At 46.5% G+C, this 288358-nt stretch overlaps 8 protein-coding genes across 12 annotated transcripts; 1 reads left to right on the forward strand and 7 right to left on the reverse strand.

Annotated features, from left to right (window-relative positions):
• Positions 1-15947: 15947 nt before the first annotated feature.
• Positions 15948-23937, forward strand: LOC140119785 (uncharacterized). 4 transcript variants are annotated; one of them, XM_072139145.1, is made up of 10 exons: positions 18571-20220; positions 20805-21047; positions 21127-21936; positions 22020-22132; positions 22229-22461; positions 22533-22667; positions 22774-22953; positions 23080-23199; positions 23293-23370; positions 23889-23937. In XM_072139145.1, the coding sequence occupies exons 5-10, from the start codon at positions 22424-22426 to the stop codon at positions 23926-23928; spliced, it is 591 nt and encodes a 196-aa protein (XP_071995246.1). In that variant the 5' UTR covers positions 18571-20220; positions 20805-21047; positions 21127-21936; positions 22020-22132; positions 22229-22423; the 3' UTR covers positions 23929-23937. The 4 variants fall into 4 exon arrangements, 3 of the variants coding, with proteins under 3 accessions (XP_071995246.1, XP_071995248.1, XP_071995247.1); XM_072139147.1 differs by having other exon boundaries at positions 22229-22667; XM_072139146.1 differs by lacking the exon at positions 18571-20220 and having other exon boundaries at positions 20748-21047.
• A 1892-nt stretch (positions 23938-25829) lies between these two features.
• Positions 25830-85327, reverse strand: LOC140119808 (uncharacterized). Of its 2 annotated transcripts, XM_072139209.1 has the most exons (4): positions 84564-85327; positions 84290-84451; positions 58720-58843; positions 25830-35000 (listed from the first exon to the last, which is right to left on the reverse strand). In XM_072139209.1, exons 1-4 carry the CDS (start codon positions 84714-84716, stop codon positions 33580-33582), a joined length of 1860 nt encoding a protein of 619 aa, XP_071995310.1. In that variant the 5' UTR covers positions 84717-85327; the 3' UTR covers positions 25830-33579. The 2 variants fall into 2 exon arrangements, with proteins under 2 accessions (XP_071995310.1, XP_071995311.1); XM_072139210.1 differs by lacking the exons at positions 84290-84451; positions 84564-85327 and adding an exon at positions 58928-59109 and having other exon boundaries at positions 58720-58832.
• Positions 85328-100874: 15547 nt separating this feature from the next.
• Positions 100875-144063, reverse strand: LOC140119979 (uncharacterized). Its single transcript, XM_072139408.1, has 3 exons — positions 143926-144063; positions 134328-135029; positions 100875-102419 (listed from the first exon to the last, which is right to left on the reverse strand). The coding sequence occupies exons 2-3, from the start codon at positions 134794-134796 to the stop codon at positions 101053-101055; spliced, it is 1836 nt and encodes a 611-aa protein (XP_071995509.1). The 5' UTR covers positions 134797-135029; positions 143926-144063; the 3' UTR covers positions 100875-101052.
• A 231-nt stretch (positions 144064-144294) lies between these two features.
• Positions 144295-171567, reverse strand: LOC140119889 (uncharacterized). Its single transcript, XM_072139324.1, has 2 exons — positions 171528-171567; positions 144295-145701 (listed from the first exon to the last, which is right to left on the reverse strand). The coding sequence occupies exon 2, from the start codon at positions 144985-144987 to the stop codon at positions 144340-144342; it is 648 nt and encodes a 215-aa protein (XP_071995425.1). The 5' UTR covers positions 144988-145701; positions 171528-171567; the 3' UTR covers positions 144295-144339.
• LOC140116863 (uncharacterized) lies at positions 158412-172660 on the reverse strand. Its single transcript, XM_072133299.1, has 3 exons — positions 172636-172660; positions 161782-161808; positions 158412-159966 (listed from the first exon to the last, which is right to left on the reverse strand). Exons 1-3 carry the CDS (start codon positions 172658-172660, stop codon positions 158837-158839), a joined length of 1182 nt encoding a protein of 393 aa, XP_071989400.1. The 3' UTR covers positions 158412-158836.
• Positions 172661-177249: 4589 nt separating this feature from the next.
• LOC140119978 (uncharacterized) lies at positions 177250-204023 on the reverse strand. Its single transcript, XM_072139407.1, has 4 exons — positions 202767-204023; positions 202317-202398; positions 197597-198523; positions 177250-179303 (listed from the first exon to the last, which is right to left on the reverse strand). Exons 1-4 carry the CDS (start codon positions 203136-203138, stop codon positions 178267-178269), a joined length of 2418 nt encoding a protein of 805 aa, XP_071995508.1. The 5' UTR covers positions 203139-204023; the 3' UTR covers positions 177250-178266.
• A 15053-nt stretch (positions 204024-219076) lies between these two features.
• Positions 219077-221032, reverse strand: LOC140119865 (uncharacterized). Its single transcript, XM_072139294.1, has one exon. The coding sequence runs from the start codon at positions 220699-220701 to the stop codon at positions 219745-219747; it is 957 nt and encodes a 318-aa protein (XP_071995395.1). The 5' UTR covers positions 220702-221032; the 3' UTR covers positions 219077-219744.
• A 43973-nt stretch (positions 221033-265005) lies between these two features.
• Positions 265006-277864, reverse strand: LOC140116864 (uncharacterized). The gene is made up of 4 exons (XM_072133300.1): positions 277474-277864; positions 276930-277360; positions 273485-273593; positions 265006-268322 (listed from the first exon to the last, which is right to left on the reverse strand). Exons 1-4 carry the CDS (start codon positions 277556-277558, stop codon positions 266695-266697), a joined length of 2253 nt encoding a protein of 750 aa, XP_071989401.1. The 5' UTR covers positions 277559-277864; the 3' UTR covers positions 265006-266694.
• Between the last annotated feature and the right edge of the window lie 10494 nt (positions 277865-288358).

Genomic DNA, 288358 nt, shown 5'->3' on the forward strand with positions numbered 1-288358 from the left:
TCATGTGGAGAACATCGCACATATATTGGGCCTCGTCGTGTGGAGAACATCGCACATATTGGGCCTCGTCATGTGGAGAACATCGCACATATATTGGGCCTCGTCATGTGGAGAACATCGCACATATATTGGGCCTCGTCATGTGGAGAACATCGCACATATATTGGGCCTCGTCATGTGGAGAACATCGCACATATATTGGGCCTCGTCATGTGGAGAACATCGCACATCCCTTCTAGAAAGACAGCCGAAATTGAAAGAATATTTTTTTTGACCGATTGGAAAATCATCTTCGAGATAAATATCAGTTCTGGACATCTGTTTCTCCTATACCAGTTCTGCCCCCTGGCAGAAAATCTCTACCATCTGTGTTCTCCGCCATCATGGAGTGGAGACAGGAGCCACGTACAGTATCCAAACTAGCATAGGAACACACAGAGGTACTCAGCCGATTTCCGAGGTCACTTCTGGTGTGCAGCCTACACTGTCTTCCGGTTTGTTGGGTCAATAAATGGCACCAGCAACCGGCAGTGTGACCCCTCGAGGAGCCTAATACCTAATATTTATTTTCAATCAAGATACAAACTGATCCGAGCACTGGATGTGACCTCTCCCTGCAATGTATAAGGGAAGAATAACCCACAAGATACATGAAAGGCTCTTACCCTCCTCTGTCACTGATGAGGGGATTTCCTCTCCGCTCCTCCTTCCACCACAACTTTCCTGGAAAGATCCAACATGAAGGACATGAGAAAACAAGGAAATGTCTCCAGAGATTCTCTTATATCCAAGTGATGGACAGAAACCTCTAGAACCAGGAACTAAGGGGAATAATCTCCTGCAGGAGGAGACGGGATCCACATTCACCCCAATATTTTACACATCAACATCAATGTTCCGGTTATATTACTGCATAACCCGATGTGACCCGACCCCGAGGTGGAGACTCATGGACACCAGGGAGAAGATTATTCACTTCTCCTGCTCTTCTACCATTTATAGTTATGTCCAACCAACATCTCCCCATAGACCCTCCACCCACTGCTGCTGGAGAAGGTCAGTAGCCTCATTACATCCATCTATAGAGGATTCACAGGAACCTCAGCTCCACCTACCTGATGATCCAGTGGGACATTCTCCTCCGGCTCCTCTTTAATATCTCGGGAATCTCCAGGACTGGGACATCTCTCTGGTTCCTCTTTGATATCTTGTGAATCTTCAGGACTGGGACATCTCTCTGGTTCCTCTTTGATATCTCGGGAATCTCCAGGATTGGGACATCTCTCTGGTTCCTGTGTAATATCCCGGGAATCTCCAGGACGGGGACATCTCTCTGGTTCCTGTGTAATATATCGGGAATCTCCAGGACTGGGACATCTCTCTGGTTCCTGTGTAATATCTCGGGAATCTCCAGGACTGGGACATCTCTCTGGTGGATTTCTCTGACTGGATCCATCTATAGGAAATATACACAGTGACTGATACATTGTCTATATGTGATGATGAGATGATGGAGGAGGTGACCTCACACCTGCTCTGTCCTCTATAATCAGGAAGGTCTCCTCTTACCTGGTGATGTGAGGGGCTGGTGGTCCATCATGATGTCCTTGTACTGGTCCTTGTGTCCTTCTATATACTCCCACTCCTCCATGGAGAAATAGACAGTGACGTCCTGACACCTCATAGGAACCTGACACCCACAATGACACAGTCATCACCCAGACCCCTCCCTTGTGTTATTATATAATGTCCCAGCATTCCCGGCAGCGCTCACCTCTCCGCTCAGCAGCTCAGTGATCCTGGAGGTAAGTTCTAGGATCTTCTGCTCATGTATCAGTGAATGAGGTGGAGGCTCGGTGATGGGGCTCTGGGTCCATCCTCCTGACACACGGGGGGTCACACACTCACCAGACGACTTCTTCACTACTGTGTAATCCTGTGTATGGGGAGACACTGATCACTACATAGATCCTAAGAATCCTTCACCTCTCCAGTCATTTCCCGCTGTTATTCCTAGAGATAAGAGCCGTGTCCTGGGAGACTCTCACCTCTCCGGTTATCAAGGAGATCATCTCCAGGGTGAGCTCCAGGATCCTGGCCGCCATCTGCTCTCTGTCCTTCTCCCGGATCCCTGGTGGATCATTGATGGAAAGGATCATCTTTAGGAGAAACCTCTGGGAGTCCTGGATCTATAGAACCTGAGGAAACATGACAAGAACTAAGAGCAAACTCTATATGAAGCAATTGTGTCCATGACATGTGTGATGTGACAGATGGGGATTCTCCAGACACTGGAGGGGAGGTCACTGGACTGAGGGAGGAGTGATGGCGCTGGACTGTGCCGCTCCTCACTAATAGCACATACTGGACCCGGCATGGATATTTTCCCATGGGGGGATTATTTTGCTATAATGATTTGACAGGTTCCTGAAAAGGTCTCATTGGCTTCTGATCTTTGATGGTTGCTATAAACCAGGATTGAGAAAAACATTATACATTTATTCTCATTGTTTTAGAAATTCTCCAGTTGTTCCCAGTTCATGGACATCCATAGAGTTCATTATACCATCCCTTCTTGAAGGGAACCTGTAACCAGGCACCTCATTTTCAGCTTGCAGGAGACCATCACACCTGCAATGCAAATTTGGAAATATAATTGTGTGTTAGAACTTACCTTGCAATCCTTTGTGTAGTCCCAGGGGTTGGGCTTTGGTTTGGATGCATTTCAAAAAGCAACATGTGACTTGTCTGTGCTGCAGACTCATCAGCTCTCGGCCCCCACCTTTGTGCTCCTGTACAGCTCCTCCCTCCCAGTGATGTCAGATCACCAGGCTGTGAGCTCTGTTACTGTGAAGGAGCAGGAGGGAGAAGCTGTTCTGAGCCAAAACGCATCTGTACATCATTAACCTTTTATACAAGGTCCATGGTGAATATGTCCCTGGTTTTTAGTTTACTTACGCAAAATAAATATTCCATTTTGTAACTAAGCAACATCGCAGTTAATTTTTTCTCATGGTCCTTTGAACCTCTGCTCTTTGTATCATAAGCCCGGGTTTGTTATATCCAATACCTGGAGTTCCATGAGGAACCCTAGGCGTTCAGTGAGTCAGTCTCAGTGGTTCGGCGGAGCCTCCGCCATGGAGGTCAGGACACACACAGATTTGATCTATCACTGAAGAAGTGTTCGGTGAATGTGCATATGAAACTGGTGGGATCGGTACCTCAGACAAGGTTAAGAACCACTGCTCTAGAATGTTCTGAAGGAGGAGTCTCCCCTCTGAGCCAGTTGTGACCAGAAGCTGAGGAGATTTCAGTCAGGATTTTGAGTGTACAGATATTTAGGCCGCTCTTAACATTCCGCCTAGGCCTCAGCTTCCAATAACCTGATCTAGTTAGAGATCTGCATTAAACAAAACCAACATCCATTCCCAGCATTGGAGCCGCAGGGATCACGGTACCGCGAGATATTTACCTCAGAACGCAGCAAGCTGCCTACAGTCCATGCCAGGAGAGTGTCCTCATCTGTAACCCCATATGCCAGAAGAGAGAGCGTCCTCATCTATAACCTCATATACCAGGAGAGAGAGAGTCCTCATCTATAACCTCATATACCAGAAGAGAGAGCGTCCTCCTCTGTAACCCCATATACCGGAAGAGAGAGCGTCCTCATCTGCAACCTCATATACCAGAAGAGAGAGCGTCCTCATCTGTAGCCCCATATACCAGAAGAGAGAGCGTCCTCATCTGTAGCCCCATATACCAGAAGAGAGAGCGTCCTCATCTATAACCTCATGTACCAGAAGAGAGAGCGTCCTCATCTATAACATCATATACCAGAAGAGAGAGCGTCCTCCTCTGTAACCTCATGTACCGGAAGAGAGAGCGTCCTCATCTGTAACCTCATATACCAGAAGAGAGAGCGTCCTCCTCTATAACCTCATATACCAGAAGAGAGAGCGTCCTCATCTATAACCTCATATACCAGAAGAGAGAGCATCCTCATCTGTAGCCCCATATACCAGAAGAGAGAGCGTCATCATCTATAACCTCATATACCAGAAGAGAGAGCGTCCTCCTCTATAACCTCATATACCAGAAGAGAGAGCATCCTCATCTGTAGCCCCATATACCAGAAGAGAGAGCGTCCTCATCTGTAGCCCCATATACCAGAAGAGAGAGCGTCCTCATCTGTAGCCCCATATACCAGAAGAGAGAGCGTCCTCATCTGTAACCCCATTTACCAGAAGAGAGAGCGTCCTCCTCTGTAACCCCATATACCAGAAGAGAGAGCGTCCTCATCTGTAACCTCATATACCAGAAGAGAGAGCGTCCTCATCTGTAACCTCATATACCAGAAGAGAGAGCGTCCTCATCTGTAACCTCATATACCAGAAGAGAGAGCGTCCTCATCTGTAACCTCATATACCAGAAGAGAGAACGTCCTCATCTATAACCTCATATGCCAGAAGAGAGAGCGTCCTCATCTGTAACCTCATATGCCAGAAGAGAGAGCGTCCTCATCTGTAACCTCATATGCCAGAAGAGAGAGCGTCCTCATCTGTAGCCCCATATGCCAGAAGATAGAGCGTCCTCATCTGTAACCTCATATACCAGGAGAGAGGGCGTCCTCATCTGTAACCTCATATACCAGAAGAGAGAGCGTCCTCATCTGTAGCCCCATATACCAGAAGAGAGAGCGTCCTCCTCTGTAACCTCATATACCAGAAGAGAGAGCGTCCTCCTCTGTAACCTCATATGCCAGAAGAGAGAGCGTCCTCCTCTGTAACCTCATATGCCAGAAGAGAGAGCGCCCTCATCTGTAACCTCATATGCCAGAAGAGAGAGCGTCCTCATCTGTAACCTCATATGCCAGAAGAGAGAGCGCCCTCATCTGTAACCTCATATGCCAGAAGAGAGAGCGTCCTCATCTGTAACCTCATATGCCAGAAGAGAGAGCGTCCTCATCTGTAACCTCATATGCCAGAAGAGAGAGCGTCCTCATCTGTAACCTCATATGCCAGAAGAGAGAGCGTCCTCATCTGTAACCTCATATGCCAGAAGAGAGAGCGTCCTCATCTGTAACCTCATATGCCAGAAGAGAGAGCGTCCTCATCTGTAACCTCATATGCCAGAAGAGAGAGCGTCCTCATGTGTAACCTCATATACCAGAAGAGAGAGCGTCCTCATCTGTAACCTCATATACCAGAAGAGAGAGCGTCCTCATCTATAACCTCATATACCAGAAGAGAGAGCGTCCTCATCTGTAACCTCATATACCAGAAGAGAGAGCGTCCTCATCTGTAACCTCATATGCCAGGAGAGAGAGCGTCCTCATCTATAACCTCATATACCAGAAGAGAGAACGTCCTCCTCTGTAACCCCATATACCAGAAGAGAGAGCGTCCTCATCTGTAACCTCATATACCAGAAGAGAGAGCGTCCTCATCTGTAACCTCATATACCAGAAGAGAGAGCGTCCTCATCTGTAACCTCATGTACCAGAAGAGAGAGCGTCCTCATCTGTAACCTCATGTACCAGAAGAGAGAGCGTCCTCATCTGTAACCTCATGTACCAGAAGAGAGAGCGTCCTCATCTGTAACCTCATATACCAGAAGAGAGAGCGTCCTCATGTATAACCTCATATACCAGAAGAGAGAGCGTCCTCATCTGTAACCTCATATACCAGAAGAGAGAGCGTCCTCATCTGTAACCTCATATACCAGAAGAGAGAGCGTCCTCATCTGTAACCTCATATACCAGAAGAGAGAGCGTCCTCATCTGTAACCTCATATACCAGAAGAGAGAGCGTCCTCATCTGTAACCTCATATACCAGAAGAGAGCGTCCTCATCTGTAACCTCATATACCAGAAGAGAGCGTCCTCATCTGTAACCTCATATACCAGAAGAGAGAGCGTCCTCATCTGTAACCTCATATACCAGAAGAGAGAGCGTCCTCATCTGTAACCTCATATGCCAGGAGAGAGAGCGTCCTCATCTGTAACCTCATGTACCAGAAGAGAGAGCGTCCTCATCTGTAACCTCATGTACCAGAAGAGAGAGCGTCCTCATCTGTAACCTCATATACCAGAAGAGAGAGCGTCCTCATGTGTAACCTCATATACCAGAAGAGAGCGTCCTCATCTGTAACCTCATATACCAGAAGAGAGCGTCCTCATCTGTAACCTCATATACCAGAAGAGAGAGCGTCCTCATCTGTAACCTCATATACCAGAAGAGAGAGCGTCCTCATCTGTAACCTCATATGCCAGGAGAGAGAGCGTCCTCATCTATAACCTCATATACCAGAAGAGAGAGCGTCCTCATCTGTAACCTCATATACCAGAAGAGAGAGCGTCCTCATCTGTAACCTCATGTACCAGAAGAGAGAGCGTCCTCATCTGTAACCTCATGTACCAGAAGAGAGAGCGTCCTCATCTGTAACCTCATATACCAGAAGAGAGAGCGTCCTCATGTGTAACCTCATATACCAGAAGAGAGAGCGTCCTCATCTGTAACCTCATATACCAGAAGAGAGAGCGTCCTCATGTGTAACCTCATATACCAGAAGAGAGAGCGTCCTCATCTGTAACCTCATATACCAGAAGAGAGAGCGTCCTCATGTGTAACCTCATATACCAGAAGAGAGAGCGTCCTCATCTGTAACCTCATATACCAGAAGAGAGAGCGTCCTCATCTGTAACCTCATATACCAGAAGAGAGAGCGTCCTCATCTGTAACCTCATGTACCAGAAGAGAGAGCGTCCTCATCTGTAACCTCATATACCAGAAGAGAGAGCGTCCTCATGTATAACCTCATATACCAGAAGAGAGAGCGTCCTCATCTGTAACCTCATATACCAGAAGAGAGAGCGTCCTCCTCTATAACCTCATATACCAGAAGAGAGAGCGTCCTCATCTGTAACCTCATATACCAGAAGAGAGAGCGTCCTCATCTGTAACCTCATATACCAGAAGAGAGAGCGTCCTCATCTGTAACCTCATATACCAGAAGAGAGAGCGTCCTCATCTGTAACCTCATGTACCAGAAGAGAGAGCGTCCTCATGTGTAACCTCATATACCAGAAGAGAGAGCGTCCTCATCTGTAACCTCATATACCAGAAGAGAGAGCGTCCTCATGTGTAACCTCATATACCAGAAGAGAGAGCGTCCTCATGTGTAACCTCATATACCAGAAGAGAGAGCGTCCTCATGTGTAACCTCATATACCAGAAGAGAGAGCGTCCTCATGTGTAACCTCATGTACCAGAAGAGAGAGCGTCCTCATGTGTAACCTCATATACCAGAAGAGAGAGCGTCCTCATCTGTAACCTCATATACCAGAAGAGAGAGCGTCCTCATCTGTAACCTCATATACCAGAAGAGAGAGCGTCCTCATCTGTAACCTCATGTACCAGAAGAGAGAGCGTCCTCATCTGTAACCTCATATACCAGAAGAGAGAGCGTCCTCATGTATAACCTCATATACCAGAAGAGAGAGCGTCCTCATCTGTAACCTCATATACCAGAAGAGAGAGCGTCCTCATCTGTAACCTCATATACCAGAAGAGAGAGCGTCCTCATCTATAACCTCATATACCAGAAGAGAGAGCGTCCTCATCTGTAACCTCATATACCAGAAGAGAGAGCGTCCTCATCTATAACCTCATATACCAGAAGAGAGAGCGTCCTCATCTGTAACCTCATATACCAGAAGAGAGAGCGTCCTCATCTGTAACCTCATATACCAGAAGAGAGAGCGTCCTCATCTGTAACCTCATATACCAGAAGAGAGAGCGTCCTCATCTATAACCTCATATACCAGAAGAGAGAGCGTCCTCATCTGTAACCTCATATACCAGAAGAGAGAGCGTCCTCATGTATAACCTCATATACCAGAAGAGAGAGCGTCCTCATCTGTAACCTCATATACCAGAAGAGAGAGCGTCCTCATCTGTAACCTCATATACCAGAAGAGAGAGCGTCCTCATCTATAACCTCATATACCAGAAGAGAGAGCGTCCTCATCTGTAACCTCATATACCAGAAGAGAGAGCGTCCTCATCTGTAACCTCATATACCAGAAGAGAGAGCGTCCTCATCTGTAACCTCATGTACCAGAAGAGAGAGCGTCCTCATCTGTAACCTCATATACCAGAAGAGAGAGCGTCCTCATGTATAACCTCATATACCAGAAGAGAGAGCGTCCTCATCTGTAACCTCATATACCAGAAGAGAGAGCGTCCTCATGTATAACCTCATATACCAGAAGAGAGAGCGCCCTCATCTGTAACCTCATATACCAGAAGAGAGAGCGTCCTCATCTATAACCTCATATACCAGAAGAGAGAGCGTCCTCATCTGTAACCTCATATACCAGAAGAGAGAGCGTCCTCATCTATAACCTCATATACCAGAAGAGAGAGCGTCCTCATCTGTAACCTCATATACCAGAAGAGAGAGCGTCCTCATCTGTAACCTCATATACCAGAAGAGAGAGCGTCCTCATCTGTAACCTCATATACCAGAAGAGAGAGCGTCCTCATCTATAACCTCATATACCAGAAGAGAGAGCGTCCTCATCTGTAACCTCATATACCAGAAGAGTGTCCTCATCTGTAACCTCATATACCAGAAGAGAGAGCGTCCTCATCTGTAACCTCATATACCAGAAGAGAGAGCGTCCTCATCTGTAACCTCATAATAATAATCTTTATATATCACCATCATATTCTGTAGCTTTACAAATCATAGGGGACAAATACAAAAATAATATTACATTACAGAGTATTGTCATAGGAGGGAGGGTCCTGATCACAAGAGCTTACAGTCTATGAGGATGAGGGGGTGACACAAGAGCTTACAGTCTATGAGGATGAGGGGGTGACACAAGAGCTTACAGTCTATGAGGATGAGGGGGGGACACAAGAGCTTACAGTCTATGAGGATGAGGGGGGGACACAAGAGCTTACAGTCTATGAGGATGAGGGGGTGACACAAGAGCTTACAGTCTATGAGGATGAGGGGGTGACACAAGAGCTTACAGTCTATGAGGATGAGGGGGGACACAAGAGCTTACAGTCTATGAGGATGAGGGAAGGACACAAGAGCTTACAGTCTATTCTCATCTATAACCCCATACACCAGGCTAGGAGTTGGCAGAGGTTACAGGGACCAAAATGAATGTGAAGTCTTTAATACAATAAAGTTGTAAAAAACCTAAAGAATTACAGAATAAAAGGACATAACACAACAAAACAATTGTACAATAAAAAGCGAGAAATATAACAGAAACTTACAAATTACAGTAAATCCCGATTCCCTGGAGGTGGGAGAGATGTGGGACCCTCAGTGTGTCCGGCAGCCCCCATAGAGTGACCCCACTTCCTGTATCTTATCCTATTTTATAGATCTATGCTTGTTTCAGGACCTCCCAGGCCCGGCGCCAGCACCCGGCCAACCCGGGCAAGTGCCGGGGCCCCGGGGTACTGGAGGGGCCCACTCGGGCCCCCGGATCAATTGTACCAGTGTCGCTATAAGACACTGGTACAATTGATCACCATCGGGATCGATCGCTTTTCTGCCTCTATGCTGCGCTGGTCGGGAGCGCAGCATAGAGGCAGAATCTACAACTCACCTGTCCCGGTTCCCACGAAGCAGCGCTCCGCAGGGTATGCGACGGCTTTGAAGCCGGCGCACATGATGACGTCATCGGATCACGTGTGCCGGCTTCAGAGCCGGCGCGTACGGGAGGCCCAGGCCGAAGACCGCTGCAGGCGCTGCTCCGTGGGAACCAGGAAAGGTAAATTTTTTCTTTTCCGGATGGAAGTCAGGGTGTCCGCGGGGGGGCGGGGGTCAGTGTGTATAGAGGGAGGGGGGGGGGGTTCAATGTGTATGGAGGGGGTCATTGTGTCAGCAGGGGGGGTTCAGTGTGTCCGCAGGGGAGGGGGGAGGGTTCAGTGTGTCCGGAGGGGAGGGGGGGGTTCAGTGTGTCCGCAGGGGGGAGGGTTAACCCTCCCCCCTGCGGACACACTGAACCCCCCCCCCTCCCCTGCGGACACACTGAACCCCCCCCCCCCTCCCCTGCGGACACACTGAACCCTCCCACCTGCGGACACACTGAACCCCCCCCCCCTCCCCTGCGGACACACTGAACCCCCCCCCCCTCCCCTGCGGACACACTGAACCCCCCCCCCCCCTCCCCTGCGGACACACTGAACCCTCCCACCTGCGGACACACTGAACCCCCCCCCCCCTCCCCTGCGGACACACTGAACCCCCCCTGCTGACACAATGACCCCCTCCATACACATTGAACCCCTCCCCTCCCCCTGGGGGGGGGGTTCAGTGTGTCCGCAGGTGGGAGGGTTCAGTGTGTCCGCAGGGGAGGGTGGGGTGGGGTTCAGTGTGTCCGCAGGGGGGGGGATCAGTGTGTCCCCGTGGGGGGTGGGGGGGATCAGTGTGTCCCCAGGGTCAGTGTGTCCGCAGGGGGAGGGGACGCAGTGTGGCCACTGGAGGGCGGTCCAAGAAGGGGCCCACTAAGGCTCTGTCGCCCAGGGGCCCACTGAAACCTGGAGCCGGCCCTGGGACCTCCCATTCATTAATTAGTCCCCAGGGTCATTCAGGATTGGACAAAGTGTTAATGAGGGGGAGGAGCCAAGAATTTTTATACAGGTCTTTGTTTCCAAATCCAGATATATGGGGGAGGTGACAAATAACTTATGCAGCCACCACAGGACATTGTGCAGGTCAGAGGTCAGAGGTTATCAGGCCGTAGAGGTCTCCGGGATGTTGTAATGTGATGTAACGGCTGCCGGACGCCAATAGCCCAATAGTTACACAAATCTTACACATTCACCACTAACAAAGAGGATGAGTAACCAAGAGCCAAACGTGCACCAGTAACATGCTGGGAGGTGTAGTCCCTCCATATAGTGTGTGTGCTCCTGGAGCATGCTGGGAGGTGTAGTCCCTCCATATAGTGTGTGTGCTCCTGGAGCATGCTGGGAGTTGTAGTCCCTCCATATAGTGTGTGTGCTCCTGGAGCATGCTGGGAGTTGTAGTCCCTCCATATAGTGTGTGTGCTCCTGGAGCATGCTGGGAGTTGTAGTCCCTCCATATAGTGTGTGTGCTCCTGGAGCATGCTGGGAGTTGTAGTCCCTCCATATAGTGTGTGTGTGCTCCTGGAGCATGCTGGGAGTTGTAGTCCCTCCATATAGTGTGTGTGTGCTCCTGGAGAATGCTGGGAGTTGTAGTCCCTCCATATAGTGTGTGTGCTCCTGGAGAATGCTGGGAGTTGTAGTCCTCCATAGTGTGTGTGCTCCTGGAGCATGCTGGGAGTTGTAGTCCCTCCATACAGTGTGTGTGCTCCTGGAGCATGCTGGGAGTTGTAGTCCCTACATATAGTGTGTGTGCTCCTGGAGCATGCTGGGAGTTGTAGTCCCTCCATATAGTGTGTGTGCTCCTGGAGAATGCTGGGAGTTGTAGTCCCTCCATATAGTGTGTGTGCTCCTGGAGCATGCTGGGAGTTGTAGTCCCTCCATATAGGCGGTGTGCTCCTGGAGCATGCTGGGAGTTGTAGTCCCTCCATATAGTGTGTGCGCTCCTGGAGCATGCTGGGAGTTGTAGTCCCTCCATATAGGCGGTGTGCTCCTGGAGCATGCTGGGAGTTGTAGTCCCTCCATATAGTGTGTGTGCTCCTGGAGCATGCTGGGAGTTGTAGTCCCTCCATATAGTGTGTGTGCTCCTGGAGCATGCTGGGAGTTGTAGTCCCTCCATATAGTGTGTGTGCTCCTGGAGCATGCTGGGAGTTGTAGTCCCTCCATATAGTGTGTGTGTGCTCCTGGAGCATGCTGGGAGTTGTAGTCCCTCCATGTAGTGTGTGTGTGCTCCTGGAGAATGCTGGGAGTTGTAGTCCCTCCATATAGTGTGTGTGTGCTCCTGGAGAATGCTGGGAGTTGTAGTCCCTCCATATAGTGTGTGTGCTCCTGGAGAATGCTGGGAGTTGTAGTCCTCCATAGTGTGTGTGCTCCTGGAGCATGCTGGGAGTTGTAGTCCCTCCATACAGTGTGTGTGCTCCTGGAGCATGCTGGGAGTTGTAGTCCCTACATATAGTGTGTGTGCTCCTGGAGCATGCTGGGAGTTGTAGTCCCTCCATATAGTGTGTGTGCTCCTGGAGAATGCTGGGAGTTGTAGTCCCTCCATATAGTGTGTGTGTGTGCTCCTGGAGCATGCTGGGAGTTGTAGTCCCTCCATATAGTGTGTGTGCTCCTGGAGCATGCTGGGAGTTCTAGTCCCTCCATACAGTGCGTGTGCTCCTGGAGCATGCTGGGAGTTGTAGTCCCTCCATATAGTGTGTGTGCTCCTGGAGCATGCTGGGAGTTCTAGTCCCTCCATACAGTGCGTGTGCTCCTGGAGCATGCTGGGAGTTGTAGTCCCTCCATATAGTGTGTGTGCTCCTGGAGCATGCTGGGAGTTGTAGTCCCTCCATATAGTGTGTGCGCTCCTGGAGCATGCTGGGAGGTGTAGTCCCTCCATATAGTGTGTGTGCTCCTGGAGCATGCTGGGAGTTGTAGTCCCTCCATATAGTGTGTGTGCTCCTGGAGCATGCTGGGAGTTGTAGTCCCTCCATATAGTGTGTGTGCTCCTGGAGCATGCTGGGAGTTGTAGTCCCTCCATATAGTGTGTGTGCTCCTGGAGCATGCTGGGAGTTGTAGTCCCTCCATATAGTGTGTGTGCTCCTGGAGCATGCTGGGAGTTGTAGTCCCTCCATACAGTGTGTGCGCTCCTGGAGCATGCTGGGAGTTGTAGTCTCTCCATATAGTCTGTGTGCTCCTGGAGCATGCTGGGAGTAGTAGTCCCTCCATATAGTGTGTGTGCTCCTGGAGCATGCTGGGAGTTGTAGTCCCTCCATATAGTGTGTGTGCTCCTGGAGCATGCTGGGAGTTGTAGTCCCTCCATATAGTGTGTGTGCTCCTGGAGCATGCTGGGAGTTGTAGTCCCTCCATATAGTGTGTGTGCTCCTAGAGCATGCTGGGAGTTGTAGTCCCTCCATATAGTGTGTGTGTGCTCCTGGAGCATGCTGGGAGTTGTAGTCCCTCCATATAGTGTGTGTGTGCTCCTGGAGAATGCTGGGAGTTGTAGTCCCTCCATATAGTGTGTGTGCTCCTGGAGAATGCTGGGAGTTGTAGTCCTCCATAGTGTGTGTGCTCCTGGAGCATGCTGGGAGTTGTAGTCCCTCCATACAGTGTGTGTGCTCCTGGAGCATGCTGGGAGTTGTAGTCCCTCCATACAGTGTGTGTGCTCCTGGAGCATGCTGGGAGTTGTAGTCCCTCCATACAGTGTGTGTGCTCCTGGAGCATGCTGGGAGTTGTAGTCCCTCCATATAGTGTGTATGCTCCTGGAGCATGCTGGGAGTTGTAGTCCCTCCATACAGTGTGTGTGCTCCTGGAGCATGCTGGGAGTTGTAGTCCCTCCATATAGTGTGTGCTCCTGGAGAATGCTGGGAGTTCTAGTCCCTCCATACAGTGCGTGTGCTCCTGGAGCATGCTGGGAGTTGTAGTCCCTCCATATAGTGTGTGTGCTCCTGGAGCATGCTGGGAGTTGTAGTCCCTCCATATAGTGTGTGTGCTCCTGGAGCATGCTGGGAGTTGTAGTCCCTCCATATAGTGTGTGTGCTCCTGGAGCATGCTGGGAGTTGTAGTCCCTCCATATAGTGTGTGTGCTCCTGGAGCATGCTGGGAGTTGTAGTCCCTCCTTATAGTGTGTGTGTGTGCTCCTGGAGAATGCTGGGAGTTGTAGTCCCTCCATATAGTGTGTGTGCTCCTGGAGAATGCTGGGAGTTGTAGTCCCTCCATATAGTGTATGTGCTCCTGGAGCATGCTGGGAGTTGTAGTCCCTCCTCTGGTCACTTACCTCTTCTCTCCTCAGTGCAGGACACTCTCTACCTCACACACGTCTCTTGCTCACTATCCACTAGTCATGTGACCCTGGGAGAGTGATGTCACTGAGAGGCGTGGCCTCCTTTCTCTGTCCACTAGTCATGTGACCCTGGGAGTGTGATGTCACTAAGGGGCGGGGCCTCCTTACCTATGTCCACTAGTCATGTGACCCGGGAGTGTGATGTCACTTAGGGCTCAGCGCGTCCCCTGCATCCTTTTCTTATGTTAGAAGGATTTGGTTGTTAGCCCGGGTGTCGCCTCTGACCAGGTGCATTGCATTTCCTGTTGGGAATGTTTTAAGGCTGTACTGTTCAGGTATGCTCTCAGCACCTGCCAGGCAGCAGAGTCAGTCTGAGCTTAAGGTTTGTTCCTTTCATGAGTGCCCTTGTTCCTTCATTTGGCATGTCCTAACACTTGTTGTTTGTGTTACAGATGTCCAGCCTTGGTAAAAGGAAGAGAAAGTCTCATCATAGAGACTTTATTAGCTGTGAGCAGCCTATACCGGATGATTGCCCTGATGATGTTTGTGCCCCTTGTGCAGCTCCTGCTCAGACTTCAGGAGGAGATGAAGGAAAAAATGTCTGCTGTATTTGATGAGATGAGTTCAAAGAGAAAGAAGTCTAAAAGACATCATAAACGTAGAAAACATCATAGGCAATCATCTTCTATATCTTTGCCTTCTAGTAGCTGCTCAGAAGCCCAGATAATTTCTGGGGATAGCCCTGAATCGGAAGGTTCTGGGCCAGATGTATCTGAGGATTTTTTTCTGTTTCACAAAGATAAAACCTCTTAATTGATCAAGGCGTTTAAAAGTGTAATGGAGACAGATGAGTCTCATAATGACTCTGTTAACCAAGATGCAATTTTTTATTTTCCCAGAAAAAAAGCCAAAGTATTGCCTAGTCATCCTGATCTTAAAGTCCTCTTTGAACAGTGTTGGTCTAACCCTGAAAAAAGATTTGATTTGGGGTCTCGTTTTCGAGCAGTATACAAAATCGACCCTAAGGCTTCTGAAGAATGGGAATTGCCTCCCAAGATTGATATCCCAGTGGCTAAACTATCTAAAAAATCTCTTTTTCCTGCAGATGAATCTTCTTTACTTAAAGACCCTCTTGACAGGAAAGCTGACGCTATGCTCCGCAGAAGCTATCAGCTCTCAGCAGCCATGGCCAAGGCATCTCTTGCTACTGTGCCTGTTGCACGAGCCTTAAGATTATGGCTAAGCCAGATTGGTCGGGACATTTTGGATGGAGTCCCTAGAGAAGAAATTTATGAGAATTTGTCTTCTGTTAAACTTGCAGGCGATTTTCTGTGTGATTTTTCTCTTGACTCTTTAAAACTTGCATCTAAGAACATGCTAACGGCCAACTGCACGTCGTGCCCTGAGGATAGAGCCCTGGCCAAGGGATGTGGCCTCCAAACATCTCTTCTCTTCACTTCCACCCACCTTCCTTGTTTGGGAAAGACCTGAAGGAGGTGTTGAAGAATCTTAGTGAAGATAAGGGGAACTCTTTTCCACAAGTAGCCAGTACCTCCAAAAAACCGAGATTTCCACCTAGAAAAGCAAGACCGGAAAGACCTTTTCGTGCATTTCGTAACCGACGTAGAGGAGTTCAGAAGTCTAAAGACAGAACTGTCTTACACAGTAAAAAAAACGAGAAGCCTGACTTCTGACGCCATGCCAGGTCTGTCTCCAGTAGGTGCAAGGGTGTCAGACTTCGCTCACTTATGGACAGACATCACATCCGATGCTTGGGTACTGTCCACAGTAAAAAACGGATACGCTTTGGAATTCGACAAGATTCCGCCAGAAAGATTTTTGAGTACAAAAATCGAGAAATCTCAGATCCTTCCTTTGTTGCACGAATTTATCCAAAAAAGAGCTCTAGAAGAAGTCCCTTTGTCAGAAAGAGGAAAAGGAGTGTACTCCGCCATATTTGCTGTACCAAAGCCAAACAACAGGTGGAGATTAATTATAGACCTCCGCTATCTAAACAGATTCTTGACCAAAATTGCATTCAAGATGGACTCCATAAAATCAGCCACCTCCATTCTACAGCAAAGCAACTACATGGCCAAAATAGACCTGGCCGATGCCTATCTCCACATGCCATCAGGGGGGGTCACAGAAAATATCTGAGAATAGCAATTGTGACCAATTCAAGAACTCTTCACTACCAGTTCACCTGTCTGCCATTCGGCATTACATCAGCTCCTCGCGTCTTCACCAAGACCACCATAGTTCTGGCGGCTGCACTGAGACTTCGGGGGATACAGATCGTGCCCTATTTGGACGACTGGCTGATCATAGCAGAGAATCAATCTCTCTTGAAACTTCATCTTCAGATGACAATCGATCTTCTACAACAACTGGGTTTCCTAATCAATTGGGAAAAATCCCTTCTTATTCCAACAACCAGAATTCAGTTCCTGGGGTTTATTCTCGACTTGTGCAGTATGACTATTCATCTTCCTCAGGAGAGAATCTTGAAAATCAAGCAGTCCGTGCACTACCTTATCAAGACAAGATGCACAACGGTCAGAACAGCCATGAGGGTCCTGGGTCTGATGACTTCAATAATAGAAGCAGTTCCTTGGGCAAAGGCACATTTCAGACAGCTACAACTCAACATTCTGGCTGTTTGGAACAAATCTCCAGCAGGATTCAACAAACCGATTGTACTAACTCCTCAGACCAGAGTCAGCCTCGGTTGGTGGTTGAGGAAGAATTTGGCGTCCGGCAGATCTTTACGTTTTGTTCAACCCCAGATCCTGACAACCGATGCCTCATCCTCAGGTTGGAGGGCCCACCTCGGCAATCTCTGGGTTCAGGACAAATGGAATTACACAGACAGGACTCTGTCCTCAAATCAAAGAGAATTGAAAGCCATTTATTTAGCCCTGAAATTCTTTCAGACCCAGCTGAAAAAACAGCATGTGAAGGTACAGGCCGACAATCTGTCATGTGTTTATTACATAAACAAGCAAGGGGGTACCAGGAGCACACCCCTCATCAAACTGTGTCAAAAGATTATCTCCTGGGCCGAGGAAAACCTTCAGAATCTGTCAGCAGTCCACATTCGAGGGTCTCTGAACACTCGGGCAGACATTTTAAGCCGCTCTCAACTAAGACCAGGGGAATGGTCCCTGAACAGTGTTATCTTCCAACAGATTGTCAGTCGGTTCGGTTGTCCACAAATAGACATGATGGCGACCAAACAGAACTCGAAGTTGCCAATGTTTTGCTCTCTTTACAGGTCAGACCAACCCTATGCAGTGGATGCCCTGTCTCTTCCCTGGACCAACCTGTTCATTTACATATTTCCTCCGATACCGCTCATTCAGAGGATACTTTACAAAATCAAAGAAGAGAAACCGAATGCAATTCTGATCCTACCATTTTGGCCACGCAGAGTATGGTTTCCTCTTGTAATGAGGTTGTCCAAGGGCGAATATTGGAAACTTCCTGCAGTTCCACATCTCTTGGAACAGATGGGGTTTTTCCATCCATCACCACAGAAGCTACAGCTTGCGGCCTGGAGATTGAGAAGAAGACCCTAACAGGTCTAGGTCTTTCATCCAGAGTTATAAAGACATTGTTGTCAGCTAGAAGACCAGCGACCATTAAGTCCTATGGTAGAGTTTGGAAAGTCTTCACATCCTGGTGTTCAGATAATTCTGTATCTGAACCTTCAGTCTCAGATATTCTTACCTTCCTACAGGATGGCCTTGATAAAGGTTTAAAACCTGCTACCTTGAAGCTTCAGTTTGCTGCAATCAATGCTTTAAATAACAATAGATTCTCATCTAATCATTTAGTACGGAGATTCTTCAAGGCTTTAAGGAACATCAAACCTCCTGTTAGACCACCATGTCCACAGTGGGATCTTGCCTTGGTCCTACATCATCTCACAGAACCTCCCTTTGAGCCTATACAGGAAGCTTCTCTCAAATGTTTATCGTGGAAGACCTTCTTTTTAGTTGCCGTTTCCACTGCTAGAAGAATTTCAGAGCTGCAAGCCTTATCCTGCAAAGAGCCATTCTTACAGATAAGACCAGACTGCATCATACTAAGAACCGTTCCATCGTTTCTTCCTAAAGTGGCCTCAGTTTCTAATTTAAATCAGGAATATTATCTTCCAGCTTTGTGTCCAACTCCTGCTAATGCTCATCAGCAAGTTCTGCATCTTCTGGATGTTAGAAGATCCGTCTTGACTTATCTAGAGAAGACAAAATCTTTTAGAAAATCTGAATCTCTGTTTCTCCAATTTCAAGGTCCAAGAAAAGGGATGAAGGCCTCTGCAGCCTCTCTCTCTCGATGGATAAAGCAGAGTATTTCTATGGCTTACAGAGCCTTGGGACAACCTTCACCTTTACAGATTAGGGCTCATTCTACAAGATCTACTGCTACTTCCTGGGCAGAGTATGCAATGCTCTCTATAGATCACATCTGTCAAGCAGCTTCTTGGGCTTCTTCTAATACTTTTGCTGAACATTACAGGCTGGATGTCTCCTCAGCTGGCTCAGCCTTTGGCGTATCGGTGCTATCTACAGTGGCTTCGAAAATTTGTCCCCCCCCCTTTGATTTGCTACCTAAATCCCATCAGTGCTGCCTGTAGGACGAGAGGAAGATCTAAATTTTGCTTACCTGAAAATTTCTTTTCCTCGAAGTCCAAAGGCAGCACTATTATATTCCCTCCCAATAAAATATTTTTTTGCTGCATAAAACACGCCTCTTCCTTGACTCCTAGGATACTTATAGGGCAGTCGGTTAATTGATTTATTGTTAATTAACATTGTTATTGTGTTCTTCTTCATAATTAGGACTCCAGACTCTTACCCATCAGTGCTGCCTTTGGACTTCGAGGAAAAGAAATTTTCAGGTAAGCAAAATTTAGATCTTACCTTGACCTGAGATGCACCCATCGTTATACTGGGCGCATCGGGGGAAGGGCGTCACTTTTGGGTCCTTTGTGCTTTGCTATTTTATTTCCATTTTTCTTACAGCATTTTTTGCTTATTTTGAGGCATCTGACTCCCTGATTTTTTTTCCCTTTGGGTGTTACTGCAGTGAAGTTAGTGGTATTTTTTTTTTTTTTGGTGAATTTGACACTTGAAAGCAGTCGCCAGGCTTTATTGCTCGTAGATTTGTACTTTTTTTTATTGTATTTTTTTTTTAATTTGCTTCTTTTGAGGAATTCATTTTCCTACATTGGATCAGCATGGAGTCTGCATCCAAAATGTAAGTACACGCTGTGTTTTATCCTTACCTGTATTCATACATACACTAAGGGTTTTGTAATACTACATACTATATAAGTTATATACTATTTATAGTACAGGCGGTCCCCTACTTAAGGACACCCGACTTACAGACAACTCCTAGTTACAGACGGACCCCTCTGCCCCCTGTGACCTCTGGTGACCTCTCTGGATGTATAGTCCCAGACTGCAATGATCAGCTGTAAGGTGTCTGTAATGAAGCTTTATTGATAATCCTTGTTCCCATTACAGCAAAAAATGTTTAAACTCCAATTGTCACTGGGGCCAAAAAAAATGTTTTGTCTGGATCTACAATTATAAAATATACAGTTTCCACTTGCATACAAATTCAACTTAAGAACAAACCTCTGGACCCTATCTTGTACGTAACCCGGGGACGGCCTGTATATAGAATATAGTACTATATACTATAATACTATGTACTATACTAAAAAGAATACTATATCTTCTTATATCTTATGACACATACACTTTGCATTGGAAAGTCTACAGCGGTTGTCAACATACTATGAGTTATATATATTAGTACATATTTCAGTTGGTTACAGAAATCGGGGGCGTGGCCGTTGGAAATACAGCAGTATTTTTTTAAAAAAAGGGTCACTTGACATGCGCTTACCTGCACCCAGGATAGGATGGTGAACTCCAGTGAACTCCGTCGGACTTTGGCGCAGCGCACTACCTTAGTGAATCGCCGGAAGACCCGAATCCTCGTCGGAGAACGCGCCGCTGGATCGCAACAGGACCGGGTAAGTAAATCTGCCCCATAGTGTTGCTTGTAAAAGTGTAAAATCTTACTTTATAGAGTAATATTATATGTAACCTACATAAAAAGCATATTTTAATGATTGTATCTGTTTTTAAACAGTCACACCAGAACTCCCCTGACCTGCCCCGTCTGCTGCAGACCTGATAAGTTATTTTCAACCCATCTTAAGAGAAAGTGAATGAGGCTCAACACCGAGCAGGAGAGGAAAGCTGCATTAGAATCAGCCAGGTAACAACTTCCGTCTATAGCAGCCGAGGGCACAGCCGTTTATTATCATGACATATTGGGGCAGATTTACTTACCCGGTCCATTCGCAATCCAGCGGCGCGTTCTCTGCGGTGGATTCGGGTCTTCCGGCGATTTACTGAGGTAGTTCCCCCCATGTCCACCAGGTGGCGCTGCTGCGCTGAAGTTCATCACAGTGCACTGAAGTTCACCGCCCTGCGCTGGGTGCAGGTAAGCGCGTGTCAAGCGCCACTTTTTTTTTTTAAATGCGGCGGTTTTTCCAAATCCGTTGGGTTCTCTTATTGCCATGCCCCCTGATTTCCGTCGCGTGCATGCCGGCTCCGATGCGCCACAATCCGATCGCGTGCGCCAAAATCCCGGGGCAATTCAGGGAAAATCTGCACAAATCGGAAATTTTTGGATAACCCGTCAGAAAACCGTGATTCGGGCCCTTAGTAAATGACCCCCCATGTCTCTGGGATCTCGAATAATCAGTAAGCCAACTACAAGCAGGTATGTGCTATCTCTGTCTGCTAATTGTCTCTTTCAATATGGAATTCATATTCATATTTTATTATAAATTTCAGACAAGACACATGGTCTACCTCAGTGCCTGCTGCCACCTCCACAGTGGCCCAACCTGTGGCGGCCTCCCGGGTACAGCCATCTGAACCGGAACGTGCCACACAGCGCCATGTGGAGCCTGAACCAGATATGGAGGATGTCCCAGCTGTAGTGGAGATGGAGGACCATGAGGAAGACCAAGAACCATCTAGAAGAGAAGACGAGGAAGACAGCAGAGGACTACCTGTGGATAGTCACACACAGAGGTCAGTGAATTGAGGCTATATCTTCCTTTTTTATATGTGATAGATTGTGTTACATTTAACCTTATGTTCTGAATTTCAGACACCTACAGACAAAATGGACTCCGGATATTAGACTTCGGATGAAGGCTGCAGGCTTATACCACCACCATTCTTTGGATCATCCCATTCTCAAGGGCTTCGCTTCGTACTTGGCTAACACATTAAATGTGACCAACTATAGCCGAGAAGTGGAAGATGTCTCCAGATTCCTCTTCTTCATGAACCCAAAGGCCGTCAATCTGGAGTTTGTAAAAGATGTGGAGAGGCCAACGCATTTTTCACCAAGCTGAGGGAAGTGAACTTGCCAAACCAGACCATCTCCAACTACTTGCAGCCTGTCAGGAGGTTCATGACCCATCGGCTCAGGTCCACCAAACTTTTTTCAAAACATTCCAGACCTTATAAGTCCTGTGAGTTTTTTAAGAATGTTACCGAAGACATTCCAAAGCGGTTGTCAAAGGGCGTAGCTAAAGAAGTCGTGAGCAAACGGTTAGGTGAATATGATGCATCTCATTTGTAGCTGCCAAGCATTGACAACTACCACAAAGACCCCAGATGATTGCCGCAGGCTCCTATCAGTAGCAAAGCCCTCTTTCCTCAAGTCCATCAGAGCCGTCCAGACTGGTGGCTGGGATATGAGTTTATTTATTATTTGCTTGTTCTGAAACATCTTCAGTGTCCCGGGGTTGTGGCCAATATGACAGTGAGTGCCATTCTCATCCTCACTTAATCTTAGGTCTTCGAATGGATCGAGGCCATCTCTGCGTCATCGCTTGTCGCTAGCGTGAAGATGGCCAAGGCGGCGACACAACAAGCGGCTACTTTTGTGCTAAACCAGGAGGAAGAAAAGGTAACTTTTTAAAGGCTACAGGTCATTGAAACTGTGGAAATAAGATGTTTCATTGTTTTTTACTGTCCGCTTCTTTTCCCCAGTGGTTTTAGTTCTACTTTGATACCCTGTAAATCAACCGACGACTCATTTTTGTTTCAACACGTGGAAAGGCCATCTACAATGTCTCCAATGATATCAGGCAGTACCACCGAAAGTAAGATTCACACAATGCAATTTGCATTCACTCAGATAGATACTAATTGTAAATACTCATATGCTGTGTAATTATCATCTGTTTTTGGACTTCTAGGTTCGAAGTCCCCAACATCAGCAGCCAACTAGTCCGAAGGGTTTGTGAGACTCGGACTATGCCAAATTATTCGGACTTGGAGAAGTGTCTTTTTGCCAAATATTTGGCTCATACAAATCTCACGGCTGAAAGAAATGACCGAGAGAAGATGTTGGAGGATCCGCCATGCCTATAATCTGGTAGTGCAAGCCGGGCATGGCACTAGCGATCAGCCCCCGACCCAGCACCTCAAGGTACCGGACTGTGAGAGCAAACGGAATACATTAATGCCGGCTCATTAATGTTTTATACGGTTGATGACCAGAATTGCAGATGAAGAAGAGCAGGAAGACCACGATGAAGGGGACCAGACCCTTCAGCGTGATGACAGCCCGTTCGGCGTGACAACTAGATCCCAGAAGAAGAGACGGCCAGAAACTAGAGGAAGCAGCTCCAGCAGGTAACTATACCAGGCATTGATCGTCATGAGACCCAATACACAATGTCTGGGCACCTGTTTGTGAGTATGATTTTACTCATTTGTTTGTGTTTTTGTGCTTGTTAAGACAATACATGAATGTAGAACACCAGGACAGCCGAGATGAAGATGATCCAAAAAAAAGCAACTTGGATGTAGTGGACCTGTGCACACCGGATGAAGAAGGTCACGAGTATATGATGATCGGCGTGGCAACCAGGTACCAGAAGAGGAGGCAGCCTGAAGAAGAAGGAGGCAGCTCGATCAGGTAAGTATACTAGGCATTTATCGTCAAGAAAAATGATACCCAATGCATTACGTTATGTTACTCTATGTACCTGATAGCAAGAGTTTTTAGAGTAATTTATTTGCGTTTTCTATGTTTCCTACAAAGGGATTTCGATGCAGAGGAAAATCGGGCTAGCCAGCATGAAGATGATTGGACTCTGCAGTATCCAGGCAGCAGCACAGAGGAAAGCCTAAGTCATTCGGATGATGCTGAATTTACTTCAAGGTTGGATACATTGTCAAAGAGTAAAATTGTACTTGGCTAATGAATCACTTCTGGTAGGGTAGCATCCTTCTCTTCATTGGTGTTTCATTGCAGAGCAGAGACATTCTCCTTGCCCGCAATGTCAACGAGGTCCCAAAGGAAGACGGAGCCCGCAGCAGACAGGTCTATTAGGTAACTAGAGGCAGACACTGAGAAACATTGGGGCAGATTTACTTACCCGGTCCATTCGCGATCCAGCCGACGCGTTCTCCGCGGAGGATTCCGGTCCGGCTGGGATTCACTAAGGCAGTTCCCCCCGATGTCCACCAGGTGACGCTGCTGTGCTGAATTCCGTCGGAGTGCACTGAAGTTCACCGTCCTACTCTGGGTGCAGGTAAGCGCGTGTCAAGCGACACTTTTTTTTTTTTTTTAATGCAGCGGTTTTTTTTACGGCCACGCCCCCGATTTCCGTCGCGTGCATGCCGGAGCTGATGTGACACAATCCGATCGCGTGCGACAAAACCCCGGGGCAATTCAGGGGAAAATCGGTGCAAAACGGAAATATTCAGATAACACGTCAGAAAAACGTAATTCATGCCCTTAGTAAATGACCCCCAGTATCTCATCCAATTAAAATAACAAATCTGAAAGTGAATATTTCTAATATCTGGTTATAACATTGTACTTTTTTTTTTTTTTCCCTCTAAAAGGACTGAAGAACCAAGAAGAAGTTCTAGACTTCGAAGATAAACAGGCCCAATTCTATTTGTTTTATATTTGTTCTTTATATATATGTTATTTACTCTGAATTACATTACTTTTCTGATAAAATCGTTCATTCATTGGCTCAGCAGATATACTGTACTTCAGGACAAAAGGTGCACTATTGGTAAGGCTGACATAACAGTAACTGAATAGTCCCCTCAGTGTAGAAAAGACTGTGTCTAGCTTATATTCATTAAAGGGAACCTACCTATAGAGGTAGATCGGGTGGTAGTTGGATGAATAGGACGTGAGGATAGCCCTTTTTTGGGCTAATCCTCACGTCCCAGCTATCTTTTGGAAACCTTTAATACCCTAATACGGTGATGGCAAACCCTTTAGAGGCTAGGTGCCCAAACTACAACCAAAACCCACTTATTTTCCATCAAGTGCCAACATGACAATTTATACAGTAACATTTTGCTTCCTGTTCTTCCACAACATTCAATCGAATTGGCCCTCTGAGGACACCAATACAGTTGAAAGCAGGAGGGCAACGGGACCTCCAAAGATAATCCCGCCCTCTTCACACCTTCTCATTCTTCCTGCAGTTCTAATCTGTCAAAGATGTGTCATCTTAAAAGAGCGTTGAGAGCGGCATCTCAAGTTGTCTGGGACTGCAGAAAGATTTGAGTCCTATCTGGTGAACTCTTTTCTGGGGAGACAGCTTGGGTGCCCACAGAAAGGGCTCAGAGTGCCACCTCTGGCACCCGTGCCATAGGTTCGCCATCACTGCCATAATATGTTAATTTTCTTAAAAAGACATGAGGCTACACGTCGTGGCTACTCCACGCCCCAGTAGCCTCTTTACTCCTCCTACCATTTCATCTTCGGTGCGCAACTCCTCGTAGCTGCGCTCCCTCGTCCGAATACCCGGCGTTCTGCGGGTGCGCAGCCACAGCTCCTACTTGAAAAATAATTTGGGATTATTTTTGCTCTCCTTGGCAATATTTCTCTCTATTTTTGTCGCCTTCACCTGTTTTTTACAGGATTTATTTTTCTCTCTATAATCCTGTAATGCCTCATCGCTACCTTCACATTTTAGCACCTTAAACGCCTTATCTTTATCACTTATTGCTTTCCTTACAAGACTAGTTAGCCACATTGGCTTTTTATCGTTCCTCTTATGTTTTTTCCATATGGTTTGTGTTTCTCACAGGACTTTATTAGAATATTTGTGGGGGTGAGAGGGGGGGGGTTGTCCTTGAGAGCATTGTCCAAGCTTATCCCTATAAGGTCTTCCCTTAGTTGCTGAAAATTTGCTCTCCTGAAGTTTAAAGTGTTTTTTTACCCCTCCACTAATGCTCTTAGTGAAGATCAATGATATTATGATCACTCACGTTCGCCCTAACCTGTGATTTAGGTTGTTGGTAAGGATAAGGTCCATCAGTGCCCCCCCTCTTGTTGGCTCCAGGACTAGTTGCGACAGGTAATTGTCTTTTGTTGTCAACAAAAACACCTGCAGGTTTCTGCCCCCAAGTCAATATCTGGGTAATTGAAGTCCCCATGGTAAGTCCTTTATGGGCTTTTAAGCCGCATCCATGTGCTCTGCTGCCATTTCCTCTGCTGCCTCCATTATATTTGGAGCAGCCTTATAACAAACCCCTAGTAATATTTTATCATTCTTTTTCCCTCCCCTTATCTCCACATTTTCATTTGCGTCACCGATGTCATCTAGCAGGACGGGCTTGAAGCAAGTTTAAACATATAAACAAACCCCTCCCCCTTTTTAATTTATATGATCCTTTCTAAAAAGACTATAACCATCTATAGTAGCCCCCCTTCCTCCCCCATGGACTATGGCTCTTCCCAGCTCTCTATCTACACTGTCTTTTTGCCCTGCACAAGTGTAGTTGCCCTCCCCCCAGGTCCTCCAACCTTCTAGCCATTTTTTCGCCCAAAACAGCGGCCCCCTCCCCATTGAGGTCCAGTCCATCCCTAATGTAGAGCCAACAGCAAAGTCAGCCCAGTTCTCCGTGAAACCAAAACCCTCCTTCCTACACCAACTTCTGAGCCACTTATTTATTTCAGAGAAAATCTTTGAGGTCATTTCAAGGACCTTCCACCTACCTCTTACTTTGTCATTGGTGCCAATGTGGACCATGACTGCTGGTTCCTCACCAGCCCCCGGTGATAAGTATTTGGCCCCTTTGCTCAGTGTTGAGAAGAAGCAGCTTTGGAGGCGTCTTGGGAATGATACAAGAGCCCGTGAGAAGGCATCAACAATAAACCGGAGAATAAAAAGTTAATTGCTGGTTCAGATTTTACTATTAGGAATAAGGTTTAACTTTCTACTTAAATAGGAGTCGGAAAGTTAGCCCCAAGATTTTGTCTATTAACATTTCTGATACTTTCCATTCTCTTCTCCCTCCAACCTTCACGATCCATAATACATTTCACAAATCTGCATGAAAGAAGAATATCTCATCACCGTCACATAGTCCTGAGCCTGAGCTCATTATCATTCCGGGGATGGCAAACGTATAAGATTCTAGAATGGTCCAGCGTTCTATTCAGCGACATTCCTTGTTCATCGGAAGCTGTATGGACGTAAAGGACGACCACTGCCAATGTCTTTACATTCATTTTGTTGTTTCCAATCCTTAAGGATGTGAAATTTTGGAGAGCAATGAGGTCACATCCAGAGTGAGAAAGAGAAATCACATTCCCGGCTTTATTCTTGTTAAATGGATGGACAGCCATAAAAAAAATATAAAAAACCTAAAAGATCAAATCGCCCCTTTTTCCTAGACCCGATATAACAGTATTCGTGAACAGGTCTTTGTAAGGCGATTGGCTCCACTGTCTGCCCATGTAACTTACCTTTTATATATAACATTCTGCAGCCATCAGCAGAAGTGATACAAGGAAAGTAAATCCAACCACAGAGATCTAAACTGGTAATGTCCATAGTGTAACATGGCTTCTCTCGGGGGGGCGTGGCCTGCTACCGCATGGAGACGGACGTGTGAGCCTTAGCTCCCGCTCCTGATAGCCACCTACAGCGACATTAGCGCACTAGAACCGGACCCTCCGCCACTCACATACCTCCACCGAGACCAGGGATCCCTCGGACTACGTCCCGGCGCCCTTTTGTGGAATGGAGCGCTTCCTCTCAACGCCGGCAGGCAAAGGGTCCGCGGCGGGCGCGCGAGTCTCCCCGCCGCAGACACGCAGCTCCGCAACACCGAGGGAGCAGAAGCAGGGACCGGGCGCCCGCTCCAAGGGGCCGGAACCGAACTCCCGGGCAGGCGCCAGAAGTCGGGGAGAGGAGGACGAGGTCCACCCGAGCACGGCAGCACAAGTAAGTGCAACCCCCCTGCAGCAGCCGACGAGTCCTTCCCGCCACAAAAGGCAGCAGGCCTCTCATGTGCCGCCATCACAGCAGGGCCCAGAGCAGATGCCAGGACAGGGCGGTCACAAGCAACAGAACCTCTATAAGGGCTCAAATAAGCCACCAGGAGCCAGTAAGAGTGGAAACTCCCCACCCCATGTGCCCTCACTCTCCTACTCCTCTGTGGCTAAAAGTGTGGGGAATGCACCCTCCACAGGGATGCCTCCCTCCCTCCCCCAGAGACAACAAAAGAAGACCCATGCCTCAGACGGCGCTCCAGCCGCTCTCAATAGCACCTCTGGGGACTGGTCGGATCCCCTGGAGGAGGACCTGAGCACCACCCCCTCCCTCACAGGCCTGGGATCCATACAAAACCCATGGGCCTCACCGGTTGAACCCGATAACTATGATGATCCGCCATCCACTACCTCTGTACTCATGTCAGCTGACTTGCAAAGTGTGCTTCACAGTTTACCTACTAAGCAGGATTTCAGAGAATTGGTGGAAGAAGTAAAAGATACATTCCGCACTGAATTAAACTCGGTTAGAGATGACCTGCACTCCCTAGTGAACAGAGTGGAGGGGCTAGAGGTGGCTCATGATGACACAAGAACCTACGTGGCCCAGCTACGTGACTCCGTGGTGGACCAAACCTATGCTTTACGTGACATGAGCCGTCACATTGAAGATCTCGACAATCGCGGTAGACGCAATAATATCAGGGTGAGAGGGGTCCCAGAACCCAAGGGCCCTGAAGACGTCAAAACAATCCTGGAATCTATCTTTAACACCATTTTGGATGAGCCAGAATCGCACAGGATCAAATTCGACAGAGCCCATCGAGCTTTGGGCCCGAGAGGCTCAGCCGCAAGACCCAGGGACATTATCTGCTGTGTCACAGATTATGAGCTAAAGGAAAGAATTATGCTTAAAGCTAGAAAGAAAGACTCTCTGTTGTACAAAGGGGCCTCCATACAAGTCTACGCAGATCTATCATGGATTACCCTGCATAAAAGGCGCCAACTGAAACCGCTTCTGTCCCAGCTCAGAGACCGCGGCATCCCATACAGATGGGGCTTTCCCTTCGCCCTGCTCGCCCTGCACAATGGACAGACAATCCCGTTATCATCATACACGGACATGCCTGGATTCTGCAAGGCCCTGGGCCTCAGTCCCCCGGACATTCCGGATTGGGAGATCACTATTCCACCGCCAGCTCCTCCCCCGGAGTGGACCCCGGTACAGAAAAAGAGACGCCGCTCATCTCCAAGAAACCCCACGCAAGATCAAACAGCTTAAACTTCCCAGCTTGACGATAGCATCATTGCTATCATTATGTCGCAAAAATGGCCCTCTACTCCTCCATCTAGAAGCCTTTTGGTGGAGAGTCCAGGTTTGCACGTCCGGATTAGGTGCTATACAGGGACGGTTCTGAGGTGGCTCGTCTCTAAATCTCCTTTAATTTTTCATTTTTTGATTGGCTATCTTTTTCACAACGTCTCAACTTGCCAAGGAGATCTATTCTCCCCTTTTTTTTTGTAGTCTCCTACATATCGACTACCTGTTTTTGGCTATCCTTGGCCGGGTCTGAGAGCTGAGAGGGTTGTTAATCTCTCTTGGCTCCCGCCCGAACCTAAAGGATGCCCCTACCGATCACTGTGCCCATAGGCACATATTGGTTATGTTTGATGCAATGTGTTGATTTTATTGTTGTCTTGTGTACCCTACCCCTACTTCCCTTATGTGTTCTCCTCAGGTATCGCATAGGTAAGCCAATGAGGCGACCCTCCTACACGTGTTACACTATCTTTGATCCATACGAGGGCCTCTACAGTAAAGTAAGTGACTTGTTTTATAGCGGTTCTCACCCACTTAGTTTTCCGCCATGGTTAAGTTTCTCACCCTGAATGTTAAGGGGCTTAATTCCCCTGCTAAAAGGCGTTTAGCCTTGACAGAAATGAGAAGTCAGAAAGCAGATGTAGTACTCTTACAAGAGACACACTTCGATGCATCTGGTTCCTGCTCCTTTGCTAAGGGACTATATCCCACATCCTATGTGGCATCCGGGGAGAGAAAACAAGGGGGAGTAGCCATCCTGATAGCTGCCTCATGTCCCCTTCGGGTTTCGAATGTAATATCAGACCCGAAAGGGAGATATCTTATTGTCCAAGGTACACTACAGGGTACACAGCTCATCCTTTGTAACATTTATGCCCCAAACAAAGGCCAAATCCGCTTTCTGAGGCAAGTCTTGACCCGTCTCTCAAAACTACCCCGGGACGCACTACTAATGGGGGGAGACTTCAATCTGCCATTTTCCCCACAGATGGATAGACTAGCTGTTAGTAGGAGCCCCCCACCTGCACCTTTGGTGTCTATGACCAGGGAATTTAGAAAGCTCATACGACTTCATGGACTGTATGATCTCTGGAGGGTTGACAATCCAAGAGATCGTTCATTTTCCTTTTATTCCCCACCGCATGGTACACATACAAGGATAGACTACCTATTTGGAACCATACAATTCCTCCGACTCATGCGCAAATCCACCTTGGGTCCCCTCACATGGTCAGACCATGCCCCACTAACGTTAGAAACGGCAGATAATTTTGCCGTAACGCGCGCATGTCACTGGCGACTGAATGAGTCACTTATTAAAAAACCCGAGCAGAGGGATGCGCTGGCCACAGCCATCACGGAATTTTTTCAATCTAATGCCAATGATGTGGCTCTACCAGTACTGTGGGAGGCCCATAAAATGATGGTGCGGGGGCAGTGCATCTCTCTAGCCACTGCAATAAAGGCAGATAGGACCCAACAAGAAACTCAATGGACCTCCGAGCTTAAAGCATTAGAGACAGCACTAGCAACATCCCCTTCCAAGCCAGTCCTCCAGCGAATAATTGAGACAAGAGCCAAACTTAAAGAACTGGCCATGTTTCGCACGGAAAAATTGTTATTATACTCCAAACAAAAGTATTACGAAAAGGGGAATAAAGCACACACAATCCTGGCTAGACAGCTGAAAACTGAAGCCTCCAAAACACAGGCACACTCCTTAAGACACGCGGATGGTTCTATAACCTATGACCCGAGGGAAATGGCAAATATTTTTTATGACTACTACTCTAAACTTTATCACCTACCCGACACACTACCTCAAGACCCAATGACTAGAGACACCCGTCTAGACGCCTTCTTACAGGAATGCAATCTCCCACGCTTACCAGACGGCGCGCTGACCGCTTTAAATGCCCCCATAGATGCCGACGAACTAGCTGAAACCCTGAAAGCACTCCCTGGAGGCAAGTCGCCTGGCCCAGACGGTTTAACTTACCTGTACTATCAGACATACCAGTCCATCCTGACTCCCTATTTACTTCCCCTATTTAATACTTTCTTAGAGGGCTCCCCAGTTCCAGGCAACATGACACATTCGTATATTACCTTGATTCCCAAACCGAATAAAGATCACACAGACTGTTCTAACTACAGGCCCATAGCATTGCTGAATGCGGACTATAAATTATTTACCAAAATACTGGCCAACAGGTTGATCCAATGGCTCCCGCAAATAGTTCATAAAGACCAAGTAGGCTTTGTGCCATGTAGACAAGGGGGGGATAACACTAGGCGAACTATTGACCTGATTGATGTAGTTAACAAGGTAAAGGGGGAGGCCCTGCTTTTAAGCCTGGACGCCGAAAAAGCGTTTGACCGCTTAGGTTGGCCATTCCTGTTCCGGACCCTACGGGCCTATGGGCTGAAGGGCCCCTTTATGCGAGCTGTGGAAACTCTTTATACAAATCCCTCAGCCACGATAAAACTGCCCCACTCTATTTCACCCCGCTTTCGCATCCATAACGGAACAAGGCAGGGCTGCCCCCTATCCCCCCTATTATTTGTCTTATGTATAGAACCCCTAGCGGCAGCTATCAGGAAATCGGAAAATATTAAGGGTGTCATGGTAAGAGACAAAGAGTTTAAATTATCCTTGTTCGCGGATGATGTTCTATTAACACTCACACAGCCCCATACCTCACTCCCTAATCTCTACGACCTACTGGACACATACGGGAAACTGTCAGGATACAAGGTTAATATAAATAAGACAGAAGCCCTTCCAATAAATATCCCCCAGACTCAACTGACGAGACTTTGCTCTAACTTTAACTTTAAATGGCAAACCCGATCACTAACGTATCTGGGGATCCAAATCACCACATCCTATAGGACTCTATATTCTCAAAACTTCCCCACATTATTTGAAACTTTAAAACAACTGATGGCTAATTGGCACAAACTACCTCTTTCTTTTTTTGGCAGAATAAATGCAGTAAAGATGACCATACTTCCTAAATTAATGTATTATTTTGAGACACTGCCGATTCCGGTCCCTCTGAACGCATTGAGGTCACTCCAGGCCTCCATGCTTCAATTCATTTGGTCTCATAAGCGGCATAGATTAGCCCAGAAACTCCTAATGCAGCCGAGAGACAGAGGAGGGCTGGCAGTCCCTGATCTGCTTAAATATTATTGGGCAGCTCACCTCCGCAGAATCCCAGCATGGTCAACACTCTTGGCCTACTCCAGATGGATGGAAATAGAAAAGCTCTGGAGCGCCCCTATACATCCCAACTCTTTCCTATGGGCGACATCTCACATACCACCCCCCTCTCCTTTACTTGGCCCAATGAATCATACTAGATCCATTTGGCTACGTTGTGCCAAAAACTTCCCTCTGGCCTCGGAGCATTCCCCCATGACATCCTTCCTCTATAACCCGACCCTACCCACTAGTCTCACTGGACAAATGACGAAACCTTGGCATAAAGCAGGCTTATTCAGATTTGCGGACATCGCTGATTTCCAGAATAGAGAACCGCTCAGCTTCTCTATTTTAAGGAACAAATTCTCACTCCCACTCACAGCTCAGTATGGATACTTGCAGATTAAATCCTATATGCTTTCCCTTTACAATTCACCAGCGGTATCACTACCTACTCTCTTTGAAATTATCTGTAAAGAAGGGTCGAGCACCAAGGGATTAATATCAGCCATTTATGCCCTGCTTAGCAATCCCTACCCTGATCACAATCCCCAGCACGATTATATGCTAAAATGGGAAACCTTTTTAGGTAGAAAACTACCACCTACAGTCTGGAAGAGGATTTGGGACAGGGCAGCCAAGACATCACAGTGTGTACAGTACAAGGAAAATCAATATAAACTCCTGATGTGGTGGTACCACACCCCAGCCTTACTGCACAGGATCTATCCTGACACTAGCGATGCGTGTTGGCGCTGTGATTCTCAGGGTGCCAATATACCACACATCTTTTGGTCCTGTCCCCAAATAGGTAGCTACTGGAAAATGGTAGGGTCGGTGATAGAATCTACCCTGGGTAAAGCAGTACCCTTAGACCCCAGTGTATATCTTCTGAATATCCTCCCTGAAACCTTGGGCAAGCAATCAGCTAAACTACTTTTACACCTCCTCACAGCGGCAAAATGCCTAATCTCCTCGAAGTGGAAACAAGTGTCTCCCCCTTCCCGAAAAGATTATTGTGTTAGGATACAGGATGTTCGTACAATGGAGCATTTGACAGCCTTGTTGAACAACAAACTGGAGAGTTTTAATCTAGTGTGGGCTCCATGGGATGACTTCTGGAGAAGCAGAGACATTCTCTGAGTAACAATGCTCTATCAATGGCCAATAGTCCTTTTGATGTGCCGTATTAGGGATACCTGAACCGACACCCAACTTCCCCTTTGTGTTTTACCCTTGTCTCGTGTCTATATAGTGTTCAGCCAACACTGCCTTACTGTTACACTGTTATCTTGTTATACGGTTTTTATGTTTTATAATAATATACTATCCTGGCTGCGACCAGGGATACTCCAGTCATTACTATGTACAATGCTATTTTTTGCTATGAAACATGGAATGTCTATAAAAAGGAAAAATCAATAAAAATACAGTTAAATTAACATGGCTTCTCTCCTGTGTGACTTCTCTGACGTTTAACAGAATGGGATTTCTGACGAAAACAGTTGTACATGAAAATTGTTTATCCCCCGGTGTTAACTTTCCAGTGTTTTTTTTAATAAGCCTTGAATTAACATTTGAAAATGGCTTCCCAGTGTGAATTCTCCGATGTCTCATAAGATTTGATTTCTGACCAAAACAGTTGTACATGAAAATGGTTTATACCCCGGTGCGAACTTTCCGGTGTTTAACAAGCCTTGAATTATCGTTGAAACATTTCCCACATTCACTGTATAAAAATGGCTTCTCCCCTGTGTCATGTGTGAATTCTCTGATGTCTCTCAAGATTTGATTTCAGGCTAAAACATTTTCCACATTTATTACACAAATACGGCTTCTCACCTGTGTGAATTCTCCGATGTTTAACCAGATCCGAATTATCTCTGAAACATTTTCCGCATTCATTACATAAAAATGGCTTCTCCCCTGTGTGAGTTCTCTGGTGTAAAACAAGATGTGATTTCTTAATGAAACATTTCCCACATTCCGAACATGAAAATGGCTTCTCCCCTGTGTGAATTCTCTGATGTATAACAAGTTGTGATTTCTGACTAAAATGTTTGCCACATTCGTTGCATAAAGATGGCTTCTTTTCGGTGTGACTTCTCTGATGGTAAACAAGTTGTGATTCCTGAGTAAAACATTTGCCACATTCTGGACATGAAAATGGCTTCTCCCTGGTGTGAATTTTCTGGTGTTTAACAAGAGATGATATATCATTGAAACATTTTCCACATTTAGGACATGAAAATGGCTTCTCTCCTGTGTGAATTCTCAGGTGTCTAATCAAATCAGATTTGTATTTGAAACATTTTCCACATTCTGGACATAATGGCTTCTCTCCGATGTGAGAGCTCTGGTGTTTTAACAGCCCTGAAAAATGGTTGAAACATTTTCCACATCTATTACATAAATATGGCTTCTCTCCTGGGTGACTTTTCTGATGTTGAATAAGATGTGATTTATCTCTGAAACATTTGCCACATTCATTACATAAAAATGGCTTCTCCCCTGTGTGAATTCTCTGATGTCTAACAAGATGTGATTTCTTACGAAAACATTTCCGACATTCTGGACATGAAAATGGCTTCTCCTCTGTGTGAATTCTCTGATGTATAGCAAGATTTGATTTCTTACGAAAACATTTCCCACATTCTGGACATGAAAATGGCTTCTCCCCAGCGTGACTTCTCTGATGTTGAATAAGATGTGATTTCCGACTGAAACATTGCCCACATTCATTACATAAGAATGGCTTCTCCTCTGTGTGAATTCTCTGATGTTTAACAAGACTGGATTTCTGAGTAAAACATTTCCCACATTCTGGACATGAAAATGGCTTCTCCCCTGTGTGAATTCTCTGATGTTGAACAAGATTTGATTTCTTACGAAAACATTTCCCACATTCATTACATAAGAATGCCTTCTCTCTTTGGTGGATTTTTACATATTGATCCAGATTTGATTTCTGGGTACAATTTTTCTTTTCTTCTTGGTGACTTTGAAGATGAATGGGATTTGATTCTTGACTAAGAGGCTTCTCACATTTCGTTGTTAAAAATTGCCTCTTATCTCCATGATTTCCCTCCTCTGTGGAAAGATGTGACTGATGATCTTCTACTTTACCACAAGGAGATGAGGGGGGACGTCCATGGGAACCTCTTGTACTTTCATCTCCTGGAAAATATAGTTAAGAAATTAATAGCAGCCAGTCAGTAACATACAGTCATCTGTGTAAAGAAAAATCTTATTAAAATTAATTGAAACTATAATCCACTGTCATATAATTTGCCTAAAAATCGAAATGGTCAAATATAATAAAAATATAACCAAACCCTATAACCAAACCGGATTTGTCTACTTTCAAGACACGAGTGGTAGAAGCCCCAGGCAGCCATATATACAGGATAACTGTACTACTATAATGCTACTAGGGACAGGCGTTAAGTGGATTTTCTGTCTGTTATAATAAGTTAGAATTGCGGAAGTGATTCGGGCCTCGCTGTTGGTCTCCTCCTCACAGCTGCCGGCAGATCTTCCTACTTAAGTCACCCCAAGGGGGCAGCAGAAGTTTCCTCTCCAGGCCCATTCCCAAGTAACTCCAGCATGGACATTTAGTACTATTTGCAGTGTGGTGGAATGTTTCTGGCCCCCCACCATGACCCTATGTGTGCCGTTTGTGTATACTGGCTTCTCCCAGCCCTGGTCTCTTGTAACTATCTAATTTGAGAATCACCTTACAACTGTGGCAGGAGTAGGAGTCCCACAACCCAAAGAACCCCCTGCGGTCTTATCAATATCAACAGTATTAATCTAGTCATTGAGTTCATTCATAAACAGCACAGGTCTAATTTCATCTTCATGAAGGACAATGCTCAACTCATCAAGGTCACATCATTAAGGAATGACTGCTGAAGAGCACGGTTACTCAATTGTAGCGGTCCGATAGTTCTCCACACCTGAACCCATTGAAAACCTATGGGATTAGCTGAGTTGCCATGCAGAAGCTGTGTACACCCAAACCACAGTTATCCAAAGGGGTTTCCCTTCAAAAAGAGTGGGAATCACCTTGGCAGATAATTAAGTCAACTTGTGGACAGCATGATACATGATTATTAGCAGTAATCATTGCTCAAGGCCCCATTGTCACGGGTGCTCCCGTGCCCCTCTCCGTGGCGGCTCCCAACCTCACTCACCTCTCTACACTCCTGCCCCGGCTTGGCTTCCCAGCACACGCATCCCTGGCTCCTAGGGTGCACACGCACTCTCAATTTTAAAGGGCCATCGCACCACAGATTGGGGCTGGCCACTTCAAATTAATTAAATGCCAGCCCTTCCTACCATCGGCTTGTGTCATCGTCCGCGGTGGTCCAGGGGGGTTCACTACCCCAGAAGCGTGACAGTAAGATCTGGCCATGGACCCCGCCAGGGTTCCACTACCTAAAGTGTCTGATGTGGTCCAGCAGTCCCAGCAGATTGCTTCGCAAGCAGAACAGCTTGGACAAGTTACCGACGTACTGCAGCAACAGATCCCTGCTGCCTCTCCTGCTACCCAAGCTTGTCTTCCTGCTGCTGAACCAAGGCTGAGACTCTCTATGCCTACCAAGTCCGATGGGGACCCCAAGTTGTGCAGGGGCCTTATCACTCAGTGCTCCTTGCACATTGAACTTATGCCGTCTCAGTTTGTCACTGAATGGTCCAAGGTGGCATTCATCATCAGCCATCTGTTCCAAAGAGGGGTAGCCGAGGCCAGAGCCTTCCCGGAGAGAAGTGATCCAGTCACAGCTACTCACACAACTTTTCTGGTGGAATTCCGGTCCATTTTTGAGCAACCGAACCTTGCCTCCTCAGCTGAGACTGCGCTGCTAAACCTGCGCCAAGGGTTTAAGGAGCGCACTGAGGAGTTAGGTCTCGAGCATCCACAAGCCTGCATTCGACGTTTACCTCACTTGGCACCTGTCATTCAACGGCGGCTCCAGCCTCCGGCCTTACCATCTGCAGAGGAACCAATGCAGGTGGACAGAACCTGACTCTCCTCCAGGAGCGTTCCAGACGACGTCAAGAGAAGCTCCGCCTGTATTGTGCCAGTCCGGAACACTTCATTGGGGCTTGTCCCGTTCTTCCCCAGCATCTGGGAAATGCCAGCACTTAGGGTTCTTGGGAGAAGCGTCCCTAGGTGAGAGCCAAGCTTCTCCACACCTGAATATTCTCGTTCTCCTCCGCTTCGGCACCTGTAGACAGATTCAGGTCACTGTTTTTTTGGAAGCCGGTTCTGCGGTGAACTTCATGGATGCCGCTCTGGCCTCCCAGCATCTCATCCCTGTGGTCCTCCTCGAGAAGCCTCTGGTCATCTCCTCAGTCAGTGGACAAATTCTCTCTGATCCAATCCGGTACCACACTGAGACCATCTCCCTGCAAGTCAGAGCTCTGCATAATGAGAGACTGTCCTTTTACATACTGTGACGTTCCACCTCGTCTGGTCTTCCTTGGCTGCAACTTCACACACCAGTCTTTGATTGGAAGACGGGGGGAGATTCTTTGTTGGGGACCAAATTGTCAATCTCGCAGCATGGTGGCGCCTCTACCAGTACCTGTCCTAGTCTCCTCTGGAGGGCCTACCAACGTGTTACCAGGACTTTGACGATGTATTCTCCAAGAAACAAGCAGAGACTTTGCCACCGCACCATCCCTATGACTGCCCTCTGAATCTCCTCCCAGGTGCCTCTCCTCCCTTGGGTCGGGTTTATCCTCTCTCAGTTCCCGAGACGGCAGCAATGTCCGTATATATCCAAGAGAATCTGCAGAGAGGGTTTATATGCAAGTCCTCCTCTCTGGCTGGTGCAGACTTCTTTTTCGTGACCAAGAAGGATGGGTCACTCAGTCCTTGCATTGACTATCGCAATCTTAACAAGGATCATGGTTAAGAACCGCTATTTTGACCGCCTGCACGGCTCCAAGGTTTTCTCCAAGCTGGATCTTCGTGGAGCATACAACCTCATCCGGATCCGCAAGGGTGACAAGTGGAAGACTGCTTTTAACACTCGTGATGGACATTTCAAGTACTTGCTGATGCCCTTTAGACTGTGTAACGAACCAGCCATATTTCAAGAATTCGTCAATGACATCTTCAGGGATCTGCTGTATACTTGTGTCGTAGACTATCTTTAAAGACATTCTGGTATTCTCCCCGGACCTTGAATCCCACCAGTCCCACGTACGGCAGGTTCTTGGACACCTCCAGGCCAATTGCCTCTACGCCAAGCTTGAGAAATGTCAATTTCACCTTCCTTTCCTCGGCTATATTATCTCCGACAGAGGCTTCCATATGGATCCTGCCAAGCTGTCTGCTGTTCTACAATGGCCACGTTTGGAGGTTCTACGTGCCATACATAGGTTCCTGGGCTTTGCAAACTATTACCGGCAGTTTATCCCGCATTTCTCCACTCTTGTATTCCCCATCGTGGCGCTAACCAAGAAGGACACCAATCCCCACCTATGGTCTTCGGCGGGTGAAGAAGCCTTCTCAAGGTTGAAATCTGCCTTTCCCTCAGCCCCAGTTCTGACTAGCCCTGATGCAGAAAAGTCCTTTCATCTGGAAGTTGAAGCGTCCTCTGTAGGTGCTGGGGCAGTGCTCACCCAGAAAAGGCCTAAAGGCGAACTCTCACAAAAATGCTTTTTCCTCCGCAGAGAGGAATTACTCCATAGAAGTAATCAAACTTGCCATCTGGCCATCAAACTTGCCCTGGAGAATGGCGATATCTTCTGGAGGGAGCTCACCATCTGGTCTGCGTATATACAGATCATATTTGAAAAACGCAACTGACCACTATAAATATCATAAAAGTTCATGTTTTATCATGTTTAGCAATTCTTTACAGAGCAGATCATGAAATAAAATGTACAAGAGATGAAAAAAGATTCTCTTTTAGAAATCCCTTTGAAGGAGATACCTCTTAGTAGGTTACTTCTAGAATAGTCCATTTAAGTTTCGATATTTTAGGTCTATGTTCAAAAAAATGTTTGGCTAGTGATGTTGGATGTGATTATGGAAAAAATCTCACCACAAATACAATAGATAAGAAAGAAAAGAAATATAGCGAAACATCACTAGCCAAACATTTTTTGAACATAGACATAATATATCGGAACTTAAATGGACTATACTAGAAGAAGTAAAAGCAAATGATAAAGAAGTTTAAAAAAACGGCTACTCCAACAAGAGGTCCATTGGATCTATAAATTTGAAACCCTAATACCCAAAGGGATAAACAAAGAATGTATCCTCACGTCCTATAGATCCACCTAAAATCCGATCTACATTTATAGGTAGATCCATGGTGGTAGGTTCCCTTTAAAGAGAATATTGCCGAACTTGAATATATATTGACTATGTACAGATCATAAAAATCTCCTGTATCTCCAGACAGCCCATCATCTCAACCCTAGGCAAGCCCGTTGGTCACTCTTCTTCTCATGTTTCAACCTTCTTATCCACTTCCATCCTGCTGAGAAGAATATCAAGGCTGATGCCATTTCCCGTGCCTCTGATGTAATTGGAGAAGAACCGGTCCCTCCGCATATTATTTCTCCTGAACAACTGGTTGTTGCTGCTCCAGTGGATCTTCGGCAGCTTCCCCCCTGGCAAGACATATGTCCCACCTGCACTACAAAAAAGGATATTGTTTTGGGGACATTGTTTGCGTCTGGCTGGACACCCTTGGGTGCAACGCTCTGTTGCCCTAATCTACCGTTACTACTTGTGGCCTGACCTGGTCAAAGATGTTCAGGATTTTGTAGGGTTCCTGCACTTCCTGTGGCTGTAATAAGCCATCTCGCGTTAAACCAGCTAGCCTACTGCTTCCGTTGCTGATACCCAGTCCCCTGTGGTCGCAAATGGCAATGGACTTTGTCGCAGACCTTCCACCTTCCTCTGGCAATCTGGGTGGTGACTGACCGGTTTTCCAAGATGTTCCATTTTGTTTCTCTTCCAGGTCTCAAGTCTGCTCCATGTCTTGCCAGTTTGTTCTTTCATCACATCTTCCGGCTTCATGGACTTCCTCAACACATTGGGGCATATTTATCACACGCTGGTGCTCGTGCACCAGCGTATGATAGCCCCGCCGCTGCATGAAGGTGGTGGATCGGGGCAAATAATAGCAAAAGTGTGGCGCAGAGGTCCTGATAAATATTGTGTCTGATCGCGGGGTTCAGTTTGTGTCTAAGTTCTGGCGCTCCTTGTGTAACCAGCTGCGAATCTAGACTTCTCTTCCACTTGCCACCCACAGTTGAATGGTTAAGTAGAGAGGGTGAACCAAACTTTGGGCTGTTCTCTTCGCCATTTCGTCTCTGCCCGTCAGGATGACTGGTCCAATCTGTTGCCATGGGCTGAGTTCTCCTATAACTCTCTGGACTCCGAGTCTGCTAGGGCAGCTCCTTTCTTTGTTGTCTACGGACAAATTTCACGCCCACCTCTTCCTCTGTCCATCCCTGTGGTAGAAGAGTTGGTACAGGACCTCAAATCGATTTGGGAACCGACTTGTCAGTCTCTACTTTGGGCCTCGGCCCGCACCAAGTTCCAGGCTGATAAAAAAACATTGGTTGGGGGCGTAACGGCATGACGTAGAGACGTCACGCTGCACAGCTGACCCGCCAACCTCACCTGCTCTCCCTCGCTGACCGCGTCGCCGCGTGTCGGACGCCGAGGATGGTGGATCCTGGACCGTGATCCCGCGGCCTCCACAGCTCCCTTGCCTGGTCGGGTGGACACGGTGGCAGAGGCTCTCCGGTGCTCAGAGGTCCCCGTTTTCCGGTGCTATTGTCTCTCCTCTGGTCGGCTGTCCGGGGATCCGCTTCACTGCACCCATTTGCGGTCACTGATTTTGTGGGGCTCTTTGCTCCAGGCTCCGTGCACATGAAAGTGGATAGCTGGAGTTTCATTAAGCAGGCTGGAGCTTGGGTTGGATCGTCGTCTTGGAAGAAGCGCTGACCAGGTGTGAAGTGGTCTCAGGGTTCGCTGCTGAGGTGGTGCGGCCTGGGTGTCCTCCATGGTGTCGGCGTGGTCAGGAGTTGGATCCGGTAGCCCTCTTATGCCTCCTATATCTCCTATGCCTGGTTTCTTCTTTTCCTGGCTATGTGTCTGCTGATCGCTGGAGTCTTTTGGAGCCATTCTACAGGATGGGTGAGATGTATCGGCTTACCGTTATTTCCTCTGCCTTCCTTTATTTGTTACTAACATGCGCTACTAAATGGTACTAACTGAATCTGCCTGCTTTGCTAAATACTAGCCTTAAAAAAACTGTTTTTCTTCTAATATAACTTTTTCTACGAGGAACTGCCTTTCCGTCAGCATCCATCTGCTACTAACCAGCTTGCAACATATGGACTTCATTTTCATACTAACTCCCTCCTATAGACTGATTGGACTTTAGTAGATACTGTACAGAATTTACCCTCATAGGGCTTATGCATATGAGATATTAACGAGTCTGTATGCTACTTTGAGGGGGTTCCACTTTTTGAGTTACATAAGAGTTATAAGTTTACCCTCATCAGTCTGGTCTTATATATTGTTATTTTGTAATATCTACTGTGATTTTTTCTTCAAGGGGTTGGCAGTTCTGGTTGTTGGTTATAGACCTGTTAGGATGCCACCTAAGAATACATCAAGAAAATCCCTAGGTACAACCTCTCCTAGGGAGAAAGAGAAAGGAGGGGCCAAAGGGGATAACTCTGCGAAATTAGATAAATTATGGAAATCCCCCTCAGTGAAAACTCGTACTGGTTTGACAACACAGAAAAATCCAGATTCTGAGGGTCAGGACCCCAAATATAGAGTACAGGGGTCGAGATTTGCAGTGCTAGAGACTGAAGAACAGGAGGAGGAAGAGGCAGGAGCTGGGGGAGAAAAAGCTATTCTTAGAGAGATCCTTGACTCTATAAAAACCTGCAACTCTGCCATACACGACCTCACAGACCAAGTGGGTGCTTTGAGAGGGGATGTTTTGCTCTTGAGAGAGGATTTGAATAAGGTCAGAGATAAGCAGAAAATTGTGGAGGATAAAATGGTTAATATGGAGAAGGAGATATGCAATTTAAAAAAAGTTACCTCCGCATGGGAAAGTGAAAATAAGACTCTTAAAGGGAAATTGGCCGAAATGGAGGATCGTTCTAGGAGAGCCAATTTGAGGGTTATAGGGATACCAGAAAAGGCTGAAGGAGAGGACCCCGTAACCTTTATTAAAGAGTGGCTGTTGGAGAGAATAGGGAAGGAGACTGGCTTTAGGAGACTTCAACTCTGTTATGTCAGAGAAGAAGGATCGAATGGGGAAAAGCAGGCGGGTAGGCACAATCGCGATGGACACCCCCTTCTCCAGGTTCTGTCAGGAAGTAGGTCTGGTGGATGTGTGGAGGTCCTTAAACGGGGACTCCCCTGCATTTTCATGTTATAATCGCTCTTATAATTCATTTTCTAGGATCGACTTGGCTCTGGCCAATTACTATGCCATTGGTTGGGTGCGTAAAATTCGATATGATAATCGGTCCATTTCTGACCACTCCCCACTGGTTCTCGAGTTGACTGCCTCAATTAAACCTGCCCGTAGGTTTTGGAAACTTAATGCACACTGGCTGTCCCTGCTAACAGATGAAGACAAAATTAAGAGAGAAATATGTAGTTTCATATCCGCTAACAGGAATTCGGATAATGTGGGATTGATCTGGGACGCGCTGAAATCCTTCCTTAGAGGGATAATAAATTCAGAAATCATATTTCTCCGTAAACAATGGGCTAGACAAGAGCGGAGTTTAAAAGAGGTAGTGGAAAAAAGAGAAAGAGAATATCAGGCAAATAGATCGCCAGACTCATTTGATAAATTTAATAAAGCACAAGAGGAGTATAATAGATGCATTGCTAACAAGGCTCTGCAGAAGTTATTCTTCCTCGATCAGAAGACACATTGCGAGAGTGGTTCCCCCTCAAAAGGGCTATTGTACAAAGTTAAAAAACAACAGGAATCAAATAGAATAGCTATGATTAAAAATTCTTCTGGGGATGCAATCGGCGATGCGCGGGAGATCAGCGATATTTTTCTACAATTTTTTCAAAATATTTATTCCTCAGATCTGGAGGTGTCAGTGGAGGATATAGGTCATTATTTAGATAATATCCAGTTTCCTAGGTTATTGATAGAAAGAGCGGATAGGTTATCCCGTCCATTATCCATCTTGGAACTCGAGGAGGCTCTCTCATCCTCTAGACGTAACTCCTCACCAGGGTTGGATGGCCTGCCTCTAGAAATCTATAACAGATTCGGTTCTATTCTCCTTCCCCTTATAGTCGAGATTTGGGAGATGGCACAGAGAGTGGGGAGACTACCCGAGTCCTGGTACGAGGCATGTATAGTTTTGCTACCGAAAAAAAATAAGGACCCTCTGGAGGCTGAATCCTATCGCCCGATTTCCATTCTTAATACTGATGCTAAATTGGTGGCTAAATTGCTTTCTAATAGATTAAAAGAATGTGCGTCAACACTTATACATGAGGACCAATGCGGCTTTGTGGCGGGTCGCCAGGGTAAAAACAACATAAGACGACTGTTTGCGGGCCTACAGTTGGGACCGGGGGGGTCGCGCTCCATCCTGTCATTGGACGCTTCTAAAGCCTTTGACAGGGTGGAGTGGGACTTCCTCTGGGAGGTCTTGTACAGATTTGGGCTCGGTGAAAGATTTGTGGATTGAGCGAGACTCTTCTACCAGGCCCCTAAGGTCTGTATTAGAATAAATGGAGATTACTCTCCTTTCTTTACCCTGTCTAGGGGTACTAGGCAGGGTTGCCCCCTGTCTCCCCTATTATTTGCCTTTTTTATAGAACCATTGGCAATAAAACTCAGGGCTGATGGGGAGATTGGGGGTGGAGGACTAGCTGGACCAATGGATAAGATTATGTTGTACGCCGACGATGTCCTGCTCTGCCTAAAAGACTCTAATACATCGGTTCCAAAAGCCCTGAAGGTGATTCGCGAGTATGGAAGGTTTTCAGGCTTTCAGATCAATACCCACAAATCTATTTTGGTCCCTCTTGATAGTGACTCTCAGCTTAATTTGACCCAGCTGGATCTAAAGATTGCATCGTCATGTGAATATTTGGGTTTAAAGATCACACCAAATGTGGACGATTATATATCTCTGAATCTGGCTCCACTACTAGCAAAATTGAAAAATAAAGTGAATACATGGAACACGTTACCTTCTCGGGCAGAGAGAGTTGTTCTTACTAAGACTATATTGCTTCCCCAAATGTTATATGTATTATCCAACTCTCCCTGTTGGATTGGCAAGAAATGGTTTGGTTTTATTCGAGCGATTATAAATAAATTATTATGGGGGAGGAAAAGGGTTCGTATTAAACAGGAAACATTAATGGTTAACAAGGAGAGAGGTGGACTTTCTCTCCCCTCCTTGTACCACTATTTTTTGTCAGCACAGATTCTCTACATTCTTGAAAATAAATGCTCCATTTTATTTCAGGTGTTCAGTACACGGGTGGGGCGTAGATTTGAATCTATTCTCGCCCTACTAGAATCCGGACAACTGAAAGGTCATGCTATCAAAAAACTTCCACTGGTTGTGTTAATGGAGAATACTTGGACAGACTTCAAGAGGCTATATGGAATTAAGGGGGGATTTAAATTTACCCCCCTATGGGGCAATCTTAATTTTGTAGAACTATATAAAATGGATGATGTCGGATTTTGGAGAATAAAAGGGATTCACTCCTTGGAGCATCTGGGGGAACAGGGGGGGTTACCCTCCTTCCAGTTCTGGTGTATGAAGGGGATTTTGGAGGAGAAAGATTATTTTAGGTATTGCCAATTTGCACACGCATTTAGGAAAGAATTAGACCACGATAAGTTCACGATACACGAAGGGGGTAATTGCTTGGAAATTTTAGGGTTAGAGACGTCACTTCTGAAAATGTCCAGGATCTATCGCTTGATGAGATCTGACATAGATCAGAACTTTAGTCATATAAGTCAAGTAAAATGGATAAATCAGGTTGGTTTCATCACAGCAGCACAATGGCGAGATATTTATAAAAATGTGGTTAGATCCACCATCAACTTAAATCATAGATGCACTCAACTTAATATTTTATATAGAATTTATTTTTCCCCACTTGTGATGTTCAAAATCGGTTTAAGAGAAAACTCCAATTGTAATAGGTGCAAAAGTAGCCAAGCTGACATCTTACACGTTCTATGGGATTGCCCGAAGATTAGTCTATTTTGGGAGGAAGTATTTAAGATAATAGAGAGTCAGCTTCAATGTCCCCTGCCACGAGTTGCAACTCTCGGCTTATTGGGCCTGATCCCGATTCCCATGGATTCCAAAGTAAAAAGTGACCTAGTGTTGAAGCTTTTTTTCCTTGCCAGACTAATATTAGTAAGGCATTGGAAAGATGATAAAGCCCCAGTGGTGAAACAATGGAGTAATCTTGTGGTACGCACCAAGGCGTATGAATGCGCCTATGAGAAACGTTATGGGAATGGTAGAAGACTGAATCTGATATGGGACCAGTGGAGAAATTGAGAAAAGAGGTTTCTTTTGACCCAGGGTGCTCACTGGATGGGTAGTTAGGGATAAATTAGCAAAATTTTTTTTTTCTTTTTTTCTCTTCTATTTTTTTTTGGTTTGATTTTTATTTTTTGTTGTTTCCTTTCACATCTCCAGCACGGGCAGAGGGTGGGGGGGAGGGTTAGGTGGCTCGGGGGGGGGGGGGGGGGCGGGGGGACATGTGGTTTTCGCTTACATGTTGGATTTAGATATCTGGTTGTGTATTGTGCTTAGCCGACCCTCCCGCCATAAAGGTTGTATTTCTATTATCGCATTATATAAAAAAAAAAAATAAAAAAAAAAAGTTCTGTAATACAGGTTGGCATTTTTCGATGACTTTATATTTATTCATGTGTATAATAGTCGCTACATGTTTAGAGAGGGTACCTGCGTGTTCCTCATCTACTATCTGTCAATTAACCTGTAATAATGGAATTCATACAATAAAATATTAAAAAAAAAAACAAAAAAAAACAAACAAACATTGGTTTCCTCCTTTCTTCTCTCCGGGTGACAAGGTATGGCTATCATCAAGATACGTCCGGCTGAAAATCCCTAGCTACAAGCTTGGGCCATGGTTTCTGGGCCCGTTCGAGGTGGTGAAGCACATAAATCCTGTGGCGTATAAACTCCATCTTACTCCCACTATGCGCATCCCAAACTCCTTCCATGTCTCTCTCCTGAAACCTGTCATCTTAGACCGCTTTTGTCCGCAACCTCCTCCTCCAGAGGCTGACTCCACTAACATCTATGAGGTTAAAGAGGTTCTGGATATGAAGAACGTGAGAGGTAAGCGGTTCTTCCTTGTTGACTGGAAGGGGTTCTGGCTGAAGGAGAGATCTTGGGAGCCTGAGGATAACATTCTGGACTGTAGCCTCCTTTTCTCCAGACTAAGGAGAGGGGGAGGCCGAAGGAAGGGGGGGGGGGATACTGTTACTGGTGCCTCGAGATTTGGTTCACGGGAACACTCGTGCTCCTCTTCTTGGCGGCCGCTGCTCACACCCATCCTCACCTCTCCACGCTCCTGCTCCTTTCCCAGCATGCGCCTCCCGTCTCAGACGGTGCTTGACACCCATGAGACTGTAAAATATAATTTGTCTCACTCCCAAATTCCAGAAATGCAGCTGCCTTTGAGGCCAGACACCCTACAGGGACAGATGTACATGTACAAATAAGGCCATATTTCCTGCCCCTTTTCAAGAAGTCCCTCATTCCCCCACATCTCCAACACAGGGGTGAGATAGATGGATACATCTTATTCAATACAACGGGAACTCCATACCACATTGATAATAATTTAAACCCTAGTTCCTGAGTATTATAGGCTATTGAAGACCTATGGACTAGATTATAGATCCGATTTTCCTGTTGTTCTGTTATATTTAATCCAAGATCTCTTTCCCATTTCTCTTGAAAATTCAGTCTACCTCTATCCTCCCCATCTCTTTTATGTATATACACTCACCGGCCACTTTATTAGGTACACCTGTCCAACTGCTCGTTAACACAATTTCTAATCAGCCAATCACATGGCGGCAGTGCATTTAGGCATGTAGACATGGTCAAGACAATCTCCTGCAGTTCAAACCGAGCATCAGTATGGGAAAGTAAGGTGATTTGAGTGCCTTTGAACGTGGCATGGTTGTTGGTGCCAGAAGGGCTGGGCTGAGTATTTCAGAAATTGCTGATCTACTGGAGTTTTCACGCACAACCATCTCTAGGGTTTACATAGAATGGTCCGAAAAAGAAAAAACATAGTGAGCGGCAGTTCTGTGGGCGTAAATGCCTTGTTGATGCCAGAGGTCAGAGGAGAATGGACAGACTGGTTCGAGCTGATAGAATGGCAACAGTGACTCAAATCGCCACCCGTTACAACCAAGGTAGGCAGAAGAGCATCTCTGAACACACAGTACGTTGAACTTTGAGGCAGATGGGCTACAGCAGCAGAAGACCACACCGGGTGCCACTCCTTTCAGCTAAGAACAGGAAACTGAGGCTACAATTTGCACAAGCTCATCGAAATTGGACAGTAGAAGATTGGAAAAATGTTGCCTGGTCTGATGAGCCTCGATTTATGCTGCGACATTCGGATGGTAGGGTCAGAATTTGGCGTCAACAACATGAAAGCATGGATCCATCCTGCCTTGTATCAACGGGTCAGGCTGGTGGTGGTGGTGTCATGGTGTGGGGCATATTTTCTTGGCACTCTTTGGACCCCTTGGTACAAGGCCTCAGCCTACCTGAGTATTGTTGCTGACCATGTCCATCCCTTTATGAGCACAATGTACCCTGTAACATCTGATGGCTACTTTCAGCAGGATAATGCGCCATGTCATAAAGCTGGAATCATCTCAGACTGGTTTCTTGAACATGACAATGAGTTCACTGTACTCAAATGGCCTCCACAGTCACCAGATCTCAATCCAATAGAGCATCTTTGGGATGTGGTGGAACGGGAGATTCGCATCATGGATGTGCAGCCGACAAATCTGCGGCAACTGTGTGATGCCATTATGTCAACATGGACCAAAATCTCTGAGGAGCTTCCAGCACCTTGTTGAATCTATGCCACGAAGAATTGAGGCAGTTCTGAAGGCAAAAGGGGGTCTAACCCGTTACTAGCATGGGGAACCTAATAAAGTGGCCGGTGAGTGTATATATTGCTGAAAGAGAATGAGCTATATGACCTTTGTCTAAACATATTTCCTCGAAAGCTGTTAATTCTCTACCGAAAGGGCTGGCATGTGGCAATGAGTTCAAAAAATGATATCATTGATTTGCTCTCCAGTAGCCCAAATGACTAGGTGCCTCTTGTGTAACTAAATCCTCCAATGACCACCAAGCATGCTCCTTTATGTAATCCCTGGCATGCACCCTTCCATCCCTGGCATGCTGTGCCCATTCTATAAATCTCCGATCTTCTCTTCCTGGTGTAAATTTAAGATTATTCAGAATAGTATAGATTTGCAAAAATAGAGGGTTTTAGGTACTGCCCTGTAAATATTTATTGCAAATCCTGAATGTAGGCGATTTAGTGGGACGTTTATAGTCAGTCAAAGAAGGCAATGGGATCCATGGGGCACTTTTAAGGGAGATAGGGATTACACTCTCTTCTATTTCTACCCATAATTTTAGGTCTTTATGTCTATGCCAATCTACTGCCCCTTGTGAAATGGGTAATCTACTACCATTGTCAAATTACACTTTAACCGTCATTCTGAGCAAAAAGACCTAAAAAACATAATTCTGCTCCAGGCGTCCCTGGGAATCATTCCTCAAACTATTTTGCCTCTCGATCCTTATTTAGTACCTTTTTTGTCCCAAAGCAACCACGGTTTTCAGCTCTCAAAAAAAGGAGCGGCGGGACCTGCCCCGTTACCTCATCACAAACACCTGCTGCTGACCAATAACACCATATCTATGTATCTCTTATCTATCCATCTCCTATCTATATATCTATCTACTTTCCTATTTTCGGGGCAACAGGGTATAACAGGTAAAGCATGGAGAGAGAAAATGTTACTTAAAGGAAACCTACCACCACGGATCTACCTATTAGGGTAGATCCCGTGGCAGGTTCCTATAATGCATAGTAGTATAGCGCCTTTTAGGGCTAATTCTTCTGTTGCCCATAACATTTATAAATTTTAATTCACCTAGTAGTAGCCAGAGCTGAGGCTACACTGCTCGGCTACTCCACAGCCCAGTAGCCTCTTGCGCTCCGCCTACCAATCCATCTTCAGTGCGCAGCTCCTGATAGCTGTGCGCAATCGTCCACGGAGCTGCGCACTGTAGATTTCAGGGTAGGCGGAATGCAAGAGGCCACTGGGGCGTGGAGTAGCCACGCCATGTAGCCTCAGCTCTGTCTACTCCACGCCCCAGTAGCCTCTTGAGAAAATTTGAATTTTGGGGGAATTAAAATTTTAATATTTATAAAATTTACTATACATTAGAGTAAGCTGCCACCGGATCTACCTATTGGTGGTAGATTTCCTTTAAACTTGCCAAGGCTTAGTTACCGTTACTCACTGCTCTTTGCGGTTGGCCGTTCTTAGCCACCTGCCATCAGCTTAAAGCTATTGTACTGCTGCATCTGCAGAATCAAAGAAATGCTGAGTTTCCATGGCAACCACCCCTAATCTGGCTGGATGAAAGAATGGAGTCGTGGTAATGGAGAGGAAGCAGCAACCTTGGTGAAGATTCCAGGGGGGGACCCTCTGCGCCTTTTCTAAGGCAAACAGTGGAAAGTGAGAGTCTCTTGACTAGAGATGGGCGAATCAATTCGAATGAAGTGGAATTCAGTCCATTTCAGGGAAAATTCGATTTGTCACAAAGTTCCCCCCCCTTTTTTTTAGCTAAATGGGCGCGAGCACAACGTGTTACATGGGGCAGAGAACTCTGGGAAGGAGAAAGGAACACCCCCGATGACATCTGCAGACCTGTAAGCCAATCAGCGACCGGCGACCGAGTTATGTGATGTTACACAGCCCTATAAAAACAGGCAGCCATTTGCAATCGCGCCATTGCACACTGTATGTGCCATCTCCAGCATCTAGCTGCTTGTACTGTGCTGTAGCGATTTCTGCTCCAATCCCAGGGTGCCGTTTTGGGGGATCTGTATACCCCAAATAGTTCTTTTTTGTTGCTGAAGTGAATAGGAAGAAATCTGTGTCAAATCCACATAGTTTCTGTAGTGATTTCTGCTCCTATCCCAGGGTGTCCGTTTTGCGGGAGCTGTATACCCCAAATTTCAGTTCTTTTTTGGCAAAAACAATTATAATTAACCCCTTAACGCTCAGCGTCCGATATATCGGACGCTGAGCTCAATGACTTAGCGCTCAGCGTCCGATATATCGGACGCTGAGCCCATGCCGGTTCAGCTCAAGATCTGAGCCGAACCGGCATCGGGAAACACGGGGTGCCGGCTGTGACTGATAGCCGGCACCCCAGTGTAACACCCGCGATCGGAGTTGACTCCGATCGCGGGTGCTTAACCCGTTAAATACCGCGGTCAGCGCGACCGCGGCATCTAACATGCCTCTGGGGGGTCTTTCCCCCACGATCGGCCCCTCCGAACCGTTTTCGGGGGGCGCCGATCGTTGCTATAGTAACTCTGGGGTCCGATCTGGACCCCAGAGTTACTTGCTAGAATTGCCAGTAAGATGGCGTCTGTGACGTCATCTTACTGGCACAGTGCCAGCCTATGCAAGTGTATAGGCTGACACTGATAATACTCTGCAATACATCAGTATTGCAGAATATTATCATGAAGAAGCAATCAGAAGATTGCTTCTTCATGTCCCATGGTATAAAAGTGAAAAAGTAAAAAAAAAAAAATGTTATTCAATAAAAAAATAAAGTAATAAATCACTAAAAATGCCCCAAACCCCCAAAACATATAAAGAGACATATAACTAAAAAAAAAGTCTAAATCATAACACAAACCCCACATATATAGTATCACCGCGTCCGTAACAACCCGTAGAATAAAAGTAAATCATTATTGAACCCCCACGATAAACGCCGTAAAAAAAAACTGCTATAAACCTTCCAAAAATTATGATTTTTAGCTATTCAATCCCACAAAAAATGCTATAAAATGCGATCAAAAAACCATGTGTACTCCGACATGATACTGGTGCAAAGTACAACATGTCCCGCAAAAAATAAGCCATCAACCAGCTCCGTAGCCAAAAAAGTAACAATGTTATGCCACTTGGAAGACGGCAATACATAAATTATAGATTTTTCCCCACATTAGGGTTTTGTTTGACAAATTTAGTAAAACGTAAGAAAATATATTCATGTCTGGTATCCCCGTAATCGTATCGACCCATAGAATAAAGATAACATGATTATTAGTCTATACGGTGAACACCAAAAAAAAAAAAAAAGAGTAAAAAATCCAGTACAGAATTGATGCTTTTCTACTCCTGCCCTCAAAAAAAGTTCCTAAATTTTCAACAATAGGTGATACCAACCCCAAAATGGTAACAATGGAAAAAGCATCTCATCGCGCAAAAAAAATGGCATCACATGGCCCCAATAACGCAAAAGCGAAAATTTTATAGCCTTCAAAAGGGGCCAATGAGGAAACTAAAATCCTGGCAGCTGCAGGGCGCTCCTTCCCTTCTGCGTCTCGCTGTGCCCCCATAAAACAAGTAACGGCCACATGTGGGGGGGTCTCTGTACTCAGGAGAAATTGCAGAACAAATTGTATGGTGGGTTTTCTCTTTTTATATTTTGGAAATGTGTAAATTTTAGGGCTAAATGAACGTATAAGGGAACAATTTGACCATTCTAAATTTCACCTCCATTTTGATTCAATTACTATGAAGATCTCAAGGGGTTAACAATCTTCGTAAAAGCTGTTTCTGATAGCTTGAGGGGTGCAGATTTGAAAATGGGTTGGTTATATAGGGGGTTTTGATGCTAAATATGTAAAATTTCATTCCAAACTGTATTTATCCCCAAAATAGTCAATTCTGAAAATCCGGAAAAGCGATATTCTTTTTGTAAGCCGCGTGACATCAAAATAAATTATCCAGACATTTCAGAAATTATGAAAATGTAAAGTAGACAAATGGGAAATGTTATTCAGCAACGTATTTAGGTGGTAAATCTATCTGCCTGGAAACGCAATGATTTTGCGCAATGATTTTGAATTTCGAAAATGGCAAATTTTTCAAAAAATTTATCATATTTTCTTTTTTTTTGTAAATAAACGCAAAACTTATCTGCCAAAATTTACCACTAAAATGAAGTACAACATGTGGGGAAAAAAACAATCTCAGAATCACTTTGATAAGTAACAGTGTTCAAAAGTTATAACCATATAAAGCGACGCAGGTCAGAATCCAAAAAATCGGGCTGAGCCTTAACCTGCAAAATGGCTGCGTCCTTAAGGGGTTAATGATGCATGTGGATTGTCTAACCTTCAAATTCAAACTTCAAATTCAAATTCATTTCAAACTTCAAATTCTATCATTGTGCCACACTGTTGTGTATCATGTTGCTGCCACCTAAAGAAATTGTCATTGTGCCACTCTGATTTGTAATGAATGATGCATGTGGCGTCTCTAATCTTCAAATTCAAATTTAAATGGTGCTGCTAGTTCAGCAGGAGCCAGCATGCTTCTCCCGGCCACCCTGGAAGCAGCCGCTTCCAGCCCAATGTCCATGCCCACAGCAAGGCTCACACTCTAGACGAGCTCCAGGCCCACAAGACGGGTTGAGCGAGCATGCTGCACCCTGCTGACACTTGTGGGCCTCAGCCTCCATGGCACGACACCGGAGCATGCTGGCAGAGGCGCACCCTCACCGGCTACACTTTCTGGCATCCTCCGGTCACAGCTCCACACATGAAAGTCCTGCATTCCTTCACTGGGGTGAAGCTCTCTTCCACACCCTCTCAGAAATGGGGGGGGGGGGGGCGCCGCTGGCATTGTGCCACTCTGTGGCCTACCATGTTGCTGCCAGCTCCAGAATTTGTCATTGTGCCACTCTCTGACCTCCTGCTGCCACCTGCTCGCTCTACCATTGTGCCACACTGTGGCTTACCATGTTGCTCTCACCTCCAGAATTTGTCATTGTGCCACTCTGCAGCCTACTCATGCTGCTGCCAACTGACCGATGTCTCCCTGGAACACCCTGTGATTTCCATAATGCTGTTTTCACCCTCCATCATGTTTGGTTTTTCATCTTCAGGTTTGAAAGTCAAAAGCAGGAGTGGATACAGAACACAGAGGACGTGCAAATATCACATTTACTGGTCATCTCTGTTTTGGATCAACTCCTGTTTGTATTTGGCTTTAGCAATACTGATAGATTATTGACTGATTCAAAGCGGACACTGACAGATGAAGAGAAGGGCAAAATGATCAATGATGTCAATGCAGAATTACTGCGGACACCCTCTGCACTCTTTTGGGGGATCTCAACAAGTATCCGCGTGAAACAGAACAGGTTCTGTCGTAATCTATGGAATCATCTGATGTCAGTGTAAAAAGAGTGCACTCTGTGATGTTATAGTGGGATCTTGGCCCTCAGCTCAGTCCTTTCGAGCTAGTACAGACGTTACCTTGTCAGGCTGCATTCCCACTTCACTTATTTGGGGAAGTTGGCCTCTGTAAGTGCACATGGAAGTGAAGAGTGAAGCGATTCTAAGAGCGGCGGCTGTCATGTGCGTGTCATACTAAAACACACCAAACCGTGCTCCCTATGCATATTTAAGCATGGCACAACGTTCTACAACACCCTACAGGCTCTCTGCAGCCAGGAAATGCCTGTTTTTTAATGTGATTCGTCATGATTCGATTCCGGCCGCATTGAATTTTTTTTTTAAATTTGGCGAATCGGGTCGAATTGAATTCCAACAAATTCGCCCATCTCTACTCTTGACCCATATTTTCATGCAGCAGACTCTGCATTAGGGATACCGGATACTTATCCCTCTGCATTCTCCGGAATGGCCACCATATGCAGTTTATTCCCCCATAAGTGATTCTCCAAGTTGTCTGACTTTAGAGAATAATATTATGAGCCATGCTTTTCATTTCTTTATGGTCCTCTAAGTCTTCCACTGCATTTACCCTCTTATTAACCTTTCTCAGACGATGACGAATCACATTGATGTCCGCAGTCAGGCTGCCTATATGAGCGTTCATAGAAAGCAAGGCAGAACCGCACTGTGAGACCGCCACGAATACATCTGTAATAGTGGGTTCATCAGAGTGTGGCTATGGAGTGTGACGAGGGAGTATCGGTTTGTAACCGGTGACCACAGAAATATTTTAGCTGTAGTTTTAATTACCTCACTTCTTCATCATGGTCTCTGCATGGGCAGAGGATTCAACGGAGGCCTTGCCGGTGTTTTTGGCGGAGGTGCCCCTGTACTGTCTCTTGCAAACCTTTCCCCATCTTGGAGTATTGGTGGATCATCTGCGCCCCTTTTTGCTGGGGTAGGAAGGCCAGTACTTCTACAACCTCTTTTCGAGTCATTGGGGCACGCTTACTTACCAGGTCCCTCGGAGTTCACTAAAGTGCATTGTCCGATGATCATACACTGTGCCGCGATTCACTAAGATCATGCGCCCAATATCCTGCATGTGTCGCTTCCCCGCTCAGGTCCGACGGAGTTCACCTTCTTCTTCCTGGTGTAAGTAACTGCGTTGTCTTGCGACACAATTTGAAAATTAAATCCTGCGCTCAGTCAGAATCAGTCGGATCGTCCAATGGCACGGCTCCCCATTTTCTGTCGCATAAAAAATTAGTGCAGCTGCGCCACAGTCCGATCACGTGCAACACAATCCCAGCGCAAACCCCTGTTAAATACCTGTCAAAGGTGCGCAAATCCCAAAAGCCGTGAACAGTCTGACGAAAGTGCAATCCATATCGTGTCTGTAGAGCTGCTGCTGGACAGGAAGTGCCTGTGTCTGTAATGCTCTCTGCCTACTGCTCCACCCCATGCAGTATAAGAAAGCTGTTCATGCCAGAGGAATCAGCCAGTCCATAGTCAGGAGTTTATGGTCGTATCCAGGGACAACCAAAATATAAACGCCAGGACTGATAGAGAGAGGTTGGAATAATATCTGTGAAATGCTGTGTTTTTGTTAATAACATTGAATTAGAGAATGTGCTATTTTGTTATATTATAGCAATTGGAGCATCAGAATTTTCAGGGGGGACTGTGTACCGGAGCACTTCAGGCTCCAGCTCATATCCCATGCAGTAGCTAAGATGGCTGCTGTTGGGGGGAAAAAGATGGAGACATTAGTTCAGTGGCTAGTGATCCTCTGACAGATGTATGCTCACCTAACCTTCGCACCAGCTCTCCAGATGGCTAACACTGTCAATGTCCCTGGCAGGAGGCTGTGTGTTAGGGCAGGCTTCCAAGATCAGTAGGGCCACTGGAGCAGACAGCAACAATCACCGAAGCTCCAGGTAGGCATTCTGATCTCCGACCAACAAGTATATCACAGGATGTCAGGATTCACATCAGTAGATCTGTGCAATGTGTTTTAGCACATTACTGTTGCAACATCCATGCACAGGGTAAATAGGCATTTCAAAATTATCCCTCTCCATGTCTGGTGAGCCTGCGCAGGTCTCTAGCATGAGAAACTTGGTAATTGCAGCTGTAAGATTCTGCCTGTGAGGTCATGAGTTAAATGCATTATCCAATTATATATTTTATAATTGGTATAAGGAAGGAGTAAGGGCTTACTACCTCTAATAAAACCCCTTGTGAGTGGGAGCTCTTGGTGTGAGAAATCCGTCAGCCCAAGAGGTCAGAGTTGTCTGTTCCTAGATCTTGCAAAGGAAGCACTGGTGCGATTGGCAAGCTGCCCGACACCTTGGCCAGTTAGAAGACTAGGCCCGGAGCAGAGCTCCACCATCAGGACTCTGTTCCATCCCTACCAGAACTGAAGCCTGAAGCTATTCACCAGGCTGTGAGCATACCTTCCTGAGGATCAGAACTCCAAACAGCTACCATCATCCAGCTGAAGTTTTGCTGCTGTTAAGGCCGTTGCCTGTTCTAATAAAGAACTGTAAGTTATTCTTCACCAACATGCCTCTGAGTGATCCCTGAATAAGGCTGTACACCATCACGGGCGCCCCCATCCTTCATCACCAGGGATCCCTACACATTGGGGTTTCCCCAGGGAGAAACCTTTCAGCCTCTCCCTCCATTTTCGTGCACACACTATCTGCTGGAGACCTGCCAGGCTGTGGACGATTGCTAGCCATCGCCCATAGCAACATTCCTACGCCTCCTAGCCCCTCCAACTAGCAGAACCATGTCAGATCAGGAAGAGGAGACCGTGCTGAAGCTACAGCCATCATCAGGACATCAGAGTCTACCAAACGCCCCATAAAGCCTGCCTAGACTACTACCAGTGCTACCATAGGTATGCCCCTGACTATGCCTTACTACCACAGGGCCCCCTGGTTGCCCCACTATGAAGGGAAGCTACACACCCTTTCTGAATTTAGGGTAACGATACTAGCCACCTTCACCCTGTACTCTCTCACAGAGAAACAGAAAGTGGGCATCATAACTGGTCAGTTAAAGGGACCTGTTCTTCGTTGGGTCAAGTCTTGGCCTTGGGCAGAACGTCAGAATGTGGCTCAAATCCTCAATAGGCTGCGCACCACCTTTGAGAAGTCTCTGAGCTGAAGCAGAAATTCTTTGGGAAAAGACAGAAGCCCCAAGAATCCCTTAGAGACTTTGCCCTTTCCTTGCAGGAGACTTGGAAGGCTATCATCCATAGGCTTCTTTCCTGGAGTTTAAGGAGATTACCATCGACATCTTTGGAGAAAGTCTGCCTGTTAAGCCCCAAGAGGAGTCTGAGCCCTTGAAAGATGCTGCTCTAGCCTCTTCCCCAGCCCAGCTGGTGACACCACCTCCGGTGTCCAAAGAAGCTGCTGTTCTGGTAGAGCAGGTCACTGTCCTGGCAGATACGATGAGAAACCACTTGCTACTTCCTTACAGCCATAACACCTGTAGTTGAAGAGAACTGAGGCTGCAATGTGGCTTCTGTCACCGATACGGACATGAGAACTAATGCGGTCGGTTAATTAACAAACCCTTGAAGCTACAGGAGGATCTTCAAGGGATGAACCTCTAAAATCCCTAAGATTCCAACTGGATGCCAAGGTTTGTGGGCACTCACCCCATGGTTCCTGTGACCATCAATGGAGTGACCCTACTGGTCTAAATCGACACCGGCTCTCAGGTGACCACTATCCGGAGTGCCACCTTTGAGAAATGCTGAAGAGGAGCATCCCTGCTACAACCTCCAGAGGCTTACCTGAACATCATTGCTACTAATAGGAAAACTGTACTCATACGTATCTACTGGGAGCCCACTGTAGTCATTGGAGATACCGAGCTATCAAGAAAAGGCACAGTGGTAACGCAAGTGCCTGAAGACGGTAACTTCTCCCTGGTGTTAGGTACCAATGTCCTCCACCACTGCTACCCAGAAGTGCTGAAAGCTCTCCAGAATTCCCTACCATTCATGCCCAGTGACTCCAGGAAGGTGATTAAAGAGACAATGCAAGTCCTGGCAGGGTAACAGAAGTTTGCCGGCCCGACTGAGAGATTTGCAGATCCCGAATCTGTCCGACTACAGCCCGGGACTGAGACGTTGGTATGGTGCCAAGTATGCATAGATAATCAAGGTCAAGACTACCAAGCCTTGGTAGAACCCTTAACAGCCGATGAAGACCTTCCCATTTTGGCAGCCAGAAGCATGGTCCCTCTATCCCAAGGACAAGTACCTATTCGGCTGTTGAATGTGGGAGACTCCCTGGTGGATCTGAGAAGATACCAAGCTGTTGCCACCCTCTTCCGTGTTAACCCCGAAAACTTTGTGGAAACCTCCCTGTCCACCTCACAACAGTTGGAAGTCAACCGAAGTGCTGTAGGCGAAACCAACTGAGCAATCCTGGTGGCTTGAGCTACCAGCTGATGAAATCACTCATGCTGATCAGGTGCAAGGTGTACTGGAGGTCGTCATGCAACACCACCAGGCTTACAGTAAACACCCGTCAGACTTTGGGCACACCACCTTGATACAGCATACCATCCCCACTGGTTTTCACCCTCCTATTAAGGAGAGATACTGGCCAATCCCTCCTGCCTGTTATCAAGAGGTGAAGAAGCTTGTACAGCAGATGAAGACGCCTATCTGCCGCAAATCAAGGAATCTGTCGCAGCCCTAGGGTCAGCTGCTTTTTTTCCACCCTTGACCTGACCAGTGGCTACTGGCAAGTGGCCATGGTGCCTGAAAATAGGGAGAAGACTGTTTTCACCACCAGAATCGGCCTCTTCGAATTCAACAACATGATTTGAAACCGTCCTACTTTAACAGACAACATTATCATCTACTCCAAAACCTATGAGGATCACCTCTAACATCTGGCTCAAGTGTTCCAAATCCTGACCCAGCATGGGTTAAAGATAAAACTATCTAAGTGCCATCTGCTACAGCCTAGTGTAAAGTACCTAGGAAAGTTGGTGAGTACTGATGGAATTGAGCCAGACCCTGAGAAGATCGAAGCTGTCCACATCTGCCTTACCCAGTCTACAATCCAGAATGTCAAGACCTTCTTGGAATTTGTCAGCTACTACGGGCGGTTTATCCCAAAGATTGCTCAGCTAGATGCACCCCTGCAAGAACTCTTAAGGGGACTTCCTAAGGAACCGAAATTTTGCTACTAAGTTAAGCCCGCTGCCTGTTACTGGTCTGTCCTTATAATCACAAAGCTCTACTCTTACCTGGTGATGTGAGGGGCTGGTGGTCCTCCATCATGATGTCATTGTACTGATCCTTGTGTCCTTCTATATACTCCCACTCCTCCATGGAGAAATAGACAGCGACGTCCTGACACCTTAAAGGAACCTGACACACACAATGACACAGTCTTCACCCAGACACCTCCCTTGTGTAATTGTACAATGTCCCAGCATTCCCGGCAGCACTCACCTCTCCGCTCAGTAGCTCAGTGATCCTGGAGGTAAGTTCTAGGATCTTCTGCTCATGTATCAGTGAATGAGGTGGAGGCTCGGTGATGGGGCTCTGGGTCCATCCTCCTGACACACGGGGGGTCACACACTCACCAGACGACTTCTTCACTACTGTGTAATCCTGTGTATGGGGAGACACTGATCACTACATAGATCCTAAGAATCCTTCACCTCTCCAGTCATTTCCCGCTGTTATTCCTAGAGATAAGAGCCGTGTCCTGGGAGACTCTCACCTCTCCGGTTATCAAGGAGACCATCTCCAGGGTGAGCTCCAGAATCCTTGAAATCAGTTGGTTTCTGTCCTTCTCCATCATGATGTCCTTGTACTGGTCCTTGTGTCCTTCTATATACTCCCACTCCTCCATGGAGAAATAGACAGTGACGTCCTGACACCTTATAGAAACCTGACACCCACAATGACACAGTCATCACCCAGACACCTCCCTTGTGTTATTGTACAATGTCCCAGCATTCCCGGCAGCGCTCACCTCTCCGCTCAGCAGCTCAGTGATCCTGGAGGTAAGTTCTAGGATCTTCTGCTCATGTATCAGTGAATGAGGTGGAGGCTCGGTGATGGGGCTCTGGGTCCATCCTCCTGACACACGGGGGGTCACACACTCACCAGACGACTTCTTCACTACTGTGTAATCCTGTATATGGGGAGACACTGATCACTACATAGATCCTAAGAATCCTTCACCTCTCCAGTCATTTCCCACTGTTATTCCTAGAGATAAGAGCCGTGTCCTGGAAAACTCTCACCTCTCCGGTTATCAAGGAGATCATCTCCAGGGTGAGATCTTGGATCCTGGCCACCATCTGCTCTCTGTCCTTCTCCCGGATCCCTGGTGGATCATTGATGGAAAGGATCATCTTTAGGAGAAACCTCTGGGAGTCCTGTATCTATAGAACCTGAGGAAACACGAGAAGAACTAAGAGCAAAATCTATAACCTAACCTCTCCAATTCAGTTTGTGGGACCAACCCCGCTGTCTTGGGGTTGTGCTGGACTCTGACCTCTCCTTTGCACCATATATTCAATCTCTTGCTCGCTCTTCGCCGAATTCATCTCAGAAACATCTCCAGAATCCGACCATTTCTCACATTTGAAACTTGTAGAATGCTAACTGCTGCTCTGATTCACTCTCGTCTAGACTACTGTAACTCCCTACTTACCAGTCTTCCAGTCACCAAACTCTCTCCAATCTATTCTTAATGCAGAAGCCAGGCTTCAAAGATGCCACCAGTTCATGACAGTCACTGCACTGGCTGCCAGTCTCCTTTCGAATACAGTTTAAAATAATAACCCACATCCACAAAGCTCTGCATACTGCTGCACCCCCCTACCTCTCCTCTCTCATCTCAGTCTATCGCCCAACTTGTGCTCTTAGATCCGCCAGTGATCTTAGATTAACCTCTACCCTAGTGCGGACCTCCCACTCACATCTCCAAGACTTCTAACAGGCTAATACTTAATACTTGTAAGCTCTTGTGTCACCTCCTCATTCTCACAGACTGTAAGCTCCTGTTTCACCTCCTCATCCTCATAGACTGTAAGCTCCTGTGTCACCTCCTCATCCTCATAGACTGTAAGCTCTTGTGTCACCCCCCATCCTCATAGACTGTAAGCTCTTGTGCCCCCCCCACCCTCATAGACTGTAAGCTCTTGTGTCACCCCCTCATCCTCATAGACCAGTGATGGCGAACATTTTAGAGATCGAGTGCCCAAAATGAGACCCAAAAAACACTAGCTTTTCCCAAAGTGCCAACACTACAATTTAGGAAGGAACAAACAAACTGCTATCCGGAATCTTGGAGCTCCAATCCGACCCTGTCCACACCTTTACACTCTTCGGATAGGACTGTTAAAGATATTACACTGGACTCAGACGCCATTTTACATATTGTCGGACATTTTAAAGATTCAGTATTCATTTCATATAACTTTGTGTAGTGATAACTGAAGTAGGATGGGGTTCATCCCTGAGCAAAGCACACAAAGACTTAGTGCTCGCTAGCACCACCTAGAGGAAGGTATCCAGGTGAATACCTGGGAAGTTTCAGTATTTGCATGTAGCCAATAGTATTAGACTCCTTTGTGTGAAGTTACCAAATAGTATTACATTTCCTGGGTGAGAACACCCAATTATAGTTGCTGCTTTTCTAATTACACGCCTTATGTAAAGTGCCTTATGGTTTTCTATAAATGTCGGTCCCACAATAAACTTATCAGTCTTGTTGTGAGCTAACTTTCTGCAAGGACAGGTTTGTCTTTTCTTTCAAGTTAGTCAAATTCTAGTGCTGGACACAGACTCATTTAATTCGGAACTCACCTTTGCAACGTGGATGAGGATGGTTAAAGCCTCGTGAATCAAAAGACCGATGCCCGACGCGGGGCTCAGGTGTGGACAGCTGACCACTGAGGCAAGCTTCATATTAGTCTGTGCCGCTCTTGTGAACTGAACTGACAATGGTGCACCCGAGGTAAGGAATTTCAAAATTACCTTGATAGGTCACTTCAATTCATGGATTGGTTAGACAGAGTAAGGTTGCCTGTGTGTGTGCAATTTATTTAAACTTGTCACTATAACCTGAATTCACTGTAATGATGATAAAGGACCCTTGCAAAGTGAGATTATAAAACTCTTTGAGACCTGAGAGAACCTGTGTATATTGTAGAAAAAGGTCTGCAGTGCCCTCTTGTGGATTGTTGAGATAGTTCAGAGAGTTTGTGATGGTGTTGAGATTTTTGTTCATGTAAGCGCTGATAGAATCTGGAAGTTTGCAGAGACAAATTCTGGCCAAATTTACGACCATTCCTTCGGGATTGGGATCGGCCCCGTGATGCGGAAAGGACAGTAGAGACAGGAGGGACACTGACGGGAATTTTACAGTTGAGCGTTAACTCCTTGATTTCTGAAACATTGTGTGAAGGTCTCTAATTTGTACTTACTGATAGGTAGCGGGGTAGTCTGGAGCTGTATTTACGGAGGATATCTATAGCCCTTGAACAAAATCAGGTATTCCACAGATTCCACAAAATGGGTAGTGAGCAAAGTAAGACTGTAGCTGGACACTGCAGGCCTAAAAAGGCAACTGACATAGTGTCACACAGGAAAGGTAAAGAGTGGGTAATGAGGTATTGAAGTTTTTGGGTATGTTAGATGATCCCCTGAGTGTGCAAAGGTGGGAGACAGCACTTGATGAAAATGGCGGCTGGCTCAAAGACAAAAAGTGGCACACCCAGGCAGAAGGCTGGCTTGATGTAAGTAGGGAGATAATGACAAAGAGTTGGACAAAGGTGGATGGGAAGAGAGGATGGTACCAGGAGCCCTCTGGTAGACCACCCCCATACAACTGTGACGAACAGACTACACAGACTGCCCACATCCGACCAGTTCTCACTGAGGAAGAGTGGGAAGCTTCAAAAGGCGTGACCAAAAGGGGAGGTAATACTGAATAGGACCCTGAAGGATAGTTAACCCCATACCACAAGATGAGGGGGAGTATTTTATAAGGTTTTAGAGGGGTGATTCGGGTCTGAAAGGAAAGTTCTGGATAAGAGATATGAGGAATTCAACTTCTTACCTCCTCCTGAAACAGGCAGAGTCAAACAATGTTATGTTACGAAATCCCATATATCAAACTCTTCAAAACCCCACCTATGAGGATAATCTAGCCATAGAGACTGGGTTCGGAACAGTAAATGCTTGGGTGGAGTGGATAAAGTACAGTGCAGCTAGTCAAAACAAGACCGACTGTATTGTGTGTGGTATGGCTAGGAATTCACTGTTGTCCGTTCGTTTCCCTGCTACTCCATCCTCTGACCAAGACAGTCCTTTTGCATGCCTTATGTCTCTGTACCAAAACAAAACCTCTCCCTCTGCTAAGTGTAAACCCATAACCACCGAGTACCATACACTGCCCCATTATAAGCCCACGGCTGGAGCTCTGGGACACCCCAACCAGGACTACCTATGCATCTATAGGGCTGACCAGATTGCTCCCAAGGTAGGAAACTTTACCTACGGTTGGTGCAACCAGACGTACGTTAACATCAACAACACGGGTAATTATGTGTTAGCAGTGTCCATCATGTTTTGGATTTGCGGAGATGGAAGAATCAGGTCAGGCCTACCTAGAGGTTGGGAAGGTGAGTGTGCTGTGGTAAAATTTGTGCATCCCTTCCTCGCAATTCCCAGGGATAAGTTTGATCAGGCACATCAAGAAAAGGTAGAGAATTCCAAGGGAACATGGAGGTCAAAGGGAGAGGCACTCAAGGGGTCACTAGATGATAACATTTATATACACACGGTAGGAGTACCAAGGGGGGTCCCAGATGAATTCAAGGCCCGTAATCAGATATGGGCAGGTCTACAGTCCATCAGTCCCCAGATAACTATTAACAAAAATGTTGATTGGATTAACTATATCTATTATAATCAACAGAGATTTGTAAATTATACCCGAGATGCTTTTAACCCCTTAGCGCTCTGCGCCGTAGCTGTACTGCGCTGAGTCCCGTGATTAGCGCTCAGCGCAGTACAGCTACTGCGCAGAGCCGATGCCGGTTCAGCGCTGTATAGCAGCCGAACCGGCATCGTTAGCTGCGGGATTTCAGCGGTAATTTACCGCTGACATCCCCGGCTAACACCCGCGGTCGGAGTGGGCTCCGATCGCAGGTGTTTAACCCGTTAAATGCCGCGGTCAACGCGACCGCGGCATTTAACATGCCTTCTGGGGGTCTTTACCCCACGATCGGCCCCCCGCACCGTTTTCGGGGGGGGGGGGGGGGGGCGATCGCTGTTTTGGCTCCTCTGGGGTCCGATCGGGACCCCAGAGAAGCCTGGAGGGTTTACCTTTAAGATGGCGTCTGTGACGTCATCTTAAAGGCAAAGTGTCAGCCTATGCATCTGAAGTTTGGGTGGGTTCATCCCTGAGCAAAGCACACAAAGACCTAGTGCTCGCTAGCACCACCTAGAGGAAGGTATCCAGGCGAGCACCTGGGAAGTTTCAGTATTTGCATGTAGCCAATAGTATTAGACTCCTTTGTGTGCTTACATCCAATAGTGTTACATTTCCTGGGTGAGAACACCCAATTATAGTTGCTGCTTTCCTAATTACACGCCTTATGTAAAGTGCCTTATAGTTTTCTATAAATGTCGGTCCCTCAATAAACTTATCAGTCTTGTTGCTAACTTCCTGCAAGGACAGGTCTTGTCTTTTCATTCAAGTTAGTCAAATTCCAGCGCTGGACACAGACTCATTTAATTCGGAACTCACCTTTGCAACGTGGACGAGGATGGTTAAAGCCTTGTGAATCAAAAGACCCTTATGGTCAATTTCTCCTTGACAGGAGCAATCAGCACAGGAGGGGTCACTTTAAAATAGCAGGGCACTACTTGGACTGCCTGAGACTGCGGGAAGATGCCATGTCTGGCAAACTCTGTGCCTGGGAGACATCCTGTGTGCCCACAGAGATGCCTCCGAGTGCCATCTCTGGCACCAGTGCCATAGGTTCGCCACCACTGTCATAGACTGTGAGCTCTTGTGTCACCCCCTCATCCTCATAGACTGTAAGCTCTTGTGTCCCCCTCATCCTCATAGACTGTAAGCTCTTGTGTCCCCCTCATCCTCATAGACTGTAATCTCTTGTGCTCCCCCCTCATCCTCATAGACTGTAAGCTCTTGTGTCACCTCCTCATCCTCATAGACTGTAAGCTCTTGTGTCCCCCCTCATCCTCATAGACTGTAAGCTCTTGTGTCCTCCATCATCCTCATAGACTGTAAGCTCTTGTGTCACCCCCTCATCCTCATAGACTGTAAGCTCTTGTGTCACCCCCTCATCCTCATAGACTGTAAGCTCTTGTGTCACCCCCTCATCCTCATAGACTGTAAGCTCTTGTGTCCCCCCTCATCCTCATAGACTGTAAGCTCTTGTGTCACCCCCTCATCCTCATAGACTGTAAGCTCTTGTGTCCCCCCTCATCCTCATAGACTGTAAGCTCTTGTGTCCCTCCCCTCATCCTCATAGACTGTAAGCTCTTGTGTCCCCCCTCATCCTCATAGACTGTAAGCTCTTGTGTCACCCCCTCATCCTCATAGACTGTAAGCTCTTGTGTCACCCCCTCATCCTCATAGACTGTAAGCTCTTGTGTCACCCTCTCATCCTCATAGACTGTAAGCTCTTGTGTCACCCCCTCATCCTCATAGACTGTAAGCTCTTGTGATCAGGGCCATCTCTCCTATTGTTCCATATGAATGTTTGTGCTCTGTCATGTTTTATTATATTTGTCTCCTATGATTTGTAAAGCTACAGAGTATGATGGCGACATATAGATAAAGATTATTATTCTATATGAAGCAATTGTGTCCATGACATGTGTGATGTGACAGATGGGGATTCTCCAGACACTGGAGGGGAGGTCACTGGACTGAGGGAGGAGTGATGGCGCTGGACTGTGCCGCTCCTCACTAATAGCACATACTGGACCCCACATGGAGGGACCTGGAGCATGCTGGGAGTTGTAGTCCCTCCTTATAGTGTGTGTGCTCCTGGAGCATGCTGGGAGTTGTAGTTCCTCCATATAGTGTGTGTGCTCCTGGAGCATGCTGGGAGTTGTAGTCCCTCCATATAGTGTGTGCGCTCCTGGAGCATGCTGGGAGTTGTAGTCCCTCCATATAGTGTGTGTGCTCCTGGAGCATGCTGGGAGCTGTAGTCCCTCCTTATAGTGTGTGTGCTCCTGCAGCATGCTGGGAGTTGTAGTCCCTCCATATAGTGTGTGCGCTCCTGGAGCATGCTGGGAGTTGTAGTCCCTCCATATAGTGTGTGTGCTCCTGGAGCATGCTGGGAGTTGTAGTCCCTCCATATAGTGTGTGTGCTCCTGGAGCATGCTGGGAGTTGTAGTCCCTCCATGTAGTGTGTGTGCTCCTGGAGCATGCTGGGAGTTGTAGTCCCTCCATGTAGTGTGTGTGCTCCTGGAGCATCCTGGGAGTTGTAGTCCCTTCATATAGTGTGTGTGCTCCTGGAGCATGCTGGGAGTTGTAGTCCCTCCATATAGTGTGTGCGCTCCTGGAGCATGCTGGGAGTTGTAGTCCCTCCATATAGTGTGTGTGCTCCTGGAGCATACTGGGAGTTGTAGTCCCTCCATATAGTGTGTGTGCTCCTGGAGCATGCTGGGAGTTGTAGTCCATGCATATAGTGTGTGTGCTCCTTGAGCATGCTGGGAGTTGTAGTCCCTCCATATAGTGTGTGTGCTCCTGGAGCATACTGGGAGTTGTAGTCCCTCCATATAGTGTGTGTGCTCCTGGAGCATGCTGGGAGTTGTAGTCCCTCCATGTAGTGTGTGTGCTCCTGGAGCATGCTGGGAGTTGTAGTCCCTCCATGTAGTGTGTGTGCTCCTGGAGCATGCTGGGAGTTGTAGTCCCTCCATATAGTGTGTGCTCCTGGAGCATGCTGGGAGTTGTAGTCCCTCCTCTGGTCACTTACCTCTTCTCTCCTCAGTGCAGGACACTCTCTACCTCACACACTTCCTCATACACTAGTCATGTGACCCGGGGAGTGTGATGTCACTGAGGGGCGGGGCTCCCGCGCACTATCCACTAGTCATGTGACCCTGGGAGTGTGATGTCACTGAGGGGCGGGGCCTCTCGGGATTACAGGAAGCTGCAGTGTATAGAGATGTGATGATGAAAGTCACACAGAAGGTGCAGATAGTAAGTGACGGCGCATAAGCTGTAACACCGGCGCTCGGAGCGACCTCTGATCACACGTCTCACCCTGTTATACGCCGCGGTCGCCCTGTTATACGCCGCCTAAAAACGCCATGTGTGTCTTCACCCTTAGGCGAACATTCTAAGGGTGAAGACACACATGCCGTTTTTAGTCCGTTTTTGGGCTGTTTTTAGTTAGTGCATTTTCAGATCGTTAAAAACGCATGCGTTTTTCAAAAAAGCGTTTTTGACAGGTTTGAGCAATTATCTTAATTCAAACTGGTCAAAAACGCATGCGTTTTTTAACGATCTGAAAACGCACTAACTAAAAACAGCCCAAAAACGGACTAAAGACGCCATGTGTGTCTTCACCCTAAGAGAAAGTGTCACGGGTGCTCCTGCAATTCCTGTCTCGGATTACGGGCGCACTCGTGGTCCTCCGTGTGCCCCCGCTCCAGACCCCTCGGACTCACCTCTCCTGGATCCACTTCCCCATCAGAGTGCTGGGTGCGTGCACTTTGGCTGTAGGAATTTTAAAGGGCCAGCGCACTGCTGATTGGTGCGCTGGCTGAACATTCACCTTAAAATCCGGCACCTCCCTCGCTGGATCTTTGTGTGCCAACGCCATTGTGAAAGCTCCCCTGCGATTTGCCTGCGTTCCTGTTTTTTCCTGTGTTACCAGAGTCCCTACGTGTCCCTGTGTTACCAGAGTTCCTCCGTGTTGCAGTGTTCCTGTGTCCCGTGTGCCCAGTGCTCCTGTTCCCATCTGCCTGGAGCTCCCGTTGCTGACACGATTTGGACTTGACCTTGCATCTCTGCCTCCTGCCCTGACCCCGAGACTGTTTCTAGTCGCATTTGTGGTATGACCTGGTGGTACCTTGCCCCAGCAAGTCCATCCCGCTTTGCAGCGGGCTCTGGTGAAGACCAGGTGCCACTTAGACTACGGTCCCAGGTGTCGGGTAGTACCACCCGTGGTGGTCCAGTGGATCCATGCATCCCGAATCATGACAGTAAGATCAGGCCATGGATCTAGCTGAGGTTCCGCTTCCTGAGCTGGCAGATATTACCACTCTTCTGGCTCGACAGTCCCATCGGATCAACATACAGAGTCAGCTGCTCGATCAGATCACCGCCATGCTGCAGCATCTATGGACTTCCCAGCCGCATCCGCCACAGCAAGCGTCAGCAGCTCCTCCTGTTTCTTCTGTTTGCTTGCCCCCTGCTGAACCCAGGCTGAGACTTTCTTTACAGTCCAAATATGGCGGGGATCCAACACTGTGCAGGGGCTTCATCACCCTGTGCTCCCTGCATATGGAACTTATGCCTTCACAGTTTGTCTCTGAGCAGTCAAAGGTGGCGTTTGTTATCAGTCTTCTATCCGGGAAGGCTCTGGCAAGGGCGACACCCCTCTGGTACAAGAAGAACCCTATTACGGCTTACATCTCTTTCTTCTTCAAAGAGTTCCGGTCAGTCTTTGAAGAACCTGCCTGTGCATCATCAGCTGAGACGGCATTGCTGACTCAAGGAGGCGCATCTGTGGGTGACTATGCTGTCTGTTTTCGCACCCTGGCTTCTGAGTAATCTTGGAACGAAGCGGCTTTGATGGCATCCTTTAAATAAAGGATTTTCTGGCCACATTAAGGACGCCCTGTCTGCCTGGGACTTGCCGTCTACTTTGAGTGGTCTCCTCTCACTGGCCACTCGGATAGATATCCGTTTTTAAGAGCGTTCCGAGGAACTACGCTTGGAACAGGCCCAACCTCGGGTCCAACGCTTGTCACGCTTGGCCCCTGTTTTTCAAAGACCTGTCCAGTTTCTGGTCTACCCTGCTGCTGAGGAGCCCATGCAACTGTATTGATCCTGGCTTTCTCAGCAAGAACGTTCCCGGCAACCTCTGCCTATATTGTGCCTCTCCTGGACATCTTCTCAAAACGTGTCCTGTTCTTCCCTAGCGTCCAGGAGGACGTTATCACCTGGTCTTAATGGGAGAAATGTCCCTAGAACATTTTCGTGCTGCTCGGCTCAGGTTTCATAGTTTCATAGTTTATACGGTTGAAAAAAGACATTTGTCCATCAAGTTCAACCAAGGAAGGGAAGGGGTTGGATGAGGAAGGGAAGGGATTGGATGAGGAAGGGAAGGGATTGGATGAGGAAGGGAAGGGATTGGATGAGGAAGGGATTTAGGGGAACAATTCTATATAACATAACAATCAATGTTATTTAGGTGTAAAAAGGCATCTAGACCCTTCTTGAAGCTCTCTGCTGTCCCTGCTGTGACCAGCGCCTGAGCTCGGCTATTCCACAGATTGACAGTTCTCATAGTAAAAAAGCCCTGTCGCCTGCGGTGATTAAACCTTGATTTCTCCAAAGTAACAGTGCCCCCTCGTCTTTTGATTTGATATAATCTGAAACAACTTACCACCATATTTTTTGTATGGACCATTCATATATTTATATAAATAAATCATGTCCCCTCGTAGTCGTCTCTTTCCCAGACTAAATAAATCTAGTTGTTTTAATCTTTCCATGACCCTCCATACCCCTTATCATTTTTGTGGCTCTACGTTGAACCCTCTCCAGCTCTAGGGCATCCTTTTTATGGACCGGTGCCCAGAACTGGACAGCATATTCCAGGTGAGGCCGAACCAGTGCCTTATATAGTAGTAATATTACATCCCTATCACGAGAGTCCATACCACTTTTGATACATGACAAGATCCTACTGGCTTTAGAGGCAGCTGATTGACATTGCATGCTGTTATTCAATTTATGAACTACTAGTACCCCCAGGTCCTTCTCAACAAGGGACTCTCCCAGATTTACCCCCCCCAAGGACATATTTTGCCTTTGGATTATTCGCCCCCAGGTGCATAACCTTACATTTATCCACATTAAACCTCATTTGCCAAGTGGATGACCAAACATTCAGTTTGTCCAAGTCACCTGCAGCCTATGAACATCCTCCATAGACTGTATTACACTACACAGTTTGGTGTCATCTGCAAAAATAGACACAGTGCTATTAATTCCTACCTCTATATCATTAATAAATATATTAAATAGTAGTGGGCCAAGCACAGAACCCTGGGGTACACCACTCATAACTGGTGACCATTCCGAGTAGGAATCATTGACCACAACTCTCTGGATACGATCCTTCAGCCAGTTTTCAATCCAATTGCAAATGATTTCTGCCAAACCAATAGCCCTAATTTTACCCATCAGGCGTCTATGAGGAACAGTGTCAAATGCCTTTGCAAAGTCCAAGAACACAATATCCACAGCTGCTCCTCCATCCAGGCACCTGCTCACCTCTTCATAGAAGCAGATAAGGTTAGTTTGACAACTCCTATTCTTAGTAACCCCTCGCTGGCTGTCACTTATTATACTATTTGATGTCACATACTCCAGTATGTAGTCTTTTACTAACCCTTCCAATAATTTCCCCACAATGGAAGTTAAGCTTACAGTCCTGTAATTGCCTGGCGAAGTTCTAGAGCCCTTTTTATATATTGGCACCACATTTGCCCTGCGCCAGTCACTTGGCACCACACCATACATTACGGAATCCCTGAAGATTTTAGACAGCGGTACAGCAATAACAGAACTGAGTTCTTTAAGAACTCTGGGGTGTAGCCCATCTGGTCCAGGAGCTTTGTACACATTGATTTTTTTTAGCTTAGATTGGATAATGTCTACATTTAGCCAGTCTAGTATATTACAGGGTGCATGACCCGCACTGGCACCACCCAAGTCAGAAGTTCTTTCTTCTATTATATAAACGGAGCTAAAAAACCTATTAAGTATCTCCGCCTTCTCTTGGTCTCCAGTCACCAGTCCAGAATAAAGGGGTCCAACCTGTTCTGACCCAAAATTTCTTGGGATTTGTTTTGCTATCTTTAGCCACCTGTCTTTCATTTTGCATTTTAGCTGATTTGATTTCCTTTTTACAGATTTTGGTAAATTTTTTGTAAGTATTGAAAGCCTCAGGTAACCCATCACCCTCTGGTGACCCGGTCCAGGTTTCTGCTTTCCTGGGTTCGGGCTCTACAATGAACTTTGTGGATGCTGTCCTGGTCTCCCAGCATCACTTCCAGGTGGTTCGTCTCGAGAAAACATTGTTCATTGCCTCGGTCAACGGCCAGATTCTCTCCATGCCCATCTAGTTCAACTCGGAACCCCTACTCCTGCAAGTCAGTGCTCTACACAGAGAGAGACTTTCTTTGTTTGTGCAACCCCGATGCGCTTCCGCTCTCCTGCTGGGTCTCTCCTGTACTGGACTGGTCTTCTGGGGAGATTCTCCGTTGGGGTCTGGATTGTTCCACACACTGTGTATGGAGATTGCTCGTCTGCTACCTGTCAGGACTTCGACGTCTCCAAAGCCTCTGGAGGGGCTTCCCGCACCATACCTGGACTTCGTAGACATGTTCTCCAAAAAGCAGGCTGAGACACTTCCACCACATCGCCCCTACAATTGTCCCATCGACCTGCTGCCCGGCGCCACTCTCCTCCGCAGGGTCGGGTATTCCCGCTATTGGTACCGGAGACTGCCGCCATGTCAGAATACATCAAAGAGAATCTGCATACACAGATCGTCCTCTCCAGCTGGCACAGGTTTCTTTTTCGTCTCCAAAAAGGATGATTCTCTCCGCCCCTGTATTGACTATAACGGTCATCGTTAAGAATCGCTATCCTCTGCCACTAATCACGGAGCTGTTTGACCGTCAAGGGTGTGCAAGAGCTTTCTCCAAATTGGATCTTTGTGCGGCCTACAACCTCATCCACTACAGGAAGGGGGATGAGTGGAAGACAGCCTTCAACACCCGTGATGGACATTTTGAATATTTCGTTATGCCTTTTGGACTTTCTAGTGCGCCAGCCGTTTTTTAGGAGTTTAATGACATCTTCAGGGACTTGTTGTGTTGTGGTATACCTGGATGATAACCTTGTGTATTCTGCGCATCTCGAGTCCCACCAGTCCCATGTACTGCAAGTGCTCAACCGCCTCAGGGTTAACCATCTTTACGCCAAACTGGAGAAATGCCATCAGCAGAGCCTTCCATTCCTTGGCTTCATAATCTCCAATAAAGGCTTGCAGATTGATCCTGCCAAGTTGTCTGCAGTCCTTCAGTGGCCACGCCCAGTGGGACTGCGTGCCATTCAAAGATTCCTAGGCTTTGCAAACTATTATAGACAGCTTATCCCACATTTCTCATCTCTGGTAGCCCCGATGGTGGAGATTACGAAGAAAGGTGCCAATTCTCGGATGAGGCCTTCACGATATTAAAGGCTGCCTTTTCCTCTGCATCAGTTCTTACCCGACCTGATACCGAAAAGCCTTTCCTTGTGGAAGTTGATGCCTCCTCAGTGGGAGCTGGGGTGGTTCTTACCCAGAAATGGCCTAAGGGCCGAACTCTCACCTGCGGCTTCTTCTCCAAAACTTTCTCCTCTGCGAAACTACTCTATTAGAGATTGTGAGCTTCTGGCTATCAAGCTTGCCTCGGAAGAATGGCAGTATTTTCTGGAGGGAGCCCGATTTCCAGTTAGCATTTACACGGACCACAAGAATCTTCAATACCTTCAGACGGCTCAGCGACTGAACCCGCGTCAAGCCCGGTGATCTGTTTTTTTCCCGCTTTGACTTTCAGATCCATTTTCTTCCCACTGATGCCTTGTCCCGTGCATCCGATGTTATGGGGGAGGACTCTGCTCTGAGACATATCGTTCCTCCCGAGAGGCTTGTGCTGGCAGCGCCGGTAGACCTCCGGTAAATACCACCCGGCAAGACCTTTGTGCGACCTGGTCTTCAAAAGAGGATCTTGACCTGGGGAAACTCTTCCCGTGTGGCTGGGCACCCTGGGGTGCAGCGCTCTTTAGCCCGATTCTATTGGTGGTCAGACTTGGTCAAGGATGTTCGGGATTTTGTGGGTTCCTGTGCCTCTTGTGCCCGCAATAAGCCCTCACAACAAAAACCTGCTGGTCTTCTGTTACCGTTACCCGTGCCTACCTGCCCGTGGTCTCAAGTGGCTATGGACTTTATTACGGATCTGCCACCATTATCTGACAATACCGTCATCTGGGTGGTGACTGACCGCTTTTCCAAAATGTCCCATTTTATCCCTCTACCAGGTTTGCCTTCTGCTCCACATCTTGTCAGTCTCTTCTTCTAGCACATCTTCCGGTTTCAGATCGAGGTGCTCAGTTCGTCTCTAAGTTCTGGAGGTCTCTGTGTAACCAGCTGCAGGTGAAATTGGACTTTTCTTCTGCGTATCACCCTTAGTCTAACTTTGGGTTGTTACCTCCGTCATTTTGTGTCCGCTCGTCAGAACGACAGGGCTTCTCTTCTTCTATGGGTGGAATTCTCCTATAATTCCCTGAACTTCTGCCGGTTCTGTTCCCTTCTGTATTAATTATGGACTGCATCCACGGTCTGCTGATGTTCCTGCTGTGGAGGTCTTGGTACAAGATCTAAACGCTATTTGGGAACAAGTCCGTACTTCTTTGCTCCAAGCTTCTGTTCAGACCAAGCGTCAAGTGGACAAAAGACGCACACCCTCTCCTGCCTTTGCTCCCGGTGACAAGTTCTGGTTATCCTCCAGAAACGTCCGGCTAAAGATCCCTGGCTACAAATTGGGACCCCGATTCTCAGGTCCACTTGAGGTCCTCAGTCGCGTCAACCCGGTGGCCTACAAATTGCAAATGCCTCCTAGCATGCACATACCCAACTCCTTCCACTTTTTCCTCCTCAAGCCAGTAGTTTTGAACCACTTTGCCCGGCAAGTTCCTCCTCCTCAGGCGCCTCAGGCTGATTCCTCTGATGTCTTCGAGGTGAAGGAGATCCTCGACATGAAGACGGTGAGAGCTTGTAGACTGGAAGGAGTTTGGTCCTGAGGAGAGATCATGGGAGGCAGAGGATAACGTCCTGGGCAAGAGCCTGCTTCAGAGGTTTCTCAGGCCTAAGAAGAGGGGGAGGCCAAAGGGGGAAGGGGGGGTACTGTCTCGGATCGCGGGCGCACCCGTGGTCCTCCGTGTGCCCCCGCTCCGGTCCCCTCGGACTCACCTCTTCTGGTTCTGGTACCCCATCAGAGTGCCGTGCACACGTCCCCCCCGCCTAGGGTGCACGCGCTCGGGCTGTAGGAAATTTAAAGGGCCAGCGCACCACTGATTGGTGCACTGGCTGAACATTCACCTTAAAATCCGGCACCTCCTTTCCTGCCTTGCTGGATCTTTGTGTGCATATCTGAAAGATCATCTGCCAAGCCACCCAAAAATTATCTATAGGAGAGCAGCCACAATTAGGAACATCCTAGCCCCTAGTATACTGGGGCAACATAAAAATAAAAAGAACATCAGTAATGTCACGAAAAGCCATAAAACCAAATGCCTTTGTTATAGAATGATAAAAAACGGGATCGACATTTAAATCCCATAACACCAATGAGATATTCCAGATTAAAAGTAGAATGTCCTGCGACACAAAATATGTCATTTATTTAATCGAATGCGAAATTTGCCACCTATAATACAGTATATTGGACAAACCGTACGAAGCAGATTAAATAAACACTGGGAAAATACTCGTAAAAAATTCTGGCATATCTAAACACTGTTCATTATGCCACCCTAAGAAAAAATGTACTATTGCAATTCCACCAATTGATCATGTACCTATTACAGTATCAAATAAATTTCCCCCTCTATGCACACGGGAAGTCTATTGGTTGAACGAACTGGATACGCTGGTGCCAAAAGCCTGAATTAGATACAGGAAACCATTTTGTAAAAAGAAAAATAATAAGTCACTGCTTAAAGAAAATAAAAGAACACTTACCCGGTGGTGTCGACTCCGTGTGGATAACCGGCACCTCATAGCCAGAGGAGACCTACTTCCATTCATGGTAGCCACCCTGACCCTTCTTGGTACGTCTGGAGTCTGGTCATATGATGCCGGCATAGTTATCTCCATCCATATATCAAATATGTGCTTGGTCCCTTTGGGCACCCGTATCTGTTTTTTTCGACTATCCCAATAGCCCAATCTAACACATATACAAACCAAGACTTTTTTTTCTCCCCGTTATTGCTAAATACAATAAAAGCATCCAATCTGATACATTGCAGTACTCTTACTATCTCTAAACAAAATTTCATATACATTTCATGGTAATTAAACATTTACGGCAAAAAAGTCGATCCTTCATTCACAAAGATTCCTTTGATTCCTCCTGGCGTCGGCATCTGCAATGCTAGCATCCCACCAGAAGATGTTGCTAAAACTTTTTTGTGCATATATACACACCACATAAGTATTTTGATCCTCTTAGGCTTCCGTAGTTTTAGTTCTATCGCAACACCGCCATGATTGTAGCTTTTCTTTCCACATCGTAACACTAGATAAGTTTGAAGATTAAAAAAAATATAAAACTAGAGTTCATATTATATCAATTGTTTTATTCTAATTGTAAAATATTAATTATTTGCATAGTTCTTTGTCTATATCGACTTGATATTTGAACCGGTGACTTCCGGTTACGGTACCGTAACCCCTATAAATCTGATGTTTGTAACTGTACATGCATGAACCTGACAAATCGCTTAGTTTGAGCACGAAACGCGTTGTTTTTTATCCCTATAAATGATTTTATTATATCTTTTGTAAAAAATAAATTCTTATATAAGCGACAAACCGACCAGCCGGCGCCAATTTTTCAGCGTTCTTCATTAGAAAACACCGTCCATTAGTGTTAAAGTTTTTGCATTTGGAATCTGCCTATCCATTCTTGGGGAAGGAAAGATACGATACGAGGAGTTGGGCCCTTCATGCACTTGGGCCCTTCGTCCAGGTTAGTGTTTTTTCACAGTAATTGTCTAAAACAGGGTATTACACCATAGGAGCGCCCCTTGTCTATCTCTTTTCCCCACTATCTTTGCATCCCTTTCTTTACATTCATTTTGTTGTTTCCAGTCCGTAAGGATGTGAAATTTTGGAGAGCAATTAGGTCACATCCGGAGTGAGAAAGAGAAATCACATTCCCGGCTTTATTCTTGTTAATAAAAAAATGTTAAAAACCTAAAAGATAAAATCACCCCTTTTTTCTGGACCTTTTTCCCAAGTATTGTCAAATTTTCGTGAACAGGTCTTTCGTAAACAGATTTTTCAAGGCGATTGGCCCAACTGTCTGCCCATAATAACATATTCTGCAGCCATCAGCAGAAGAGATACAAGGAAAGTAAATCCAACCACAGAAATCTAAACTGGTAATGTCCAAAGTTAACATGGCTTCTCTCCTGTGCGACTTCTCTGACGTTTAACAAAATGGGATTTCTGACCAAAACAGTTGTACATGAAAATGGTTTATACCCCGGTGTTAACTTTCCGGTGTTTAACAAGCCTTGAATTATCATTGAAACATTTCCCACATTCATTGTATAAAAATGGCTTCTCCCCTGTGTCATGTGTGAGTTTTCTTGAGTGTCTCTCAAGAATTGTTTTCAGGCTAAAACATTTTCCACATTCATTACATAAAAATGGCTTCTCCCCTGTGTGAATTCTCTGATGTAAAACAAGATGGGTTTTCTTAAGAAAACATTTCCCACATTCTGGACATGAAAATGGCTTCCCCCTGTGTGAGTTCTCTGATGCATAATAAGATGTGATTTCTGAAGAAAATATTTCCCACATTCATTACATAAAAATGGCTTCTCCCCTGTGTCGTGTGTGAGTTTTCTCGTGTCTCTCAAGACTTGATTTCATGCTAAAACATTTTCCACATTTATCACATAAATACGGCTTCTCTCCTGTGTGAATTCTCCAATGTTTAACCAGATCTGAATTATCTCTGAAACATTTTCCACATTCATTACATAAAAATGGCTTCTCCCCTGTGTGAATTCTCCGATGTTTAACCAGATCTGAACTATCTCTGAAACATTTTCCGCATTCATTACATAAAAATGGCTTCTCCCCTGTGTGAATTCTCTCATGTAAAACAAGATGTGATTTCATATTAAAACATTTCCCACATTCTGGGCATGAAAATGGCTTCTCCCCCGTGTGAATTCTCTGATGTTGAACAAGATGTGATTTCATATTAAAACATTTCCCACATTCTGGACATGAAAATGGCTTCTCCCCCGTGTGAATTCTCTGATGTTGAACAAGATGTGATTTCTGAGTAAAACATTTCCCACATTCTGGACATGAAATTGGCTTCTTTGTGTGAATTCTCTGATGTTTAACAAGATGTGATTTCTGAGTAAAACATTTCCCACATTCTGGACATGAAAATGGCTTCTCCTTTGTGTGAATTCTCTGATGTTGAACAAAATGTGATTTCTGAGTAAAACATTTCCCACATTCGGGACATGACAATGCCTTCTTCCTTGTGTGACTTCTCTGATGTTGAATAATATTTGGTTTCTGAGTAAAACATTTCCCACATTCATTACATAAAAATAACTTCCCTCTTTGGTGGATTTTTACATATTGATCCAGACTTGATTTCTGGGTATAATTTTTCTTTTCTTCTTTGTGACTTTGAAGATGAATGAGATTTGATTCTTGACTAAGAGGCTTCTCACATTTCGGACCTAAAAACTGCCTCTTATCTCCATGTTTTCCCTCCTCTGTGGAAAGATGTGACTGAATATCTTCTACTTCACCACAAGGAGATGAGGGGGGACGTCCATGGGAACCTCTTGTACTTTCATCTCCTGGAAAATATAGTTAAGAAATTAATATTGGAAGTTTCCTTTCCCAGTTACAAGCAGAAGTAAAGCAGCCAGTCAGTAACATACAGTCATCTGTGTAAAGAAAAATCATGAATATTAATTGAAACTATAATCCACTGCCATATAATGATTGATTAAAAATTGAAATGATCAAATGTAATAAAAATAAAACCAAACCGGATTTGTCTACTTCCAAGACATAAGATGAGTCTCCTCTTATAGCGATACCCATTTCAGGCTGGAGCTAGAAAAACCACTAAAACGAGTGGTAGAAGCCCCGGGCAGCCGTATATATCCAGGATAACTGTACTACTATATAGCTACTAGAGACGGGCGTTTAGTGGATTTCTTGTCTGTTAGAACTGCGGAAGTGATTTGGGCTCCCCTCCTGCAGTCTGTGTCTGGTCCTCGCTGCTGGTCTTCTCCTCCCGGCTGCCGGCAGATCTTCCTACTTAAGTCGCCCCGCGGGGGCAGCAGGGAGAGTTGTAGTGCAGTTGCCTGAAGTTTCCTCTCCAGGCCCAGTTCCAAGTAACGCCATTGTGGACATTTAGTACTATTTGTATATGTTTCTGGCCCCCCACCATCTTGTTTACCCTTCATCCATCTCAGGATGCCAGTCTGCCAATTCCTATCTATGGATAAATAATAATAATAATGTGGGGAAGAGCAGACAATTTTGGGCATCAGCTGACAATGAGTGTGGGAGGTGCATTTAAGATCAGGTGTTAAAAGCAACTTTTTTTTCATGTCTGAAGTCAGGCTGCCTATATGAGCGTTCATAGAACTGAGAGACCGCCACGAGAGCCGCACTGAGAGACCGCCATGAGAGCTGAACTGAGAGACCGCCATGAGAGCCGAACTGAGAGACTGCCACCAGAGCCGCACTGATAGACTGCCATAAGAGCTGCACTGAGGGACCGCCATGAGAGCCGCACTGATAGACTGCCATAAGAGCTGCACTGAGGGACCGCCATGAGAGCCGCACTGATAGACTGCCATAAGAGCTGCACTGAGGGACCGCCACAAATACATCTGTAATAGTACAGAATGCGGCTATGGAGAGTGACAAGGAAGAACTTTTTTAGTTGTGGAGAAGGTTCCGCTAGGGAATCCTCCATCTCGGTCTCTGCTTGGGCAGAGGATACAATGGAGGCCTCGCCAGTGTTTTTGGAGGAAGAGGTGGAAGCGTATTGGTTGATCATCTGCGCCCCTTTTTGAGTAGGAAGGCCAGACCTCTACCACCTCTTTACGAGTGCCATTATGCGCCATTAGAGTCATTATGTCGTAGTGAGACACATTATACAGTAGAATGTGTTTTCAGGGTAATATCCAGTGGTTACTGAAGGATAGCACTGATCAATAAAGTTCTTAAAATGTAACCCCCTACTAATGTTTGCACAATTAAAGGACATCTATCACCAGATCAAGGATTGTTAACCAAACACACAGACATAATGGTGTGTGTCCCCTCTAGCAGGATCTACTGTTCCTTTAGCTTCTTATGTCCTTGTGTTCAAGAAAAAAAGGGCTTAAACATGTATGCAAATGAGCCTGAGGGGGCCCAGGCTCCATTAACTCCTATGGAGCTTCGAGCCCCTCAGGTTCATTTGCATTATTTAAAAGCCAGGCTATGAGCATACCTTCCTGAGGATCAGAACTCCAACTAGCTACTGCTATCCAGCTGAAGTTTTGCTGCTGTTAAGGCCGTTGCCTGTTCCAATAAAGAACTGTAAGTTAATCTTCACCAACTTGCCTCGAAGTGATCCCTTACTGTCACAGGTGCCCCCATCCTTCATCACCAGGGATCCCCACACATCGGGGTTTCCCCAGGGAAAAACCTATTCTGGCAGCCTTTCCCTTCATTTTCTTGCACACACCATTTGCCAGGCTGTGGACAAGGCCTCCGCACCTGATAGCAAGCACAGTGACCACTGCCATGCGCAAGGCCGCACTAGCCAGCCACTCAGGTATTCCGGGCCCAGCTTTCTCCAGCCATCCGAAAAAGGTCAGGCCCCAAAGGGGGATGTTGCAAGTGGCATCACAAACAGGATATCTACTTCTGTGCCTTATGCTGGCACTTTGAAATGTCTTTTATGTAACTATGTTCCCTAACCCTGCTGCTAAACGTGTTAAGGCCCTGCTGTGATTGAACAAAGAGCGTTATTCTGCTGCAGTGTTAACCTCCAGCAAGAACTGTATACGCTCTGCTGAGCTGTGCTGTGAAAGCATTTACCACCACAGAGACCATGCTACGCAGCAAGAAGTTGCAACCCCAAAAGTTTACTGGCAGGAAACCCAGGCTGCACTCTCACTGAGCCCTGCCCCCTGCATGTGTGATGTGAAGTACCTCGGAGGAGCCAAAGCCGCAGCGATTCAACGAGGGTGAGGGTTAATCAGCCATTTTGGATTCTTCCATGCACGCTGCCAAGAAGCCTGCCACCCACGTGGACACCAGCCAGAGTGCAGATTGAAGTGTCCTGCGTCCAGGGAGGAACGATCAACTCCTAACTGCCAACCATCCAGAGAAGAATCAATTGCGCACCGGAACTGTCCCATCATTGCAACTGAGTACACTGGGGAAGTTAAAGGGGGGAAGAGATTGTTTCCAAATCTGGATGTATATTGGCTAACATCCCAGGGAATAGTGACTGCCTTGAATGGACCTTGTCCACATTGCTAGCCTTGCCCATAGCAACGGACATTCCTTCCCCTACTAGCCCCTTAAACTTCAAGATCCTAGTAGAACCATGTCAGATCAGGAAGAGGAGACCATGCTGAAGCCACAGCCCTCATCAGGACATCAGAGTCTACCAAACACCCCAAAAAGCCTGCTTAGTTTGACTACTACCAGTGCTACCATGGTTATGCCCCTGACTATTCCTTACTACCACAGTGCCCCCTGGTTGCCCCACTATGAAGGGAAGCTACAAACCCTTTTTGAATTTTGGGCAAATATACTAGCCCCCTTCAACCTGTACCATCTCACAAAGAAACAGAAAGTAGGCATTCTAACTGGTCAGTTAAAGGGACCTTCTCTTCATTAGGTCAAGTCTTCGCCTTGGGCAGCACGTCAAAATGTGGCTTAAATCCTCAATAGGCTTTTTAAAAAGTGTTCGGTTTCTGAGATAAGGCAGAAATTCTTTGGGAAAAGACAAAAGCCCAAAGAATCACTTAGAAGGCTATGATCCGCCTTGATCCTAAAGAGGCTGAAAATTTTGATCGAACCCTGCGGGAACAATTTGTTAACGGGCTTCTGGATAAGCACCACAAATATCAACTAAAAATGTCTCTGCAACATTCCCAGGCTCATTTCCTAGAGTTTAAGGAGATGGCCATCGACATCTTAGGATAACGTCTGCCTGTTGAGCCCCAAGAGGAGTCTGAGCCGGTGGACTTAAAAGATGCTGCTCTAGCCTCTTCCGCAGCCCAGCTGGTGACACCACCTCTGGTGTCCAAAGAAGCTGCTTTTATGGCTGAGCAGGTCACCAACCTGGCAGATACGATGAGAAAAATGCTCAAGAGACTTGTGCAGCTGGAGGTGACTTCCCTGTTCAAGAGGAAGAAACCACCTGCTACTTCCTTACAGCCGACCGAGACTCCTGGGCCACCCAGCATCCAACTCCGGCAAAGTCCCTGAACACCTGGAGTCGAAAAGAGAACCGAGGCAATGGTGTGGCCTCTGTCGCCGATACGGACATGAGAACTAATGCTGTCGGTTAAACAACAAATCCTTGAAGATACAGGGAGATCTTATAGGGATGAACCTTTAAGTCCCTGAGATTCCAACTGGATGCCAAGGTTTGTCGGGACTCACCCCATGGTTCCTGTGAGCATCAATGGACACCGGCTTCAGAAATTCTGAAGAGAAGCATCCCTGCTAGAACCTCCAAAGGCTTATCTGAACATCATTGCTACTAAGAGGAAAACTGTAGTCATATGTGGTTACTGGGAGCCCACTCTAGTCATTGGAGATACCAAGCTATCAATAAAAGGAGCAGTAGTAACGCAAGTGCCTGAAGACAGTAACATCTCCCTGTTGTTGGATACCAATGTCCTCTGCCACTGGTATTCAGAAGTGCTGAAGGCTCTCCAGAATCCCCTACCACCCATGCCCAGTGACTCCAGGAAGGTGATTCATGAGACAATGCAAGTCCTGGCAGTATAACATAAGTTTGCCGACCCCTATTGATTTGTAGAGTCTGAATCAAGGATCCCGAACCTGTCTGACTTCAACCTGGAACTGAGACGTTGGTATGGTGCTGAGCCTGCATAGGTATTCAAGTATTCAAGGTCAAGATTACCAGGCCTTGGTAGAACCTTTACTAGCCAATGAATACCTTCCCATTTTGGTGACCAGAAACCACTTTATCCCAAGGACGGTGGATCTAAGTAGATACCAAGCCGTTGCCGCACTCTTCAGTGTTAACCCCGGAAACTTGGTGGAAACCTCCCTGTCCACCTCACAACAGTTGGAAGACAACCTAAGTGCTGTTTGCCAAACAACTGAGCAATCCTGGTGGCTTGAGCTCAATATTGTGGATGATGAACTTATTCATGCTGATCAGGTGCAAGGTCTACTGGAGGTCGTCATGCAATACCACCAGGCTTTCAGTAAACAACCATTGGACTTTGGGCAGACCACCTTGATAAAGCATACCATCCCCACTGGTTTTCACCCTCCTATTAAGGAGAGATACCGGCCAATCCCTCCTGCCTGTTATCAAGAGGTGAAGAAGCTCGTACAGCAGATGAAGACAGCCAATGTTATCCGGGAGAGTAACAGCCCATGGGCTGCCCCTCTGGTCCTTGTCAAGAAGAATGGAACCCTTTGCTTCTGCGTTGAATTTCAGAAAAATCAACAATATCACCCACAATTACGCCTATCTGCTGCCACAAATCGAGAAATCACTTGCGGCCCTAGGGTTTTTTTCCCCACACTGGACCTTACCAGTGTCTACTGGCAAGTGGCCATGGTGCCTGTAGATAGGGAGAAGACTGTTTTCACCACCCCAATGGGCCTCTTCAAATTCAACAACATGATTTGGACTTTGAAACTGTCTTACAAACAACATTATCATCTACTCCAAAACCTGTGAGGATCACCTCCAACATCTGGCTGAAGTGATCCAAATCCTGACCCAGCATGGGTTAAAGGTCAAACCATCTAAGTGCCATCTGCTACAGCCTAGTGTAAAGTACCTAGGACAAGTGATGAGTGCTGATGGAATCGAGACAGAACCTGATCACAGCTGTCCACATGTGGCCTACCCAGTCTACAATCCAGAATGTCTAGACCTTCTTGAAAATTTTGTCAGCTACAACCGGCAGTTTATCCAAAAGTTTACCCAGCTTGCAAGAACTCCTAAGGGGACTTCCTAAGGACGGCCAACGGTCCCCAGCACCCATTGACTAGACAGCAGAACGAGAAGCTGCTATCAGATGCGGAAGCAAAGTTTGATGGAGCGTCCAGTGTTGGTATATCCAGACTACAATCTGCTTTCGTACTTTAATACAATCTGCAAACAGGGTCTAGGGGCTGTGTTATCGCAGCTCCTAAACCGAACTGAAAGGGTCATTTTCTATGCCAGTCGTTCCCTTAGAGAGCTGGAACAGAACAACCAAAATTATAGCTCGTTCAGGTTGGAGTTCATGGCGTCTGGGAGGTGACTGGAAAGTTTAAAGATTATCTGGCTGTATCCTTCTTCACCGTCTTATCTGACAACCATCCCTTGGCACATTTGAATACTGCCCGGCTCAGGGCACTGGAGCAGCAGTGGGCCTCCAAGCTGGCCAATTTCAACTTCACTATCAACGCAGATGCCTTGTCCCGTCTCCCTGACCAGAGAGCTGGACCTTCCACCGATGCCTTTTATGTCCAATTTGTATGGCAAGATGCCCAGAGAGTGTATTCTTTGCCCTCTGAGGTGGCCCAAGCTCCACAACAAGAAGAGTCTGTACCACCAGCAGAAAAGGACCTCTGTTAGAGTCTAGAGGCCGACAGCTGAGCGATCAGAGAAGTAATGGACTATTTCTCCAGTGGGCGAGCTTCTAAGAGGATCCCCAGGAGGGATGCCAAGAAAGTGCTGAACATGTACCACGACTAGTCCGGACACTTGGGCACTCAGAAGACTGAGGCTACCGGAGACGGTTCTACTGGATGAACATGGAGCACGACATTAAGGCTTGTTTCGGGAGTGCCCATCCTGTGCAATCGCTTGAGGAGAGAGACATAACCAGGGGGACCTGTTATACCCCATTGTGAGCCGGCGTCCCCTGGAGATTGTGGCCCTAGATCATGTGAAGTTAGTGTTGGAGGTCCGGATAAGATCCTCATGGACCAAGGGTCACCATTTGAGTCCCAGTTGTCCTAGGAGTTGTGTGCCCTCTATGGCTGCAATAAGCTGAGAACCAGTCCGTATCACCCAAAAAGATGAACCAGAGGTGTGATTGGCAAGCTGCTGGTCACCTTGGCCAATGACGAGACTAGGCGCAGAGAAGACCTCCACCATCAGGACTCTATTCCATCCTTACCAGCCCAGCCAAAACTATATACCAGGCTGTGGGCATACCTTCCTGAGGACCAGGACCCCAACCAACCTAAATGTTGCTGCTGTTAAGGCCGTTGTCTGTTCCTGGTCTGTCCTCTATAATCAGGAAGGTCTCCTCTTACCTGGTGATGTGAGGGGCTGGTGGTCCTCCATCATGATGTCCTTGTACTGGTCCTTGTGTCCTTCTATATACTCCCACTCCTCCATGGAGAAATAGACAGTGACATCCTGACACCTTATAGGAACCTGACACACACAATGACACAGTCATCACCCAGACACCTCCCTTGTGTTATTGTACAATGTCCCAGCATTCCCGGCAGCGCTCACCTCTCTGCTCAGCAGCTCAGTGATCCTGGAGGTAATTTCTTGGATCTTCTGCTCATTTATCAGTGAATAAGGTAACGGCTCAATAGCGGAGCTCTGGATCCATCCTTCAGATACATGGGGGGTCACACACTCACCAGACGACTTCTTCACTACTTTGTAATCCTGTGTATGGGGAGACACTGATCACTACATAGATCCTAAGAATCCTTCACTTCTCCAGTCATTTCCCGCTGTTATTCCTAGAGATAAGAGCCATGTCCTGGGAGACTCTCACCTCTCCGGTTATCAAGGAGATCATCTCCAGGGTGAGGTCCAGGATTCTTGAAGCCTTCTGGTCTCTGTCCTTCTCTGCCCCTGGAGAGGCATTTACTATATTGATATCTTTGTAAAGTTCCCTCAGTCCTTCTATATACTCCCACTCCTCCATGGAGAAATAGACAGTGACGTCCTGACACCTTATAGGAACCTGACACACACAATGACACAGTCATCACCCAGACACCTCCCTTGTGTTATTGTACAATGTCCCAGCATTCCCGGCAGCGCTCACCTCTCCGCTCAGCAGCTCAGTGATCCTGGAGGTAAGTTCTAGGATCTTCTGCTCATGTATCAGTGAATGAGGTGGAGGCTCGGTGATGGGGCTCTGGGTCCATCCTCCTGACACACGGGGGGTCACACACTCACCAGACGACTTCTTCACTACTGTGTAATCCTGTGTATGGGGAGATACTGATCACTACATAGATCCTAAGAATCCTTCACCTCTCCAGTCATTTCCCGCTGTTATTCCTAGAGATAAGAGCCGTGTCCTGGGAGACTCTCACCTCTCCGGTTATCAAGGAGATCATCTCCAGGGTGAGGTCCAGGATCCTGGCCGCCATCTGCTCTCTGTCCTTCTCCCGGATCCCTGGTGGATCATTGATGGAAAGGATCATCTTTAGGAGAAACCTCTGGGAGTCCTGGATCTATAGAACCTGAGGAAACAGGAGAAGAACTAAGAGCAAACTCTATATGAAGCAATTGTGTCCATGACTAGAGATGAGCGAGGATACTTGTCCGAGCTTGATGCTCGTTCGAGTATTAGCGTACTCGAAACTGCTCGTTGCTCGGATGAGTATTTCGCCTACTCGAGAACAAGCTTTCACTTAAGGATCATTTAAGTGAAGAACACATTGCAGAACACGGTCTTTCTCCTGTTTGAAGTTCCACGAATATTCCATTGAATAAAAAAAAACGAAGAAACAGGACTGACTTCCTTATTTCTCAATAAAATGACATATTTTATTGGTCCCCTTGAAAAATGCTCGAGTCTCCCATTGACTTCAATTACTTTATTCGAAACGGGCACTCGAGCATTGGAAACAGTAATGAGTAATGAGCACTCGAGCATTTTAGTGCTCGCTCATCTCTATCCATGACATGTGTGATGTGACAGATGGGGATTCTCCAGACACTGGAGGGGAGGTCACTGGACTGAGGGAGGAGTGATGGCGCTGGACTGTGCCGCTCCTCACTAATAGCACATACTGGACCGCACATGGAGGGACCTGGAGCATGCTGGGAGTTTTAGTCCGTCCATATAGTGTGTGTGCTCCTGGAGCATGCTGGGAGTTGTAATCCCTCCATATAGTGTGTGTGTGTGTGCTCCTGGAGCATGCTGGGAGTTGTAGTCCCTCCATATAGTGTGTGTGCTCCTGAAACATTCTGGGAGTTGTAGTCCCTCCGTATAGTGTGTGTGCTCCTGGAGAATGCTGGGAGGTGTAGTCCCTCCATATAGTGTGTGTGCTCCTGGAGCATGCTGGGAGTTGTAGTTCCTCCATATAGTGTGTGTGCTCCTGGAGCATGCTGGGAGTTGTAGTTCCTCCATATAGTGTGTGTGTGCTCCTGGAGCATGCTGGGAGTTGTAGTACCTCCATATAGTGTGTGCGCTCCTGGAGCATGCTGGGAGTTGTAGTACCTCCATATAGTGTGTGCGCTCCTGGAGCATGCTGGGAGTTGTAGTCCCTCCATATAGTGTGTGAGCTCCTGGAGCATGCTGGGAGTTGTAGTCCCTCCTCTGGTCACTTACCTCTTCTCTCCTCAGTTCAGGACACTCTCTACCTCACACACGTCTCCTGCTCACTAGCCACTAGTCATGTGACCCGGGGAGTGTGATGTCACTTTGGGGGCGGGCCTCTCGGGATTACAGGAAGCAGCAGTGTGTATGTATATAGATATGTGATGATGAAAAATCATGGATCATTGATGGAAAGGATCATCTTTAGGAGAAACCTCTGGGAGTCCTGTATCTATAGAACCTGAGGAAACATGAGAAGAACTAAGAGCAAACTCTATATGAAGCAATTGTGTCCATGACATGTGTGATGTGACAGATGGGGATTCTCCAGACACTGGAGGGGAGGTCACTGGACTGAGGGAGGAGTGATGGCGCTGGACTGTGCCGCTCCTCACTAATAGCACATACTGGACCCCACATGGAGGGAGACTGTGTGTGTGTGTGCTCCTGGAGCATGATGGGAGTTGTAGTCCCTCCATATAGTGTGTGCACTCCTGGAGCATGCTGGGAGTTGTAGTCCCTCCATATAGTGTGTGCGCTCCCGGAGCATGCTGGGAGTTGTAGTCCCTCCATAAAGTGTGTGCGCTCCCACTGTTGGAATAATAATACTAATAATAGGAAGGGACAGCACAGACATCTTCCCTTGCTTGCTGCAGATGGACTGATAGCAGTACAGACATGTTATCTTAGATGCTGAGAAATTCTGTGAGTTCTGTTCAGAAATAAAGTTCTTTTTACTATTCCACTACTGGAGAATGATCTGCAGAATCTGCTGCTAACAGGTTCTGGGCCCAGCATCCAAGTATTGCAGTATCACAGTACAATAGGAAAGTGTGAACAGTAAGAAGATAAAAGAGAAAGATAAGATGGCTGCCAGCAGCAATCCTGGGAAGTTCTCAGTACCTGACAAACCAGAACTACCAATCCTGGAAATTCAAGGTGAAGAGAAGGTACAAATGGAAATCTACACAGGAGACCAAGCCTGATCCTCCATCAGATGAATGAATAGAGAAGGATCAGAAAGCACAGAGCACTATCTCCCTCAGTATAGATGATGACCAGATTGTACACATATGCAAATGTCACACTGCAAAGGACATGTGGGAGGAGCTACAGAAAGTGCATGAAAGAACAAATCTCAGCAATAAGCTTTATCTAATGAGGAAACTGTATCAGTCTAAGCTAAGCAAAAGGGTACTTGCAACATATGGAGAAGATTATGATGCTACATTTTCTACAGTTGCTAAACAAACTACATTTAGAGTGTTAATGTCTGTAGCAACAGGGCAAAACATGAAAGTAAGACATTTGGACATTAAGACAGCTTTTTTCTAGAAGAAGAGGTTTATATGTCTCAACCAGAAGGTTATATTAAGAAAGGAGAAGAACACCTTGTGTGTAAACTGAAAAAATCTCTTTATGGCCTAAAACAATCGGCAAGAGCGTGGAACACTAAACTGAATGATGTTCTACTAAAACAGGGGTTTACAAAATGTCAAGCTGCTCCGTGTTTATACACAAAATGTATAGCAGATAAGTGGATGGACGTTCTTCTGTATGTCGATGATGTTATCATAGCTCATCAAGAAGAAGCTGAAATTACAAAGGTAGGAACAATTTTGAACCAACATTTTGAAACAAAGGATCTTGGAAATGTGGCACATTATCAAGGAATCCAGATCCAGAGAGAAGATGATGGAAGTTTCCTTCTCAACCAGAAAGCTAAAATTGTCTCCGTTCTCAACCAGTTTGGGATGTCAGAAGCCAAAGGCGCTTCAACACCAATGGATCCATCTTACCTAAAGTTGGAAGGAGAAGATGACTTACTACCTAGTAATGAGAGCTACAGAAAAGTAGTGGGGGCACTACTGTACATAGCCACTACTACTCGCCCTGATATTACAGCGACAATGGGCATTTTGTGCCGACGTGTAAGTAAGCCACGTCAAAGAGACTGGAATGCTGTTAAAAGAGTCCTCCAATATCTAAAGCAGACTCAAGATATGAATCTAAGGATATGTGCAAATGGTGATCTGAAGCTCACAGCCTACGTGGACACAGACTGGGCTGGAGATTTAAGTGATCGAAAGTCAACAAGTGGTTACTTGTTCAAATTAGGAGAAAGCCCAATTTTTGGTCAAGCAGAAATCAGGTGTCAGTTGCATTATCATCAACAGAGGCAGAATACATTTAAGTAATTTGGTTGAACCAACCACTAGAAGAGCTTGGTAAAACTCCAACTCAACCTGTTACGATTTATGAAGACAACCAAGGATGGACACAGACTGGGCTGGAGATTTAAGTGATCGAAAGTCAACAAGTGGTTACTTGTTCAAATTAGGAGAAAGCCCAATTTTTGGTCAAGCAGAAAGCAGGTGTCAGTTGCATTATCATCAACAGAGGCAGAATACATTTAAGTAATTTGGTTGAACCAACCACTAGAAGAGCTTGGTAAAACTCCAACTCAACCTGTTACGATTTATGAAGACAACCAAGGATGGACACAGACTGGGCTGGAGATTTAAGTGATCGAAAGTCAACAAGTGGTTACTTGTTCAAATTAGGAGAAAGCCCAATTTTTGGTCAAGCAGAAAGCAGGTGTCAGTTGCATTATCATCTACAGAGGCAGAATACATTTAAGTAATTTGGTTGAACCAACTACTAGAAGAGCTTGGTAAAACTCCAACTCAACCTGTTACGATTTATGAAGACAACCAAGGATGTATTAAACTTGCCAGCAGTGAAAGGATCAATGCCAGGACCAAGCACATTGATGTAAGATATCACCATCTGCGTGATTTAGTGGAACGTGGTATCATTGACTGCGAAACTGACAAGATGATAGCGGATGCGCCATGACAAAGCCATTGCAAAGAACCAAGTTTGAAAATTTCAGGAACATGATGGGACTGACTGGATGAGTAATTGTAAAATGGGGGTGTTGGAATAATAATACTGTATGCAACAATTACTTCTGTATGTAATGTATATATGAGCCTTTGTCTAGGGACATTGTAAATGTTAATAAAGTTAGGCTGTTTAAAAAAAAACTCTCTGAGACAGGAAGAGACTTGGGATAGGCCCTAAGTTCCTTGGGAGGGTCATAGCCCTTTATGACCACCCAAAGGCTAGAGTCAGGGCAAATGGGTTCTTTAACCTCATCCGAATAAATAATGGCACTCGCCAGAGGAGTCCTCTCTCCCCCTTCTATATGTAGTGGTGATGGAACACTTAGCAATTGCGATTAGGAACAACCCTAATATACATGGCATCCAGATAGACCATAGACACTACAAGACGGCCCTGTTTGCAGCTGATTTGTTGTTATATATCTCCCAGCCCAGAGTCTCCCTTCCCTCGCTCCTCAAAGAGTTTGAGTTTTATAGCCACCTAAGCAACTTCAAAATCAACTTTAACAAATCTAAGTCGTTGAATGTTTCCCTCCCTACGGAGGAAGTCCAGTCTATCAAGGAATGCTTCCCTTTCCGCTAGGGCCCTATGTCAATTAAATACTTGGCCATGTATGACAAAAAGCGCCTCTCACGGTTCGGCCAGATAAATGTCATAAAGATGGACATACTGCCCCGCTTCCTTTACACATTTCAGGGAGTTCCATTAATTCCCCCATCCTCATTCTTTAAATCCATCAGGACTGCAATGTTATGCTTCATATGGGGCACCTCTTGCCCTCGGATCGGGTGGAAATGTTTGATACGCCCCAAGCCTTCTGGGGGTGCAGGACTGCCGGACTTTAAACTTTACTACCAAGCGTCCATCCTAGTTCGCATACCCGACTGGCACTACCATCTGCCTTATAAACAGTGGGTTCAACTGGAACAATATAGATCCATGGTTCCTATTAACCTATTCTCATGGGTCTCCGCTCAACACGTCGATATCAAACCACGGACCCTATTCCTGGCCCAAACCTTGAAACTATGGAGATCTCTTATTCAACGCTCGATCCTGTCCAGACTGTTTAGCCCTCTAACACCGCTATTTCAGAACCCAGATTTCCCCCGGCTATCTTCAGAACTACCTTTCTGGGACACTCGGTTCACGAGGACCTACGCATGTATGATATAGTGGGTTAAGCGCCGATACCGCTCCTAAATTAACTAGCGGATCTTTCTGCCTCTTCCAATCATTCTTGGCTAGAAATCACTCAACTGGGATCTTTTCTCAAACAACCATAGGGCCTACAACGCTCCTATTAGGCCCTTTGAGAAGCTCTTTTGCTTAGCATCCCCTCCAGAACACTGCACCTGGTAAAAGAGTCCGATACTTCGGCCTTACTCTATCTCGCTGGCTGGGGATTGGGATAAGTCATTTCTGTACACTCAAACTCTCCGTAGAATGTTCCTCTTAGGAACAAAACTACAAAATAATTTCTAGATGGTACAGGGTTCCTACCTTTCTGCCCTACATCTACCCCTCAACCCCGACTGGAGATGCCGACTAGACAAAGGGGACATACTCTATATATGGTGGACATGTTGTGACATTTCTCCGTTTTGGGACCAAATCTTAGAAGCTACGAACGACCTCACAGGCGCTACGACCCCTAAGACCTCAGAGGTGGCTCTCCTCTCTATTCTCCATAGGGCCAAAAAGAAACAAAATAAATAGCCTGTTAAGGTTCTCCTTTACTGCTGCCCAGTCTGTCATCTCTAGAAATTGGCGCTCCTCCATACCTCCCTCCATCTCTGACTGGGCCCAAGAATTACTACACCTCTCTCGAATGGAGAAGATCATGGCCGACACTTCTGACAAATCAGAGAAATATTTATAACTGTGGCAGCCGTAGCTAGCCCTCCGGGACTCCCTGCGGTTAAAAGATATCCTGACTTGGAGTTATGGCAAAAGAGCCTCGGGATTCCATCTAACTCCCTTCTGTAACTCTTCTCTCCTAATGTATCCTCAATACTCTGGGTCCTTCTTGTCCCATTCCCTCTGCCATTTTCTCGCCTTTTCTCTTCCTTCCCCCTCTGTCTTATTGTTCTGCTTCCATTGGTTTGAATTGTGTTTCTTGTCTCTTTTCTCTGCTCGCGAACAAGGCTGTCCCCGACTTTTCCTCCCAAAACGTGTATGAAATACCCCATATCCTGAGGACAAAGATTGCTCTCCTGCTGGGACTTATTTTCAGATATACTCCCTGTATTGGCAAGTGTTTAATGTTTTTGTTTCTGCATAAATTTTGATTTGTATTTGTTACAACTCGTCATCTGTCTACTGAACAGCGGAACCATTGCATTCCCTCTCCCATTTCACTTGGGATGGACACAGACGCCTTATCGTATATCATAATTGAATGGACACTACGAGCCTATACTGCTTTTCTTGTACTATCTTTACCTGTTAATGTTGTACACTATTTTGAAAAAACTTTGCTGAAATAAATGATTGAATATAAACCGGCACAACGAACAGTTTAAATAAAATATACAATTTTACCTATTTTGTCAATCAAATGCAGTAAAAAGTGATCAGAAAAACCTATCTATACATACATGGTATTATAAAGGACACCACGTCCCACAATAAAAGCTCTCAACCAGCTCTTTAGACCAAAGATTAAAAGAGTCAATCCTTTTGGAAAATGGTAATGCCAAAAATAAAAGATTTTTCCTCCGAAAAAAAACCTGTATATATTCGAGTATAAGCCGAGCTTTTCAACACAAAAATTGTGCTTATTCTCGAGTCTATAAAAAAAAATTAAAACTGTACTCACCTTTCCGACATCCCCCATAGGTCTTCTGCTTGCTTTGCTTCCATCTCCGTCTTCGGGTCCTCTGGGGTTTTTACCGGTTCCTCCAGCTCCTCTTCGGGTCCCCTCGCAATGCCGGCGGTGCACAAACAATGATGTTGGAAAGCAGCTGACATCATTGCGTGTACCAGCCATGTTAGGGGACCTGAAGAGGAGCCGGAGGATCCCAAAGAGGACCCGAAGATGGAGTCGGAGCACCCAAAGCAAGAAGGGGCGTCGGAAAGGTGAGTACCATGTTAATTTATTTTTTAAAGCCTTGGCATGCTCAGAGCAGGGGATGGGCTGGCTGTATACTTGGGAGGGGGGTGGCAGGGTCGCTGGATATATCTTGGGGGCAAGGGGATGGCAGGCTACATACTGAGAAGAGGGGCTGTTTTCTATCACTAAGCCAGTTACTTACCCAAATACAAAGATTTTCCCCTAGTCCCAGCAGTTCTATTTTATGTACCAGATGCTTTTGAAAAGTCCAGATATACAACATCCACAGTGTCCCCCAGGTCCAGTCTAGAACTTACTGGGTTATAAGGTTGTGCACAGTGAGATACTCCAGGATAGCATCTATAACAAATCCCTCAAATATTTTTCCCACCACAGAAGTTAGACTCACAGGTCTGTTGTTTCCAGGATCGCTTTTTGATCCTTTTTTGTATATTGGTACCACATTTGCTATGTGCCAGTCCTGTGGAACAAAACCAGTCCTCAGAGAATCTTCAAATATTAAAAATAACGGTCAATCCTGGTACATAGTTCATGCAGAACCCGGGGGTGTGATGCGCCATCATACCTCTCCCTGGGTTAAACTGTTGACATTCCAAAGAGAAATTACATAATTTTGATACCCTGTCAGGTCTGTTGGTGAGGATAAGGTCCAGCAGTGCCCCCCCCCCTCTTGTTGACTCCAGGACTAGTTGCGACTGGTAATTGTCATTTGTTGTTGACAAAAACACCTTTGAGGGACCTGCAGGTTTCTGCCCCCCAGTCAATATCTGGGTAATTGAAGTCTCCCATGATAAGTACTTCCCTGCGCTTTGAAGCCGCATCCATTTCACTTATCAGCATTTCCTCTGCTGCCTCCATTATATTTGGAGCCTTATAACAAACCCCTAGTAATATTTTTTTTCCGTTTCCTCCCTTATCTCCACATTTTCATTTGCGTTACTGATGTCATCTCGCAGGACGGGCTTGAGGCAAGAATTCACATATAAACAAGCCCATCCTCCTTTTTTATTTATAAGATCCTTTCTAAAAAGACTATAACCATCTATAGTAACAGCCCAGTCATAGCTACTGTCCAGCCATGTCTCGCTGATACCCACTATATCATATTTCCGCTCCAACATCAAGAGTTCCAGTTCCTCCCTTTTGTTTGTGAGGCTTCTGGCATTTGTGTACATGCATAGGGGAAATTGACTTTGTCACAACGACAACAGCAACACCTCCATTCATGATCACAATTACACATATATACAAAACAGTAAGATACAACATACATATACATATAAATAATAACAATTATTATAAAAGAGTCATAAAAAGTTAAAAAGGAGAAAAACACAATGGTTACAGATATTAATTACTAATTACTTGCCCATGTTAACTAATACAATTGCCCTAGGTATAAAGGAGTTTTTAAAACGATTCGTTCTACATTTCATATGCAGAAACGGGTCACTAAATGTACTACGTTGACCCATCAGTGTGTTATGTAATGGGTTTTTCTCATCACATACAATGGACTTAAATTTAGAGAGCACAAGCGCACACAAGACTGACTCCCAATCCTCTGTTTTAGTGCCAACAATTGAGTTCACCTTCCTAACCAGTTTCTTAAACTTGTTTAAGTCAGTCGTGCGAGCATTATATCCCCAACATACCACCGCATAGAATAAAACACTTCCAATTACAGACTGATAAAAGGACAACAACATCCTACGGTCCACATCAAAAGACCTGAGCGATCTTAAAAAGTACAGTCTCCCGGACGCCTTTTTATACAATTTCTCTGAATTTATATGCCACAATAACTTATCATCCAGATAGACGCCCAGATACTTATAGTCTGTGACGCGTTCCACTGCGACACCCCTAATCTTCGTAGGCTCACCATCAGTATCACGTTCTTTTCAGACAAATCTCCCTCTTTTATACACCCTATTATCGCAGTGTCATCCGAATATTTCTGCAGGAAACACTCACTTCTATTTTTTTTTTAAATCTGCAGTGTAGATGGTGAATAGAAACGGGGCAAGAACAGTCCCCTGTGGGGCTCCAATGTTACTCACAACCACATCCGACACCGTGTTTCCAATTTTCACCTTCTGCGGTCTTAATATCAGATAATTAAAGATCCACTGAATTAGGCCAGAACCAACCCCCATTTTACCCAATTTCTGACATAAACGTTTCGGGATAATCCTGTTAAAAGCACTCCCAAAGTCGAAGAACATTATCCTGATCTCAGACCCCGGCTCGTCCAGATGCATGTATACCCTGTGAAGCATATAAAGAATCGCATCTTCCACACCCAGACGTGGTTGGTATGCAAATTGTAGAGGGTCAAGATACGGTTCAACTACTTCAGCAAGATATCGCAGTACAAAACGCTCAAACACCTTCATAATTATTGGTGTTAACGCTATCGGGCGGTAGTCATTTGGTTCTCTCGGAGCCCTGACCTTTTGTACCGGAATAATACACAACGTCTTCCATAACGTAGGAACCACAGCAGCTGAAATACTACGATTAAACAGTTCACAGAAAACAGGACCAAGTTCCCCAGAGCACATTCGAAGGATCTTCGCGCTTACACAGTCCAGACCTGACGACTTTCTAACCTTTAATTTCTTTAGTTCACCTATTACATCCTCTGCCAGAATTGAAAGACCAACATCATTATTGGCCCTATTTCCCAATCCATCATCATCTTCGTCAATGTCCCCATCACAATCGGTACATGGGTTCCCTTCCCCTGTACTAAACCGATTAAAAAAGGAGTTCAAGGCATTTGCATTATCTCTATCCCCTGAAAAACCACCCGTCTTTGCTTGCATCCCTGTTATTAGTTTCATACCCTTCCAGACCTCGCTGACCTGGTTGGCAGCCAATTTGCCTTCCAGTTTCTCTTTATATCTATTTTTACATTCACGGATCATAACTTTAACCTCCCTCAGTAATTCCCTATACAGGTCCCCATCCTTTACCCGAAACGCTTTATGTTTCTGCTTCAGCAGAAGTTGAAGCTCTTTAGTAACCCATGGTTTAGAATTAGGGTATTTCCTAATAGTCTTAACTGGCACTATAGAACCTACACAGAAGTTAATGTAATCAGTCACCGTGTCCACACACATGTTAATGTCCCCTTCAGACTCACTAAAGAACAGGTCCCAATCTGTTGTCAAAAAGCATGACTGTAATTCACACTCCACTTCCTCAGACCACACATTGACCTGGAAAGAACTAATCGGTTTACTGTGTCTCACCGAGTAGTACTTGGGGTATAACAGGGTTAAATTATGGTCAGATCTTCCTAACGGGGGCAGAGTAACTGGACGATAAGCATCTTTAACATTGACCAACAACAAATCCAGGACATTCTCTCCTCTGGTTGGGTTGGTGACATATTGCCAGAACTTTGGAAATAGTTTTTTCCCGTCCACGTGATTAAAGTCACCCGTGACGATTATCAAACCATCTGGGTACCTAGTTTGCATATCTCCAGCCACCGCTTGCAGAGTGTCACCCGCAGTTTCTCTATTTGCAGAAGGGGGGATATATGTGACAATCACCACAACTACTGTAAATTCCCTTGGTAGATATATAGGTCGAATTGCTACTACCAAAATCTCAATGTCCTTACAACAATGCTGACCACGAATCGTTACCTGTCCCTTCGGACACCAAGAATCGTTGGTATATACCATTACACCCCCACCCCGGCCTTTACCACTTAGCCCAGACCTGTCCAGCCTAAAAAGACTAAACCCTGGCAGGGACACCGATGCATCAGTGATATTTTCGTGCAGCCATGTCTCATAAAAACACAGCAAACAGCAGTTGGAGATGGACTTTTTATACATAACTTGGCTTTGCAGCTCATCAATTTTGTTCACGATGGACCGGACATTCTCTGTCAGTATGGAGGGAATAAATGGTTTCATCCCTCTCTTTGATATTTTACACTTTCTTCCGCCCTTACAACCCCTATACCGTCTCATCACTTCTTTCGGTACCCATGGTCTTCTGAAACAACCCTTTGGAATTCCTTTCTTAATAACAATTAACATGTATCTTGACCACACAATTCTCGAGTTCCCCTTATCCAACCCGTTTATACTTCGCACTACAGGTTCCATCCCATCAGCACGATTACAGACCTTAATGTTATGCCCAACCTTACACTGCTCAAGGTTACTGGTGTTAATACAATTAATCCCCCTAACATCTTCAGAGGGTGACAATACGGATGCAGATCGGCTGTACCCTAGCCACTTTAGAGTTTCTTCACAACTAGGTTCATGCACCAAACCGTAATCCTCGGACCTGGCCAGACAAGGCAGAGACCCATAATCGGAGTTTTTACCATATACCCATTTAGGAGCTAGCGGTACCCAGTCTGACCCCTTTGGGATCCCATCACTGGCCATAGTATAGTCCGTCTCGGTTTTAATCCAGTGGCAGCTACCCGAACATTTCCTGTCCTGAGTACTCCCATTTGAGAACCGAGGGACCTCATACTGATAGCCGATAGGCCCCATACAGGGGGAGGTTACATCCCGGAAACCAGGATCATCCCTAACCCCCCAATTAGCCAAGACATTCGGGCGACCACCATTGCCCCCCAGGTACTGGTCTCTCCAAGGGCTCTTACCTTTACTGCCGTAACCAGAGTCCAAGGCTACGCGCTTTCCATCAGGGCACCATGCGTCTCCAGATTGCCATTCCGGTACATCCAAATTCAATGTAGAGTCCTGCGTCGATATAGAGTCCTGCATCAATATAAAGTTCTGCATCAATATAGAGTTCTGCATCAGTATAGAATTCTGCATCAATATAGAGTTCTGCATCAATATAGAATCCGGTAGCAGGTCTGTTGGTCAAACAGCAGCAGCGGGACTGTTGGTCAGACAGCAGGACAATAGGCAGCGGGTCTGTTGGTCAAACAGCAGGAGCAGTAATCAGCGGACTGATGGTCAAAAACAGCAGAAGCAATAAGCAACGGGGCTGTTGGTCAGACAGCAGGAGCAATAAGCAGCGGGTCTGTTGGTCAAACAGCAGGAGCAGTAAGCAGCGGGTCTGTTGGTCAAACAGCAGGAACAATAGACAGCGAGTCTGTTGGTCAAACAGCTGGAGCAATAACAGCGGGTCTGTTGGTCAAACAGCAGGAGCAGTAAGCAGCGGGTCTGTTGGTCAATATGGTTTTCCCTATCCCTATTACTTTTGTTCTTAGTCCCCAATCTCATTCCAGCCCCCCTTCCTCCCCCATGGACTATGACTCTTCCCTGCTCCCTGTCTACACTGTTTCTTGTCCTGCACAAGTGTAGTTGCCCTCCCCCCAGGTCTCTAGTTTAAACACTCCTCCAACCTTCTAGCCATATTTCCCCCCAAAACAGCTGCACCCTCCCCATTGAGGTGCAGCCCATCCCTAATGTAGAGCCTGTAGCCGACAGCAAAGTCAGCCCAGTTCTGAACCCAAAGCCCTCCTTCCTACACAAACTTTTGAGCCACTTATTTACCTCCCTGATCTCCCGCTGCCTTTCTGGTGTGGCACGTGGTACAGGCAGTATTTCGGAGAAAATTACCTTTTAGGTCCTTGCCCTGAGCTTATGGCCTAAATCCTCAAAATCATTTTAAGGACTTTTTACCTACCTCTTACTTTGTCATTGGTGCCAATGTGGACCATGACCGCTGGTTCCTCACCAGCCCCCGGTGATAAGTATTTGGCCCGTTTGCTCAGTGTTGAGAAGAAGCCGCTTTGGAGATGGTACAGCCATGAGGCGTCTTGGGAATGATACAAGAGCCGGTGAGAAGGCATCAACAATAAACAGGAGAATAAAAAAAATAATTGCTGGTTGAGATTTTTCTATTAGGAATAAGGTTTAACTTGAGTCTGAGGAAGCCTGTCCGGACCCGAGCGACGATGGCCGCATAGTCTATCAGCTCCGTGCTTCCCCGGCCTCACGGCACCCTAAATCAGCCCCATCCAGGCTTGCATGGGGAAGAAACTTACCGGGAAGCTTCCCCGAGGACCCCGCGATCCACCGAATCCCCTAGCAACGTTGGACACGTTCGTCCGCCACCATCTTCCCTTCAGTGCGGAACAGACTCTACGCAGCCTAACTCTTGCTCTCCCGCAGAGTCGCGGCCTGCTGGGACTTCACCGTGCAAGGTACGGTCCCCCACACTGGTACAGGCAGGAAGGGAGCCTGAGGAGAGGTTTGGCTGTCCCTCCGAGACCTCTGCAGCCATGTGCGCACCCGTCACCATATTGGGACCGCTTTCAGTCACTGCGGCCTGCCCGGATCTCCCTCTACAGCCACAGAAGGCAGATAACCCGGCAACGCATTCTGCTGGTGATCAGGGCCCCTACCTTTCTAGCCTAAATCCTGCTGCAGAGGCTTTTACTCCTTGGCCATTGCCTACCCCATCCTGGCCTCTCACTGGACTCCAGCCTCTCCTACTAGGGATTTTTCATGCTGTCCCCTCTATTTGACTCCTCCATCATGCCACCGAAGCCCCAGAGGCCTCCACCATCTCCCACAAAGGGACTCCGTAAAAACGCTCCAACAGGCTCTGCCTCGCCCCTACTGTTACAGAAGCTTTATGTTCTCATTCTCAGAATTATTCTTCCATAAACTCCCTAACGCCTCCAGCGGCTATTTTGGACAATGCTCAGTGGTAAGCCTTACTTATGCAACTTCCTACCAAGCAGGACTTTCAGAACATGGTACTGGAGCTAAAGCAGACCTGTGAAGCTAGCATTGTGGCGGTTCAACGCAATCTTAAGCAACTGTGTGAACACGTTGATATTGTGGAGGGGGACCACCATGTCACTCGCCAATACATCGATTATCTTCAGACTGTGTCGCAGCAATCTTTTGCACTACGGGAGCATAATAGGCACCTGGAGGACCTCGATAATAGAGGCCGTCGGCAGAACATTAGGGTCCGCTGTCTTCCTGAGGCGACTGGAGATGAGGATCTTAAGGTGACTCTGGAGGCCATCTTCAATATGATATTGGGGGAGTGGCCTAACCATAGCATTAAGTTCGTTAGAGAGAACACAGAGCCCTGAAACCTAAGGGCTCAGCCGCAAGACCCCGGCATGTCATCTGCTGCCTACAAGACTACGAACTCAAGGAATCCATCATGACTAAGGCCCGTACCTTAAAAGATTTTGACGGTGCGCCTATCCAGCTACACCCGGATCTCTCTTGGATAACCTTCCAGAAAAGGCGAGCTCTGCGTCCTCTTCTTCAGCTACTTCGGGACAATCACATCCTCTACTGCTGGGACTTACCCTTTGCCAGGAAGAACGGGAAGACAGCTACCCTCCTCACTATGGAAGACCTGCAGGGATTCTGCGAGAATCTGGACCTCACCTTGCCAGACCTCCCTGACTGGGAACCTTTGGTCCCCTCCTTTCCCACTATGGCAATCGGTACCCCAGAAGAGGCGTCACGCCCCTTTGGTTTCTCCGAGGGTGTCGCCTCGCTCCCCTGATGATTCCCCCCCCCCTAATTTCCCTCCTCGGGACACTGTCAACAATGTATCCTTTTATCAAGGTCTAATGTATTCTGTAAATTTATGTTAGACCTTTACAGTTTCTAGGATCTGATATAATTCATGTTTGATGCTTAGACAAGTTTCTCTTACCCTCCTGGAAGTTTACTCTCTTTGTCGGGAGGTTTGGGGGTGCACTGGAGTGGCCATCTTTAATAGCCTCCTCTGGTCCTCCTCCTAACCTTGGGACTTTTTTCCTGTTGCAAAATTGGAGCCGCTACTGTGGCATCTTGCATTTATTTCTCCATTTATTAAACCCGGTTTCCTTGTCCCTACTCAGAACATTTTTGGTTCTGATACCTATGACACTTTTGGATTTCTTAATGTTTTGTGTTTTGTTCGTCTGTATGTGTGCACCCCCTTTCCTTTTATTTCTTCCCAATTTACAGGTCATTGATAACTTGCATATATTCTCCGTCTTTGGATGGCGAGGGGGGCCCTTCGGATTGTTGGTTTCCTTCCTAATCTTATCTGACCCTCTAAACAGAAGCAACAACACCCAAGTAAGGATCCCCCACGATTAAGTGTATTACTTTAAGTATGAAGGGCCTCAACTCTGATGCCAAGAGGTGCTCAGGTCTCTGCGCGCAGGGGTGGCGTTCCTTCAGGAAACCCATTTTGATAGTTCCTCCTCTTTCAACTTTGCACCCAGACACTTTCCTCTTATCTACTCAGCTCCATTGGCCTGACTGTCAGCCCATGTAACTTAACTTTATATATATATAACATATTCTGCAGCCATCAGCAGGATACAAGGAAAGCAAATCCAAACACAGAAATCTAAACTGGTAATGTCCATAGTGTAATAAAATTTTCATGGATTCTCTCCTGTGTGACTTCTCTGATGGGAAAATGGGATTTCTGACCAAAACAGTTGTACATGAAAATGGTTTATCCCCCGGTGTGAACTTTCCGGTGTTTAATAAGCCTTGAATTATTGTTGAAACATTTCCCACAATCATTGTATAAAAATGCCTTCCCTGTGTGAATTCTCTGATGTCTCTCAAGATTTTATTTCAGGGCAAAAAAATTCCTACATTTCAATTCTTCCGATTTGATTTCAGGGTGAAACAGATGTACATGTAAATGGTGTATCCCACCTTTGTGAACTGATGTTTAACAAGCCTTGAAACAATGTTATCGTTGAAACATTTCCCACATTCATTGCATAAAACTGGCTTCTCCCCTGTGTCCTGTGTGAGTTTTCTTATGTCTCTCAAGATTTGATTTCAGCCTATAACATTTTCCACATTCATTACATAAATACGGCTTCTCTCCTGTGTGAATTCTCTGATGCAAAACAAGATCTGATTTCTTAATAAAACATTTCCCACATTCTGGACATGAAAATGGCTTCTCCCCTGTGTGAATTCTCTGATGTATAACCAGATATGAATTATCTCTGAAACATTTTCCACATTCATTACATAAAAATGGCTTCTTACCTGTGTGAATTCTCTGATGTTTAACCAGAACTGAATTATCTCTGAAACATTTTCCACATTCATTACATAAAAATGGCTTCTCCCCTGTGTGAATTCTCTGATGTATAACCAGATATGAATTATCTCTGAAACATTTTCCACATTCATTACATAAATATGGCTTCTCCCCTGTGTGAATTTTCTGATGTATAACCAGATATGAATTATTTCTGAAACATTTTCCACATTCATTACATGAAAATGGCTTCTCTCCTGTGTGAATTCTCTGATGCAAAACAAGATCTGATTTCTTAATAAAACATTTCCCACATTCTGGACATGAAAATGGCTTCTCCCCTGTGTGAATTCTCTGATGTATAACAAGATGTGAGTTCTGATTAAAATATTTCCCACATTCGTTGCAAAAAAATGGCGTCTTCTCTGTATGTCTCCTCTGATGTAAAACAAGATTGCATTTCTTAATAAAATATTTCCCACATTCTGGACATGAAAATGGCTTCTCCCCTGTGTGAATTCTCTGATGTATAACAAGATGTGATTTCTGATTAAAATATTTCCCACATTCTTTGCATGAATACGGCTTCTCTCCTGTGTGAATTCTCTGATGTTTAACCAAATATGAATTATCTCTGAAACATTTTCCACATTCATTACATAAAAATGGCTTCTCTCCCGTATGAATTCTCTGATGTATAACAAGATGTGATTTCTTACAAAAACATTTCCCACATTCTGGACATGAAAATGGCTTCTCTCCCGTATGAATTTTCTGATGTACAACAAGATATGATTTCTTACGAAAACATTTCCCACATTCTGGACATGAAAATGGCTTCTCCCCTGCGTGACTTCTCTGATGTTGAATAAGATGTGATTCCTGACTGAAACATTGCCCACATTCATTACATAAGAATGGCTTCTCCTTTGTGTGAATTCTCTGATGTTTAACAAGACTGGATTTCTGAGTAAAACATTTCCCACATTCGGGACATGAAAATGGCTTCTCCCCTGTGTGAATTCTCTGATGTTGAACGAGATTTGATTTCTGACTAAAACATTTCCCACATTCATTACATAAGAAAGCCTTATCTCCTTGGTGGATTTTTACATATTGATCCAGACTTGATTTCTGGGTACAATTTTTCTTTTCTTCTTGGTGACTTTGAAGATGAATGGGATTTGATTCTTGACTAAGAGGCTTCTCACATTTCCGTCCTAAAAACTTCCTCTTATCTCCATGATTTCCCTCCTCTGTGGAAAGATGTGACTGATCGTCTTCTACTTCACCACAAGGAGATGAGGGGGGACGTCCATGGGAACCTCTTGTACTTTCAGAACCTTAAAAATATAGTAAAGAAATAAATATTGGAAGTTTCCTTTTCCCCAGTTACAAGCAGAAGTAAAGCAGCCAGTCAGTAACATACAGTCATCTTGAAATGAAAAATCATGAATATTAATTGAAACTATAATCCACTGCCATATAATTGATTAAAAATCGAATATAACCAAACTGGATTTGTCTACTTCCAAGACATAAGACCATATCCATTTCAGGCTGGAGCTAGGAAACCACTAAAACAAGTGGTAGAAGCCTCAGGCAGCCGTATATACAGGATAACTGTACTACTATAGTACAGAAGTTTCCTCTCCAGGCCCAATCCCAAGAAACTCCATCGTGGACATTTAGTACTATTTGTATATCAGTGTGGTGGAATGTTTCTGGCCCCCCACCATCTTGTTTACCCTTTAGCCATCTCAGGATTCCAGTCTGCATAGTGATAAGTTGCTTTTGCTATTTCTGCTTTTAGTATTTTTAGCTCTCACAGTAGAGGGGAATAGGTAGCCTTAACCGGTTCGCGACCGCCCGCCGTGTATTCACGGCGGCGGTCGCGTTCCGATGCATGGAGAGGGCTCGTAGGCCGAGCCCTCTCCATAGCCGGTAAGTCTCTGCTGCATATTGCAGCAAAGGCTTACCGGTAACACCCGCGATCGGTGCCGGCACCGATCGCGGGTGTTTTCTTGCTGATCGCCGCCAGCAAAGCTGCCGGAGGCTTCAAACATGGGCACATGGGCGCCGCCATCTTTCCGAGGATCGCCGCTCCCCATGACGTCATTGGGGAGCGTCGATCCGTCGCCATAGTAGCTTCGGGTCTCACGAAGACCCGAAGCTACTTTGGGTTAACCCATTCATTGCAATGTGCTATCAGCACATTGTAATGTATGAGGAGTAAAATCCCCATATACTGCCATACTGTAGTATGGCAGTATATGGTAGGATCGATCAGACAACCTAGGGTTAAAGTACCCTAGGGAGTCTGAAAAATAGTAAAAAAGTTTTAAAAAAATTATAATAAAAAAACCTAAAAATTCTAATCACCCCCCCTTTCTCTAGAACTGATATAAATATAAATAAACAGTAAAAATCATAAACACATTAGGTATCGCCGCGTCCGAAAATGCCTGCGTTTAACCCCGTAACGGAAAATCGCGTCCAAAGTCAAAACTGGCACTTTTTTGCCATTTAAAAAAAAATTTAAAATTCTATAAAAAGTGATCAAAAGGTCCTACAGTCCAAAAAATAATATCATTGAAAACATCATCAAAAGTCGCAAAAGATGACACCGCCCTCAACTCCATACAACGAAGTATGGAAAAGTTATAAGCACAAGAAGACGGCAAAATAAAAAAAAAATTTTGTTCATGAGGTTTTAATTTTTGTAAATGTATGAAAACATTATAAAACCTATACAAATTTGGTATCCCTGTAATCGTACTGACCCAAAGAATAAATTAAATGCGTCATTTGTGGCGTGAAGTGAAAGCCGTAATATCCAAGCCCACAAAAATACGACACAAATGCGTTTTTTCACCATTTTCACTGCATTTGGAATTTTTTTCCCGCTTCCTAGTACATGGCATGGAATATTCAATGCGATCACTATGAAGTGCAATTTGTTACGCAAAAAACGAGCCATCACACAGCTTTTTACGTGTAAAAATTAAAAAGTTATAGATTTTTGAAGGTGGGGAGTGAAAAATGGAAATGAAAAAACGGGAAAGGGCCCGGTCCTTAACCGGTTAAGATAACCACATGTCGCAAAAAAAAACATCTTGTGCACACCCTGTTCTGGTCAGCTCCAGGGAAGGTAAAAAATTAGCAAAGAGGGGGAAATGGAAACTTCAAAGGAAGAAACGTGTACATTTACGAGAAATAGCAACTTAAGGGCTATTAGCGTCTTTTCAGAGAAATAGCTTTGGGGATTTTAGGGGAGGAACTCATGTCACTGACTTTGTACCTTGACTTTGGCTGCCACCGCGGACAAGTCACACCTGTGGAATGACCTGGTGGTACCAAGCCACGCAGCAAGTCCAACCCGCTTTGCGGCGGGCTCTGGTGAAAACCGGGTGCCACTTAGATTCCAGTCCCAGGTGTCGGCTTGTGTCATCGTCCGCGATGGTCCACAGGGTTCACTATCCCAGAAGCCTGACAGTATCCGTCCAAGCCAAGGTTTCGCTACATAAACTGGCTGATCTTACCACCCTTGTGGTCCAGCAGTCCCAGCAGATTGCATCTCAAGGAGAACAGCTTGGACAAATTACCGACATACTGCAGCAGTTGATTCAGCAACAGCGACAGATCCTTGCTACCTCTCCTGCTACCCCGCCTTGTCTTCCTGCCGCTGAACATAGGCTGAGACTCTCTATGCTTACCAAGTACGATGGGGACCCCAAGTTGTGCAGGGTTTATCACTCAGTGATCCCTGCACATTGAACTTCAGCCGTCTCAGTTTGTCACTGAATGGTCCAAGGTGGCATTCATCATCACCCTTCTCTCTGGGCTGGGCTAGCCCTCTCTGGGACAGAGGCGATCCGGTCAGGGCTACTCACACAACATTCCTGGCGGCATGACAGTCCGTTTTTGAGGAACCTACTCGAGCCTCCTCAGCTGAGACTGCGCTGCTATACCTGCGCCAAGGGGACTCGTCCGTGCAGTTTAGTTCCGTACCCTGGCCTCTGAACTTAACTGGAATGATGCAGCCCTGATGGCAACCTTTAACAAAGGACTTTCGGTTCAAATGAAAGATGCATTGGCAGCTCATAATCTGTCTACTATGAGTGGCCTCATCACTCTGGCCACTCGGATTGATGTTCGGTTAAAGAAGAGCACTGGAAAGTTACGTCTGGAGCATCCGCAAGCCTGCGTTTGACGTTTACCTTGCTTGGCACCTGCCTTTCAAAGGCCGCTCCGGCCTCCGGCCGTACCTTCTACAGAGGAACCAATGCAGAACCCGACTCTCCCTCCAGGAGCGTTCCAGACTACGTCAAGAGAACCTCTGCCTGTATTGTGCCAGTCCCACACTTCATTGGGGTTTGTCCCGTTCGTCCCCAGCGTCTGGGAAACGCTACCACCTAGGGTTCTTGGGAGAAGCGTCTCTAGGTGAGAGCAAAGCTTCTCCACACCTGAATATTCCCGTGCTCCTCAGCTTCGCCACCAGTAGTCAGATTCAGATCACTGTTTTATTTGGACGCCGATTCTGCGGGGAACTTTGTGGATGTCGCTCTGGCCTCCCAGCATCTCATCCCCGTGGTACTCCTCAAGAAGCTTCTGTCAGCGAACAAATTCTCTCCGACCTGGCCGGTACTGCACTGAGCCCATCTCCCTGCAAGTTGGAGCTCTGCATAAGGAGAGACTGTCCTTTTACATACTGCCATGTTCCACCTCATCTCTCCTGTTGGGTCTTCCTTGGCTGCAGCTTCACACACACACACACACCAGTCCTTGATTGGAAGACAGGGGAGATTCTTTGTTGGGGACCAGAGTGTCAGTCTCGCTACATGGTACCTGTCCTTGTCTCCTCTGTAGCTCCCAAGACTCTGGAGGGCCTACCAACATGTTACCAGGACTTTGCCAATGTATTCTCCAAGAAACAAGCAGAGACTTTGCCACCGCACCATCCCTACGCCTGCCCTGTGGATCTCCTCCCAGGTGCCTCTCCTCCCCTTGGTCGGGTGTATCCTCTCTCAGTTCCCGAGACGGCAGCAATGTCGATGTATATCCAAGAAAACCCGCAGAGGGTTTATATGCAAGTCCTCCTCTCCGGCTGGTGCAAACATCTTTTTTGTGACCAAGGAGGATGGGTCGCTCAGTCCTTGCATTGACTATCGCGATCTTAACAAGGTCACGGTTAAGAACCGCTACCCATTGCCGTTGATCACAAAGCTCTTTGACCGGCTGCGTGGCTCCAAGGTTTTCTCCAAGCTGGGTCATACAACCTCATTCGGATCAGCAACAGTGAAGAGTGGAAGACTGCCTTTAACACTCGTGATTGACATTTCGAGTACTTTGTAATGCTCTTCGGACTGCATAACGTGCCAGCCATATTTCAAGAATTCGTCAATGACATCTTCAGGGATCAGCTGTATACTTGTGTCGTAGTCTATCTTGACGACATTCTGGTATTCTCCCCGGACCTTGAATCTCACCAGTCCCACGTACGGCAAGTTCTTGGACGCCTCCGGCCAATCGCCTCTACGCCAAGCTTGAGAAATGGCAATTTCACCAGCAGAGCCTTTCTTTCCTCGGCTATATTATCTCCGACAGAGGCTTCCATATGGATCCTGCCAAGCTGTCTGCTGTTCTACAATGGCCTCGTCCGGAGGGTTTACGTGCTATACAGAGGTTCCTGGGTTTGCAAACTACTTCCGGCAGTTTATCCCGCATTTCTCCACTCTTGAATTCCCCATCGTGGCGCTAACCAGGAAGGGCGCCAATCCCCGCCTATGGTCTTCAGTGGGTGAAGAAGCCTTTGCAAGGTTGAAATCTGCCTTTGCCTCAGCTCCAGTTCTCACTAGGCCTGATACAGAAAAGCCCTTTCATCTGGAAGTTGATGCGTCCTCCGTAGGTACTGGGGCAGTGCTCATCCAGAAAGGGGCTAAAGGCCGTACTCTCACTTGCAGCTTTTTCTAAGACTTTTTCTTCCGCAGAAAGGAATTACTCCATAGGAGTAATCAAACTTGCAATCTGGCCATCAAACTTGCCCTAGAAGAATGGCGATATACTTTCCTGGAACAACCTGTGAACGGTCTCCATAAGCCACGAAACAGTGAAGTCTCAATCGGGAATTGTGATTGCACAACCCACACTAAAGATAAGGATATTCTGTAGCCTACTAAGAGGTATATCCTTGAAAGGAATTTCTAAAAAAAAGTATCTTTTCATCTCTTGTACATTTTATTTCATGATATGCTTTGCAAAGAATTGCTAACCATGATAAAACATGATATTTATGGTGGTCAGTTGTGTTCTTCAAATATTATGTACTTCTGGATAACGAAAGGAAACCAGTACTAACTAATATATATATATATATATATATATATATATATATATATATATATATATATATATATATATATATATATATACACACTTTATACAGGTCATAAAAATCTCTTGTATCTACAGACAGCCCAACATCTCAACCCTAGACAAGCCCGTTGGTCACTCTTCTTCTAACGTCTTAATCTTCTGATCCACTTCCGTTCTTGTCAGAAGAATATCAAGGCTGATGCCCTTTCCCGTGCCTCATGTCATTGGAGAAGAGCCAGTCCCTCAGCATATTATTTCTCCTGAACAACTGGTTGTTGCTGCTCCAGTGGATCTTCGGCAGCTTCCCCCAGCCATGACGTATGTCCGACCTGCACTACGAAAGAGGATTATGTTCGCGTCTGGCTGGACGCCCTGGGGTGCAACGCACCGTTGCCCTCATCTCCCGTTACTACTGGTAGTCTGACCTGGTTAAAGATGTTCAGGATTTTGTGGGTTCCTGCACTTCCAGTGGCCGGAATAAGCCATCTCACCTTAAACTGGCTAGCTTGCTGCTTCCATTGCTGATGCCCAGACGCCTGCGGTCGCACATTGCAATGGACTTTGTCACGGACCTTCCATCTTCCTCTGGCAATACCGTCATCCAGGTGGTAACTGACCCGTTTTCCAAGATGTTCCATTTCGTTTCTCTTCCAGGTCTCCAGTCTGCTCCATGTCTTGCCAGTTTGTTCTTTCATCATATCTTCCGGCTTCATGGACTTCCTCAACACATCGTGTCTGATCGAGGGGTTCGGTTTGTGTCTAAGATCTGGTGATCCTTGTGTAATCAGCTGCGAATCTGGACTTCTCTTCCACTTACCACCAACAGTTGAATGGTTAAGTGGATAGGGTGAACCAAACTTTGGGCTGTTATCTCCGCCATTTCGTCTGTGCCCGTCAGGATGACTGGTCCAATCTGTTGCCATTGGCTTCTCCTATAACTCTCTGGACTCTCTGCTGGGGCAGCTCCTTTCTTTGTTGTCTACGGACAAATTTCACGCCCACCTCTTCCTCTGTCCGTCCCTGCTGTAGAAGAGTTGGTCCAGTACCTCAAATCGATTTGGGAAGTGACTTGTCAGTCTCTACTTTGGGCCTCGGCCCGTACCAAGTTCCAGGCTGATAAAAAACATTGGTTTCCTCCTTTCTTCTCTCCTGGTGACAAGGTGTGGCTATTATCAAGATACGTCTGGCTGAAAATCCCTAGCTACAAGCTTGGGCCACGGTTTCTGGGCCCGTTGAGGTGGTGAAGCACATAAATCCTGTGGCGTATAAACTCCGTCTTCCTACCACTATGCGCATCTCGAACTCCTTACATGTCTCTCTCATGAAACCTGTCATCTTGAACCGCTTCTGTCAGCAACCTCCTCCTCCTGCTCCAGATGCTGACTCCACTGACGTTCACAGAGGTTCTGGACATGAAAACCGTGAGAGGTAAGAGGTTGTTCCTTGTTGCATGGAAGGGGTTCGGGCTGGAGGAGAGATCTTGGGAGCCGGAGGATAACATTCTGGTGTGTAGCCTAGTCCAGGGATTTTTACAGACTAAGAAGAGGCGGAGGCCGAAGGGTGGGGGGGGGGCACTGTCACGGGTGCTCTGAGATGTGGGTCGCGGGCACACCAATGCTCTCTGTGGCGGCCGCTGCTCCCTCCATCCTCACCTTACCACATTCCTGCTCCCCTCCTGGCTTCCCAGCGCGTGTCCCCGGCTCCTAGGGCTCGCGATGGCGCTCACAAATTTAAAGGGCAAGAAACTAGCCCCAGAGCAGAGCTCCACCATCAGGACTCTGTTCCATCCCTACCAGAACTGAAGCCTGAAGCTAATTACCCGGCAGTGACCATACCTTCCTGAGGATCAGAACTCCAACCAGCTACCTCTATCCAGCTGAAGTTTTGCTGCTGTTAAGGCCGTTGCCTGTTCCAATAAAGAACTGTAAGTTATTCTTCACCAACATGCCTCTGAGTGATCCCTGAATCAGGGTGTACACCATAATGGGCGCCCCCTGATACTTCCTTACAGCTGACCGAGACTCCTGGGCCAGTCATCATCCATCTCCGGCAAAGTCCCGGAACACCTGGAGTCGAAGAGAACCGAGACAATGGTGTGGCTTCTGTCGCCGATACAGACATGAAAACTAATGCTGTCGGTTAAACAACAAACCCGTGAAGCTACAGGAGGATCTTATAGGGATAAACCTGTGAGTCCCAGAGATTCCAACTGGATGCCAAGGTTTGTGGGGACTCATGCAATGGTTCCTGTGACCATCAATGAAGTGACCCTACTGGTTTTAATCGACACCAGCTGTCATGTGACCACCATCCGGGGTGGCATTTTTGAGAAATGCTGAAGAGGAGCATCCCTACTACAACCTCCAAAGGCTTATCTAAACATCATTGCTACTTAGAGGAAAACTGTACTCATACGTAGCTACTGGGAGCCCACTGTAGTCATTGGAGATACTGAGCTATCAAGAAAAGGCGCAGTAGTAACACAAGTGCCTGAAGATAGTAACTTCTCCCTGGTGTTGGGTACCAATGTCCTTCTTCAAAGAGATTGGGGAATTGGTGTAGAAAAAATATATTGTGTCACACATCTAAAGGATACTGATACAAGACATGAGGAAAGAGATGTGCAAAATTGACACTTAGGATTTTATTGAATAAAACATAAAAACACACTTAATGTCCTTCACCACTGTTACCCAGAAGTGCTGAGGGCTCTCCAGAATTCCCTACCATGCATGCCCAGTGACTCCAGGAAGGCGATACAAGAGACAAATCCTGGCAGCTTAACAGAAGTTTGCCAACCTGAATTGATTTGCAAGGATCCCAAACCTGTCCAACTTCAACCTGGGGCTGAGACATTGGTATGGTGTGAGCCTGCATAGGTGTTCGAGGTCAAGACTACCAGGCCTTGTTAGAACCCTTACCAGCCGATGAATACCTTTCCATTTTGGTGGCCAGAAGCCTGGTCACTGTATCCCGGTGGATCTGAGTAGATAGCAAGCCGTTGCCACCCTCTTCGGTGTTAACTCTGAAAACTTGGTGGAAACCTCCCTGTCCACCTCAAAACAGTTGGAAGTCAAGTCACCAAAGTGCTGTTTGAAAAACCAACTGAGCAATCCTGGTGGCTTGAGCTCAATATTTTGCATGATGAAATCATTCATGCTGATCAGGTGCACGGTCTACTGGAAGTCGTCATGCAATACCACCAGGCTTTCAGTAAACACCCGTTGGACTTTGGGCAGACCACCTTGATACAACATACCATCCCCACTGGTTTTTACCCTCCTATTAAGGAGAGATACTGGCCAATTCCTCCTGCCTGTTATCAAGAGGTGAAGAAGCTTGTACAGCAGATGAAGACGACCAATGTCACCAGGGAGAGTTACATCCCATGGGCTGCCCTCTGGTCCTTTTAAAGAAGAATGGAACCCTTTTCTTCTGCGTCGATTTCAGAAAAATCAACAATATCCCCCACAATGACGCCTATCCGCTGCCGCAAATCAAGGAATTCCTCGCGGCCCTAGGGTCGGCTGTTTTTTTCTCCACCCTCGACCTGACCAGTGGCTACTGGCAAGTGGCCATGGTGCCTGAAGATAAGAAGATGACCACCCCAATGGGCCTCTTCAAATTCAACAATATGATTTGAACTTTGAAACCGTCCTACTTTAACAGACAACATTATCATCCACTCCAAAAGCTATGAGGCTCACCTCCAACATCTGACCACGGGTCGAATCTAAAGGCCGACAGCCGAGTGATCGGAGAAGTATTGGACTATTTCTCCAGTGGGCGAGCTTCAGAGAGGATCCGTCGGCGCAGGGCTGATTGTCGCAACTGTGGTGCCAAAGGAAGACTAAGTCTGAAACAGGCTCTAATGAGAAGGAGAGCTCAGTACTCTATTACCTATGAACAACTGTATGAAATTGTGATCCCCAGGAGGAATGTCAAGAAAGTGCTAGACATGTAGTACGACTAGTCCAGACACTTTGGAACTCAGAAGACTGAGGCTACCGGAGACGGTTCTACTGGGCGAACATGAAGCACGACATGTAGACTTGGTGTCGGGAGTGTCCAACCTGTGCAATCGCTCATTGAGAGCAACATAACCAGAGGTCCCCGTTACACCCCATCGTGAGCCTGCGTCCCCTGGAGATTGTGGCCCTAGATCATGAGAAGTTGGAGTTGAGTTGGTCCGGCCATGTCTACGCTATGACCCTCATCGATCATTACACCAAGTTCATGGTGGCTGAACAAGTCAAGGACCTGACCGCCAGAACCACTGCAGAGGCCCTGTGGAAAAGCTTCTTCCTATCCTATGGAGGTCCGGATAAGATCCAGGACCCCAACCAATCAAAATTTTGCTGCTGTTAAGCCCATTGCCTGTTCCTGCTCCGTCCTTTATAATCAGGAAGGTCTCCTCTTACCTTGTGATATGAGAGGCTGGTGGTCCTCCATCATGATGTCCTTGTACTGGTCCTTGTGTCCTTCTATATACTCCCACTCCTCCATGGAGAAATAGACAGCGACGTCCTGACACCTTCTAGGAACCTGACACCCACAATGACACAGTCATCACCCAGACCCCTCCCTTGTGTTATTGTACAATGTCCCAGCATTCCCGGCAGCGCTCACCTCTCCGCTCAGCAGCTCAGTGATCCTGGAGGTAAGTTCTAGGATCTTCTGCTCATGTATCAGTGAATGAGGTGGAGGCTCGGTGATGGGGCTCTGGGTCCATCCTCCTGACACACGGGGGGTCACACACTCACCAGACGACTTCTTCACTACTGTGTAATCCTGTGTATGGGGAGACACTGATCACTACATAGATCCTAAGAATCCTTCACCTCTCCAGTCATTTCCCGCTGTTATTCCTAGAGATAAGAGCCGTGTCCTGGGAGACTCTCACCTCTCCGGTTATCAAGGAGATCATCTCCAGGGTGAGCTCCAGGATCCTGGCCGCCATCTGCTCTCTGTCCTTCTCCCGGATCCCTGGTGGATCATTGATGGAAAGGATCATCTTTAGGAGAAACCTCTGGGAGTCCTGGATCTATAAAACCTGAGGAAACATGAGAAGAACTAAGAGCAAACTCTATATGAAGCAATTGTGTCCATGACATGTGTGATGTGACCAGGGGCGGACTGGGATTTTAAAGTGGCCCTGGAAAAAACTGTAAAAGTGGGCCCATTCTGTGTGCGGGGTCAAAATAAGTAGGTGTGGCCTTGTGATGTGGGTGGAGTTACTAAACTCCATACAAACTGTTAATAGATGGTCTAAATCAACATGTACACCGCAGAGAAAGAGACTCATACTGCCTCCTTGTAAAGGAATAACACTTTTATTTTAAGAGCACACAACTTAATACTGCCATATAAGTACAATAAAAACATACTACAATACCTTCTCCAATAAACAAGAATATAACTCCTATAATACTGCCCCCTATGTACAAGAATATAACTCCTATAATACTGCCCCCTATGTACAAGAATATAACTACTATAATACTGCCCCCTATGTACAGGAATATAACTACTATAATACTGCCCCCTATGTACAGGAATATAACTACTATAATACTGCCCCCTATGTACAGGAATATAACTGCTATAATACTGCCCCCTATGTACAGGAATATAACTACTATAATACTGCCCCCTATGTACAAGAATATAACTACTATAATACTGCTCCCTATGTACAAGAATATAACTACTATAATACTGCCCCCTATGTACAAGAATATAACTACTATAATACTGCCCCCTATGTACAAGAATATAACTACTATAATTCTGCCCCCTATGTACAGGAATATAACTACTATAATACTGCCCCCTATGTACAAGAATATAACTACTATAATACTGCCCCCTATGTACAAGAATATAACTACTATAATACTGCCCCCTATGTACAGGAATATAACTACTATAATACTGCCCCCTATGTACAAGAATATAACTACTATAATACTGCCCCCTATGTACAAGAATATAACTACTATAATACTGCCCCCTATGTACAGGAATATAACTATTATATTACTGCCCCCTATGTACAGGAATATAACTACTATAATACTGCCCCCTATGTACAAGAATATAACTACTATAATACTGCCCCCTATGTACAGGAATATAACTACTATAATACTGCCCCCTATGTACAGGAATATAACTACTATAATACTGCCCCCTATGTACAAGAATATAACTACTATAATACTGCCCCCTATGTACAAGAATATAACTACTATAATACTGCCCCCTATGTACAAGAATATAACTACTATAATACTGCCCCCTATGTACAGGAATATAACTACTATAATACTGCCCCCTATGTACAGGAATATAACTACTATAATACTGCCCCCTATGTACAAGAATATAACTACTATAATACTGCCCCCTATGTACAAGAATATAACTACTATAATACTGCCCCCTATGTACAAGAATATAACTACTATAATACTGCCCCCTATGTACAAGAATATAACTACTATAATACTGCCCCCTATGTACAAGAATATAACTACTATAATACTGCCCCCTATGTACAGGAATATAACTACTATAATACTGCCCCCTATGTACAGGGATATAACTACTATAATACTGCCCCCTATGTACAGGGATATAACTACTATAATACTGCCCCCTATGTACAAGAATATAACTACTATAATACTGCCCCCTATGTACAAGAATATAACTACTATAATACTGCCCCTATGTACAAGAATATAACTACTATAATATTCTTGTACATAGGGGGCAGTATTATAGTAGTTATATTCCTGTACATAGGGGGCAGTATAACTACTATAATACTGCCCCCTATGTACAAGAATATAACTACTATAATACTGCCCCCTATGTACAAGAATATAACTACTATAATACTGCCCCCTATGTACAGGAATATAACTACTATAATACTGCCCCCTATGTACAAGAATATAACTACTATAATACTGCCCCCTATGTACAGGAATATAACTACTATAATACTGCCCCCTATGTACAGGAATATAACTACTATAATACTGCCCCCTATGTACAGGAATATAACTACTATAATACTGCCCCCTATGTACAGGAATATAACTACTATAATACTGCCCCCTATGTACAAGAATATAACTACTATAATACTGCCCCCTATGTACAAGAATATAACTACTATAATACTGCCCCCTATGTACAAGAATATAACTACTATAATACTGCCCCCTATGTACAAGAATATAACTACTATAATACTGCCCCCTATGTACAAGAATATAACTACTATAATACTGCCCCCTATGTACAGGAATATAACTACTATAATACTGCCCCCTATGTACAGGAATATAACTACTATAATACTGCCCCCTATGTACAGGAATATAACTACTATAATACTGCCCCCTATGTACAGGAATATAACTACTATAATACTGCCCCCTATGTACAGGAATATAACTACTATAATACTGCCCCCTATGTACAAGAATATAACTACTATAATACTGCCCCCTATGTACAAGAATATAAGTACTATAATACTGCCCCCTATGTACAAGAATATAACTACTATAATACTGCCCCCTATGTACAGGAATATAACTACTATAATACTGCCCCCTATGTACAGGGATATAACTACTATAATACTGCCCCCTATGTACAGGGATATAACTACTATAATACTGCCCCCTATGTACAAGAATATAACTACTATAATACTGCCCCCTATGTACAAGAATATAACTACTATAATACTGCCCCTATGTACAAGAATATAACTACTATAATACTGCCCCCTATGTACAGGAATATAACTACTATAATACTGCCCCCTATGTACAGGAATATAACTACTATAATACTGCCTCCTATGTACAAGAATATTACTACTATAATACTGCCCTCTATGTACAAGAATATAACTACTATAATACTGCCCCCTATGTACAAGAATATAACTACTATAATACTGCCCCCTATGTACAGGAATATAACTACTATAATACTGCCCCCTATGTACAAGAATATAACTACTATAATACTGCCCCCTATGTACAGGAATATAACTACTATAATACTGCCCCCTATGTACAGGAATATAACTACTATAATACTGCCCCCTATGTACAGGAATATAACTACTATAATACTGCCCCCTATGTACAGGAATATAACTACTATAATACTGCCCCCTATGTACAAGAATATAACTACTATAATACTGCCCCCTATGTACAAGAATATAACTACTATAATACTGCCCCCTATGTAAAGGAATATAACTACTATAATACTGCCCCCTATGTACAGGGATATAACTACTATAATACTGCCCCCTATATACAGGGATATAACTACTATAATACTGCTCCCTATGTACAAGAATATAACTACTATAATACTGCCCCCTATGTACAAGAATATAACTACTATAATACTGCCCGCCATGTACAGGAATATAACTACTATAATACTGCCCCCTATGTACAAGAATATAACTACTATAATACTGCCCCCTATGTAAAGGAATATAACTACTATAATACTGCCCCCTATGTAAAGGAATATAACTACTATAATACTGCCCCCTATGTACAGGGATATAACTACTATAATACTGCCCCCTATGTACAAGAATATAACTACTATAATACTGCCCCCTATGTACAAGAATATAACTACTATAATACTGCCCCTATGTACAAGAATATAACTACTATAATACTGCCCCCTATGTACAGGAATATAACTACTATAATACTGCCCCCTATGTACAGGAATATAACTACTATAATATTGTCCCCTATGTACAGGAATATAACTACTATAATACTGCCCCCTATGTACAGGAATATAACTACTATAATACTGCCCCCTATGTACAGGAATATAACTACTATAATACTGCCTCCTATGTACAAGAATATAACTACTATAATACTGCCTCCTATGTACAAGAATATAACTACTATAATACTGCCCCTATGTACAAGAATATAACTACTATAATACTGCCCCCTATGTACAAGAATATAACTACTATAATACTGCCCCCTATGTACAGGGATATAACTACTATAATACTGCCCCCTATGTACAAGAATATAACTACTATAATACTGCCCCCTATGTACAAGAATATAACTACTATAATACTGCCCCTATGTACAAGAATATAACTACTATAATACTGCCCCCTATGTACAGGAATATAACTACTATAATACTGCCCCCTATGTACAGGAATATAACTACTATAATATTGTCCCCTATGTACAGGAATATAACTACTATAATACTGCCCCCTATGTACAGGAATATAACTACTATAATACTGCCCCCTATGTACAGGAATATAACTACTATAATACTGCCCCCTATGTACAGGAATATAGCTACTATGACTAGTAGCCAGCACCCCCCCACCCCCCAGTACAATACAACCTGCCAGACCATAGCCCCAGTATACAGCACCAGCCCCCGGTATACAGCGCCAGCACAGTACATAGAAATAAAAACACATGAACTCACCTCTCCGACGCTGTGACGCTGCTCCTCTGCTTGATCCCAGTCCGGCCGCGGTGATAGCTCCGTATGGGCCGGCGTCGCACAGACAATTACGTCATTGTCTGTGCGACGCCGGCCCGTACGTTGTTGTCACCGCGGCCGGACTGGGATCAAGCAGAGGAGCAGCGTCACAGTGTCGGAGAGGTGAGTTCATGTGTTTTTATTTTACCACCGGCCCAAAACTAATCGGCCCACCAGGATTTCTCCCGGTGGGTCTTATGGCCAGTCCGCCCCTAGATGTGACAGATGGGGATTCTCCAGACACTGGAGGGGAGGTCACTGGACTGAGGGAGGAGTGATGGCGCTGGACTGTGCCGCTCCTCACTAATAGCACATACTGGACCCCACATGGAGGGACCTGGAGCACGCTGGGAGTTGTAGTCCCTCCATATAGTGTTTGTGCTCCTGGAGCATGATGGGAGCTGTAGTCCCTCCACATAGTGTGTGCGCTCCTGGAGCATGCTGGGAGTTGTAGTCCCTCCATATAGTGTGTGTGCTCCTGGAGCATGCTGGGAGTTGTAGTCCCTCCATATAGTGTGTGTGCTCCTGGAGCATGCTGGGAGCTGTAGTTCCTCCATATAGTGTGTGTGCTCCTGGAGCATGCTGGGAGTTGTAGTCCCTCCATATAGTGTGTGTGCTCCTGGAGCATGCTGGGAGCTGTAGTCCCTCCATATAGTGTGTGTGTGCTCCTGGAGCATGCTGGGAGTTGTAGTCCCTCCATATAGTGTGTGTGAGCTCCTGGAGCATGCTGGGAGCTGTAGTCCATCCATATAGCGTGTGTGCTCCTGGAGCATGCTGGGAGTTATAGTCCCTCCATATAGTGTGTGCTCCTGGAGCATGCTGGGAGTTGTAGTCCCTCCATATAGTGTGTGTGTGCTCCTGGAGCATGCTGGGAGTTGTAGTCCCTCCATATAGTGTGTGTGCTCCTGTAGCATGCTGGGAGTTGTAGTCCCTCCATATAGTGTGTGTGCTCCTGTAGCATGCTGGGAGTTGTAGTCCCTCCATATAGTGTGTGTGCTCCTGGAGCATGCTGGGAGCTGTAGTCCCTCCATATAGGGTGTGTGCTCCTGGAGCATGCTGGGAGCTGTAGTCCCTCCATATAGTGTGTGTGCTCCTGGAGCATGCTGGGAGTTGTAGTCCCTCCATATAGTGTGTGTGCGCTCCTGGAGCATGCTGGGAGTTGTAGTCCCTCCATATAGTGTGTGCGCTCCTGGAGCATGCTGGGAGTTGTAGTCCCTCCATATAGTGTGTGTGCTCCTGGAGCATGCTGGGAGTTGTAGTCCCTCCATATACTGTGTGTGCTCCAGGAGCATGCTGGGAGTTGTAGTTCCTCCATGTAGTGTGTGTGCTCCTGGAGCATGCTGGGAGTTGTAGTCCCTCCATATAGTGTGTGCTCCTGGAGCATGCTGGGAGTTGTAGTCCCTCCTCTGGTCACTTACCTGTTCTCTCCTCAGTGCAGGACACTCTCTACCTCACACACTTCCTCATATATTAGTCATGTGACCCGGGGAGTGTGATGTCACTGGGGGGGCGGGGCCTCTCGGGATTACAGGAAGCTGCAGTGTATAGAGATGTGATGATGAAAGTCACACAGAAGGTGCAGATAGTAAGTGACGCAGTATAAGCTGTAACACCCGCGCTAGGAGCGACCTCTGATCACACGTCTCACCCTGTTATATGTCACCCTGTTATATGTCACCCTGTTATACGCCGCGGTCACCCTGTTATATGTCACCCTGTTATACGCCGCGGTCACCCTGTTATACGCCGCGGTCACCCTGTTATATGTCACCCTGTTATACGCCGCGGTCGCCCTGTTATATGCAGCGGTCACCCTGTTATACGCCGCGGACGCCCTGTTATACGCCGCGGTCACCCTGTTATATGTCACCCTGTTATACGCCGCGGTCGCCCTGTTATATGTCACCCTGTTATACGCCGCGGTCGCCCTGTTATATGCAGCGGTCACCCTGTTATATGTCACCCTGTTATACGCCGCGGTCGCCCTGTTATATGCAGCGGTCACCCTGTTATATGTCACCCTGTTATATGTCACCCTGTTATACGCCGCGGTCACCCTGTTATATGTCACCCTGTTATACGCCGCGGTCACCCTGTTATATGTCACCCTGTTATACGCCGCGGTCGCCCTGTTATATGCAGCGGTCACCCTGTTATATGTCACCCTGTTATATGTCACCCTGTTATACGCCGCAGTCACCCTGTTATACGCCGCGGTCACCCTGTTATATGTCACCCTGTTATACGCCGCGGTCGCCCTGTTATATGTCACCCTGTTATACGCCGCGGTCACCCTGTTATACGCCGCGGTCACCCTGTTATATGTCACCCTGTTATACGCCGCGGTCGCCCTGTTATATGCAGCGGTCACCCTGTTATATGTCACCCTGTTATACGCCGCGGTCGCCCTGTTATATGCAGCGGTCACCCTGTTATATGTCACCCTGTTATACGCCGCGGTCGCCCTGTTATATGTCACCCTGTTATACGCCGCAGTCACCCTGTTATATGTCACCCTGTTATACGCCGCGGTCACCCTGTTATACGCCGCAGTCACCCTGTTATACGCCGCAGTCTCCCTGTTATACGCTGCAGTCTCCCTGTTATACGCCGCAGTCTCCCTGTTATACGCCGCAGTCACCCTGTTATACGCTGCAGTCACCCTGTTATACGCCGCGGTCACCCTGTTATACGCCGCAGTCACCCTGTTATACGCCGCAGTCTCCCTGTTATACGCTGCAGTCTCCCTGTTATACGCCGCAGTCTCCCTGTTATACGCTGCAGTCACCCTGTTATACGCCGCAGTCTCCCTGTTATACGCTGCAGTCTCCCTGTTATACGCCGCGGTTTCCCTGTTATACGCCGCTGTCGCCATGTTATATGCCGCGGTCGCCCTGTTATATGTCACCCTGTTATACGCCGCGGTCGCCCTGTTATATGTCACCCTGTTATACACCGCGGTTGCCCTGTTATATGTCACCCTGTTATACACCGCGGTCGCCCTGTTATATGCAGCGGTCGCCCTGTTATATGCAGCGGTCACCCTGTTATACGCCGCGGTCGCCCTGTTATATGTCACCCTGTTATACACCGCGGTCGCCCTGTTATATGCAGCGGTCGCCCTGTTATATGCAGCGGTCACCCTGTTATACGCCGCGGTCGCCCTGTTATACGCCGCGGTCACCCTGTTATACGCCGCGGACGCCCTGTTATACTTCGCGGTCGCCCTGTTATATGTCACCCTGTTATACGCCGCGGTCGCCCTGTTATATGTCACCCTGTTATACGCCATGGTCACCCTGTTATACGCCGCGGACGCCCTGTTATACTTCGCGGTCGCCCTGTTATATGTCACCCTGTTATACGCCATGGTCGCCCTGTTATACGCCAAGGTCGCCCTGTTATATGTCACCCTGTTATACGCCGCGGTCGCCCTGTTATATGTCACCCTGTTATACGCCGCGGTCGCCCTGTTATATGTCACCATGTTATACGCCATGGTCGCCCTGTTATATGTCACCCTGTTATACGCCGCGGTCGCCCTGTTATATGTCACCCTGTTATACGCCGCGGTTGCCCTGTTATATGTCACCCTGTTATACGCCGCGGTCGCCCTGTTATATGTCACCCTGTTATACGCCGCGGTCGCCCTGTTATATGTCACCCTGTTATACGCCATGGTCGCCCTGTTATATGTCACCCTGTTATACGCCGCGGTCGCCCTGTTATATGTCACCCTGTTATACGCCATGGTCGCCCTGTTATATGTCACCCTGTTATACGCCATGGTCGCCCTGTTATATGTCACCCTGTTATACGCCGCGGTCGCCCTGTTATATGTCACCCTGTTATACGCCATGGTCGCCCTGTTATATGTCACCCTGTTATACGCCGCGGTCGCCCTGTTATATGTCACCCTGTTATACGCCATGGTCGCCCTGTTATACGCCAAGGTCGCCCTGTTATATGTCACCCTGTTATACGCCGCGGTCGCCCTGTTATATGTCACCCTGTTATACGCCGCGGTCGCCCTGTTATATGTCACCATGTTATACGCCATGGTCGCCCTGTTATATGTCACCCTGTTATACGCCATGGTCGCCCTGTTATATGTCACCCTGTTATACGCCGCGGTCGCCCTGTTATATGTCACCCTGTTATACGCCGCGGTCGCCCTGTTATATGTCACCCTGTTATACGCCGCGGTCGCCCTGTTATATGTCACCCTGTTATACGCCGCGGTCGCCCTGTTATATGTCACCCTGTTATACGCCATGGTCGCCCTGTTATATGTCACCCTGTTATACGCCGCGGTCGCCCTGTTATATGTCACCCTGTTATACGCCATGGTCGCCCTGTTATACGCCGCGGTCGCCCTGTTATATGTCACTCTGTTATATGCCGCGGTCACCCTGTTATACGCCACGGTCGCCATGTTATACGCCGCGGTCGCCCTGTTATACGCCACGGTCACCCTGTTATACGCCGCGGTCGCCCTGTTATACGCCACGGTCGCCCTGTTATACGCCACGGTCGCCCTGTTATACTCCACGGTCGCCATGTTATACGCCGCGGTTGCCCTGTTATACGCCACGGTCGCCCTGTTATACGCCGCGGTCGCCCTGTTATACGTCGCGGTCGCCCTGTTATACGCCGCGGTCGCCCCGTTATACGTCGTGGTCACTGGTTAAATGCCTGCAGGAAGATGTTCTCCGGTTGCGCCTTTGATCGTAGCCCCTGGGTCACAGACAGGACCTTGCAGGGTTTTATAATGAACATGCAATCAAATGCTTATTCATATCCCATAAAGGGACAAATAAAAAGTTCAAAAAAAGTAATTAGAATGTTTTAAAATAAAAAATAAATTAATAAAAAAGCCCATATACATAAAAAATGTTAAGATAACATAAAATAAGTAAAAATCTGCACAAATTCCACATGTAAGGTATCGCCATGTCCATAATGACCTGTACAATAAAACACAATCATTAAAAAAATATACAATTTTACCGATTTTGTCAAAGATCAAATGCAATAAAAAGTGATAAAAAAAACTTATCTCCACATAAATGTTATTGTAAAGTACAGCACGTCCCACAATAAAAGCTCTCCACCAGCTCTATAGATCAACGATTAAAAGACCTATGGTAATGCAAAAATAAAAGATTCCCCCTCCAAAAAAAATATACCGTATATACTCGAGTATAAGCCGAGCTTTTCAATACAAAAATTGTGCTAAAAAAACCTAACTCGGTTTATTCTCGAGTCTATAAAAATAGCTTAACACTGTACTCACCTTTCCGGCGGCCCCGTAGGTCCTCTTCTTGCTTCAGGTGCTCCGGGTCCCCTGGGTTTTTCCGGATCCTCTTTGGGATCCACGGCTCCTCTTCAGGTCCCAACGCGATGCCGGCGGCGCACAAACAATGATGTTGGCAAGCGACTGACGTGTTCGCGTGTACTGGCTGTGCGCGGGGACCCGAAGAGAAGCCGGAGGACCCAAAGACGGAGGAGGAGTACCCCCCATGGTGACTTTCAATTTAAATCTTTCATGGCTCCCGGTACCAGGGAGGAGAGAACAAACCCAAGACGCAGACATGGTCTTCAGATGCACTCAGATCACACTGTTTATTTCCAAAACACACAGTCATATATCAAAACAGAAAAAGCAGCAATGGGGGGCTTGACAAGGAGATAAGAATACTGTAATGCTATTGGCCATAATGAATTTACCAGCACATTCTCCGAAAAGGTTAATAGGCCTTGTTCACAGACATGTTTATACTAATTTTCCTGAGAAGAAGACTCAGGCTTGTCAAAACAAGAGATACGCTGGTGCAAGAGCAGAAATATATAACAAAAGAGGAAGGACAGACTGGCTTCTCATTAAATGTCAAGGGAATTAGTCTGCAGGCGAACAAACAGGTTACATAAAAGAATGAAGTTTGAATCATGACCTTAGCTGGAAAGTGCTTGACCCCCGGCTAATACTTAAAATGGCTTCTGTTTGGTTCACTTGCTCCAAGATGGCCGCCATAGAGGAATATATCTCTCACATTCCCCCCCTGTTTAAGACTGCAAACCCACAACCTCTTAAAGCAACCTCCTCAAACTCCCACCTGTTGGCCTTTTTATGGCCTCACCAGATTCCCCAGAGATCAGTCACTAAGAGGGTTACAGGTCTACACACTCACATCACTGAGTTTTCATAGTTCACAGGTTTGTAAACAGGCTGGTTCTCCAACAGGCAGCATCATCCTCCACTCCGGGCACTTCTCCTGTCGTGGTTCTTACCTGGACGGCCATCTGGGACATGGTGGACTTGATGAGGGGGACCACACAACACGCAATAAGTGACAAGAGCAAAATCACAATCCCCAATATCACCCCCACTTACAGGAAACCCTTCCAATCCCCCAACCACAAAGTGAAGGACAAAGTGTCCACTCCAGAGTTTCTCTTGCGGGCCCTGGACAGTCCAATCTCTTCAAGTGCATGGGTAATGGATCCATAGGGGGCGATGTCATCCAGGATGTACATGCAACAAGCCGCTCCCACCATCTTACAGACTCCTCCCTTCTCAGCAAGGGTCATGTCCAAAGCCATGCGGTTCTGGAAAGCATCTTGGATATAATTCACAAATCTCTGTTGATTACAATAAAAACAGTTACCCAACCAACATCTTTGCTCATAGCAGTCTGGGGAATAATGGACTCTAGACCTGCCATAAAGGTTTCAGGTCTTTACCTGTCCAGTGAAGTTGGTTCTGTGACCGGACTCTATGGTCTCTGGAAGTCCAAACCTGCAGAAAAATCTCACTCACCAACTTCTTGGCTGCAGCTCTGGCAGTAGCCTTGGTCGTGGGAAAAGCTTCTGGCCACTGTGGAAAGAGATCAATGCACACAAGCACGTACTCCTACGTACCACTTTTTGGCAGCTGGATAAAATCCATCTGCAGTCTTTGGAAGTGATACAGCGGCTTGGGTGTCACCTTCTGTGGGGTCTTTATCACCTTACCCGGGTTGTGGCGGGCACAGACTATACAGACTTTCACTAGTCTAATGACAGGGGTAGTAACGCCCGGGGCAAACCACTTGCAGTTTATGAGCACTAGCATGGCCATTTTGGATGTGTGTGTGTCCCTGGGCTACTGGTGCAGGGCTCTGGGCAGGCACACCCTCTCTCCCAGCATCCAGGTCCCATCGGCATCTGGGCTCCAGCTTTCCTCCACACTTCCTTCACTTCTGATGACACTCGGGCCACCAGGGACTGGAACGCCTGTGGATCAAACTCAGAGCTCACTGTTGAGACTACAGGACAGTCTCTGGGCTCCATCTGTGCAGCTGCCTTCACCACCCTATCGACCACATACTTGCCCTTGGCTTGTGGAGTTACCAAATTGTGTGTGCTTTTACTTTTACTATCCCCACTTCTTGTGGAAGTAAGAGAGCATCCATGAGCTCTTTAACCAGCATGCCATGCTTAAAGGGGGTCCCTGCAGAGGTGAGGAAATCTCTAGCCTTCCATATGGATTCATAGTCGTGTTTAGACCCCAGAACTATACCTTGAGTATAGATGTTTGCCCTTTTACCTTCCACCAGCTGTAGCACTTCCCTGAGTGCCGTCACTTCACCTCCTGCGCTGACCTGTGTGGAGGGAGTGGTTCTGCTTTTACTACCTCATGTGCGCCACTGACCACTGTATATCCTTCTCCTGCAGACCTGGAGCCATCTATGAGAAAAAACTCAACACCTGGGTTAAATACCATTCTCTCCTTCCCTCTGAATCCTGTAACACTGGTGACAGAACGGCAGGATTCATGGCTGTGCACCTTATCAGTGTGACGCTCTGGGAGTGCACACTGGAATCTGAGCTGTCTGGCCTTTGCTCAGATGCTTGGGTGAGGCCACTGTGCAAGTCATGTGGGGTTTACACAGTAACTGAGTGATCTAGGATCTGGGATCAACTAACTGGCCTTGCTGAGCAGATTTCTGGCTGCAGCTGCTGACACATGAGGGGCTCCCCTCACGACTGAGTCTAACCAGGCCTAATAGTGGGCCAATGGGGAAGCCACCATGTTTCTGGACTAGACACCTGTGGCGTGGACTGGATACTCAGTGCAAAATAAAATAAAAGGTCTGGTTCAGTGGGGTGTCTTGGGTGCTCCCGCAATCCCTGTCTCGGATTGCGCGACTCCTGCCGAAAATTTGAAGGGCCAGCACACTGCTAATGGGTCCCCTGCCGGATCTTTGTGCCTCACAGCCTAAGAGAAAGCGTTCCTGTGTATATCTGTGTTCCTATGTATTCCTGCGTCCTCTGTATTCCTGCGTCCCTGTGTATTCTTGCATTCCTGTGTGTCTCCGCTCCTGAGTCCTGTGTTGTCATGTTACCCGAGTTCCTCCGTGTTTCTGAGTTCCGTGTGCCTGTTTTCCCGTTCCCACCTGCCTGGACCTCCTATTGCTGACCCCAGATTTGGACTTGACCTTGCATCTCTGCTGCCTGCCCTGACCCTGGACCTGACCTCGAGACTGTCTTCCGCTAAGGTACCTCGACCTTGGCTGCCACCGCGGGCTAGTTGCACCTCTGGAACGACCTGGTGGTATCCTGCCGCAGCAAGTCCAACCCGTTTTGCGACGGGCTCTGGTGAAAACCAGATGCCACTTAGACTCCGGTCCCAGGTGTCGGCTAGTTCCATCTCCCGCGATGGTCCAGAGGATCCACTGATCCTGACAGTAAGATCCGGCCATCGATCCCACCGAGGCTCCGCCTCCCAGTCAGCCTGATCTTGCTACCATCGTGATCCACCAGTCCCGGCAGATTGCCGCACAGCGGAATCAGCTTGAGAAAGTCACCGCCATGCTGCAACAGCTGCTAGCTACCCAGAACCAGCAACAGTCTCCTGTGGCTGCTCCTACGACTCTAGTTACCCCGGCTTATTTTCCTGCTGCTGAACCGATGCTACGTCTCTCTTTGCCCGGCAAGTATGATGGAGACCCCAAGATGTGCAGGGGCTTTATAACCCAGTGCTCCCTGCACATAGGGTTACCGAGTGGTTAAAGGTTGCATTTGTCCTCGGCCTTCTTTCTGGGAAAGCCCTGGCCTCGGCTACTCCTCTTTGGGACAGAGATGACCCGGTTATGTCTAGCATCACAGCATTTCTGTGTCAGTCAGTCAGTCTTCGAGGAACCAGCACAAGCCTCCTCTGCAGAGTCTGCAGTGTTGAACCTGCATCAGGGCAACTCACCTGTGGGAGGGTACGCAAGTTCAGTTACGCACCCTGGCTTCCGAACTTGCCTGGAACGATGCAGCCCTCATCGCTACATTTAAGAAAGTACTCTCTGGGCAGGTCAAGGACACACTGGCGGCTCGGGACCTTTCATCTACCCTGAGTGGCCTCATCACTTGGCCACTCGAATTGACGTTTGCTTTAAGGAGCGCGCTGAGGAACTATGCTCCGAGTATCCCCAAGGCCGTGTTAGATGCCTTCCTTGCCTGACACCTGTCTTCCAAAGGCCGCTCCAGCCCCCGCCAGAATTTTCTGCTGAGGAACCCATGCAGGTGGACCGAACCCGGGTTACTCTACAAGAGCGTTCCAGACGACGTCAGGAGAACCTCTGCATGTATTGTGCCAGCCCAGAGCACTTTGTCGGGACTTGTCCTGTCCGTCCCCAACGTCCGGGAAACGCCAGCACCTAGGCTTCTCAGGTGCTGAGAAGCGTCCATAAAGCTTCTCTTCGCCTGATTCTCCCCGTGCTCCTCGGCGTTGGCACCGGTACCCCGGTCCAGATTTCAGCTTCCCTGGGCTCCACAGCGAACTTTGTAGATGCTGCCCTGGTCTCCCAGCATCACTTCCCGGTGGTTCGTCTCGAGAAGCCTTTGTCCATTGCCTCAGTTCGTGGCCAGATTCTCTCTATGCCCATCAGGTTTCGCACGGAACCCCTGCTCCTTCAAGTTGGTGCATTACATAAAGAGAGACTCTCCTTTTTTGTGCTGCCCCAGTGCACTTCCACTCTCCTGCTGGGTCTCCCCTGGTTGCAGCATCATGCCCCTGTTCTGGACTGGTCTTCTGGGGAGATTCTCCGTTGGGGTCCGGATTGCTCCTCACGCTGCATGACGGTTCCACATCCGCTCCCTGTCAGGACTCCTACCTTGTCTCCTAAGCCTCTGGAGGGACTTCCCACTCCGTACCAGGACTTAACAGATGTGTTTTCCAAAAAACAATCTGAGACCCCTCCTCCACATGGTCCCTACGATTGTCCCATTGACCTGCTGCCTGGATCTTCTCCACGGGGTCGGGTGTATTCGCTCTCGGTTCCTGAGACTGCCGCTATGTCGGAATATGTTAAGGAAAATCTGCAAAGAGGTTTCATCCGCAAATCCTCCTCACCAGCTGGCGCTGGTTTCTTTTTTGTCACCAAGAAGGATGGCTCTCTCTGCCCCTGTATAGACTATTGCGGTCTTAACAAGGTCACCATTAAGAATCGCTACCCTATGCCGCTTATCACAGAGCTGTTTGACCGTCTGGGGGTGCAAGAATTTTTTCCAAGTTAGATCTTCGTGGGGCCTACAACCTCACTCGCATCAGGAAGGGTGACGAGTGGAAGCCTTTAACACTCATGATGGCCATTTTGAATATCAAGTTATGCCCTTCGGACTTTGTAATGTGCCAGCCGTTTTCCAGGAATTTGTGAATGATATTTTCCGGGACTTATTGTACAGTTGTGTTGTGGTTTACCTGGATGACATCCTTGTGTATTCTGCTGATCTCGAGTCCCACCAGTCTCATGTGAGGCAAGTACTCAGCCACCTCAGGATGAACCGCCTCTACGCCAAATTGGAGAAGTGCCAGTTTCATCAGAAGAGCCTTCCATTCCTTGGCTACATAATTTCTGATAAAGGTTTGCAGATGGATCCTGCCAAGTTATCTGCTGTTCTTCAGTGGCCAAGCCCAGTGGGACTGCAAGCTATAAAGAGATTTCTGGGCTTTGCTAATTATTATAGTTTTATCCCACATTTCTCATCTCTGGTCGCACCGATGGTGGCGCTTACGAAAAAGGGTGCTAATCCCCGTGTCTGGCCTCCAGCGGCAGAAGAATCCTTCAAGAAATTAAAAACTGCTTTTTCCTCCGCTTCAGTCCTTACCTGACCTGATACTGAAAAGCCGTTCCTAGTGGAAGTTGATACCTCCTCCGTGGGCACTGGGGCGCTCCTTACCCAGAAGGGGCCTAGGGGCCGAACACTCACTTGCGGCTTCTTCTTGCTTTCGAAGAGTGGCGTCATGTGCTGGAGAGAGCGCGATTTCCAGTCAGCATTTTCACAGACCACAAAAACCTTCAGTATCTACAGACGGCTCAGCGATTAAATCCGCGTCAAGCCCGGTGGTCCCTCTTCTTTTCTCGCTTTGACTTCCGAATCCATTTTCGTCCAGCACAGAAAAACATCAAGGCTGACACCTTGTCACGTGCTTCTGATGTTATGGGGGAGGACTCTGCTCCGAGGCATATTGTTCCTCCAGAGAGACTTGTGCTTGCCGTGCCGCTGGACCTCCGGCAGCTGCCTCCCAGCAAGACTTATGTGCAACCTGGTCTCCGAAAGAGGATCCTGACCTGGGGACATTCTTCTCGTGTGGCTGGGCACCCTGGGGTGCAGCGCTCTGTGGCCTTGATTTCCCGATTCTACTGGTGGCCTAATTTGGTAAAGGCCGTTCGGGATTTTGGGGGTTCCTGTGCCTCTTGTGCTCGCAACAAGCCTTCACGACTAAAACCTGCTGGTCTTCTGTTGCCATTACCCGTGCCTACCAGCCCATGGTCTCATGTGGCTATGGACTTTGTTACGGATCTGCAGAACTTCCTGCTGAGGCGGACCTGGTACGTGATCTAAAAGCCATCTGGGAACAAGTCCACACCTCATTGCTCCAAGCAGACAAAAGACGCCGACCATTTCCTGTTTTAGCTCCTGGTGACTGGGTCTGGCTGTCCGCCAAGTATGTCCGGCTGAAGATCCCGAGCTATAAATTGGGACCCCGGTTCTTGGGTCCATTTGAAATTCTTAGCTGCATCAACCCGGTGGCTTACAAGTTGCGTCTGCCTCCCAGCATGCGCATTCCCAACTCTTTCCACGTTTCTCTCCATAAGCCAGACATCTTCAACCGCTTCAACCGAAAAATTTCTCCTCCTCTGGCACCACAGGCTGATTCCACCGATGTCTTTGAGGTCAAAGATATCCTGGATACTAAGACGGTGAGAGGTAGGCGGTTGTTTCTGGTAGACTGGAAAGGATTTGGTCCTGAGAAGAGATCGTGGGAGCCAGAGGATAACATCCTGGACAAGAGCCTGCTTCAACATTTTCTCAGGCCCAAGAAGAGAGGGAGGTCGCTCTCATAGCCTGAGCCTTTAGGTATACAACTTTCTTATTTGTACATGGTTTTGTGCTGATCCTTGAATTGTGTGTCCATCCATTATTGTGTTTCACTCCTCTTTTTGTTGTTTATCCTGCATTTGTATGGACTTGTCTAAAGATTTGATTAGCTCACCATTTATAATATTTGTCATTCATTTGTGACTTCTTTCACAATTTTTAAAGGTTTTTAAGCATGTTTTGTGGTGTATTTTTCTATTAATAAAGATATTATTTGCTTGATCTATTTTTCATGCCTCTGTTCTTTTTGTGGCTTTTGATTACATATTTTGGCATGTTTTGATCAGTGGTTACTGTTGGGCAGTGCTGGTCCACCTCTTGTGTATAGTCTGTGAAACTACCGACCCTGGTCTCTGTTCCCTCTGTACGTCACTCTGTCAGAGTCTTATCAATCCCTCTGTATGCAAGTCTGGCATAGATGTCTCTAGTCCGTTAACACCTTTGGTAGCAAAGTGCACTAAATGTACACTACACTGTCAGGTCATCTCCCATGTGTCCTAAAGCTGTAAACAGTTCCCGTGGAACTCTTCCATGCCCGTTTACATCTCCGCTTTATCTCATCCAGGCATATGGGATCTCCTTTTCCAGCGTTCTTGTGCTCTCTATAAAATTCTGGCCAGACTCCAATGTTTCATCAAAATCCAGGTACACTTAGACTAAGTGTTGGTCTGTTCGAGGAGTACACGAGGGGACATCACATCATACTGTATTCTTGTATCACAAGCAAGTTCCTTCATGTCTTTTTTTTTAGGCTGTCAGAAAGAACATTGGAGCAGAGTTGCCCCCCCCCCCCTTATGTAAACATCGGCAAGGTCAGATCTGAACAGAACACAGACAGCATTCCCAGGCAAAGCTCTAGACTTTTGGAGAACTTCGCTTTTATCTGCACTTCAAGTTCTGTACATAACAAAACGCAGCTCCAACAGCCCCCTGGCTGTCCCTCTTGTTAAATGTCAGAAAGCAGGTACCAGAGACATTGCAACACTTTTTATACTAATTTTTCTCTAATTGTCAGGATCAAATAAGTTTTCATTATACCATACCCAAACAGCGTTGCACATCCAAGAATAATCCGAACAGAGAACTGAAATAAGATGAAATCATCTCAGTCGGTGTTATTTTCAGACGTCTGTCAAGGCCCTTCAAGGGTGCTCAGCTGCTAAACTACAAGAAAACCCACAACCAGCCTTTATGGCTGACAACAGAGTAGAGTCATAGGCAATTAACTTTCAGGGACTTAAGATGGCCGCCACTGAAGGATGGTAGGGCGTGTCATCTTCTCTAACCACCAGATACAGGGGTGGAGTCTGCTTTCCAGACGCCATCTTTCCCTCCAGAGAAAATATAATAAAATCTCTTTTTCTCAAATTCTCTCCACATCAAAAACTTTCAAATGTCCCTTATCGCCTGTCTCTTTCTCAGTGGGTACTCTGAAGGATTTCTGTCACTCTGTCCTGGTCCGTCCGTCAGAGGCTCTAAGTTTCTGTTGGCAAGCTATATATTGGGGATATGGGCTGGCAGGCTATATACTGGGGGCAGGGGCTGGCTTTATCCTGGGAAATGGCCTGGAAGGCTATATACTGGGGAGCAGGGGCTGGCTGTTTACTGAGGGACGGGGCTGGCAGGCTATATACTGGGGGCAGGGCCTGGCTGTATACTGGGGGGGAGGTGCCAACTATATACTGGCTGGAGGCTGTGACCAATGCATTTCCAGCAATAGGTATTCCCAGTTATTTGTGTTCAAATTAGGTACCTGAGCTTATACTCAGGTCGGCTTATACTTGACTATATAGGGTAGAAATGTGATATTGTGGTAATTGCAGTGTCCCATAAAATAAAGATAATATGTTACATAGGTTATACAGTGAACACTGAAAAAAATAAGCCCTCACATGTCAACATTAATGGAAAAACATATTTTTAGCTCACAAAAGTGCACTCAAAAATGGCAAAAGTGTCTGCTGCATCTACATCACGTTCCGCCAGGACCTGCTGTGTGACTGTACTTCTCTCTGCTGTGAATTATCTTTGGCTGAGGGACTCACCGGACAGCTCCAGGACATTGTACCAGCAGTGTCTCCCCACTCCGATTTGTAATAAAAGACGTGGAGGCCATCTGGGCCTGGGCTTTTGCCTGAGGGCGGCTCAGATATGGTGGACTCCAGTTCCTTACTATGATAGGATGTGGTCATCCTGGCATTAAGATTAGGGTTTTGGGAAGAGGAGACCAAGAGAAGCTTGAGGGTAGCAACAGACTACTAGACACAATCCCTCACTACATGATCGCATTAGTTGGAGATCGTTGGTAAGCGAGGTTGGGCCACATTGGGAGCATACAAGCCCAGCTATGGGTACAGTGGATTGTGCCAATTCCCTTTGAGAAAGATGTTACAGACTTCTGGATCAATCAGTTGGGTGGTCAGAGCGAATAGTATATTTTTCCTAATAGCAATCGTGCCGCTTTAAGTTTTAGTTGGGCAACAGCCAAAATGGTGAGAAATAAAGAGTAGGGAGTGACTTAGCTTTTAGAAAACATACGTACTGCAGACATCAGCAGAGGTCATCCTAAAGAGAGAAATTCAGTCATAGAGATTTCTAAACTAAAAAACGTTCAAAGTTCGAGAATTGTCAATGTGGCTTCTCTCCTGTGTGAGTTCTCTAATGTATAACAAGAGATTTCTGGGTAAAACATTTTCCACATTCAGTACTTAAAAATTACTTTACCCGTGTGAAGTCTCTGATGTTGAAAAAGCTCTACTTAAGGCTCAATCCGTGGTCTCTCATTTTATAGGGACAGGGAATAAACCATCGCCTGGCTAGGCATATCATAATAAAACACAAAAGGTTGGCGGCTTGGGCGTGCCAGATTTAAAAGCCTACTGTCTAGCTACCTTATTAGCACAAGGATCCTCCTGGCATAATGCAAATATAAACACCCCTTGGATGCAGATCTTTTATGGCCAGAGACCTTGACCTCCGTAATATGCTGTTAGCCTCTCTTTGGGACATTCCCATTCCAAAGTCACTCCGTACCCCTACGAGAGCTCTCCTTATGGGCAGGAAGGCGCCTCATACAAAAGGCCAGGACAAACTATCATGGGCTGACCTCCCTCTCACAACTCTGAGCCAAGCGATCCCATCCACCTCATTGACATCTTGGAGCTCAGCAGGGATCTGATCCTGTGCACAACTATATGACGGAGAAAACCTATTCCCAGTCGACTCAAAGAACAGTATTCCCTTGTGGACTCTTAATACGCTCAGGTCGTACACTACTTGAAATCCCGGCCAGCACCTAACCCTACAAATGACAAAGAACTCCTTCACAAGGTTAGAAGACTTAAGCCGTTTTATGTGCAGATAACTAACTGTATGACCTTTCGGTACTCGTATCCTCTGAGATGAGAAAGGGAGTTAGGGGTGACTTTACTCCAGAGCAGCTGGACTAAGTCACTGAGCCTCATACACGGTGCACTCAAGAGCGTAGGTCATATTGAAGCATCCCCGAAACGGAAGCTGCACTGGTACTCTACTCCTTACCGCGAGAACCTCATATTTCCTGGCGCATCACATCTCTGGTGGCAAGGCTGTCTGGGGAAAGGCTACACGTTTTTTGGGGCTTTCCTCTACTCTCCTCTTATTGGTCTGAGGTATTCGATATACTCCAACGACTGTTCCAATGCCATATCCCCAAATCTCCCCAACTGGCCTTACTACTGATGGGAATCCCCCCTCTCCCCTTCTATAATAAGAAGCTGCTGGTTAAAATTCTTACCATTGCTGGGATTTTAATCCCCAGGAAGTGGAAATCCAGTGTACGAGTAGTTCCATCTAGGGCTGAACTAATCGCGGAAATAAACACTGTATTTACTTACGAGATGGCCTCAGCATATGGCTTCCTAAAAACACATGTCCCCATGCGAGTGTGGAAGTTGTGGTCCGCTAGCCCATAGGCCACGTCAGGAATTTGATCCTACAACCTTGACTCCCCATACATCGCTATGGACTCACGGCGCCCAATGGGAGCGGTACGGTGCAGCACATGTGCCATAAGAAAATTATGGGCAAACCCTATTATGAGACTTCCGACTTGCCAGCTATACGGCTGTAACAGCCACCCAGCCGCGACGCCTTATATTATATCCTTCTTGCCTATAATCTGCATGTACTGGACATGTCTGTTATGCCTTCACTAAGCTTTGTTTTATTGTTAACAGAAAAAATCTTCAATAAAAAGCATTTGAATGAAAAAACATTTCCCACATTCAGTACATGAAGGTGGTTTCTCTCCTGTGTGAGTTCTCTGGTGTTAGACAAAATATGTTTTCCCACTTTCTTGACCTGAAAATGGTTTCTCTCCTTTGTGAGTTCTCTTTTGTGTTTAACAAGATTTGATCTATTACCAAAACCTTTTTTGCATTCAGAACATGAAAATGGCTTCTCTCTTGTGTGAGTTCTCCGATGCGCAACAAGACTGGATTTCTCTCTAAAACATTTTTCTCATTCAGTACATGAATATTGTTTCGCCTCTGTGTGAGTTCTCTGATGTTTAACAAGACTGCATTTCTTTCTACAACATTTTCCATGTTCAGTACATAAAAATAGTTTCTCTCCTGTGTGAGTTTTCTGATGTCTAACAAGACTGGAATGATCTCTAAAACATTTCCTACATTTAGTACATAAAAATGGCTTCTCTCCTGTGTGACTTCTCTGATGTATAATAAGAATTGATACCCGAGTAAAGGACTTCCCACATTCAGGACAAAAAAATGGCTTCTCCCCTGTGTGAGTTCTCTGATGGGCAACAAGACTTGATTCCATAGTAAAACATTTACCACATTCAGGACATGGAAATGGCTTCTCCCCGGTGTGAGTTCTCTGATGTCTAACAAGATGTGATTTGTGATTAAAACATTTCCCACATTCAGTACATAAAAATGGCTTTACCCCTGTGTGAATTCTCTGATGTATAACAAGATTTGATTTCCGGTTAAAACATTTTCCACATTCAGTACATGAGAATGGCTTCTCCCCTGTGTGAATTTTCTTGTGTACAGCAAGGCCTGATTTCATGGCAAAACGTTTCCCACATTCGATACATGAATATGGCTTCTCTCCTGTGTGAGTTCTCAGATGTTGATCAAGATTTGATTTCTTGGTAAAGCGCTTCTCATATTTCGGAAATGAAAACTGCCTATTATCTCCATGATTTCCCTCCTCTGTGGAAATATGTGACTGATTATCTTCTACTTCACCACAAGGAGATGAGGGGGGACGTCCATGGGAACCTCTTGTACTTTCATCTCCTAAAAAATATAGTCAACAAATCAATATTGGAAGTTTCCTTTTCCCCAGTTACAAGCAGAAGTAAAGCAACGAGTCAGTAACATACAGTCTATTAAAAAAAAATCATGATTACTGATTGATCCATTGACATACAATTTGAATAATATCCAACCAAATAATTCATCAAATCCTTAGACACTTCTTCTTCCAAGCCATAAGAGGGTTGTGTAACCAGAGATTCCCATCCACCCCTGGAGCAGAGCCTCGCAGTCCTAGAAAACCAGTAAAGTCGGTGGGAGAAGCCCCCGGCAGCCGTATATACAGGGGCTTCTACTGGAGGATTCACCACTTATCAGCTTCTACTTGTATATTAGCTGTACGGCTGCTGGTTTATGCAGTTATTTCCTCCTCACATATAATTATACACACATACTATATTATCATGTACAATGTGGTGGGATGCCCCCTGTCTGTGGTGATGGTAGAACCTCCTTTCCTCTAGGTGTAGAGGATGCCCCCTGTCTATGGTGATGGTAGAACCTCCTCTCCTCTAGGTGTAGTGGATGCCCCCTGTCTATGGTGATGATAGAACCTCCTCTCCTCTAGGTGTAGAGGATGTCCCCTGTCTATGGTGATGATAGAACCTCCTCTCCTCTAGGTGTAGAGGATGCCCCTGTCTATGGTGATGGTAGAACCGCCTCTCCTCTAGGTGTAGAGGATGCCCCTGTCTATGGTGATGGTAGAACCGCCTCTCCTCTAGGTGTAGAGGATGCCCCCTGCCTATGGTGATGATAGAACCTCCTCTCCTCTAGGTGTAGAGGATGCCCCTGTCTATGGTGATGGTAGAACCTCCTCTCCTCTAGGTGTAGAGGATGCCCCCTGTCTATGGTGATGGTAGAACTTCCTCTCCTCTAGGTGTAGAGGATGCCCCCTGTCTATGGTGATGTTAGAACCTCCTCTGCTCTAGGTGTAGAGGATGCCCCCTGTCTATGGTGATGGTAGAACCTCCTCTCCTCTAGGTGTAGAAGATGCCCCCTGTCTATGGTGATGGTAGAGCCTCCTCTCCTCTAGGTGTAGAAGATGCCCCCTGTCTATGGTGATGTATTATTCAGAATACAGAATAAACACCTACATATACACATCACATACATATACACATTACATATACACATCACATCACATACATATACACATTACATATACACATTATATACATATACACATTACATACATATACACATTACATACATATAACATACATATACACAGATAAACTTACTTTATTTTCTTTTATTCTACAGGAAGGTTCTCCAGGAATGCATGCAGGTTACGCTGTATGCATTCTCCACTCCCACCTGGAGCGGAGGAGAGGGGGGCTACGGAGCGGAGGACAGGGGGGCTACGGAGCGGAGGAGAGGGGGGCTACGGAGCGGAAGAGAGGGGGGCTACGGAGCGGAGGAGAGGGGGGCTACGGAGCGGAGGAGAGGGGGGCTACGGAGCGGTAGAGAGGGGGGCTATGGAGTGGTAGAGAGGGGGGCTATGGAGCGGAGGAGAGGGGGGCTACGGAATGGGACAGAGGGAGCAGTGCGGAGCGGACCGGGACAGAGCAGAGCGGACAGGGAGGGAGCAGAGCAGTGCGGAGCAGACCGGGACAGAGCAGAGTGGAGCGAACTGGGAGGGAGCAGAGCGGAGCGGCCTGGGATAATTACTGCGCATGCGCGGTTTCTATGGGAGCGACTGAAACTTTCAGTGCTTCCAAAGTTACCGTGCATGCGCAAAAACTCTGCGGTTCTGTCTATGGAGCGGCGCGTAGTTCCGCCTCTCGCATAGACAAATTTTTACGGGCAACGGGCAGAGGCTTACCGGCGACGGTACGCGTGCCAACAGAAACGGCTTTGCGTGCCGTCTGTGGCACGCGTGCCATAGGTTCGCCGTCGCTGATGTAGAGGATGCCCCCTGGCTATGGTGATAATAGAACCTCCTCTCCTCTAGGTATAGAGGATGCCCCCTGTCTATGGTGATGATAGAACCTCCTCTCCTCTAGGTGTAGAGGATGCCCCTGTCTATGGTGATGGCAGAACCTCCTCTCCTCTAGGTGTAGAGGATGCCCCCTTTCTTTGGTGATGGTAGATCCTTCTCTCCTCTAGGTGTAGAGGATGCCCCTGTCTATGGTGATGGCAGAACCGCCTCTCCTCTAGGTGTAGAGGATGCCCCTGTCTATGGTGATGGCAGAACCGCCTCTCCTCTAGGTGTAGAGGATGCCCCTGTCTATGGTGATGGCAGAACCGCCTCTCCTCTAGGTGTAGAGGATGCCCCCTGTCTATGGTGATGGTAGAACCACCTCTCCTCTTGGTGTAGAGGATGCCCCCTGTCTATGGTGATGGTAGGCCCTCCTATCCTCTAGGTGTAGAGGATGCCCCGTCTATGGTGATGGTAGAACCACCTCTCCTCTAGGTGTAGAGGATGTCCCCTGTCTATGGTGATGGTAGAACCTCCTCTCCTCTAGGTGTAGAGGATGCCCCCTTTCTTTGGTGATGGTAGATCCTTCTCTCCTCTAGGTGTAGAGGATGTACCCTGTCTATGGTGATGGCAGAACCGCCTCTCCTCTAGGTGTAGAGGATGCCCCTGTATATGGTGATGGCAGAACCGCCTCTCCTCTAGGTGTAGAGGATGCCCCCTGTCTATGGTGATGGTAGAACCACCTCTCCTCTAGGTGTAGAGGATGCCCCCTGTCTATGGTGATGGTAGGCCCTCCTATCCTCTAGGTGTAGAGGATGCCCCCTGTCTATGGTGATGGTAGAACCGCCTCTCCTCTAGGTGTAGAGGATGCGCCCTGTCTATGGTGATGGTAGAACCTCCTCTGCTCTAGGTGTAGAGGATGCCCCCTGTCTATGGTGATGGTAGATGCTCCTCTCCTCTAGGTGTAGAGGATGCCCCCTGTCTATGGTGATGGTAGAGCCACCTCTCCTATAGATGTAGAGGATGCCCCCTGTCTATAGTGATGGTAGAACCTCCTCTCCTCTAGGTGTAGAGGATAGCATCTGTCTATGGTGATGGTAGAACCTCCTCTCCTCTAGGCTTATATTCAAGTCAATAAGTATTCCATGTATTTTGTGCTAAAAGTAGGTGGCTTATACTCAGGTCTGCTTATCCTTGAGTATATACATTATTTATTGCTAAATATTCTAGTGTTAGATCTTGCTGCACACTTGCCTATAGTCTCCTCGGAGGCAGCCAAATCTGGAGTGCTGATGTGACGCCAGCACCTCGTGACTATGGTAACGGGCCGTGCTGGCACAATGTTGGCAAAGAGCTTCCCTTACGGACCAAACTAACGAAAGTAGAGGAATATGCGCCACATGGTTATGTATCTTCTCATCACTACACTGAAATTTAGGCCGATACGTATCCTGGTAGAAATGCTGCATTACAAGTAGAAGATCTAAAAAAGTTTTTCAAATAAACTATATGCGAAGAGCAATCCAGAGCGGTCTCTATCACAGCTAGCAGGTTACCCTAGCCCTTCCTAATATATCTCTTCTAGACAATGAAGCATTTAGCTTTTGTGGATGCATTAAATGGCCATTCGCACATCTGGTGCCTCCTTCCAGTCTGCTATAGCACCTTGCAAAACCACCCAGCAGGACCTGACCTTGGGTGGGGGCAAATGGATTCCCTGCTACTTGAGTGGTTGGCTAATAGCGCGGCCTAGTGTCAGGTCACGGATAGCTGGGTCCAGGTGAACAGGCTTCATTCACATGTTAGGGCCAGCATTCTCTACTTAGGATTTTAAGGGTATCCCACACCACATGCAGAAATTCTGTACCCACGTTAAAGACTCTCTTGTAAATACCTCTCCATCTGGGCGTCTTACAGGACACTTCCTTCATCAAGTGCCCCAGGATTGTCCCCGACCTATGGCAGCGGATACTTATGGCCATAAGGGAACTTTGGACCGCCGCCAAGCATTCAACAGAGTCCACCTCCCCTTGCTACCCATCTAGCTAACTTGGGGGGCTCTCTGGGAAATTCTCAACAACAGGACCCACTTGCTGAAAGCTGGCCTCACTTCTCAAAGCCACCAGCCTGCTCTCTAGTGACATCCAATGTCGTGGCTTGTCTTCCTTGGATAACCCAATTACCTGGATATACTTACAGAGTTGATCGCATCTCCCTGGCTAACGTGCCTGCTGTGTGATAGCCTCCTGGTGCCAGCCATAGGAAAGTGGCCCGGAGACCCAAGACCCAGGTACTGTTGCCCCCCCCCCCCCCCATGCCACGTTTTCACCTCTAGGAGCCTGCACAGTTACTGGCCATCAATATTTTGCCATCTGGGCTGACCATACCCCCTTATTCTACCCTGTGCGCTAACTCCTGCAACCGCTGATCAGCTTGTAACTTTTGGCAATGAGAGGGCCATACCGTCTCATCGAGGCCTCTTTGCAAAACACTATTAGTGGTTGCATACGTGGCGTCTGAGGTGATATGTCCCCTTCCCACCAAGCTCTCGACAACATCGGTAAAGTCCTGATGCTCATACACGTTTAAAATGCTACAAAGAAACCAATGCTGCTTTTGGCACTAGACATAGAAAAGACTTTTGATGGCCTCTCCTGGAACTACCCGTTTTTAATCTTGGAAAAAAGTGGCATTCAAGGACTTTTCCTCAACACAATTATACACCTTTACTTTACCTTTACTTTATGTCCCTTCTAGACATGGAAGGTAGTTTGATGGTGGCAGAAGAATCATTCCTATCTCGAAATGGACATAACTGGGGTTCCCCTATCTCCAGACTTCGTTGCATTTGCCATGGAGCCTGAGGTTAATAAAAACTTCACCAAATATTTCTGGGATAAAAGTGGGTGTTGAGTAGTACAAAGTTAACTTATTTGCAGGCGACCTTTTGCTCGTTGTCACGAAACCCCTTACAATTCTACCCAACTTTATGGCCCTGCTAGACAGATTTGAAGCATTCACTGGCTGGAAAGTTAATTTTAATAAGACTTAGGTCCCAGGGCTGAGACCTCCCAATACCCGCTAAAAGCCAGGAAAACCACAGCAATCCTTACCATATGGGCAACAGATGGAAGACCTCAGCCTTTAGTGTTAGCGACGCAGGCCACTACAGCTCCATTACTTCTTACTTTGGCTCCGTGGGTCTTCAGGCACTGCAGCAAGTGCTTCCAAGATGATGGTGGCGGGGAGCTCTCCTGCTCACTAATATACCCATTAGAGGACTCCCTGAGTGAGTGGACATCAAATAGTTGGACTCTGTGCCACATCTTTTATTTGGAGATCTTATGGATGACCCGGGACTCTCCCTGATCGAACTGGATCGATTACATTGCACGCTAGTGTCCAAGCTAGGGGACAATCAATACCCAGAGATGTGGTGTGTAGGGTGCACTTTTTTAAATAAAGGGAAAAAATCATGGGTGCTGCCTCCTATCTAGAATTCTCCTAAAAGATATCACGTTTCTGCCAGACCTAGCGTGCCACACGCTACAACTGAAGGGCAATTCACTTTTTCCTGGAGGATTTTATTGCTAATAAACTCCAGTACAGGTGGGGATACCCCTTCCTGCTTATTTCCAAACATCAGGGCAAGACTGCGATATTTGGTAGCATAGGAGATCTGCCCAAGTTCTTAGGTACCCTGGAACTTCCTATGGTCACCATTCTGGACTGGCCCGATTGTCTCAGTTGCCAGATCCTCCAAGAGAACTATGGGAAATGCCTGAAATATCTACTAAAAAGAGAACTTCGGATCCCCCCACTGCTATGTGATCTACTTGCAAGTGGTCGACATCCTGCCCATCTCACAGACGGGTTTCTTTCTTCGGTTTTCTTTTTGTCTTAAAGTTGTAACACAATGTCATTGCAGTTTCTCTGATGATAGGGGACATTACCTGTACTTTGAATTTATGTTGGCATAAAGAGGCCTAAGCCTCCTTACATATTATCATATACTGATATATTGGGTTGTTTCTCCTCTCCATAACTCTCCATGCTGATTTGATTATTTGCATGTCTAATGTCTAAAGGGTTTAATGTCCCCAAGAAAGAGGGCCAGATGCTACATTTTCTTCATAGGAAATAGGTTAAAGGAAACCTACCTGCACGGATCTACCTATATAGTTAGATCGGGTGGTAGGCGTATCTATAGGACGTGAGGATAGCCCTTAAAAGGGACTGCTTGAGACTGTTCCATAGACATTTTTTCTGGTAAGTCATCCCTATCTCTTGCTGCGGTGCGAAGACTCAGGAAGGAATTACAAAAACAGCTCTTGGTAGAAGATTATTCATTCAAGTCTGCTGCCCACAAATAATATGCGTAGACACATGCTCCGGTTAAGTTTGCCAAATGCCTACTGGTCCCCCAATCTTTTGGGAGGCATTTGCAGTGACATTTTTAACTCCCATGGGGCACGCCTAAAGAGAGCGAGAATTCAGCAAAAGCTTCCTATCTCTTGGCTCAACTAACCCGATTGTAATCAACCAATAAGAAGGCGTTCACCTCCTCTACCCTGGTAGAGATCTCTAATATCACAACATCACAAACTGCTCAGCCATCTTGACAAATATTCTTTTGCACCAGGGTACAAGCTGTATAGAGTAGAAAAATGCAGCCGTTGGCCTAGGGTTGCGTACATTACGCATCTCACTTCTAAGGAAGGGGCTAAACTCTACACCAACCCGAAATGGCAGAGGAATTCCAGAAATAGTTTTCTTCTTTAAACAATATTTAATCCAAATTTGCCTGCACAGGATAGATAAGCTAAGAAGAAAGCCTCTGCTGCTACCCACAAACTACCATCTCTATCAGATGATGACACTAAGCAGCTGGAGGCAGACCCTACGGGAGTTACCCATCACCATCAAGGACTTTAGAATGGCAATAGTCTGTGTCCTGATGGGATCACATCTTGGTTTTTTTAACTGCTCTCGAGGGACCAGTCATCAACAATGCTCCAGGTGTTAAATTACATCTCTAGAGGACAGGCTTTTCCACAGCAAGTCTTACAGGCCCACATCACTGTCCTCCGCAAACTAGGGAAGGACCGTTCAATCTGTGGTAATTATAGACAGTGCTCGTTGATCTGAAGCTTTTACTTTTAGGATCATAGCCACTAGGCTGGAATTCCTCCTGCCTAATACATCTAGATCAAGTTGGATTTGAAGCTGGTCGAAAAGCCAGGAATAACGACCTGAAAACAGTCTCAAATCTTACCTGAGTGCACGGCCCGTACATAGCGCATTTCTATGGAAAGGGGAGTGGTCAACCTTTCTCCTCTCGATCGTGCCGGACATATGCCGGCCTGGCTACGGTCCGACGGGCAGACGTTTGTGTGAATGCGGCCTTTGAGTTATATCGTAAAGTGGTGATCAGCAAATGAGTGGAGAATGTGCACCAGTATATACATATTATGCTATATATTGTACAGCATAACATGTATATAGTATCTGTAACATCTCCTAGTTATGCTACTGCTCCTGACAATCACAGCCATGCCCTCTATGTGATTGGCCAGGTGGAACATGTGACCCGGCTTTATAACAAGAAGGGTCACATGTCCCAGCGCCATTACAGAGAGGGAAAGGCTGCACTGTAGGGACATGGAGGGAAAGATTACAGCTTAATGAATTGCAGAAATGCCCTTTTCAGGGCACTGAGGGAGAAATAGCTGTGATGGACAGAGAGAAATACTTTCCAGTGTCAGGGCAGGGGGAAAGTGAGAAAACATTACTACAACATCATCATCTACAGAAATAGCAGTGTCTAGCAACATTGTGCTCATGTTAAGCCTGTTATTTTTGCTTAGTAGCAGTGTGAGATTTCTGTACATATCACACACCACATCTTCCCCGTCCTTGGTTGTGCAGTCACATTTGTCTCCTACAATTTCCTTGTAGATCTCCATATCTGTCACATGGAGCAACTAATCCCAGGTCTGTCTGAAGAATACGGACTTGTGTTTATTAATTGCGAGGTGCCGGCCCTTTATGCAGCCGCTCCGGCAGCTCCATGTGATTCACTCAGTGACCAAGCACATGCGCAAGGCACGGGATGTGCATCACCCTGGCTGCAGATGCTCCCATGTCACTGCCAGGGGACAAAACTCTTTTGAAGCAGTTTATGTATTTGTAAATAATTTTTACAAGTTTGGTTTTTTTAAAACAATATTTTTGGTTTTAAAAAAGTTTCAGTAGATCCAAGAAGTTGCTCTAGTGGTTGGGAGGGAATTTTTCCCTACTGTGGGTGGTGTATGGTCATCTGCTCAGACAGTTTCAGTGCATTCTGCTACATTCCCCTATGGCTGTGCCGAAACTGGTGGTGCCGGACCAACACTGACTGTATGAGGAGGAAGGAGAAGGGGAAGCGGAGGAGGAGGCAACCGGAGGCCAGGAGTGATGTCCTGCAATCCTCAGTGGTGGAAGTATATGCAACACAGCAATACCTGCCTCGGCCACAGCCACCACCACATTAACCCAGTGGGCAGTTATAGAGATGTAACGTCCCGGCCTGTGCTTACTGGTCCACACATCAGTATCATATCACTGCTACATGCAAATGAGCCTAGAGGGTGACACCAGAGCCCCTCTTGTCTACATTGTTTATTAAATTATTGGCTCTCCTTTGCAGACTTACTAGCCACGCCCCCCCCCCCAACCAGAGAGACAGTGACGCCATCCACTTTTTTATTGAATGTGCTGCCGCACTAAGGAGCGACCAGCAGAAGTACAGGAATTACCAAGAGCCGGATGACGCCATCGCTCTCTACCTGGTTATAGACTGATGTGACCAACAGATGAGCCGGTGTCTATGTCATCTCCATCTCCTCCCCTGGATGTGACCTCTCCCTGCAATGTATAAGGGAAGAATAACCCACAAGATACATGAAAGGCTCTTACCCTCCTCTGTCACTGATGAGGGGATTTCCTCTCCGCTCCTCCTTCCACCACAACTTTCCTGGAAAGATCCAACATGAAGGACCTGAGAAAACAAGGAAATGTCTCCAGAGATTCTCTTATATCCAAGTGATGGACAGAAACCTCCAGAACCAGGAACTAAGGGGAATAATCTCCTGCAGGAGGAGACGGGATCCACATTCATCCCAATATTTTACACATCACCATCGATGTTCCGGTTATATTACTGCATAACCCGATGTGACCCGATCCTGAGGTGGAGACTCATGGACACCAGGGACAAGATTATTCACTTCTCCTGCTCTTCTACCATTTATAGTTATGTCCGACCAACATCTCCCCATAGACCCTCCACCCACTGCTGCTGGAGAAGGTAAGTAGCCTCATTACATCCATCTATAGAGGATTCACAGGAACCTCAGCTCCACCTACCTGATGATCCAGTGGGACGTTCTCCTCCGGTTCCTCTTTAACAACATGGAAATATAGAGGACTGGGACATCTCTCTGGATCCTGCGGACAATCTTGGGAATCTTCAGGAATAGGAAATCTCTCCGGTTCCTCTTTAATATCCCGGGAATCTCCAGGACTGGGACATCTCTCTGGTTCCTGTGTAATATCCCAGGAATCTCCAGGACTGGGACATCTCTCTGGTTCCTGTGTAATATCTCGGGAATCTCCAGGACTGGGACATCTCTCTGGTTCCTCTTTAATATCCCGGGAATCTCCAGGACTGGGACATCTCTCTGGTTCCTGTGTAATATCTCGGGAATCTTCAGGACTGGGACATCTCTCTGGTTCCTGTGTAATATCCCGGGAATCTCCAGGACTGGGACATCTCTCTGGATCCTGTGTAATATCTCGGGAATCTCCAGGACGGGGACATCTCTCTGGTTCCTGTGTAATATCTCGGGAATCTCCAGGACTGGGACATCTCTCTGGTTCCTGTGTAATATCTCGGGAATCTCCAGGACTGGGACATCTCTCTAGTGGATTTCTCTGACTGGATCCATCTATAGGAAATATACACAGTGACTGATACATTGTCTATATGTGATGATGAGATGATGGAGGAGGTGACCTCACACCTGCTCTGTCCTCTATAATCAGGAAGGTCTCCTCTTACCTGGTGATGTGAGGGGCTGGTGGTCCTCCATCATGATGTCCTTGTACTGGTCCTTGTGTCCTTCTATATACTCCCACTCCTCCATGGAGAAATAGACAGTGACGTCCTGACACCTTATAGGAACCTGACACCCACAATGACACAGTCATCACCCAGACCCCTCCCTTGTGTTATTGTACAATGTCCCAGCATTCCCGGCAGTGCTCACCTCTCCGCTCAGCAGCTCAGTGATCCTGGAGGTAAGTTCTAGGATCTTCTGCTCATGTATCAGTGAATGAGGTGGAGGCTCGGTGATGGGGCTCTGGGTCCATCCTCCTGACACACGGGGGGTCACACACTCACCAGACGACTTCTTCACTACTGTGTAATCCTGTGTATGGGGAGACACTGATCACTACATAGATCCTAAGAATCCTTCACCTCTCCAGTCATTTCCCGCTGTTATTCCTAGAGATAAGAGCCGTGTCCTGGGAGACTCTCACCTCTCCGGTTATCAAGGAGATCATCTCCAGGGTGAGCTCCAGGATCCTGCCCGCCATCTGCTCTCTGTCCTTCTCCCGGATCCCTGGGGGATCATTGATGGAAAGGATCATCTTTAGGAGAAACCTCTGGGAGTCCTGGATCTATAGAACCTGAGGAAACAGGACAAGAACTAAGAGCAAACTCTACAGTCACGGCCATAAGTTTTGAGAATGACACAAATCTTCTCTTGTCACATGATGTGTCCCTCTGGTCTGTCAGATGTTTATCACATACAGAGATACAAGTGCAATCATACTATGGGGAGCAGAAGCTTTTATTGTCAGGTGGGAGGAGTTACTGCAGCGAGTCAGTATCTGCAGGACCTCTCCTTCTTCTCCAGGACCTCTGCAATTCTCCCTGGCAGCTCTCACTCACCTTCTGGACCAAATCCTGACCGGTCTTTGTTTGTCCTCCGTCTCCTGATGATTGACCACAAGTTCTCAATGGGATAAGATCCGGGGAGTCTCCAGGCCATGGACCCAGAATCTCTGTGTTCTGTTCCCTGCACCATTTAGTTTCCCCCTTTGCTTTATGGCCGGTGCTCCATCATGCTGGAGGAGGCTCTGCTCATCACCATCTGCTCCTGGAGGGTTGGGAGAAGCGGCTCCTGGAGGACATTCTGCTCCATTCTTTATCCATGGAGGTGTTTTTAGGCGATTCCCTTGGCTGAGAAGCCGCCCCCTCCCCCCCCCCCACATGAATGGCTGCAGGAGCTTTACAGGTGCAGGAGACAGGACTGGGGGCATCGCTCACCTTGTCTTCTCCCAACAATCGGAAAGGGGATTCATCAGAGACAATGGCTTTCCCCCAGTCCTCAGCGTCCACTCCCTGCACCTCCTGCAGAATATCCGTCTGTCCCCCAGTCCTCAGCGTCCACTCCCTGCACCTCCTGCAGAATATCCGTCTGTCCCCCAGTCCTCAGCGTCCACTCCCTGCACCTCCTGCAGAATATCCGTCTGTCCCCCAGTCCTCAGCGTCCACTCCCTGCACCTCCTGCAGAATATCCGTCTGTCCCCCAATCCTCAGCGTCCACTCCCTGCACCTCCTGCAGAATATCCGTCTGTCCCCCAGTCCTCAGCGTCCACTCCCTGCACCTCCTGCAGAATATCCCTCTGTCCCCCCAGTCCTCAGCGTCCACTCCCTGCACCTCCTGCAGAATATTCGTCTGTCCCCCAGTCCTCAGCGTCCACTCCCTGCACCTCCTGCAGAATATCCGTCTGTCCCTGATGGTTCCTGGAGAGAAGCGGCTTCTGTGCTGCCCTCCTGGACACCAGGCCTTGCTCCAGGAGTCTCCGCAGTGTCACAGTGCGTGCAGATGCCTCACACCTGCTGCTGCCATTCCTGAGCTCTGCGATGCTGGGAGCCCCATCCCCAAGCTGAGACACTTGTAAGAGACGCTCCTGGCGCTCGCTGGTCCTTCTTGGGCTCCTGGAGCCTTTTTGGTAACAATGGGACCTCTATCCTTGGATTCCTTGATGATGCGATAGATTGGTGACTGAGGTGCAATCTTTCTCGCTGCGATACTCTTCCCTGTTCGGCCAGTTTTGTGCAGTGCAATGATGACTGCACGTGTTTCTTTAGAGATAACCATGGGTAACAGAAGAGAAACAATGATGCCAAGCACCAGCCTCCTTGTAAAGTGTCCAGGGGTGGGATTGTTAGTTAATCCTGACAGAATATGCAAATTACCATTATAACACCTATGTAACAATTTACATTTGTATCATTCTCACAATTTATGGCCATGACTGTACAGAAACCTCCAGATACTGGAGCGGACATGGAGGAGACTGTGTGTGTGCTCCTGGAGCATGCTGGGAGTTGTAGTCCCTCCATATAGTGTGTGTGCTCCTGGAGCATGCTGGGAGTTGTAGTCCCTCCATATAGTGTGTGTGCTCCTGGAGCATGCTGGGAGTTGTAGTCCCTCCATATAGTGTGTGTGCTCCTGGAGCATGCTGGGAGTTGTAGTCCCTCCATATAGTGTGTGTGCTCCTGGAGCATGCTGGGAGTTGTAGTCCCTCCATATAGTGTGTGTGCTCCTGGAGCATGCTGGGAGTTGTAGTCCCTCCATATAGTGTGTGAGCTCCTGGAGCATGCTGGGAGTTGTAGTCCCTCCATATAGTGTGTGAGCTCCTGGAGCATGCTGGGAGTTGTAGTCCCTCCATATAGTGTGTGAGCTCCTGGAGCATGCTGGGAGTTGTAGTCCCTCCATATAGTGTGTGTGCTCCTGGAGCATGCTGGGAGTTGTAGTCCCTCCATATAGTGTGTGTGCTCCTGGAGCATGCTGGGAGTTGTAGTCCCTCCATATAGTGTGTGAGCTCCTGGAGCATGCTGGGAGTTGTAGTCCCTCCATATAGTGTGTGAGCTCCTGGAGCATGCTGGGAGTTGTAGTCCCTATATATAGTGTGTGTGCTCCTGGAGCATGCTGGGAGTTGTAGTCCCTCCATATAGTGTGTGTGCTCCTGGAGCATGCTGGGAGTTGTAGTCCCTCCATATAGCGTGTGTGCTCTGGGAGCATGCTGGGAGTTGTAGTCCCTCCATATAGCGTGTGTGCTCCTGGAGCATGCTGGGAGGTGTAGTCCCTCCATATAGTGTGTGTGTGTGCTCCTGGAGCATGCTGGGAGTTGTGGTCCCTCCATATAGTGTGCGCTCCTGGAGCATGCTGGGAGTTGTAGTCCCTCCATATATTGTGTGAGCTCCTGGAGCATGCTGGGAGTTGTAGTCCCTCCATATAGTGTGTGAGCTCCTGGAGCATGCTGGGAGTTGTAGTCCCTCCATATACTGTGTGAGCTCCTGGAGCATGCTGGGAGTTATAGTCCCTCCATATAGTGTGTGTGCTCCTGGAGCATGCTGGGAGTTGTAGTCCCTCCATATAGTGTGTGTACTCCTGGAGCATGCTGGGAGCTGTAGTCCCTCCATATAGCGTGTGTGCTCCTGGAGCATGCTGGGAGTTGTAGTCCCTCCATATAGTGTGTGCGCTCCTGGAGCATGCTGGGAGTTGTAGTCCCTCCATATAGTGTGTGCGCTCCTGGAGCATGCTGGGAGTTGTAGTCCCTCCATATAGTGTGTGTGTGCTCCTGGAGCATGCTGGGAGTTGTAGTCCCTCCATATGGTGTGTGTGCTCCTGGAGCATGCTGGGAGTTGTAGTCCCTCCATATAGTATGTGTGCTCCTGGAGCATGCTGGGAGTTGTAGTCCCTCCATATAGTGTGCTCCTGGAGCGTGCTGGGAGTTGTAGTCCCTCCATATAGTGTGTGTGCTCCTGGAGCATGCTGGGAGTTGTAGTCCCTCCATATAGTGTGTGTGCTCCTGGAGCATGCTGGGAGTTGTAGTCCCTCCATATAGTATGTGTGCTCCTGGAGCATGCTGGGAGTTGTAGTCCCTCCTCTGGTCACTTACCTCTTCTCTCCTCAGTGCAGGACACTCTCTACCTCACACAGGTCCTTCTGCTCACTATCCACTAGTCATGTGACCCTGGGAGTGTGATGTCACCGAGGGGCGGGGCTCCTGCTCACTATCCACTAGTCATGTGACCCGGGAGTGTGATGTCACTGAGGGGGCAGGGTGTACATGTATAGAGGAGAAGTGGTGGAGGAAGGACCTGTGATGATGTTACAGATCATGTGATCAGTGTGGGCGGGGCTTGGTTATGAGGGGGAGGGCGCTAGTGATGCTTAGTCTATCATGAGGAGATGAAGAGGAGGGAGACCTGGGTGACGTCTTGCGCTGCAGATATAAAAGGGATTGGCCACTTTTCAATAAGTGTCTTCCATTAGACAGGTCTCTGTCCCTGTTCTCCTCACAACTTCCTTCTCCCTCCCCTTCTGTCCTCTGTCATGGCGGCCTCCAGGTTCTTTTTACTCTCTCAGTCACTGACAGACAGAGGGAGAGGAGAGGGAGCAGGGAATATTATTAAGGCAGTGAAGGCACATGGCCAATTTATGTGTAAAACAAAAAGGTGGTCAACCCCTTTAAGCATTTTAGACGCTTGTGGAAAGGGCGTGCCTTAGGGATAAGGGGTGTGGTTAGTGAGGAAAAGTCCATGCGCTAAAAATTAATTATTATGAGGCAGCAACTAATAGGAAGAGCAAAGAACAAGTCTCCATCTACCACTGCACCAGACACAGCATCAGCATCAGGCACAGCATCAGATCAGGGCCGCATCAGTCACGAGGCAAGATAAAAATCTCGCCTCAGGCGGCAGAATGCAGAGCCTTTTGGGGAGCAGCATTTTGCTACTACGTGGACGATTCGGGCGCTTGTTGCCAGGTAAATAAATCTATTTACCTGGTGGGTTTCGATTCAACTGCCAAAATGTAGGTGTGGAATAGAGGCAGTCTACTGCAGGAGGGAAGCATTTTAATTTTCGCCTCATTCAGCAAATGTGCTAGAATTGGCCATGCACATGGGGGAAGATTAATCAGAAGTGTCAGAGAGCAGAACTGTCCTCATGGCAACCAATCAGAGCTCAGCTTTCAGAAGTTTACAAAATGAGAGCTGAGCTATGATTGGTTGCCATCAGCAACTGCTGTCAAGCTCCAGGGGTAATGGACTGCTGCGGACGATGACGTAAGCCGACACCTGGGAGCAGAGTCTAAACGGTACCCAGTTTTCACCAGAACCCGCCACAAAGCAGGTTGGGCTTGCTGCAGCATGGTACCACCAGGTAGCTCCACAGGCGCGACTTTGTCCGTGGTGGCGGCCAGGGTGAGGTACAGACTCACGAGGCAGAACTGTGGTCGGAGACAGGCAGCACAGGAGTGTCAGAGGCAGAGCAGAAGGTCAGAGCAGGTAGCAAAGGAGTGTAGTGAGGGACGGAACCGGGGTCACAACGGGAATTCTCAACACAAGGCATATGCAAGAGGCTGGCTATTTATCTGATTAGCTGGTGACCAGTGGCAATTAGCGGAGCCATCGTTGGAACGTGGCCAGGTGAGTAGCTTGGCGGAGGTGCTGGGGAACGGAGAAGGGTACGGGTGACAACTACAACAGTTCTGCTTTCAGACACTTTTGATTAATCTTCCCCGTGTGCAGGGCCTATTCTCTATACATAAAATTTTACAAACAACCACCTACAAAAATTTCCAGACGATCAGGTGATTGTTGGCTGCATCTGCAACAGCAATGAAAAGGAATATAGGGACGTTTGTGGACTGAAGTGGCAGCAATTCCTGCAGTTTGACGTCGACAACTCCGGATGAATGTGCTGGTACGTTATCGTGGTGAAATAGCACCTTCTTTTTCGACAAATGCGTCCATGTCTCCTTCAATTTTTTATCGAAGCCGTCCAATAACTCACTGTAGTATTGTCTTCCTTTTTTCGTAAAAATCCATGAGGATGACGCTGTTCGCATCTCAAAAAATCATCACCATGACCTTTCCGGCCAATGGGACCGTCCTCACCTTCTTTAGAGCAGATTTACCAGGAGAAATCAATTGTTAACAGCCGCATCCGCTTGTTGTCCACCGCGAGCAATCGCGGCAGCCATCGGGCCAACAATTATTTCATCGCCAACTTATGATGTAAAATATTAATTGTCGTTCCGGTCGATGTACCTACGGCCTCTGCTACTTCATGCACTTTCGTTGATCGATCAGCAATTTTAATATTATGGACTTTTTGAATGATTTCCTCGGTAACCACGTCTGCCAGGCGTCCTGGTAGCTCCTCATCAAAAACGGATGTTCGCCCAGGTTTAAATTCATTGAACCAATATCTAACTGTGGTCATAGATGGCGGAGTGTCCCCATAAACAGCATCCAACTTTGCTTTTATGTTCTAGCATTTTTTCCCATCCAAAGAAAAAAAAGCGAATTACTGAACGATACTGCTCTTATTCCATCTAAGCGAAAATCACAAAACACGTCTTACTCAGAGGGCTGCCAAATCCCAACTAACCAATCAATCAGTCTGCAATTTGTTTTGCCGTTGTTTGATAGATGCCAGCTCACGATGATAACACCAACTTTCCTCTGGAACGCCCTCTGTCGTCAAACACGGGTACTTATTGAACACAGCCACACACTTCTCCCACAGCAGAGTACCAGAAGCAGCCGCTATCCCAGTATGAGCTGCCGCACTACAAGATTCTCCTCCTTCCCCCAAAAAAACATTCGGTGCCGACATTTAAATCTCCCCTGTGTGACAAATACTCTCACGCCCCCTCCCCATCTAACTAATAGCGCCAGATTTAAATCAGATATTTTTAGTTAAAGTTTTCTGATTTCACAACACAATAAAGTAAACATTACAATTAGACAAAGTACAGAACATAACATACAAATATCCCAAGCTCAACACCCCCCTTACCACAGACAGTAGGTATATCAGTATTCATACTTACAGGAACAGTTTATAGATCTCAGGGTGGTAACAAAGAACAATACGTCAACCATGTAGTATATTATACCACTTTATATGGCTACAGATCAAATCACTCACTGCACAAGTGCCAACATCTGATAAGAAAGAGAGCCTCTCGGATCCATAAGTGCCTTACTAGGCAAATTTGGTGCCTCCAACCATCGGCCCCACAGCTTCTCAAATTTCTTAGGGCATTTCCTTTTCAGATAAACTCCCCATTCCAATCTTATGTTATTTACTTTATTAATAAATTCCTGGATGGTGGGAGGAGATCCCTGTATCCGTTTTGTATCGATATATCCTCCCATTGCTCATCAGATATGGGCTTCACATCTTCACATTGATAATGGGTGACCCTTAAGGTATTCTTCCAAAAGGTGCCTATATATTCCTGAAAATAGTCCACGGGCATTACCCCCAGACACTGCAAATTTAAAGACAAACATTTGCAATATTTGAATCGGGCCCACCCGTACTGACTTCTCGTATACGTGTCTTAACTTTAAGAATCTATGAAATTGCGAATGTGGTAAATCAAATTCCTCCTTCAGTTTTTCAAAGTCAGAAAATATATTCCTTTGTCTTACCAGGGCAAGAAACCCTCTAATTGAACATCCCAGGAAGCTTTGGATTGTGCCATATAAAAAATATACACTATGTCATTCCAATCCCAGCATTGTTTTCATTTTGGACCACACTTTAGTTATCAAATTTAATGTCGGACTCCTCCCTGCAGTTCTAGTATCTTTGACTCCCGCCTCAATTGCTTCTATAGGGGGCTGCATACCCATCATTCCTATTACAATGCACCCCCCAGGGCCCACCTGTGTGGACTGCTCTGCCTACCCTTTGAGTAGATCCATGGATTTGCAATCGCCAAACCCCCCTCAGTTTTGGCCTGCTGCAGTGTTTCAATTTTAATGCGTGGGTGCCCTTTTTTTCTCATTTCTCGGAATAAACCTTGCATTCTATAAAATAGTCTTATGTGTAACCAGATTGGGGGGTTATGGAGAACATACAGCAGTTGGGGCATAAGCACCAGTTACCTCTCCCTACCATAGAGAGTGGCAGTCCACACCAGACATTTACCTTCTCTTTAACAGTATTGAGCAGCGGGAGGGGGTTTTCCTCCACATAATTGTGAGCCCCAGCCGAGACCAGTATGCCTAGATACTTAAATTTCATCACAACTCGTAGTGGTGTTTTGTGTGCAGGCAAATCGGCCGGCAATGGTCTTAGAGGCAGGCTGGACTGGTTCCAGATAACTCTGAGACCAGATCTGTCCCTAAATTCCCTAATTAATTGTATAACTGAGGCTATAGAGTTGTTAACATCACCTAGATACAGCAGGGCGTCATCAGCGTATAAAGATATACGCTCCTCCGTTGAGCCCAGGGGAAATCCCTGGATCTCCCCGAAGGACCGTGCTAAACATGCCAGTGGCTCCATATCAATTGCGAAGAGGAGGGAAGATGGGGGACATCCCTGCCGTGTGCCCTTTCCCATCGAGAACACCCCTGTCCGTCCCCCATTCACCCTAGGTCTAGAACAGAGCTGTGAATAAAGAAGCCGCGACCAAGTTATAAAAGTCATACGAAGACGTCAGTGGAGCAAGAGGTTGAGAGCTGAGAAAAGTGGTTCAAGATGTCAGGTTTCAGGAGGTAGACATGGAAGGAGTTCGGGATGTGCTTAGCGGGAGGAAGACGGAGTTTATACACCACAGGATTTATGCGCTTCACCACCTCGAAAGGACCCAGAATACATGGTCCAAGCTTGTAGCTAGGAATATTCAGCCAGACATATCGGGATGATAGCCACACCTTGTCAACTGGAGAGAAGACTAGAGAAGACTTACATTTACATCGGCCTGGGACTTGGTGTGGGCAGAGGCCCGAAGCAGAGACCGATGAGTCTGTTCCCAGATTGATTTGAGGTCCTGCACCAACTCTTCTACCGCAGGGACATCCGAGGGATCGGACAGAGGAAGAGGTGGGCGTGGAATTCGTCCATAGGCAACAAAGAAAGGAGCTGCCCCACCAGACTCAGAGTCCAGGGAGTGATAGGAAACTCTGCCCATGGCAACAGATTGGACCAGTCATCCTGACGTGCAGAGACAAAATGGCGGAGACAACAGCCCAAAGTTTGGTTCACCCTTTCCACTTGACCATTCGCCTGCGGGTGATAAGCGGAAGAAAAGTCCAGATTCACTTGCAGCTGAATGCACAAGGACCTCCAGAACTTAGAAACAAACTGAACCCCTCGATCAGAAACGATGTGCTGAGGAAGTCCATGAAGCCGGAAGATATGATGAAAGTACAAACTGGCAAGGTGAGGAGCAGACGGAAGACCTTCAAAGGGAACAAAATGGGATATCTTGGAAAACCGGTCAGGCATCACCCAGATGACGGTATTACCTAGAGGTATCGGTAACGGCAGCAGCAGACCAGCTGGTTTATGGTGAAATGGCTTATTATCGGCACAGGAAGTGAAAAAACCACAAAATCCGAACATCTTTGACCAGGTCAGGCCACCAGTAGAAATGGGAAATGAGGGCCACAGAGCGTTGCACCTTGGGGTACCCACACGTGAACAATGTCCCCATGTCAATATCCTCTTTCGCAGTGCAGGTCGGACATACGTCTTGCCTGGGGGAAGCTGCCAAAGATCCACCGGAGCAGCAAAAACAAGTTTTTCAAAAGAAATTATATGCCGAGGGGCCAGTTCCTCTCCAATGACATCAGAGGCACGTCAAAGGGCATCAGCCTTGATATTCTTCTCAGCAGGAAGGAAATGGATCAGAAGGTTGAAACGTGAAAAGAAGAGTGACCAACGGGCTTGCCTAGGGTTGAGACATTGGGCTGTCTGGAGATATAGGAGATTCTTAAGATTTGTATATACGCAGACTGGATGGTGAGCTCCCTCCAGAGCATAATGCCACTCTTCCAGGGCAAGATGGCCAGAAGTTCTCTATCTCCTATGGAGTAATTCCTCTCTGCGGAGGAAAATGTCTTAGAGAAAAAGCTGCAAGAGAGAGTTCGGCCTTTAGGGCCTTTCTGGGTGTGCGCCGCCTCTGCTCCTACAGAGGACGCATCAACTTCCAAATTAAAGGGCTTCTCTGTATCAGGCATAGTGAGAACTGGGGTTGAGGTAAAGGCGGATTTCAACTTCGAAAAGTCACCGAAGACCAAAGATGGGGATTGGCACCCTTCTTGGTGAGCGCCACAATGGGAGATACAAGAGCGGAGAAGTTCGTGATAAACTGACGGTAATAGTTTGCAAAACCCAGGAATCTCTGAATTGCTCAAAGACCTTCTGGACGCGGCCATTGAAGAAACGTAGGATCCTCCGCTGGTGAAATTGACATTTTTTGAGTTTGGCGTAGAGGTGATTGGTCCTGAGGCGACTAAGAACTTGCCGTGCATGAAACTGGTGGGACTCTAGATCGAGGAGAACACCAGAATGTCACCAAGATAAACCACGGCACGTTTTATAGCAGATCGAAGAGAGCGTTCACAAATTCTTGAAATATAGCTGGTGCATTGCACAATCCGAACGGCTTTACCAAATACTCAAAATGTCCATCACGAGTTTTAAAGGCAGTCTTCCATTCATAACTCTTGCAAACCCGGATGAGGTTGTAGGGCCTCAAAGATCCAGGTTGGAGAAGACCTTAGAGCCAGGCAGGAGGTGAAAGAGCTTTATGATGAAAGGCGTGACCTTATTAAGACCTAGATAGTCAATGAATGGATGGAGTGACCCATGCTTCTTGATCACGAAGAAGCCTGTACCAGCTACGTTTATTTACATATAAACCCCCTCTGCAGATTCTCTTGAATATACTCCGACATAGCAGCAGTCTCAGGTACAGAGAGTGGATACACCCAACTCCAGGGAGGAGAAGCACCCAGCAACAGATCAACAGGGCAGTCGTAGGGGCGATGTGGTGGCAAAGTCTCTGCTTGTTTCTTGGAAAAAACATCATAAAAGTCCTGATAACAAGCCCTCTAGAGACTTGGGAACTACGGAGGAGGCCAAGATAGGTACTGGATGAGGCACCACCATGCAGAGAGACTGGCAATCAGGACCACCACGAAGAATCTCCCCCATCTTCCAGTTAAGGACTGGTGTGTGAAGCTGCAACCACGGAAGGCCCAGCAGGAGGGATGAGGTGGAACATGGCAGCACATAGAAGGATAGTCTCTCTTCATGAAGAGCTCCGACTTGCAGCAAAATAGACTCAGTGCTGTACCAGACCAGATTGGTGAGAAATTTACGAGTGCCGGCGCTCGCCCTAGGTGATGGGGACGCGTATGCTCAGAAGCTGGGGTGGGAGCAGGATCGTGGAGAGGTGAGAGAGGCTGGGAGGAGCAGCCACCACGGAGAGAGGCACGGGTTGCAGGAGCACCCATGACAAGGCCATGTAGGTGCTCCCGCTGGAGATGCTCTAAGCGGGATGTGGTGCGCCCTTTCTATTGCAAACAATGGCTTGAGCTTATCTTTCCCAAACTGTTTTGTAAACCAGTCCTCAAGGAACTCCACCAGGTGTTGTCCTTTGACCACCTCTATCAATCGCAAATTGTTCCTCTGTAGACGATTTTCCAGATCATCAGCTTTGGACATTAGGTTATTAATATTATGCACCACTCTGCCCATATCTCTGTGTATTGGAGGTATTTTGTCCTCCAGGGTGCCTACCCAGTCCTCCACCTTGCGGACCTTCTCATTCACTTTCCTCAGATCATGCCTGATATGGCCCATCGCTTCTGCTAGGCTGCCCACTTGTGTGACCAGTGCCTCTATTGCTGCCCCACTCTGGGTAGCAACTTCAAATATATCCTGCAGGTTATGGCTGGGTTCTCAGCGCCTGTTGCAGCCTTCGCTGCCCTGGTGTTCACTGATGGCTGCCTTTTCCTGGGGATAAGGAGAGTGCAGATGCAGCTGAGGGTACTGACCTGGCAGATTTTTCCAGCCTCGTTGCTACAGCTTTAAGTTGTGCTGAGGCCACAGCGCCATGTTGTTTAGCTGGCATACTTTCACTCTCCTCGTCTCCTTTGCTTTTCTGCCGACTCAACGTAACGCCGGCTGGTGCCTGCTGATACCGGTAGGTTATTGGGCCAGTTCTCGCTCGATGGCTGGCTCAGATAGCCCAGGCAGGATAAATGTGCAGGATACTTAGTGCAGAGCTCGGGGAAGACGCGTCTGCTCACAACGCGTGTTAGGCTCCGTCCCGCCCAAATTTTTTTACATAGAGAGAGGGGTGTATACTGCTAAAACTATATGGTGTCCTATATATTAATACGATGGCCCATTCACATCACAATTAGGTCTTCAGTAACTTCCATCAGTTTTTGTAAATCAAAATCAGAAGTGATCACACACAAAAAACAAAAAATCTTTTTTAAAAGCCCAAAAAACATTTCTAAGAAAAGGCCACCATCCAGGTCTCCGCATACCGTCTCACTCCTCCAACACTTTAGATATACTTGACATCTCATACTCCATAGGACAGATTTGTTGGCCTCCCAAAGTGTCAGAGGAGGGATCTCACTAACAAAGTTCTCTATCATCTTTACCAGGTATATGAATGAAGGGGAGGTTGGGGACAATAATGGACATAGAAACCAGGGCCTGGTCAGAGATGGTTTTATGACCTCTATGCAGCGCTGGAGATGGAATGGAGATGTTGTGTGATACAAATAGGTCATCAGTACATTGATAAGTGTTATGTAGAGTTGAATGGAATGAATAGTCTTGGATGGAGGGTTTCTCCAAACATCGCTAAGTGAGGACTCTTGTACTAAGAGAAGGTTTTTGGGAAGAGGAGACCTAGAGGGGCTCGGCGGTAGCAATAGACCACTAGACACAATCCCTCACTACATGAGCGCAATAGTTGGAGATTGGTGGTCACTTGGAGCATACGAGCTATGGTCACAGTGGATTGTGCAAGTTCCCTTTTAGAAAGATGTAACAGCCTCTCTGGTGGTTAGAACCATCAGAATATTTTTCCTCATCGCAATTGTGACGCCTTTAGTGTTAGAGTTGGAGGAACAGGCAAACGAGTTAGAGATAAAGGGGGTCATTTACTAAGGGCCCGATCCGCGTTTTCCCGACGTGTTACCCGAATATTTCCGATTTGCGCCGATTTCCCCTGAATTGGCCCAGGATTTTGGCACACGCGATCGGATTGTGGCGCATCGGCGCTGGCATGCACGCGACGGAAATGGGGGGAGGGGGCGTGGCCGAACGAAAACCTGACGGATTCGGAGAAACCGCCGCATTTAAAAAAAATCTGTCGCGGAGCTTGCACTTACTCAGCCTGGCTCGGTGAACTCCAGCGCGTTCACCTGGTGGTCGGCGGAGAAACTACCTTAATGAATCCCTGCCGGACCCGAATCCAGCTCAGAGAACGCGCTGCTGGATCGCGAATGGACCGTGTAAGTAAATGTGCCCCAAAGAGTCAGGAGAAACATCACTTTTAGATAACATATGTACTGCAGACATCATCAGAGGTCATCCTAAAGAAAGAAAATTCAATACAGATCTGGAAATGTTCATAGTGTAAGAAGTGTTAACATGGCTTCTCTACTGTGTGAGTTCTCCAATGTACAACAAGAGATTTCTTGGTAAAACATTTCCCACATTTAGTACATGAAAATGGCTTCACCTGTGTGAATTATCTGATGTATAACATATGTTTCCTTCATAAAATATTTTCCGCAATCTGGACATAAAAAGTTGAGTTCTCGGATGTCAAAAAAACTCTACTTTGCTGCGGAAACATTTCCAACATTCTGTACATGAAAGTGGCACCTCTCCTGTGCGAGTTCTCGGTTGTTAGGCAAAATATGTTTTTCCCGTAAAATATTTTCTACTTTCTTGCCATCAAACTAATTTCTCTTTTTTGTGAGTTCTCATGTGTTCAACAAGATTTGATTTATAAACAAAACACTTTCCGCATTCAGAACATGAAAATGGTTTCACGCCAGTGTGAGTTCTCTGATGTAAATAAAGACTGTGTTTCTCTCCATAGGATTTATCACATTCAGTACATGAAAATGGCTTCACCCCTGTGTGAATTACCTGATGTTTAACAAGAAAGGATTTCTCTCTAAAACATTTTTCACATTCAGTACATGAAAATAACTTCTCTCCTGTGTGAATTCTCTGATGTGTAATAAGAGTTGATTTCTGGGCAAAAGATTTCCCACATCCGGTACATGAAAATGGCTTCTCTCCTGTGTGAGTTCTCTGATGTGTAACAAGCCTGGATTTCTCTCTAAAACATTTCCCACATTCAGTACATAAAAATGGCTTCTCTCCTGTGTGAGTTCTCTGATGCATAAACAGGCTTGATTCCCTTGTAAAACATTTTCCACATTCAGTACATAAAAATGGTTTCTCTCCTGTGTGAGTTCTCTGATGTATGAAAAGGCTTGATTCCTGGGCAAAACATTTCCCACATTCAGCACATGAAAACGGCTTCTCCCCAGTGTGAGTTCTCTGATGTCTAACAAGATGTGCTTCGTGATTAAAACATTTCCCACATTCAGCACATGAAAATGGCTTCTCTCCTGTGTGATTTCTCTGATGTCTAACAAGCCTGTATTTCTCTCTAAAACATTCCCCACATTCAGTACATAAAAATGGCTTCTCTCCTGTGTGAATTCGCTGATGTATAACAAGATTTGCTTTCCGGTTAAAACATTTTTCACATTCAGTACATACAAATGGCTTCTCTCCTGTGTGAATTCTCTGATGTATAACAAGATTTGCTTTCCGGTTAAAACATTTTTCACATTCAGTACATGGGAATGGCTTCTCTCCTGTGTGACTTCTCTGATGTTGATCAGGATTTGATTTCTGGGTAAAACGGTTCTCATGTTTCAGAGATAAAAACTTCCTCTTATCTCCATGATTTCCTTCTTCTGTGGAAAGATGTGACTGATTATCTTCTACTTCACCACAAGGAGATGAGGGGGGACGTCCATGGGGACCTCTTGTACTTTCCTCTCCTAAAAAATATAGTTAAGAAATCAATATTGGAAGTTTCCTTTTCCCCAGTTACAAGCAGAAGTAAAGCGGCCAGTCAGTAACATACAGTCATCTATGGAGAGAAAGATCATGAATATTAATTACCCTATTGACATATATATATATTATAATGTTAATAATATCCAACCATCAAAGAAATCATGAAATCCTTAGAAATTGGAAACCTCGACTTCCAAGACACTCACTTTCTGATTTTCGGGGACTCTTTGTTTTTATTGTTGTTCATGGTTTACCCCTCCGAGGGTCCAATACTAGATTTTACGGTTTTGGGGTTTCTACAACGTACATGGTGCTCCGGAGGGGGAGAGTCTACTACACAAAATGCAATACTGGACCAAGTTCCCTGCTTTATCCTCTTGACTGTTGGAATTTATTACAATCTACACCATAACACAAGCTCTGGCTTTTAGGCACAGAAGAGGCTGAAAGACGTCTGGAGACTATTGCGCCCTGACAACTGGGAGTATACGCATTACATGCATGCGCATAATATCTGGCCCCGCATTGACTATATGTTACCCTCACACCGAGCATATGAATGGGTGGTGGGTAGAACATGATGTCGACAATAGCGTAAGTACGGAACATCCCAACTTATTCTGGAATTCAGCCAAAATCTCCTTACGAGCAGCATACTCGAGAGAGGAAATACATTGCCAAATTTAAAGGTCGGAACTCCTGCACTACGGAAATAATACAGGCCGCTTACTTGCCAGACTAGCTAAAGGTAACCGTCCCATGTGCAAGCGCTCTGACTCCAATCTGGAAATATAGTCACGGCACCCTCCAAAATAAATACAGAATTCCGACAATACTATCCTGCGCTTTACACAGATAACACTCAGGGATTGGGAGATTCCACTGACTTTCTAGATGGTGTAGAACTGCCGACCTTTACTCAAACCCAGTTAGATGGATTAAATGCTGACATAACCGAAGAATAATCTTATGGTAAAATAAAACAATTATTATTATTATTTTTAATTTCTCCTGCAGTTCAAGGCGGAGCTCATTCTGATACACAGGCACTGAGTTCCTGCCAGCAGCATCATGAGGAGAACTACATGCTACAAACAGATACGGTAAGTTATTTTTGGGGGAGGAAGGCATACTAGATGTATTGTGTTGTGAAATAGCAGAGATGAAGGAGAACTGTGTCATTGTGTGCAATAGGAATCTCATGGATCTAATCATCTCTGATCTGTATCATTTCTCTTTCTATGTGTCACATACTAGTACAATGTTCTAGGTGTCGGCTTACGTCATTGTCTGCGGTGGTCCTGTGGGTCCACGACCCCTGAAGCCTGACAGTAAGATCCGGCCATGTACCCCGCCAGGGTTCCACTACCCAAACTTGCTGATTTTACCACGTTGTGGCCCAGCAGTCCCGGCAGATTGCTATGCAAGGAGGACAGCTTGGACAAGTCACCGCCATGCTGCAGCAGTTGATTGCCACTCAGCAACAGCGTCAGATCCCTGCTACCCCGGTTTGTCTGTCTGCCGCTAAACATAGGCTCCTTGCACATTAAACTTATGCCATCTCAATTTGTCACAGAACGGTGTAAGGTGGCACTCATCATCAGCCTCCTCTCCGGGAGGGCCCTGGCATGGGCTACTCCTCTCTGGGACAGAGATTATCCAGTCACGGCTACTCTCACAGCATTTCTTGCATAATTCCGGTCTGTGTTGGAGGAAACCACACAGGCATCTTCAGCTGAGACAGCACTCCTAAACCTGTGTTAAGGCGACTCATCCGTTGGGGACTATGAACTCACCTGGAACGATGAAGCCCCGACTGCGACCTTTAAAAAGGGACTTTCAAGACAAATTAAAGAAGCACTGTCTGCACGAGATCTGCCGTCACTCTGAGTGGTCTCATCACTCTGGCCACTCGGAGAAGGTCCAATCTGATGCTGTGAACGGAGTTCTCCTATAACTCCCTGGACTCTTTATTGTCTACGGACAAATTCCATGACAACCTCTTCCTCTGTTCCCTCGGATGTTCCTGCGGTAGAAGAGTTGTTGCAAGACCTCAAATCAATCTGGGAACAGACTCATCAGTCTCTACTTCGGGCCTCTGCCCGCACCAAGTCTCAGGCCAATAAGAAACGTAGGTCTCCTCCTGTCCTTTCTCCGGGTGATAAGGTGTGACTTATCATCCAGATACATCCGGCACAAAATCCCTAGCTACAAGCTTGGACCACATTTTCTGGGGCCTTTCGAGGTGGAGAAGCACATAAACCTTGGGGTGTATAAACTCTGTCTTCATCCGACTATGTGCTTCCTGAACTCCTTCCATGTCTCTCTCCTGAAACCGTGTGCCCTAGAGCGTGCGTCGGCGCTGGTAGATTTAGAGGGCCAGCGCTGGCCATTTCCCGGATTTAGATAAAAGCTGGCCACTCCCAACATTCCCCGCCGGATGTTCGTGCTATATGCGAAAGCTAGTTCCCTTGCTGCATTCCTGTGTATTGATCTCCCATTGCGACTCTGGACCTGTTTCTGTTTACGCTCCTCCGCTGCCAGCCCTGACCCTGAACCTTTGCCGCCTTTCTTGACCTCCAGCTTGTCCCCGACCACAAACTTGTCTTCCGACTCTGTACCTCGCCTTGGCTGCCACCAGGGACAAAGTCGCACCTGTGGAACGACCTGGCGCCGTCCTTTTATGCAGCTCTGACAGCTACGCGTGATTGTACACGAAGTAAAGCACATGCACAAGGCACGGAATGTGCATCACCCTGGCTGGGGATATTCCCATGTCACTGTCAGGGGGACAAAACTTTCTGAATTTGTTTGTTTTTGTAAATAGTTTTGGTTTTCTGAAAAAAGCTCAGTTTGATCCAGGGAGTTACTCTAGTGGTTGGGAGATAATCTTTCCCTACATAGGGCGATGTTCGGTCTTTTGCTCAGCCAAATGAATTTCAGCACATTCTGTTGTGTTTCCCCATGACTGAGCTGAAACTGGTGGTGCCGGTCCAACACTGACTGGATGAGGAGGCAGGAGAAGAGGAAGCTGAGGAGGAGGATGAGGTCAGGAGCAACGTCCCGCAATCATCAGTGGTGTCCACCACATTAACCCAGGGGGCAGCTATAGAGATGTAACGTCCCTGATGGTGCTTACTGGTCCACACGTCAGTATCATATCACTGCTACATGCAAATGAGCCTGGAGGCTGATGCCTGAGCCCCTCCTATCTATTTACTATTCACTCCACTTCGCAGACTTATTCCCTACCACACCCCCACACCCCCAGCCACAGAGACAGTGATGTCATCCGGTTTTCTTTTTGCATGTATTGTCAGGAGCCGTATGACGCCATCGCTAAGGTGATATAGATAGAGACTGATCCGACCAACGGGAGAAGGAGACCAGAGACAGATGAGCCGGTGTCTATGTCATCTCCATCTCCTCCACTGGATGTGACCTCTCCCTGCAATGTATAAGGGAAGAATAACCCACAAGATACATGAAAGGCTCTTACCCTCCTCTGTCACTGATGAGGGGATTTCCTCTCCGCTCCTCCTTCCACCACAACTTTCCTGGAAAGATCCAACATGAAGGACATGAGAAAACAAGGAAATGTCTCCAGAGATTCTCTTATATCCAAGTGATGGACAGAAACCTCCAGAACCAGGAACTAAGGGGAATAATCTCCTGCAGGAGGAGACGGGATCCACATTCATCCCAATATTTTACACATCAACATCAATGTTCCGGTTATATTACTGCATAACCCGATGTGACCCGATCCTGAGGTGGAGACTCATGGACACCAGGGACAAGATTATTCACTTCTCCTGCTCTTCTACCATTTATAGTTATGTCCGACCAACATCTCCCCATAGACCCTCCACCCACTGCTGCTGGAGAAGGTAAGTAGCTTCATTACATCCATCTATAGAGTGAATCACAGGAACCTCAGCTCCACCTACCTGATGATCCAGTGGGACATTCTCCTCCGGCTCCTCTTTAATATCTTGGGAATCTCCAGGACTGGGACATCTCTCTGGTTCCTGTGTAATATCTGGGGAATCTCCAGGACTGGGACATCTCTCTGGTTCCTGTGTAATATCTCGGGAATCTCCAGGACTGGGACATCTCTCTGGTTCCTGTGTAATATCCCGGGAATCTCCAGGACTGGGACATCTCTCTGGTTCCTGTGTAATATCCCGGGAATCTCCAGGACTGGGACATCTCTCTGGTTCCCGTGTAATATCTCGGGAATCTCCAGGACTGGGACATCTCTCTGGTGGATTTCTCTGACTGGATCCATCTATTGGAAATATACACAGTGACTGATACATTGTCTATATGTGATGATGAGATGATGGAGGAGGTGACCTCACACCTGCTCTGTCCTCTATAATCAGGAAGGTCTCCTCTTACCTGGTGATGTGAGGGGCTGGTGGTCCTCCATCATGATGTCCTTGTACTGGTCCTTGTGTCCTTCTATATACTCCCACTCCTCCATGGAGAAATAGACAGTGACGTCCTGACACCTTATAGGAACCTGACACCCACAATGACACAGTCATCACCCAGACCCCTCCCTTGTGTTATTGTACAATGTCCCAGCATTCCCGGCAGCGCTCACCTCTCCGCTCAGCAGCTCAGTGATCCTGGAGGTAAGTTCTAGGATCTTCTGCTCATGTATCAGTGAATGAGGTGGAGGCTCGGTGATGGGGCTCTGGGTCCATCCTCCTGACACACGGGGGGTCACACACTCACCAGACGACTTCTTCACTACTGTGTAATCCTGTGTATGGGGAGACACTGATCACTACATAGATCCTAAGAATCCTTCACCTCTCCAGTCATTTCCCGCTGTTATTCCTAGAGATAAGAGCCGTGTCCTGGGAGACTCTCACCTCTCCGGTTATCAAGGAGATCATCTCCAGGGTGAGCTCCAGGATCCTGGCCGCCATCTGCTCTCTGTCCTTCTCCCGGATCCCTGGTGGATCATTGATGGAAAGGATCATCTTTAGGAGAAACCTCTGGGAGTCCTGGATCTATAGAACCTGAGGAAACATGACAAGAACTAAGAGCAAACTCTATATGAAGCAATTGTGTCCATGACATGTGTGATGTGACAGATGGGGATTCTCCAGACACTGGAGGGGAGGTCACTGGACTGAGGGAGGAGTGATGGCGCTGGACTGTGCCGCTCCTCACTAATAGCACATACTGGACCCCACATGGAGGGACCTGGAGCATGCTGGGAGTTGTAGTCCCTCCATATAGTGTGTGTGCTCCTGGAGCATGCTGGGAGTTGTAGTCCCTCCATATAGTGTGTGTGCTCCTGGAGCATGCTGGGAGTTGTAGTCCCTCCATATAGTGTGTGTGCTCCTGGAGCATGCTGGGAGTTGTAGTCCCTCCATATAGCATAGCTCCCAACCGTCCCGATTTTGACGGGACTTTCCCGTTTTTCGTACCCCTGCCCTGCGTCACGGGCAGCTATGATATTGTCACGGATTCTCCCCCCAGGTCCCGCTGTGTCCATAGTAAATACTTTGAAAGCCTGAACTCACAGTACAGAATGGCTTCTACAGACATCGGGAGGGAATCCTTTTCAGAGAAGTGTCGGGCTTAGCGCAGAGCAGGGACCACGTCATCAGCTCAGATCAGCATCTGTCCATATATGGTCACTGCATCTCCTAGGGTTCCCCAGAGCAGACATCAGATCTCTATCTCTCCATATTTGGTCTCCAGGTCTTCCCCAGACACAAGCTCTTTATATAATTAAATTACATAAAGTTTTGGCCAGGCTGAGATTCGAACCTGGGACCTTGTGCACCATAGACAGGAGCCTAACTAACTGAGCTATAAGCCCAGTGATACAGAGCTGGGGATTTCTGGTAAGTAAGACATGTTATCTGCCATTTACACTGTGACACAGACTAATGCACTGATATATAGAGAGGGATCTTCTCAGAGGTTATTATTGTAATTATCAGACTATTATTATTATTATTATTATAAATTTTATTATTATGGAGATGATTATTAATAATGGTAAAAATAATAATAATCATCTCAATAATAATAATAATCTCCATAATAATAATAATCTCCATAATAATAATAATAATCTCCATAATAATAATAATAATCTCCATAATAATAATAATAATAGTCTCAATAATTACAATAATCTGAGAAGATCCCTCCCTATATACCAAGGCAGTATATAGTTCTTAGTTACCAAAATTCTCCACGTGTTAATCACTGAGGTTATAGCTCAGTGGGTTGAGGCACTGTGTTATTATTGTACATGGACACTGCAGGTTCTGGGTTCAAATCCCAATGAGGATAATTTTTTTTTTTTTTTAAATGATGATTTTTTTATTATTTTTAATATGGCTAAAATTTGGGGCATGGCCAGGGAGTGATTGGGGGTGTGGCTTAGGGGGATCGCCGCGTGCCGCCATTTTGTCCCTCTTTCCTTTTCCCAAATGTTGGGAGGTATGATATAGTATGTGCGCTCCTGGAGCATACTGGGAGTTGTAGACCCTCCATATAGTGTGTGTGCTCCTGGAGCATGCTGGGAGTTGTAGTCCCTCCATATAGTGTGCATACCTCCCAACCGTCCCGTTTTGGGCGGGACAGTCCCGTTTTTTAACCCTTGTCCCGCCTGCACGGACCGTTAAGTGAAAGTCCCGGTTTTTTTGCGGTTTCACGGATTTTTCCGTTTTGTCCCGCCCCCGAGTCCCGCCCCCCCGAGTCCCGCCCCCGAGTCCCGCCCCCGAGTCCCGCCCCCGTCCTGCTCAGGATACAGAGAAGCCAGGGGGCGGGGTACAGCGTCCTCCTCCTCTCCAGCTCCCGGGCTGTCTGCTGCAGAGCCGGCACCTCCCCCATCCCCTCCCCTGGGAGGCAGAGCCCTCCCTGTCCTCAGGCTGCCACTTGCAGGCACATGGATGGATGGATGGATGGATGGAGCAGTGCAGAGTGTCATGTTCTCTGCACTGCCCCTGCACAGCAGCCCCAGGGGATCAGCCTCCGTGCAGGCAGGAACTCTCCAGCACTGCTACATCAATGGCTCCCTGCCCCCACCTCCTCCTCCTGCTCCTCACTGAAGTTCGTCTGATGAAGCAGAGCCGAGTGTGTGCAGCTGCTGCAGTGTGATAACAGGTACTCTACAGTGACTGCAGGCAGCAGCTAAAGGGTTAAACACTTTCCCCCATAGACCCCCTGCCCCCATCCCTAACCCCCCCAGTGCCCTTCTATTCTGCTTTTATTGTACCATATACTTAATCCCTTAACCCCTTAAGGACGCAGGGTTTTTCTCTCATTTCTCGCTCTCCAACTTCAAAAATCCATAACTTTTTCATTTTTCCGTGTACAGACCTGTGTGAGGGCTTATTTTGTGCGTAACAAATTTTACTTTCCCGTAATGTTATTTATTTTAACATGCCGTGTACTGCGAAGCTGCAAAAAATTCCAAATGTGGAAAAAAATTTTTAAAAAACCGCACATGTCACGTTCTTGTGGGCTCAGTTTTTTCGACTTTGACTGTGCACTCAAAATAACACCTCAGCTTTATTCTTTGGTTTGGTGCGATCGCGGTGATACCGGATTTATAGGTTTTATTGTGTTTTAATACATTTTCAAAAATTAAACGCATGTGTGCAAAAAAAAAAAAAAAAAAAAATTTTTGCCATCTTCTGACGCTAATAACTTTTTCATATTTCGGTGCACGGAGCTGGGGGTGGGGTCATTTTTGGCGAAATGAGGCGACGTTTTCATTGCTACCATTTTGAGGTCTGTGCGACATATTGATCATTTTTAATTTCATTTTTTATGTGATGTAAAAAGGTGTAAAAGTCGCATTTCGGACATTTGGGCGCCATTTCCCGCCTCGGAGGTCACCGCCGCCCGTAACCGTTTTTATATTTTGATAGATCGGGCATTTTGGGACGCGGCGATACCTAATATGTCTGTGATCTTTACTGTTTATTATGTTTTATATCCGTTCTAGGGAAAGGGAGGTGATTAGAATTTTTAATATTTTATAAATTTTTTTTATTTTTAAAACCTGTTTTTTCTTTTTTTTCCACTATTTCTTAGACCATCTACGGTACATTAACCCTAGATGGTCAGATCGCTCCTACCATATACTGCAATACTTCTGGCTCATTGTAACGAACCTGCAGAAGCCATGTAGCCTCGTGTCAAAAGAAGACCCGAGGCTACCACGGCAAACGATCGCCGCCCCCGATGACGTTCGGGGGCACAGCGATCGTAAAAAAGACTTTGCCGGCGACAATGACCGACTGCGGTTATTAGCGGTGGGGGTTTTCTGCAACATGCAAAACCCCCCACCTTGTATGAAGAAGACTCAGCCCGTGAGCCCTCTTCATACACTCCTTATACTCTCTGCGTCGTAGAGCTACGGCGCAGAGCGTTAAGGGGTTAAAGGGGTTTTCCCACAAATACAAGTTAGGCCCTATCCATAGGACAGGGCTTAACCTGCTGATGTGTGGGGGTTTCAGTGATGTGACCCCCATAGATCATGAAAACAAGGGGTCTGTTGGGGTCCACATAAGGTCCATGTCATCGCTCTATGACAGTAATGGAGCAGAATGGTCATACACGGCCGGCTGCTCCATTACTCTGACGGAACAATTTTTGCGTTTCCATATTTCACTCCCCACTTTCAAAAATCAATAACTTTTTTATTTTTCCACGTACAGAGCTGTGTGCGGCCTGTTTCTGCGTAACAAATTATACTTCCTAGTGATAGTATTAAATATTCCAGGCCCTGTACTGGGAAGCGGGAAGGAAAATATCAAATGTGTTTTTTATGGCTTTCACTGCGCGCTCAATAGGACTCCTCCCCTTTACTGCGCTCCATAGGACCCCTCCCCTTTACTGCGCTCCATAGGACCCCTCCCCTTTACTGCGCTCCATAGGACCCCTCCCCTTTACTGCGCTCCATAGGACCCCTCCCCTTTACTGCGCTCCATAGGACCCCTCCCCTTTACTGCGACAACGAGCATGTCCCCCCCCTAGACAACGAGGATTTCCCCCCCTAGACAACGAGCATTTCCCCCTGCTAGACAACGAGCATGTCTCCCCCTGACCCCTAGACAACGAGCATGTCCCCCCCCAAGACAACGAGCATGCCCCCCCCCTAGACAACGAGCATGTCCCCCCCCCCAGACAACGAGCATTCCCCCCCCTAGACAACGAGCATGTCTCCCCCCGACTCCTAGACAACGAGCATGTCCCCCCCCTAGACAACTAGCATTTCCCCCCCCCCTAGACAACGAGCATGTCTACCCCTGACCCCTAGACAACGAGCATGTCCTCCCCTGTGGCTGCGTGCCCTTTTTTGTGTGTTTGTGTTATTTTTGTCTTCCAGGACCGTGCCTGCTGTGGACTGCTTCGGATTCGAAGAATTACGTCTATGACCGACATTTCTAACAAATAAAATGGTCAACGAGGGTGTGTCTGCGTCTTTTGTTCAATAAAATTTTCTGAAAACGGTGTGATTATTTATTTTTTTGCGACACTCTTCATAGTTTGCCGTAGTAGTGGTGCCGGCTAGATGACGGTGCTCATTACTAAGGGCTGGCCTTAGTGTTTGCCTTAATTTTTTTGGCAAATTTACACTAACGCCCATACCATTACCCCGGTACCCACCGCCACCAGGGGTGCCGGGAAGAGCCGGGTACAAACCAGTACCTGACCGTCTATAGATGGTCAGGTAGTGGGGCGGCTGCAGGCTGTTATTGTTGCGCTGGGATAGCCCCCTAACAGTGGCCTATCCCAGCTCAGTAATGGCGGCTGCTGCTGCTTTTTTGTATCTGGCTGATTTGAACAATAGGGGGCACCCCATGCCGTTTTTCCCCCCCATTTTTTTGTAAAAATGGGGGAAACAGCCTGGGAGCCCCCTTTAAAGGGGGGACCCCACGCATATTTTTGTCAAAAATTTGAAGAAAAAACGGCATGGGGCTCCCCCTATTTTTCAAATCAGCCTGATACAAAAAAGCAGCAGCAGCCTGCCATTACTGAGCTGGGATAGGCCACTGTTAGGGGGCTATTCCAGCGCAACAATAACAGCCTGCAGCCGCCCCACTACCTGACCATCTATAGACGGTCAGGTACTGGTTTGTACCCGGCTCTTCCCGGCACCCCTGGTGGCGGTGGGTACCGGGGTAATGGTATGGGCGTTAGTGTGAATTTGCCAAAAAAATTAAGGCAAACACTAAGGCCAGCCCTTAGTAATGAGCACCGTCACCTAGCCGGCACCACTACTACGGCAAACTATGAAGAGTGTCGCAAAAAAAGAAATAATCACACCGTTTTCAGAAAATTTTATTGAACAAAAAACGCAGACACACCCTCGTTGACCATTTTATTTGTTAGAAATGTCGGTCATCGATGTAATCCTTCGAATCGGAAGCAGTCCACAGCAGGCACGGTCCTAGAAGACAAAAATAATACAAACACACAAAAAAGGGCACGCAGCCACAGGGGGGGACAGGCTCGTTGTCTAGGTGGGGGACATGCTCGTTGTCTAGGGGGGGGGGACATGCTCGTTGTCTAGGGGGGGACATGGTCGTTGTCTAGGTGGGGGTACATTCTCGTTGTCTAGGTGGGGGTACATGCTCGTTGTCTAGGGGGGGGTACATGCTCGTTGTCTAGGGGGGGGCATGCTCGTTGTCTAGGGGACATGCTCGTTGTCTAGGGGGGGCATGCTTGTTGTCTAGGGGGGGCATGCTCGTTGTCTGGGGGGGACATGCTCGTTGTCTAGGGGGGGGCATGCTCGTTGTCTGGGGGCGGACATGCCCGTTGTCTGGGGGGGACATGCTCGTTGTCTGGGGGGGACATGCTCGTTGTCTAGGGGGGGGCATGCTCGTTGTCTGGGGGCGGACATGCCCGTTGTCTGGGGGGGACATGCCTGTTGTCTAGGGGGGGACATGCTCGTTGTCTAGGGGAGGACATGCTCGTTGTCTGGGGGGGGCATGCTCGTTGTCTAGGGGAGGACATGCTCGTTGTCTAGGAGGGCATGCTCGTTGTCTAGGGGGAGTGGAATATGCCCCCCAATTATATACATAAATATACATTGGTGCCAGTGGATGCGTTGAAGGTATGAGCAGTGGCGTGGCCAGGGGGTGTGGTTAGGGGGCGTGGCTAGGGTGTGGCTTCTGTGGGTAAAAAAATCGCCGCGGCGCGCTTCGCGCGCCGCCATTTTGTCCCTCTTTCTCCTCCACAAAAGTTGGGAGGTATGAGTGTGTGTGCTCCTGGAGCATGCTGGGAGTTGTAGTCCCTCCATATAGTGTGTGCTCCTGGAGCATGCTGGGAGTTGTAGTCCCTCCATATAGTGTGTGTGTGCTCCTGGAGCATGCTGGGAGTTGTAGTCCCTCCATATAGTGTGTGTGTTCCTGGAGCATGCTGGGAGTTGTAGTCCCTCCATATAGTGTGTGTGCTCCTGGAGCATGCTGGGAGTTATAGTCCCTCCATATAGTGTGTGCGTTCCTGGAGCATGCTGGGAGTTGTAGTCCCTCCTCTGGTCACTTACCTCTTCGCTCCTCAATGCAGGACACTCTCTACCTCACACGTGTCCTTATACACTAGTCATGTGACCCGGGGAGTGTGATGTCACTGAAGGGGCGGGGATTTCCCAGGAGTACATATGTATAGAGGAGAAGTGCTGGTGGAAGGACCTGTGATGATGTAATAGAGCATGTGATCAGTGTGGGCGGGGCGCTGGTTATGAGGGGGAGAGTTCTGGGAGAGATGAAGAGGAGGGAGAACTGGGTGAAATGTCTTGCGGAAGGTTTTTTTGCTCATTTTTCGTTCTCATCTTCTGACGCTTATAACTTTTTTAGACTTTGGTGCACGGAGCTGTGGGAGGTGTAATTTTTTTGTGAGACGACATTTTCATTGCTATCAGTTGAGGACTGTGCGACTGTTTGATCAGTTTATTACATTTTTTATGTGATGTAAAATGGTGTAATGGCCTTTCACATATTTGGGCGCTATTTTCTGCTATGGGGGTCACTGCTGGCAATAACCGTTTTTATATTTTGATAGAACCGTAATTTTGAGATGAGCCGATACCTAACATGTTTCCGATTTTTACTGTTTATTATGTTTGATATCAGTTCTAGGGTAAGGGGGGTGAATTGAATTTTAATTTTTTTTTTTACTATTTTTTTAGATCCTCTAGGATACTTTAACCCTAGAGAGTCTGTTCGTTCCTATCATATATTGCAATACTACTGTATATGGCATTTTTACATAGTGACATCTGCCCCTCACCTTTAAATTTAGTTTTAGGCTTCAGACCGTCTTATAGCTTGAGTGTCCTATAGATCGGGTGTCATGCAATACTTGAGAATGGTCATTATAAAAGGGACAAATAGGACGGTGTACATCAGCCACACGAAGAGGAAATGGGCGGAAAAGTCTGAGGGTGTGGACCTGGTGGTACCACGCCGCAGGAAGTCCAAAACGCTTTGCAGCGGGCTCTGGTGCTCACCGGGTGCCACTTAGACTCCGCTCCCAGTTGTTGGTTTACATCATCGTTTGCGGTGGTCCAGTGGGTCCACTACCCCTGGTGCCTGACAGTAAGATTAGGCCATGGATCCCGCCAAGGTTCCACTACCTGAACTGGCTGATCTTACCACCATCGTGGTCCCGCAGTCCCATCAGATTGCCACGCAATGTCAACAGCTTGGACAAGTCACCGCCATGTTGCAGCAATTGATGGCTACTCAGCAGCAGTGTCAAGTTCCTGCAGCTCCTCCTGGTCCCACGTACGGCAAGTCCTCAGTCATTTAAGAGCCAATCGCCTTCACGCCAAACTCAAGAAGTGCCAGTTCCACCTGAAGAGTCTTCCCTTCTTCAGCTATATCATCAGTGGCAGGGGCCTACAGATGGATCCTGCTAAGTTGTCTGCGGTTCTTCAATGGCCTCACGCAGTAGGGCTGCGTGCAGTACAGAGATTTCTGGGCTTTGCCAATTACTACCGGCAGTTTATTCTGCACTTCTCCCTCATAGTGTCTCCCAAGAAGAACGCCAATTTCAGACTCTGGCCTCCGGCAGCTGAAAAAGCCTTCTCTAGACTAGAGTCAGCCTTTGCCTCGGCCCCAGTTCTCACAGGGCCTGATGCGGAGAAGCCATTCCAGGTGGAGGTTGATGCCTCCTCAGTAGGAGCTGGAGCAGTGCTCACTCAGAAGGGGCTCAAGGGCCAAACTCTCACTTGTGGATTCTTCTCTAAGACTTTCTCCTCAGCAGAAAGGAATTACTCCATAGGGGACCAAGAGCTATCGGCCATAAAACTTTAGAAGAGTGGTGCTATCTTCTGGAGGGAGCTCATTTTCCAGTTTGCACATACACAGATGCCCTCTCTCATGCCTCAGATGTTATTGGGGAAGAAATGGCTCCTCAGTATATCATTCCTCCTGAGTGACTGGTTGTGGCGGCTCCAGTGGACCTTCGGCAGCTACCTCCTGGCAAGACCTACATCCGACCTCCTCTTCGGAAGAGGATACTGACTTGGGCACATTACTCACGTGTGGCTGGGCACCCTGGGATGCAGCGCTCTGTCACCCTCATTTCCCGTTTCTAATGGTGGCCTGATCTGGTCAAATATGTTCAGGATTTTGTGGATCCGCTTGTGTACTTGCACGCCCTATGCAAAGTGCCTTATGATTTTCTACATAAGTGGCAAAAAATAAAGTCTTCATTAAAGACAGTGGGGCACATTTACTTACCCGGTCCTGTCGCGATCCGAGAAGTGCGTTGTCCGATGAGGATGAAGTCTGGCGCGATTCACTGAGATCGTGCGTTCAATATCCTGCGTGTGTCGCTTCTCCGTTGAAGTCCGCCGGAGTTCAGCCTCTTCTTCCCGGTGTATGTGAGTGCATGTCCTGTGACACAATTTGAATTTTATATCCCGAATCAGTCGTGATGTCCAATGGCCATGCCCCCCATTTCTGTTGCATGAAAGTCGGCGCGATTGCTCCAAAATCTGATCGCGTGCTCCAAAAACCCCTGTTAAATGCGGTGCAAATCGGAAATTGTCGGGAAAACCCGACGGAAATGCGGTCTGTGGACCCTCAGTAAATGTGCCCCAGTGTGTATTTTCTGTGTTACTCACTCCATTCCAGTGCTGGAAACAAAAACTCATAGTTTGGAAGTCACCTTGCAACTGTGACAGGGACTAATAAAGCCTTGTGTATCCAAAGACCCTTATAGTCCTCTTTAACACTGGTGTGGCTGATCAGAGCTGGACTGGGTCTAATTAGCAGCTCAGATTAACCCCCTTAGACCCGGCGGTCACTTGAGCGCATAGTCAATATAGCCTGGCGGCAGTCCCGGCTCTGCTCCTCCATGAATTGCGCCACTTCAGCGTAATGCTGTGAGGAGCGGAGGAGGGAGAAGCAGTAATAAACCATATCTCCCTACGGTCCTGCTAGCGCAGGAGCAGTATAAAACTGCAGTGACTTCTAAAGTCGGTGGTCCAAGAGGAGTTAACGATGTAAAACACATGTTCATACTAATAATATAACACATATGCATTTCATGATGCATTTCTCTCAGATATCCACTCATAGGGGCAAATGTGTCAAACTTTTGGATTACCTTTAGTTTTTGAGACTTTCCATGTCTCCTTTCACAGGTCGCCATTGTCTAGTTTTCTGCAGTGTTCCCAGTGTTATCACCTGAATCCAGATGTGAAAGTTGCAACTTTTGGTGCAAATCTATGGCTGCCCCTGACCAGACATAGAAATTAGCTTGGAACTGATTGCGACTTTTTTGAACCACATGTATCAGTAAGAAAAAAAAACACTAAGATACATCTGGCAGAAAAGCCAAGAAAAGTCCCAAAAAACAGACGGACAAAGCCGAACACCAGAACTGCGTTACCATGTGGGTTCAGGAGATATAGAAATTTGAAGTTGGTCACGTTCATGACATATATAAGTCCTTTCTGCACAGGACACGTATGGCAGTCGTGAAGGGGTTAAGTCAATAATGACTGTATGCTACAGGGTGCATGGCCACAAGGTATTCCCTTGGAGTTTTGATGCACTGTGCCCTGTTTAAAGGCAGTTTTATTTTAGTTGGAGAGGGAATATTTGTCACCAGGCTTTTATGTATGGCACTTTCTGTAACCATGGGGGTACTGCATAGGTCACTTTATGTACAGTTATTTTTCTACACGTTCTAAGTGTGTATTGCTACCTACATACTGAAGTCTAAAATGTCCAAAGAATTCCACCTAGATGATAGTAGTAATTCAATCAAGGCTGCATCTGCCATGAGACGAGATGAAAATTCCGCCTTAGGCGGCAGATGACGGGGCCTTGAGGGAGGTGGCAGATTGCCTTATACACAGCCTTGTCAAAAGCTGGATCGCAAGAGAGGGCAAGTATTGATTTTATTATTTTTTTCCTGCACACATTTTTTTTTTTTTTAATAAGGGGTGTAAACTGCTTAAAGTTTAGGGGACTTTAAAAATATATGGGGTGCTATATATTAGCACAATGGAGGAAAGTTCACATCTCCATTAGATCATCAGTTACTTCAGTTTTTTATAAATCAAAATCAGAAGTGATCACATACACAGAACAAAAAAAAGGGAAAAAAGTTCACTTTCGACCGGAGCTCATCTGTCCCAAAACGGTTTGGAATCAATCTCCATGATTCCTGCTCAGAATCTTTTTCACTCCCAAAAAAACCTAAGAAAAGGCTACCGGCCAGGTGTCGGCACGGTGTGTCTCACTCCTCCAACGCTTTAGACGTACTTGACATCTTTTACTCCATAGGACAGATTTGTCGGCTCCCCAAAGTGTCGGAGGAGGGATCTCACTAACAAAGTTCTCTGTATCAGGTCACAGCATCTTCTATGCTTTTCCTGAATTTACCGTATATTCCGGCGTATAAGACGACTTTTGAAGACAGAAAAATCTTCTGTCTTCTCTGGGGTCGTCTTATACGCGGTTATCCCCCCCGCCCGCCGTGTATTCACGGCGGCGGTCGGGTCGCGCTGCATGGAGAGGGCTCACGGGCTGAGCCCTCTCCATAGCCAGTAAGTCTTTGCTGCATATTGCTAGCACCGATCGCGGGTGTTTTCACAGCGATGGCTGCCGGCAAAGCTGCCGCTCCCCGTGGCGTCATCGGGGGCGGCGATCCGTCTCCATGGTAGCCTCGGGTCTTCCGAAGACCCGAGGCTATTTCGTTTTAACCCCTTCATTACAATGTGCTGATAGCACATTGTAATGAATGAGGAAAATCCCCATATACTGCCATACTGTAGTATGGCAGTATATGATAGGATCGATCAGACAACCTAGGGTTAAAGTACCCTAGGGAATCTGAAAAATAGTATAAATAAAAATAAAAAAAAGTTTAAAAAAAATATATATATAATAAAAAAACCTAAAATTTCAAATCACCCCCCTTTCCCTAGAACTGACATAAATATAAACAGTAAAAATCAACACATTAGGTATCGCCGCGTCCGAAAATGTCCGATCTATCAAAATATGATAACGATTTTTCACTGCGTGTAACCCCGTAACGGAAAATAGCGCCCAAAGTCGAAAATGGCACTTTTTTGCCATTTTGAAAAATATAAAAAAATCTATAAAAAGTGATCAAAAGGTCGTACAGTCCTAAAAATGATATCATTGAAAATATTATCAAATTTAGCAAAAAATGACACCACCCACAGCTCCGTACACCAAAGTATGAAAAAGTTATAAGCACAAGAAGACGGCAAAATTAAAAAAAAAAAAAAAATTTTGTACAGGAGGTTTTCATTTTTGTAAATGTATGAAAACATTATAAAACCTTTATAAATTTGTTATCCCCGTAATCGTACTGACCCAAAGAATAAAGTAGACATGTCATTTGGGCCGCTCAGTGAAAGACGTAATATCCAAGCCCACAAGAAAATGGCGCGAATGCGTTTTTTCACCATTTTCATTGCATTTGGAATTTTTTTCCCGCTTCCGAGTACATGGCAGGGAATATTTAATAAAATAACAATGTAAGGTACAGTATGGTAACATTTACAGCAAAATGGACGATGGTAATGTTGTTGTTGTATGCCTTATGTTTATGAGCGGCAGTTTTCCTGCTATATACCTGCATGTCAGAAGAATTTACATTAAAAAAAGGACCAAAAGGACCATGTTACATTCAAATCTGTTTTTTTTTTAATTTTTACCGGTGTTTTGTATGCGTTGGAAAAGGGGTAGTCTTATACGGCGAATATAGCTTAAACTCTATATTTTAAACAGGAAAGTAGGGGGTCGTCTTATACACCAGGTCGTCTTATACGCCGGAATATACGGTATCTATTTTTACCAGGTATATGAATGAAGGGGAGGTTGGGGACAATAATGGACATAGAAACCAGGACCTGGTCAGAGATGGTTACATGACCCCTATGCAGCGCTGGAGATGGGGAGATGTTATATGATAGAAATAGGTAATCGATACTTAGATATGTGTTACCTGGAGCTGAATAGAATGAAGGGTCTCGGGTGGAGGGTTTCTCCCAACGTCCCTAAGGGAGGAATCGGAAAGAGCTCAGTGAAGGGACTTTAGTTTCCTAAGAGAAGGTTTTTAAGAAGAGGAGACCAAGAGGGGCTCGGGGTAAGCAATAGACCACTAGACACAATCCTTCACTACATCAGCGCAATAGTTGGAGACTGGTGGTCACTAGGAGCATACAAGCCCAGCTATGGTCACAGTGGATTGTGCAAGTTCCCTTTTAGAAAGATGTAACAGCCTCTGGTGGTTAGAACCATCAGAATATGTTTCCTCATCGCAATCATGGCGCCTTTAATTTTAGCGTTGGGGGAAACAGGCAAAATAGTGAGAAAAAAAAATCACTTTTAGAAAACACATGTACTGCAGACATCATCAGTGGTCATTATAAAGAAAGAAAATTTAATACAGATCTGGAAATGTTTATAGTGTAAGAAGTGTTAACATGGCTTCTCTCCTGTGTGAGTTCTCCATTATACAACATGATATTTCTGGGTAAAACATTTCCCACATTTAGTACATGAAAATGGCTTCACCTGTGTGAATTATCTGATGTATAACATATGTTCCCTTCATAAAACATTTTTATAATCTGAACATAAAAAATGGCTTCTCCCCCGAGTCAAAAAAGCTGCAATAACATTTCAACGTTCTGTACATGAAAGTGGCTTCTCTCCTGTATGAGTTCTCGGTTGTTAGTCAAAATATGTTTTTCCGGTAAAAGATTTTCAACTTTCTTAACCTGAAAATCATTTCTCTTCTTTGTGAGTTCTCATGTGTTTGAAAAGATTTGATTTATAAACAAAATACTTTCTGCATTCAGAGCACGAAAATGGTTTCTCTCCTGTGTGAGTTCTCTGATGCAAATAAAGACTGTATTTCTGTCCAAGACATTTCCCACATTCAGTACAAGAAAATGGCTTCACCCCTGTGTGAGTTCTCTGATGTTTAACAAGACTAGATTTCGCTCTAAAACATTTTTCACATTCAGTACATGAAAATGGCTTATCTCCTGTGTGAATTCTCCAATGTGCAATAAGACTTGATTCCTCTGTAAAACATTTCCCACATCCAGTACATAAAAATGGCTTCTCTCCTGTGTGAGTTCTCTGGTGTCTAACAAGCCTGGATTTTTCTCCAAAATATTCCCCACATTCAGTACATAAAAATGGCTTCTCTCCTGTGTGAGTTCTTTGATGTATAATAAGCCTTGATTCCCGGGCAAAACATTTCCCACATTCAGTACATAAAAATGGTTTCTCTCCTGTGTGAATTCTTTGATGCATGACAAGACTTGATTCCTGGGAAAAACATTTCCTACATTCAGTACATGGAAATGGTTTCTCCCCGGTGTGAGTTCTCTGATGTCTAACAAGATGTGCTGTGTGATCAAAACATTTCTCACATTCAGCACATGAAAATGGCTTCTCTCCTGTGTGAGTTCTCTGATGTGTAACAAGCCTGGATTTTTCTCCAAAACATTCCCCACATTCAGTACATAAAAATGGCTTCTCTCCTGTGTGAGTTCTTTGATGTATAATAAGCCTTGATTCCCAGGCAAAACATTTCCCACATTCAGTACATAAAAATGGTTTCTCTCCTGTGTGAGTTCTTTGATGCATGACAAGATTTGATTCCTGGGAAAAACATTTTCCACATTCAGTACATGGAAATGGTTTCTCCCCGGTGTGAGTTCTCTGATGTCTAACAAGATGTGCTGCATGATTAAAACATTTCCCACATTCAGCACATGAAAATGGCTTCTCTCCTGTGTGAGTTCTCTGATGTTGATCAAGATTTAATTTCTGGGTACGTTTCTCACGTTTGTGACGTAAAAACTGCCTCTTATCTCCATGACTTTCCTCCTCTGTGGAAAGATGTGACTGATTATCTTCTACTTCACCACAAGGAGATGAGGGGGGACGTCCATGGGAACCTCTTGTACTTTCCTCTCCTAAAAAATATAGTCAAGAAATTAATATTGGAACTTTCCTTTTCCCCTGTAACAAGCAAAAGTAAAGTGACGAGTCAGTAACATACAGTCATCTATGGAGAGAAAGATCATGAATATTAATCCATTTGTTAATGAGTAATCAATGTAGAGGATGCCCCCTGTCTATGGTGATGGTAGAACCTCGTCTCCTCTAGGTCCTTTTTATACAGTGGAGCCCAAAACTGTCCACAATATACCATGTGCGGTCTGACCAGTGGTTTGTATAAGTGCAAAACTATCATAAAATCAGGAGAATGTACTCCTTTCTAGATACATCCTATAAATGTATTTAGCAAAGCCTTAAGTCTTTTTCTCCATATGTTTTAACAAGAAAGTTACCATTTTAAACACAAGTGCTCAACCTGACATTTATCTACATTAAACCTCATCTGCCATTTGCCAGCCCATTCCTCTAGCTTCTACAAATACATCTGTAATGTTATCCTATCCTCCTCTGTATTAATTACGTTGTTTGAAAGTTTGTTTCCGGTCAAGTCACCATATGTATAAATACTTCGCACTATAGCACTTCAGTAGGCTACGACTAAGGATCGTGAACGGTCCGAAACGCATCAGATTTACCATGTCTGGATGCTGGACCTCTACTCTTTGGTACTATTAAAGAAATTCTGTCTTCCTTAATCTCCAGGTACGGGGCTTTGCAAGAAAAAACCTGTATCTCTCCTACTCTTCGAGTTGTAGTTATGGCAAGGAGAAATACACACTAAAAGAAATATCATCAATGGGTTCAAACGGGGAGTCTGAAAAAACTGTCAGAAACCAAACAGAAATTCCCTAGAGGGTCTTCTTAACCCACAAAAGGTCTCGGTCTATCCAAGAAAAGTTTAATATACGGGTTGCCCGATAATTTTATTTCCATGAAGACATTTAAGGCAGTAACTTGTAATTTCAGAGTGGTAGTCTTGAGCCCCTTGTCCAAAAAAGTCCAAGATTAAAAAAAATACTTGGCTGAGAAGAAGAAGGAAAAAAGGAAGGATTTCCAGATCCTTGTATATATTTTGGACGTTATCATCTTTCTACATGATAATAGTGTAAAAAAGTCACAGGATCAGAAAACCCTTTTTCTCTCAATCTCCAAGCCGTCAACTGAAGTTAAAAGAGGGATGGATGGAGAATTGGTCCCTGGGATAGCGGGACTGGAACTTCTGGAAGATTCTCCTCGACATCTTCGGTAACAAGGGAAACCATGATCTTCTGGCCCAAAAGGGCATTATCAAGTTTACTGACGCCTTTGACTGAAGAATCTTCTGGAAGGGTCTTTGTAATCAGTAGAAAAGGAATAAAAACATATAAGAAAGGAGGCCAGTCTTAAAACAAAAAGTCTATCACAGTAGATGAATCCGTAGACTGAATGGAAACAATGAGGTACATGACTGTTTCTCTTGTTGCAAACAGGTCCAGGACTAGAACCCCCCATCTATCGGTTATGTGCTGGAAGGATTGTCGATGAAAGTCTCTATTCACTTTCCCTTATCTGAAAGCGACTCAGATGGTCCAGTTGGATGTTTAAAGTCTCCTTCAGGTGGACCGCTAAAGCAGAAAGCACATTCAGTTGTGCCCACTGAAAATCTGTTGCGAGATTTAGCAAAGACTCGAACTTTGGTACCTCCTTGTCTGTCCATTGTCTGATTGGATCCTGCGATGTTTGCCTTGCACCTGAGAACTGAAGTATTTTAAAACCTCCCATAGATCAGAGATTGCTCTTAGGTTAGAAGGTTAGATGATTTTGTCATAGCTGGATCCCCAACACCCTGTGAAAAAGAAGAGGAAGAATGAGCACCCAAATTTAGGGAACTGGCATCCGTAGTAATGATGTAAGGGTTGTCTTTCCTCCAACAAACGCCTCTTAACAGGTTCTTCTTTAGGAACCACCAGTTTAAATCGTTTAGATCGTTTTACCTGTATTGGGACAATTACTTTGTATTCCAGATGATACGGATTCCTGTCCCAAAACGACATGAGGAACATTTGCTGCACCCTGGAATGGGCTTAGAACCACCGAAATCGTGGGGTCAACACACCCAGGATTTTCTTAATCTGTCGAATAGGGACCAGAGAACATGCATTTAAAGAATAAATTCTTTGAGGAATGGAGACGACTTTGTCCAAGGGTAGGGTGAATAACATCCTCCGAGAGGCCAGCAGCACTGCTGGGAAACACTTCTGTGTAGAGGGAAGAAAATCTGATTTTAAATGGTTAACTTTCCATCCCACCAAGGAAAGGGTCATGAGGATGAAGTCTAGATGTATCAGAACCTAAGATGCATATTCCGCCCAGATTAAAAAAATCATCTAAATACGAAATAATCTTTACCCGATTTAGATTAAGAAACACCACCACTTCCACCAATATTTTCGTAAGGACTCTTGGAGCTGCTGACTGGTTAAAGGGGAGAGCCTGGAACTGGAGGAGTCGTCTTGCCCTTTAAGAAAACTGCCATTCGTAGATGTTTTGGTGAAGCGGAATGAATAGGCACATGATAATATGTATCTTCCAAGTCCAAAGTCACCATCTGTGCGTTCTAAGACAGAAGGTTGGTGGATGTCCTTACTGCTACCATTTTGAATTTTTTTGTATAGTAGAAACCTGTTTAGTTTCTTCAGATTTACAATTGTGCGGTAGGAACCATTTGGTTTTTTGACTGGAAACATTGAAGAATAAAACCCTTTCTGTATCTGATCTTCACGCAATTGTATCGATACTTGCTTGTTCATAAGAGATAGAATCTCTACCTCCATAGCTTGATGTTCTTGATGATCCAGGTGAACAACAAAACAGAAACTGTCTCATGGTGGTGGGGGGTTGTTGGTAGACTGAAACTCGATTTGATAACCCTACTGAATGCTGTTTAGAACCCACGGAGAGGAGGTTATTATTTCCCCACCCATGCAGAAATTTCTTCAGCTGTCCCCACAGAGAACTGGACTTTGCAGACTTAGGTTTATTGATTAATATATTCCTGGTTCTTCCTCTAAAACACTGGAATCTGGAGTTTTCTTTTTTAGGCTGTTTAGAACGAAACAGCTTTTGGTTCCGAAAGTACCTCTTCTGATTAAAGAATTTAGTCTCCTGAGGAAAAACGTTTCTCTTTTCGGATGCCATCTCTACAATATCATCAAGGTCCGAGACGAAGAGTCGACACCCCTCACAGGTAATAGCAACTAGTTCATTCTTGGTTCCCAAGTCTCCTGAACAGGTTCTTAACCACGTACATCTTCTGGCCGAAATGGCTAGACCAGGGGCTCTGGCAAATAACTTGGTCATGTCTGCTGAGGAATCCGCTATATAATTAGTAGCTTTCCTAAAAAGAGGTAAGGACGCAATAATTTCTTCTCTAGGGGTTCCTGCTGACAACTGTTCCTCAAGTTGATCCAACCACATACCCAAGCATCTTGCAGTACAGGTAGCAGCAATATTAGGCCTCAGCATAGCAGGATCATTTTAATAGGGCCTCAGTCTTCTTATGGAAGGAAAAGCTTAAAGGAAACCATCACTCGGTTTTGCAGGTCTTTCCACTCTTTCCTAATCATACTAGGAATGTTGTAATACACAGGAAAAACTTTAATGTTCTTTAAATAATGTATATGTGTCGTATAAGGGATCTAGAGGGTCTTTTAAATCCATTGTGGTTGTGACTGCTCCAAGAACGTCATCCACATCTTTGGACAGAGCGCTTGACCTGATAGGTCATCCTGCGTTTCTTACTCATCTGGCTCATTATTATCATTTATTTATAGAGCACATTAATTCCATGGCGCTGTACAATACATTACGACAAGAACAAATACAAAACTACAGAGATCAGGAGACAAATGAAAGGAGGACCCTGCCCGTGAGGGCTCACAATCCATATGAAAGGGAAGATGGAGACATGACATGAGGGAGCAGAGCAGTTATTGTGTGTTGTAGGAGATCATTAACAGGTGAGTTTTAAGATTACATTTAAAGGTTTGGAAAATGGGGCACAGGCTGAGAGTTCCAGAGTATGTCGGAAAAATGGGAGAAGTCCTGGATACGGTTGTGAGAAGAGTGGTTGGTAATGTAAAGTATAGGTTGGTAGAGTGAAGCGGAAGATCCTGTGAGGCTCAGAGATTACGTGTGGGGGGCGTTGCCTAATGCGTTCCGAACTATATGGAGGAGACATGTTGTGGGCGGCTTTGTAGGTCATGTTTAGTATTTTAAATTGAACTTGTTGTGCATGTAACCAGTGGAGAGACTTGCAGAGAGGAGAGGCAGAGGAAAAGCCCGGAGACTGATGAGCCGGGCAGCAGAGTTTAGGATAGATTCGAGAGGCGTTAGAGAGTTAGGGGGGAGACCGCAGAGAAGAATGTTGCAGTAGTCCAAGCGGGAAATGGCAAGAGCATGGACGAGTAATTTTGTAGACTCTGGATTGAGGAAGGGTCGGATGCAAGAGATGTTCTTGAGATGGAGGCGGCAGGTTGTAGTAAGGGCCTGTAAAGATGGAGTCAAAGATGGCTCCAAGGCAGTGGACTTAAGGGACTGTGGAGAGCGTGGACCCATGAATTGTGATGGTTAGGTTTGGTGGGAGGGATGTGTTAGGTGGAGAAAAGATTATGAGTTCTGTTTTGTCCATGTTAAGTTTTAGAAAATGGGAAGAGAAAAAGCAGGACATGGCTGAAAGACACTCTGGAATTTTGGCTAGAAGAGAGGAGATATCTGGACCAGAAATATAGATCTGATAGGAGAGGTATTGAAGGTCATGGAATTAAATTAGATGTCCCATGCCAGAGGTTTAGAGAGTGAAGAGTAGGGGTCCCCAGACATCAAACAAAGCCACTGGATCCACAAAACAGCTTGCCGCAGAAGTAAAGGGTTTGGGCTTTGGAGAACTTTTAACCTTCTCTAATGCTGAGCCAATTTCTCTGAGCCTCTCTCAGCTGCAGCTCACCGTGCGGCCACAGCGAAACTCCATCGGAGGTTCACGCATCAGATATCTGTACATATCACACACCACATCTTCCCCGTCCTTCGTTGTGCAGTCACCTTTGTCTCCTACAATTTCCTTGTAGATCTCCATATCTGTCACATGGAGCAACTAATCCCAGGTTTGTCGCTGTAGAACGTGCACTAGGGTTTCTTTACTGCATACGAGGCCCAGGCCGTTTATGCAGCTGCTCCGTGTTATTGGCCATTAAGGAAAGCGCATGCCAATGGCGCGGGATGTAATCACCCAGGCTCGGGATGCTCCCATGGCAGGGGGACTAAACTTTATGAATTAGTTTATGTTTTTGTAAATAATTCCTGTTTTGTGAAAAAAGATTCAGTTTGTCATAAAAGTTTAAAAAACAAACAAAAATGTAAAGAAAAAAACCCAAAATAGTTTCAGATGATCCAGGGAGTTACTCTAGGGGATGGGGGGGGGGGGATCTTCCCTACTTTCGGTGGTGTTCAGTCTTTTGCTCAGATAGACGAGTTTCAGCACGTTCTGCTACATTCCCCAATGACTAAGCTGAGACTGGTGGTGACGGCCCGACACTGACCGGATGAGGAGGAAGGAGAAGAGGAAGCAGAGGAGAAGGAGGAGGATGAGGTCAGGAGCGTCATTAACCCAGTGGGCAGTTATAGAGATGTAACGTCCCTGCCCCTGCTTACTGGTCCATACATCAGTATCATATCACTGCTACATGCAAATGAGCCTAGAGGGTGTCACCAGAGCCCCTCCCATCTATTTACTATTCACTCCACTTCACAGACTTACTGTGTTTCCCCGAAAGTAAGTGTCTTACATTCTTTTTACCCTCAAAAGTCCCACTATGTCTTACTTTTGGGGTATGTCTTATATTGGAAAAAAATGTCGATTTTTGTTTTAACCATAAAATTAACATTTATTAACATCCTGAACAGTATGGTATTCACCACAAAACAGTTTTATAAAAGCAAGTGCCAAGAATGTCTTGTCACAACTGTATCATGACGGTATTTCCATGTATAACATGTAAAACAATGAGAAACTGTAAGAACGAACAGTCTGAATATGTGATACTGGAAGATAAAACAGATTCATTCCATGACAACCATGTCATCATCTTCAGGAACATCATCATAAACATCCACACTCTGAGGTTCCTGTGGATTTTCTTGGGACTCTCGGGAGTCCATTTCCTGCTGAATCATTGGCCCGTATCTCTCATGAGTAGCAACGGCACTGTCCTGAAATGGGCAGGTCTTGTCCAGGTAGCCAGCTCGCAGTGCACTTGCAACGCAGGTGTCAGTGATCTTATCCCATGAATTCTTCACCCAGTTCACAATCTCTGGCAGTCTGGGCTTCACAAAGTTCCCACGTACATTTCTCTCCATGCGGTTTTCGATGTAGTCGTTGATTTCCGCACGCAGATGGTCCTTGAATGCCTTGTTAATGGCGATATCCAGAGAGTGGAGATAAGCCGTCATCCCTGCAGGAATCATGATTTGGTCGATTCTCCGCTCACGAAGGAAGTTTTTCATGTTTTTGGCGCGGTGTGTGCTGGCTGCATCCCAGATCAGCATCCTCCTTGTGTTCCCTCGCTTAACAAGCGGCAGCGTCAAATCAAGCCACTTCCTTATAACAGCTTGTGTGGCCCAGGCTTTTTCAGTTTCCAGCACATAAATGCCAGAGACCCGCTCAATCTTGTCCTTCTTGCCCTTTGCAATGAGTAGTGGTGTGACTTTAGTGCCATCCAGACGAATCGCCAAAATGCAGGTGACACGTGCACTTTCATAAGCGGTGGAGGGAACGTACACTGAGGAGGCACCTCGTTGATTAATGGTGGTTGGAGCTGCTTGGCCCATGAACACGGTAGTTTCGTCCATGGCGATCATGTTGCATAGACTGTACTTAGAGAAGTCAATGTCATCCACAAACTTCTTGTAGGCACATGCACGTTTAACAATCTCAGCATCTTCCAGCCTAAAGAGGGTTGTGGATCTTCTCAAAGACAGGTCATTGCGTTCAAGAAAGTTATCCACCCAGTGCTGCGATGCCTTGAATTGTTTAGGGGAAATGTCAAACTGTGGTGCCACTGCAAGGGCATATTTCCGAATCTGAGCCCTGGTCACCACCAATGTCTTTGCTCTCCTGTCTGCAACCCACTCGGAGACCAGGCTTTCCAGCTCTGTATACATTGCTTGCCGACCACATCCAATCTTGCGCTTTTTAGCCATTCCGCTCTCCACTTTTTCACTCAGGTTAGTGTATTCTGCACGCCATTTTTGGACCAGTCGGTGATCCAACATTTTCTCCTTGCAGAACTCCACTACATTTTTGCCCCAAGATTCTTCGACAATCGCTTTTTTATACTCCACGGTGTAGCTCCTCCTTTTACCACTGGAACCGGAAGCGCTCATGTCTAGGGGCAAAAATATACCGTAGAGTACGGTATAAGCACTGCTTATGGTTCCGTATCACAGTCTCCCATAGGGTTGAAGCCCATACAGCCTTCCATAGGGTTGCAGCCCCATACAGTGTCCCACACAGCCTCCCATAGGGTTACAGCCCCATACAGTGTCCCACACAGCCTCCCATAGGGTTACAGCCCCATACAGTATCCCACGCAGCCTTCCGTAGGGTTACAGCCCCATACAATATCCCACACAGCCTCCCATAGGGTTACAGCCTCATACAGTATCCCACACATCTCCCATAGGGTTGCAGCCTCATACAGTATCCCACACAGCCTTCCATAGGGTTGCAGCCCCATACAGTATCCCACACAGTCTCCCATAGGGTTACAGTCCCATACAGTATCCCACACATGTCCCATAGGGTTACAGCCCCATACAGTATCCCACACAGTCTCCCATAGGGTTGCAGCCCCATACAGTATCCCACACATCTCCCATAGGGTTGCAGCCCCATACAGTATCCCACACATCTCCCATAGGGTTGCAGCCCCATACAGTATCCCACACATCTCCCATAGGGTTGCAGCCCCATACAGTATCCCACACATCTCCCATAGGGTTACAGCCCCATACAGTATCCCACACATCTCCCATAGGGTTGCAGCCCCATACAGTATCCCACACAGCCTCCCATAGGGTTACAGCCCCATACAGTATCCCACACATCTCCCATAGGGTTGCAGCCCCATACAGTATCCCACACAGTCTCCCATAGGGTTACAGCCCCATACAGTATCCCACACATCTCCCATAGGGTTGCAGCCCCATACAGTATGCCACACAGCCTCCCATAGGGTTACAGCCCCATACAGTATCCCACACAGTCTCCCATAGGGTTACAGCCCCATACAGTATCCCACACATCTCCCATAGGGTTGCAGCCCCATACAGTATGCCACACAGCCTCCCATAGGGTTACAGCCCCATACAGTATCCCACACAGCCTCCCATAGGGTTACAGCCCCATACAGTATCCCACACATCTCCCATAGGGTTGCAGCCCCATACAGTATCCCACACATCTCCCATAGGGTTACAGCCCCATACAGTATCCCACACAGTCTCCCATAGGGTTGCAGCCCCATACAGTATCCCACACAGTCTCCCATAGGGTTACAGCCCCATACTGTATCCTACACAGCCTTCCATAGGGTTACAGCACCTGGTACCGTAATGGCGATCGGATCAATTCCTCTGTGGTGCTGGGTAGAGGTGCGGCTTCTTCTTCCTCGTGCAGGAGCTTCTGGGCCAATCAGAGGCTGCACATGAGGGCACGGAGGCTGCGTGTTTCTGTACGCCCCGGCCCCACTATCTCCGGCCCCCGCCGGCATCAAGCTCCCGCCCACCCTTTGGCCAGCTCCAACCCGCCCCCCACATACCTCCGCTTTCCACCCCTCCGCTCCCGGATCCTGCATCGAGCTCCCGCCCCCGCCGGCCGATCTCAGACTCCCGCCAGCAGCCACCAATCCCCCCTCCCTCTGTATGTTGTCCTGATGCAGGTACCGGTACTACCGACCAACGTACAATTTACTACGTCTTACTTTCGGGGTACGTATTACATTAGACGACCCCCATAAAACCCACTCTACATCTTACTTGCGGGGGTGTCTTACTATGGGGGAAACCCCCCTCCCCCCAAACACAGAGACAGTGATGTAATTCACTTTTCTTTTTGCAAGTATTGTCAGGAGCGGGATGACGCCATCGCTCTCTACCTGGGATGAGGGATATATAGATACAGACTGATCCGACCCCTGGATGTGACCTCTCCCTGCAATGTATAAGGGAAGAATAACCCACAAGATACATGAAAGGCTCTTACCCTCCTCTGTCACTGATGAGGGGATTTCCTCTCCGCTCCTCCTTCCACCACAACTTTCCTGGAAAGATCCAACATGAAGGACCTGAGAAAACACGGAAATGTCTCCAGAGATTCTCTTATATCCAAGTGATGGACAGAAACCTCCAGAACCAGGAACTAAGGGGAATAATCTCCTGCAGGAGGAGACGGGATCCACATTCATCCCAATATTTTACACATCAACATCAATGTTCCGGTTATATTACTGCATAACCTGATGTGACCCGATCCTGAGGTGGAGACTCATGGACACCGGGGAGAAGATTATTCACTTCTCCTGCTCTTCTACCATTTATAGTTATGTCCGACCAACATCTCCCCATAGACCCTCCACCCACTGCTGCTGGAGAAGGTAAGTAGCCTCATTACATCCATCTATAGAGGATCCACAGGAACCTCAGCTCCACCTACCTGATGATCCAGTGGGACGTTCTCCTCCGGCTCCTCTTTAATATCCCGGGAATCTCCAGGACTGGGACATCTCTCTGGTTCCTGTGTAATATCTCGGGAATCTCCAGGACGGGGACATCTCTCTGGTTCCTCTTTGATATCTCGGGAATCTCCAGGACTGGGACATCTCTCTGGTTCCTGTGTAATATCTCGGAAATCTCCAGGACTGGGACATCTCTTTGGTTCCAGTGTAATATCTCGGGAATCTCCAGGACTGGGACATCTCTTTGGTTCCAGTGTAATATCTCGGGAATCTCCAGGACTGGGACATCTCTCTGGATCCTGTGTAATATCTCGGGAATCTCCAGGACTGGGACATCTCTCTGGTTCCTGTGTAATATCCCGGGAATCTCCAGGACTGGGACATCTCTCTGGTTCCTGTGTAATATCTCGGGAATCTCCAGGACTGGGACATCTCTCTGGTTCCTGTGTAATATCTCGGGAATCTCCAGGACTGGGACATCTCTCTGGAGGATTTCTCTGACTGGATCCATCTATAGGAAATATACACAGTGACTGATACATTGTCTATATGTGATGATGAGATGATGGAGGAGGTGACCTCACACCTGCTCTGTCCTCTATAATCAGGAAGGTCTCCTCTTACCTGGTGATGTGAGGGGCTGGTGGTCCTCCATCATGATGTCCTTGTACTGGTCCTTGTGTCCTTCTATATACTCCCACTCCTCCATGGAGAAATAGACAGCGATGTCCTGACACCTTATAGGAACCTGACACCCACAATGACACAGTCATCACCCAGACCCCTCCCTTGTGTTATTGTACAATGTCCCAGCATTCCCGGCAGCGCTCACCTCTCCGCTCAGCAGCTCAGTGATCCTGGAGGTAAGTTCTAGGATCTTCTGCTCATGTATCAGTGAATGAGGTGGAGACTCGGTGATGGGGCTCTGGGTCCATCCTCCTGACACACGGGGGGTCACACACTCACCAGACGACTTCTTCACTACTGTGTAATCCTGTGTATGGGGAGACACTGATCACTACATAGATCCTAAGAATCCTTCACCTCTCCAGTCATTTCCCGCTGTTATTCCTAGAGATAAGAGCCGTGTCCTGGGAGACTCTCACCTCTCCGGTTATCAAGGAGATCATCTCCAGGGTGAGCTCCAGGATCCTGGCCGCCATCTGCTCTCTGTCCTTCTCCCGGATCCCTGGGGGATCATTGATGGAAAGGATCATCTTTAGGAGAAACCTCTGGGAGTCCTGGATCTATAGAACCTGAGGAAACATGACAAGAACTAAGAGCAAACTCTATATGAAGCAATTGTGTCCATGACATGTGTGATGTGCCAGATGGGGATTCTCCAGACACTGGAGGGGAGGTCACTGGACTGAGGGAGGAGTGATGGCGCTGGACTGTGCCGCTCCTCACTAATAGCACATACTGGACCCCACATGGAGGGACCTGGAGCATGCTGGGAGTTGTAGTCCCTCCATATAGTGTGTGCGCTCCTGGAGCATGATGGGAGTTGTAGTCCCTCCATATAGTGTGTGTGCTCCTGGAGCATGCTGGGAGTTGTAGTCCCTCCATATAGTGGGCGCTCCTGGAGCATGCTGGGAGTTGTAGTCCCTCCATATAGTGTGTGTGCTCCTGGAGCATGCTGGGAGTTGTAGTCCCTCCATATAGTGTGTGTGCTCCTGGAGCATGCTGGGAGTTGTAGTCCCTCCATATAGTGGGCGCTCCTGGAGCATGCTGGGAGTTGTAGTCCCTCCATATAGTGTGTGTGCTCCTGGAGCATGCTGGGAGTTGTAGTCCCTCCTCTGGTCACTTACCTCTTCTCTCCTCAGTGCAGGACACTCTCTACCTCACACACGTGTCCAGCTCAATATCCACTAGTCATGTGACCCTGGGAGTGTGATGTCACTGAGAGGCGGGGCCTCCTGCTCACTATCCACTAGTCATGTGACCCCTGGAGTGTGATGTCACTGAGAGGCGGGGCCTCCTGCTCACTCTCCGCTAGTCATGTGACCCGGGGAGTGTGACGTCACTGAGGGGGCGGGGTGTACATGTATAGAGGAGAAGTGCTGGAGGAAGGACCTGTGATGATGTCATAGATCATGTGATCAGTGTGTCTTTATTATTAATGCCCCCTCTATACAGCTCCTTTCTATTCCAATTATAATTCCCCATCTGCTTTTCTCCCCTCCATTATGTCTCTCTGTAGTTTGCTGGTGCAGAATATATGTAAGAATGATTCCTGATGATCTCTCCCGGCGGCCATCCTCACAGCTCTTCTCATCACACAGTAAAGTGGCCAGTGCCGGCGCTGAGATCCGCGCTGTGGTGAGGTGTGTAGTGAGCGGCGTAGTGCCCACTTTCTGGTGAGGTATGTGGTGTTGGTGATGTGAGCGGCACGGTGAACGTTGTGGTGCCTGAGCTGTGGTGAACGTTGTGGTGCTCGCGCTGTGGTGGGCGGCGTGGTGCCTGCGCTGTGGTGGGAGGCGTGGTGCCTGAGCTGTGGTGAGCGACGTGGTGCCTGCGCTGTGGTGGGCGGCGTGGTGCCTGCGCTGTGGTGGGAGGCGTGGTGCCTGAGCTGTGGTGAGCGGCGAGGTGCCTGCGCTGTGGTGGGCGGCGTGGTGCCGGCGCTGTGGTGGGCGGCGTGGTGCCTGAGCTGTGGTGGGCGGCGTGGTGCCTGAGCTGTGGTGGGCGGCGTGGTGCAGGTTTCTGTGGTGAGCAGTGTGGTGCCTGAGCTGTGGTGAGCGGCGAGGTGCCTGCGCTGTGGTGGGCGGCGTGGTGCCGGCGCTGTGGTGGGCGGCGTGGTGCCTGCGCTGTGGTGGGCGGCGTGGTGCCTGAGCTGTGGTGGGCGGCGTGGTGCAGGTTTCTGTGGTGAGCAGTGTGGTGCCTGCGCTGTGGTGGGCGGCGTGGTGCCTGAGCTGTGGTGGGCGGCGTGGTGCCTGAGCTGTGGTGGGCGGCGTGGTGCAGGTTTCTGTGGTGAGCAGTGTGGTGCCTGAGCTGTGGTGGGCGGCGTGGTGCCTGAGCTGTGGTGGGCGGCGTGGTGCAGGTTTCTGTGGTGAGCAGTGTGGTGCCTGAGCTGTGGTGAGCGGCGAGGTGCCTGCGCTGTGGTGGGCGGCGTGGTGCAGGTTTCTGTGGTGAGCAGTGTGGTGCCTGAGCTGTGGTGAGCGGCGAGGTGCCTGCGCTGTGGTGGGCGGCGTGGTGCCTGCGCTGTGGTGGGCGGCGTGGTGCCGGCGCTGTGGTGGGCGGCGTGGTGTTGGCTGTGTTGTGCATATGCGGACCAGCGGGTGTATTACTCCCTATTCTGCCAGTGCACTAGCACCCGGGAGCCCGGAGCTCCCTGTAAGCTTCAGCAGTGCACGGCCTGAACCAGGAGCGCAGTAGTACTCTCCTCATCTGCTGCATCAAGGGCCTGCAGGAAAGATTGAAGGGTGACAGCCAAGGGCCTCTCTCTGCCTAAGGGTTCGGTCTCTCTCCCTGCCCCTGCTGGAATACTCTCTCCACAGCTCAGCCACATAGGGGGGTGGGACCCGATACAGGAGGCACCACAGCTCAGCCACATAGGGGGGTGGGGCCCGATACAGGAGGCACCACAGCTCAGCCACATAGGGGGGTGCGGCCTGATACAGGAGGCACCACAGCTCAGCCACATAGGGGGGTGGGGCCCGATACAGGAGGCACCACAGCTCAGCCACATAGGGGGGTGTGTCCCGATACAGAAGGCACCACAGCTCAGCCACATAGGGGGGTGCGGCCCGATACAGAAGGCACCACAGCTCAGCCACATAGGGGGGTGCTGCCTGATACAGGGGGCACCACAGCTCATCCACATAGGGGGGTGGGCTCCGATACAGGGGGCACCACAGCTCAGCCACATAGGGGGGTGGGGCCCGATACAGGAGGCACCACAGCTCAGCCACATAGGGGGGTGGGCTCCGATACAGGGGGCACCACAGCTCAGCCACATAGGGGGGTGGGGCCTGATACAGGGGGCACCACAGCTCATCCACATAGGGGGGTGGGCTCCGATACAGGGGGCACCACAGCTCAGCCACATAGGGGGGTGGGGCCCGATACAGGAGGCACCACAGCTCAGCCACATAGGGGGGTGGGCTCCGATACAGGAGGCATCACAGCTCAGCCACATAGGGGGGTGCGGCCTGATACAGGGGGCACCACAGCTCAGCCACATAGGGGGATGCGGCCCGATACAGGAGGCACCACAGCTCAGCCACATAGGGGGGTGCGGCCTGATACAGGGGGCACCACAGCTCAGCCACATAGGGGGGTGGGCTCCGATACAGGAGGCACCACAGCTCAGCCACATAGGGGGGTGGGGCCCGATACAGGAGGCACCACAGCTCAGCCACATAAGGGGGTGGGGCCCGATACAGGAGGCACCACAGCTCAGCCACATAAGGGGGTGGGCTCCGATACAGGAGGCATCATGGGCCTCTGTACTCTCCCCATAACTATTTTCTATACATCAGGTTATAGAAACAACTAGAACCCCTGACACCTACAAGGATTTCCAGATGATCCGGTGATCGTAGGCTGCATCCACGGCGGTAATGATAAGGAACATATGGAAGTTATCAGCTGCTTTGTGGACTGGAGTGAAACACACCATCTGGTTCTTGATGAAGACTAGACCAAGGAGATGGTGGGAATAATGGGTCTCCAGAACCGATAGAGATGAAAGGACCTGCGATAGATCAGGTCACACATACAAGTATCCGGTGTGTACATAGATGACAGGCCGGACTGGAAGACCCACAATGATAAGTGTATAATACAGCGATGTCACGGCTGCACCTTCTATAGAGCTCAAATCATTCCACATATGCACCAAAATACCGGAGATGTTCTACCACACAACAATGGCGGCCATACTGTGTCTCACTGTCATCTGTTGGGAGGAGGAGAAGAATAGGCTGAACATCATCATTCGGAGATCTCAGGGGACGATAGGGGAAACACTGCCTCCATTTGAGGAGATTTGGCACAACAGACGCCTGAATACGTTGGAGTCTATGGCTGTAAGTAATACACAGCCACTACACACCGCGCTCCTCCCACAGCAGAGCACCAGGGACGGCTGCCGGCTGCACCATGAGTCACGTACCAAGCCGCAAACTCGTAACTGAGCACATGACCGGAAACAGCTCGAGAAGAGAGCATCGAGGCAACGACCAAAGTCTGCTGTATGGTTTCCTTATCCAAAGGTTGAGGACCACTGGCTCTCGCTGATGTACGCACATTGGGAATATTAGGCAGACGCTATGGAGCTTGGAGAGGAGTCATGTTCTCTTGGGATCGGTCAGGTTTTGGGGCTGTGTGGGCAGTGTCACTTCAGGCACCCCTGTCTATGGTACCTAGAACCAGCTTTTGGTGTCATATTGGGGATGACAGAAGTATCTCGTCTTTTGGATCGCATGGGGCTTGTGGTTCTGTGGGATACAGATTCGGAGTTACGGGAAAGTGAAGGGAATTCACAATGCAGCTTTGAGTGACCCTCCACTACTTTCATTGGTTGGAACAATATTGGATCAGGATTGGCTGTATGAGGTCACGTTTCTGTCCATTGGGAGTAGGTGGGCCGTGGATTGGTTAATGCCAATTAAACTACAGGGCGAGTTTTTGAAGAAGTAAGCTTATTGGTTATTTTAATGAACCCACGAGTAAACGGAATAGGATGAAGGGTACGAGATGTAACGTACGTCTGAGGTGTTGGAGGAGTGCGACGGCGTGCGGAGACCTGGATGGTCGGGTTTTCTTGGAATGGTTTCTCGGAAACACGGAGCGGGATTCTAAACAGTTTTGGACAGATGAGCTCCAGTCGAAATTTTACAGGGGGATGGGGGAGGGTGTCGGATCAGCCCAGGATTGTGAGCTCCGGGAGGTAAGATTCACGAGTGCAATAGTAAATGCTCCGACACATTTTTTTCGCATTGATATACTTAGAAAAAATTCGTAGGATTTGTTTATACATGAATGGATCTTTGTGGGGTTGTCCATCATCCTGAGGGTAGGAAGCTACAGTTATAGCTGATAAATATATCTGTGTCACCGAACCAACAACAGGATACACAGGATAAAAGTGAAAATAAACCTTAATGAAATACACTTTAACACAGGGTTCCCCAAACTACGGCCCACGGGCCACATGCGGCCCGCGGACCGTTTCGATCCGGCCCCCGACACTTTGCGCGCCAGCGCCGGGCCCTCGCAGCCTGCAACAGTCGGGCAGGAGCCTCCGTCCGGACAGGAAGCTCTTGCCCGTCACTGTATAGTGCTCGGTGCGGCCACAAACGGCCGCTCGAGCACTATAACTGGAGCGATGTGGCCGGAATACAACCCCGGCGCACATCACTCCATGAACTAGGCTGCGCGGCCGCGCACCCCTTCCTGCAACAAGGGGCAACAAGATAGAAGACTTAGGTGAGTACAGGGTTTTTATTTTTTTATTAAAGGGCAGTAAAAAGATTGTGGCGACTGGGGGCCAATAGTTAGTTATGAGGGGCAGCTTAGGAAATAATTAATTATGAGGGGCAGTATGGGAAATAATTATGAGGGGCAGTTTAGTAATTAATGCGGGGGTGGGGGGGGAGGCATATTCAATAATTAATGGAGAGAGGTCCCAGTACATTAATTAATTAATTGGGCCAATATATAAAATAGTTCACAAGGGGGTGCAGTACCGGTATATTAAATAATTAATTGAGGGGGGTGCCAGTATATTATGGATGCGGTCACATGTACCGCTACTTATTTTTAGACTTTAGTCCGGCCCTCCAACGGTCTGAGGGGGACAGTGAGCGGCCCCCTATGTAAAAAGTTTGGGGACCCCTGCTTTAACAGAATAAGAACTGACTGTATAACATGTGCTGAGGCCAACGTGATGCTCCGGTGCGCAAGCGGTGACGTCAGATGCTATAGGGGCAGGCGTCTGGCTATTTAAAGGGGCAGGGGGATGGCTATATACTAGGGGGGGGGGAAAGGGACTGACTATTTACTGGCAGTGACCAATGCATTTCCCACACAGTTTTTTGTGGTAGAATTAGGAGCCCAGGTTTACATTCGGGTCGGCTTATACTCAAGTATATATGGTTATAAGAAAGGGTTTGTTAATTATAGCAGAGATGCAATTAAAAACACAGCAGATCAACTGGATTGCAGAAATAAATACCATACATACTCGAGTATAAGCTGATGCACCTATTTTTACCACCAAAACTGGGAAAACCTATTGACTCGAGTATAAGCCTAGGGTGGGAAATGCATTGGTCACAGAGTCCCCAGTATATAGCTCGCCAGCCCCTTGTAGTATATAGGCAGCACCCTGTAGCGTATAGCTTTCTTGTAAAAAAAAAAATAAATAAATTGAGTACTCACCATTCCGACGCCCCAGGCAGCTCCTCCTACATCTTCATGAGCGCAGGTGCCGGCTCCATGTCCGTGGTCAGCGCCTCTTCTTTCTTCACGTGCGCTCACCCCAGCTGGCGCACAGCTGTAATATGACATCCCTGTTGTGCTCCGGCCGGTCCGTGCCCACTGAGCTGTCACAGATCTGCAGCCGGCAAGAAGAAAGAAGAGGCACTGACCACGAGCCGGCGCCCGCGCACATGAACATAGAGGAATCGAAGAGTAACTGCCCGGGACGTCGGAATGTTGAGTCCATCAAGTTCAAACAAGGAAGGGAAGGGATTGCAAACTCAGGTTTTGTTTTTTTTTTTTACCCGAGTATAAGCCAAATGGGGAATTTTGAGCACAAAAATTGTGCTGAAAAACTCGGCTTATACTCGAGTTTATACGGTAACCAGATGTGTGTTATTAGATAAGAACGGAAAAAGGTGTTTGCAATGTCTGGTAGTTTTGTGTGTTTGTTTTTATTCGAAGTAACAGCTCCTAATGATCGAAATCATCATCAAAATCCTGGAGGGATTCACCTCCATCATGAAGAACCCAGGAAAATGGAGAAGTTTTATATCGAGTCCATCGATCTCTCTGGCGACCAGTGGTTGTCGTGTTGATGATTTGTGGACTTTGCTCCATTACTTGCAGGACGAATAAAACATTTTCTGCATTCTGAACATGAAAATGGCTTCTGCCCCAGGTTCTGTGATGTCGGAAAAGATTTACTTTGCTACAAATACATTTCTAACATTCTGTACATGAAAGTGGCCTCTCTCCTGTGTAACATCTCTGGTGTTAGACAAAATTGGTTTTTCCGGTAAAAGATTTTTCTCTTTCTGGACATAAAAACAATTTCTCTTCTTTGTGAGTTCTCATGTGTCTAACAAGATTTGATCTATTAACGAAACACTTTCTGCATTCAGAGCATGAAAATGGTTTCTCTCCTGTGTGAGTTCTCCGATGTATATCAAGACTGTATTTATCTGTAAAACATTTTTCACATTCAGTACATGAGAATGGCTTTGACCCTGTGTGAATTCTCTGATGTTTAACAAGACTGGATTTCTCTCTGAAGCATTTTTCACATTCAGTACATGAATATGGCTTCTCTCCTGTGTGAATTCTCTGATGTACAACTAAATTTGATTCCTGGGCAAAACGTTTCCCACATACGGTACATATAAATGGCTTCTCTCCTGTGTGAGTTCTCTGATGTGTAATAAGACTGGATTTCTCACTGAAACATTTACCACATTCAGTACATGAAAATGGCTTCTCTCCTGTGTGAGTTCTCTGATGTATGACAAGGCTTGTTTCCCGGGTAAAACACTTTCCACACTCAGTACATAAAAATGGTTTCTCTCCTGTGTGAGTTCTCTGATGGGCAACAAGACTTGATTCCTGGGAAAAACATTTCCCACATTCAGGACATGAAAATGGCTTCTCCCCGGTGTGAGTTCTCTGATGTCTAACAAGATGTGATTCGTGATTAAAACATTTGCCACATTCGGTACATAAAAATGGCTTTGCCCCTGTGTGAATTCTCTGATGTATAACAAGATTGGATTTCCGGTTAAAACATTTCTCACATTCAGTACATGAGAATGGCTTCTCCCGTGTGTGAATTTTCTTGTGTACAACCAGATCTGATTTCACACTAAAATGTTTCCCACATCTGAAACATGAATATGGCTTCACTCCTGTGTGAGTTCTCAGATGTTGATCGAAATTAGATTTCTGGGCAAAATAGTTCTCATGTTTTGGAGATGAAAACTGCCCCTTATCTCCATGATTTCCCTTCTCTGTGGAAAGATGTGACTGATTCGCTTCTACTTCACCACAAGGAGATGAGGGGGGACGTCCATGGGAACCTCTTCTACTTTCATCTCCTGGAAAATATAGTCAAGAAATCAATGTGAATAAAATCCAACCAAAGAAATCATCAAATCTTTAGAAACTGGAATCTTCTACTTCCAAGACATAAGAGGGTTGTGTAACCAGAGATTCCTGTCTCCCCCCGACTCGCAGTCCTAGAAAACCAGTAAAGTCGGTGGGAGAAGCCCCCGGCAGCCGTATATACAGGGGCTTCTACTGGAGGATTTACCACTTATCAGGTTCTTGTATATTAGTTGTACGGCTGCTGGTTTATGCAGTATAAAAGGTTAAAAAGACATCAGTACAACAATTCCGACCTATACATTACACTGCATTGATCTGGAAGAAGGAAAAAATCCTGCAAAGCCAATGCGAATTTCCCAAATCAGGGAAAAAATCCTTCCCGACCCTAATATGGCGGTCAGAATAACTCCCTGGTTTAACCGAAACTGCAAAAAGTTTTATTCCCGTACAATGTGATATTTTTGTTCTCCAGAAGGGCGTCCAGGCCCCTCTCTAACATGTTCAAATTACCACCTTTCCTCTAGTTGTAGAGGATTCCCCCTGACTATTGTAAAACTGCTTCTTCTCCACGTGTTGAGGATGCTCCGTGTCCATGGTGATGGTAGAACCGCCTCTCCTGTAGGTGTAGAGCAGGGGTCGGGAACCTATGGCTCGCGAGCCAGATGTGGCTCTTTTGATGGCTACATCTGGCTCGCAGACAGGGCTTCTATCCAGGGGCGGACTAGTCAAAAATTAAAAAAACATGTACTCACCTTTCTGACGCTCCCCAGCAGCTCCACTACTTGATGCAGTCGGGCTCACGGCGTCGCACAGACTATGACGTTGGCAAGCGGGTGACGTTGTAGTCTGTGAGCCGCCAGCGTGCACTGAGCAAGTAGCGGAACTGCGGGGGAGCGTCAGAAAGATGAGTACATGGGTTTTGGTCATGTACTGGGGTGGGACACTCACTGGCAGGCTGTATAGAGGGAGGCAGCAGAATGGCTGTATACAGGGGAGGGGCTGGTTGTATACAGGGTTGAGGCTGGCTGGCTCTATACAGGGGGGGGGGGGCTGGCTATATAGTGGAGGGTTGGCCAGCTATAAATCTGGGGGGGGGGGCTGGCTATATACTGGGGAGCTGTCTGGATATATACTGGGGTCTGCAGGCTGTATATTGGGGATGGCTGGCTATATACGGGGGGGGGGGGCTGACTATAAACATATTGTACGGCTCTCGCTGAATTATATTTTAACATATGTGGCTCTCATGGCTCTCTTAGCCAAAAAGGCTCCTGACCCCTTGTGTAGAGAATGCCCCTGTCTATGGTGATGGTAGAACCTCTTCTCCTCTAGGTGTAGAGGATACCTCCTGTCTATGGTGATGGTAGAACCTCCTCTCCTCTAGGTGTAGAAGATGTCCCCTGTCTATGGTAATGGTAGAACCTCCTCTCCTCTAGGTGTAGAGGATGCCCCCTGTCTATGGTGATGGTAGAACCTCCTCTCCTCTAGGTGTAGAGGATGTCCCCTGTCTATGGTGATGGTAGAACCTCCTCTCCTCTAGGTGTAGAGGATGCCCCCTGTCTATGGTGATGGTAGAACCTCCTCTCCTCTAGGTGTAGAGGATGGCCCCTGTCTATGGTGATGGTAGAACAGCCTCTCCTCTAGGTGTAGAGGATGCCTCCTGTCTATGGTGATGGTAGAACCTCCTCTCCTCCAGGTGTAGAGGATGTCCCCTGTCTATGGTGATGGTAGAACCTCCTCTCCTCTAGGTGTAGAGGATGTCCCCTGTCTATGGTGATGGTAGAACCTCCTCTCCTCTAGGTGTAGAGGATGCCTCCTGTCTATGGTGATGGTAGAACCTCCTCCCTCCAGGTGTAGAGGATGTCCCCTGTCTATGGTGATGGTAGAACCTCCTCTCCTCTAGGTGTAGAGGATGCCTCCTGTCTATGGTGATGGCAGAACCTCCTCTCCTCTAGGTGTAGAGGATGCCCCCTGTCTATGGTGATAGTAGAACCTCCTCTCCTCTAGGTGTAGAGGATTCCTCCTGTCTATGGTGATGGTAGAACCTCCTCTCCTCTAGGTGTAGAGGATGTCCCCTGTCTATGGTGATGGTAGATCCTCCTCTCCTCTAGGTGTAGAGGATGCCCCCTGTCTATGGTGATGGTAGAACCTCCTCTCCTCTAGCTGTAGAGGATTCCTCCTGTCTATGGTGATGGTAGAACTTCCCCTCCTCTAGGTGTAGAGGATGTCTCCTGTCTATGGTGATGGCAGAACCTCCTCTCCTCTAGGTGTAGAGGATGCCCCCTGTCTATGGTGATGGTAGAACCTCCTCTCCTCTAGGTGTAGAAAATGTCCCCTGTCTATGGTGATGGTAGAACCTCCTCTCCTCTAGGTGTAGAGGATGCCCCCTGTCTATGGTGTTGGTAGAACCTCCTCTCCTCTAGGTGTAGAAAATGTCCCTGTCTATGGTGATGATAGAACCGCCTCTCCTCTAGGTGTAGAGGATGTCCCCTGTCTATGGCGCTGGTAGGACCGCCTCTCCTCTAGGTGTAGAGGATGCCCCCTGTCCATGGCGATGGTAGAACTGCGTCTCCACAAATTGATCTGTAATATTATCTTATCCCCCCTGTATTAATTACTTTACAGAGCTTAGTATCATCTGCAAATATTGAAACTCTACTATGTAAAACCTCTATGATGACCCTCTGTTTTCTAGCACTAAGCCAATTGCTTACCCAAATACACAGATTTTCCCCTAGTCCCAGCAGTCTCAGTTTATGCCTTTTTTACGGCAATGTATCTAATGCTTTGGAAAAGTCCAGATATACAACATCCACAGCCTTCTCTTGGTCCAGTCTGGAACCTGCCTCTTTATAGAAACCGTTCAGATTAGTCTAACAGAACCGATCCCTCCTAAACTCGATGCTAGATTATAAGGTAACGTACAGTAAGATTCAACAACCGATGTATGCCATTAGGGTATGCCATGTGCCTATACGGTGATCCAGCGTGCTGTTGTGACGTGGGAACTATACTAACGAGTCGTACTCACACAATATTGGCGTGATGCTTCACTTTCGGTTCTCAAACCGGTTGATGCTATTGTGCATGGTCTACCTGCAGGGGCGGATTAAGACTGCCAAGGGCCCTCGGCTGTATGAATACTATAGCCCCTACAAGTCTGGAGTCACTTCCTACATATGGTACTAGCATCAAGCTACTTGGGAAATTATGGATGCATTCCTTGTGCCTGCCTTCAAACTGTGGTTCAGGGTGTTTGGAGGACCTTCAAATTTCCTAAAATAGCTTGTGTGTACATGTGTATTGAGAGCAGAAACAGATGTACAGGCAAAAGGTCCTTTACAGTATGAAATATATCTCATACAGCAATAGTAAAAAAATATGTGCACATAGGTATGTACCTTCTCATCACTACCCTGAAATTTAGTCACGGGAACAAAACAAGAGAAATCCAACCCGAAAGAAAAGAGTGATGTCCTGAAATCCTCAGTGGTGGAAGTACATGCACCACAGCGATTCCTCAGGCCCAGCCACCACCACATTAACCCAGTGAGCAACTATAGAGATGGAACGTCCCTGCTATGCTTTGCAGGCTTCCTACCACCACCAACCTCCCCGGCCACAGAGACGTCATCATGTTTTCTATTTCCAAAAATTGCCAAGAGTCGTATGAAGCCATCTATCTGGCGGCGGGAGATGTAGAGTGACCTGACCCCTGGATGTGACCTCTCCCTGCAATGTATAAGGGAAGAATAACCCACAAGATACATGAAAGGCTCTTACCCTCCTCTGTCACTGATGAGGGGATTTCCTCTCCGCTCCTCCTTCCACCACAACTTTCCTGGAAAGATCCAACATGAAGGACCTGAGAAAACAAGGAAATGTCTCCAGAGATTCTCTTATATCCAAGTGATGGACAGAAACCTCCAGAACCAGGAACTAAGGGGAATAATCTCCTGCAGGAGGAGACGGGATCCACATTCATCCCAATATTTTACACATCAACATCAATGTTCCGGTTATATCACTGCATAACCCGATGTGACCCGATCCTGAGGAGGAGACTCATGGACACCAGGGACAAGATTATTCACTTCTCCTGCTCTTCTACCATTTATAGTTATGACCGACCAACATCTCCCCATAGACCCTCCACCCTCTGCTGCTGGAGAAGGTAAGTAGCTTCATTACATCCATCTATAGAGGATTCACAGGAACCTCAGCTCCATCTACCTGATGATCCAGTGGGACGTTCTCCTCTGGCTCCACTTTTACAACATAGAAATATAGGGGACTGGGACATCTCTCTGGATCCTGTGTAATATCCCGGGAATCTCCAGGACTAGGACATCTCTCTGGATCCTGTGTAATATCCCGGGAATCTCCAGGACTGGGACATCTCTCTGGTTCCTGTGTAATATCCTGGGAATCTCCAGGACTAGGACATCTCTCTGGATCCTGTGTAATATCCCGGGAATCTCCAGGACTGGGACATCTCTCTGGTTCCTGTGTAATATCTCGGGAATCTCCAGGACTGGGACATCTCTCTGGTGGATTTCTCGGACTGGATCCATCTATAGGAAATATACACAGTGACTGATACATTGTCTATATGTGATGATGAGATGATGGAGGAGGTGACCTCACACCTGCTCTGTCCTCTATAATCAGGAAGGTCTCCTCTTACCTGGTGATGTGAGGGGCTGGTGGTCCTCCATCATGATGTCCTTGTACTGGTCCTTGTGTCCTTCTATATACTCCCACTCCTCCATGGAGAAATAGACAGCGACGTCCTGACACCTTATAGGAACCTGACACCCACAATGACACAGTCATCACCCAGACCCCTCCCTTGTGTTATTGTACAATGTCCCAGCATTCCCGGCAGCGCTCACCTCTCCGCTCAGCAGCTCAGTGATCCTGGAGGTAAGTTCTAGGATCTTCTGCTCATGTATCAGTGAATGAGGTGGAGGCTCGGTGATGGGGCTCTGGGTCCATCCTCCTGACACACGGGGGGTCACACACTCACCAGACGACTTCTTCACTACTGTGTAATCCTGTGTATGGGGAGACACTGATCACTACATAGATCCTAAGAATCCTTCACCTCTCCAGTCATTTCCCGCTGTTATTCCTAGAGATAAGAGCCGTGTCCTGGGAGACTCTCACCTCTCCGGTTATCAAGGAGATCATCTCCAGGGTGAGCTCCAGGATCCTGGCCGCCATCTGCTCTCTGTCCTTCTCCCGGATCCCTGGTGGATCATTGATGGAAAGGATCATCTTTAGGAGAAACCTCTGGGAGTCCTGGATCTATAGAACCTGAGGAAACATGACAAGAACTAAGAGCAAACTCTATATGAAGCAATTGTGTCCATGACATGTGTGATGTGCCAGATGGGGATTCTCCAGACACTGGAGGGGAGGTCACTGGACTGAGGGAGGAGTGATGGCGCTGGACTGTGCCGCTCCTCACTAATAGCACATACTGGACCCCACATGGAGGGACCTGGAGCATGCTGGGAGTTGTAGTCCCTCCATATAGTGTGTGTGCTCCTGGAGCATGCTAGGAGTTGTAGTCCCTCCATATAGTGTGTGTGCTCCTGGAGCATGCTGGGAGTTGTAGTCCCTCCATATAGTGTGTGTGCTCCTGGAGCATGCTGGGAGTTGTAGTCCCTCCATATAGTGTGTGCTCCTGGAGCATGCTGGGAGTTGTAGTCCCTCCATATAGTGTGTGTGCTCCTGGAGCATGCTGGGAGTTGTAGTCCCTCCATATAGTGTGTGTGCTCCTGGAGCATGCTGGGAGTTGTAGTCCCTCCATATAGTGTGTGTGCTCCTGGAGCATGCTGGGAGTTTTAGTCCCTCCATATAGTGTGTGTGCTCCTGGAGCATGCTGGGAGTTGTAGTCCCTCCATATAGTGTGTGTGCTCCTGGAGCATGCTGGGAGTTGTAGTCCCTGCATATAGTGTGTGCTCCTGGAGCATGCTGGGAGTTGTAGTCCCTCCTCTGGTCACTTACCTCTTCTCTCCTCAGTGCAGGACACTCTACCTCACACACGTCTCCTGCTCACTATCCACTAGTCATGTGACCCGGGGAGTGTGATGTCACTGAGGGGGCGGGGTGTACATGTATAGAGGAGAAGTGGTGGAGGAAGGACCTGTGATGATGTAATAGATCATGTGACCAGTGTGGGCGGGGCGCTGGTTATGAGGGGGTGGTCACAGCTGCTCCGAGCCTCTTCCATCATGGAGGGAGCATATTTAAGGGGTTTTCCAGGAAGCAAAGTTTGTATCTATACACAGGATAAGGCCTGACTTGCTGATCAGTGCTGAGACCCCCGCGCATCGTGAAAACAAGGGGTCCATCAGAGATCGGTGAGCTCGGCAATTTCTGTCAGCTCCATAGAGATAAATGGAGCATCGGGGTCATGCGCAGCTGTCTGCGCCATAAGTCCATTGGACCCGTTTTCGCGATATGCGGGGGTCTCACTGCCCCACTGATCAGCACGTCAGGCCGTGTATAGATCCTAACTTTGCTTCTTGGGAAAACCCCTTTAACCCCTTAAGGACGCAGGGTTTTTTCGCTCATTTCTCGTTCTCCACCTTCAAAAATCCATAACTTTTTCATGTTTCCGTGTACAGACCTGTGTGAGGGATTATTTTGTGCATAACTAATTTTACTTTCCTGTGACTTTAGTTATTATTCCAGGTTGTGTACTGGGAAGTAGGAAAAAATTCTAAATGTGGAAAAAAATTTTTAAAAATGAATGTGCGCCACGTTCTTATGGGCTCAGTTTTTACGACTTTCACTCTTCGCTCCAAATAACACGTCTGCTTTAATCTTTGGTTCGGTGCGATCGCGGTGATACCGGATTTATAGGTTTTATTGCGTTTTCTTACATTTTCAAAAATTACACGAATGTCTACAAAAAATATTTTGTTTTTTTGCCATCTTCTGACGCTTATAACTTTTTCAGACTTTGGTGCACGGAGCTGGGGGAGGGGTAATTTTTTGTGAAATGAGGCAACTTTTTCATTGCTCTCATTTTGAGGACTGTTCCACATTTTGATCCTTTTTTATTAAATTTTTTACGTCATGTAAAAATGTGTAAAAGTCGCGTTTCGGACATTTGGGCGCCATTTCCCGTCTCGGAGGTCACTGCCGGTTTTTATATTTTGATAGATCGGGCATTTTAGGACGCGGCGATACCTAATGTGTCTGTGATTTTTACTGTTTATTATGTTTTATATCAGTTCTAGGGAAAAGGGGGTTGATTTGAATTTTTTATATTTTATAAATTTTACATTTTGAAAACTTTTTCTTTTTTTCACTATTTCTTAGACCCTGTAGGGTACATTAACCCTGGATGGTCTGATTGTTCCTACCTTATACTGCAATGATACTGTATTGAGGTATATGGCATTTTTGCATAGGATTCATTACAATGAGCCACTGGCTTATCAGAAGAAAGAGGGCGCCGCCATATTTTAAGTTACCTGCAACATGCAGCAAAGCCCATCTCTGTATGAAGAGGGCTCAGACTCTCTCTTCTGGTATATGAGGTTATAGATGAGGACGCTCTCTCTTCTGGTATATGAGGTGACAGATGAGGACGCTCTCTCTTCTGGTATATGAGGTTACAGATGAGGACGCTCTCTCTTCTGGTATATGAGGTTACAGATGAGGACGCTCTCTCTTCTGGTATATGAGGTTACAGATGAGGACGCTCTCTCTTCTGGTATATGAGGTTACAGATGAGGACGCTCTCTCTTCTGGTATATGAGGTTACAGATGAGGACGCTCTCTCTTCTGGTATATGAGGTTAAAGAGGAGGACGCTCTCTCTTCTGGTATATGAGGTTACAGAGGAGGACGCTCTCTCTTCTGGTATATGAGGTTACAGATGAGGACGCTCTCTCTTCTGGTATATGAAGTTACAGATGAGGACGCTCTCTCTTCTGGTATATGAGGTAATAGATGAGGACGCTCTCTCTTCTGGTATATGAGGTTATAGATGAGGACGCTCTCTCTTCTGGTACATGAGGTTACAGATGAGGACGCTCTCTCTTCTGGTATAGGAGGTTACAGATGAGGACGCTCTCTCTTCTGGTATAGGAGGTTACAGATGAGGACGCTCTCTCTTCTGGTACATGAGGTTACAGATGAGGACGCTCTCTCTTCTGGTACATGAGGTTACAGATGAGGACGCTCTCTCTTCTGGTATATGAGGTTACAGATGAGGACGCTCTCTCTTCTGGTATATGAGGTTACAGATGAGGACGCTCTCTCTTCTGGTATATGAGATTACAGATGAGGACGCTCTCTCTTCTGGTATATGAGGTAATAGATGAGGACGCTCTCTCTTCTGGTATATGAGGTTATAGATGAGGACGCTCTCTCTTCTGGTATATGAGATTACAGATGAGGACGCTCTCTCTTCTGGTATATGAGGTAATAGATGAGGACGCTCTCTCTTCTGGTATATGAGGTTATAGATGAGGACGCTCTCTCTTCTGGTATATGAGGTTACAGATGAGGATGCTCTCTCTTCTGGTATATGGGGTAACAGATGAGGACGCTCTCTCTTCTGGTATAGAAGGTTACAGATGAGGACGCTCTCTCTTCTGGTATATGAGGTTATAGATGAGGACGCTCTCTCTTCTGGTATATGAGGTTACAGATGAGGACGCTCTCTCTTCTGGTATATGAGGTTACAGAGGAGGACGCTCTCTCTTCTGGTATATGAGGTTACAGATGAGGACGCTCTCTCTTCTGGTATATGAGGTTAAAGAGGAGGACGCTCTCTCTTCTGGTATATGAGGTTACAGAGGAGGACGCTCTCTCTTCTGGTATATGAGGTTACAGATGAGGACGCTCTCTCTTCTGGTATATGAAGTTACAGATGAGGACGCTCTCTCTTCTGGTATATGAGGTAATAGATGAGGACGCTCTCTCTTCTGGTATATGAGGTTATAGATGAGGACGCTCTCTCTTCTGGTACATGAGGTTACAGATGAGGACGCTCTCTCTTCTGGTATATGAGGTTACAGATGAGGACGCTCTCTCTTCTGGTATAGGAGGTTACAGATGAGGACGCTCTCTCTTCTGGTATAGGAGGTTACAGATGAGGACGCTCTCTCTTCTGGTACATGAGGTTACAGATGAGGACGCTCTCTCTTCTGGTACATGAGGTTACAGATGAGGACGCTCTCTCTTCTGGTATATGAGGTTACAGATGAGGACGCTCTCTCTTCTGGTATATGAGGTTACAGATGAGGACGCTCTCTCTTCTGGTATATGAGATTACAGATGAGGACGCTCTCTCTTCTGGTATATGAGGTAATAGATGAGGACGCTCTCTCTTCTGGTATATGAGGTTATAGATGAGGACGCTCTCTCTTCTGGTATATGAGATTACAGATGAGGACGCTCTCTCTTCTGGTATATGAGGTAATAGATGAGGACGCTCTCTCTTCTGGTATATGAGGTTATAGATGAGGACGCTCTCTCTTCTGGTATATGAGGTTACAGATGAGGATGCTCTCTCTTCTGGTATATGGGGTAACAGATGAGGACGCTCTCTCTTCTGGTATAGAAGGTTACAGATGAGGACGCTCTCTCTTCTGGTATATGAGGTTACAGATGAGGACGCTCTCTCTTCTGGTATATGAGGTTACAGATGAGGACGCTCTCTCTTCTGGTATATGAGGTTACAGATGAGGACGCTCTCTCTTCTGGTATATGAGGTTACAGATGAGGACGCTCTCTCTTCTGGTACATGAGGTAATAGATGAGGACGCTCTCTCTTCTGGTATATGAGGTTACAGATGAGGACGCTCTCTCTTCTGGTATATGAGGTTACAGATGAGGACGCTCTCTCTTCTGGTATATGAGGTTACAGATGAGGACGCTCTCTCTTCTGGTATATGAGGTTACAGATGAGGACGCTCTCTCTTCTGGTATATGAGGTTACAGATGAGGACGCTCTCTCTTCTGGTATATGAGGTTATAGATGAGGACGCTCTCTCTTCTGGTATATGAGGTAATAGATGAGGACGCTCTCTCTTCTGGTACATGAGGTTACAGATGAGGACGCTCTCTCTTCTGGTACATGAGGTTACAGATGAGGACGCTCTCTCTTCTGGTACATGAGGTTACAGATGAGGACGCTCTCTCTTCTGGCATATGAGGTTACAGATGAGGACGCTCTCTCTTCTGGCATATAAGGTGACAGATGAGGACGCTCTCTCTTCTGGCATATGAGGTTACAGATGAGGACGCTCTCTCTTCTGGCATATGAGGTTACAGATGAGGACGCTCTCTCTTCTGGCATATGAGGTTACAGATGAGGACGCTCTCTCTTCTGGTATATGAGGTTACAGATGAGGGCGCTCTCTCTTCTGGTATATGAGGTTGCAGATGAGGACGCTCTCTCTTCTGGTATATGAGGTTGCAGATGAGGACGCTCTCTCTTCTGGTATATGAGGTTACAGATGAGGACGCTCTCTCTTCTGGTATATGAGGTTACAGATGAGGACGCTCTCTCTTCTGGTATATGAGGTTACAGATGAGGACGCTCTCTCTTCTGGTATATGAGGTTACAGATGAGGACGCTCTCTCTTCTGGTATATGAGGTTACAGATGAGGACGCTCTCTCTTCTGGTATATGAGGTTACAGATGAGGGCGCTCTCTCTTCTGGTATATGAGGTTGCAGATGAGGACGCTCTCTCTTCTGGTATATGAGGTTGCAGATGAGGACGCTCTCTCTTCTGGTATATGAGGTTACAGATGAGGACGCTCTCTCTTCTGGTATATGAGGTTACAGATGAGGACGCTCTCTCTTCTGGTATATGAGGTTACAGATGAGGACGCTCTCTCTTCTGGTATATGAGGTTACACATGAGGACGCTCTCTCTACTGGTATATGAGGTTACAGATGAGGACGCTCTCTCTTCTGGTATATGAGGTTACAGATGAGGACGCTCTCTCTTCTGGTATATGAGGTTATAGATGAGGACGCTCTCTCTTCTGGTATATGAGGTTAAAGAGGAGGACGCTCTCTCTTCTGGTATATGAGGTTACAGAGGAGGACGCTCTCTCTTCTGGTATATGAAGTTACAGATGAGGACGCTCTCTCTTCTGGTATATGAGGTAATAGATGAGGACGCTCTCTCTTCTGGTATATGAGGTTATAGATGAGGACGCTCTCTCTTCTGGTATATGAGGTTACAGATGAGGACGCTCTCTCTTCTGGTATATGAGGTTACAGATGAGGACGCTCTCTCTTCTGGTATATGAGGTAATAGATGAGGACGCTCTCTCTTCTGGTATATGAGGTTATAGATGAGGACGCTCTCTCTTCTGGTATATGAGGTAATAGATGAGGACGCTCTCTCTTCTGGTATATGAGGTTATAGATGAGGACGCTCTCTCTTCTGGTATATGAGGTTACAGATGAGGATGCTCTCTCTTCTGGTATATGGGGTAACAAATGAGGACGCTCTCTCTTCTGGTATATGAGGTTACAGATGAGGACGCTCTCTCTTCTGGTATATGAGGTTACAGATGAGGACGCTCTCTCTTCTGGTATATGAGGTTACAGATGAGGACGCTCTCTCTTCTGGTATATGAGGTTACAGATGAGGGCGCTCTCTCTTCTGGTATATGAGGTTGCAGATGAGGACGCTCTCTCTTCTGGTATATGAGGTTGCAGATGAGGACGCTCTCTCTTCTGGTATATGAGGTTACAGATGAGGACGCTCTCTCTTCTGGTATATGAGGTTACAGATGAGGACGCTCTCTCTTCTGGTATATGAGGTTACAGATGAGGACGCTCTCTCTTCTGGTATATGAGGTTACACATGAGGACGCTCTCTCTACTGGTATATGAGGTTACAGATGAGGACGCTCTCTCTTCTGGTATATGAGGTTACAGATGAGGACGCTCTCTCTTCTGGTATATGAGGTTATAGATGAGGACGCTCTCTCTTCTGGTATATGAGGTTAAAGAGGAGGACGCTCTCTCTTCTGGTATATGAGGTTACAGAGGAGGACGCTCTCTCTTCTGGTATATGAAGTTACAGATGAGGACGCTCTCTCTTCTGGTATATGAGGTAATAGATGAGGACGCTCTCTCTTCTGGTATATGAGGTTATAGATGAGGACGCTCTCTCTTCTGGTATATGAGGTTACAGATGAGGACGCTCTCTCTTCTGGTATATGAGGTTATAGATGAGGACGCTCTCTCTTCTGGTATATGAGGTAATAGATGAGGACGCTCTCTCTTCTGGTATATGAGGTTATAGATGAGGACGCTCTCTCTTCTGGTATATGAGGTTACAGATGAGGATGCTCTCTCTTCTGGTATATGGGGTAACAAATGAGGACGCTCTCTCTTCTGGTATATGAGGTTACAGATGAGGACGCTCTCTCTTCTGGTATATGAGGTTACAGATGAGGACGCTCTCTCTTCTGGTATATGAGGTTATAGATGAGGACGCTCTCTCTTCTGGTATATGAGGTAATAGATGAGGACACTCTCTCTTCTGGTACATGAGGTTACAGATGAGGACGCTCTCTCTTCTGGTACATGAGGTTACAGATGAGGACGCTCTCTCTTCTGGTATATGAGGTTACACATGAGGACGCTCTCTCTTCTGGTATATGAGGTTACACATGAGGACGCTCTCTCTTCTGGTATATGAGGTTACAGATGAGGACGCTCTCTCTTCTGGTATATGAGGTTACAGATGAGGACGCTCTCTCTTCTGGTATATGAGGTTACAGATGAGGACGCTCTCTCTTCTGGTATATGAGGTAATAGATGAGGACACTCTCTCTTCTGGTACATGAGGTTACAGATGAGGACGCTCTCTCTTCTGGTACATGAGGTTACAGATGAGGACGCTCTCTCTTCTGGTATATGAGGTTACACATGAGGACGCTCTCTCTTCTGGTATATGAGGTTACACATGAGGACGCTCTCTCTTCTGGTATATGAGGTTACACATGAGGACGCTCTCTCTTCTGGTATATGAGGTTACACATGAGGACGCTCTCTCTTCTGGTATATGAGGTTACACATGAGGACGCTCTCTCTTCTGGTATATGAGGTTACAGATGAGGACGCTCTCTCTTCTGGTATATGAGGTTACAGATGAGGACGCTCTCTCTTATGGCATATGAGGTTCTAGATGAGGACGCTCTCTCTTATGGCATATGAGGTTACAGATGAGGGCGCTCTCTCTTCTGGCATATGAGGTTACAGATGAGGGCGCTCTCTCTCCTGGTATATGAGGTTACAGATGAGGGCGCTCTCTCTTCTGGTATATGAGGTTACAGATGAGGACGCTCTCTCTTCTGGTATATGAGGTTACAGATGAGGACGCTCTCTCTCCTGGTACATGAGGTTACAGATGAGGACGCTCTCTCTTCTGGTAAATGAGGTTACAGATGATGACGCTCTCTCTTCTGGTATATGAGGTTACAGATGAGGACGCTCTCTCTTCTGGTATATGAGATTACAGATGAGGACGCTCTCTCTTCTGGTATATGAGGTTCTAGATGAGGACGCTCTCTCTTCTGGTATATGAGGTTCTAGATGATGACGCTCTCTCTTCTGGTATATGAGGTTATAGATGAGGACGCTCTCTCTTCTGGTAAATGAGGTTATAGATGATGACGCTCTCTCTTCTGGTATATGACGGTATAGATGAAGATGCTCTCTCTTCTGATATATGAGGTTGCAGATGAGTACGCTCTCTCTTCTGATATATGATGTTACAGATGAGGACGCTCTCTCTTCTGGTATATGAGGTTACAGATGAGGACGCTCTCTCTTCTGGTATATGAGGTTACAGATGAGGATGCTCTCTCTTCTGGTATATGAGGTTACAGATGAGGACGCTCTCTCTTCTGGTATATGAGGTTACAGATGAGGACGCTCTCTCTTCTGGTATATGAGGTTACAGATGAGGGCGCTCTCTCTTCTGGTATATGAGGTTGCAGATGAGGACGCTCTCTCTTCTGGTATATGAGGTTGCAGATGAGGACGCTCTCTCTTCTGGTATATGAGGTTACAGATGAGGACGCTCTCTCTTCTGGTATATGAGGTTACAGATGAGGACGCTCTCTCTTCTGGTATATGAGGTTACAGATGAGGACGCTCTCTCTTCTGGTATATGAGGTTACACATGAGGACGCTCTCTCTACTGGTATATGAGGTTACAGATGAGGACGCTCTCTCTTCTGGTATATGAGGTTACAGATGAGGACGCTCTCTCTTCTGGTATATGAGGTTATAGATGAGGACGCTCTCTCTTCTGGTATATGAGGTTAAAGAGGAGGACGCTCTCTCTTCTGGTATATGAGGTTACAGAGGAGGACGCTCTCTCTTCTGGTATATGAGGTTACAGATGAGGACGCTCTCTCTTCTGGTATATGAAGTTACAGATGAGGACGCTCTCTCTTCTGGTATATGAGGTAATAGATGAGGACGCTCTCTCTTCTGGTATATGAGGTTATAGATGAGGACGCTCTCTCTTCTGGTATATGAGGTTACAGATGAGGACGCTCTCTCTTCTGGTATATGAGGTTACAGATGAGGACGCTCTCTCTTCTGGTATATGAGGTAATAGATGAGGACGCTCTCTCTTCTGGTATATGAGGTTATAGATGAGGACGCTCTCTCTTCTGGTATATGAGGTAATAGATGAGGACGCTCTCTCTTCTGGTATATGAGGTTATAGATGAGGACGCTCTCTCTTCTGGTATATGAGGTTACAGATGAGGATGCTCTCTCTTCTGGTATATGGGGTAACAAATGAGGACGCTCTCTCTTCTGGTATATGAGGTTACAGATGAGGACGCTCTCTCTTCTGGTATATGAGGTTACAGATGAGGACGCTCTCTCTTCTGGTATATGAGGTTACAGATGAGGACGCTCTCTCTTCTGGTATATGAGGTTACAGATGAGGACGCTCTCTCTTCTGGTATATGAGGTTACAGATGAGGACGCTCTCTCTTCTGGTATATGAGGTTACAGATGAGGACGCTCTCTCTTCTGGTATATGAGGTTACAGATGAGGACGCTCTCTCTTCTGGTATATGAGGTTACAAATGAGGACGCTCTCTCTTCTGGTATATGAGGTTACAGATGAGGACGCTCTCTCTTCTGGTATATGAGGTTACAGATGAGGACGCTCTCTCTTCTGGTACATGAGGTTACAGATGAGGACGCTCTCTCTTCTGGTACATGAGGTTACAGATGAGGACGCTCTCTCTTCTGGCATATGAGGTGACAGATGAGGACGCTCTCTCTTCTGGCATATGAGGTGACAGATGAGGACGCTCTCTCTTCTGGCATATGAGGTTACAGATGAGGACGCTCTCTCTTCTGGCATATGAGGTTACAGATGAGGACGCTCTCTCTTCTGGCATATGAGGCTACAGATGAGGACGCTCTCTCTTCTGGCATATGAGGCTACAGATGAGGACGCTCTCTCTTCTGGCATATGAGGTTACAGATGAGGACGCTCTCTCTTCTGGTATATGAGGTTACAGATGAGGACGCTCTCTCTTCTGGTATATGAGGTTACAGATGAGGACGCTCTCTCTTCTGGTATATGAGATTATAGATGAGGACGCTCTCTCTTCTGGTATATGAGGTAATAGATGAGGACGCTCTCTCTTCTGGTATATGAGGTTACAGATGAGGACGCTCTCTCTTCTGGTATATGAGGTTACAGATGAGGACGCTCTCTCTTCTGGTATATGAGGTAATAGATGAGGACGCTCTCTCTTCTGGCATACGAGGTTACAGATGAGGACGCTCTCTCTTCTGGCATACAAGGCTACAGATGAGGACGCTCTCTCTTCTGGCATACGAGGCTACAGATGAGGACGCTCTCTCTTCTGGCATACGAGGCTACAGATGAGGACGCTCTCTCTTCTGGTATATGAGGTTACAGATGAGGACGCTCTCTCTTCTGGTATATGAGGTTACAGAGGAGGACGCTCTCTCTTCTGGTATATGAGGTTACACATGAGGACGCTCTCTCTTCTGGTATATGAGGTTACACATGAGGACGCTCTCTCTTCTGGTATATGAGGTTACACATGAGGACGCTCTCTCTTCTGGTATATGAGGTTACACATGAGGACGCTCTCTCTTCTGGTATATGAGGTTACACATGAGGACGCTCTCTCTTCTGGTATATGAGGTTACACATGAGGACGCTCTCTCTTCTGGTATATGAGGTTACACATGAGGACGCTCTCTCTTCTGGTATATGAGGTTACAGATGAGGACGCTCTCTCTTCTGGTATATGAGGTTACAGATGAGGACGCTCTCTCTTCTGGTATATGAGGTTCTAGATGAGGATGCTCTCTCTTATGGCATATGAGGTTACAGATGAGGGCGCTCTCTCTTCTGGCATATGAGGTTACAGATGAGGGCGCTCTCTCTCCTGGTATATGAGGTTACAGATGAGGGCGCTCTCTCTTCTGGTATATGAGGTTACAGATGAGGACGCTCTCTCTTCTGGTATATGAGGTTACAGATGAGGACGCTCTCTCTCCTGGTACATGAGGTTACAGATGAGGACGCTCTCTCTTCTGGTAAATGAGGTTACAGATGATGACGCTCTCTCTTCTGGTATATGAGGTTACAGATGAGGACGCTCTCTCTTCTGGTATATGAGATTACAGATGAGGACGCTCTCTCTTCTGGTATATGAGGTTACAGATGAGGACGCTCTCTCTTCTGGTATATGAGGTTACAGATGAGGATGCTCTCTCTTCTGGTATATGAGGTTACAGATGAGGACGCTCTCTCTTCTGGTATATGAGGTTACAGATGAGGACGCTCTCTCTTCTGGTATATGAGGTTACAGATGAGGGCGCTCTCTCTTCTGGTATATGAGGTTGCAGATGAGGACGCTCTCTCTTCTGGTATATGAGGTTGCAGATGAGGACGCTCTCTCTTCTGGTATATGAGGTTACAGATGAGGACGCTCTCTCTTCTGGTATATGGGGTAACAAATGAGGACGCTCTCTCTTCTGGTATATGAGGTTACAGATGAGGACGCTCTCTCTTCTGGTATATGAGATTACAGATGAGGACGCTCTCTCTTCTGGTATATGAGGTTACAGATGAGGACGCTCTCTCTTCTGGTATATGAGGTTACAGATGAGGATGCTCTCTCTTCTGGTATATGAGGTTACAGATGAGGACGCTCTCTCTTCTGGTATATGAGGTTACAGATGAGGACGCTCTCTCTTCTGGTATATGAGGTTACAGATGAGGGCGCTCTCTCTTCTGGTATATGAGGTTGCAGATGAGGACGCTCTCTCTTCTGGTATATGAGGTTGCAGATGAGGACGCTCTCTCTTCTGGTATATGAGGTTACAGATGAGGACGCTCTCTCTTCTGGTATATGGGGTAACAAATGAGGACGCTCTCTCTTCTGGTATATGAGGTTACAGATGAGGACGCTCTCTCTTCTGGTATATGGGGTAACAGATGAGGACGCTCTCTCTTCTGGTATATGAGGTTACAGATGAGGACGCTCTCTCTTCTGGTATATGAGGTTACACATGAGGACGCTCTCTCTTCTGGTATATGAGGTTACAGATGAGGACGCTCTCTCTTCTGGCATATGAGGTTACAGATGAGGACGCTCTCTCTTCTGGTATATGAGGTTACAGATGAGGTCGCTCTCTCTTCTGGTATATGAGGTTACAGATGAGGACGCTCTCTCTTCTGGTATATGAGGTTACAGATGAGGTCGCTCTCTCTTCTGGTATATGAGGTTACAGATGAGGTCGCTCTCTCTTCTGGTATATGGGGTTACAGATGAGGACGCTCTGTCTTCTGGTATATGAGGTTACAGATGAGGATGCTCTCTCTTCTGGCATATGAGGTTACAGATGAGGACGCTCTCTCTTCTGGTATATGAGGTTACAGATGAGGACGCTCTCTCTTCTGGTATATGAGGTTACAGATGAGGACGCTCTCTCTTCTGGCATATGAGGTTACAGATGAGGACGCTCTCTCTTCTGGCATATGAGGCTACAGATGAGGACGCTCTCTCTTCTGGCATATGAGGTTACACATGAGGACGCTCTCTCTTCTGGCATATGAGGCTACAGATGAGGACGCTCTCTCTCCTGGCATATGAGGTTACAGATGAGGGCGCTCTCTCTTCTGGCATATGAGGTTACAGATGAGGACGCTCTCTCTTCTGGCATATGAGGTGACAGATGAGGACGCTCTCTCTTCTGGCATATGAGGTTACAGATGAGGACGCTCTCTCTTCTGGCATATGAGGTTACAGATGAGGACGCTCTATCTTCTGGCATATGAGGCTACAGATGAGGACGCTCTCTCTTCTGGCATATGAGGCTACAGATGAGGACGCTCTCTCTTCTGGTATATGAGGTTACAGATGAGGACGCTCTCTCTTCTGGTATATGAGGTTACAGATGAGGACGCTCTCTCTTCTGGTATATGAGGTTACAGATGAGGACGCTCTCTCTTCTGGTATATGAGATTACAGATGAGGACGCTCTCTCTTCTGGTATATGAGGTTACAGATGAGGACGCTCTCTCTTCTGGTATATGAGGTTCTAGATGATGACGCTCTCTCTTCTGGTATATGAGGTTCTAGATGATGACGCTCTCTCTTCTGGTATATGAGGTTATAGATGAGGACGCTCTCTCTTCTGGTAAATGAGGTTATAGATGATGACGCTCTCTCTTCTGGTATATGAGGTTACAGATGACGACGCTCTCTCTTCTGGTATATAAGGTTACAGATGAGGGCGCTCTCTCTTCTGGTATATGAGGTTACAGATGAGGACACTCTCTCTTCTGGCATATGAGGTTACAGATGAGGACGCTCTCTCTTCTGGTATATGAGGTTACAGATGAGGACGCTCTCTCTTCTGGTATATGAGGTTACAGATGAGGACGCTCTCTCTTCTGGTATATGAGATTACAGATGAGGACGCTCTCTCTTCTGGTATATGAGGTTACAGATGAGGACGCTCTCTCTTCTGGTATATGAGGTTCTAGATGATGACGCTCTCTCTTCTGGTATATGAGGTTCTAGATGATGACGCTCTCTCTTCTGGTATATGAGGTTATAGATGAGGACGCTCTCTCTTCTGGTAAATGAGGTTATAGATGATGACGCTCTCTCTTCTGGTATATGAGGTTACAGATGACGACGCTCTCTCTTCTGGTATATAAGGTTACAGATGAGGGCGCTCTCTCTTCTGGTATATGAGGTTACAGATGAGGACACTCTCTCTTCTGGCATATGAGGTTACAGATGAGGACGCTCTCTCTTCTGGTATATGAGGTTACAGATGAGGACGCTCTCTCTTCTGGTATATGAGGTTACAGATGAGGACACTCTCTCTTCTGGTATATGAGGTTACAGATGAGGACGCTCTCTCTTCTGGTATATGAGGTTACAGATGAGGACGCTCTCTCTTCTGGTATATGAGGTTACACATGAGGACGCTCTCTCTTCTGGTATATGAGGTTACAGATGGGGACGCTCTCTCTTCTGGTATATGAGGTTACAGATGAGGACGCTCTCTCTTCTGGTATATGAGGTTACAGATGACGACGCTCTCTCTTCTGGTATATGAGGTTACAGATGAAGACACTTTCTCTTCTGGTATATGAGGTGACAGATGAGGACGCTCTCTCTTCTGGGATATGAGGTTACAGATGAGGACGCGCTCTATTCTGGTATATGAGGTTATAGATGAGTACGCTCTCTCTTCTGCTATATGAGGTTACAGATGAGGACGCTCTCTCTTCTGGTTTATGAGGTTACAGATGAGGAAGCTCTCTCTTCTGGTTTATGAGGTTATAGATGAGGACGCTCTCTCTTCTGGTATATGAGGTTATAGATGAGGACGCTCTCTCTTCTGGTACATCAGGTTACAGATGAGGATGCGCTCTCTCTTGTACATCAGGACACAGCTACATCCCAGCCTGTATGTACTACAAGGCTGGTGCATCCTTCCTGAGGACACTCTTCATGACCACTCCAGTAATCCGGAATCTGTTCTAAGATCAATTTGGCCCTATGCCTGTAGTTGTTCCAATTAAGAACCCTGAGTTATTTTGCACAACGCTGCCTTCGTCTGTTTCCTGGATACGGCTGTACCACCACGGGCTCCCCATTCATCACCCAGGGACATATATTACGGACAATAAGGGGTTGGCTCCAGTACATCAGCCTCTCCCTCCATATTTCTTGCACACACAAACTGCTGGAGACCTGCCAGGCTGTAGGACAGCCCTCCGCCCCCCATACCAAGCACCGTGACCACAGCGCGCCCTAGGCCGCAACCACCAGCCACTCCGTTATTCTGAGCTGCCTCCAGGCCCCAAGGAAAGGCCCCGGTGGGGGATGTTGCATATTCTTTTGGTGGGTGACAGTAAATAAGAATGTTGACTGGATTATTTATATCTATTATAGTGATAAAGGTTTTGTTAATTATAGCGAGATGCGATCGTAGAGATGTGATATAAAGCACTTTAATACTTTTCTGATTGCATCACAGAACTAAATAACCAGATGTGTGTTATTAGATGAGAAGGAGAAGAGGTGTTTGAGATGTCTGGTAGTTTTGTGTGTAACAAGTAACAGCTCCTAATGACGGCAGCATCATCGAAATCCTGGAGGGATTCACCTCCATCATGAAGAACCCAGGAAATGGAGAAGTTTTATATCGAGTCCATCGATCTCTCTGGCGACCAGTGCTTGTCGTGTTGATGATTTGTGGACTTTGCTCCATTACTTGCAGGACGGATAAAACATTTTCCGCATTCTGAACATGAAAATGGCTTCTGCCCCAAGTTCTGTGATGTCGGAAAAGCTTTACTTTGCTACAAATACATTTCTAACATTCTGTACATGATAGTGGCCTCTCTCCTGTGTAACATCTCTGGTGTTAGACAAAATTGTGTCTAACAAGATTTGATCTTTAAACAAAACACTTTCTGCATTTAGAGCATTAAAATGGTTTCTCTCCTGTGTGAGTTCTCTGATGTTTAACAAGACTGGATTTAGCTGTATAACATTTTTCACATTCAGTGGATGAAAATGGCTTCTCCCCTGTGTGAGTTCTCTGATGATGAACAAAATTTCCTTTCTGACTAAAGCATCTCCCACATTCTAGACATGAAAATTATTTCTCTTCTTTGTGAGTTTTCTTGTGTGTAACAAGATGTGATCTTTTAACAAAACACTTTCTGCATTCGGAGCATGAAAATGGTTTCTCTCCTGTGTGACTTCTCTGATGTTCAACAAGATTTCCTTTCAGACTAAAGCATCTCCCACATTCTAGACATGAAAATGGCTTTGCCCCTGTATGAGTTCTCTGATGTACAGCAAAACTGGATTTATCTCTAAAGCATTTTTTACATTCAGTACATGAAAATGGCTTCTCTCCTGTGTGAATTCTCTGATGTGCAGCAAGACTGGATTTATCTCTAAAACATTTTTCACATTCAGCACATGCAACTGGCTTCTCCCCTGTGTGAATTCTCTGATGTCTAACAAGACTGGATTTATCAGTAAAACATTTTTCACATTCAGTACATGTAAACGGCTTCTCTCCTGTGTGAGTTCTCTGATGTATAACAAGACTGGATTTATCTGTAAAACATTTTTCACATTCAGCACATGAAAATGGCTTCTCCCCTGTGTGAATTCTCTGATGTGTAGCAAGACTGGATTTATCTCTAAAACATTTTCCACATTCAGTACATGAAAATGGCTTCTCCCCTGTGTGAATTCTCTGATGATGAACAAGATTTCCTTTCTGACTAAAGCATTTCCCACATTCTAGACATGAAAATGGCTTCGCCCCTGCGTGATTTCTCTGATGTGTAGCAAGACTGGATTTCACTCTAAAACATTTCCCACATTCAGTACATGAAAATGGCTTCTCTCCTGTGTGAATTCTCTGATGTACAACAAGGTTTGATCCACGGGCAAAACATTTTTCACATTCAGTACATGAAAATGGCTTCTCCCCTGTGTGAATTCTCTGATGTGTAACAAGAGATGATTCCCGGGTAAAACATTTACGACATTCAGTACATGAGAATGGCTTTGCCCCTGTGTGAATTGTCTGATCCATAACAAGATTTGACTTTTGGTTAAAACATTTCTCGCATTCATTACATGAGAATGGCTTCTCCAGTGTGTGAATTCTCTTATGTATAACAAGATCTGATTTCACACTAAAATGTTTCCCACATCTGAAACATGAATATGGCTTCTCTCCTGTGTGAGTTCCCGGATGTTGATCAAGATTTGATTTCTGGATAAAACTCTTCTCACGTTTCGGACATGAAAACTGCCCCTTATCTCCATGATTTCCCTCCTCTGTGGGAAGATGTGACTGATTATCTTCTACTTCACCACAAGGAGATGAGGGGGGACGTCCATGGGGACCTCTTGTACTTTCATCTCCTGGAAAATATAGTCAAGAAATCAATATTGGAAGTTTCCTTTCCCAGTTAGAAGCAGAAGTAAAGTGATGAGTCAGTAAAATACAGTCATCTATGGAGAGAGATCATGAATATTAACCGGTTCGCGACCGCCCGCCGTGTATTCACGGCGGCGGTCGCGTCGCGCTGCATGGAGAGGGCTCACGGGCTGAGCCCTCTCCATAGCCGGTAAGTCTTTGCTGCATATTGCAGCAAAGGCTTACCGGTAACATCCGCGATCGGTGCTAGCACCGATCGCGGGTGTTTTTGCAGCGTGGGCTGCCGGCAAAGCTGCCGGCAGCCTCAAACAGATAGCGGCGCATGGGCGCCGCCATCTTACCTGGGATCGCCGCTCCCCGTGACGTCATCGGGGGCCGGCGATCCGTCTCCATGGTAGCCTCGGGTCTTCCGAAGACCCGAGGCTATTTCGTTTTAACCCCTTCATTACAATGTGCTGATAGCACATTGTAATGAATGAGGAAGAAAATCCCCATATACTGTAGTATGGCAGTATATGATAGGATCGATCAGACAACCAAGGGTTAAAGTACCCTAGGGAGTCTGAAAAATAGTATAAATAAAAAAAAGTTTAAAAAAAAAAAATTATAATAAAAAAACCTAAAATTTCAAATCACCCCCCTTTCCCTAGAACTGACATAAATATAAATAAACAGTAAAAATCATAAACACATCAGGTATCAACGCGTCCGAAAATGCCCGATCTATCAAAATATGATAACGGTTTTTCAATGCGTTTAACCCCGTAACGGAAAATAGCGCCCAAAGTCGAAAATGGCACTTTTTTGCCATTTTGAAAAATCTAAAAAAATCTATAAAAAGTGATCAAAAGGTCGTACAGTCCTAAAAATGATATCATTGAAAATATTATCAAATTTCGCAAAAAATGACACCACCCACAGCTCCGTACACCAAAGTCTAAAAAAGTTATTAGCGCCAGAAGTTGGCAAAATTAAAAAAATTATTTTTGTACAGGAGGTTTTAATTTTTGTAAATGTATGAAAACATTATAAAACCTATACAAATTTGGTATCCCCTTAATCGCACAGACCCAAAGAATAAAGTAGACATGTCATTTGGGGCGCTCAGTGAAGGACGTAATATCCAAGCCCACAAGAAAATGGCGCAAATGCGTTTTTTCACCATTTTCATTGCATTTGGAATTTTTTTCCCGCTTCCGAGTACATGGCATGGAATATTTAATACCATCATTATGAAGTGCAATTCGTTACGCAGAAAACAAGCCATCACACAGCTCTTTACGTGTAAAAATAAAAAAGTTATAGATTTTTGAAGGTGGGGAGTGAAAAATGGACATGAAAAAACAGGAAAGGGCCCGGTCCTTAACCGGTTAATCCATTGACATACAATATGAATATAATCCAACCATCAAAGAAATCATCAAATCCTTAGAAACTAACAGTTTTAATCATGTTATAGAGGGGGGAGTAACCGGCTGGTATAAATACGAGGAGACTCCTGCCTTTCCGAAATGATCATTATAAAAAATACAGACATTTTTTAGTGACTTAAAATGCAACAAAAAACATCATTGCCTATACACACATTAAAAACACATGTACTATGGTAATATGCCGTCATTACATATCAATATGATGCATTCATACGCTTCCTTCCTGGCAATAAACTCCCAAATAAATTACTAACAGTTGTCAGGGTTCTGGTTCTGTTGACCCTCTGGACCACCACGGGTACTAGCCGACACCTGGGACCGGAGTCTAAGTGGCACCAGGTCTTCACCAGGGCCGCCACAAAGTGGGATGGTCTTGCTGCAGCGGGTGCCACCAGGTCGTTCCACAGGCACAGCCCACGGTGGCAGCCAAGGTAGCGAGTCTGGGGAGACAGCAGGAGTATAGCGCTGGTAGCAGCGCTGGAACTGACCACTGGAAACAATGAGGCAGGAACAGGAACACAAAGGAGCTTTCACTTCAGTGGAGATGGCTTGATGATCCAGCAGTGAAAGATGGGAGCCGCCTGATTAAATAGTGACCAGCGCCAATCAGCGGCACGCTGGCTCTTTAAAATCAATAGAGCCAGCGCGCGCATGCCCTAGTCCGACGGGAAGCAGGCTTGTGGAGAGCTAAGTGAGGGCCGGGGGCGCCACGCCACATAGAGGGCCACAGGTCTGCCCGCGATCCGAGACATGGATCGCGGGGGCACCCTGACTGTAACCCCCCCCTTAGGACCCCCTCTTCTTAGGCCTCCTCCTCTTCTTCTTGGACTCGAGATACCTCTGGAAGAGAGCTGGTCTGACATACATATTGTCGGAAGGTAGCTCCTTACCATCAAAATCCGAAGAGGTCAGTACAGGTGGTGGTGATGCAACACAGCGTGAGTGGTATTCTGATCCCCAACTCAGGACCTCCCCAGTCTTCCAATTGAGGACTGGAGAGTAAATTGCAGCCATGGAAGACCCAGGAGAAGAGGTGAGGTGGAGCGAGCAAGGACAGAGAAGAATAGTCTTTCTTTGTGATGAGCTCCAACCTGGAGAAAAACTGGCACAGAGCGGCTCAGACAAGATCTGTCCTTCAACAGAGGATATGGATAGGGGATTCTTGAGAGGAACCACCAGAATGCGATGCTGGGAGACCAGAGGGGCATCCACAAAATTCTCTGCAAAACCAGAGTCCAAAAAAGCTGGGACTTGCACAGGAGTGCGAATACTGACACCAAGGAGTACAGGATCTGTCAGATGAGAAGACACAGTATTCACACCTAAGGATGTACCTCCCAGGAGACCAAGGAGTTGGCATCTCCTGGACGTGGGAGAACGGACAGGACAAGCCCCAATGGAGTGTTCAGGACTAGCACAGTACAAGCTAAGTTTCTCCTGAAAACGTCTGGAATGTTCCTCGACGGTGAGACAGGCTCTGGAAAACCATAGCAAAACAAGGAAGATGTGGAAGCGGAGCCTGTGGTTGCTCGGGATGCAATTCTCCAGCATGCTCCATGAACCACTGATGAAACCACTCAGACTAACCGGCAGATCATGGCCATCCAGAGCGTCATTGACCTGGGAAGACAGTCCTTTTTTGAAAGTTGCTGACAAGGCCGCATCATTCCAGGAGAGCTCAGAAGCCAGGGTGTAAAACCTGACAGCATACCCACCCACAGGTTTAGTAGCGCCATTTCAGCTGAGGAGGCTTGTGCGGGTTCCTCGAACATGGCCCGGAATTCAGCGAAGAATGCAGTATGGGTGGCCATGACTGGATCGCCTCTGTCCCATAGAGGAGTAGCCCAGGCCAGGGCCTTCCAAAAGAGCAAACTGACAATAAATGCCACCTTGGAGCATTTGGTGGCAAACTGGGAAGGCATCAATTCAATGTGCAGCGAGCACTGGGTAATAAAGCCCCTGCACAATTTGGGATCGCCATCATACTTATCAGGCATAGACAGTCTGAGCCTTGGTTCTGCTGCCAGAGGACATACCGGGGTGGGTGGAGGAGGCGGGGAAGTAGTTGCAGGAGCCTGTTGCTGGGAGTCAAGCAGCTGTTGGAGCGCGGCAGTAACTTTGCCTAGTAGTTCTTGAGAAGCGATCTGTTGAGACTGCCGGGGTTCGGGGTCCATGGCCGGATCTTACTGTCAGGGTTCTAACCCTCTGGACCACCACGGAAGATGGTACTAGCCGATACCTGGGACCAGAGTCTAAGTGGCACCTGGTCTTCAGCAGAGCCCGCCGCAAAGTGGGATGGTCTTGATGCAGCGGGTTGCCACCAGGTCATTTTCACAGGTGCGACTAGCCTGCGGTGGTGTGCAGTAGTAGTAGTGCAGAACACAGTCCGATCCTGGGGAGACAGCGGGATTATAGCGCTGGAAGGAACCCTGGAACTAACGGCAGGAAACACGGGAGCAGGAACACGGAACAGGAACATAGGAACAGAAAGGAGCTTTCACTTCAGTGGAGATGGCTTGAAGATCCGTCGGGTAATGATGGAAGCCGCCGGATTATATAGCAAACCCGGAAGTGACCATTGCCAATCAACGGGGCGCTGGCCATTTAAATCCAAGAGAGCCTAGAGAACGGGAACGCGCGCGGCCTAGTCCGAAGGGAAGAAGGCTTGTGGTAAGTGAGAGCCAGGGGGTGCCGCTCCACAGTGTTAATACAATCGCTTAGCAACGAAAAAGCTAATTACATAAACCTGAATATAACCGTAGCCGCAGGATATGTTACAGTAAACCTGGAAAGCAATACCATAAAAGGACAATAACAAATTGTAGGTTTATGATTAATTTGCTTATATTGTATTTATATATAAGGACAGGTAGTCTTGTCTATATCATATTCTACAATCAAAATATTTTCAGTAAAATAGGATCAAATCCTGCCTTAAAGGAAACCTACCACCACGGATCTACCTATTAAAGTAGATCCGGTGACAGGTTCCTCTAATGTAGACTAGTATAGCCTTTTTGGGGCACAGAACCCAGGTTCGCAGACGAGTGCACATAGCTACCAGGAGCTTCAGGCTGAAAATGTCAGGGTAGGCGGAACGCAAGAGGCTACTGGGGCGTGGAATAGCCGCGTCGTGTAGCCTCAGCTCCGGCTACTCCAGGTTCCAGTAGCCTCTTTAGAAAATTAACATATCGGGGGAATTAACGTTTATAAAAGTTATGGGCCACAGAAGAATTAGCCCTAAAAAGGGATATACTACTCTACATTAGAGGAACCTGCCACCGGATCTACCTTAATAGGTAGTTTCCTTTAAATTTAAACCTGCAGGTTGACGGGTTATTTAGTAGAAATATCTTATACGATTCTCGATTTAAAATGATACGTTTCATGTCTCCCCCTCTCGGAGGTCTCCAAATCTTCTCAATGCCTCTCCACTCAAAGCCTGTCAGTAGACCTCCATGCTTGGGAAATGGCTGAGACATTACCGGCTCGCTTGACACGTCGGACATGTGACAGTGGGCACGTAGTACATCCTACATATTGCTTTTGCTATTTATACTGGCGGGTTACTCCCCCCTCCATACCATGATTGAGACTATGTTTAGTTGAAACGCGTCGGTGTAAGGGTTGTATTCTGTGTGTACTATGGACTTTTTATTATAATAAAGAAGACTTGTATTATCTGACTGAGTGCTGGAGTACAATCTCTTTCTTTTACTCTACTTGTATATTAGTTATGCAGCTCCTGTACAACCTATAAATTATACGCATTGATCTGGAAGAAGGCAAAAAACCCTACAAGACTGATTCCAATTAGCCCAAAGCATGGAAAAAATCCTTCCTGACCCTAATATAGTGGTCAGAATAACTCCCTGGTTTAACAGAAACTGCAAAAAGTTTTATTCCCATACAATGTGATAATATTTTTCTCCAGAAAGGCATCCAGACCCCTCTCTAACATGTTCAAATTATCAGCCAATGCAACTTCCTGCGGCAGAGAGTTCCACAGTCTTACTGCTCTTACAGTGAAGAATCCCTGTCTATGGTGATGATAGAACCGCCTCTCCTCTTGGTGTAGAGGAAGCCCTGGTCTATGGTGATGGTAGAACCTCCTCTCCTCTAGGTGTAGAGGATGCCTCCTGTCTATGGTGATGGTAGAACCTCCTCTCCTCTAGGTGTAGAGGATGTCCGCTGTCTATGGTGATGGTAGAAACTCCTCTCCTCTAGGTGTAGAGGATGCCCCTGTCTATGGTGATGATAGAACCGTCTCTCCTCTAGGTGTAGAGGATGCCCCATGTCTATGGTGATGGTAGACCCTCCTCTCCTCTAGGTGTAGAGTATACCTCCCGTCTATGGTGATGGTAGAACCTCCTCTTCTCTAGGTGTAGAGGATGTCCCCTGTCTATGGTGATGGTAGAACCTCCTCTCCTCTTGGTGTAGAGGATGCCCCCTGTCTATGTTGATGGTAGAACCTCCTCTCCTCTAGGTGTAGAGGATGCCCCCTGTCTATGGTGATAGTAGAATCACCTCTCCTCTAGGTGTAGAGGAGTCCCCCTGTCTATGGTGATCGTAGAACATCCTCTCCTCTAGGTGTAGAGGATGCCTCCTGTCTATGGTGATGGTAGAGCCTCCGCTCCTCTAGGTGTAGAGGATGCTCCCTGTCTATGGTAATGGTAGAGCCTCCTCTCCTCTAGGTGTAGAGGATGCCCCCTGTCTATGGTGATGGTAGAACCTCCTCTACTCTAGGTGTAGAGGATTCCCCTGTTTATGGTGATGGTAGAACCTCCTCTCCTCTAGGTGTAGAGGATGTCCCCTGTCTATGGTGATGGTAGATCCTCCTCTCCTCTAGGTGTAGAGGATGTCCCCGGTCTATGATGATAGTAGAACCACCTCTCCTCTAGGTGTAGAGGATGCCCCCTGTCTATGGTGATGGTAGAACCTCCTCTTCTCTAGGTTTAGAGGATGCCCCCTGTCTATAGTGATGGTAGATCCTCCTCTCCTCTAGGTGTAGAGGATGCCCCCTGTGTATGGTGATGGTAGATCCTCCTCTAGGTGTAGAGGATGTCCCCTGTCTATGGTGATGGTAGAACTTCCTCTCCTCTAGGTGTAGAGGATGTCCCCTGTCTATGGTGATGGTAGATCCTCCTCTCCTCTAGGTGTAGAGGATGCCCCCTGTCTATGGTGATGGTAGAACCCCCTCTCCTCTAGGTGTAGAGGATGCCACCTGTCTATGGTGATAGTAGAATCACCTCTCCTCTAGGTGTAGAGGAATCCCCCTGTCTATGGTGATCGTAGAACATCCTCTCCTCTAGGTGTAGAGGATGCCTCCTGTCTATGGTGATGGTAGAGCCTCCGCTCCTCTAGGTGTAGAGGATGCTCCCTGTCTATGGTAATGGTAGAGCCTCCTCTCCTCTAGGTGTAGAGGATGCCCCCTGTCTATGGTGATGGTAGAACCTCCTCTACTCTAGGTGTAGAGGATTCCCCTGTTTATGGTGATGGTAGAACCTCCTCTCCTCTAGGTGTAGAGGATGTCCCCTGTCTATGGTGATGGTAGATCCTCCTCTCCTCTAGGTGTAGAGGATGTCCCCGGTCTATGATGATAGTAGAACCACCTCTCCTCTAGGTGTAGAGGATGCCCCCTGTCTATGGTGATGGTAGAACCTCCTCTTCTCTAGGTTTAGAGGATGCCCCCTGTCTATAGTGATGGTAGATCCTCCTCTCCTCTAGGTGTAGAGGATGTCCCCTGTCTATGGTGATGGTAGAACTTCCTCTCCTCTAGGTGTAGAGGATGTCCCCTGTCTATGGTGATGGTAGATCCTCCTCTCCTCTAGGTGTAGAGGATGCCCCCTGTCTATGGTGATGGTAGAACCCCCTCTCCTCTAGGTGTAGAGGATGCCACCTGTCTATGGTGATGGTAGAACCCCCTCTCCTCTAGGTGTAGAGGATGCCACCTGTCTATGGTGATAGTAGAACCACCTCTCCTCTAGGTGTAGAGGATGTCCCCTGTCTATGGTGATGGTAGAACCTCCTCTCCTCTAGGTGTAGAGGATGCCCCCTGTCTATGGTGATGATAGAATTGCCTCTCCTCTAGGTGTACAGGATGCCCCCTGTCTATTGCGATGGTAGAACCACCTCTCCTCTAGGTGTAGAGGATGCCCCCTGTCTATTGCAATGGTAGAACCACATCTCCTCTAGGTGTAGAGGATGTCCCCTGTCTATGGTGATGGTAGAACCTCCTCTCCTCTAGGTGTAGAGGATGCCCCCTGTCTATGGTGATGGTAGAACTTCCTCTCCTCTAGGTGTAGAGGATGCCCCCTCTCTATGGTGATGATAGAACCTCCTCTCCTCTAGGTGTAGAGGATGCCCCCTGTCTATGGTGATGGTAGAACCTCCTCTCCTCTACGTGAAGTGGATGCCCCCTGTCTATTGCGATGGTAGAACCACATCTCCTCTAGGTGTAGAGGATGCCCTCTGTGTATGGTGATGGTAGACCCTCCTCTCCTCTAGGTGTAGAGGTAGTCCCCTGTCTATGGTGATGGTAGAACCTCCTCTCCTCTAGGTGTAGAGGATGCCCCCTGTCTATAGTGATGGTAGAATCTCCTCTCCTCTAGGTGTAGAGGATGCCCCCTGTCTATGGTGATGGTAGAACCTCCTCTCCTCTAGTTGTAGAGGATTCCCCTGTCTATGGTGATGGTAGAACCTCCTCTCCTCTAGGTGTAGAGGATGTCCCCTGTCTATGGTGATGGTAGAACCTCCTCTTCTCTAGGTGTAGAGGATGTCCCCTGTCTATGGTGATGATAGAACCTCCTCTCCTCTAGGTGTAGAGGATGCCTCCTGTCTATGGTGATGGTAGACCCTCCTCTCCTCTAGGTGTAGAGTATGCCTCCTGTCTATGGTGATGGTAGAACCTCCTCTCCTCTAGGTGTAGAGTATGCCTCCTGTCTATGGTGATGGTAGAACCTCCTTTCCTCTAGGTGTAGAGGATTTCCCCTGTCTATGGTGATGGTAGAACCTCCTCTCCTCTACGTGTAGAGGATGCCCCCTGTCGATGATGATGGTAGAGCCTCCTCTCCTCGAGGTGTAGAAGATGCCCCCTGTCTATGGTGATGGTAGAACCTCCTCTCCTCCAGGTGTAGAGGATGCCCTCTGTCTATGGTGATGATAGAAAATCCTTTCCACTAGGTGTAGAGGATGCCCCCTGTCTATGGTGATGATAGAACCTCCTTTCCACTAGGTGTAGAGGATGCCCCCTGTCTATGGTGATGGTAGAACCTCCTTTCCACTAGGTGTAGAGGATGCCCCCTGTCTATGATGATGGTAGGACCTCCTCTCCTCTAGGTGTAGAGGATGCCCCCTAGTCTTGATCGCAGGCCTAGGTATAAAAAGATATTTGGAGAGACCCTTGTACTGTCCGTTCAGGTATTTGTACTTGTAATGAGGTTTCCCCTCAGCCGTCTTATTTCTACGATGAATAAACCCAAATTTTGTAATCTGTGCTTGTATTCTAGTCCCCCTATTCCCCTAATAATCTTGGTTGTTTTTCTCTGCACCCATTCAAGTTCTACTAGGTCATTTTTATACACTGGTGCCCAAAACTGTCCACAATATTTTATGTACGGTCTGACCAGTGATTTATATAAAAGTAAAACTATCATAACACCATGATAATCCATTCCTCTCCTGATTCATCCCATAAATTTATTTGCTTTATCAGCAGATGCCTGGTACTGATCACTAAAACATAGTTTACTATCCACCAATATCCTTTTACCTTACAGAGCTTAGTATCATCTGCAAATATTGAAACTCTACTTTGTAAAACCTCTATGACGACCCTCTGTTTTCTAGCACTAAGCCAATTGCTTAGCTAAATACACAGATTTTCCCCTAGGCACTGCCCTAGGCATTGGAAAAGTCTATATATACAACATCCCCAGCCTCCCTCAGGTCCAGACTAGAACTGACCCAGTCATAGAAACCGATCAGATTAGTCTGACAGGACCGATCCTTCATAAACCTGACGCTGGATTATAAGGTTATGTGCAGTAAGATACTCCAGGATAGCATCTCTAACAAACCCTTCAAATATTCTCCCAACAACCGATCTATGCTATTTGGGTCTTATGATTTGTCTATTTTATCGATTACATTTGTGATTTTGTTTTCTCATCCTTTATATTGCATTTTATTTAGTATAATGCATTCTTTATTTCTAACACTTTATTCATTATGTATTTTCTAAGACTTCATGTTTTGGTAATTTTTGGTTTGGTAATTGTTCCTCGTTTAGCACTTTATACTGCATTTCAAGTAGAAAATCTATAAAAGTGGTTTCCATGTTTTCAGTAAAGTCTTTCACAGAAACTATATGGGACAAGTGGTCACTATCACAGCTAGCAGGTGACCCTAGCCCTCATCTTCCTAAAATATCTATTCATGCTACATAATGAAGCATTTAGCCCCTTGCTGATACATTAGATGTGCCTTAAGCTACACGGGTGCCTCATTCCAGTCTGTTATAGCACAATGCAAAATCCATCGACCAGGGCCCAACCTTGGGATGGATTCTCTGGTACCTGAGTGGCTGGCTTAAAGCACGGCCTAGCGCCAGAGTCGGGTCACGGGTAGCTTGGTCCAGGTGAACAGGCTTTATCCACACCTGTCAGGGCCACCGTTTTCTACTCTTATTAATACTAATAGCCCTAGTAAGGAGACCCTGTATAAAGGCTTTAATCTCCTGTTGAGATCCCGCGGTGCGTTGTCCGATGAGGATTCGGGTCCAGCGGGATTCATGAAGATCGCGCGCCCGAGTTCCTGCATCTGTTGCTTCCCCTCCGGGGTCTGCCGGAGTTCGCCTGCTTCTTCCCGGTGCTTATTAGTGCTTGATCTTGCGATCACGTTTTTAAATTCTGCGGTTTGTCCGTTGGTCCACCCCTCGATTTCTGTTGCGTGCAAGCCAAAATCCAGGGGCAATTCGGCACAAAACAAAAATCGTTGCCGACGAAAGTGCGTCTGACGGACCCTTAGTAAATGTGCCCCAATGTCAGTAACCTCTCAGCGCGCTTCCTTACACTGCACCAGCTTCTAGTTTTATCTAGAGACCGGAGTTGTATACCTTATTCTACCCTGGATATTTATGGAGCAATCCCTGACGCCAATAAATTTGTCTTCTTACCAACTTTAAAATACAATTAATTTGGGTGGCATGGCCTACTGACGAGCAGAGCACATATCTCAATACTCTGTAAATCCCTCACCATCTGGGCTTCATACAGGACACTCACTACAATTTTAGACAAATACGGGTGTGATTTTGGCCGCGGGCTGCTGCAGCCTATGCACCTCATGAAGCCGGGGCCTCAAGTAGTAACAGTACCTGTCAGCAGATACTTCTGCCCAGCCTGGAACTTTGTTGCCAAGCGCTCTACAGAACACACCTAGCCGTGCTACCCATCCAGCTGGCCCTGTAGGAATTTCTCAGCAACAATACCAACTTGCTCTTGCCAACTGGCCTCACTTTTGCAAGCCTCCAGCTTGCTTCCCGTGGCTACCTGGCCTGCCCTATGATATCCTCCTACTGCTAGACGTAGAAAAGTGTCCCACAGCCCTGAGATCCAGATGTTCAGAATTGCCTTTTTCAGGGCAGATAGAGAGATAGGGATAGAGAGAGAGCTGTGGGGAACAGAGAAAAATTAATACAACCTTCATGGCAGAGGGGAAGTGAGAGAACCTTACTACCGCATCATCATCATCTACAGAAACAGCAGCATCGCGCAGCACTGTGCTCACTAGAAGCCTGTTTTATGGTAAAGCAGCAGTGTCAGCTTTATGCAAGCATAATCACAAACCGGCCCTACTTTGGGTGGTGTTCGGTCTTTTGCTCAGACACATGAGTTTCAACACATTCTGCTGCGTTTCCCATGGCTGTGCTGAAACTGGTGCCACCAGTCCAACAATGACCGGATGATAAGGTAGAAGAAGAGGAAACGGAGGAGGAAGCAACCCGGAAGCAAGGAGTGATGTCCTGAAATCCTCAGTGATGGAAGTATATGCGCCACAGCGATTCCTGCCTCGGGCCTAGCCGCCACCGCCACATTAACCCAGTGGGCAGCTATAAAGATCAGTGTTATGTCATTGGTACATGTAAATGAGCCTGGAGGGTGACACCAGAGCCCCTCCCATCTATTAATTATCCACTTCACTTAGCAGGCTTACTGCCACCACCATCCCTCCAGCCACAGAGACGTCATCTGGTTTTCTATTTGGAAAAATTACCGTATGAGGCCATCGCTCTCTACCTGGGGCGGAGGAGATATAGATACAGACAGACCACTGGATGTGACCTCTCCCTGCAATGTATAAGAGAAGAATAACCCACAAGATACATGAAAGGCTCTTACCCTCCTCTGTCACTGATGAGGGGATTTCCTCTCCGCTCCTCCTTCCACCACAACTTTCCTGGAAAGATCCAACATGAAGGACCTGAGAAAACAAGGAAATGTCTCCAGAGATTCTCTTATATCCAAGTGATGGACAGAAACCTCCAGAACCAGGAACTAAGGGGAATAATCACCTGCAGGAGGAGACGGGATCCACATTCATCCCAATATTTTACACATCAACATCAATGTTCCGGTTATATTACTGCATAACCCGATGTGACCCGATCCTGAGGTGGAGACTCATGGACACCAGGGACAAGATTATTCACTTCTCCTGCTCTTCTACCATTTGTAGTTATGTCCACCCAACATCTCCCCATAGACCCTCCACCCACTGCTGCTGGAGAAGGTCAGTAGCTTCATTACATCCATCTATAGAGGATCCACAGGAACCTCAGCTCCACCTACCTGATGATCCAGTGGGACATTCTCCTCCGGTTCCTCTTTGATATCTGGGAGATCATCAGGACTGGGACATCTCTCGGATGGATTTCTCTGACTGGATCCATCTATAGGAAATATACACAGTGACTGATACATTGTCTATATGTGATGATGAGATGATGGAGGAGGTGACCTCACACCTGCTCTGTCCTCTATAATCAGGAAGGTCTCCTCTTACCTGGTGATGTGAGGGGCTGGTGGTCCTCCATCATGATGTCCTTGTACTGGTCCTTGTGTCCTTCTATATACTCCCACTCCTCCATGGAGAAATAGACAGTGACGTCCTGACACCTTATAGGAACCTGACACCCACAATGACACAGTCATCACCCAGACCCCTCCCTTGTGTTATTGTACAATGTCCCAGCATTCCCGGCAGCGCTCACCTCTCCGCTCAGCAGCTCAGTGATCCTGGAGGTAAGTTCTAGGATCTTCTGCTCATGTATCAGTGAATGAGGTGGAGGCTCGGTGATGGGGCTCTGGGTCCATCCTCCTGACACACGGGGGGTCACACACTCACCAGACGACTTCTTCACTACTGTGTAATCCTGTGTATGGGGAGACACTGATCACTACATAGATCCTAAGAATCCTTCACCTCTCCAGTCATTTCCCGCTGTTATTCCTAGAGATAAAGAGCCATGTCCTGGGAGACTCTCACCTCTCCGGTTATCAAGGAGATCATCTCTATGGTAATGTCCAATATCCTCGCATCCATGTAGTCTCTGCCACTGTCCATTCCTGGGCAGCGATTCACGGTCATGAAGTTCTTGTACTGATCCTTGTGTCCTTCTATATACTCCCACTCCTCCATGGAGAAATATACAGTGATGTCCCGACACCTTATAGAAACCTGAGAAACACAATGACACAGTCATCACCCAGACACCTCCCTTGTGTTATTGTACAATGTCCCAGGTTGGGAAGTAAGATTGCACCTTACAGAGACTTGGCCATTTAAAGCCGCCTTGCAGGCTTGTGGAGACTTATAGCCATTGATACTCCACTAGGGTATTCTTGGAAATATTAAAATAAGTTTTACAGGATGGGATAAGGAAAACAGCGCCTCTTTTGCTACCTTGTCAGGCAGCCAACCTTAAAATCAAGTATGACTTTCAGGAAGCCTAAAGACATGATATGGGAGTAAAGCAAGGGGCCATAAAGGGGTATTCCTCTCACAAAGACAAGTTTCTTAAATGTACTAAGGATAACAAATTAACACATTCTCTAAATCACTTTTATTAACAAAAATACAGCATTTCACAGATATAATTCCAATCTATCTCCATTAGTCCTGCTGTACACAATTTCAGTTGCCCTTGGTTTCCGACCCTGAATCCTCTGACTTTAGGGTCAGCAGGCATTTTGCCTGACGCTGTGGAGCTAAGCTCTTCTCTGCTCCTTGCAGTGGTCCCCACCTTTGCATTCCAGGAGGAGCTCACACACACACTCACACTGACTTCCTGCTGGCAAACAGCAGCAGTGAGAGCAGAGCTATAAGCTACAGGCAGATAAGTTCTTTATCTGGGGAGGGGGGCACATCACATCTGATAGATGTGATAGAGCAGAGATGTAGCAGAGCTAAGAATGTCATTGTGTGTAGTATGCATCTCATGGATCTCATCATCTCAACTCAATTTTTTATATAACTGTGTTTTTATTAGGTTTTTTCATTTTTTCCATGCTTATACAACAGTAGAGAATGTTACATAGTCTACAATTGGGATATATTATTAATACATCTGTTTTAAAACATAGTGATGAGAGTAGGTCTTGCCAACCTACAAAGATTCATTTGTACAATAAAGGGGGGGAATCCCCAGGAACCATAACATTAGGAGAACATAAGAAACAACTCCCTAAAGAGAGAACAGAGTAAATTAACCAATGGGGGAATTTGAGACAAGACAAGACACAAGGTGGAGAGAGGTGAGGTTTGATATCCGAACTAGCTGAGTAGTGGGTGCTTCCTGTCATGGAAGCTGCTTCCTAACAAACATTCCGTCCCGTCCAATAGTCATCCCACGGAGCCCAGATGCCATTAAAGGTATCTATCTTATTCTGCAGGAGTGAAGTGAGATATTCCATAGTTCGAGTCTCTTGTATACGAGAACAGAGCTCCACTCTAGAAGGTGCTGTGGGTTTTTTCCACTTCGCGGAAATTAAGCATTTTGCTGCAGTGAGGAGGTGCAGTAGCAGCCTAGATGAGTGTTTACGCAGTCCTGCCGGGTAGAGGTTCAGTAAACATACACTGGGGTCCGTGGGTATCTGATATTTGAGAACCGAGGATAAAATACTCGTAACGGTGGACCAGTAAGGTTGTATAACTGGACATAGCCAAAATATATGTGGCACATCAGCCCCCCCTGCCCCACACCGCCAGCAAGTATCAGGTGAGTCGGGGTAAACTCGATGCAGTAGTGCAGGTGTGTGGTACCATAACATTAGTAATTTATACTGATTTTCCTTGTACTGGACACACTGTGACGTCTTCGCTGCTCTATCCCATACTTGTTGCCATGTTTCCAATGGCAGTTCTCTGCCCAAGAAAGATTCCCACTTCCTCATATAGGTATGTTTTGGTATTTCTGTTGGATTGGGGTTTATTAGTATTCTGTAGATTGTGGAGATGAGCCCTGCTGTGGATGTGTTCAACTTACAAAGTCGCTCAAAGTCTGTGGGTATAGATACTGTCAAAGAACCATATAGGGAGGAGAGAAAGGATTTAATTTGTAGGTAACTAAACATAGCTTGAGATGGTAAACTAAATCTGTCTACCAGATCTGGGAACTCCAAGATCATCTTGGACCCTGCATCAATAATATCCGCAAAGCGAAACAAGCCCTTTTGGTGCCATGGCCTAGACATAGGGCCCGTGAGGCTCGATGGGAGGAGTGGATTATATAAGAAGGAAGTCATAGGGGAGTGGGTGGATTCCAGGGGAAAAAGTTTGCTGCATTTCAACCATATGGATCTGGTATGGTTCATGGGACCCAGGAGTGCAACCTCTGGCTGAGCTGAGGCAGTTGCCCAAAGATAAGTGTTCGGGTGTGTTGGAGCACACCACAGTTTTTCTATCTCCATCCATTTGGAGTACGCGAGGAGAGTGGACCAGGCTGGGATTCTACGCAGATGTGCTGCCCAATAGTACTTAAGCAGGTCCGGCACACCTAGGCCCCCCCTATCCCTTGGTTGAACCATTAATGTACGCGCTAGTCTATGGCGTTTGTGGGCCCATATAAAGTGCATCAGTGAAGCTTGTATTTTCCTGAGAGTTGTTAGGGGAACCGGGATCGGTAGGGTCTCGAAGTGGTACATAAATTTTGGAAGGATAGTCATTTTAATTGCCGTGATTCTACCGAAAAAAGAGATCGGTAGTGAGTTCCATTTGTGCAATAGAGTCTTTACCGATTCAATCAGGGGGGGGTAGTTTTGAGTGTATAATGTTTTGTAAGTAGGGGTGAGACGGATGCCCAGGTATTTTAAGGATAGTGTCTGCCATCTATAATTGTAATTCGCTTTCAATAAGGTAAGTGTAGGCTGAGGTAAATTGAGAGGCAAGGCTTCTGTCTTACTAATGTTAACCTTATAACCTGATAGTCTACCGTAATTGTCTAGTAATCTGTGCAGATTTGGGAGCGTAGTGTGAGGGTGAGTGAGGGTCAGTAGGATATCGTCCGCAAAGAGCGAGAGCTTAAACTCCTTATCTCTTACTAGTACTCCCCTGACATCTACAGATCGCCGGATGGTTGCCGCTAGCGGTTCTATACATAGGATGTATAGAAGAGGGGATAGTGGGCAGCCCTGACGCGTCCCATTACGTATTGGGAACCTGGAAGACGTAATGTGGGGTAGTTTGATTGAGGCAGAGGGGAAAAGATACAAATTCTTAATAGCCTCTAAGAAAGGGCCATGAAGGCCATATGCCCTCATGGTCCGTAGCATAAAGGACCATCCCAAGCGGTCAAAGGCCTTCTCTGCGTTGAGGCTCAAAAGGAGGGCCTCACTTTTAGTTTTATTGACTACCTCAATCAAATCAATGGTTCTCCTCGTATTATCCCCCCCTTGCCGAGACGGGACAAATCCAACTTGGTCCTTGTGAATTAGCTGGAGGATCCATTGTAGGAGCCTATTAGCCAATATTTTTGTAAAAATCTTATAGTCCGCATTTAGTAATGCGATGGGCCGATAGTTGGAGCAGTCCAGTGGGTCTTTGTCAGGTTTGGGTATTAGGGTAATATACGAGTATGACATTTCTTGTGGGATGTGCGTCCCCTGGAGGAAGGCGTTATACAGTTTAAGTAGATGGGGGGAAAGAATGGAGTGATATGTTTGATAATATAGATATGTGAATCCGTCTGGGCCTGGGGATTTGCCCGATGGGAGGGATTTTACGACCTCTGCTAGTTCTTCCGCCTCAATAGGGGTGTTGAGGGACATCAATGCTTCAGGGGAGAGGCGGGGGAGGTCGCATGACTGCAGGTATGAGTCGATTTGGGAGTCGCGCAGGGTAGGGTCTGAAGGCAATGCGTTCGGCAGATCATACAGCTTTGAGAAATATGTTTGAAAAATATCTGATATTTCCCGAGGATCATAGGATATGGATCCATCTGGGCGCCGGAGGGAGTGGGCTGTCGATCTATCAGATTTTTCTGACAATTGTCTCGCTAGTAGAGTATGGGCTTTTGTTTAGAATAAAGCAGGAGTTTTTCTATGTGTGTGATAGTAAGTTCCTTCAATTTGGCTCTGATTTCCACTACTTTTTTAAGGAGGGGTCTGGATGGATGTAGTAAGAGGGCATCCTCTAAAGAGCGAAGTTGGGTCTGCAATTCTATTTTGGTTTTATTTTGTTCTTTTTTTGCCGCGGCCGCCAGCGAGATACATTTTCCCCTCACCATCATTTTGTGTGCTTCCCAGCACATTGGCAATGACATAGAATCTGCTGTGCTCTGGTAGTGTTTAGTGATTACCTCGGTCAATGCATCCCGCTGGAGGGGCTTTTTCAGGAGGGATTCGTTAAGTCTCCAATGACATGCTCTTACGCACGGGTTGGAGGCATTTAATTCTAGTATTAGGGGGGCATGATCCGACCATGTTATGGGGCCTAAGTTTGACTTTTTCATAATCCGTAGAAATTGTATGGAACCAAAGAAATAATCTATCCTAGTGTGTGTTCCATGTGGTGGGGAGTAGAAGGAGAAGGAGCGATCTTTTGGGTTGTCTATCCTCCACAAGTCATAGAGCCCTTGCTGTCTGAGAAGCATCCGAAATTCCCTTGTGAGTCTAATGAGGGTGGGGGATGGAGGTGCATTTTGTTCCGCTAAGCGGTCCATATGTGCCGAAAAAGGCAGGTTAAAGTCGCCCCCCATGAGTAACATTGCTGGTGAGAATCTAGATAGGCGCTTAAAGACTTTTCTAAGGAATCTCAATTGGCCCGTATTGGGTGCATAAACGTTACATAGAGTGACAGGTATCCCTTTGAGGGATCCGTGTATAATGATATATCTTCCCTTTGGGTCCAATATTGTCTCAGTGACCTGAAGTGGACATGAAGCCGCTATTAACACAGCTACTCTTCCCCGCCTTCTTTCACCCACAGCCATGTACGACAGGGGGTACATGCCTTTCGCAAAGGCGCATGATCCTGAGGCATCAAAATGAGTTTCCTGCAAAAACACTATCTCTGCCCCCTGTGCCCGCATTTCTAATAAGGTCATGCGTCTTTTCGCATTGGAGTTCAACCCTTTAACATTTAGTGACAGAATCTTAACCATGATGCTGGCGGCGAGGACAGAGGGCGCATATGGTACCTTACATCCCCGGTGAGGTGAGTGACGTTGCAGTTCAACGATCGTGTGCTGCCAGGGAGGGGCCACGTTTGTTTGGCTAGTAGCAGATACCTAAATAGAGACACAAGAGGAGAGGTGGGAGGGGAAGGGGGACAATAACAAATTAACACTTTGAGTGTTAGACATAACCAATCAACGTCTGTACAGACTAATTTTGGTATGAGTGTTTTTAAAGGTGGTCTGTGGGGGCAGCAGAAAATCCACAGTCCCCCCCAGGCCAACCCCAGACACCCTACAAAAGAAAGGGGCATACCATAAATTTAACAATTAATACTTAACGTGTAGAAAATAGTGAAAAGTAGGAGGTTACTCTCCGGTCCCTCCGATCACCAAAGCTTCCTGGGGGAGCCAGAAGCGTCCATGGTCAAAGTTGAGGAAAAGGATTGTCTTCCGGTGGCATAAATCAGGTGTTTGAGTCCTTCAGGTGACGCCGGGGTGATGGACGATTTCTTTTCCTTTGTACCTGGGACCATTCCGGGGGCAGAGCTGCCGGGGGTGGTGATATGTCCCAATCTTGAATTTCCGGGATATCCATTCCCAATGTATGACAGAAAGACTGTAGATCAGCGTGGGACTGTAGCAAAGCCGTCTGGCCGTTTTTGGTTGCCATGAGTGCAAATGGGAATCCCCAACGATAAGGGATCTCGTTGTCCCGTAGTTTAAGTAATAAAGGCTTCAGTTGACGACGTTTGTGCAATGTTATCCAAGAGAGATCTGCGAAGACTTGAACTTGAACTCCGTCAAAGATGAGGGGATTGGTTTTTCTAGCTTTCAGCATTATTTGCTCCTTGAGCTCATAGTCTGTTACGCAGCACACTATATCCCTTGGCCTAGTCGCTGACCCCCGTGGGCCCAAAGCTCTGTGAGCTCTGTCAAACTTGATCTTATGAGCTGGGGGTTGGTCTAGGATTTGGTTGAATAAAGCTTCCAAGAGACTTTTAACATTTTCAGCCCCTCGTGGTTCCGGTACCCCCCGGACTCGGATGTTATTGCGGCGCCCTCGGTTGTCGAGGTCTTCGATGTGTCGGTTCATGTCTCTTATGACCGTTGCTTGAATGGCCACATTCTCTTGTAGCTGTGAGATATATACTCTGGTATCATCATGAGATTTCTCAATGTCGTCCACCCTGTCAACTAGAGAGCGCAAATCTTGTCTGACTGAGCTTAGTTCTTTGCGGAAGGTGTCTTTAACATCTTCAATTAACCCCTTAAAGTCTGCTTTCGTTGGTAAGCTTTGAAGCAGGGCCTGCAGGTCAGGTGGAAAGGGGTACGAGAGTTTAGCAGGTGAGCCTTCTGTAGACTCCGGACTGTGTGGTGATTGCCAGGGGTCCGGTCTGGCGAGCAGCCCAGTAAGTGAAGGTGTAGCACTCAGATCATTCTCTTGTGAGTCAGCCCAACTCACTCCGGTGGGAGAGCCTGTAGTAGCCACTGTGTGGTCTCTTTGATCACATCGGGATGGGCAGCCCCGCATAATCTCTGGGGATTGTCGTCTGCCTTGGAGCAGTGGGCTTCTCCTAGGGTCTATTGCAGGCCTGGGTTCTTGGTATGGCTCAGCCGTCATCCTGGGGGGCTCCCACCCAGGCGGCTCTCCACCCTCCTGATGGTTGCGTAAGGGGGAGGCCGCCGTGTGAGGAACCGGGGAGTGTAGCTTCTCTGGCTTGTGTTGGAGAGGGGGGAACTCTGCCAAGCTGGGGAGTCCCGTGGAGTCAAGCTGGGGGGGCCCCAGTATCTCAACAGCCCCTCCTGATGCAGCACGACCTCTACCCTCCTGATGACTGTGTAAGGGTGAGGCCGCGCTGTGAGTCCCTGAGGAACATGGAGACTCACACCTGGAGGTGCCGGAGTGTCCCAAAGCTGTAATCTGGAGGGGTACTGTAGGCCCTGTATTCGGCTCCGTTGCAGTACAACCTCCACCCTCCTGATGGATGTGTAAGGGGGAGGCTGCGCTGTTTCCCGCTGCTAAAGTGGCCCAAGATGGCGGCGGAGGGGAGCTGCTCTCATGTTCCCGGGCTAATGGTGTCTGGCCCGTGAGCGGTTTCCCTACTGCAGCTTGTGGCGGCGCCCGCCTGCACTGAGGTGAGGGGTCTGGGGGGGCCTGGTTGCTGGTACCTGAGGTCTGCGGGGAGACTTGCAGGAGGCTGGTGGCTGCCGCTCTGTTCGCGCCAGTCCGCGCACGTGGAGGAAGAGGCCGCGTCCCCGCTGCTGGCCTGGTTCCAGATCCCGATGTGCCGGTAAGGTAGCGATCCATCGTTGGGTCCGGATTCGTAGGGGGTCCCGAGGTGGTTTGGCCCCGCTTGGGACCTTTTCTGGTCTGCCCTGCCAGGTTTGCGCTGCTAATTTAGCTTGTGTTTGGTGATCGGGCACGGGAGCTGCGGAGCACACGTCCTACTCCATCAAGCTCTAGGACACGCCCCCATCTCAACTCAATTTAACTGGAAAAGTCTTGGTAAGGAGAACTCTTATTCTTGACCCTAGTGAAAAGCTTCTCACTAGGGTCCCTACACTTTACTGAAGAGATGCAACCAAATTGAAACAGCGCTGTCTACAGCTGGGAAACTGTTCATTTTGGAGTAGATATATTGGTTTGGCTTTAATCCTATATCATGTCTGTCAGGGTCAGAGGACCCACTGAATTACCGCAAGCGATGACATAAGCCAACACCTGGGAGCGGAGTCGAAGTAACAGAGCCCGCCGCAAAGTGGGTTGAACTAGATAGGGTGGGATACCACCAGGTTGCTCCACAGGCAAAACTTTGTTCACAGTGGTGTCCAAGGTGAAGTACAGAATCGGCAGGCCAATTCAGGCAGAAGGTCAGGACAGGCGGCAAAGGATAGGAGTCGGGGACGTAGCGCAACTTTGTTCACAATGGTGACCAAGGCGAAGTACAGATTCGGCAGGCCAAATCGGAGTCATGGACAGTCAGGAAGTCAGGACAGGCAGCACAGGATCGGAATCGGGGACATAGCAGAAGGTCAAAACCGGCGGCAAGGAATCAAGGTCAGGAACATAGCAAAAGGTCACAAAAGGATAATACACAGGAATCACAACAGAAATGCTTTCTCTAAAGTTATGAGGCACAAAGACCAGGCAGGGGCACAGGAAGAGGCTGGCTACTTATCAGCTCAGACGGCCAGCAGCACCAATCAGCGGTCCGCTGGCCCTTTAAATCTCATAGAGCCGGCAGTTGCATGCCCTAGGAGGCGCTGGACCAGAAGAGCCGCTGAAACGCTGACAGGCAAGTGAGGCTGCGACTGGCATGGAGGGGTGCACGGAGGCAAACAGGTGCACCTGTGACATGGGTTGCAGGGGCACCCTTGACAGTACCCCCCCTTCGGGCCTCCCATTCTTCTTGGCCTGAAAGAACTTCTGAAGAACAACGCAATCCAGAATGTTGTCTTCAGGCTCCCAGGATCTCTCTTATGTCCCAAACCCCTTCCAGCCGATGAGGAAGAACCGCTTCCCTCTAAAGATATTGGTGGAATCAGCCTCAGGAGAAGCAGCAGGTACTTGCCGTGAGAAGTGTTTCAGGATGACAGGCTTTAAAAGAGAGACATGGAAGGAGTTTGGGATCTGCATGGTGGGAGGAAGTCGAAGCTTATAAGCCACATGGTTAATGCGCTTCAGCACCTCAAATAGAACCAGGAAACTAGGACCAAGTTTGTAGCTGGGAATCTTCAGCCGGACATATCTGGAAGATAGCCACACCTAATCATCCGGGTAGAAGAATGGAGGAGACCTGCGTTTCTTGTCGGCCTGGGTATTGGTGCGGGCGGACGCCCGCAGTAGAGACTGACAAGTTTTCTCCCAGAAGGACTTGAGGCCTTGTACCAGCTCTTCCACAGAAGGAACATCAGAAGGCATGGACAGAGGGCGATATCATCCTGGGAAAGCTGGGTGTTTCTTTGTAATCGTTTTGCCTGCATTCTGCCCAGTCCCTCATTTGGTGCTGGTTATTGCAGTCTATCTGTGTATCTAGTGCTTTTGCTATTGCATTTCTTGCTATTCTGTGTGTTGACTTCTGCTTTGCCTACTGACCATTCTATTTGCTATTCGAATCTGTACCTTTGCCGCCATCTTGGTTTTGACCCGGTTTGTTTGACTCTGCCTGTCTGTCTGTATCTGTTGTTTGTCCCTCAGTATTGTTTATCTCCTAGTGACCCCCACCTTCCAGTCTGTCTTTTGTCGGTTACTGTTACCAATGTGAACACTGACCTATATCTGTATTCCTGTTACCTGTCCGCTCCAACATCCAGCAGCTGCCAGACAAAGTAGGTTTTCCTGTCACTTTGTAAAGTCACTCAGGGACTGTCAGGTTCCTGATAGTGGGTTCACACTTGTCAGGGCGGTTTATCTGCTTTACACAGGGCCTTAGCCCGCAGGAATGTCACAGGGTGAGTTCGCCACCACCTAACTAGTCTGACAGCTAGTGCCAAGCCTGGGTGTGGTTGTGCGGTTGCTGGACAGGTACTGACAAACGAACTTACAGAACTACTGTTACTTGTATTTTGTGTAACTATATATATCTCTACTTTATATATTGTTTTGTCTAGTGTGCCCTTAGGGCATAAAATTTAACCCGTGTTGCTCTTTTATCTAGATCCACAATGTCCGGAACATTGTGGTTTCCTTCACAAAGTCCATGGCTATGTGAGTCCACGAGCAGCTGGGCATAGGTAGTGGCAGGAGCAGACCTGCTGGCTTGGGATGTGATGTGCAGCAACTCACAAAGTCTCGTACATCCTTGACCAGACCTGGCCACCAGTAGAAACGAGAGATGAGAGTGACAGATCGCTGTATCCCACATGAGAGCATCGTCCCCAAAATAATATCCTCTTCCGTAGAGAAGGTCGGACAGGAGGAATCTGCCGTAGATCCACAGGAGCGGCGACAACAAGCCGTTCAGAAGGAACGATATGTTGAGGAGCTGGTTTTTCCCCAATTACATTGGAGGCCTCAGAGAGGGCATCCGCTTTGACATTCTTCTCTGCTGAACAGAAATGAATCAGGACGCCACTCTTCCAAGGAAAGCTTTATGGCAAGAAGCTCCCGATTACCTATGGAGTTGTTCCTCTCTGCGACTTAGAAGGTTGTTGAGAAGAAGCCACAAGTGAAAGTTCGGCCTTTGGGACCTTTCTGGATGAGAACGGCTCCAGCTCCAACCGAGGAGGCATCAACCTCAAGCAGGAACTGTTTCTCTGTATCATGCCAAGAGAACAGGAGCAGATGCAAAGGTAGACTGCAGCTTGGAGAAAGCTTCTTTAGCCACAGGAGGCCGAAGCTTAGGATTGGGTTTTTCTTGGTTTTTCTTGATCAGCACGCAATTGGAGATACAAGGGGGGAAAAGTGTGGTATGAACTGCCAGTAGTAATTAGTGAAGCCCAGGAATCTCTACATGGTCCCACTGGGCAGGGACACTGAAGAACTGCAGATAATTTTGTCCGCAGAGAACACTAGGATATCGTCTAGGTAAACCATGACACTGGTATTTAGCAAGTCTCTGAAAATGTTGTTGACGAACTCCAAGAACACAGCTGGTGCATTACAGAGTCCAAATGGCATGACGAGATACTGAAAGTGTCCATCACAAGTATTGAATGCGGTCTTCCATTCGTCGCCTTCGTGTATGCAGAAGCAGTTATATGCCCTACATAGGTCCAATTTGGTAAAGACCTTGGCTCCAATGTAGGCGGTCGAAGAGTTCCCTGACCAGAGGCAGTGGGTAGCAATTCCTCACGGTAATTTTGTTCAGACCACAATAGTGACAGTCGGTCGGACTGTGGTTTATACCACGACAGTGGGTACACCCGACTCTATGGAGGAGATGTGCCCTGCAGAAGCTCAATAGGGCAGACGTAGGGAAGGTGTGGTGGCAGAGTCTCTGCTTGCTTCTCTGAGAAGATGTCAGCAAAGTCAACAAAAGAATCAGGAAGACCCAGTAGAAGCTTTGAAGGACACTGAAGAAGACATGGTGGACACAGGATGAAGTGCCACTAGACAACGTTACTGGCATTCTGGTCCTCAACGAAGAACTTCCTCAGTCTGGCAGTTGAGCACGGGTGCGTGGTGCTGTAACCACGAAAGACGTAGACCAGGGTAGAACATACAATGACAGTCTCTCTTTGTGCAATGCCCCATCTTGCAGTACCGGACCAGGTCGCAGAGCATCTGCCGACTAATGGACCAAAGATGACCAGTGGTTTCTCAAGATGGACCACAGAAAGATGATGCTGGGAGATCAGGGCAGCAACCATGAAGTTTTCTGCAGAGTCGGAATCCAGGAAGGCAGAAGCTAAAAATTGGCTACCTTTCCCAGGGCTGAGTAGGACAGGGATATTCAGACGTGGGGAAACTTTGCTCTCCTAGAAACCCTAAGTTTGTCCATTTCCTAGATGCTATGGGTGAAATGGACAAATCCCTAGAAAGTGCTATGGGCTGGGACAACAGAGACACAGATTCTCCTGTCGACGTCGAGAGTGCTCTTGGGGTGTCAGACATCCACTATCCACCTGCATGGCCTCCTCTACAGCAGACAAGGAGGGAGATTGTGATAGTCTTTAGAAGACAGGGGCCAAACGGAGCAGTCAGTGGACCCTGGTCTGCGCTTGCTCCTCCAGATGCTCTGAGAAGCGCTTCCAAGTGGCCAGGGTGATGAGGTCCCGTTCATACAGAGCTTCTTTGACTCGACTAGCCAATCCTTTCTTGAAGGTGGTGACCAAGGCCATTTCGTTCCATGAAAGCTTGGAGGCAAGTGTGCGGAATTGAACCACATAGTTGCCAACTGAAAGTCCCCTTGACATAGATTCAGCAGGGCGGTTTCAGCAGAAGATGCCTCAGCAGATTCCTCGAAGACGGAACGGAATTATGCAAGGAAAATGGCAGGATTAGCTGTGACCGGGTCCTGTCCCAGAGAGGGGTAGCCCAGGCCAGGGCTTACCTGGAAAGTAAACTGACCACAAATGCCATCTTAGACCTTTTTGTGGCGAACTGAGTAGGCATCTGATGAATCCCCTGCACATATTTGGAGCGCATGGATAATTGCAGTCTGGATTCTGCAGAAGACTGTGTAGCCGCTACAGCGGAAGGTGCCACAGGAACTGGATGCTGCTGCTGGGTGGTCAATAATATTAAAAAATATTAAAAATAATATTTTTATTAATGACCTTGTAGTGGGTTTACACAGTCATGTTTCAACATTTGCAGATGATACTAAGCTGTGTAAAGTAATAAATACTGAGGTCGATAGTTTAGCATTACAGAGGGATTTGTGGAATCTTGAGGAGTTGGCAGAGAAATGGTTGATGAGGTTTAATGTAGATAAATGTAAAGTTATGAACTTGGGCCATGGAAACAAAAAGTATAATTATGTTCTAAACGGTCAATTACTTAGTAAAACTGAAGCTGAAAAGGACTTGGGGGTATTGGTGGATGGTAAACTTAATTTTAGTGACCAGAGCCAGGCAGCTGCTGCTAAAGCAAATAAAATAATGGGATGTATCAAGAGAGGAATAGATTCTCATGATAAAGACATAATTTTGCCCTTATACAAATCCCTGGTCAGACCACACATGGAATATTGTGTACAGTTTTGGGCACCAGTGTATAAAAAGGATATAGTAGAGCTGGAACGGGTGCAGAGGAGTGCAACCAGGATTATTAGGGGAATGGGGGAACTAGAATACACTGACAGATTACAAAATTTGGGATTATTCAGTTTAGAAAAAAGACGACTGAGGGGAGACCTCATTACAATGTACAAATACCTGAACGGACAGTACAAGGATCTCTCCAAAGATCTTTTCATACCTCGGCCTGTGACCAGGACAAGGGGGCATCCTCTACACCTAGAGGAGAGGCGATTCTACCATCACCATAGACAAAGGTTCTTTACTGTAAGAGCCGTGAGACTATGGAACTCTCTGCCGCAGGAGGTTGTTATGGAGGACTCTATGTACATGTTCAAGAGAGGCCTGGATGACTTTCTGGAGAGAAAAAATATCACGGGTTATGGGGATAAAACATTTATTTAATTCTTAAAGGTTGGACTTGATGGACTTGCGTCTTCTTCCAGCCTTATATACTATGATACTATACTATGATACCTTGAAATTACTGTCCCTGCATGGCAATCTGCTGGGACTGCTGAGCCACGATGGTGGTGAGGTCAGCCAGTTCGGGCAGTGAACTGGCTGGATCTTACTGTCAGGGTCAGAGTTGGTGGACCACTGAACCACCGCAAGAGATGACGTAAACTGACACCTGGGAGCGGAGCTGAACTGGCACCCGATATTCACCAGAGCCTGAGTCTAAGTTCTCTTCTGCCCAAGAAAATATTTTCTGAGAAATTGTCAGAAGTTCTATATTTGGGTCCCCCCTTGATGTCGGAGGTAGGCCACCGTGGTCATATTGTCTGAAAGCACTCTGATATTTTTGATTCGGAAGTTGTAAGATAGATTCTTCAGAGCCATTCAAACTGCTGACACACTGATATTTGAGGATGTCCTGTGCATTTCGGGGCTCCCGGAGCCCTGAAGGGGCCTGAGTGGAAGTACTGTGCACTATTATTGCTGACTTGCATCTGTTTGGACTCAGAGAAGAGGGAAGAGGTTCCACTTCACCCCTTTTTTGGAGATTTTCTGGATGAGTCAACCAGGAGAGAGAAGCTTTCACAGCTAAGGGAAGATTTTTTCTTAAGTCTAGGTGGTGAGGATTCTTGTCCCACACAGGACCGATGCCGGAAAGATCCTGGAATGGTTGGGTTACAAAAAAAGGCCTTTCTTCTGGTTGGGTTTGATTTCTGGAAAGCCTTTTTTCTTGTCAGTTGCTTTTTCCAATATTGCATCCCGTTTGGCCCCAAACATGAAGCCTCCTGAGAAGGGGAGATTACAAAGCTTTGTTTTTGATTTAGTATCGCTTCCCCCCTGTCTTAGCCACAGGACACTACATACAGAGTTGGAAAAGGCAGCTTCTTTAGTGGAAAATATTATGCTCTCTCCTGATGCATCCGCCAGGAATGCTGCAGCTGTACGAAGGAGCGGCATAGATCCCAGGATAACCGCTCTAGGGGTTCCCCCTTTCAGATGATCCTCAACTTCTCCTAACCAGAAGTATAGTGTTCTTGCTACAGAGGTAGCAGAGATGTTATTCTTCATGTATATTATGGATGATTCCCATAACTTCTTTAGGAGACTATCAGATTTCTTATCCAGAGGTTCCTTCAATTGAGTTTCATCCACAAATGGTAAATCTATTTACTTTACCACTCTTGTAACCTGTATATTGATTTTTGGTGGGGTGTCATATAAACTGGTGTTATTTTCTGGTTTCTGAATTTTTTGGGAATAAGTGTTCTTTTTTCAGACTCTTTCCATTAATTTGGTACCCCTCAGAATTCCTCAGCCATTATTGAGCAGTCAAACATAACACAAGGATTTGACTTTCATAAGTGACCCTAGAGCAGTGGTGGCGAACCTAAGGCACTGGTGCCAGAGGCGGCACTCTGAGCCCTCTCTGTGGGCACCCAGGCCATCGCCCCAGCATGAAGTTCACCAGACAGGACTCAAAGAATCTTCCTGCAGAATCTTCCTACAATGATAGGGGATTTGCCCTCCTCCTTTCAACTGCATTGGTGTCTTTAGGAGGCTGAACGATTGAAAGTTGTCAAAGAACAAGAAGAAATAAATTACTGCTTAACCCCTTAAGGACGGAGGGTTTTCCGGCTCTTTTCTCGCTCTCTAACTTAAAAAATCCATAACTTTTTCATTTTTCCGTGTACAGACCTGTGTGAGGGCTTATTTTGTGCGTAACAAATTTTACTTTCCCGTAATGTTATTTATTTTAACATGTCGTGTACTGCGAAGCTGAAAAAAAATTCCAAATGTGGAAAAATTGAAAAAAAACCGTCACGTTCTTGTGGGCTCAGTTTTTACGACTTTCACTCTTCGCTCCAAATAATACGCCTACTTTATTCTTTGGTTCGGTGCGATCGCGGTGATACCAAATTTATATAGGTTTTATTGTGTTTTAATACATTTTCAAAAATTAAACGAATGTGTACAAAAAAGAAAAAAAAATTTTTGCCATCTTCTGAAGCTAATAACTTTTTCATACTTTGGCGCACGGAGATGTGTGAGGGGTCATTTTTTGCGAAATGAGGCGACGTTTTCATTGCTACCATTTTGAGGTCTGTGCGACATTTTGATCATTTTTTATTTCATTTTTTATGTTATGTAAAAAGGTGTAAAAGTCGCATTTCGGACATTTGGGCGCCATTTCCCGCCTCAGAGGCCACCGCCGCCCGTAACCGTTTTAATATTTTGATAGATCGGGCATTTTGGGACGCGGCGATACCTAATATGTTTGTGATTTTTACTGTTTATTATGTTTTATATCCGTTCTAGGGAAAGGGGGGTGATTTGAACTTTTAATATTTTATTAATTTTTTTTATTTTTTAAACTTTTTTTTTTATTTTTTTTTTCACTATCTTTTAGACCATCTAGGGTACATTAACCCTAGATGGTCAGATCGCTCCTACCATATACTGCAATACTTCTGTATTGCAATATATGGCATTTTTGCAGCACATTCATTACAATGAGCCACTGGCTCATTGTAACGAATCTGCAGCTGCCAGATAGCTTCGTGTCAAAAGAAGACACGAGGCTACCATGGCAACCAATCGCCGCCCCCCGATGACGTTCGGGGGCGTGGCGATCGGAAAAAAGATGGCGGCGCCCGCGCGCCGCCGTCTTTTAAACGCCGCCGGCGACTTTGCCGGCGGCGTTGAAGGGGTTAATAGCCGCGATCGGTGCAAGCACCGACCGCGGTTATTAGCGGTGGGGGTTTTGTGCAATATGCAAAAACCCCCACCTTTGTATGAAGAGGACTCAGCCCGTGAGCCCTCTTCATACATCCCTTATACCTCTGCGCCGTAGAGCTACGGCGCAGAGCGTTAAGGGGTTAAATTGCTGCCCTGGCACTTTGCAATAAATAAGTGGCTTTTGGTTGAAGTTTGGCTCTAAAAGGTTCGCCATCACTGTCCTAGAGCATGACATGATAGACCTGCTTTAAATAGTCGCTCCACGCTCCAGGCTGTGGGAAGCAGTTCGGTCCACCGACAATTACGACTTCCGGAATGCTAGTGTCACTTTCGATAGCGTTGTACCTGGGCTTCAGAAAGATGGCGACCGTGACACTTCCGGTTTCATGGACATGACTCACCACATGGTGCTGGCTGGTGCAGCGGTGGATCCAGAATGAATCAGGAGGAAACCGCTACCAGAATATACAGGTAACTCCATTAACCCCATCAGGTTTAGTTATAAGAACCTATGTCAATATCCTCCCCGAAGGAGTGAGACTCTCACCATCCTGACCAGGAAGAGGGAGGGGAGGGGCCTTTGCTACTTCCTGTCCCTACAAAGGCTATGGAACAATCTCCAGTTGGGCTGTCATGGGTCGATGTGATGGAAAGTCAAGCTTGACGTTAAGGGCCTGACAAGGTAGTAAAAGAGGCGGGGTTTTCCTGGTATTCTGAAAAATGTATTTGCATATGTACAATGTCCCAGCATTCCCGGCAGCGCTCACCTCTCCGCTCAGCAGCTCAGTGATCCTGGAGGCAAGTTCTAGGATCTTCTGCTCATGTATCAGTGAATGAGGTGGAGGCTCGGTGATGGGGCTCTGGGTCCATCCTCCTGACACACGGGGGGTCACACACTCACCAGACGACTTCTTCACTACTGTGTAATCCTGTGTATGGGGAGACACTGATCACTACATAGATCCTAAGAATCCTTCACCTCTCCAGTCATTTCCCGCTGTTATTCCTAGAGATAAGAGCCGTGTCCTGGGAGACTCTCACCTCTCCGGTTATCAAGGAGATCATCTCCAGGGTGAGCTCCAGGATCCTGGCCGCCATCTGCTCTCTGTCCTTCTCCCGGATCCCTGGTGGATCATTGATGGAAAGGATCATCTTTAGGAGAAACCTCTGGGAGTCCTGGATCTATAGAACCTGAGGAAACATGACAAGAACTAAGAGCAAACTCTATATGAAGCAATTGTGTCCATGACATGTGTGATGTGCCAGATGGGGATTCTCCAGACACTGGAGGGGAGGTCACTGGACTGAGGGAGGAGTGATGGCGCTGGACTGTGCCGCTCCTCACTAATAGCAGATACTGGACCCCACATGGAGGGACCTGGGGCATGCTGGGATTTGTAGTCCCTCCATATAGTGTGTGTGCTCCTGGAGCATGCTGGGAGTTGTAGTCCCTCCATATAGTGTGTGTGCTCCTGGAGCATGCTGGGAGTTGTAGTTCCTCCATATAGTGTGTGTGCTCCTGGAGCATGCTGGGAGTTGTAGTCCCTCCATATAGAGTATGTGTGCTCCTGGAGCATGCTGGGAGTTGTAGTCCCTCCATATAGTGTGTGTGCTCCTGGAGCATGCTGGGAGTTGTAGTCCCATTATATAGTGTGTGTGTGCTCCTGGAGCATGCTGGGAGTTGTAGTCCCTCCATATAGTGTGTGTGCTCCTGGAGGATGCTGGGAGTTGTAGTCCCTCCTCTGGTCACTTACCTCTGGTCACTTGCAGAACACTCTCTACCTCACACACTTCTTCATACACTAGTCATGTGACCCGTGGAGTGTGATGTCACTGAAGGGGCGGGGCGTGTGTATATGTGTACAGAGGAGAAGCGCTGGATGAAGGACCTGTGATGATGTAATAGATCATGTGATCAGTGTGGGCGGGGCGCTGGTCATGAGGGGGAGAGTGCAGGGAGAGATGAAGAGGAGGGTGTAATGTCTTGCGCCTCCATTATTAATGCCCCCTCTATAGTTACCCCTCTCTTTTCCAATTATAATTCCCCATCTGCTTTGCTCCCCTCCATAATGTCCCTCTCTAGTTTTCTTGTGCAGGTCCGCCTCGTCTTTTTGAGAGGGGGAAACGCAGCGAAATACAAATGACCAGAGTGGGACTAAAAGGAAAAATCTCCCAATAAACTATTTAACCAGCGCTGGGCCATAGCAGAATACTCAGACGTGTGAGATTTTGCAAGTCTAGCTTTCAGGACCACACTAGTCAAGGAGGATGGTCTAGTGTTACACAAACATATTGGTGTTCTTGATATACAAGCGCTTATTGCGCCAGATATTGATCCAGCTCTGTTGTCCATTGCTGGAATCTCTAGTACTCCAGATAGTCTGGACGCCTTCTTATGTAACATACAGTTTAAGATGATGGACGCGGTCGGTGCCTTGTTATTTATGCTGTCCAAGGCAGAACAGGAGGGCAGCTTAGAGAATAACACTCAGAGGCTGCTAGCGTCTAAGATAGCGCTGCTAAAGGCCATAAGCAGAGCGGTTCTAATAGTGGCCCAAACCTTTAATTTTGTCACTAATATGAGAAAGCTCACTGCTGCTGGGATGCTAGACTTGGCCCCAAAAACACGAGTTTCCTAATTTGGAAACAGCTAACCTCTTTGGACCAGAGTTTATTCAGGTGGTAAAAGCGAGATATAGGGCTAGGAAATTGTTTGCAGATTTTAAAAAGTCCGCCCAAAATTTTAAACGTCCCCTTTGTACAAAGTGTCGGTCATACAAGTCCCAGGGACAGACCCGTGACTATTCCAAGGGACCTTACAAGGAGTCAGCCAAGGCAAGAGGCTCCTCATCAGCCAGAGGTAGTTCCTACAGACCCAGAACCTCCAGAAGTGGTCAATCAGGTAAATTGGAACACTGTTCATTCCACGGCATATTTGAGTGCCTGGGAGCAGTTCATTACAGATTGTTGGGTGTCGCAGATCATTAAACATGAAAAAATTTACCTTCCAGAGGAAAAAAACCCTGCTTTATCACAAGCAAAGAATTGAACGAGGAGCTGGATTCAGCATTAAAAGCAGGCCTCCCAAAGAGCAAAGCTCAGTTTGCAGGAATCTATGATCTGCAAACTGCATTTGTTCTATATGTTAAAGATATTACACTGGACTCAGACGCCATCTTACATATTGTCGGACATTTTAAAGATTCAGCATTATTTCACATAACTTTGTGTAGTGATAACTAAGTTTGGGTGTTTCCCTCCTGCAAACAAAGGCTTAGTGCTCGCTAGCACCACCTAGTGGAAGGTATCCAGGTGGACATCTGGACATTTGGTTTATGTGAAGTTTCAGTATTTGCATGTAGCCAATAGTATTACATTCTTTTGTGTGCTTATATCCAATAGTGTTACATTTCCTGGGTGAGAACACCCAATTATAGTTGCTGCTTTCCTAATTACACGCCTTATGTAAAGTGCCTTATAGTTTTCTATAAATGTCGGTCCCTCAATAAACTTATTAGTCTTGTTGCTAACTTCCTGCAAGGACAGGTCTTGTCTTTCCTTCAAGTTAGTCAATTCCAGCGCTGGACACAGACTCATTTAATTTGAAAGTCACCTTACAATGATTAGGGGTTTGAGCCCCAGATATAAATCTATAAGATTATAGAATAGGTCAGCCACCCAGCAACACTCCCCCCCCCCCCCCCCATCTCTTTAGAGGTTTTAAGGATCCTCATGTTGTCTCTTAGGAAACTAAAACTTTTGCAATTCTATTCCAATAGCATCGAAGACTCGGAAACCAACCACGTGACAGGATGCGACAGAAGTTAAGAAATAGCCTGGCGAGAACAGAATAGAAAGCTTCATCTATTCTGTTATTGGACTTATTTCAGTACCAGTTATCTGTTGTGTGATCACAAGTGGAAAGCTTGACAACTCACCAAAGATTTATATTCCATGACTTGATTATCTTGGTTTCTTTACAAATAAGTGTGACAGAAAGGAACAAACACATCTATGACTCTCATGACGGTACATGTTCCTAGGGAAGAAGTTAGGACTTTCAGTGCGCCAACAGAATCAGCAGGAGGCTGCTGCTGGCAACCATTAGCTGTTGCTGGGTGGCTGATCTTTTCCCTAGAACAAATGCAGATCATAGATTCCTGCAAACTGAGCTTGACTGGCCAATGCAGGTGATCAACATCCCAGGACCAATCAAATTGGTCCTGTGATGTCAGCGGTTAGGTGTCGCCTATAGCTAGCATAAGAGAGAGGAGCCCTTATAGGTACTATGCTTGATTGTGATTGGTTTATACTAATTTGGTCATGTATCCGTGGATTCGCAGAGAGGTACATAGAATAGACAGCTTATCATGTGATTTATATATACACGTTATATGTAAGTATTGTAATGTTCCCTCTTCTAGGCTGCTGAAAACAGTTTTTCTGTAACTCTGGTTGTAGTACATTAGTTCCCTGGTTTGTTAACTTATGTGTGGATGACGCTTATTTTCTACTTCCCTCATTAGGTGGACCACCTAATGCTCCATTCTCTTCTGCCTTGTGCTCTTTTGTTGCGCAGCTGCGCTGGTCTCCATGCAACACAAATTATGGGGCATGTCGTCGGTCGGTCCGACTGATTCGGACCAAGCGTCATATTTAACCTGCAAATTGTGTTGCACGCTGTATGTTAAAGATGCACCACAAAAAAGATGGTGAACTCAGTTGGACCAATGCGGGGAAGCTCCAGATTAATGATTTCTGGCGCACAATCTTAGTTAATCGCCATTAATCGCAACATTATACACTTTTAGTGCAGCTTCCGACATTCTAAGTAAATGTGCCCCCAGGTGTCAGAAGTGGGATTCCATCTGAGTCCAAGTACTCACATTTAAAGAAAGAAGTTATGTACATGACTCTCCCCATGTTGGTTTATGTACATGACTAGTTTTTGGCTCATTAAACCAAAAGAAACTGTTCATGCGAAGCAAGTTTCTGCAACTAAATCCAGCAAGATGGAAAGTTCAGGTGCCAGACCTAAAATCAGGTCACCTGCAGAGAAAGAGGAGGAATCAGAGGTCCAAGGAGCTGCGGCTTCATCAACTCCAGGTGTGACCGAAGTTCCTGAGAAAATTACCGACCTGATGAAATGATTCACTGTGCAGCAGATTGAAGTAGAAAAAAGGCAAATGGAGGAGATCAGGAGAAATAGGGAAGAATTGCAACGTCAGGATGAATGCTGGAAGGAACTGTTGCAGATATTAACATTGGAAGGGTAAGCTGTTTCACCTCCTCATCCTGCACCTGTGACCGTGTCTCCTTGGAAAGACCCTCATATGACAAAACTTACTCCACAAGATGATATTAGGGCATATTTTACGACATTCAAAAGAATTGCAAGCACATGTCAGTGACCTAAGGAACAAGGTCGGTAATAAGACTTGCCCTTCATCTTACTATAGCCACATGGACATACATGATGCTAATAACTAGGACATGGTTATAGAGACTATTTTGAAATGATATTACATCAGTGAGGAAACCTAGCGAGGAGACAGAGGTTCAGACAGCTCAAGTATTATCTCACTGATAATCCAGGAGAATTCTTTACCTGCCTGCAAGACTTGAAATGAATAAAACCAGAGACCAGAACCATTGATCAGATAATTAAGTTATTGTACTTGAACAGTTTCTACAAATTCTTCTGCTTGGGTTCAAAAATACAGACCCAAAAACTACCATCCACAGACAGACGGGCTGACTGAGCGGTAGAACTAAACCTTGAAGAAAATGCTTAGGAAATTTGTACACAATGACCCAAAACATTGGGACAAATGTTACTTTTTCTGTTACTCGCTTATCGTGAAGAACCACAAGAGTCTACTGGGTTTAGCCCATTTGAATTGTTATATGTGAAACGACCAGGGGGACTCTTGGATGTTATCAAAGAGGTTTGGGAAGATAAACCTGGTTTCATAAAAATTTCATAGAATATGTTTTAAAATGAGAGAGAGACTCAACAGTTGATGAAGGTAGCCCCTGATAATGTACATAAAGCCAAAAGTTACAAAGAGAAATGGTATGTTCAACATTTCATGGTGACAAGGTACTTCATTTGCTTCCTAGCCATGAATATAAGTTGTTGGCAAGATGGCAAGAGCCTTACAGACGAAATGCTAAGGGTGGGTGCACGTAGTGCACCAATTCACCACGAGCCAGGAGACAAAAAAGCGCAAGAGATTCAAGTGTATTTCTTATTAAACGAGAGCTAGGTCAAGAAGAATGGTTCTCACCTTGTTGAATAGCAAATTAGGCGTATAGCTGATCGGAGAAGGAAGCCGCTGCCAACGGGATACCAGGTCCGGACATATAGCAGATGACGGACTTGGCGGACAATGCGGAGAACCACGAGATGCTAGAGATATTATCCCGCTTCTGGAGGCGCTGCTACTGATGTAGAATGAGTGTATACACTCGGTACGATAAAAGACTTTTTTATTTAGAAACACTACGCGTTTCGGCCCCGGGCTGGGGCCTTCGTCAGGTGAAATAGTAACATACATTTCCAAGAAACAATAGGCATTTAAATATACAAAGGTTTGGCGTCACTGATGATGGTAATCGGAAGTGTCGTAAAAGACATTGATAAAGATTGATTGTAAAAAAATGTGTAAAAAATGAATGTAAAAAGACTTGTACATAAAATCAAATAAATATATTAATAAGAGATTAAGACGCATCATTACATTTACCTGCGGACGTGGGTGACAGAATTGAAAAAGGAATGTAGAAGCACGGGAGTGTGGCGCATGGAGGAAGGAGGCGGTGTGTATGAGGCGCACGGCTAGTGTGTCTCAACTGGGTGTGAAAGAACGGAGAGATCGCTAGATGTGTATTTGGGAACGTCTGCATAGCTAACTGTAGTGTCGGACGTGGAGGGTCCGGAGTGAACTGTTGTAGCGGTGTGAAGGTAAGTGGCGATGGATGGGCGAGAGTGACTAGTGGAAGGAGTGGGTGGTAAATATAAAACAGACCCAATAGGTTGTTACGTGGTGGGGAGGAAAAAATAGGGGAGAATATTGGGGATTGTATGAAAAAAAAGGATTATATATGTTCGATGACTTCATTGAATCCATCAGGTTGAAGACTTTTGATCTTGTAGATCCAGAACGATTCTCTTTTATTTAGTCTTTATGTCTGTTATTGAGATCTTCTGCAATCTGTTCTATCCCTATGAGTTTTAGCTGGTGAAAATTTTTATTGTGTGATAGGGTAAGGTGTTTTGATAGACTTTGTTGTAAAAAGCCTGACTTGGTTTTAAAACGATGACCATTCATGCGCATCCTTAGGGATTGGACGGTGCGACCTACATACTGGAGCCCGCATTCGCACGTGATCAGGTACACTACATACGAAGAGTCGCAGGTAATGTTTGGTTTGCATGGATGTGTTTCTCCGGTGCTTGTAGATTTAGAAGTCTGTTTTCCATTGTCGATTATATTACAGCATAGACATTTGGGTTTATTGCATTTGAACGAACCTGGGATTTTTTTGTGAGAGCTAGACAGGTTTGTGTATTGATTAGTGTTTTTTAGCTTGCTAGGAGCTAGTATGTTTTTAATTGACCTGGCCTTCCTATATGTGATACTAGGTTGAGGTGGAAGTTCTTTTTTGAGAATCGGGTCCTGTAGTAGAATGTGCCAGTTTTCTTGCAAAATTTTTCGTATGGCATGATGGCCTTTGTCAAAGGTGGTGACGAAATTATAGTTGAAACTGTTTGTGTCTGTCTTTTTTTGAAGGTGATTCAATTTCTTTTTTTCTTTGTTAAGTTGATAGGCTGTCTGGATAAGTTTTTTCGGAAATTTTTTCTCATTAAATTTCTTGGATATGATTTTTGCTTGTTCATGATAGTCCTTGTTTAGGGAGCAGCCATTTGCCATAGTGGGCACTTCTGTAGTCAAGATATCCATTGCTATCAACTTTTTTAAAATGATTTTTTGTAACAATGGTGCTCGAATTGTGGCTTATTTCTAGGTCTAAAAAAAACCATAAGGTCTTTGCTGATGTTCGCCGTAAAGTTGATACCCCAGTTATTTTGGTTTAGTTCTTTAATGAATATTTCTGCCTCCTGTATTGTACTTTTTGCGATCATGAAAATGTCGTCGATGTAGCGACGGTAGTATATAATATTTCTGACCCAGAATTGGGAAACATATACCAAAGAGGACTCGAAGTGGCCCATGAATAAATTAGCGTAGCTGGGTGCCACTCGAGTCCCCATGGCCGTTCCCAATATCTGATGAAAGATTTTTTTCTTGGAAGGAAAAGTAATTGTGAGTTAAAATAAATTCCAGTCCTTGTAATATGAATTGGATTTGTTCTGGGGGAGCATCCAGTTGTTGGTTGAGAAAAAATTCCGTAGCTCGTACTCCCAAGGTGTGGGATATATTTGAATATAGGGAAGTGACGTCGATGGAAACAAAAATGTAGTCTTTTTCCCAGTGTATTGTATCAAGGTCTTCTATGAGATGACCGGAATCTCTCAGGAAGGAAGGTAACTTTTTTACTATCGGTTGAAGAAACAGGTCAATGTAATGTGACAGTTGGCTGGTGAGGCAGCCAATCCCCGATATTATAGGGCGGCCAGGCGGTTTTTGTTAATTTTTATGCACTTTGTGTAAGTGGTAAAATAGTGCTAGGTTGGGTTTATCCATTAGAAGAAAGTTTTTTTCCGTTTTGTTCAAAATATTTTTTTTAAAGGCCTCATTAATTATGTTGTTGTACTCATTTTTCCATGTGGCAGTAGGGTCTTTTGATAGTATTCTATAGTATTTTTTATCGGTAAGAATATTATTGGCTTCTTCAAGATATTCTGTTGTATCTTGGATGACAATGCCCCCTCCTTTGTCTGCTGACCGAATCGTTATTTCGTTGTTTTTCTGTAATTTTTTGAGGGCTGTCTGTTCAGCTTTAGTGAGGTTATTTTTGGGGGTTTGTTTGGTTTTTATGTTTCTAAATTGTTCTGATACTAAAGTGTAGAAGGTGTCCACACAGTGGCCCCGATGGTGATTGAATGTGGATTTTTTCTTAACCGGTTGGTGGAGATAAGGGTCTGTGGCAGTGGAGATTTCAGTACTAGTAGTTTGTTTGGTGGAAAAAAATCTTTTCCTTGATAGGTTACGCACGAACTTATTCAAATCCAGGAATAATTCGAAGTCGTCTGTTGTCTTTTCTGGGCAGAAATTTAAGCCCTTTGACAACACTGAGACCTCGTTTCTGGATAACTTCGTTTTTGATAAATTGAATATTTTAATAGTAGATACGGTATCCTTTTTATTTATTTCAGAAGGTGATTTTATATTGAGATTTTGCTTGACTTTTTTTCCCCTCTACAACCCCTCTGTTTTTTCTTTTTTTGCATTTTTTCGTTTGTTTTGGGGTATATAGAGGAATGAAAAACTTGGTGAGATTGGTTTGGGTAGTATGTAGCTGCGGCGTTCGGGGGGTTTTGGACGTCAGATTGAGCGAAATCGGGCTGCTCGGGTCTATCAATTGGCTCGAGGGGGTGGATGGTCTGGTGGGACCTAATTCTAAAAAAGACTCATTAGAGCTGAAAGTGCTGGATAATGGAGAGGGTGGAAGTTCTAGGTTGATTTCCTCTATTTCTTCTATGCTGAGAGATGGAAATGAGATAGATGTGGATTTTCTAGGAGTGGTATCATGTGTAGTGAGTATGGAGATGTTGAGCTCCGTGTCAGTGGAACTGACCGAGGGGGCTTTTTGTGAGTAAAAATGGGTGTGTCAGATTTACTGTGTACCTTGATGTCGGTAATCAGGGAAGCTCTGGGAGGCTTGAAGCTGGTGGTATTGGCTTTTTGAGGACCTGGTGGTGGTCTGAGGCCGGTTATATTTTTAGAGTTGAAAAAAGTTCTACCATTATTACTATTGTTGTAATCAGTATTATTGGAGGTATAAGGATGAAAGTTGTTTCTTTTGATATGATGATTGAATCCAGATTGTGGTAAGGTTGATTTAGTTTTTTTTTTATATGAGCATCAGAACGTTAGTTTTTATTCTTTTTTGGTTGTGTAAATGACCGGTTGGCCAGTTTCTCGGCTTTTTTTTGTATAATGTCTTGTTCTAGTTCAAGAAACAATAGGCATTTAAATATACAAAGGTTTGGCGTCAATGATGACGGTAATCGGAAATGACGTGCTTCTACATTCCTTTTTCAATTCTGTCACCCACGTCCGCAGGTAAATGTAATGATGCGTCTTAATCTCTTATTAATATATTTATTTGATTTTATGTACAAGTCTTTTTACATTCATTTTTTACACATTTTTTTACAATCAATCTTTATCAATGTCTTTTACGTCACTTCCGATTACCGTCATCAGTGACGCCAAACCTTTGTATATTTAAATGCCTATTGTTTCTTGGAAATGTATGTTACTATTTCACCTGACAAAGGCCCCAGCCCGGGGCCAAAACGCGTAGTGTTTCTAAATAAAAAAGTCTTTTATCGTACCGAGTGTATACACTCATTCTACATCAGTAGCAGCGCCTCCAGAAGCGGGATAATATCTCTAGCATCTCGTGGTTCTCCGCAAGAGCCTTACAGAGTCATCAGACAGACAGCTCCAGTTGATTTTGAAATTGAAACCCCAGATAAAAAACAAAGCAGTAAGGTTTCCCATGTAATGAAACATTGGCTAGAACCAGAGAATGGTCCAGAAGCTAACACTGCTTGTACCATTGTCATGAAGTCTTCACAGGATAGGGCACATTTACTAAGGGTCCCAACGGCGCATATTCGGCGGGTTTCCCGACTATTTCCAATTTGCGCAGCATTTAAGTGGGGTTTTTGGTGCGCGAGATCGGATTTTGGTGCAAGTGTGCCGGCTTGCATGCAACACAAATCGGGGACGTGGCCGTCGGACAACCCGACTGATTCGGACAAACCGCAGAATTTAAAAATCAAATTGTGTCACAAGCCAAGCACTTACATGAACTTCGGCCGACCTTAGCGGGGAAGCGACAGATGCAGGATCTCGGGCGCACTCTGTTGAAGAATTGTGCCGGACTTCATCATTGTCAGAGAACGCACCTCAGGGATCGCGCAGGACCAGGTAAGTAAATCTGCCCCGATATGTCTGAAAAGTTCTATGATTTGTTGAATTTTGTAGATTGGTCAGAGGTAAAACTTTAAATCCAGAGTTATTTAAGGAGCAACAATGTAGCTTGAGAAACCTTATTAGGTCAAGTTCACATACGTTCGGAAGTAAGCCTGGCTGTCTGTCCTTTGTTCATTATGAAATAAATACTGGGACCATGCTCCAGTCAGACAGAAGCCTTAACGACTTCCAGAAAAAGTGCAAGGCTGAAAGTGAAGTACAGGAAAGGCTAAAACTAGGAGTTATTGAACCATCCAAAAGTCCTTCACCTGTAGTGATGGTCGGGTAAAAAAGATGGGACAATAAGGTTTGCCAAAGATTTTTGCAAAATTAATGCTATTTATAGGTTTGACAGCTACCCAATGCCTCACATTGTTGACCTTCTTGAAAAATTGGGAAATGCAGCAAATATTTCCACTTTAGATTTACGCAAGGGATATTGGCAAATTCCACTTGATAACAAATCAACAGCAAAAACTGCTTTTGCTGTGTCTAGTGGTTTGTACCAGTTGCCATTGGGTCTTCATAGCGCTCCAGCCACATTTCATAGAGCCATGGCCATTCTATTAAGGGATTATGTAGAACACAGTTTCATATGTAGACAATGGGGCACATTTACTAAGGGTCCGCACGGCGCATTTTCGTTGGGTTTCCCGACTATCTCTGATTTGAGGCGTATTTAATTGGGGTTTTTGGTGCACGTGATCGGATTCGACTTTTATGCGACACAAATTGGGGGACATGGCCGACGGACAACCCGACTGATTCGGACTAAGCACGGGATTTATAATTCAAATTGTATCTCCAGAGATGCACTCACATACATCGGGAAGAAGAAGGTGAACTCCGGCGGACCTCAGCGGAGAAGCAACAGATGCAGGATCTCGGGCGCACGATCTTGAAGAATTGCGCCGGACTTCATCCTCGTCGGACAAAGCACCCCGGGGATCGCGACAGGACCGGGTAAGTAAAGGTGCCCCATTGTTTTGATATTTAGTAGAACATGGAGAGACCATTTGCATCAGTTGGAAATGGTCATAGCTGAAATTACTAATGCAGGCTTCACAATTAATCCACGTAAATGTGCTTTGGGATTTCAGGAAACAAAGCCCCTTTGGTTTATTGTGAGTAATGTGAAAGTACAGGGCAGAGCAATACAGATTCTTCTCATGAATAGTTTCTCCTGTTTCACACTGTAGTGTCTCGGCATCGGTCCCTCCCACCTGCATTCCCAAATGAGCTTACACACACACAGACTCTCACATTTCCTGCCGGCAAACAGAAGCATGAATACCGTAAAACCTACAACCTACAGGCAAAATAAAAGCTTTAAATTAGGGGAAGGAGGCACAGTAGAGCTAACTGTGTGTGTGTGTGTGTGTGTGTGTGTGAGATATAGCTGAATTAGCAGTGCTGGAGAGTGTAATTGTGTCATATGCATCTCATAGATCTCATCATCTCTCATCTCTGATCTGTCTCATCTCTATTTTTCTGTGTGCCAGGTACTAGTGAATGTTCAGAAGCTAAATAAAATTGTAGATTAACCTGGATCCTGCTAATGTAACCAGGTCGTCAGCATACATGGATCATAATGTGTCTGCTTAGAGAGTCCCTGCTCAAAAAATTTACCATTGCTGAGTGATAGGAGATAAAACAGCAATACAACAGAGTAAAATGGACAGGAGAGGGGTTCGTCAGATACAACCCTTAGTTGGCATGGCCCAGGAGCAGGTAGGAGGCCCTCATTTGTCATCAACCAGCCTCTGTCCTCAGCCTTCCTTTCCCTCAGCCAGAAAGCTACTAGGTGGTCTAGGCTCAGCACCACTATAAAGCGAGGACGAAGTGTTTGAGGACAGTCAGCAGCTGCTTGGCAGTGAAGAGGTGGGGCAGACATCTGCTGCTTCATGCAGTAGGCGGCAAAGTATAGATGTGGACAGTGGTATGGGAGTTTACGTTGCATTTGCAAGTAGTCAGGCTGTGAGGTACTGAGACCGTTGAGGAGAATAGCAGTGACAGGGAAACACAAATTGATGATGATGTAGCCGATCGCACTTGGGAGCCGGGTGAAGCAAGGGCTTCATCATCATTGTCGGGAGAAGAGGGTTTCAGCTTGCCATAGGCCAATATGACACAGAGTCTACCAGAAGTACAAGGACTCCATCCAAAGGAGAACACTTTGAGAATGGTGAACTGGGTCTGAACAACTGTAACACCATTAGCCGGTGTGACATTTTTTTTTTATATATATAGTTGTTCAGTGCGGCGGGGGCCATCGTTACCCCAAGGAGAACCCCCTTGTCCACCCGTAATGTGGAGAGACTGACCTTTGTCAAGATGAATCAGGCGTCGATCAGTCAGGATTTCAACACACTATTGCCTTATGCATCAGATTAGATCAGCCATGACGCCTCCCCCAAACGTTGAGAAATGAGTCTGGATTCTAACTACCTGCCTCAGCTACTATTCTGATGCTGCCACCTGCCTGATGCAACACATCTACTGCCAGTTGCTGCATCTGCCACCCACCATCTTTACCAGGGACTGCAATTTTCACTCTGTCACTCTGTCATTGTGCCACTTTCTGACCTCCTGCCGGCACCTTCAAAATCTGTCATTGCCACACTGTGGCCTACCATGTTGCTGCCACCACCTGAATTTGTCATTGTGCCACTCTCTGACCAAATGCTGCTGCCGCCACCTCCACATTCTGTCATTGTGCCACGCTGTGGCCTACCATGTTGCTGCCACCACCTGAATTTGTCATTGTGCCACTCTGACCTCTTGCTGCTGCCGCCACCTCCACATTCTGTCATTGTGCCACACTGTGGCCTACCATGTTGCTGCCACCACCTGAATGTCATTGTGCCACTCTCTGACCTACCATGTTTCTGTCTCCTCCATAATTTGTCATTGTGCCACTCTGCGGCCTACTCATGCTGCTGCCAACTGACCGCTGTCTCCCTGGGACACCCTGTGATTTCCAGAATGCTGTTTTCACCCTCCACCACTCTATGATGTTGCCACTATGTCTGGTTTTACCCTTAATTTCATCTTCAGGATTTATGGGCAAAAGCAGTGGATACAGAACACAGAGGACATGCAAATATCCCATTTACTGGCATCTCTGTTTTGGATCAACTCCTGTTTGCTTTAACAATACTGATGGATTATTAAACGATTAAAAGCGGACACTGATGGATGAAAAGAAGGGCAAAATGATCAGTGACGTCAATGCAAAATTACTGCCGACACCCTCTGCACTCTTTTAGGGGGGTTTCTAAATGTATCCGCGTTTAACAGAACAGGTTGTGTCGTCTATGGAATCATCTGATGTCAGTGTAAAAAGAGTGCACTCTGTGATGTTATAGTGGGATCTTGGCCCTTAGCTCAGTCCTTTGGAGCTGGCACAGACGTTACCTTGTTACCTGCGTTCCCGCTTCACTTATTTGGTGAAGTTGGCCCCTAGAAGTGCACATGGAATTGAAGAGTGAAGCGATTCTAAGAGCGGCGGCTGTCATGTGCATGTCATACTAAAACACAGCATTGTCTGAAGACCAAACCACGCTACCTATTCATCTTTGAGCATGGCACAACGTTCTACAACACCCTACAGGCTCTCTGCAGCCAGGAAATACCTGTTTTTTAACGTGATTCATCATGATTCGATTAAGGTCAAATCGAATTTCATCAGAAAATTCGGCGAACTCGGCGAATTGAATTTTTGAAAAATGTGCCTATTTCTATCCACAATCCAATATAGCAAGAAAAAATAACGGTCTGCAGCACTTAATGGTATTGTGCAAAAAGGGCTTACTTTTTACTTTCGCTCCAGGTACATAACACAAGGATAACAACCGCACAAGATCTACACATTTCGGCGCTACCACGTCTTTGTCATGATAGAAATACATACATGTATACACACTTATATAGAGACATTCACCCAACACCTGTCCAGGGGCGGGAACAGACAGAAAAGTGAGAGTGAAAGCCCGGCATCCATCACACCTGCATGACTGCACTCCGTTCATTACCGGTGCGTCTCCTGAGGATGACGGAGTTCTGAATCACATCACGTGCTTCGGTCATATAACAGAAGCTCCGACTAAATGAAAGACCCGAACCTGGACAAGACTTGGAGAAAGTGCACACATAAAAATATCATAGCGACTGCTATTGTACATATAAAACTGGTAAAAAAGCTTAGTTGTTACTTAGGAACATAAATATAAATGAAAAACATTGTTTAGCGCTCTCTGGATAATTTCATCGTACTCTACAGCAGAGTAATCTGATTGAATAGTATCAGTGCCGTGATCCCTGCGGCTCCAATGGTTTTGTTTAATACAGATCTCTAACTAAATCACGGAATAGGAAGCTGGGGCCTAGGCTGAATGTGAAGAGCGGCCTAAATAGCTGTACACTCAAATCCTGACTGATACCTTCTCCTCAGCATCTTGTCACAACTGGCTCCTCCCTCTAGTTCACAGGTTTGACTTGGGAGACTCCTCCCTCAGAAGATTCTAGAGGCTTCCCCAGGAAGCCTGGCTGAGGAAAGGTCATGTGACCACAACTCTCACACCTATACAACTATGCCAGTAGGTGGCAGCATAGATCACACTGAATCACATAATACATTTGGCAAATCATCAACCACGTGACAACTACATTACCCAGTAGCTGGGATGAGGTTCTGGGACACTACACGCTGAGGCCAAGAGCTATAGTATTCAGGCTATTAGATAAGGAAGGTCCAGAAGGTCCGCAATACATATTGTCTTTATATAATGCATCACATAATCCAGATTATAGACTATGTAAGACATTCTCTTCTCTGTATCCACCTGTAAGGAGAGACAAACTTCCTTGTTCAGTGGTTGCCTGTCCAGGTGACTAGACCTGCGTCATGAGGAAGGGACCAGGGAAGGAATTAGAGAACCTTACCAAAGAATTGTGAGAAAATTCACAAGGATTTATACTGACTATAAGAACTACTCCTGCAGCTAGTTTAGTAACCGAATGAGAACCAGGACTGATATTTGGCAGCTGAGGCCTAGGTGTCCCCCTGGATGCAGGGGAGCTGTAGTGCGGCTCAGTTCCTTTTGTACTTCCATCTATTTCCAGCCATGGGTTTTAAAAGGTGAAAGGAAAAGTCCTGAAAGCTGAGTGTCCCTGTAAGTGATTGCTTCCTGGAGGAAGTTTTATATCGAGTCCATCGATCTCTCTGGCGACCAGTGGTTGTCGTGTTGATGATTTGTGGACTTTGCTCCATTACTTGCAGGACGAATAAAACATTTTCTGCATTCTGAACATGAAAATGGCTTCTCCACCGAGTTCTGTGATGTCGGAAAAGCTTTACTTTGCTACAAATACATTTCTAACATTCTGTACATGAAAGTGGCCTCTCTCCTGTGTAACATCTCTGGTGTTAGACAAAATTGGTTTTTCCGGTAAAAGATTTTCCACTTTCTGGAAATAAAAATTATTTCTCTTCTTTGTGAGTTCTCTTGTGTCTAACAAGATTTGATCTTTTAACGAAACACTTACTGCATTCGGAGCATGAAAATGGTTTCTCTCCTGTGTGAGTTCTCTGATGATTAAAAAGACCTCCTTTCTGTCTAAAACATTTCCCACATTCAGTACATGAAAATGGCTTCTCCCCTGTGTGAGTTCTCTGGTGTTTAATAAGACTGGATTTCTCCCCGAAACATTTTTCACATTCAGTACATGAAAATGGCTTCTCTCCTGTGTGAGTTCTCTGATGTACCACAAGATTTGATTCCTGGATAAAACATTTGCCACATTCAGTACATGAGAATGGCTTCTCTCCTGTGTGAATTTTCTGATGTGTAACAAGCCAGGATTTCTCTCTAAAACATTTCCCACATTCAGTACATGAAAATGGCTTCTCTCCTGTGTGAATTCTCTGATGTACAACAAGATGTGATTCCCGGGTAAAACATTTACCACATTCAGTACATGAAAATGGCTTCTCTCCTGTGTGAATTCTCTGATGTACATCAAGATGTGATTCCTGGGTAAAACATTTCCCACATTCAGTACATGAAAATGGCTTCTCTCCTGTGTGAGTTTTGTGATGTTTAACAAGACTGGATTTATCTCTCAAACATTTCCCACATTCAGTACATGAAAATGGCTTCTCTCCTGTGTGAATTCTTTGATGTACAACAAGATGTGATTCCTGGTTAAAACATTTCCCACATTCAGTACATGAAAATGGCTTCTCTCCTGTGTGAGTTCTCTGATGTTTAACAAGACTGGATTTATCTCTCAAACATTTCCCACATTTAGTACAAGAAAATGGCTTCTCTCCTGTGTGAGTTCTCTGATGTGCAGCAAGGGTTGATTCATGGGCAAAACATTTCCCACATTTAGTACATGAAAATGGCTTCTCTCCTGTGTGAGTTATTTGATGTATAACAAGATGTGCTTTAAGAGTAAAACACTTTCCACATTCAGTACATGAAAATGGTTTCTCTCCTGTGTGAGTTCTCTGATGTACCACAAGATTTGATTCCTGGATGAAACATTTGCCACATTCAGTACATGAAAATGGCTTCTCCCCAGTGTGAGTTCTCTGATGTATAACAAGAGATGATTTCCAGGAAAAACATTTCCCACATTCAGTACATGAAAATGGCTTCTCTCCTGTGTGAATTCTCTGATGTACAACAAGATGTGATTCCCAGGTAAAACATTTCCCACATTCAGTACATGAAAATGGCTTCTCTCCTGTGTGAGTTCTCTGATGTGCCACAAAACTTGATTCCCGGGTAAAACATTTACCACATTCAGTACATGAGAATGGCTTCTCCAGTGTGTGAATTTTCTTATGTACAACAAGATCTGATTTCACACTAAAATGTTTCCCACATCTGAAACATGAATATGGCTTCTCTCCTGTGTGAGTTCTCAGGTGTTGATCAAGATTTGATTTCTGGGTAAAACGTTTTCCATATTTCGGACATGATAACTGCCTCTTATCTCCATGATTTCCCTCCTCTGAGGAAAGATGTGACTGATTGTCTTCTACTTCACCACAAGGAGATGAGGGGGGACGTCCATGGGGACCTCTTGTACTTTCATCTCCTAAAAAATAAAGTCAAGAAATCAATATTAGAAGTTTCCTTTTCTCCAGTTACAAGCAGCAGTAAAGCAGCCAGTCAGTAACATACAGTCATCTATGGAGAGAGATCATTAATATTAATCCATTGAAATACAATTTGAATAAAATCCAACCATGAAATAAATCATCAAATCCTTAGAAACTGGAAGAGTGTTGTGTAACCAGAGATTCCCATCTCCCCCTGGAGCGGAGCCTCGTAGTCCTAGAAAACCAGTAAAGTGGGTGGGAGAAGCCCCCGGCAGCCGTATATACAGGGGCTTCTACTGGAGGATTTACCACTCATCAGGTGCTACTTGTATATTATAAATCAACAAACTCAGCTCACCTGCCCCTCTCACGTCCGATAGGTGCACGGGTCTCCGCCCCGAAGCAGGTGCCAAACAAAGTAAAAGAAAGAGATTGTACTCCAGCACTCAGTCGGATAATATGAGTCTTCTATACTATAATAAAAAGTCCATAGTGCACAGAGAATACAACCCTTACACCGACGCGTTTCATCTAAACATATTATTAATCATGGTATCATAAAGAAGACTCGTATTATCCGATTGAGTGCTGGAGTACAAACTCTCTCTATTACTCTACTTGTATATTAGTTATACAGCTCCTGCACGACCTAGAAATAATACGCATTGATCTAAAAGAAGGCAAAAGCTCTGCAACACTGATACCAATTAGCCCAAAACATGGAAAAAAATCCTTCCCGACCCTAATATAGCGGTCAGAATAACGCCCTGGTTTATTCCCATACAATGTGATATTATTATTCTCCAGAAAGGAGTCCAGACCCCTCTCTAACATGTTCAAATTATCAGCCAATGCAACTTCCTGCAGAAGAGAGTTCCACAGTCTCACTGCTCTTACAGTAAAGAATCCCTGTCTATGGTGATGGTAGAACTTCCTCTCCTCTAGGTGTAGAGGATGCCCCCTGTCTATGGTGATGGTAGAACCTCCTCTCCTCTAGGTGTAGAGGATGCCCCCTATCTATGGTGATGGTAGAACCTCCTCACCTCTAGGTGTAGAGGATGCCCCTGTCTATGGTGATGGTAGAACCTCCTCTCCTCTGGGTGTAGAGGATGTCCCGTGTCTATGGTGATGGTAGAACCTCCTCTCCTCTAGGTGTAGAGGATGCCCCTGTCTATGGTGATGGTAGAACCTCCACTCCTCTAGGTGTAGAGGATTCCCCCTGTCTATGGGGATGGTAGAAATGCCTCTCCTCTAGGTGTAGAGGATGCCCCTGTCTATGGTGATGGTAGAACCTCCTCTCCTCTAGGTGTAGAGGATGCCCCTGTCTATGGTGATGGTAGAACCTCCTCTCCTCTAGGTGTAGAGGATGCCCCCTGTCTATGGGGATGGTAGAAATGCCTCTCCTCTAGGTGTAGAGGATGCCCCCTGTCTATGGTGATGGTAGAGCCTCCTCTCCTCTAGGTGTAGAGGATGTCCTCTGTCTATGGTGATGGTAGAACCTCCTCTCCTCTAGGTGCAGAGGATGCCCCCTGTCTATGGTGATGGTAGAGCCTCCTCTCCTCTAGGTGCAGAGGATGCCCCCTGTCTATGGTGATGGTAGAGCCTCCTCTCCTCTACGTGTAGAGGATGCCCCCTGGCTATGGTGATGGTAGAACCTCCTCTCCTCTACGTGTAGAGGATGCCCCCTGTCTATGGTGATGGTAGAACCACCTCTCCTCTAGGCGTAGAGGATTTCCCCTACTCTTGATGGCAGGCCCAGGTATAAAAAGATATTTGGAGAGACCCTTGTTCAGGTATTTTTACATTGTAATGAGGTCTCCCCTCAGCCGTCTTTTTTCTAAATTGAATAACCCCAAAATTAGTAATCTGTCATTGTATTCTAATCCCCCTATTCCCCTAATAATCTTGGTTGCTTTTCTCTGCACCCATTCCGGTTCTACCAGGTAATGTGCGGTCTGACCAGTGATTTATATAAAAGTAAAACTATCATAACACCATGATAATCTATTCCTCTCCTGATTCATCCCATAAATGTACTTGCTTTAGAAGCAGATGCCTGACACTGATCACTAAAACATAATTTACTATACACCAATACCCCAAGTCTTTTTTTAGTTTTAACAAGAAAGTTACCATTTAAAACATAAAATTTCCATTTCCTTGACCCAAGTCCATAACCTTACATTTATCTACATTAAACCTCATCTCTCATTTGGCAGCCCATGACTACAATTTCCACAAATTTATATATAATATTATACTATCCTCCTCTCTATTAATTACTTTACAGAGCTTAGTATCATCTACAAATATTGAAAGTCTACTTTGTAAAACCTCTATAACGACCCTCTGTTTTCTAGCACTAAGCCAATTGCTTACTTAAATACACAGATTTTCCCCTAGTCCCAGCATTTCTCATTGTATGCCTTTTATACGGCACTGTATCTAATACCTTGGAAAAGTTCATATACTGTATACAACATCCCCGGCCTCCCTCAGGTCCAGACTAGAACTTACCCCGTCGTTGAAACCGATCAGATTAGTCTGACAGGACCGATCCTTCATAAACCTGAAGCTGGATTATAAGGTTATGTGCAGTGAGATACTCCAGGATAGCATCTCTAACAAACCCTTCAAATATTTTCCCAACAACCGATCTATGCTATTTGGGTCTTATGATTTGTCTATTTTATCGATTGCATTTGTGATTTTGTTTTCTCATCCTTTATATTGCATTTTATTTAGTATAGTGCAGTCGTTATTTCTCACACTTTATTCATTATGTATTTTCTAAGACTTCATGTTTTGGTAATTTTTGGTTTGGTAATCGTTCCTCATTTAGCACTTTATACTTTTAACCCCTTAAAGGGAACCTACCACCACAAATCTACCTATAAAGGTAGATTGGGTGGTAGGTGGATCATTGGGACGTGAGGATAGCCCTTTTAAGGGCTAATCCTCACGTCCCTGCACTTTTTTGAGAACTTTAATTTGATATTTATTCAAATGTACTTATGTGGCTACCGGGGCGTGGAGTAGCCGCTTATGAGATTACACGAGGCGGCTACTCCACGCCCCGGTAGCCACTTTACTCCTCCTACTCACCCATCTTCGGCGCGCAGCTCCGCGTAGCTGCGCGCCCTCGTCCGGCGAGCCTGCCGTCTGCGCATGCGCAGAAGAGCAGGCCCGCGCCTGTTTCGGAGTTGTGACCGCGCAGGCGCGGGCCTGCTCTTCTGCGCATGCGCAGACGGCAGGCTCGCCGGACGAGGGCGCGCAGCTACGCGGAGCTGCGCGCCGAAGATGGGTGAGTAGGAGGAGTAAAGTGGCTACCGGGGCGTGGAGTAGCCGCCTCGTGTAATCTCATAAGCGGCTACTCCACGCCCCGGTAGCCACATAAGTACATTTGAATAAATATCAAATTAAAGTTCTCAAAAAAGTGCAGGGACGTGAGGATTAGCCCTTAAAAGGGCTATCCTCACGTCCCAATGATCCACCTACCACCCAATCTACCTTTATAGGTAGATTTGTGGTGGTAGGTGCCCTTTAAGGACGCAGCCATTTGGTAGCTAAAGGCTCATCCCCATTTTTTGGATTCTAACTTTATATGGTTAGAACTTTTGAAGATTTGTAGTCATCGCTACTTACCTCATAATATGTAGATGCTGTATACTTTGAATATGTATGACTAGATGTAATAGTAGATTTCTTACCATGGTATGTTCTGTATCTTTGAAATGTACAAACCATCATGCTTATGTATATTGTATCCATTCGTGGTTAAAATTTTTTAATAAAAACAGAATTGATAAAAAAAAAAAAACTTTTGAAGACTGTTACTTATCAAAGCGATTCTGAGATTGTTTTTCCCCTCACATGTTTTATTCCTTTACTTCATTTTAGTGGTAAATTTTGGCTGATAAGTTTTGCGTTTATTTACAAAAAAAAAGAAAGAAATAATGATTTTTTTGAAAAACTAGCCATTTTTGAAATTTGAAATCATTACCACCTAAATAAGTTGCTAAATAACATTTCCCATATGTCTACTTTACATTTTCAGAACTTTTGAAATGTCTGGATAATTTATTTTGATGTCACACAGCTTACAAATATCGCTTTTTTACGTATTTTCAGAATTTACTATTTTACTATATCAGAATTACCGTTCTGAATTAAATTTTAAATATTTAGCATCAAACCCCCTGTATAATCAACCCATTTTCAAATCTGCACCCCTCAAGCTATCAGAAACAGCTTTTAGGAAGATTGTTAACCCCTTTAGATCTTCATAATAATTAAATCAAAATGGAGGTGAAATTTAGAATGGTCAAATTTTGTCGGTTATACGTTCATTTCGCCCTAAAATTTACACTTTTCCAAAAGATATTTGTTATGCAATTTCTCCCCCCCACATGTGGCCGTTACTTGTTTTATGGGCGCACAGCGAGGCGCAGGAGGGAAGGAGGGACCTGCAGCTGCCAGGATTTTAGTTTCCTCATTGGCCCCTTTTGTAGGCTATAAAATTTTAGCTTTTTCGTTATTGGGGCCATGTGATGGCATTTTTTTGCGACATGGTGCCACCAGGTAGTTTCATGGGTACGACTAGCCCGTGGTGGCAGCCAAGGTAGCGATGCAGGACACAGTCCGAGCCCGGGGTGACAGCAGGAGAACAGCGCAGGAGGAACACTGAAACTCACAGCAGAAACACGGATACAGGAACACGGAACAGACTGGAACACGGGAGCAGGAACTGGAATGCAGGAACGCTGATAAATTAAGAACACAGGAGGGCTTTCACTTCACAAACATGGCTTGAAGATCCTGCAGGGAATGATGGTAGAGGCCATGTTTAAATAGCAGAGCCGAAAGTGACCAGCTCCAATAACCTGTGCGCTGGCCCTTTAAATCTCCAAGTACCGCCGGGCGCAGCCTGGGGAGAGGGGACACGCACGTGGCCTAGTCCGGACAGGAGCGGGAACGTGGAAAGGTAGGTTCGGAAAGGGGCCCAGGGCAGTGTGACGGAGAGGCCTTAGGTCTCCCCTCTTCTTTTTGGCCCCAAGAAACCTCTGGAGGAAAGTCCAATCCAAAATGTTCTCTTCGGGCTTCCAGGATCTCTCTTCAGGCCCGAACCCCTTCCAGTCTACAAGGAAGAATCGCTTACCTCTCATGGTCTTCATGTCCAGGACCTCCTTAACTTTATAGACATCAGGGGAATCAGCCTCAGGAGCGGGAGGAGAATATTGCTGAGGGAAGCGGTTCAAAATGACTGGCTTCAGGAGAGAGACATGGAAGGAGTTCGGGATGCGCATTGTTGGAGGAAGGTGGAGCTTGTAGGCCACTTGATTTATGCGCTTGATTACCTCAAAGGGACCAAGGAATCGGGGATCAAGTTCGTAGCTGGGTATCTTCAGCCAGACTTATCTGGGGGATAACCACACCTTGTCACCCGGAGAGAAGACAGGAGGAGTTCGACGTTTCTTATTAGCCTGGGTCTTGGTGCGGTCAATGGCTTGTGAGAAAAGACTGGTGGGTCTGGTCCCAAATTGATTTGAGGTCCTGCACCAGATCCTCTAACGCAGGGACAACTGAGGGAGTAGACAGCGGAAGAGGAGGACGAGGGACTCGTCCGTAGATCACAAAGAACAAAGCCGCGCCAGCAGACCCAGAGTCCAGGGAATTGTAAGAGAACTCAGCCCATGGTAGCAGATCAGTCCAGTTATCTTGACGGGCTAAGACGAAGAGGCGGAGGTAACAGCCTAAAGTCTGGTTCACCCTTTCTACTTGGCCTTTCGACTGAGGGTGGTAGGCAGAGGAAAAGTCAAGGTTGACTTGTAGCTGGTTACACGAGGAACGCCAGAACTTGGAAACAAACTGGACAACTCGGTAGGACACGATGTGAAGTGGAAGACCATGCAGCCGGAAGATATGTTTGAAGAACAAACTGGCAAGCCGTGGAGAAGACGGAAGACCTCGAAGAGGAACAAAATGGGACATCTTGGAAAACCGGTCCATCACCACCCAGATGACAGTATTGCCCGAGGAGACAGGCAGATCAGTGATAAAGTCCATTGCCTCATCGTAGCACTCACCAAGAAAGGTGCCAATCCACGTGCCTGGCCTCCTACAGCTGAAGAGACCTTCTCCAAGCTAAAGTCCGCCTTTTCCTCGGCTTCTGTGCTCACTAAGCCTGACACAGACAAACCCTTTCATCTCGAGGTGGATGCGTCCTCCGTAGGAGCTGTGCTCACCCAGAAAGGGCCTAATGGCTGAACTCTTACATGCGGCTTCTTTTCAAAGACTTTTTCTTCCACTGAGAAAAATTATTCGATTGGTGACAGAGAACTGTTAGCCATCAAACTTCCTCTGGAAGAATGGCGGTATCTTCTGGAGGGAGCTCTCCAACCCATTTGTGTGTACACTGACCACAGGAACTTACTGCCTGCTTACTAACCTTAAAATACAATTCATTTAGAGGGGCGTGGCCTACTGACGAGCAGAGCCGATGCTCATATCTCAATACTCCGTCACTCTCTTGTAAATCCCTCACCATCTGGACTTCATACAGGACACTCACTACATCAAGTGCCCCAGGACTGTCACCTGCCATTTTTAGGCAATTACGGGTCCGACTTTGGCCCCCGGGCTGCTGCAGCCTATGCACCTCATGAAGCCAGGACCTCAAGTACTAACAGTACCAGTCAGCAGATACTTCTGCCCAGCCAGAAACTTCGTCGCCAAGCGCTCTACAGAGCACACCTAGCCCTAGGGCGCGCGCTGGCTCACGAAGATTGGCTCTGTATGGCACTGCCCAGTTCCAGGTTTTCCTTATAAGCCGGCTGCTCCCATCAACCCCTGCCGGATCTTTGAGCTTCATGCCATTCATAGTATCATAGTTTTACGGTTGAAAAAAGACACATGTCCATCAAGTTCAACCAAGGAAGGGAAGGGATGGGATTGGATGAGGAAGGGATTTAGGGGAAACAATTCTATAGAACATAACCAGCAATGTTATTTAGGTGTAAAAAGGCATCTAGACCCTTCTTGAAGCTCTCTGCTGTCCCTGCTGTGATCAGCGCCTGAGCTCAGCTATTCCACAGATTGACCATAATTATAGTAAAAAAGTCCTGTCGCCTCTGGTGATTAAACCTGGTTTTCTCCAGATGCAGACTCCGCCCCCTTGCTTTTTGATTTGATTTAATCTGGAACAACTTACTACCATATAATGTATTGTGTATGGACCATTTATATATTTATATAAGTTTATTATGTCTCCTCTTAGCCGTCTCTAGACTCTATAAATCTAGTTGATTTAATCTTTCCTCATAACTGAGACCCTCCATACCCCTTATCGTTTTTGTGTCTCTACGTTGAACCTTCTCCAGCTCCAGGGCTTCCGTTTTATGGACCGGTGCCCAGAACTGAAAAACAGTTTCAGTTGATCCAGAGATTTACTCCAGAGGTTGGGGGCATTTTCCCTACTTTGGGTGGTGTTCGGTCTTTTGCTCACACATATGTTTCAGCACATTCTGCTGCGTTTCCCATGGCTGTGCTGAAACTGGTACCGCCAGTCCAACACTGACCGGATGAGAAGGTAGAAGAAGAGGAAACTGAGGAGGAGGCAACCCGGAAGCAAGGAGTGATGTCCTGAAATCCTCAGTGGTGGAAGTACATGCGCCACAGCGATTCCTACCTCAGTCCCAAGATGTAACGTCCCTGCCTGTGCTTACTGGTCCACATATCAGTATCATATCACTGCTACATGTAAATGAGCCTGGAAGGCGACACCATAACCCCTCCCATCTTTTATATAATCACTTCACTTTTCAGGCTTACTACCACCACCACCCCAGCCTTAGAGACGTCATCCGGTTTTCTATTTGCAAAAATTGCTAGGGGGAAGGGGACTGGCTAGCTATATACTGAGAGAGCCTGTGACTAATGCATTTACCACCCTAGGCTTATACTCGAGTCAATGGGCTTTCCCAGTATTTTTGTGGTAATATTATGTGCTTCGGCTTATAATTGAGTACACATCGCTCTCTACCTGGGATGAGGGAGATATAGATACAGACTGATCCGACCCCTGGATGTGACCTCTCCCTGCAATGTATAAGGGAAGAATAACCCACAAGATACATGAAAGGCTCTTACCCTCCTCTGTCACTGATGAGGGGATTTCCTCTCCGCTCCTCCTTCCACCACAACTTTCCTGGAAAGATCCAACATGAAGGACATGAGAAAACAAGGAAATGTCTCCAGAGATTCTCTTATATCCAAGTGATGGACAGAAACCTCCAGAACCAGGAACTAAGGGAATAATCTCCTGCAGGAGGAGACGGGATCCACATTCATCCCAATATTTTACACATCAACATCAATGTTCCGGTTATATTACTGCATAACCCGATGTGACCCGATCCTGAGGTGGAGACTCATGGACACCAGGGACAAGATTATTCACTTCTCCTGCTCTTCTACCATTTATAGTTATGTCCGACCAACATCTCCCCATAGGCCCTCCATCCACTGCTGCTGGAGAAGGTAAGTAGCTTCATTACATCCATCTATAGAGGATTCACAGGAACCTCAGCTCCACCTACCTGATGATCCAGTGGGACGTTCTCCTCCGGCTCCTGTTTAATATCCCGGGAATCTTCAGGACTGGGACATCTCTCTGGTTCCTGTGTAATATCTCGGGAATCTCCAGGACTGGGACATCTCTCTGGTTCCTGTGTAATATCTCGGGAATCTCCAGGACTGGGACATCTCTCTGGTTCCTGTGTAATATCTCGGGAATCTCCAGGACTGGGACATCTCTCTGGTTCCTGTGTAATATCTCGGGAATCTCCAGGACGGGGACATCTCTCTGGTTCCTGTGTAATATCTCGGGAATCTCCAGGACGGGGACATCTCTCTGGTTCCTGTGTAATATCTCGGGAATCTCCAGGACTGGGACATCTCTCTGGTTCCTGTGTAATATCCCGGGAATCTCCAGGACTGGGACATCTCTCTGGTGGATTTCTCTGACTGGATCCATCTGTAGGAAATATACACAGTGACTGATACATTGTCTATATGTGATGATGAGATGATGGAGGAGGTGACCTCACACCTGCTCTGTCCTCTATAATCAGGAAGGTCTCCTCTTACCTGCTGATGTGAGGGGCTGGTGGTCCTCCATCATGATGTCCTTGTACTGGTCCTTGTGTCCTTCTATATACTCCCACTCCTCCATGGAGAAATAGACAGTGACGTCCTGACACCTTATAGGAACCTGACACCCACAATGACACAGTCATCACCCAGACACCTCCCTTGTGTTATTGTACAATGTCCCAGCATTCCCGGCAGCGCTCACCTCTCCGCTCAGCAGCTCAGTGATCCTGGAGGTAAGTTCTAGGATCTTCTGCTCATGTATCAGTGAATGAGGTGGAGGCTCGGTGATGGGGCTCTGGGTCCATCCTCCTGACACACGGGGGGTCACACACTCACCAGACGACTTCTTCACTACTGTGTAATCCTGTGTATGGGGAGACACTGATCACTACATAGATCCTAAGAATCCTTCACCTCTCCAGTCATTTCCCGCTGTTATTCCTAGAGATAAGAGCCGTGTCCTGGGAGACTCTCACCTCTCCGGTTATCAAGGAGATCATCTCCAGGGTGAGCTCCAGGATCCTGGCCGCCATCTGCTCTCTGTCCTTCTCCCGGATCCCTGGTGGATCATTGATGGAAAGGATCATCTTTAGGAGAAACCTCTGGGAGTCCTGGATCTATAGAACCTGAGGAAACATGACAAGAACTAAGAGCAAACTCTATATGAAGCAATTGTGTCCATGACATGTGTGATGTGACAGATGGGGATTCTCCAGACACTGGAGGGGAGGTCACTGGACTGAGGGAGGAGTGATGGCGCTGGACTGTGCCGCTCCTCACTAATAGCTCATACTGGACCCCACATGGATGGACCTGGAGCATGCTGGGAGTTGTAGTCCCTCCATATAGTGTGTGTGCTCCTGGAGCATGCTGGGAGTTGTAGTCCCTCCATATAGTGTGTGAGCTCCTGGAGCATGCTGGGAGTTGTAGTCCCTCCATATAGTGTGTGTGCTCCTGGAGCATGCTGGGAGTTGTAGTCCCTCCATATAGTGTGTGCGCTCCTGGAGCATGCTGGGAGTTGTAGTCCCTCCATATAGTGTGTATGCTCCTGGAGCATGCTGGGAGTTGTAGTCCCTCCATATAGTGTGTGTGCTCCTGGAGCATGTTGGGAGTTGTAGTCCCTCTATACGGTGTGTGTACTCCTGGAGCATGCTGGGAGTTGTAGTCCCTCCATATAGTGTGTGCTCCTGGAGCATGCTGGGAGTTGTAGTCCCTCCATATAGTGTGTGTGCTCCCGGTGCATGCTGGGAGTTGTAGTCCCTCCATATAGTGTGTGTGCTCCTGGAGCACGCAGGGAGTTGTAGTCCCTCCATATAGTGTGTGTGCTCCTGGAGCATGCTGGGAGGTGTAGTCCCTCTATATAGTGTTTGCTCCTGGAGCATGCTGGGAGTTGTAGTCCCTCCATATAGTGTGTGTGCTCCTGGAGCATGCTGGGAGTTGTAGTCCCTCCATATAGTGTGTGTGTGTTCCTGGAGAATGCTGGGAGTTGTAGTCCCTCCTCTGGTCACTTACCAAGTTCTCTCCTCAGTGCAGGACACTCTGTACCTCACACACGTCCTCGTGCTTACTATGCACTAGTCATGTGACCCGGGGAATGTGATGTCACTGAGGGGCGGGGCATCCTGCTCACTATCCACTAGTCATGTGACCCGGGGAGTGTGATGTCACTGAGGGCGGGGATTTCCCAGGAATACCTGTGTATAGAGGAGAAGTATTGGCCTGTGTAAGGACCTGTGATGATGTAATAAATCATGTGATCAGTGTGGGCGGGGCGCTGGTTGTGAGGGGGAGGGCACAGTTGCTCAGAGACTCTTCCATCCTGGAGGGTGTGAGGAGAGATGAAGAACTGGGTGATTTTGTGAGGCGTATAAGGAGTTTATATGGCGGCATTTTTAGTTGTGTATTGGTTAATGGAGTTACTGGACGGAGGATAAGAGTTAGTTCAGGAGTAAGGCAGGGCGGCCGCTGAGAGATGAGGTGATAAGAGGTGTTATGGTTCCTGGAAGTGGTGGTAGGGAGTAGAATGGCTACATGGATGACGTGTGTGGTGTGTGATTGTGAAAGTGCGGTTACAAGAGTGAAGCTGTTAGTGTCGATATTTTGTGGGGCCTTTAGAGTGAATTGGAGTAAAAGTGAGTATATGGTGTTTGGGGGCGAATGATTTAAGGGAGGATATTGGATTAAATAAAGTGGAGGATGGGATTAAAATTTTGGGGATTAAGTTTAATAAAAAGTTGGATGGAAGTGCATGCTGGGTGGATGTTAGAGACAGGATTGAAAGGAAATGATGTATGTGGAGGTTGTGGCAGTGGACTTTTTTTGGAAAAATTATGATTATTAAAAATGTTATTTTTGGGGGTTTGGCTAGCCACCGTCTAAGATGGCTGCGTGAGAGCTGAGCTCCGGGTCCCTGGCGCTGATTTCGCCCTCTAACAGAAGTGCACGCTGGCACCGAAGCTCAGAAGACGCTCCGAGAGGGAGCAGAAGCCCGCAGCTTCACATCAGAAGCCGTCCCGGCTGAAATCTCAGCCCCTGGACCGTTACTTGAGGCCGTTCCTCTCGCTACCCGGACCGGCACAGCACGTGCCGACCGCCCTCTTCAGAGACGCAGGAAGTGCCGGAGAGACACGCGGCCACCCAGGAGGCAAACATGTCTCCGACTGCAGCAGCAGGACGCTCCGCTAATCCACCAACGAGCAAAGGGAAGGGTGAGTCGGCTAAACTGCCACAGCAATCAAAGGCAGCACTAAGGGCACGAAGGCAGACATCTCCGGAGGCCGTACATAAAACCTCCGCAGGAGGATACTCCCCCAAGTCCCCGGGCACGTCGGGGAAAGAGAAGCGGCCAGGCAGCCCCCAAAAGTATGACTCTGAAAGAGGGCCCACAGAATCCCCTCCCAAACCCTGCACCACAATTCAGGGGAAATCATATAGTGCAGCAGCGCAGTCTGTATGCCTTCAGAGGGCCTTACCCACGTCACCTCATCTGCCAAAACCTCAATGGGAGGTGCGTGCCCCCCATACCCGAGACCCCCCACATTGGGACTCAGAGGATATGCAGGAAAATGATATAAGGGCCACAAGTCCAGATGTCACAAGTCCAGATGACTGTAACCTCTCACACTGACGCTATGAGAGACATGACTAGACACCTGGAAGATTTAGACAACCGGGGTAGACGGAACAATATAAGAGTGCATTGGGTCCCGGAGGCAAATGGAAAAGAGGATGTGAAAGCCACCCTGACATCTCTGTTTTCTACTATATTGGAAGATGACACTATACAAATTAAATTTGAAAGAGCCCATAGGGCATTGCGATCCAAATCATCGACCGCTAATCCAAGGGACATTATTTGTTGTTTGCAAGACTTTGAGCTTAAGGAGCGGATAATGTTTGCAGCAAGAAAGCACCGAGAAGTGGCATTTAGGGGAGCAAAGGTCCAGTTGTTCCAAGATCTTTCCTGGATAACCCTACAGAAAAGGAGACACCTGCGCCCTCTGTTGGACACTTTGAGGCAACATGGCATCCTATACAAATGGGGCTTTCCATTTGCCCTTATAGCACCTAAAGAAGGAAGATCGGCTACCTTACGATCCTACTATGATCTGGAACCCAGCGCCAGATATAAGGGACAGGGAAATTGGATACCCGCCTCCTATGTTACCGCCAGTCTGGGAAACAGTCCAGAAGAAGAAAAGAAGAAGGCCTTCAGGGGGTTCCCAAAGGGGACCGCCACTCTAAGGATTGTCCTATATTCGTAGTGGTATCCTTTTTTAAAACAAAAAAAAAAAAGAATTTTTCTAGGGGACACTCTGCATTGTCTACGGGCTACTGTAGTTGAATATTAATGCCGGTCTTATATAGATCATGATAGTGCCAGGGATCAGGACATTGTTGTTTTCTATACTAGGTTCAGCTAACAAAACCATTAGTTTTGATTTATCTAGAGGCGTAATAAAATCTGTAGAGGGGGCTCTAGCCGCGTTTACCCCCACATTAAGGGTCATACTTAGGCTCCCCTGGGTAATCCAGGGTAGACTAAGCCAATCGGCTGTACACTCCTATAGATTTCACAGGAGCGGTTGGTGCAATACCTTAACCAGAGGAAAGGGGTCTCCTCCACACCTCTGAGTGTTTATACTAAGTTGGTATTGTTTTATTTGTACGACTTGTCTTGTGTCTTTCCCCTCCCCCCCCCCCCCTCTTATCCTACCCCTTCCCCATCCTCCGCCCTCAGATATCCTAGCTGATACGCCTTGAACGAAGCTTGACTGCCCCCCTTGTCTGAGGAACGGAGCTGTCCGGGGCCTGATTTGAATAGTACTGCAGACAGTCCTATTCCCTCTCCCCATCGAACTAATTCGGATTGAATAGTACGCCAGATTGGACCGGGAAAAGGAGGTAATCTTTTTTCTAGGGTCAGAAGATTGGTAGGCCTTACAACATGGTTAAAATTATCACACTTAACGCTAAGGGGCTGAACTATTATGAATTATTTTGAGAGGAACGTTAAATGGAAACCCGATTCATCTCTGCAATGTCTACGCTCCAAATTCCTCCCAGATAAGGTTTCTAAATAAGGTCCTGAACAAAACCTTGAAACTCCCGCCAGCACCACTTCTAGTTGGAGGGGACTTCAACCTTATCTTCTCCGAATCTATGGATAGACTAGCACTCGCAAATGCCCCAGTAAGCAGATCCAAAAGGGTTTAGCCACTGAGTTTCGCAAATTGGTGAGACGCTTTGCCCTATATGACCTATGGCGAGTCTGTAGACCTAGAGATAAGGCATTCTCGTTTTTTTCCCCTCCCAAGGCACCCATACCCGCATCGATTATTTTTTTGGGGACACCCAAATTTTGCGTATGCTTCAGAATGCGGATGTGGGCTCCATCTCGTGGTCCAATCACGCCCCAGTGACATTTCGATTAAGGGACGACTTCCACCATGTACGTATTTGTCATTGGAGGCTCAATGAAGCATTGCTAAAGACCCCACACACTAAAGAGGCCCTTATCCTCTCACTTAGAGAATACTTTCAGCTCAATACAGACACGGTCTCCGCTCAATCAATCCTATGGGAAGCACACAAGGCAGTGATGCGAGGGCACCTTATAGACCATGGGGCGAGAAACAAAAAAGATAGCATGAGACAGGAACTAGAACTTAAAAAGGATATAGTAGCGGCAGAAGCAGATATGGCAGCTAGGCCTACAACAAAGACATTGAGGAGATTAACAGAACTCAGGGAGTTACTTAGAGAGCTCCAACTTAAGCATGTAGAAAAGCTGCTGACATTCTCTAGACAGCGGTTTTACGAGAGAGGGAACAAAGCCCATACTCTCCTGGCACGACAACTGCAGGATAAGAGAACTCACCAAACCCCACAGGTTATACGGGACAGCAAGGGTTCATTATTACACGACCCAACGGAAATTGCGAAGCAGTTTCATAAATACTTCTCTAAGCTGTATTCTCTACCACCACCCCATTTGGAATCAGAGAGGGATAAGCTCTTAAATGAATTCCTAGACTCATGCTCCCTACCCCGATTATCGGCTGAAGCTACTGAACTACTAAACGCCCCCATTACAAGTGAGGAAATAGAAGGGGTGGTGACAGATCTTCCCAAAGGGAAAGCACCTGGGCCCGACGGACTGACGTATTTCTATTACCAAACATTCCTACAGGTACTCCTGCCATACATGACGAAGGTTTTCAATGCCTATATGACAGATGAAACCCCCCAACAAACCACAACTCATTCATTCATCATACTAGTCCCAAAACCTGGAAAAGATCAATTGGACTGTGCCAGTTATAGGCCGATTGCTCTCCTTAATGCTGACCTTAAGATCTACACTAAAATTCTAGCCAATAGACTAATACGATGGCTTCCGCAATTGATTCACAAGGATCAAGTTGGGTTTATCCCCGGTCGCCAGGGGGGAGATAATACGAGGAGGACAATAGACCTTATAGACGCAGTGAATAAATTGGATGAACAGGACTTACTGCTAAGTCTTGATGCAGAAAAGGCCTTTGATAGGCTGAATTGGTCCTTTATGTTCCAGGTGATTAAACATGTGGGAATACATGGGTCGTTTTTACAGGCTATACGGGGGCTATATGTATCCCCATCAGCGGCAATAAAATTACCACACGCATCGTCCGCACCTATGCCGATTAAGAACGGCACGCGGGAGGGATGTCCCCTCTCCCCCCTCCTTTTTGTCTTATGTATAGAGCCACTCGCAGCTATAATCCGCCAGGACCCAAACATACAGGGCATCCGCATCAGAAATAAAGAATTCAAACTGTCATTATTTGCGGACGATATACTGCTAACATTAACTAGTCCCCTGATATCTATACCTAACTTACTAGCTAGATTGCGATAATTTGGTATCCTCTCAGGGTACAAAGTCAACTCAGCTAAAACGGAGGCCTTGCCCATTAACATTCCAGAAGAGACGGTAGCATTGTTAAAGTCAAATTATAAATATTCCTGGAAAACGGATACGCTAAAATATTTAGGGATAAGCCTCACCTCTTCCTACAAAACTCTTTACGAACATAATTTCCCGAAGTTAAACCGAGAAATTTGATCTTTACTGGATAAATGGAATGGTTTGCCGTTGTCCCTATTCGGAAGAATAGCCTCTGTGAAAATGACAATACTCCCCAAATTGATGTACCTATTTGAAACACTCCCGATCCCGGTTCCCATGAAAGTGCTCAAATCCCTGCAAGCTTCCCTCCTTCACTTTGTGTGGGCTCAAAAGCGACACCGAGTAGCTAAATCCGTCATGCTCTCGCAGAAGTCGAAGGGTGGACTCTCAATGCCAGATTTAATTAAGTATTACTGGGCAGCACATTTGAGGCGTATCCCAGCTTGGTCGCAACTTTGGGCCTACTCAAAGTGGATGGAAATTGAAGAGTTATGGCTGGCCCCATACCATCCTAACTCTTATCTGTGGTCTCAGAGATCCCTCTCACCTCCCACCATGGCGCTAGGCCCTATTAACTTTACATTGAGCAAATGGAACACTTGTAAAGCCAAGTTCCCACTAGCATCACCGAAACCCCCATTGCAATCCTTCCTTTACAACCCAGAGACAGAAGATTTTATGATAGGGAGAGATGTGAAGCCATGGCATGAAAAATGCCTATTCCGCTTCGCAGATATAGTGGATCACATGACTTTGACAAACTCTGCCGTTTGAAACACTCCAAGAGAAATTTGGAATCCCACCATCCTCACGATATCATTACCTACAGATACGTCACTTTTTACAGACAGTCAGTAAATCAGATAGGGTTTCCAAACCCACAGAATTTGAACACATATGTAAAACGACAACCCATACTGCAGGACTGATTTCGGTGATATACCTACTGCTGCTACACCCTGATCCGGAAGCTACCCCTTCACACCCGTACATGGCCAAGTAGGAGGAAATCGTTGGGGCCCCGATAGCTCGAGAGTCGTGGCAGCGCGTATGGCAATACGCAGCTCAGACCTCCATGTGCACGGCCTATAAAGAGAATCAATATAAATTGCTTCTCCATTGGTACCATACCCCGGCCTTCTTGCATCGCATATTCCCAAATGTATCGGACAGGTGTTGGAGATGTGGGTCAGAGAGAGGCTCCCTGCAACATATTTTCTGGACATGCACTCTTATACAGCCGTTCTGGGAGGATGTGAGGAAATTGCTTAAAGAAATCCTCAAAGTAGATATTCCTTTGAATCCTCTATTCTACCTATTGAATGTTTCCGCCTTACCGATGGCGAAAGCGGTTAGGAAGCTTTGCCTTCACATCCTTACCGCAGCTCGCTGTCTGATTGCACAACACTGGAAAAGATGGGCTCCTCCAAACCACACACAGTTATTGGCTAGGGTGAGAGAAGTCCGAAGTATGGAGACAATGACAGCTTCCATGAACAACCAATCAGACCTTTTCACAAAAGTATGGAACCCATGGGACAAATACTGGGCATTATCTCCATAGGGTGCCAGTGGAGTTATAAGTAGAACAGAAATCCGTTGGATCGGATACCAGGGACCATCCCTCCCCACCCCCTTACTTCCCATCCCCCTCCTGATGTTTGTAAAGTTGGTATACTGTTTATGGTCACTATTCCAGCCATATATCCCGGTTAGATGGGATTCCATATACATGACTTATAGATTATGTACTTTCTATATATGTATTGTAGGGGATCAACTCAAATGGCAACTTCAGTAACAGTCCAGGTAGCTGTTTTATTTCTTTCCAAAACAGTGTAACGAAACAGAATAGCTTGCTTCAGCATATAACAGAAAATACAGTCCATATAAACAGGCTTGACTCACAGTCCTTTGTAGGTTGTGTATCCGTCCAGCAGCATAACCAGACAATGTCACTATTGCTGATCCTTTGCTGTGTAACATCTCCAGCCCTGCATGCAGTATAGCAGAGACTTCCAGACTGCAAACACACATCCCCAGCTCACCTGAGCTTCCTGGCTTTCTCTGTCAGCCAAAACCTGGCCTGGATATGTGGGAGTAGTCACCCACCCTGATCTTGACTACTCCAATGAAAGCCGGCCCGGATCAACTGCATTAAGCAGCTTTGCTACATTAACAATTGTCAGAAACCTAAGGTTCCTGACCAAACATTAACCGGCTCACTTCACTGAGGCCAGGCACCTCGGTGACACATATCTGCCATCAATAATGGCCCCTTGTACCTTCTCACAGTATATATTATTTTGTATTACTGAAGATTGTAATTTTGACAATGTCTGCAGACCGGAGATCTGGTAGATGTTTTGTGTTCAAGTAGAATCTGTACTTTACATGTTTTAAAAAATATAATAAAAAATTCAGTTAGTTATTTTTTTTATTATTTTGTATATAGCGGTAGTCTTTCCACCTAATATGGTGGAATTAAGAAGGTTAAACCGGGTTCTTTTTGTGTTTTTTTTGGAGTTCAAAGTATGAGAGAGTGAGAGAGAAGTGGTCATGAGAAGCATTGATAAAGGTGGACTGGGGTTTCCTAATTTGGAGGTGTATGTGGGGGTGAATTTTTTGGCGTTTGTGTTAAGATCTATTAAAAAGAGAGTTTGTTGGCTTGTATGTGTAAGTATAGTGGTGGAAGTTTGTTTATTAATGAAGGATGGATGGAAAGTTGTTTAATGAAACCAGTAGCGTTTGAATGGCCGAGGAGGTATGAATGGTTGAATAAGTTTCTGAGGAAGTATGAACTGAATGGGCTTAGTAAGGAGTTTTTGATAAATAAGAGGGGGATAGTGAAGTTAATCCAAAGTAAAGAGTTAGAAGTGAGTATTAATATGGTGAGAGGTGAAGATACTAAAGTTGTATGAGAGAAAGGAGCAGAGGATGGATTGTCGAATGTACAAAAATAAATTTTGTGGCAAAGTTGACACGGGGTGTTACCGCTGCATGATTTTCAAAAAAGTCATGGTTTTGTTATAACTCATGAGTGCCCTAGGGAGAATTGTGGAGGGTGTGAAGGGTTGGTACATTTATTCTGGAATTGTGGATACACCAGGAGGGTTATTAAGAAAGTAGGACCACTGTGTAAGGAATTGAAAGGAGTTCATTTTTTAACCTTTGAAAAATGTATGTTTGGTGAACGGTGGGAAGAAAGAAGCAAGGGTGTTTTGGCTAATGATGGCTTGTATTAAGGCAACGTTATGGGGTGTGAGATGTGCTTATGTATTTAAGAAAAAAGAAGTACGTGTGCAAGAGTGTGTGGAGATGATTCTTGGGAAAATGTATATATGTTATTTATGGGACAAAAGGAAGGGGTTAGATGCAGAAGGGATGTGGAAGGTCACGAAGTGGAGACAAATTGTTTGTTAAAATGTATTTGGTTGTTTTCTTGACTTTATTTTTGACAAAAATTTGAAAGTAAATGATGGAAGGTCTGACGTTTTCTGGTGCGAAATGCGAGAAGGAATATAGTAGAGACTGATCTGAGACTTTAAAAAAAAAAAAAAAAAAAACTGGGTGAAATGTCCCACTCTAGTTTGTATTCACATATTATATATATAACATATAAGAAAAAATCAGTACTTCTTTCCAGATGGATGAACTCTCCTGCTGGGCGGCGGCCATCTTCATAGCTCTTCTTATCCCACTGTAAAGTGGCCAGTGCCATTGTGGTGAGCAGCTTGGTGCCGGCGTTGAGGTTTGCGGCGTGGCCACGACGTTGTGAGTGCCTACATACAACGCCGTGTTGTGCATAGGCAGAACAGCGAGTGTATTAGTCCTTATTTTGACAATGCACAAGTACACTCGATCGCGACAAAAAAGAGGCTGAGAGAGATATACACTTCTTTCTCAACAACAGAGGAAGAAGTTATTGAGCACAAGAGGAGCAAAAAGAAGGTGGTCGTGTCAGACACCTTCCAGTCAGACCCTGAGGAAAGGGCGACTCGTAGCTATAGCACCTCTAGTGAGAATGATAGAGGGGCTGGTACACACTCCGTCTTTAACAACTTTAAGCTTCGGCCCGTTCGAGTGACATAACGAACTACAACTTCCATGAAGTGTTCACTTCATCATACATGTCCCCAGACACAGAGCTCCCAGAAGAGGTCGATCAGGAGTCAGAGATGGTCACCAGGTCCGCCTCGTCTTCTGAGAGGGGGAAACGCAGCGAAATACAAATGACCAGAGTGGGGCTAAAAGGAAAAATCTCCCAATAAACTATTTAACCAGCACTGGGCCATAGCAGAATACTCAGACGTGTGAGATTTTGCAAGTCTAGCTTTCAGGACCACACTAGTCAAGGAGGATGGTCTAGTGTTACACAAACATATTGGTGTTCTGGAAATACAAGCGCTTATTGCCCCAGATATT

Source organism: Engystomops pustulosus, chromosome 2 (genome assembly GCF_040894005.1).
Source record: "Engystomops pustulosus chromosome 2, aEngPut4.maternal, whole genome shotgun sequence".
Classification (NCBI taxonomy): Eukaryota; Metazoa; Chordata; class Amphibia; order Anura; family Leptodactylidae; genus Engystomops; species Engystomops pustulosus.

Bases quoted from the DNA above. Each gene is read 5' to 3' on its own strand.
- LOC140116864 (XM_072133300.1), bottom strand. From the start codon at position 277,558: ATGGAGGAGTGGGAGTATATAGAAGGACACAAGGACCAGTACAAGGAC. The intron at 273,594-276,929 runs CATCAGGTAGGT...TCTCTCCTGAAG, and splicing joins AGGAGAACGTCCCACTGGAT to CCAGTCATTTTGAACCGCTT. The intron at 268,323-273,484 runs GTAAGCGATTCT...TTTATTTTTTAG, and splicing joins GGACATGAAGACCATGAGAG to GAGATGAAAGTACAAGAGGT.
- LOC140119978 (XM_072139407.1), bottom strand. From the start codon at position 203,138: ATGTATCAGTCACTGTGTATATTTCCTATAGATGGATCCAGTCCGAGA. The intron at 202,399-202,766 runs GTAGATGGAGCT...TTGTTTTCTCAG, and splicing joins ACGTCCCACTGGATCATCAG to GTCCTTCATGTTGGATCTTT. The intron at 179,304-197,596 runs ATCGGAGAACTC...ATCTTGATCAAC, and splicing joins TAAATACAGTCTTGATATAC to ATCAGAGAACTCACACAGGA.
- LOC140116863 (XM_072133299.1), bottom strand. From the start codon at position 172,660: ATGGGACTGCGGGACCACGATGGTG. The intron at 161,809-172,635 runs GTAAGATCAGCC...CCCTTTTTAAAG, and splicing joins ACTGCGGGACCACGATGGTG to GTCGCAGTCGGGGCTTCATC. The intron at 159,967-161,781 runs GTGAGTTCATAG...TATATTTTTTAG, and splicing joins TCGGGGCTTCATCGTTCCAG to GAGAGGAAAGTACAAGAGGT.
- LOC140119808 (XM_072139209.1), bottom strand. From the start codon at position 84,716: ATGGAGGAGTGGGAGTATATAGAAGGACTGAGGGAACTTTACAAAGAT. The intron at 84,452-84,563 runs GTGAGAGTCTCC...CCCCATACACAG, and splicing joins TCTCCTTGATAACCGGAGAG to GATTACAAAGTAGTGAAGAA. The intron at 35,001-58,719 runs GTAAGAGTAGAG...TATATTTTCCAG, and splicing joins CCAGCCCCTCACATCACCAG to GAGATGAAAGTACAAGAGGT.
- LOC140119979 (XM_072139408.1), bottom strand. From the start codon at position 134,796: ATGAAATCAGGCCTTGCTGTACACAAGAAAATTCACACAGGGGAGAAG. The intron at 102,420-134,327 runs TATTTTTATGTA...AAGGAGATAAGG, and splicing joins AACTCACACAGGAGAGAAAC to CTTTCTTATGTAATGAATGT.
- LOC140119889 (XM_072139324.1), bottom strand. From the start codon at position 144,987: ATGTATCAGTCACTGTGTATATTTCCTATAGATGGATCCAGTCAGAGA.
- LOC140119785 (XM_072139145.1), top strand. From the start codon at position 22,424: ATGGCACTAGCGATCAGCCCCCGACCCAGCACCTCAAG. The intron at 23,200-23,292 runs GTTGGATACATT...GTTTCATTGCAG, and splicing joins GATGCTGAATTTACTTCAAG to AGCAGAGACATTCTCCTTGC. The intron at 23,371-23,888 runs GTAACTAGAGGC...TCCCTCTAAAAG, and splicing joins GCAGCAGACAGGTCTATTAG to GACTGAAGAACCAAGAAGAA.
- LOC140119865 (XM_072139294.1), bottom strand. From the start codon at position 220,701: ATGGATCAGACAATTCACACAGGGGCAAAGCCATTCTCATGTACTGAA.